At 45.8% G+C, this 264635-nt stretch overlaps 2 protein-coding genes and 1 long non-coding RNA gene across 6 annotated transcripts; 2 read left to right on the top strand and 1 right to left on the bottom strand.

Annotated features, from left to right (window-relative positions):
• Positions 1-61997: 61997 nt before the first annotated feature.
• WDR44 (WD repeat domain 44) lies at positions 61998-118295 on the top strand. Of its 2 annotated transcripts, none has more exons than XM_074962763.1 (20): positions 61998-62163; positions 78184-78217; positions 84595-84669; positions 85352-86009; positions 90091-90173; positions 91326-91421; positions 93855-93991; positions 95301-95384; positions 96136-96242; positions 100763-100914; positions 102148-102286; positions 102420-102484; positions 104317-104430; positions 107530-107652; positions 108409-108600; positions 108859-108960; positions 111886-112001; positions 114430-114557; positions 116515-116646; positions 117189-118295. In XM_074962763.1, exons 1-20 carry the CDS (start codon positions 62087-62089, stop codon positions 117281-117283), a joined length of 2709 nt encoding a protein of 902 aa, XP_074818864.1. In that variant the 5' UTR covers positions 61998-62086; the 3' UTR covers positions 117284-118295. The 2 variants fall into 2 exon arrangements, with proteins under 2 accessions (XP_074818864.1, XP_074818863.1); XM_074962762.1 differs by having other exon boundaries at positions 78181-78217.
• A 12621-nt stretch (positions 118296-130916) lies between these two features.
• Positions 130917-258834, top strand: DOCK11 (dedicator of cytokinesis 11). Of its 3 annotated transcripts, XM_074962761.1 has the most exons (54): positions 130917-131056; positions 170872-170988; positions 171237-171326; positions 172926-173008; positions 175666-175735; positions 177505-177600; positions 181799-181933; positions 183551-183728; positions 184082-184161; positions 185849-185932; positions 188384-188524; positions 189981-190196; positions 191082-191216; positions 192309-192391; positions 194278-194400; positions 194574-194650; positions 195198-195382; positions 195473-195538; positions 195982-196074; positions 196480-196603; positions 197633-197754; positions 198459-198545; positions 200213-200302; positions 202695-202813; positions 205541-205610; positions 205698-205823; positions 206535-206606; positions 207019-207165; positions 209104-209187; positions 209677-209788; positions 213444-213622; positions 214807-214923; positions 216242-216317; positions 217614-217726; positions 219395-219506; positions 220560-220626; positions 221164-221211; positions 221879-222021; positions 222744-222859; positions 225098-225235; positions 230160-230342; positions 231912-232025; positions 233432-233647; positions 233741-233798; positions 236137-236243; positions 236401-236523; positions 238098-238211; positions 239122-239268; positions 240483-240693; positions 242492-242682; positions 244036-244136; positions 248847-248985; positions 257443-257461; positions 257565-257683. In XM_074962761.1, the coding sequence occupies exons 1-53, from the start codon at positions 130955-130957 to the stop codon at positions 257446-257448; spliced, it is 6126 nt and encodes a 2041-aa protein (XP_074818862.1). In that variant the 5' UTR covers positions 130917-130954; the 3' UTR covers positions 257449-257461; positions 257565-257683. The 3 variants fall into 3 exon arrangements, with proteins under 3 accessions (XP_074818862.1, XP_074818861.1, XP_074818860.1); XM_074962760.1 differs by lacking the exon at positions 257443-257461 and having other exon boundaries at positions 191082-191204; positions 257565-258834; XM_074962759.1 differs by lacking the exon at positions 257443-257461 and having other exon boundaries at positions 257565-258834.
• LOC141993281 (uncharacterized) lies at positions 164743-167691 on the bottom strand. Its single transcript, XR_012640809.1, has 2 exons — positions 165924-167691; positions 164743-164930 (listed from the first exon to the last, which is right to left on the bottom strand). It is a non-coding gene; the product is annotated as an uncharacterized LOC141993281 (long non-coding RNA).
• Positions 258835-264635: the final 5801 nt, after the last annotated feature.

Genomic DNA, 264635 nt, shown 5'->3' with positions numbered 1-264635 from the left:
CGTTTATTTTTAAAGGGGACAGGGAGGTACTCACTGCCAGGAGGGAGGAGGCTGGGATCTCTCAAACACCTTAGGAAGGAGAGGACGAGGTGTGTGTGGAAAAGAGGTAGCAGGAGCAAGGTGGCAAGGGATGGCATCTCCCCAAGCCCTGTGAGAAAGGGAGAGAAGGGGGTGGGGAAAGTGGATAGGAAAAGAGAGAGTGAAATGCTGGCTGCATTGAAAATTTCAGCCAGAGTGACCAAAGAAGAGCACAGGCCGTGTGGGATGGAGTGAGAGAGTAAAAGGAAAGGCAGTGGACAGAGCAGAGAAGGGATGGGAGGACAGACATAGACAATAGGGGAGAGCAGAGACAACAAGCTAGGAAGGGGAAGGGAAGGATTAAAGGTCAGAGCCTGGCCAGATCTCATTTATTCGAATAAGTGACTCCTGCAGTTCAACAATTGCTCAATTTTTGCTGCATTGCTATTACAGAAGTTATCCATATGGTCATTTTTTCAATCAGTTCATTTCACTTGTCCCATCTTCCCTCAGATAATTCTATAACTAATACAGGGAGGAAGTCATTCCATTTATAAGCTGGAGGAGCCAGGTGAATGAGATTCGTCTGGGATTTAACATTTCTGTTGTTTTATGGTCATTTGCAACGTGTCTTTGTGTGTGCTATATTCCTACCTTTTGGTAGAGCATGACTGTGTTGGTCTTCTGATATTCACTGCAGTAAAGGCAATCTAAGATTAAAGAACATATCTTTCTTGGTATCCCAGAGTCACCTTAGCTTGAACAGACTTCAGCCTAGCCTCCAGGGTTGCCAGTCCGGCACCTTTCTGCAATAACCAATTAAAATAAAATAATATTTCATGACTAATTTAATCTTCATGGAATATATGAACTGATAAAACTTCATAGGCCAGTTTCTTGAGGTGCCCTTGCTTTAGAATATAAATATGTATACATATTTAAATCAAAAATGTTTTAGAAGTTAATGACCATTTCGCAGCAGTTATACCAGCTAGCTAACAAGTGAGTCCATTGTGACCCAGAAATCTGGTCCCTGTAGGGGTGAGAAGCGATTTAAACCATGCTTCCACTTAAGGCCAGTTGTATAGGAAAAAATTACTCCACATCTCGCTATGGCATTTCCCCCTCTATTACAAAGGCCCCTCTTCCTCCCATTCTCCAGTGCTGGCTGTATTCATGAGGTGTGCTGTGAATGACCCAATACAGGATTCGAATTCAGAAGTGATCTTGACAGCACAGCTGCCCTGTGCACAGAAACTACTTCATTGCTTGGGGAAGCTGGGAACAGGAGGTCTCCAAAAGTGTGATAGAAAAATTTCTAAAGAGAATAAAAGGCAGGAAATCAAACCCTAGTTTCTGTTCATCTGGGAGATGAAGAGCTAATATTTCCCTAGAACCTTTCTCTTGAGTGGAGATCGATGGCTATGCCCGTTCATATACACTGGGATTCTGATGTGAACTGACAGATTCCCTCCTCTTGCTGGTTTCCAGCTCCTCAGTCAGTGATATGCAGCTGATTTTAAATTAACTAGAGACTGTTTTCTGTGCATAAAAGAGCCTAAATGAAAGAGGTGAAACATGCTGAACTTTACAATAGTTTTAAAAATGCTATTACATTAAATACAAATGGTTAACAAACGCACAGGGCTCATAGCCTGGACATCAGTCAAACCACATGTCAAAGTGATGGCATTTGTATTAATTGATTATATAGCACTTTTCATCTCAAAGGGCTTTGTACACAATAGGCTCAATCCTGAAAGGTGCGGAGCATTCTCAATTTCCATTGACATCAGCAGGAGTTGAGGGTGCTCAGAATCTCACATGATCGGGCTCCATACGCACAAAGGAATTCCCACCCCCCTCTTCATGGAAGCAGCATGGTCTAGCAGATTGGTCACTGGAGTGGTGGTCAGGAGACCTGGGTTCTATTTAGGGTTCTGGGAAACTGAATTTCCATTCTGAGAATACTTCCGAGTTTTGGGCAGGAGGAGGGGAGGATTGTTCTGCATAGGGATGAAGATAAAACCTCAACTTTTTGCAGAATCGAAATCCCAAGATATTTTGGTTAGGAAACACCGAAACATGGTGTTTCCAAAATGATATGTGCTCCCCAGGATCCCTGACAGCTCAAACGGATGTGATTTTTGTCTGTTTCACTGCTGCCCCCACCGAATAAAAGCAGTGAAATGGACCAGTTCTATTCCTGGCTCTGCTACTGACCTGCTGCATGACCTTGGGCAAATCACTCCACCTCTCTGTGACTCTTTCCCCTCCCATCTGCTGTCTCTTGTATCTTTTTAGACTGTAAGCTCTGTATGGGAAGGCCTGAATCTCACTATCAGTTCATACATCACCTGGCCTGAAAGCCCCTGGTTTTGGTTGGGTTCGCTAGGTGCAACTGTAATACAAACAATAATAATAACATGGAAGTGCAGTGGCCTCTAGGAAATTGTGTGGGGGAGAGGAAGTAGCAGTAGTTTCCAGGCAGACAACCGGCATCCAGTCCACTTCTGAACTGGGGGAGAGCATTGCCAAGGACACAGGAGCAAAGCCCTTTGCTCTGGCTAGGTCAGAATGGCGTGATGGAAATTGGTTTGGTACGAATGGTTGAAGCTGTACCATAGTATTTGGAAATTATTCATGTAATTTGTTGTGCTTGGCAGCAGACCCATAATGCAGCATTAGCAAGGTGGCTGAAGAATAATGCTCTGCTAGTGTTAGACAGACACTGACCTTGGTTTAGGAGAAACTGTGATCAATAGAAGCGATACTTTAAGTGAGTTCAAGGTGGCAGTGGCCACTTTAGTCTACTGGGGTGGGATATTGGTTTGTTTGTCTGCAAGCTGACCTTTCACTAGTCTTTGAGCCTGACCTTGGTAAAGTTACTCTCCGCTAGAACAGGAAAACACTCTGAATATGTGAAGAGAGTAAGCATGCCAGGGCTTTTCTTGGATTCATACCTCTTCTGTACAGACAGCATGGTCTTAATGTCCTTAAGATTCTACACACAGTATTACATATATGTCTGTGATTTCCCCTTAGTTGTGTTGTTTTAGGGAAATCTGCTGGTCCCCTTTTGGACCATGTGCAAAGTAAAAAGGTAGCTGCTGCCTTTAAAATCCTTTCCTGATTTCTTTCCCCAGACTTGAAGAACTCTGTGTAGTTTGAAAGCTTGTACCAGCTACCAACAGAAGTTGGTCCCATAAAAGATATTACCTTATCTCGCTCATATCCTGGGACCTACACAGCTACACTGCAAGCAACTTTAAATGCTTGGAAGCCAGCCGTTACCCTTGCTATGTGAGGTCTCAGTCCCGCTGACAAGAATCCTGTCATAATCACTGTTGCTAGGCAACGATACCTCAAGCAAAGAAATGTGGTAGATCAAAGATTCCTGCAAGTCTCTGTGTTTTTTCCAGTCTTCTGGAGTTTGTTAGTGAAGTTTGTAGTGGCATTATCCACTTTTGTTTAGCCAAGGAAAGCATTCACCTCAAAAGGTGGTACTACCTGTGCAGAGGTAAGGAAGACCTAAAAAGAGCTGTTTTCTTGCAATTCCATGAATTACTTTATTGGGAAATAATGAAAACAAGAGACAGAGTGAAAAATAAGGAGGAGACCAGGTCCAACTATAGGAGAGAAAATGTAAAGGGTAAATCAAGCAAATCCCCAAGAGGAGATGCACGAATTTCAGGGATGCAGGCAGCCTGGTACTTTGTGACAATTTCTGGAGGCTATCCAGCAAGCTGATAAACTAAAACAGGCACAAAAGGTCAGAACTATACTTTAAAATGTAGGGCAATAAAGCGTGCTGAGAGAGAGGAACATGCATAGGAAATGCAGCTGCATTCAAAGCCAGACATAAAGTCATACATTACACGCTTTGCCCAGCGCCACACAGGGACCACTTCCTATCACACTGACCTCATAGGATGTGAGATACTCACCGAGTGACTCAGCTGAGATAAGCTTCACATGGATGGTTCTGTGAACTTGTACGTTTTGCTGTAGTGTGGGTGGCCACTTGTCCGTCGAGAGGTTTTCGCCTTTGACAGCCGAGGCGTCCATTGCCACTTTTGCTGCTGCTACTTCTATAGCACCCCTTTAAAGAAAACACAGGTATTACACGCTTTTACCAGAACGTTGCAAAAACACTAATGGCTTCCAGTACCAACCCTGCAGCATTTGGATCTAGAGCTATAGGGTCTTGCTGTGTTTGGGACAAGTGCTCTAAGACCCTCTAGTATTATTTTTAATAAAACAGAGATAAAACACGTAGCCCAAAATATGTTGAAAGAAGAGCCAAGAAGGTAGAAGAAACAGCCACTGGGGAAATAAGCTCGGAGAGGAAAACTAGTGCTAAAGTGACCACAATATACCAGTACAATGTTTCCACTGAGTGATTTACAGTGTCACAGTTGAAATTTCTGCTGGAGAAGGGCTCTTGCTGCTCCTTCCAGCCTGGCATTACTCAGAGGCAAGCAGCTAAGCCAACCTAGCACAAACAAAGGCCCCAATCCTGCAGGCAGCCTCTCGCACCTATGCAAAGCTCCAGTGAAGTCAATGAGACTCGACGTGGACAAAAGGTTCTGCCAGCCTGGATGGAACGGGACAACCTGGGCCTGTCAGTGAACAGGAGCAGGCAGAGAAGATCCCCTCTTCTTCTGCACTAATGTTGTCGTTCTGCACCTCTATGGCACGCTGCATGCCTGTGACTCATGCACCATCAGCTAATGCGTAGGCTCCATGGGTCTCTGGCCACAGGGACTCTGCCTGACATTGCACTCTTTAGTCCTACTTGTGCTTAGGAAAGAAAGCTACTAATCTGATTTGGGGGAAAAGAGGACAGGTTAGGGGACCCTGGTCCTGAGCCTCATAAAAAGCAGATCTGAATGGGCACAACCAGCCAGGTATGGCAGAGCTCAAGGAGTGGAGAGGTTGGGAACAGAGCTGAGTGAAATATTTTGGTTGAAACTTTTTTTGTGTACGTCAAAAACGCAAACTGAGGTGGACTGAAACGTTTTGTGAATTTGCGTCAAAGTTGCTGGGTTGTCCGAGTCACAAAAAACCCTGAAGAAATCTGAACATTTCATTTCAACATTTTCGCAGCAAAACGTTTTGATTTTTCAGTTTGACGTGGCTTGTCATTTGCAAATTTCCTTCAATTTTATTTTTTAAAAATGTAACGTTTTTAAAAAGCTCAAACCTGAAGCAAAATGTTCTGTTGTTTCAGGGGAACTAAATGTTTCATTTGATCCTAAATTAATTTTCGTTTTTTTGGAACTGCCAGAGAACCAAAAATCAGCTGTTCAAACAGCACTAGTCAGAAGAACCGGAGTACTTGTGGCACCTTAGAGACTAACCAATTTATTTGAGCATAAGCTTTCGTGAGCTACAGCTCACTTCATCGGATGCATAAAGTGGAAAATACAGTGAGGAGATTTATATACACACAGACCATGAAAAAATACACATTGTAAGGAGAGTGATCACTTAAGATGAGCTATTACCAGCAGGAGAGTGGGGTGGGGGGAGAGAAAACCTTTTGAAGTGATAATCAAGGTGGGCCATTTCCAGCACATTTCCAGGAGTTAACAAGAACGTCTGAGGAACAGTGGGCGGGGGGGGAGGGGGGAATAAACAAGGGGAAATAGTTTTACTTAGTATAATGACACAGGAGGCTGTGCCATGAACCCGCCATCTGTCTGGAGTCTACTTAAAGTACAAACTGCTGACTGTGGTTCTGCGGCACAGCTGAGCCATGTAGATGCCAGCAGAGCTATGAACGCCTTGTGATTGGTCGCAGGGCTGCTTTCTGTTCACGCCATTCCTCTTTAAAAAAAAAAAAAAATGAACATGCAATTGGAATGACACCCCACTTCTCCAAGGGCACAAACATCTGCCTGCTCATTTGTACTTCGTGGGGAGAGCGACAACTGAACGTTATTAGTGCCTTCATGTGCACTGACAGGGCCCATCTTTATCAGTCCCACCGTGGGAGCCGGGCTATGGCAGAAAGAGGAAACAGAATCTTTAGAGCAAAAAAACTACGCTGGGAAAAAGTTCAGACTCCTTCTGTGGCAGGTTCCAGTTGTTTGTAAGTACCCCAAGGAAACAGCACATAAAGACTGCCCATTTCTGTTCTGCCATTGGCTTTAGACTGGAACTCATTTGAACATCCACATATAGCTGCAGAGTATAATTGTATTTATAGGCTTGAAGGGACCTCTTATCAGCTTTGCCTATTATTTCAGTGGTTTCTGCTCACTCGGTGTGAAATTATTGACTCCACTATAGAAGAGGCAAAGCTATTGTTACGCTCTCAGCCACCGTGATTTATATCCTGTGGCGCTAAGCAGTGTTTCCTCCACCAATAGAAGAAAATGTGTCTCTCAAACAATGTGACACTGGGGGAGAGACCGCGTTCATTTTGGGCCTTGGGGCTGGTCTCCCGCGCTCCACATAAACTACCACTGAAATAGCTGAATTGCTTTTCATTCACACCTTTGGTTGCTACAGTGCAAATCTGTGTGGGCAGTTTGGGGGCTCTGCAGGGGCTCTGGAACCTGGGTAGAAGTGGTGGGGCCACAGGCACTGGAATTGAGGCCTCACCCCATGCTCCTCCTCTTCCCCCTGTGGTCCTGCTCCCTGGCCAGGCCAGAAGCTGGAGCCAGGCCAGGGTAAGAGCCTCCCAGGGAGCCCCGGACCCTCCAACTTGGGCGGAGGGCTGGGGGGGGCCTGAAAGCAGCCCCCAGCCCCTGTCCCCAGCCCCCGAGGCACACCACCCAGGGCAGGCGGAGGGTCCAGGGCTCTCCATAGTGGCCCAGGCTCCCTGGGCAGCTCTCACACCAGCCCAGCTCTGGCTTCTGGCCTGGCCAGGGGGGCGGGGTCCTGTGGCAATGGAGGTGTGGGGGGGACCAAAAGTTCTTTGTCCCCAGGGCCCCAATAAAACTTAAACTTCATCTAAAACTGGTCATCTGAAATGAGAGTGTCCACACACAGAAATGCACCAGATTAACTAAATCAATTTTAATTCACACTGTAACAGGGCAGCCTGCCCTTTAAGGACCAGCCAGCCCTGTTAGATTATCAGAGCCCGCTGGGAAGGGGTCACGTTTCCTGTAAAGGGCGGAGAGAGCTCTGTTGGAACGGAGCTCCAGGAGGCAGATGGGCTCCTGCTGTAAGTTCTGAAGCTGTCAGTGAAGGGGTGGGCGCATTTTCATTTCAGCACTGAGAGAAGCAAGGGCAGAAACTTCTGGGAGCTGTTGCCCAGGGTGGGCAGAGGAACTGCTTTTGTTTTGAAGTTTTGTCTAAGTTTTATGTTTGAAGAATAAATCTGCGCTTGGAAAGAGACTTGGGCCTGGCAGCGAGTCCTCCCCGGAAAGGTTGGGAAAGCCCACTTGAGTGAGGGGAAACTGAGGCAGTGGCTAGCTGGAAGCTGGACCAGGTAGGTGGCACTGCTGCAGACATCTTTTCTTATTTCAGTGCTAGTTTGTGTGTGGAAAAGCTCTTATAAAGCACCACACATGGTAGCAGCACTCAGATAACCAGCACCCCGAATGTAGTGGAAGCAATAGACTTTCTGTAAACCTTTTAAAATATACTGAGTGTTGGAAACAAAGAAAACCTTAAACTCATTCAACTCAAACACATTGTGTCCGATATGCAAATGGGAGGCTCCGCTTTCCAATGGGGACTAAATGTCTGAGCTGCAGTGGAGGAAACTCTCTAATGGGCCAACAGTTTCAAACCTGAGGGTCTAAAGTTAGAGTCCAAAATCGTTATTTAAGATCCTAGATAAGTGTCCAGGTTTTCAGAAGTGCCTAGCTCCCCTTCCTCTCAGAATTTATTTCCAGAGCACCTGTCTCCTGGGCACTGAGAAGAGGTGTCCATGTTCCAGCCAAGCCTAGCAAAAATGTCACTACACTTCTACTAACCCCACCACACTCTTACAGCTAATCTGATGCTGTACACAGGGAGGGCAAAATGCCACCTCAGCATCTCAGAGAGACAAGGTGGGTGAGGTGTTATCTTTTATTAGACCAACTTCTCTTGGTGAGCGAGACAAGCTTTTGAGCTTACACAGAGCTCTTCATAAAAGATATCACCTCACCCACTTTGTCTCTCTAATATCCTGGGACCAACACCGCTCCAACAACGCTGCATACTTCGTGATCTGACTAGCGTTATACAGAAATGTGGAATTTTAAAAAATACCTTTTATCTTCCTAACTAAGACACCAGCAAAGCACTTCATAGATATTTTAAAAGGGTCAAAGGGATGAGCCAGGGAACTATAGACTCATTAGCCTGTAGTCAACCTGAGGAAAAATAATAGCATGGTTAATCCAGGACTTTGCCAACAAAGAATTAGAGGTTAATGATAATTAATGCCAGTTAGAATGGTTTCACCGAAAGTATGTCTTGTCAAAGCTGTTAGTCTTTTTTGACAGGTTTACAGGTTTGGTTGATAAAGGAAACTGCGTTTGTTGATACAGCATTCTTGGATCTCTCTAAAGTATTTGACTTAGTACCAATTGACATTTTGATTAAAAACCTGGCATTATATGGAACCAACCGAGCACAGATTAGACAAATTACAAACTGGGTCACTGACAGATCTCAAAATGTAGATGTTAGTGGAGAATTATCAATGAGCCGAACTGTTTTGAGCAGGGGCCCCAGGCATTGGTTCTTGGTCCAGTGCTATGATCTAGACCAGTGGTTTTCAAACTTATTTGATCGTACCCCCCTTCTTTGTGTCTGTAGTAGTTTACACCCCCCACCCCCACCACACAAGTACATTTACTGATAAAAAAAATCAACATGCAACTCTCACTAAATATTGAAAACAGTAAGGCATCGATTCAAACAGTGCCAACGATCCATTGTAATAAGAGCAAACGCAAAACTGCAAGTGAGGTCAATGCATATAATCAAATGTGTACACTATGTCGTAGCAAACAGATTAATGTGCAGGTGGCAACGACTTTGTGTCACACTATGGAAGTTTAACAGAAATCCGTCAAAATGCACAGCGCCATCTGAGGACCTGACATGTCTGGAGGAATCAGCTTGGCCAGTTATTCACTACTGTGGGTAAAATGTGCGCAGTGAGGTTTTCCCCCTGTAGTTTCGCACGCCTGCCCTCCCATCTGTGCGGCTCCCCAGTTTGAGAATGGCTGATCTAGGCAATGATGTGAAATGGGTGGTGGTAAAGTTTGCAGCTGATAAAGATTGGCAGAGTAGTAAATAATAAGGAGGTTAGATTACCGTTACAGAGTAAAATGGCCACAATCCAATAAAATTCACCTTACTACAGCCAGTTGCAAGGTAACACACCTGGGAATCTAGAATGCAGGCTACACATACAGGTGGGGACGCTGTCTTGGAAAGCAGAGATGAGGGGAAAGCAGTGGACATGACATACCTTGACTTTAGCAAAGCTTTTGATACGGTGTCCCACAGTATTCTTGCCAGCAAGTTTAAAAAGTATGGATTAGATGAATGGACTATAAGGTGGATAGAAAGCTGGCTAGATCATCAGGCTCAGTGGGTGGTGATTAACGGCTCAATGTCTAGGTGGTGGCTAGTATCAAGCGGAGTGCCCCAGGGGTTGGTCCTGGGGCCAGTTTTGTTCAACATCTTCATTAATGATCTGGAGGATGGTGTGGATTGCACTCTCAGCAAGTTTGCAGATGACACTAAACTGGGAGGAGAGGTAGAGATGCTGGAGGGTAGGGATAGGATACAGAGTGACCTAGACAAACTGGAGGATTGGGCCAAAAGAAATCTGAGGTTCAACAAGGACAAGTGCAGAGTCCTGCACTTAGGACAGAAGAATCCCATGCACTGCTACAGGCTGGGGAACCGACTGGCTAAGCCGCAGTTCTGCAGAAAAGGACCTGGGGATTACAGTGGATGAGAAGCTGGATATGAGTCAACAGTGTGCCCTTGTTGCCAAGAAGGCCAATGGCATTTTGGGATGTATAAGTAGGGGCATTGCCAGCAGATCGAGGGACGTGATTATTCCCCTCTATTCAGCACTAGTGAGGCCACATCTGGAGTACCGAGTCCAGTTTTGGGCCCCCCACTACAGAAAGGATGTAGACAAATTGGAGAGAGTCCAGCGGAGGGCAACGAAAATGATTAGGGGGCTGGGGCACATGACTTATGAGGGGAGGCTGAGGGAACTGGGCTTATTTAGTCTGCAGAAGAGAAGAATGAGGGGATTTGATAGCAGCCTTCAACTACCTGAAGGGGGGTTCCAAAGAGGATGGAGCTCAGCTGGTGGCAGATGGCAGAACAAGGAGCAATGGTCTCAAGTTGCAGTGGGCGAGTTCTGGGTTGGATATTAGGGAAAAACTATTTTACCAGGAGGGTGGTGAAGCACTGGAATGGATTCCCTAGGGAGGTGGTGGAATCTCCATCCTTAGAGGGTTTTAAGGCCCAGCTTGGCAGAGCCCTGGCTGGGAGGATTTAGTTGGGTTTGGTCCTGCTTTGAGCAGGGGGTTAGACCAAATGACCTGAGGTCTCTTTCAACCCTAATCTTCTATGATTCTATGGTCCAGAAGGATAGAACCCAAAGTGAGTCAGAAGGGTCTTTGTTTTGGTTCTGTCCATTTTATTGTGTTTCTTTTCCTGGAGGATAGGTCCATTAATGGCTATTAGCCAGGATGGGCATGGATGGTGTCCCTAGCCTCTGTTTGCCAGAAGCTGGGAATGGGCGACGGGATGGATCACTTGGTGATTACCTGTTCCATACATTCCCTCTGGGGCAGCTGGCATTGGCCACTGTCAGAAGACAGAATACTTTGGTCTGACCCAGAATGGCAGTTCTTATGTTTTCTCTAGCTTCGCTCCAAGTTATGTGCGTATTGAACCTCCAGCTGTAGTGTTATCAGCCCCCCCTCACCATTCCTCGATTTGATTTTTTGACAGTTCATCAGCTGCTTGCTTCACTGTCTACTCCCACTCAGAGAGAGGGGGATGCTTTGTCCAAGAATAGGTCTGTGTCTCTGATCCAACCTTGCCACCTGGCCTTCAGGTGGGCCAAAAACTCAGCTGTTTCCTAGGAAAAAGCCCCAACTTCAGCCTGCATCTGACAGCCACCACCTGCCAGTCACCACCATGCAGCCTAGTAAAGAATCATGTGTTATCTTTTCCTTCTCCTTTCTCCTGCATTCTCTCTTGTAGAAAAAAAATTATGCAAAAGTCTTTGCAATTTTCCATGAAAACTTTCTTGTCAATTTCAAATTTTTGAAAAATGTCAACCTTTCACTAGACTGGTTTTGCAAGTCTCTGGATGTGTAAGCCATAGGGGCCAAATTTCAGACTAGATGTAGATGTAGTGAAAGTAACACATAGAAAAGTCAGCACAAATGAGTGCAAGTAGCTGTAGGTTACATGCCAGAGCCGGGGAAAGGTGGGCTTATAGCAGCATCCACCAGGAAATATAAGATATAAGCTAGGTAGACTCGCTGGATTTTGCGCCTTCATATACACCCTCCTGTTGGCTGCTTATCTTGCTACAACCTCTTTCTTCTGCCCATTTTGCAGGTGGTTATATCTAGTTTCACTGATGTGTTTGCCGCTAGGTAAGTCACCTCTGAGTGCAGCTGGACCAATTTATAAAATAACAGTGCTAGGTTCTAATAGAATAGGACACCTCAAAACTGCACCCAGCAAAGAAGCTGCTTGAAAAATGCACGACAAATAAGTTCAGGAATAATGAAACAGCAGCTAGACACCTTTGAAAAGTGCCTTGAGATTCTTGGTTGAAAAATGTGATGTATTCCTCTTAGAGTGACCACTTGGGCATCCCCGGAACACCGGACATTCTGGGACTTGCAGGAACGGCATGACCCTGACCTTGCCAGCGTGACCATGCACAGTGGGCATGAGGTCATGCTGCACAGAGGACACCATTTTGAAGAGCACCTTGCCCCAGTCACGCCACATGGAAGTTGCCATTCTGAACTGGCGTGTGCAAGGACACACCAGCGAGGGCGTAGCAGTGTGCTTCAAAATGCTATGGGACAAACCACGTCCAGTTTTGTCTCAGTACCAGACTGGGACAAACCATTTAAAAACAGGACTGTCCAGCTTAAAAATGAAAGAAAGGCCTGCCTAATTACTGTTCTTGTTTAGTACCTCTGTCTGGTTGGGGAAATTGACTTGAGAAAAGTAGCAATTTTGTAAGAAAGCTGAGAACATAGTGTCTGGGATGTCACGTAGGTTATGCTGTCGTGACTTTCAGTTTTTCCTGCACACGTGAGTTAAGGAAGTGGTAGGGTTAGTATGATGTGTGACTGGTTATTAAGAAATTGAAGGCTGACATCTTCAAACAAAACCCTAAGGCCCAGTACTAGCCATAGCCTGTAAGAGCAACATGTAAGTAATCTATGAACCATGGCAGACCCTTCCAGGGGAATGGAATCCTTACACACCCCGTCACACAGAGTCTAAATTTGTGCTGGGTTGTTCCCCATACACAGTACGCTAGAGGGCGATTAAAGTCATTCTACTCAAGTGTTGCCAGCTCTCACAATTTTATCACGAGTCTCGCAATCTTTGGTGTTTTTTCTCAGAGCGCCGGCTCCTGAAGTCATCTGATTACTTGAGAATATTGGGTTTCATTTTAAAAAATGTCTAGCCCTACTAGTTGAAAATATGAATCCTAAAGGCCCAATAAAACCCAGAAGGCAAATAGAAAGAAGCACAGCTCTCCAGCCTGAAAAGACCATTGTTGATGGTGGTGGTTTAGATGGGAAACTTGTCCCCTTGGAGTCAAAGTCACCTCAGTACAAGGCCTTTGGACTCTTCCATTCTGATTTGAGAGCAGAAGAAAACCCTGTGCAGCTCCCCTATATGGAGGTTAATTTCTCCAGGGGAGAGGGTGGGAACTGAGGCTTGGATCAATAGCTGAGAGCAGTATTTTCTCATGCAGTGTTCATACAATGAATAACTAAATCCTCAAATGCTTGGGATTGACCCTATTCAAATCAGCCTACCCCCGCAGCAGTTTTTATAACTACAGGTGATTTCCACAGGCCAGGGAAAAGAAATGTGGTCCAGAGTTTGTCCCTCATTCCTCCGACTGGCTCACTTTCTGGGGTTCCCATTTCTTATCATTCTGGATGTGAAATCAGCCTCTGCAGCCAGTTGTTAGAAGGTCAATGAAATCATACTCTGCTTAGAAAAGAAAACCCTAAGTTCTGAAACGAATTCTGTTTATCTGACCTTAAAAAAAGGTTATAAAATACCAAAATTTGCACATTCTCAAGGGAACCACTCCACTTATATGCCAGGGAAGGAGGAAATTATATTGCATGGGGACATGGCTGGGAAGGAGCCAGATTAGAGAAACCAATCTGAGGCACTGATCCTGTACCGTACTCTGCAGGGGCGTTGTCAGTGTGCCATTTATTGCAGGATTGGGGCCTTTATTTGTAACCAGATTTGCTCAAGAAAGAACAATAAAGAAATTCAAAACTGGGCTTGCCGGGAATGCTGTATAAATCACTTAGACACAATCTGCCGAAGTCTGTCTTGTCTTGTCCCGGGTTTGCCTTTTTGACATCAAACTAAGTTCTCTGAGACAAGTGCTGTCCGCCTTTTTATTTGCAGTCTGTAAAGCATTTAGCACAACGCGACTTCTGGGTATTTCCCTGATGGAGGTCATAAGTGGCCAAGCACAGGAAGCTCTCCAAGCAATGTCATGACTCATTCTCCCTTTCTGGAAAAAGGGGGAGGGGCTGTGGCCTGGGGATCATGTGATGCCTGAGCATCTGGGGCAAAACTGGGTGCCAACCCTACAGAGCTTGGGACATCCACCCAGAGCACCTGCTCTCCAGACATTTTCCTGTGCTTTCTCCCTCCCCAACACCCGAATATCAAGGCATCCCTGGCAGAGTTCTGGACTGCTCAGCCCCTTCTAAGGTGGTGTGATGCTGCACACCCAGGTGGCCATGTCTCCTTGGCATCCCCCAGCCCTGCTTCTCAGGAATCCTGAGTCCACAGACAGAGGTTGGCTTGGACCCGAGCACCCTGCCTGGCATGTGGAGGGAGGAGCACAGGTGGCAGGAGGGAAGACTCTGGAGGAGGTATGAAGAAGTCATTCTGTTTGCACGTGGCTTGAGTGCTAGCAGCAGCCTTTCTGTCAACGTCTCTCTTACTAAATAGCCAGTTTTGTTTTAAAAACACGGCGCCCTCCTCTTGTTACCCAGCCCCCAGGATGTGAAACACGGACAACGTCTTCTACCTGTCATCGGGTTCAGACAGATTTCCGTGACAGTGAATTCCAGAGGGGAGCACCCCCGGCGACACCCAGGAGCTTGGATTATAGTTTAGTCCTCGATTTACTGTTGAAATACAACGTGACTGCGTTTCCATGTGTATTGCCCAGGAAGAAGCAGCCTCTCTTATACGAACAGACATGCGAAGGACTACGCGCCATGCTGGCGGATCACCTACCCATTCACTCTGCCCCATTTAGCTGGGCTTTTCTTAGCACTGAGCATTCCTCCGTGCTTTCATCCCAGGGGGTGATGGAGAGTATCTCGGTGTGCTGGGGTGTCTACCCCATCAAGGCCTGAGTGGGGCCAATTAACCACATGGGAAGCTGCCCCTGGAGGAGAGTCAGAGCTGATGAGGCCCGAATGGCTGATGAAGCTGAGCTGGGGAAGGAGCTGAGACAGGCATGAAGAAGAGGGTGGTGGTCAGAGGGGACTGTAGGGAGGAACTCTGCAGTCACTCCCTAGAGAGGAGCGGGGCAGAAGCCCTGGGATCCTGCCTGGGAACACAGACTCGGACAAGAACCCGAGAGAGGGTAAAGTAGCCACAGGGAGCAGAGGAAGCTCCAGTGGTAACTCAGAGGGCGCCAGACGGCAGAGAAGGGAAGGTAGGAAAGAGCCCAGGGAAACAGCAACAGGGTCTGAGATTGGGCAGACCGTGGCTGTTGGGCAGCGGGTCCCGAGGCTGGAACCTGGGGTAAAGGGTGGGCCTGGGTTCCCCTACCAGCCACTGGGGAAGTGGCATGGTCTGGGCTGTGGAGCTGAAGACTGCCTGGGATAGTTAGTCCTGAGAGACTTTGATACCCCAAAAGGAGAAAACTGTAGTGACTTGGCTGGAGGGCCAAGCCACGAAGAGGGAGCCCCCTAAACCACAAAGAGGGAGCACCCTGAGTCCAGAGAGAGAGAGACACCACAAAGGGGGCGTCAGACCCATTGAGAGCTCATCCCCAGATGAGCTACAAGGAGGTGCCCCAGCGGAGACCCCTGTGACAATCAGCATTGAACCCGGGCTCCTAAGAATATTAAAGAAGACGGGATTTTTGACATGAGCCTGCAGAAAAAGGTCAGCTTAAGCAATGAATACCCAGAACACCACAATGGAATTGCCCGCTGGATCTTTTCAACACCACATTTCTAACTGGTGGAGTGCAGGTATTTATTGTGAAGGGCCATCTCCGCTGCCTCGCCATTACATAGTTCTGTGGTTATGTCTGAATTTTCCATTTTCAGAGTCATTGTAGAAAGCATTCTTGGGCAGGTCTCTGCTCAATAGGGGGGGGACTTGTGTCCCCAAAATACAAAAATATAGGTAGAGAAACTGGAACTGGCTTAGAAAGAAGGATTTTTAAAAGGCTCTGTTCATTCCTAAATATAACAGAGAGCTTTCAGCATGCAAATGACTGTCGTTTCTTCGGGAAGTGCTGTGCATTAGGCTATAGTGCCCAGTATGTAGCTAGCTCCTAGAGAGAGAGAGGCATTTTACTGCACGGTATCCGGGCCCACCTGGAGGTAGAACCAAATTACCAGAGTTCTTGATGGTGTGAGATGCTGTAATGGCAATCTCAGAAGCACACTCTGATGCACATAAGCACCTGGAACGAGTGGCTGCCATGTCATCCCCTGCAGATAAATGTTCCAACACAGCTAGGAAAGAGGGAATAGTCATGAATGGACCAAGCCTGCGAGAGAGGGTGAACTACTCTCATCTTATAAAAATAGTGGGGTGAATGAAAATTAACAAACACGAACAAAAAAGCAAAAACGGCCAGACAGAACACGGGTATCGAACATTCCAGCAGAATGAAAGGAACGTGAAATCATTCTTCGTTGGAGCAAGGCATTTGTTGTAGTACTATAAGAATAAAATCAATAAGCTGAGCTGGTGTAACTCGGCAGATGTCTATTGACCTCAGTGGAGCCAGATCACTTTACACCAGCTGATGGTCTGGTCCAGCGTACAGGACTCCAGGCACCATAGGTAGAGCTGTATAAATAACCAATTTTTTGCCTCACTGTGTCAGGAATAAGGCCCTCAGCTGCACCTGCTCAGTACTCCTGATGCCCTAACAAGCCAGTGCGGCTGCCTGACGCCAGGCTGAGGAAGCCAGCAGGCTGATTCCTAAGCTCAGCCGCAGCAGCTCGTCACAGGTGCTCAGTGCACATGCCCAGGGACTCTGCCTCCCTGTACTGTCTCTCTAAGCCTTGTTCCTGCTTTGCTCCTCCACAGCTCCAGCCCAGATCCTGCCCTGCACCCAGCCTTGTTCCCATCCGGTCCCAGCCTTGCTCCGGCCTCAGAACCAGACCTGTTCCTGCCTTCCCTGACTTTTGGTAATCTGGTCCCAGCCCTCAGCTCTGACTCCTGACTCAGGCTCTGTCTTGGCCTTTGGCTCTGGCAATTGGACCACTAGGCCTGACTCCTGGGCCGACCGCTAGCCATGACCACCTATGACCCAGTCCCCTGACACACTGGCTGAACCAGAAAACCATTGTTTCAGGTTGATCCAAAACTAAAATTTGTCAATTTTTTCAGCAAATCTGAAAACATTCGTTTAAAGTCAAACAAAGCACTTAGTTTGACCCACAGTATCTCATTTTGTTTTTAAAATAGAATTCAGGGAGATTCGGAAATGAAGTGCTTTTCCAAAACGAAAATTCCAAATGTTTCATTTTTGGAAATGCTGAAGTGAACTGTTTTGACATTTATGAAAAAAAAATTCGGCCTAAGCATTTTGCCAAAATCCACCCAAATGCACAAATTGTTTTGGTTGACCCAAATCTGTAACATTTTTTTTTTTTTAGCAAAAAAAGGTTTTGCACACAAAAAAATTTCATCCAGCTCTATTCAAAATAAATGTCCCTGATATGCAGATGCTATTGTTTTGATATTTTCTTTTGAATTCTTAGAGAAAGACAACAACAACAAAAATTTCACATCCATTGGCTTTTATTAACTTTTCTCTCAATGCTTTCTAAGAAGATTCCCCAAACAAGAATGAACATGGGAAGTTGATTTGTGTTTTATAAACTGCTTGAATAAAGTCACCTCCACTTAACTGACATGACGGCATTTCTGATTGTAAAGCATAACTTCAAACAGCTTTGTTTGTTAAAGGCTAACAAGAAATCAAGCTGCTGTTTTATTTATTGTTTGTATTTCCCGGTTGCTCAGCAGCCTGAGCCATAGGCCGGGACCTCATTGCGCTAGATGCTGCACAACCACAGAGGAAAAAGACAAGTTTTGCCTCAAGAGTTTATGAGCTAGTGTAATCCAAGAGATAAAGACAGATAATCAGGATGAACAACATTACCAAATTCTCAGTGAGAAAACAAATTGAAGGTGCAAAAATGACATATTTTTACAACTTTTTGCTGTTTTGCCCATGTTTGTTTGTTTTTATCAGCCTTCCATAACGACGAATGGCATGCAAGCAAGTGCAGTGGTTCGCAACCTTTCCAGACTACTGTACCCCTTTCGGGAGGCTGATTTGTCTTGCATACCCCCAAGTTTCACCTCACTTAAAAACTACTTGCTTACAAAATCAGACAGACATACAAAAGTGTCACGGCACCCTACTACTGAAAGTTGCTGACTTTTTCATTTTTACAGTACAACTATAAAATAAATCAATTGGAATATTTATAAAAACCATTTCATATTTGTATATACATTTCAGTGTATGGTACATAGAGCAGCATAAACAAGTCATTGTCTGACATCTTTGTTTGTACTGACTTCACTAGTGCTTTCTATGTAGCCTGTTGTAAAACTAGGCAAATATCTCGGTGAGTTGATGTATCCCCTGGCAGACCTCTGTGTACCCCTAGGGATACGTGTACCACTGATTGAGAACCGCTGATCTAGTGGTTTGAGCATTGAACTGTGAATCTGATGAAGAGAGGTCTATTCCTAGCACTACCTCTAGCCTCCTTGGTGATCTGGGCTTAAGACTCCCATTCATAAAACTATTAACCCCCAATCTTGCAAAGACTTGTGTACGTACTTTACTCTGTGCACTGGGAGTGGAAGTATTGACCTTTATGGGGTTGCTCATAATGTATAGAAGTAAGCCCGTGCATATATGATTGCAGGATCTGGGTCTGTTGTAGTAACCATACCTCATAGTAATGTAGTAACCCCATGTAGTTCACAGTCATGTAAGGCTAAATTTCAGTTATACGGTGCTCTGAGAAACACAAGTGAAAAACATTATAGGAGTGCAAATAACAATGTAAAATAAAAATCTGACCCCTTCTTTAACCTAATCTGACAACATTTTCAATCCTGAATGGGATTCACTGAGCAAGCTGTTGTGTTTTAGCATTCAGAATTTTTGGCTAAGCATCCAATGTATCAGTCTGTGGAGAGAAGAGAAGTTTAAAGGAAGAGCTGCTCGCCGGGGAGCAATAGCGCATCCTTCAAGATAAAGCTGAATCCTCCACCTTCAGAACAAGAGTTCTCAACTTTACCAAGCAGACTGTTTGTTCAAAATAATGTTGATCTTTGTTTGATATTGTATCGTGAACGGTACAATGCAAGAGCAAGAAAAATAGCCCCAAAATCTTGGAGTAAATCGTCATTTACTGTCTGTAATTCTGGCGAGAAGACTGTGATGTGGTCCTGAGCTTTTGAGGAACTGAGAGTGAACAGCGATAAAGGCACTGATCCTCACAGTGCTGACTAGAGCTGGTCAGGAAGTTTCCACTGAAAGTTTCTCTCAGCAGAAAATGTGGCTTCCACGACACTGGAGTTTTCCAGTGGAAATTTCAATTGTGCTGAAATTATTCCATTTTCCAGCAGGAAATAAAACATTTTGTTTTGGGTGGGGTCGTCCTCACTCAGCACTTTTTTTTTCTTATTGAACCAAATCAGAACATTTCATGCTGTGGTCTCCCCTGTATGTGAACTGCATGACACATCTGACTCTAGTAGATCCTGGGCAATGTACTCTAGCCAGGGCATCGGATCCCTAGCGAAGAAGGGGCATAAGACCCCCAAACAACATCTCCCAGGAGGCATTGCAGCAGTGTACACAGAGGCAGTTCAACGCTGAACTGAGCTAAAATGAAATATTTTCACATTTCCAAACTGAATATTTTTCCAACTTTCTATTCATCAAAAAAAGTGATATTCTAACATTTTGTCCTGATTTGGGACAAACAGGAGTGCTGAAATACTGGAATGCTGACATTTGATCAGCTCTGCTGCTGACCAAAGAACACATATGAACATGGTCCTGAACCCAAGTCTTGGCAAGCACAAAGCTTTTCAGTGCCTTTGTAAGAACTAAAGGCTGGCTGTTATAAGGAGCTTTGCAGACTAACTGAGCATCCTGGAATGGTAAACAGAATGAGCGAACCTGAGAAGTGAGCCCCTCTCCTCCTGCATTTAGATGGCTTATTTGGACTTAGTTATGATACAGGTGCATAGGAGCTCTCTTTTCTTTGTGGACTGCAACTTGCATAGTTACCAAACTAGAACCAATCCCCCACAGTATGATGTGTTGTGTACTGTTCCTTCCCACTTCTGTTTCCTTTTGATCACTTTGCAATTATTTCAAACGAGGCAGTAAAGCCATTCTGTAGAACCAGCCTGTCTTTTCTTTATTTCAATACCATTTTCTGTTTCATGGTGCTTCAGTTTACCTGTGGAAATAGGCCACAAAAGCCACATTAGCATTTTCCCCATCATGTTCCTTTTGCACACCAGGATCTTTTGTGTTATCGGTATACGTGCAGCAGCAAGCCCTTGAAACAGATCTGTAACGCCCTTTGATTATAAACCTTGCATTGTAATTGGGCTCCCTGCACTCAGCTCAATATTATGTGATATTTGCTCTATCTACATGTCTGTTGGGATGTAAATCAGCCACTTTTCGGCCTCAGAGTATTTCAGTCTATAAGAACTCAAAGCAGATTTCCCCACGTCACAGTCATGACTCGGTCTATGTCGGTATAAATCAGTGTAAAATATGGGAGGAGTCCTAGGGTGAGCCACTACAGTTGCTCTTTAGATCTAATAAATTACAATAGGGGGAAATAAAACAAGCATTATTGGCTGAATAGGAAACCAGAGGTAAGGGGTTTAGATTACAGTGGGTTTAACATTTCAATAGGCTGAGGGCCAGATGCATCCTTCAGAATTGTAGACATAGTATTTCCTAAAGCACCTCTCTTCCTGGCACCTGTCTAAATTAAAGAACACAGAGAAATCCAGCATGGCCCCATCCGTGTTCTGGTTTATTCCTGATCCACTGCTCATCTAGAATTTTATTCAATGCTAATTTCGGTCCCAATACAGAACTAGATTTCAGTGCCACCAGTCGTGGGGAGACGATGTGATGTAATGGGTAGTGCGCTGAAGTGAGGCTCAGGAGACCTGCATTCTCTTCCTGGCTCTGCACCAGGCCTAGTGTGTGTCCTGAAGCAAGTCACTTCCCCTCCCTGTGCCTCATTTCCCTCTCTGTAAAATCCTGGTCTCTTTTGAAAAGGGATTATTTATTATTCTCACCTGTACACTGGCCTGTGGACCTGTTAATTGAACACGTATCAATAGAGAGTGGTTTGATTCAAATCAGAAGAGAACTAGATTGCAAATGTGCCTGGCAAGAAGAGTGTGTACCTTTAACCGGCGCGCCTCGTAACAGCTGTCCTTGCCTTTGTCATGTCTGGACTGAGTCACTGCAGTGTTTTCTGGATGGGGCTACTCCAGACATCCAGTCGGTGCAGAATGCAAAAGTCTGCTAACCGGGGCTTCTCACCCTGAGCATTCTTCACCTATGCTCCAATGCATAACTGTTGACACTGACAGCCTTTGATGGTTTGGGTCCAGTGTATCTCAGACCTGCCTTTCTCCTTGTTTTCCATCCTAGCCTCTGAGTTCAGCGGAGACGCATATCTGAGAGTGCCTAGATTGGCACTTCTGGGCCTGGGATCAGGGTGTTCTTGGTGGAGCACCCTCACCTTGGGCACTCTCTCGCCCTGGGCTGAGAGAGCCGGAGTATGTTGCCCTTTGGGGCATTCTGAAGACTTCTTTGTTTTGCCAGGCTTTTTCCAAGGGTTGTTTCCTGGGTGTTGGGGAGGAGTCATTCTTTTGTGTGTGTTTGCGCTGGTCTATCCTGATGCCCCGTGGATTGCAGATGTCCTCAGAGGTTGGCTGATGACTTCTTATGAATGGAAAATAATTTCAGCTCCTATTCCAGCAGAAATGTGGCCACTTACAGCAGGGCTGACTTTGTCCCTGAACGTCATTACATGTAACTAGGCCCGGCTGTCTGAGTCGCCCCCTTGAACAGTCCCTATCCCTCTGACATCCTGTGTGGTTCACTCGATTGTCCAGCACGCTTGTGTGCTATATAAATAATATCTGTAATAATAAGTCCTGGCTAAATTCTGGGCTAAGGCTAGGCAAGGCTTGGTGTGAATTAAATACATCTGTTTGCTCTTTTTTGGTGATGAACTCAGTGCTCATGAATGGGAGCTATTTATAGGGCAAACTGGAGGCAGGCAGAGCACAGGCAGGCTAAGTGTAAACTGCTGTCCACTGTGCTGTCAATGCAGCCAGTCACGATCTCCAACACCTCTTCTCTTCCAGTTCTGCAGGGCCCTCTTGGGAGGCAGGACTGCTGCTTCCGAGGGTTTGTTTTGCAGTTTTTGGTAATGCAGATAGAATGGCCCAAGCCTGTCCCTTGTGGAACTCCACTGATTTCAGCCCATTTACACCTGGGCAAAATGTGACCTGCTGTCCTAAGGGAAGTAGGACGATGTCAGCAGCAAATTCATTTTCTCATGTTATCTACACAGGCTGGGTATCCTGGCACCTGACTCTCCCCTGCCCTGTACCTTGTGTAGCCATTCACGCCTGGACAAAGGGAGTGTGAATAGCCAGTGGTGAACTCACCACTTACTCACACCCCTTGGCACCCGCTTTGCACAAGTGTCAATGACTGTGTGGGTTGCAGGGGAGAACTGGGGTCTCAGCTGCCACCTTCTCCCCACAGCTTTGTGTTTGCTTCATCTCAGGGAAGACTTCCTCGCTGTAAGGACGGTCGGCCAATGGAACAGGCTGCCTGGGGGGTTGTGGACGCTCCCTCACTGGAGGTTTTCAAAGGAGGCTGGATGGTTTAGACACAACAAATCCTGGCTCTCAGCAGGGGATTCGACCACCTGGCCCTCGCAGTCCCTTCTAACCCTATGGCTCTATGACTCTGTGATCGCTAGTCCCTGCTGCTCTCTGGCAGGTCAGCCGTGAGTGTACTTAGCAGGCGTAGCGGGAATCTGGCCATGCACTTTATGAATTCTGCATGCGGCTGGGGGCTGTGTATCTGGTGCCAACCGCAAACTCCAGTACGGGTGTGGGGCTTGGCTGCTGTGTCTGCTGCCTCTTGGCTCCCAGGTGAGGTAAAACCCCCAGGAGAGAACCGGAGAAATTCTTGCTTGTGGCATACCCCTTTAAGAGCCAGTATCTGGGGCCAGCCAGCCCTGCTCAGTTATTAGAGGCAGCTGGGCAGGGGCAAACAATCCCTATAAAGGCCTGGGAGAGCTCAGCTGGAGGGAGGCTGGCTGCTGTGATGGGCCCTGAAGCAGATAAGGAGGCATAGAGTGAAAGGCTTCTGCAGGCGGTGCTGGGTAGGGGAATGGTTTTGGGTTTCTTTGAGGGGATTTTAGCTAAATTTATAAACTGTGCCCTGAAGGAAGGGTCTGAAAGCGATGGGCATAAGGCTGAGTTTTCTGGGGCTGGTGAGGGAGCCCACACTGGCACCTGGACAGGGCAAACAAGGGGGGTTGTTAAACCTTGATGGTGCCCTAGTCACACGGAAGCCCCCTGGGGCAAAGAGTGGGCTGCTGCTCGGACAAACTACTCCTTCCAGGTCTGAACTCTGGGAGGAGGCAATGACCTGGTGTGGGACTGAAGGCACAAAAAGTGGGAGTGCGCTAATAAAGTTTGAGGCTGATACAAAGCTGGGAAGTATTGCCAATTTAGAGAAGGACTGGGATATTATACAGGAGGATCTGGATGACCTTGTAAACTGGACTAATAGTAATAGGATGAAATTTAATAGTGAGAAGTGTAAGGTTATGCATTTAGGGATTAAGAACAAGAATTTTAGTTATAAGCTGGGGATGCATCAATTAGAAGTAACTGAGGAGGAGAAGGACCTTGGAGTATTGGTTGATCACAGGATGACTATGAGCTGCCAATGTGATGTGGACGTGAAAAAAGCTAATGCGGTCTTGGGATGTATTTCCAGTCGGGATAAGGAGGTGCTAGTACCATTATACAAGGCACTGGTGAGACCTCACCTGGAATACTGTGTGCAGTTCTGGTCTCCCATGTTTAAGAAGGATGAATTCAAACTGGAACAGGTACAGAGAAGGGCTACTAGGATGATCCGAGGAATGGAAAACTTGTCTTATGAAAGGAGACTCAAGGAGCTTGACTTGTTTAGCCTAACTAAAAGAAGGTTGAGGGGAGATATGATTGCTCTCTATAAATATATCTGAGGGATAAATACCGGAGAGGAATTATTTAAGCTCAGTACCAATGTGGACACAAGAACAAATGGATATAAACTGGCCACCAGGAAGTTTAGACTTGAAATTAGACAAAGGTTTCTAACCATCAGAGGAGTGAAGTTTTGGAATAGCCTTCCAAGGGAAGCAGTGGGGGCAAAAGATCTATCTGGCTTTAAGATTAAACTCGATAAGTTTATGGAGGAGATGGGATAACATGATTTTGGTAATTAATTGATCTTTAAATATTCATGGTAAATAGGCCTAATGGCTTGTGATGGGATGTTAGATGGGGTGAGATCTGAGTTATTGAGGAAAGAATTTTCTGTAGTATCTGGCTGGTGAATCTTGCCCATAAGCTCAAGGTTTAGCTGATCGCCATATTTGGGGTCGGGAAGAAATTTTCCTCCAGGGCAGATTGGAAGAGGCCCTGGAAGTTTTTTGCCTTCCTCTGTAGCATGGGGCACGGGTCACTTGCTGGAGGATTCTCTGCTCCTTGAAGTCTTTAAACCACGATTTGAGGGCTTCAATAGCTCAGACATAGGTGAGGTTTTTCGCAGGAGTGGGTGGGTGAGATTCTGTGGCCTGCATTGTGCAGGAGGTCAGACTAGATGATCATAATGCTCCCTTCTGACCTTAGTATCTATGAAAAGGGGGGAACTGAGGGGAACGTCACAGACGAGGGAAGCTTGGAACAGCATGGTGTGCTTCCTTTGCAGAGGGGACCTCGAAGGGTGGGACCAGCTGAGAAAGAAGGAAACTCTCTGCAGAGGAGAGAGACTCTGAGGTTTGGAGGAGAAGGCATAGGCTGGGGTGTGGGTTCTGGACTCCTCAAAGGGCTCTGACCCAGGCCCAAGGCATGTTCCAGATTGGTGAAGGAAATGAGGCAGGGAAAGGTATCCAGGGGGTTTTGTTGTGTTGTCTAGATCTGTGTCACCCTTGTACTATCTAGAGGGACGAGTGGTTGGATTTTGGGAATGCTTCCAAAGCCTGTATGCTACCTGCTTCCTCTGTCCCTGAAGAGGTACCTCACCAAGTCTGGAGCTCTGGAAACAGGTGTGCTTCCCCAACTGGGGATGTGAGGGGTCAGCCCTGGGGGCCTCGGGCAGCTGGACTGCGAGCTTCCATTCTGGGGAAGGGATCAGAGTGTGAGCCAGAGAGGCCAAGGGAAGAAACTCTGCTGGGACCAAGGGATGCTTAAGGGTATGTGGGTCCAGCACGTGAGCCCAAACCCACAGCCTGGTGAATGTCCAGCCAGGGGAGCTTGACAAGGCTGTGACAACAGGATGCAGCATTGCCCTTTTGCGAGCTAGGCCTCTTGTGTATCTCCTAGATCATCCCCAAGGTCAAAACTGCAAACTAAAGCTTGCTCAATGGCAACAGGGGCCAGAACTACTGCTCGTACCCGCAGCCGAGCAGAGTCGGATAGGGCCTCTCTGACACAGGGGAGCCAGGGCGTGCATTCCTTATGGGATTCACCAGGCTCCAAGCATGACTTTAAAACATGCACCGTGGTTTGTTTTTTTAAACATTCCTGTGTATAAATCCCTGAGGGGCTAAAACATGTACCCCGAATGCTGTGGAGCAAAGGCACAGCTGCCCTGTCTGAGGGGGAAGGAGGTTGGGCCCGTGCAAAGGATGAAGGGACCCATGGAGAAGTCTGTGCAGAACCCTGCCTCTGGGTCCTGTCTGTCTGGAGTCCTGGACGCAGCGCTCCATCTCCCTTGGCAGCATAGAATCATAGAATCATAGAATATCAGGGTTGGAAGGGACCCCAGAAGGTCATCTAGTCCAACCCCCTGCTCGAAGCAGGACCAATTCCCAGTTAAATCATCCCAGCCAGGGCTTTGTCAAGCCTGACCTTAAAAACCTCTAAGGAAGGAGATTCTACCACCTCCCTAGGTAACGCATTCCAGTGTTTCACCACCCTCTTAGTGAAAAAGTTTTTCCTAATATCCAATCTAAACCTCCCCCATTGCAACTTGAGACCATTACTCCTCGTTCTGTCATCTCCTACCATTGAGAACAGTCTAGAGCCATCCTCTTTGGAACCCCCTTTCAGGTAGTTGAAAGCAGCTATCAAATCCCCCCTCATTCTTCTCTTCTGCAGACTAAACAATCCCAGTTCCCTCAGCCTCTCTTCATAAGTCATGTGCTCTAGACCCCTAATCATTTTTGTTGCCCTTCGCTGGACTCTCTCCAATTTATCCACATCCTTCTTGTAGTGTGGGGCCCAAAACTAGACACAGTACTCCAGATGAGGCCTCACCAGTGTCGAATAGAGGGGAACGATCACGTCCCTCGATCTGCTCGCTATGCCCCTACTTATACATCCCAAAATGCCATTGGCCTTCTTGGCAACAAGGGCACACTGACTCATATCCAGCTTCTCGTCCACTGTCACCCCTAGGTCCTTTTCTGCAGAACTGCTGCCTAGCCATTCGGTCCCTAGTCTGTAGCGGTGCATTGGATTCTTCCATCCTAAGTGCAGGACCCTGCACTTATCCTTATTGAACCTCATCAGATTTCTTTTGGCCCAATCCTCCAATTTGTCTAGGTCCTTCTGTATCCTATCCCTCCCCTCCAGCGTATCTACCACTCCTCCCAGTTTAGTATCATCCGCAAATTTGCTGAGAGTGCAATCCACACCATCCTCCAGATCATTTATGAAGATATTGAACAAAACCGGCCCCAGGACCGACCCCTGGGGCACACCACTTGACACCGGCTGCCAACTAGACATGGAGCCATTGATCACTACCCGTTGAGCCCGACAATCTAGCCAGCTTTCTACCCACCTTATAGTGCATTCATCCAGCCCATACTTCCTTAACTTGCTGACAAGAATACTGTGGGAGACCGTGTCAAAAGCTTTGCTAAAGTCAAGAAACAATACATCCACTGCTTTCCCTTCATCCACAGAACCAGTGATCTCATCATAAAAGGCGATTAGATTAGTCAGGCATGACCTTCCCTTGGTGAATCCATGCTGACTGTTCCTGATCACTTTCCTCTCATGTAAGTGCTTCAGGATTGATTCTTTGAGGACCTGCTCCATGATTTTTCCAGGGACTGAGGTGAGGCTGACTGGCCTGTAGTTCCCAGGATCCTCCTTCTTCCCTTTTTTAAAGATTGGCACTACATTAGCCTTTTTCCAGTCATCCGGGACTTCCCCCGTTCGCCACGAGTTTTCAAAGATAATGGCCAAGGGCTCTGCAATCACAGCCGCCAATTCCTTCAGCACTCTCGGATGCAACTCGTCCGGCCCCATGGACTTGTGCACGTCCAGCTTTTCTAAATAGTCCCTAACCACCTCTATCTCCACAGAGGGCTGGCCATCTCTTCCCCATTCTGTGATGCCCAGCGCAGCAGTCTGGGAGCTGACCTTGTTAGTGAAAACAAAGGCAAAAAAAGCATTGAGTACATTAGCTTTTTCCACATCCTCTGTCACTAGGTTGCCTCCCTCATTCAGTAAGGGGCCCACACTTTCCTTGGCTTTCTTCTTGTTGCCAACATACCTGAAGAAACCCTTCTTGTTACTCTTGACATCTCTTGCTAGCTGCAGCTCCAGGTGCGATTTGGCCCTCCTGATATCTTTCCTACATGCCCATACATCTCTCTAGAGCTGCCCTGCCATTGGGCTCTGGCTACGAAGCTTGCTCCTGTCCCCTCCCAGTTCACGTGCGCCATTGAGAAATTCCCGCACAGTCCAGCGGTTATTCCTGCCCCCCGCCTCGAATGCATCCTCTGGCCTAACCCAGCCCCCGGCCTGGGGCTCTCGCACAGCAGGGCTGGGTGGCAGGAGGAGCATGCCAGGGACACGCTGCCCCGCGACTGCTGCGGCAGATTTGGGGCTAGAGCCGCAGTGGGGACATAGCTGAGCATCACGAGGCCTAAGGGTTGGGCACGCTGCCCCCTAGTGGAATCCCCAGCCTTGTGCGAGGTGCTCCAGCACCTTACCCCATGCCTAGGGAGAGGTAGGCACTGCAGCATGGGATTCACCGAAGCTGGCACTCTGCAGGGGGAGCTGCTGAACCTAGCCCATGGGAAAGACCCAGGAGAGAGGATGGGCCTAACTAAAGGCATTTCAGCACCTCCCTCTGCTCAGGCTGTCCAGCCATGAATCCTCTTCTGGAGCTAGGCCTTTCGCACAAGCAACCTGAATGCAACCCCCACCCCCTTACAACCTATAGCCAAGTGGTTCAAGCACTCAGCCAGGCTGGCGGGTGAGATCTGGGTTCAAATTCCCCCTCTGCCTGATGTGGAGCAGGGATACACACCCATGGCCCAGCTACGTTCCCCTCTCCATTGGCTGAAGAGTCATTCTCACGCATTCCCTGGCCCACTGACTATTAAGTATGTCATGTAAAGTGGAACAGTATCAACCAGAGAGACTGGGGAGTCCCCATCTCGGACTGCCCCATAGCCTAGTGGTTAGGGCACTTGCCTGAGAGTGGGAGAGATCTGGGCTCAAATCTCCTGAGGCAGGGAGTGCATTGTGAGCAAGGGCAGATGTTCTCATCCTCTGGGGATGAGCCAGCCACCTCCACGGATCCTGCAGCCCATAGACCATCCATGGTCTGACTTTTCCCAGAGGAGCTGAGTGCCCGCAGTTGCTATTGACTTCCCCACAGATCAATCAGCTGAACAGTACCTAGAGCAACCGGGGGGATAGGGGTTCTCAAACTTCATTGCACCGCAACCCCCTTCTGCCAACAAAAATTATTACACGACCCCAGGAAGGGGGACCAAAGCCTGAGCCCCACCGCCCTGGGCAGGGGGCCTGTAACCTGAGCCCTGCCCTCCAGGGCTCCGGCTTTGGCCCCAGGCAGTGGGGCTTGGGCTGAAGCCTGGGCCCCCTGTAAGTCTAACGCCAGCCCTGGTGCTCGTGATCCACTTTGGGGTCCTGACCCACAGTTTGAGAACAGCTGCGTTACTGCAAATCAGACTGAACAACATGCTCCGGGGCCTGGCCAGGAGACCAGGCTGAGTCACAAGGCAGTGGGGATGTTCAATATTTCAAAAGTATGTAACCAGCCACCTCAGCTGATCTAGTCTCCTTTGCCAGTGTGTAGAACCAGGTATATTCCTTGTACGTACCAAATGTATCCCTGCTATATGGATACACAGGACCAGATTCTGTCCTCGTTTCAGAAGCCCATTGGATGAAATGGCTCTGTGAAGCACTTGGATTAGAGCACTTGGGGATTTAGGATTTATCTCCACAGGGACACTGTCTGGAAGAGCTACTGCGGAATAGCTCTCTATGTAGACATTTATTTAGCTTAATCCAAAACGGATTAAGCTAAATTGGAAAAAGGCCCCTGTGTTTCCAGAAGAAGAGTTTCCGCACGGTTGTCCCTGACGAGCTATTCCTACCACTTTCCTGGTGTAGACCAAACCTGGAAGGCTGTTTGGCTCAAACTATCCTGCTGTCCCATTGCTAACTGTTAGGGACTCCTGCTTAGGGACTTCCCCAGGCTAATTTCCCCCCTACTGTTACTCACACCTTCTTGTCAACTGTTGGAAATGGGCCGTCCTGATTATCACTACAAATGGGTTGTTTTTTCTCCTGCTGAGAATAGCCCACCGTAACTAATTGGTCTCATTACAGTGGGTATGGCAACACCCATTGTTTCATGTTCTCTGTGTATATATCTCTTCCTACTGTATTTTCCACTGCATGCGTCCAATGAAGTGGGTTCTAGCCCACGAAAGCTTATGCCCAAATCCATGTGTTAGTTTCTATGGTGCTCCAAGGATTCCTGGGTTTTTTGCTGATTATCTAAGACTCACATGCCTCCCTTGGGAGGGATGGTGAGCTCCAACCCCAGGCCCATGGATTCTCAGCTATTGCTCAGACTGGGGCTCTCGCCCAAACCACCGGCGAATGGGGCTACCAAAACTCTAGCTTGCAAAGGGCCCCGTCCATGAAACTCCTGAATGGGGGAGACGTCCAGCCCCACCGATTAGCTGGGATGCACTACTTAAACCAGAAAGAGGGACAGGAAGTTGTCTGAGCAAGGAAGCGAATCCCTGGCAGTGGCAGATGGAGCCTATTGTCCTGACTCTTGAGCCTTGACTTCCTGCCTGCCCTCCTCATCCCAGACCCTGTGCGTACCCAGTCCCTGCCCTGCTCCTACACCCTACCTGTGATGCTGATTCCAGCTTTAGCCCCCGCTTGGCACCTGGCTCTGACCTTTGGTTTGGCACCTGACTCTGACCCCAGCTCTCATTCTGTGCCCCTGACTCTAACCATTAGACCTGGCCAGTTCCTACATCTCTATAGTGGAGGCTGTCAGGCTGGGCTCTGTTAGTCTGCATCAGTTCTGTGTCTGGGTAGTGATTGCCTTTCTCCCAGTGGTCCTGCTCCATTGGCTAAACGCCTTCCAGATATTTTAATTAGCTGGCCTTTTGGACTGCTGAGCGTCTAAGCAATACCTTGAGCAGACTCCATTCACATTGCGACGGCAGCCCTGTCAGATCAGCTGTGCGATTCTGTTAATAACAACTCCAGTCATTAATAAAAATGTATCAGGTAGCAGTAAGAATGGACAGGTTGGCCAAGCCGTTCACACGCTTTCCCAAGGTAAGCAGGTGGGAGATTCGGACCAGTCTCTTGGCACATCTTGCATATCAAGGAGCTCATTTATACCTGTCTAGTTTTAATCCAGAATTTGCAAATTAAGTATGTGGGAGTTCACTCTGCTTCTTCTGGGGTTTTTGAACAGTGGGTGCTCACATCTTAGGTGTTTAGTCATGGCTGGCTGGCCCAACATAACTGCACAAAGGTACACACTGCACTCTTCCTTTGAGAAAGCTATTTATGAAAATTAATTAGTGCAGCTTGTGTATGACTAGAAGCAGCTGAATGGCTGATGTCATGATGCCCTAGAGAAGAAAAGGAAATTCTCTCTGGGTTTTTTTAGGAAACTGGTCACAGTGTCTTGGGCTAGATATTTAATTTGGACTCACAACAACATGGTGATCAGCCCAAAGCCGGGGCTAACCAGCATTCGTCTCCGCCAGTTACTCCAAGCCCACATGACACTTTCAGATTTACTTATTGTAACGTGTCCTTTAGTACGGTCATTTGTCTGGTGCTTTAAAGGGCAATGGCTGACATTTGGTCTTTGGTGGATTTAGCAGTCGCTTCTAAGCGTAAAGGTTCTGTCTGGTTAAATAAAGTTTCATTGGAGGAGGTGTTTGTGACTTTATGCTTCCCTCCCCAGAAATGTCACTGTTTGCCTGTACTCCGAACTGGTTCAGAGAAGTCGCTTTTGTTTCTGAACACTGCTGAAGATAGCAGGTACTTGCCCTTAGGCCTGAGCTTCTGAGCCCTTATGTAAAACCAGCCTCCTGATGTACCAGTGAGAGGGAAGTGCTGACTTTCGTGAAGGTACTGAACTTTATGCCCAAATAAAAGTGTGAGTCTCCAAGGTGCCACAAGGGCTCCTCCTCCTTGTTTTTTCTGTCTGAAGAGATTGATATCACTGCTCCAAGATGTAAGTTCATACTAGCAGCCACATACTGGACTTTTTAAATGCAATGTGCTATCAGGGAATGTGTTTTCTTCTCTCCTTGGACCTACTGCTTTGAGATCTAAGCCAGACGAGCAGCGATACTCAGACCCTCAGTGGCTCAGGAGCCAAATTAGCAATCGACATTACCCAAAAGAGCCTCAGCCGTGTGAATTCATGGTTTCATTTGATATAGTGCTAGCTAGTCGTACTGAAACAGCACGACGGGGGAATATTTACTCTATTATTCTCACAGCAAAAGGACTGACCAAGTATTATTATTAACTACAATATAGTAAACGCATCCGCACTGGCTAATAACTCAGCTGGGTTGATAATGACCTCACCCAGTGTTTTAATAGCATGCGTTGCAAAGAGCAGCCGGAGACACATGAAAGAGCCGCTTGCGAGCCTCAGTCTGAGTATCCCTGGCCTAGAGAGCCGGGTATTCCAGCACTGGCCGCAGAAATAGGCAAGGCCGGATTTGTGGGCTTGGTAGAATGAGACCTTCGTTCTCTTACTGTGAAAACAAATTAGGGCTTAGGATATGCTATGGAGGGAGAGCATGTTCCCTTCAGCTTATGCCTCTGTGCAGGGTCCACACACACCTATAGGCCTGGCACTTGCAGAGCATGAGGACTGGCACAGGCTGCTGCAAACAATGACCCTGGACTCCCCACAGAGACAACAGGCTGAAGTAACCTCTCTCTGCACCCGCTCCTGAGCTGGGCCAGCCCACGGGGGGAGGAGTACCTATCTCCTCCTCTGCAAGGGAGTAGCAGGGCCCTTCCCAATGTGTAAGTCTACAGAGGAGCTGGGGGTAGCTAGCAGAGGGATGGGCTAGCTGCCAGGAGGAAGTACCCAGGGTTTCAGATGGGCTGGTGCTCAGGGCAGCCAGCCCATCCCTCTCGGGGCAGATGCAGCTACACTGCTATTGTTAGCAGATCAGCTCTGCCCAGGTGAGCTGGCACCTACACCTTCCTGCTCCATGTGGACATGCCCTGGGTGGTCCCTCATCCCAGCTGGAGGCCTTGTATTGCCTGAGGCCCTGCCCACACCCGGCCACTCATAACCTATTGCTGTCTTCACCCCTCTCTCATGCAGGCAGTGGCTTAGATCTGCAGTCTTGGCCTGTGGCCTGATGTTCAGGGCGGAGGCTGGTACTCTCAGGAGGTCAGTAGCCAAAACAAATGCCTAAAGGGGTTCTGAGCGCCAACGGATAGTGGCCATTAAAGATCAGGCTGGGTATGATTTGTAACATGATGTAAGCTAAACAGCCAGCCCTGTCAGCCTCCCCTGTCTGCTAGCTCAGTGCTACTCAAAGTGGTGGTCCGCACTCCCCATTGGTTATTGACGGGCGTGGAGGAGAGGACAAAATCCCAGCCTCCATTGCGAGGCAATCCAGTCACAGCAGGACACAGCCTGGTCTCTCTCACCTATTCTGGGGAACGTATTAGGTCTCTTTTCTTTACCGTAAATACCATTTTTATAACCTGCAGGAATACACTTTGGCAGCCTGTTACTGCAGGAGAATCCGTACCCTTCCGTCTTGCCAGAGTTACCTTTTCCTTCTGCCTGAGGAAATGGGTAATGCAACGTGTGTCATGCCTTGGGAAATCTCTAAGGAGAGTTACACACTAGTGCCAGCAGTATATGTCCCCTGAATGAGCTCTGTCCTGTAGCCCATTGGTGAAACCTACATTTTATACATTGTCTCCTTTGAGGCAGTTGCAATGGCCAATATTTTCTCTACTCTAGAAGTGACTGGGGTCCTAGTGGGGGCCAGCTGTGGTCACTCAGTTAGGGTGAACTGCAAAGAATGGGGCAGACAATCACCATAAAGCTGGTGGATATTCCAATACTTAGATTCACCAAGCCCACATAAAACAGCTTCTTTGTTACTTTACTGGTTACTCAGAAGTCCAAACAACACAGTTCCCTTAAAGTGATCCAGCCTCAGGCCTCCATCCAGGTACCTACATCAAATATGATGAAAATTTGTGTAAATCTTATTTCATCATATAAAAGAAATGTTCTACCAATCCCAAAGGATCAGACACGTCACCTCCCAGGTTAATGAAGGTTTCAGATCTTACCCAAATACATACTACAGCCAATTCTTATGAACTAAACTAAAATTTATTAAAAAACGAAAGAGAATATGGTTAAAAGACCAATATACATACAGACATGAATTCAATCCATTGAGGTGCAGATTCATAGCAGAGATGGTGAGCTTCGTAGTTGCAAAGAGTTCCTTTAGCATTCAGTTCCTAGGTCATAGTCCAATGTCCAAATCTCATATTCAGGGCATACCAGCATAACTGGGACCTCAGTCTCATGACTCAAACTTCCCCTGATGAAGTTTAAGCAGATCTGAGATGACAGAATCAGGACGCGAGGATCTTTTATACAATTTCATGTCCTCTTTGACAAGTTGGGATTTCCTTGGGGAACAAAAGGTCATTAGGATGACTTTGAAGTTGGTGGCCATTTGCTCGTTCCTCCACCATCCACAGTACATTTCAAAGAGAGAGGAGTACTGCGGTATCCCGTGTTTACAATTCATGTAAATGATATCAGAATACAGCAGAGACAGGGACTGTTCGTTACATTATCGACCCTACACATACATATGTAAATACACAAAAACACAAATGTGATCTCCCCACGTGTCTTCTGTGGGTTACTGATTTTGCAGGATGTTTAACCCTTTCTAGCCATGTGTCACATCAGGATATTCAGGATAAGAGTTAACCTTTTAGGAATTACTCTGTTGAAAATGGATTCTGTATGGAAACAGGGACAATTTAGCTGTCAGTCCTTCTGAAATTTTGGTGCAAACTCGTCTGAAGGTTTTTTTAAACTTGAAATTTAAAAATGAAATAAACCATAACTCAAAACTTCAGGTTGTCAGGGGCAAACCTGAGCTCATTTTATTACTAACCTATTGGATCTATTATTGCAATTGGTTCCAAGAGCCTAATCACAGAAGCTGAGCAGGAGGAACTCCACTGGGGTCCCATTTGTTAAGAGGCGATCGAGGGTACATGGATCCCTGTTGGCTATCACAAGGCAGTGATGAGCATGCAAACAGGGCTTCAGGCACAAAGTGCAAGGCACGTTCTACTCATGTCAGTAGGCAAAGTCGAGACAACTTTCCTGGACTTGAAATTACTTCTTTTAGTCTGCAGTTCATGGAAGAAGCTTCATATTGTTTTTCCTTTCACAATGGTTCCTTCTATCTGACTGAAATGATGTGACAATGCTGCCACAGTCTGCTTTGGGTAGAGAACAGGGGCCAATATTTCAATCCCTTACTCGTGCAAGTCACATTTTGACTTCATAGAATCACTTGCGTGTGTAAGGGCTGCGGGATCAGGCACCAAGTGACGCGCCATAGCCACGTGTCATTGGCTATCCCTGTGCTGAAAGGTACCAGAGCCTTCATGAGGTATTTACAATGGGCCCGGTTCTGCTGTCCTTCCTCGGAAAAGGTTTCCGCGGTCTTCAGGGGGACTTTTCTTTGAGTAAGCAGTGCAGGGGCCAACCCAGTCTTGCACCTGATTGCTTTAAAAAGGGGATGTGGGCACGTGCTGCTTTCATCTCTGAGAGCAGCAATCACAGCACAGTCCTTAGTTTGCCATTTGGGTAGGAGATGACACCAGACCTTTACAAACAATATTGCAGTGCTATTTCTGCAAATCCATTAGCAACTTTCCATAGCAATCAGACCACCACCATGTCTAGGGTTAGTTCACAGGGATGTCTTCTAAGAAAACCACCTTACTGTGCATCTGCTGTGTTGTTTCCCTGAGTGATGCATTTTTTAAGCCTCAACCTTTCCTGGTGTCTAGGCGTCACAGGTTAAATGTAAAAAGAACAGGAGGACTTTCAAAAGCTTATGCTCCAATAAATGTGTCAATCTCTCAGGTGCCACAAGTCCTCCTGTTCTTTTTGTGGATACAGACTAACACGGCTGCTACTCTGAAACCTGTCAGTTTAAATGTAGGCTTTTAAATACGGTGCTGCTCTAGGAAATCTCCTTCAAGTCACTGTCTTGCACTGTTATAGATCATAAGGTTTGCATGGTGTTGGATAGACCAGGACTTTACAGTGAGAGTTTGCTTTTCTGTCCAACATTGCTAACATAACCCAAGAAAACCCTGGTGCCCTTCCTAGTTTTTCTTGCTGTCACTAAGTTTCCTTTTTTAAACCTGTGTCTGATTATAAGCATGAGGCCAGAGCACCACCCTCTGGTGCTGTATTGCAAAGCAAGCGTCAGAGATACAAACTCTGAATCGTTTTCCATTTATCCCTTTTATTCACATGCAGGCTGGAGCAGCTTCCCTCTCAGAAACTGACCCCCTTCCTTTCTTGCAGCTGTGTTCCTCTTTTCTTTCTTTGTCGTTCTTCGCCCTTTGGAAAGTAGCCAGTGCCCTCAGGCGTGGCACCTGGGAACCAGCTAATTTGCAGCTTATTGTGGGGTTGCGGAGGGGCACTTTCCTGGGAAGGAGGGAGGCTCTGTGGTCCTTGGAGTCAGGCTAGGTTAAACTCCTGCTTGCAGTGAGACTATGCTGCCCTTTGTCCCAACTTTCAGTTGAGGTGTGAGCCTGACGACCTGTGGTCAGTAATAATTCTGTCTCTCTATTCACCAGTGGGGAATGTTTGTCCTGGGACCCTAGTCACATTGCAACCCTGATCATTTACATTTCCCTTCCTAACATTTTTTTGGAGATGTCAGCAGGGTGTGGTCTTCTCCTCCTTTTGCAATCTCCACTGCTGGTGTTTCTGTTCGCTGGTAAACAAACGACACTTTTCCCCCCAGAGGAGGGTGCACTTTTCCTGGTTTCTAGGTCCTGATCCAGCCCCCATTCATGTGACTGCAGCTGGATAAGGCCCATGGTTTACATATCATTTTGGTAGGACAGAAGCTAAACAAGGAGAGCTGGTTCACTGGAGACACAGGTCTGAGCACGTCACCCTTTCCGGGTTGGAATCCCCATGCATGGATTCTGGTGTAACCCAATTGACTCCTGCTTGTCTGTGGCTGCTTCCCTTGTCAAACTACCTGCAGTTGGGGATCTCAGATAAAGCCCATGCAGCCTAGCTCCTACGGCGGCAGGTTGGGGCAGCAATCGGGGCTCTGGCAAGAATTCTTCTGCCCCTTTTGCTGGGGGTGAGCATCTGTCACAGCCTGGGGTGCTGTTGGAACTTGGAGCCCCACCTGCTGATAGATGACCACAAAGCATGACAGCAGCGCTGCCCAGGACAGGCCTTCAAGGGCACTGGAGCCTTCCCAAAAGGGGAGGGGGCAGGGGCCCCGCTGAGGCCCCATCCCTGCCCCGCCTCTTCCCCCTGCAGCCCTGCCCCCAGCCAAGCCAGAAGGTGGAGCGGGGAGCCCGCCCAGGGTGGGGTGCAGCTGAAAGCAGCCCCCTCCCTGCTTGTGTCCCTGCCCCCCCAGCTCCCCACTGGCCTGGACAGGGGGTGGGACTTTGGGGGGGAATAAAAAGGGGTGGGGTCTACCCCAGTGAAAAGTGGACGGGCCAGACCTGTCCACTTTCAAAAAGTGGGAGGGCCCTAGCCCCCTGCTCCCCCCCACTGCCTTCACTATCTTTGGTTGAGAAACCAGCTATGCCTTGCAGCTGTGATCCTACCTCTGGGCTTGATCACTGCAAAGGACCCTGAGTGGGGCTGTTCCTTCAGAAAATCTGCAAACCCAGGCAGGCGTAGAGGGCAGCAGCCCCCCCCCGCGCATTTAAGCAGCGGATCCCAGTGGGAGCTGTGAAGGGTTGGATCACAGAAACCCTTTGGGACTGCCACCTGATGTACCTAGACTACCTCTGGGCCTGTTTTCCCTGCCAGCTTGGGACTTCAGTCCCTTGCCTGGTTTGAGCCAGACACACTTGCCTGCTGCAAACACAGATCCAAGTCTGAACCACGTCCCCCACAAGCTGCAGGCTTAAACTGAAAACAGCTTAAGAAGTGCTCCTGTCTCCAGCACTCAGATACCCAACTCCCAATGGGGTCCAAACCCCAAATAAATCCATTTTACCCTGTATAAAGCTTATACAGGGTAAACTCATAAATTGTTCACCCTCTATAACACTGATAGAGAGATATGCACAGCCGTTTGTGCCCTCCCATCCCAGGTATTAATATTTACTCTGGGTTAATTAATAAGTAAAAAGTGATTTTATTAAATACAAAAAGTAGGATTTAAGTGGTTCCAAGTAATAACAGACAGAACAAAGTGAATTACCAAGCAAACTAAAATAAAACATGCAAGTCTAAGCCTAATACAGTCAGAAAGTGATTACAGATGAAATTTCATCCTCAGAGATGTTCCAGTAAATTTCTTTTACAGCCTAGCCTCCTTCTAGTCTGGGTCAAGCAATCACTCACACCCCTGTGGTTATTGTCCTTTGTTCCAGTTTCTTTCAGGTGTCCTTTGGGGGTGGAGAGGCTATCTCTTGAGCCAGCTGAAGACAAAATGGAGGAATTTCCAGGGACTTAAATAGACTTTCTCTTGTGGCTGGAAACCCCTCTCTCCCCCTGTGTAGAATCCAGCTACAAAATGGAGTTGTGGAGTCACATGGGCAAGTCACATGTCCATGCATGACTCAGTTTTCTACAGGACGTTCCCAGGAAAGCTCAGATGTGGATTGGTGTCTATCAAGGTCCATTGTTAACCAAGTACTTTCATTTACTTGAATAACCCCTTCACGCTATGTTGACCAAATTTGCCTTAAGTGCTTTCTACAGCAAACACTTTAAATACAAGCACAGAGCCAACACTCATAACTTCAGATATAAAAATGGTACATGCATACGAATAGGATGAATACATTCAGTAGAACATGACCTTTGCAAATATATGTTACATGGCAGATGTAGCATAAAACATATTCCAGTTATGTCATATTTACATTCATAAGCATATTTCTATAAAGCATTATGGGGTGCAATGTGACGGGAGCACTGCTCCATGCTCTGGCATCTGCCCATTGGTTTCAGACAGAGCTTAACATGCTGGTTTTGACCGATGAAGCCTTAAATGGCCTGGCACTTGCCTCACTGAGAGACCATCTTGCTCCCTGGGCTACATGCAAGCTGGAGTCCCTGCCCCCACCCCGCCCCTGGCTTCCTGAGGAGACCCTCCACTTGGGAAGCTGCCCTAGTTGGAACCCCCAGCTGTCTGTTTGCTCTGGCTGTGGTGGAGAAGGGACTGGATGACGGGGGCTGGCTGGAGTTGTGATGGGAGGTATTAACTGTTTGCTTTGTTGCTATTGTTTATCTTCTCCCTGGTGCAGGTGCATAGTGTGAACAGGTGTACATGTTGGTAAATGTTTCCAGCAAGGTCCCATCCCTGGCGTCTGGGTCTGAGAGCAATGCCCCCTGCTCTGTGGGTGGACAGCCTACCTAGTCTAAATAGCAGCCAGCTGGGACTGCTTCCCCCTGGGCTCCCTGGTAATTAATGCCCTAGCCCAACATCTCCCCAGAGGCCGCAGCGTCCCGAACACCACATCAGATGCCAGAATTTAGTCATGTGCTTTGGGATCCTTTCCCAAAGGTGCAGGGTGCTATTACCACCTCCGCCAAGATGACACGATTCCTTGACACCAGAGCCTCTGCAAAGATGGCCCCTTCACCCAAGCTTGCAGGTGGGTTGCCCAACAGTCCGTATTCTCCTTAGCATGCAGAGTGCTTAGCCCGCAGCCTGGGGAGGGAGATGAGTAATCTCAAGTCTCTCCCACACCTGCTGAGTAACCATGGGAGGCCCACGTCTGGTGAGCCAGCTCTGGAAAATGGTTTTTAAAAGACTTTGGGAGGGAGGGCAGGATGTGGTATTCCTTCAGGGGGCTAGGCATGTAGAAAGGCACTAATCCCTAGCATGTGCTGCTGGTGGTGGCCCAGTTGGACCTGTAATTTATTCCACTTTCTTTTAGGTCCTAACAAAATGCCAGCCTGCCCTTAAACAGATGGGCTGGCCTGACAAGCATTGCATTGTCTTGATCTCCAGACAGAGTGCTGCCAGGTCATGTGCATATTGGATATTTTGTGTTTTGCTTCAAGCCCCAGCTCCTGGAGTCATGTGAGAATCTTGGCTTTTAAAAAAAAAAAAGAATGAAAGTTTTCTAGCCCTGGTGCTTGTGGTGAAAAGGTTGAAAACCTGGCCCTTAACAGCACAAAACCCCAAAAATACATACAAAGAGCCTGCCATTTATTATTTTTTAAGCCACACTCATGAGTTTTTGGGGTCTGGCTCATGATTTTTGATCACTTAGGCCTGACAGTACTGCCGATGGGAAGAGGTCTGAAAGCCCTGGTGACTGATCATGAACTGAGAACTAAAATGTCTAGGACTTGAGTAAACTCCGGAAGCGCAGCCCTGCTCTGCAAAGTGACTGTATCAACGGGAGCGTCTCCCGCAGCTAGGCGTGTGTACTTGCAGTGGCAGTCATGACTGCACTGGTGACAACCGAGATGTCTTGTAAACCCTACTCCTTGGTTTTTGTCTTTAAACGATCAGTTACTATTCAGTGGGAAGGCTGCAGTAGCCTAATGCCAAGGGGAACTTTTAGAAACGCTGTGGGGAAACTTGAGATCTCTGCTGCCTCCCTACCTCTGAGACCTGATAAACTGATCACTTCTCCAGCCGACGAAGCATGGCTAACTGCAAGTATTCAAACACTGAGGCAGCGTATAGCCATTGCCCTGCGTATGTTGCACTTCAGTTACAGCTTCTTAACAGCCGCCTTGCCGTCAAGAAACGACAGGGAAGCTGCCGTAACACGTATTTACTGGAGTTAACAGGAGAGGCTGAGGTGCTGGTGTGTTACTGTGGAATGCGCGTGTCTTGCTGCTTTTCTAGTGAGTCCGGGTACTTGCTGTTCATGCCACTTACAAGAGGGTTGGTGCGAAGGCCACGGGAGTGTCCAGTCACAGCTGCTGCAGCTGCTCCATCCACATGCCCCATCACCGCCGAGACAAGAAAGGACCCTACAGGGGACCAGCTGCAGACACCGCTTTGGCATGCTGCTATTGCACCAGCAGACAGACAGACAGACGCCCTCTTCACCGTGGGGTTTAAGCAGCTTGGAGGCCCTCTGCACCCGTGCGAATTTCACCACGGACAACACCAGACAGGTGCAGTAAAATGGCCCAGACCCCACCTCAGGCCCAGTCACCATTACAGTTGACATGACGATAACAACACTTCCTCCCAGTGTGATTGACCTGGCTTCTGCCCTGACATTGTGCAGCAGGGGCCACCCAATGGCAGGTTCCTGGAGGTTTTGCTAGCGAGGGAGCAGGTTTTCAGTCCCTGGAGAAATACTGTGCTGGTAGTTGTCTGATGCTGTGCCTCTGGGGAGAGCTACGGCCAGCAGCCAGGGAGTTTGCTCTCTGCCTTAATCTCTCTGAGGAGAGTGAATTCTGGGGCAGCACCGCTCCCTGGGAGCCAGGCATTGGCGTTGGGCTGAGATTTCTGGAAGAAGGAATTGCCTGTCAGCTGTGTGACCCCCCATTCCACGACTAGTGGGTATGTGTAAATAAAAGAAGTTGCACAAAGCATGTGCTCTGACCCTGCATCAGCCATTTCTCCTCCTGCAAGAAGCAAACCTGCAAAGCCCTGGACTTCTGCTGCTGCCATTTGTCAGAGGGAAGGAACGCTACTCACCTGCGGTTCGGCAGTCCAGTTTTGCTGGTCACCCACGACATATCTCTGCTGTGTTTGGAGCTCCAGGAAAGGGAGCGGGCTCTGGTTATGGATAAAAGATGGAAGCTGAGATGTTTTGTCTGTAGAATGATGCTGTTGTCCTTAACAAATGTCTCTTGTTTAAGAAGGGCTGTGGCCGTATGTGTTATGTGCATCCCACAGCGTGTTACCGTATAGCACAAGGTGTCTTTCCAAGGTTGTCATTAAAATCCTTTAAACCCTGTTTTTTGTCCAATTACCACAATATTTCTGTAAATAGCAAAGTAACATTAATGACTTGCAAGCAACAGTTGTATGGAATTTCATGGCAACCACTGGATAGACTATAATGGAGTTTCTTAACATTTACTCACCTCGTTGGTGAGGTAGCGCTAGGACCCCTGTAATTGCTTTAGCAACACTATTGCAACTTCCGGGCAGACTTGGCCTAGAAGAGTGCAGAGAAAACACAATCTGTTTAAGGGCAAGCTGGTCAAAATCTTTTAAAAATGTTTGACAACAAAAAAGCAAAAGTTTTTCAGAAAACGTTTACGTTCTAAATCTCCTGGTTTTTCATTGAAAAAGCCTAAAACTTTTTTGAAATCCATAAAATATTTTAAATGGAAAAACTGGAAAATATCTATGCAAATTTTTTTGGGGGGGGGGAAATGTTTCTTTTTAATTTTTTTTCCATAGCCAACACTTTCCATTTTCTGACTAGCTCCCGCTAAAAGGAATAATCTGCAGAACAAGCGAAGGGGCTACAGAATCTGCCAAAGGGGTTCGGGGATGAGATATTCAGGAGTGAAGGCCTAGTCAAGCATTGCTGTAGCAAGCTGGTGTGTGTGCGTGCACATGATACCTGCTTGGAGACGTTCCCATTGTTGTTTGTTGTCCTTTTTAAGTATTAGCTGAAGAAAGGAAAGGGAATTTCATTATGTCCTGAATGTGGCTAAGAGGATAAGAAAAAAAGCAAAGGCAATTTGAGAACTGCAAATCTTCCTGGTTGGCTCTTACATTGTATCAAACCGTAGGAAAGAGCAGTTAACAGGCCACATCCCAGGGCAGACCTCCCGTGGTAATACGGCTAAACGTTTCCACTCTGACAGCAGGTGGAAGGAGGAGCAGACGGCTGGTACGTTTCTGATAATATATGCTAGTGCTAAATGCAGCCAGCTGGCTCTGAGGATTAGAACATTCTCTGCTAGTGACTGGGAAAGGCTGGTCTGGCTGGTTTACTGTAGAGAAAGAATCCTGTTCATAGATAGGAGGACTTTACGGTTGCTGATGCTGAAGCAGAAAAGTAGATGCACTTAAAATCCTTGTGGACTGAAGGTTGAAAACAAAACCAAAACTCTGTGTGTTTGAAGCAGGTCTGGGAAGGTAGCTGGAGAGGTGGGGCATCCATGACCTATCCTCACAGCCAGCAGTACCATCGCCCAGTTAAAAACTTACTGAAAGGGGACAATGGACAGGGCTGGAAACAATGCTACAGGCTCACAGCTACATTGTGTGGCGGTTAAACATGTTAATTGTGTGATCATCACACTGAAATGGGGCAACTAATGTGTGCGTGGTGTATCTTCTCCCCTCCCATCATGCGCTGAGTGGCTTCATTTTCTATCCAGTTCCACTTTCCTCTGATTTGCATTACTGCGTAACGCCAAATAAGGCTGGAGCCTCATTGTCCTGGACAAACACAGTCACTGCCCCAAAGAGCTCCCAGGCTAAGCAGACAAGACAGACGGGGTCCAGGTTCACACAGGTCAGGGGCAGAGTCAAGGGGAGAACTTAGACTCCAATGGCCAGGATACCACACAATCCACTGGGCCATGCTGCCTCCCAATAGCTATTGGGAGATCAGTCTGTCACACAAACCAGCCATGCGTTCCTCCCCAGAGGATGACACGTTCCCTCTTAAGAGGGTGTTTCCCCCAGGTGGGTGGATGAGGCTGATGACAACGGCAGGGGGCCTCCTTCTAGTGGCAGGACAGACACAACCTTAGCGACACTCGCCTTTTCCTTTTCTTCTCCCACTGGTGTTTTTCCACCAGGGCAGCACGAGCGTTGGGGGGGCACGGGGGTATTTACCAGCATGTTGTTGAAGCAGCTCTAGCTTTCCTCCCAAACAACCACCGTAGTGCTTCTCCTCTCCCGGCGTGAAAAGGACTTTGGATCGTTGCAGTCCACGGGGTTGGCTTGGATCCCTTGTCTGTGCTAAATTAATGTTTACTGACACCCTGATCCTGCCATGCAATCTGCCAGAGTTGTGACGATCATCTCAGTCACACTTGGGGAGTGAACCCAGCAGCTCCCTGACCCAAAATGTGAGCTACTAAAACACCAAGGGCCAAATTTGTAAAGGACTCCCACGGGGAGTCTTCCAGCTGGGAGCTGTAGCAATGTCAGCTCCTCTGGGCGTCACGTACCAAGAGGGACGTGTACCACACACTAAGCAGTGCCTCACACTAGCATGAACCCCTACGCCCAGACAGAGGCCCAGTGGTACTCTGCACAGGAACAGGAGTCCACGCTGGCAGATCCCAGGGCAACACTGGGAACTATTCCTTCTCTTACCTCCAAAGCTAGGTCCAAAATCACTTACAGTATTTCCATTGTTTCTTGGCTTCAGCCTTTCCAAGTTTGGACTGTTGCTGTCTCTAGTGTCAGTTGTGCACCCAGACAGAATACCCAGGGTGTAATTCTGGCTTTGCTGCTACCGTAGAACATGCAAACTGTGCTTTCATAGGCCATGACAAAAGCAGAAACCCTTAATTTAATTCCACTGTTGAGTGCTTCATCTAGGACTGTGACATTTAAATTAGTTAATAATACAGTATTGAGTTAACATTTAGCTGTACATGGCTAAAATTAAACCAGTAGGCGGATGCATGGCATAGGAAAGTAACGATCAGGATCTGATTTAAACCCAGGAAAATCTGCCCATTCAGAATTAACCCATCCTTTTGTGCCTTCGCATTAGAATATGTGACATTCAGAGCTGTGTTCTGCCCACCATTTCTCCAGAGTGTTCTTCACTCTCTTTCTCGGGCTCAATGGCTCCATGACTGTTTAACCATTTGCCCACAGTGGTCACTATGCCAGAGAGCCTGAGAATGACTCTGTAGCCCAGCTGTTAGCCACCCTGCATGGGAGCGAGGTGACTATGGATCCTGCCCCCCTGCTCCAACCACTCTTTCATTATTTATCCAGAGTGCAGCAGCTCTACATCAGACTGTCACACAGCTCAGTGACCAAGCTGTACAAACAGGTAGTTAATTATAACTACTTACATTATTTTTTTGCTCTTGATAGCACCTTGCAAATGAAGCTAATCTGTTCTATATAGGTTCGAATACCACACTCTAGCAAGGGGGCGTCGTCTCCCTCCGAGACTGATGGGGAGGGACGGCCATGAACTCCCTCACACACACACTCCTACGAAGCTTACTGTCCAAGACAACACACAAAAGGGAGTCACGGTGCTCTGCATGACCTGGAGGTGCATTCGTTAAACGCCAGTGCAGCGGCTTGTGTGGGTCATACGGATGAAGAACAGAGCTGCTTAGGGTGGTGGTTTCAGTGATAGGCTTTGTGAAAGGTGTGTTTAGAAGAAAGAGTTGAAAGACTAGAGGGTGAATGCTTGTCACACCACAATGGGGTCTAAATTAGCTGTTATCACTCAAGAAAGAGCTCTTGGAGTCGTTGTGGATAGTTCTCTGAAAACATCCACTCAATATACAGTGGCAGTCAAAATAGCGAACAGAATGTTGGGAATCATTAAGAAAGGGATAGATAATAAGACAGAAAATATCACGGTGCCTCTATATAAATCTATGGTACCCCCACATCTTAAATACTGTGTGCAGATGTGGTTGCCCCATCTCAAAAAAGATATATTGGAATTGGAAAAGGTTCAGAAAAGGGCAGTAAAAATTATAAGGGTATGGAACGGCTTCCATATGAGGAGAGATTAATAAAACTGGGACTTTTCAGCTTGGAAAAGAGACAGCTAAGGGGGGATATGATAGAGGTCTACAGAATCATGACTGGTGTGTAGAAAGTAAATACGGAAGTGTTATTTACTCCTTCTCATAACACAAGAACTAGGGGTCACCAAATGAAATTAATAGGCAGCAGGTTTAAAACAAACAAAGGAAGTATGTTTTCATACAACACACACTCAATCTGTGGAACTCTTCGCCAGAGGATGTTGTGAAGGCCAAGACTATAACAGGGTTAAAAAAAAGAACTAGATAAATTCATGGAGGATAGGTCCATCAATGGCTATTAGCCGGGATGGACAGGGATGGTGTCCCTAGCCTCTGTTTTCCAGAAGCTGGGAATGGGTGACAGGAGATGGATCACTTGATGATTCCCTGCTCTGTTCATTCCCTCTGAAGCACCTGGCATTGGCCACTGTCGGAAGACAGGATACTGGTTAGATGGAACTTTGATCTGACCCAGTATGGCCGTTATGTTCTTAATGGCTCTGCACACAGCCCAAACATTGTGTCATCTGAAGCAAAGTGGCACGGTAAAGTCCTCTCATTCTTGTTGGCCTAGCAGATCTCTCTCCATCACAGGAACAGCTATGTTTTTCTCCAAGTAAAATGCTGCACTGAAATCATCTTCTCCAGAAGATTTAGTCATCTGTCCAGTTGTTTTGAAGAAGAAGAAGAAGGAGTCTGAAGTATGAAGTGGCACTGGACCATCGGTGGTGCCCAAAACCGCAGTGAAAAGCTTTTTGTCTAAACTTCCAATTGTAACCCAAGAAAGCCTGGTTCCCCTTCTCCACCCACCTTTTGGAGGAGGCAAGTCCCAGACAAACATCTACAATGTCCTTGAACACTTTTGTGACAATTGGGAACTGGGACATTTTCTTAATGCTGATCATTATAGGACTATAACATATAAAGTTACAATAATTTCAAAATACTTTGTGGTGTCAATCATAGTGTTCAACTGACTTTCATGAGAATTTTTTAAACACAGTCATTTTGGTTTGAGGGGGGGTCCTGTGGGGATAGTGTGGACAAAATCAATTGCTTAAATTATTTTATTAATCTTTAATATTCTTTCTCAAGCCTGAGATTGTTTTACAAAAAATATATTAGAAAATATTTCCTTTATTTTATAAAAATTTCTTTGAATTTCTTCATGAATTTTGGATTATTTTATAACTTTGTAAACCTGCCAACATTGATTGTCTGTATCACAAATTTTCCATGCATAAACAGTGACCTCATTTCCGTCTTAGTGTGAAGAACGTCTGTTTTAGCTTCATGAAAACAGACAAGGACCAACAAAAGCAGTTTCCAGGAGAGACCACACTGTGTGGTGCTGCTGTAGAATGATGTATCAACTCTGCTTCGTAAAATGGCTGCTGACTCCTAGATATTTAAAGAAGTAGGACACAGAAAACAAAACCATAACCATTATAGAGTCACGCACACACCTGGACTGTTCCAGACAAAAATAAAAAATGGCACTTCTGACAACAAAATATTTGCATTTGCAAAGACTGAGCTATAGCTCATCCGCACATGCAGAAGTTGGCAGCACGCCAGTAATAATGAATAAAGATCAGGTCTTTACATCAAATCTGTGTAATTAAAATGTTTTTATTTGTAAGGCGAAGATGATAAAGTAGCAGGAAAACTCTTTAAACATAAATACTTCTGCAGTCTGAGTTTTGGGAGGACAGCTGACGAGGCAGATGGGTAGCTCTGCTGAGAGTTCTCTCCACTGTTTGTTTTTCTGTCTAGCAGAAAGCGAGTAGCACTGAGATTTCAGTGCAGCATTTGGAGCCTGCATCAGATGCTATTCTAATGCTTAGTGCAGTTCCTTGCCAAAAGAAACAAACATATTTCCCTCCCGACAAAGCGGTTTGGTTCACAAGTTCAATTAGCCTGGGGAAACCTCAGCCATTTGACCCAGACTCTGCTGAGCCACTTCAGACCCTACTGTTTCTTTTAGAGGGATCAGAGCCACAAAGTTCAGATCCAGACCTGGGCTTCCTCCCACATGTGGCTACACAGGGCTGTGCAGGTGAACTGCCCTCAGTTCCTTCTCAGCTGCATTGGCCTGAGATGGAGCCTAGCCTGTCCGCACTGAGCGTGCCTTGGCTACTTTGCTTTTGTTTTGCTGAGCTTCGCTGAGCTTCATGTTATTAGTTGGTTGACTTTTATTTGGAGAATTGTTTATTTCCTCCCTCACCAGAGCCCTTTCTCACTGAGAGAGGGGAGCCCTGTTCCCCAGGTTTTAAACGCTGCCTCATGTACCGCAAGGCTGTCCTGGTCAGTGATGGACACTCTAAGTGCGTTAGCTGTATAAGAAAGTCACAAGTCCCACAGAAGTGTAACGTCTGTTTAGTCCTCAAATCCAGGGCAAGAATGAACCAGGAAATCAAGCTGCAACTGCTAATGATGGGGCCCTCCCTTCGATCTGCTTCAGAGCCAGGTAAGGAGAACCCCCCTGTACATTAGTTTTCAGGGGTATCTAACGCCTCTTCGACCTCAGCTCGGCACTCCCCCAGAAAGACACCGAAGAAGAGGAGCGCTAACCCCTCTCTTAGGCATCCACTTTGAAAAGACCTCGCTCTCTGAGCAGGTCAAGGGCCTCAGAAGCTCCCACCTCAAGGCACTGTACTGCAGAGGCTAAGGGTCGCTCTGGTACTGGTGTGGTTAAGAGACCCTGTAGCTCTAAGAGCAAACATGGCTCCGAGAGGGCACTGGTACCATCTGGAAGAGCTGGACAGATTAAGCATAGAAGAGTGGTACTGCCAGACATAACCACTCTCCTGGTACCTTCTTTAATGGGCTCTTCAGTACCGGGTGTGACCAAGCCCCCATCTACATCAGTAACTATCTCAGAGCGCTCGAAACCTTTGGTCCTGTCCTGCAGGGATAAGCGCACTCAGCACCGCAAATCCACTCAGCGCCACAAGTCCATGCAGTACCACAAGACCTCAGGTACCCAAAGGACGTATCAGTGACTACTGAGCCCGAGCCTCCATTGCTTGCTGGTACCGAGAGTCTTCAGAGACCGAGTGGTTCTCAGTACCCAGACCCATACACATCTGTGGTACCACCTGATTCGCCACCCGATTCAGTTGGAGCTCCTCCATTAGAGGAAGAAAAGGATGATGATGGGGACCTCCCTTTGGTCTCCGTGGTTACCCTGCGTATCCACATAGGAACCTGCTTTCCTGAGGAGACAGGGATTAATTTGGGGGAGTGTTTGGTGGAAACCTGGGATACCACCCCCTCCTCCATATGGACCTCAGTGGCCATGTTGGGATCCATGGACAGCTTATTGCCAACAATTGTCCAGGACCCAACCCTCTCCCATCAGGATAATAGGGGGACACAAGCTTCTCCTCCCGGACACACCCCTCAACAGGAAGGGGCTAGTGTGGACAAAGAAGCTACCCCTCAGATTACCATCACCTGAATGGGCGGTAATGCTCTCCCCACCCCCATGGCCGACGATTTTTGGCAGTTCCAAGAACTTATCAGATGGGTGGCAGACTCCCTACGGATATCTCTCGAGGAGGTCAAAGAATCACAGCACAGACTGCTGGATATTCTCCACTCTGCCACTACATCCAGAGTCGCCCTCCCTGTCAATGAGGTTCTCCTGGAGCCTGCAAAAACAACTTGGCTTATCCTGGCCACAGAACCACCTACACGTAATAGGGCTGTTACAAATATTATGTTCCCTCCAAGGACTCTGAGTTCCTATTCTCCCACCCTCCATCCAACTCTTTGGTGATTGACATGGCGAATGAACGAGAAGAGTCCATCCCATATGACCGACACCAGAAGCGTCTGGATCTTCTAGGGAGAAAATCTTACTTATCTGCATCTCTACACTTCCTCATTGCACATTACCAAGTGCTAGTGGGCAAATACAATTTCACAAATTACACAGAGCTTAATTCTCTTATTAAAAAATCATTCTCCAGAAGAAAGGGAACGATTCCAGGCTGTTATTGCTGAGGGACGTTACTGGCCAGGCCGATCCTTCAGGCATTCTTACATGCGGCAGATGCCATGGCTTGTTCTACCACCACAGGAGCGGTGATGCACAGGGCAGAGAAGTCCAGGATATAGCAAAGGGTCTCCCGTTTGATGGACTGGAGGTGTTCACGGAGAATACCAATGAGTTGCTCCGCACTCTAAAAGACTCTAGAGCCACATTGCGTTCATGGGGATTTACACCCCTGCGAACAAAAGGAAATTCAGTAGATCACAAAGAGCTCAAAGATCCCTCCTGGTGCAATTCTCAGGGTTTCAGAGACCTCTCAAACCTCGAAGAAAGAACCAGAGGTTCCAGAGAAAGAGATCCTCTAGCCCAACCGACACTAGTTCACAGCAGAAATAGGCGGAGAAATGTTTGCAATGGCATTGTCCTTAGCACCATGCGATCCCTGGGCTGAGCAGCATGGTAGCGGTACTCCTGGCATACAACACCAGGTGTTCGCATTCTCAACAACTTTCTGATTCGACTGCGGTTCTAATCCAGGATATGGCAGGGTAGCATTTTGCAATGTTTTGATACGCGGTGTCCATGAAGTAACAGGCCTGCCCTGTGCTGTGAGATGCTGCCTATCATGCACCTTTTCCAGATACCTGCCCCAAAACTCTGTCTTAGGGTTTATGCTGCCACCCATCAGGCTAGTGTCTGAGTGCCTTCTATGTGCAATGAGTAGCAATAGCAAAGTCCCCAGGGGCCTTAGCGGAGTCTCTGGTTCTCCTCCCTTTTGGGGGTAAAAACTCTGCTTGGGGTATTTTTTTGTTTGTGGCTTTTTGGTTTGGATGGGTTGATTGTGTTACAGGTTTTTATTTGTTAGTTTTATATATATATATATATTGGCTGGGGTTGTGGGAGGAGTGTTGGGGTAGATGGGAGCTCTTGGGTGGCAGTGACATTTCCTAGAGGATAGTGAATGGATGACATCGCTCCATCCAGTGGTGTGTATCTTCATGCATATTCCATCAGATCATCTTTATTTTTAATGGGCAGCTAACGAATAAGGTGCTCCAGGCCACTACTGCAGAGTGCTATGGAAATGACGAAGAAACCTGTCTTCGCTCCAGCCCTCGTGCACTGTCTTGGAGGAAGATGGGCTGTAAAGCAACCACAAGCCGCTGGGAGAGTATTCCTGTGGCCCCGGGGTAGGGCAGGGCAACTGACTGTCCCTACCCTGCCTCCTCGGTAGCCCTGGCATTGTGGGAGGAGGGGATGCATACACGGCCCGGAGCACTGCGGAGAAGGTGCGGTGCTCCAGGCTGCAGTGCAGCCCATAGGCAGTGTGAGAATGGCTGCTGTCCATTAGAACAGCCCCAGCACTCCAGGCCCTGGAGCAGCCCAGGGTCTGGACAGCCTAAGCCACCTTCGTGCCCCCTTACCAGGGGCTGTGCCCAGTCATGTGCCCTCATCCCCTGGAATGACTGTGGTGGCTTCCACATGAAAACTCCAGCTCCTTGTCCTTGCCTATCGGGCCACATACATTTGTGCTCTTCTTTCCTCCACACACCCCTTCCACCCTCTACACTCTTCCCAAGCCGCTCCCCTTGCTTCACCCTTCCCCTCCTCCTCCAGTTCTCAGCTCTGTGCCATCCATCATGCTCTCCCCCCGCCCCCCGGAATGGTTTCCCTTCCTTAGCCTCAAAGCATCCACTTTATCCTGCAATAATTCCTCCTTAAAACCCACCTTTTCAGGAAATCTTTCTCCCTTCTCTCACCCTGTGCCTCTTCTGCACGGCTGTCTGACGTTTCATCTTCCGTTGGTGTGTCATGTTTTATGTAGATTGTCAAGTGTCTGGAACCTGGACTGCACCAGGTGGTCAGGAAAATGCTGTGTTAATTGACTATGTCAGTGTTTTATGATAATCCTGATCATTCCAAGAAAGCCCATTTCTGCATCAACCTTTTTATTGCCTTAAAACTTTCAGTAGGCATCCGTGCAACTGACAGCGTTGCTAAGATCAGCCCATTTGTTCGTGTTCTTGAAGCATCTGTTCCATCATCCCATGAGGCAGTCTGTTTCCCTGCGCCCTATGTAATGCCCAAGCTGGCGGAGAGCTGCGTTCCTGTGTTGCGCCAGGCTCTCATACTTCGAAGTGTTTATCTACAACTCCAGTGATTTATGCAGGAAAAGATTAGAATCAATTCCTCTACTCAGATTTTCCATGTTAGTAAAAAGCAGAGGAAAGCAGATGGGCATTCAGGTATCAACACCCATGGGGATAGAATCCCTCCCCCGACTCTGGTCACTCTGTGTCAGAATTCCTCCCCTGCACGCGCGCACACACTCCCACCTCTACAAGGAGAATTCCAGTGGCAGCCACAACCTGGGGCCTTGATAGCTAGGTAAGGGACAGGAGCCTTGACAGCTGAAGAGGCATAGGGTACTCCAGGGTCTAGCGGGTCCCCATGATTCCCAGGATTTGGTGGGTTCATCCCCTGCTCCCGTTGCAGGGGTAGAGAGGAAACCCACCAGCCAGCACTGGACTGGGACTCAGGAGACCTGTATTCAGTTCTTGGCCATTGACTTCTTGTGTGACCTGGGGCAAGTTGCACTGAGCCATAGCTCCCCTTTGTGCAATGAGGATGTTAGCACTTCCCTCCCGCCCAGGGGTTTGTGCGGATCGGTTAACGATTGTGAGCGGCTCAGCAGCTACTGTCCTGGGGGCTGTTTAGACAGACAGCCATACCTCTGTCCTCTCTCCATGGTGCCTCCTACACCTGGAATATCCTCCTCATCCTGTAGGCAGCACAACCTCTCTTTGGTCCTCTTCCCACAGTGCTTCAGACAGCATCCTCTCTTGGCTATTTAAAGAAAAGAAGTCCCGCCCTTTGCCCACCCCTGTGTTTGCGTGTTGCCTGTGGCCATTGTAAGCTGTTTGGGTAGGGCCCGGACTAGAGATTTTTGATACATTTCTAAAGCACCGAGCACATTCTGGGGCACTAAAGAAACCATCATCATCATTTAACCGGGAAGCCAGACATCTACTCCAGGCCCAGTATATCGATGACCCTATAAAGACTCCACTTTCCATGGAAAACCCAGTGAAATTATAGGTTACCATTTCCAAGGTGCTCTTTCTTTACCAAACATTGGCAGTTGACCCCCATCCCCCACATAGGAACTACTTGGACCGAACCAAGATGGCACATTCTAGAAATGAAGTGAGGAATTAGGTACAGGGGTGTGGCTTATGGGAAGTAGAGGAGACCGCAGAGCAATAACAAGGGGGAGAGTAAGGAAACCCGAGGGAAGATGCCAACAATCATTAGCTGGTGTTGGTTGTGACTGCCGGTCAATTGTGGCTGTTATGACGGTTCTTTGCTGGTGACACCAGGAAGGCAAATACAGCTCTGGGGCGAGCTGCTGCAACACCTATTAACGCTAATGGTAATTGCACCTGCTAATACCAGAGCTTAGTTTGGTCCTGAGGGTGCAGAAACCGTGGCCCAGATTTCCTGTGTCTTGCTGAGCTGTGCTCATTCCAGGACTGGGAGGGACAAAGATGGTTTTATGTTAATTTTGTGGCCCTGGGGCTGACTGATGACAGGTTTGGCCCATTGCACAATTTGGAGTAGCCTCAGGGCTGCTCTAGGTTACACCCAGGACATTGAGGGAACACCAGAACTCAACAGCACGCCACTCATTCATCCTTTTACCTGGCCACACTCCTCGAGCTTGGGCAGGAGTGGGCAGGCTGTAGAACCACTACCCTGATTCTGTTCCACTGGGGGCAGGTAACCTGTTAAGCCGGAGTGATATGAAGCAGCCAGATTGTAGGGAAGAACCGGAGCCAGTGTTTCACTTTTTTTTGAAAGCCAGAAAAAAATAAATGTTTCATTAAAAGGCTTTTGCCAGTTCACTCCTCACACAGACGGCAGGTACAGCCCATCCAGATATGTGAGCCTTGCCCTCTTTGGCATTCCTTTGATATGTTTCAGGCATGTCCACAGAAAGGCAGTATAGACAGGTTGCTTGATTTCCTTAGACCAGAATGTCATCACCAACTCAGCTGGGAACTCTTACTGACAGGACAGGAACGCCAGGGCTGTAAATTTAGTCAAGTCTTGTGCACGCAGCACTTACCACAAGGAACTCATTTCCATTTTCTCCATCCGGGCTGTGCCTTTGGCTTGCAGCTCCCCTTTCACACAGCCACATGAGAGCTGACTGATCTGGAACATTTTTAAGATTACTGGCATTACCAAGGACACTTTGACCCTGTTATTAATCTTGGCCTGTTAATTTTTTTCTGCAGTGACAGTTGCTTTGAGCACACAGGTGTTCTGCTTCTTTTGGGCCAAATTCACTTATGGCTTCGGTGAGTGCCACTCCCTCGCCATCTATGAGTATTCTGTGAATATGAAATGTACCATTCGCAGCAGGGCCCTGTGGCCATTTGCTGCAGCCTGGTTGCTGGGGTAGGACCAGTATAGCTGGGGTCATAGCCTCATGCCAGATTGAGGCTGCTTTGTAGTTAATCCAGCCTCAACCAGACAATCTAATTCTCAATTACTACAGATATCATTATTCTCCTTACCTGCTGCCATAGCATTCTGCACAGCCGTGTGCAATGCCAATGGGAAGTTTTATCTGCAAAGATTTGTTTGGGTTGTGGGGGAGAAAGGCTGAATAATTTGTAATACCAGTCACGAACTGTACACTATATCTCTGGAAACTGTATTCCTGCTACCAGAGCTGTCCCTAGGGTACAGCAAATTGGGGCGACTGCTCCGGGCCCCGCGCTTTGTGGGGGACGGCACGATTTGTCCCAGAAGTGACGGATTCGTCACTTCTGCCCCGGGCCCCGCACCCCTCCAGAGACAGCCCTGCCTGCTACACCCACACTGCGCTGTTCTGGTTGGCTGGGAACAGGAAAGTTAACAATATTCACCTTTAAAGCGAACTGAAAACACCTGACCACACCCTGAAGAAATATGAGTGAGATTAAAACCATGGAAGACATTCTTCTATTTTGCTCCTATGAGCTTGGCAGAAACATAGCATTGTGGCTGCCAAATCTTGTGCACGCCTCCCTTTCTAGCCTCTTCCGATCAACAAATAGATTTGCTGATGCTTAATGACATCTCTAAAAAATCCTTCATAGTATGCAACATTATACTTGTCCAAGCTGATAAAGGAAATTTAGGTTGCTGATTGTTAGTGCTGTGGTAATTATCCTACTGACTTCCTATAGTGTCTAACAATTGCTGTGAACCTTCTCAGACATTTACAGGATGAGAGTTTTCAGAATGTGAGGGCAAAGATCGCTACATATAGGAAATTGGGCTTGATTCTGATCTTAAGCTTGTACAAAGCAGAAGTAAATGGAGTTATACTTGAGTAAAATCCAGACTTGGGCTCTTGGTGATCTTTAAAATGTTAATGTTATCTATATCATTTCCTCTGGGCAAAAATATACTCAGCCTTACAATTTCTGTCAGCTATTGGCAAAGTACTAAATTCAAGAAGCTCTTCATGTTTTTTCAACTTCTGTAGAGGTCTGTCTTTCCAATTAAGATTACATCATTAGCTTTAATAATTTAGAGACCACTCTATTGTCTTTAACGGAATCTATGTGTCATGCTGACTGGCAGAATAGGAACATGAACTATGTATTAAACATTGAATCATTAGTCAGTAATTTGCTGCATGTGATATTTTGCCCTATTGTTCCCTACATAAAAGTGCAAGGTGCCAGCCAGGTCCCACCTTACCTATTTATTAGAAGAAGTACAAAAACAGCAAAAGGATGTGCCCGGTGCCCTCCCTCCTCATCTTCCCCCAACCCCCCACAACCATCGTCATCTGGTTGGCTGCCACTCTTCACCCATTACTGCCCTTTTGTGAGGGATGTCACCCTGTAGTCACGGGCACGTTCAGAGAGAATGGGAACCTACTAGGTGTGTCCTTTGGCTCAAATGATAGAGGTGTGTGTTTTTGGAGCTGAAGGCTCAGCCCTTCCTCTGCGTGTATGCCATGAGCATGCCATGTAGCCTCCTGTGTAGACTGGCCTAAACCCACATGCTATGCAGAGCACTCTGCTTTCATACTCTTGATTTCAAATTCTATCTTGTTCTGAGTAACGTTTTGTTTCTGAAAACTGGTGGTCCGCGCTTTTCCCACACAATCTTCCCCACTGAGTGATGGATTACAGTCAAGTTTTAACTATGTTCTTGAGTCCCAGAGGCTCATTAGAAGAAATTTGTCTCTTCCTATGTGTTATCAAAGAGATTTCCATCGAGATTCCTTTTGAATGTATTGGCAGCTCTCTGCCAGATAAGTGCGTTTCCACAGCACCTATCACTTGCAGTGCTGCACTTCCCTAATAGTGTCACAGCCTCATTTTTGGCATCGGATTTTTTTTTCCTGTCCTACAAAACAAAGTTGAAAGAGCAGACAGCGGTCTCACCGCAAGTTGTGCTGAGCAGGCCAGGTGACGCCGACCAAGGCTTTTAAACAGTTGTTACAAGGCAATCCTCTTGACAAAGTTGACTACTGTGACCAGATTCCCAGGGGACCCAGCTAAGGTCACACAATTAGGGTGAACTGCAAAGAATGGGGCAGACAATCCCCATAAAACTAGTGGATATTCCAATACTTAGATTCACCAAGCCAGCATAAAACAGCTTCTTTGTTACCTTACTGGTTACTCAGAAGTCCAAACAACACAGTTCCCTTAAAGTGATCCAGCCTCAGGGCTCCGCCTAGACACCCAAGTCAGATATGATGAGGATTAATGAAAATCTTATTTATCATATAAAAAAGGGCATCAGACACATTACCTCCCAGGTTAATATCTTACCCAAATACATGCTTACAGCCAATTCTTATTAACTAAACTAAAATTTATTAAAAAGGAAAAGAGAGAGAGAAATGGTTAAAAATCAGTATACATATAGACATAAGCACAATCTTGAAATTCAGATTCATAGCAGAGATGGTGAGCTTTACAGTTGCAACGAGTTCTTTTAGAATTTAATCCATAGGTTATAGTTCAATGTCCAATATTATATTTGGTGTGTTCCAGCTTAGGCTAGGATCTCAGTCTTTCGACTCAAACTTCCCCTGATGAAGCTTAAGCAGATCTGAGATGACAGGATCAGGATCCAAGAGTCTTTTATACAGTGTTTTAGCATCCACTTGACCATACAGTCCTGGGTAAACAACAGGCTTTTGATGTAACCTTCTGTTTCCTAAACATCACCAGTTATGTTACACAAATTAATATAGGGCAATTTATCCATTAGGCCGGCTATCACAAACTTCAAAGAGACATATAAACAATGACATTATTGCACCCAAAATTCATCTAAATGTTAATATTCCCTTCTGATCTCTAAATCAACAGCTATAGTGACAGACAGGAACTGTCTGTTTACATGGCTAACATTTATGAGTCCACAATTAGTATCACTTCTAACTTCTAACAATATAGGTTTGCATTTCAAAGTTCTAGCCTATCTACTATAGAATGGTCCTAATTACTATTTCTAACATGTCTCTACAGGTTGGCTCTGGGTTAGTTAGCCTGCAAGCTATTTAACCCTTCCTGGCCATGTGTTATACTTTGTATAAGATTTGTTGCAATTATATAACAGTGATAGCAATAATGATTTGCCTGATGATATTTTAATTAGATAACATCACAACTACCAATAATGAATCTAATTCAGCTTGTTCCTGGACCTGCAATGTATTTTAACAGGAAAATCCTCCTTAACGTGGAGTCCCATTTAAGATCCCAATCCTGCAAAGACTCATGCCCATGTTTAGTTTGAGGTACTGAGAGTAATCCCATTGAAATCTATGGGAATATTCACAGTGCATCAAATTAAGTATGTGCACAAATCTTTGCAGGATTGAGGGCTAAGGTACTGTATGGAAAGCTGAAGGACTGTCATAATCTTAAAATGCACTACTTGCAGACTCTGAAGTAGAGAAGACTATCCACTCCTCAGGAATGAGGATTTGTCCAAGTATCCAAAAGTTTAGAAGTTTAGCGTAAGTGACAAAGACCCACAATTCAGCTTCGAGCCCCTGGCCAGAAATATTTGCCATTTAATTAATTAATTATTAATGTATTACAGTAGTACCTGGATTCCCATCCCCATTGTGTTAGGTGCTGGACACAGACACATAACAAGGTGGCCCAAAGAGTTTACAACCTAAGTATAAGACAACAAGAGAAAACAGGTGGACCTAACAGATAGATGCGGGGGAAGCACAAGGTAATGAGACAATTATGATCAGCATGTCATCTTGGCAAGTGCTGATAAATTATTCTGCTTTGGTTCAGTAACATGTACTTATAAAATTACTGTACAGATGCAAAATGAAAGGAATGTTTAATGTGTCAGAAAGCAGTTAGATCCCTACAGTGAACTGTTGTTGCCTTATTCATTGATTATTTGGTGGTGGATGGAAAATGTCCACATAAGATAAATCTCATAGGCAGGAATATATATATGTATATATATAGAGAGAGAGATATAATATAAAATGAGGAACCAAAGAATTTGTCTCTTGCTGGATTCAAATGTTCATTGCTAAAGCTGGTCACAAAAAAACAATTTTTTTCAACAGCAAAAATCCCTTTTAAAATTTTTTCAGCTGAAAATTTTTGAATATTTTACAGGAAATTTTGCATTTTATTTCATCTTGAAGTGTCATTTCATTTTTGGCTTTTGGAAATGAAAACATTTTGGTTTTCTATGGTTTGTTTTTGGATTTCCCCCTGCTTCTCTTTTTATTACATTCCACTCTTTTTTCCACTGGAAACCAGGGAAAAACAGTAAGAAAATGTGGGAAATCCATTTTTGACACTTGAAAAACGAATAAAATATAAAAGTGTTTTCCCCACTTTCCCACACATTCTTACCATTCCCCCCCGTTTCCAGTAGAAAAAGTAAAAAAAGGAAGAGAAAGGGGGAATCCCCCAAAATAAAAATATTAAATCAGAACATTTACATTTCCAAAAAACAAAAGAAAACATTATTTTAGAATCATAGAATCATAGGACTGGAAGGGACCCCGATACGTCATCTAGTCCAGTCCCCTACACTCATGGCAGGACAAACTATTATCTTCTAAACCATCCCTGAAAGGTGTTTGTCTAACCTGCTCTTAAAAATCTGCAACTTAAACCTCCCTGGCTGCAATTTAAGCCCATTGCTTCTTGTCCTATCCTCAGAGATTAAAGAGAACAATTTTTCTCCCTCATCCTTGAAACAACTTTTATGTACCTGAAAACTGTTATCATATCCCCCCTCTCAGTCTTCTCTTCTCCAGACTAAACAAACCCAATGTTTTCAATCTTCCTTCATAGGTCATAGGACATTTAATCATTTTTGTTGCTCTTCTCCGGACTTTCTCCAATTTGTCCACATCTTTCCTGAAATGTGGTGCCCAGAACTGGACACAATACTCCAGCTGAGGCCTTAACGGCCCAGCGTAGAGCAGAAGAATTACTTCTTGCTTACAACACTCCTGCTCCATCACAGAATGATTGCTTTTTTTTTTTTTTTTGCAACAGTGTTACAGTGGTGACTCATATTTAGCTTGTGATCAACTATGATTCCCTTCCAACATCTATTGTCCAATCCCAGCATCTGGCAGTCAGAGGTTTAGGGACATCCAGAGCATGGGGTTGCAACCCTGACCGTCTTGGCTAATAGCCACTGATGGTCCTATCCTCCACTAATTTATCTAATTCTTTCTTGAACTAAGTTATACTTTTGTCCTTCACAACATCCTCTGGCAATGAGTTCCACAGGTTGACTGTGCATTGTGCAAAGTACTTCCTTTTTTTTTTTTTTTTATACATGCTGCCCTTAATTTCAATAGGTGACCCCTGGTTCTTGTGTTATGTGAAGAGATAAACCACGCTTCCCTATTCACAATTTTATTAGACCTCCACCATAGCCCCTCTTAGTCGTCTCTTTTCTAAACTGAACAGTGCCAGCCTTTTCAATCTCTCCTCTTATGGAAACTGTTTCACACCCCTCATCACTTTTGTTTCCCTTCTCTGCACCTTTTCCAATTCTAATACATGTTTTTTTGAGATGGGGTGACCAGAACTGTATGCAGTGTTGAAGGTATGGGTGTACTGTGGAAATATAGTGGAATTATGTTACTGTATTTTCTATCTATCCCTTTCCTAATGGTTTCTAACATTCTGTTAGCTTTTTTTTATTGCTGCTGCATATTGAGCAGAGGTTTTCAGAGAACTGTCCATGATGACTCCAAGAGCTCTTTCTTGAGTGGTAACAGCTCATTTAGACCCCATCATTTTGTATGGATAGTTGGGATTATGTTTTCCAATGTGCATTACTTTTTATCAACACTGAATTTCATCTGCCATTTTGTTGCCCAGCCACGGGTCTTGTGAGAGCCCTTTGTAACTCTTCACAGTCAGCTTTGGACTTAGCTGTCTTCAGTAATTTTGTATCATCTGCCAACTTTGTCACCTAACTGTTTATCCCTTTTTCCAGATCATTTACGAATATGTTGAATTGTACTGGTCCCAGTACAGACCCCTGGGGGACACCACTATTTACCTCTCTCCATTGTGAAAATTGGCCATTTATTCCTACCCTTTGTTTCCTATCTTTTATCTAGCTACTGATTCATGAGAGGACATTTCCTCTTATTCCATGACAGCTTAGTTTGCTTAAGAGCCTTTGGTGAGGGACTTTGTCAAAGGCTTTCTGAAAGTCCAAGTACACTATATCCACTGGATCATCCTTGTCCAGATTCTTGTTTATTCCCTCAAAGAATTCTAATAGATTGAAGAGGCATGATTTCTATTTACAAAACTTGTATTGGCTCTTCCCCAACATATCATTTTCATCTATGTGTCTGATAATTCTGTTTTTTACTATAGTTTCAACCAATTTGCCTGGTACTGAAGTTAGGCTAACTGTCATGTAATTACCAGCATCACCTCTGGAGACTTTTTAAAAAACCAGCATTATATTGGTTGTGCTCGTCATCTGGTACAGAGGCTGATTTAAGCAGTAGTTACATACTATAGCTGACAGGTTTCAGAGTAGCAGCCGTGTTAGTCTGTATCCGTAAAAAGAACAGGAGGACTTGTGGCACCTTAGAGACTAACAAATTTATCGGTGCATAAGTTTTCGTGAGCTACAGCTCAATTCATCAGATGCATCCGAAGAAGTGAGCTGTAGCTCATGAAAGCTTATGCTCTAATAAATTTGTTCGTTTCTAAGGTGCCACAAATACTCCTTTTCTTTATACTATAGTTGTTAGTTCTGCAATTGCATATTTGCATTCACTCTTGGGTGAATATCATCTGGTCCTGGTGCCTTATTACTATTTATCAATTTGTTCCTCAGCTTCTATCCCTCTATCATGTAACTCGGGATCATGGCTGCTCAGAGACAGAGTTTTGTGGATCTTCTCTCTGTAGTCACTGTCTTTCCTATAAAAGCTTTATAAACAAGCCACCAAAGCAACCCTCCCAAAAGCAAAGAAACAAGTAGCTGAGTCATTCAACAGCTCCATTTATTATGTGACACCCTTCAGTTCTCATTTCAACCGTTGCTACCTTCCTTTTTCACAACTCACCTACCTCCACCCTCATCCTGCACAACCAACCACATGTATGGGTTACTGAGCCATATGCTTTAACAATCAGTCTAGGGTGAGTGGGGATTTCCTACATCAACCTCAACATATTTCTGTACATGCTCTTGCATTGGCATTCACCAGTCAGGGAGAGATAGTATCCCATTTTACGTGGGAGCTGCGAGATGGTTTTATATGAATGGATAATCTAGGCGGGTAACAATCGATCTGAATTTGGTAGTAATGTTTAAACAGAAATGAGAGCACTGCAATCTGCACCTGAGTGTGCACTGGTGCATTAGCTCCATGCTGCTTGTTCAGGGTGGAAGTGGGGGGATGTGCAGGCCGTGGTTGGTGAAAGGGAGGCAGTGGGGAGCTGAGAAGGGGAATGGATGAGTGGAGCGCTGACTGACTTAACTGCTTATTTTCCTTTTTGGGGACCTTGTATTTAACTTGAGTCATGCGAATTTAGCTGAGGCAGGGCTGCAGCTAGTAGCTTGACAGGCCACTAATAATGGTGCAATCTCTAGCACCCTGTCAGCCCAGGAACAAAGTGAATGAAACCACTGCCCTTCTGAAGGTCTCATCATTCCCGATCACTCAGGGTGCAAGGTGGTTTAGGGAAAGGCTCTCTCTCCCGTAGGTGTTTGTACAGCTCCGAGAACAGTGGAGCCCTGCCCCTCCCTGCCCAACAGAAATAAGCACCAGCCTCTGTAAGCACCCACTGTTGTGCCAGAGCCCCTGAAGCCTCTTGCCGAGAAGCGCCGGCAGCCTCTCTCTCCGTGTTTGTACAGCGCCTAGCACCGCGCCTAGGTGTTGGTACAGCGCCTAGCACCGTTCCTAGGTGTTGGTACAGCGCCTAGCACAGCGCCTAGGTGTTGGTACAACACCCAGCACAGCGCCTAGGTGTTGGTACAGCACCTAGGTGTTGGTACAGCGCCTAGCACCGTTCCTAGGTGTTGGTACAGCGCCTAGCACAGCACCTAGGTGTTGGTACAGCACCTAGGTGTTGGTACAGCGCCTAGCACCGTTCCTAGGTGTTGGTACAGCGCCTAGCACAGCGCCTAGGTGTTGGTACAGCGCCCGGCACCGCGGAGCCCTGCCCGAGCCGGGATCGCTTGGTGCCAACCCCAGTGAGCAGCAGCCCCGGCCCTGACCACGGGCACAGCAAAGCCCCAGGCGCGATCCAGGCGAGCCTAGGAGAGCCCCGAGCCCCGCCCAGGCTCCGCGGGGAGCACGGCCCCGCCCCTGCTCGGGCTACGCTGCGGCGTCCCCCGCCATTGGCCGACTCGCAGCGGCCCCGCCCCCGCCGGCAGTGGGCGGAGCCTTCGCCGCGCCCGCTCCGCTCGCGAGACTTGTGCGGCTCCCGCTGCCGCCGCCGCCGCCTCCGCCTCGCCTGCTGCCTGCCGGGGCCCGGCCCATGGCGTCCGACAGCGACACCGAGGAGTTCTACGATGCGCCCGAGGACGTGCACCCGGGCGGCGCCTCCCCCGTTCCGTGAGTGCCCGCCCCCTCCGGAGTGCCGGGCCCCCGGCGCCCCCCCCCGCCCCAGCGGGGGCCCCCCCCTCCCCGGAGTGCCGGGCCCCCGGCGCCCCCCCCGCCCCAGCGGGGGCCCCCCCCTCCCCGGAGTGCCGGGCCCCCGGCACCCCCCCCCGCCCCAGCGGGGGCCCCCCCCCAGTAGGGCCCCATTTCCCCGGGCTTCTTCCCCTCAGCCCCGCCCTGCCCCCCCTTTCCCTTCCCCCTGCTGCCCCGGCCCTTCAGCTCCCCGGGGGGGCCGGCTCCTTCGCTCGGCGGGCGCCCTTCCGAGGGCTGGACGTGTCCCCCGGGCAGTCACCTAGCTCCCCTGCGCCGCCGGCTGCCGGTGGGGGAGATGCCGAAGGGTTTAGCCAAGCTTTTTTGTGAGGGAGGAAACAGCCCCAAGCCTTCAATCTGTTCGTCAGTGGGTGGGACGCCTCTGGTTCTTGGGGGAGTAGCTGGTGATCACAGCTGGATGGCCCTGGGATGCTAGATAAGGATCTGACTTTACAAACTTTAAAAAATGTATTTTCCTAACTGAGGCTGCTTCCAAACTCTTCTGTCAAAAGGTCCTTTGTTCCTTGAAGAACTAGTCATGTTTGCTTTGGTGATTCAGATGTATGCAGTAGTAAAAACAAATGCAATAGAAATGGCTTCCTACAAAATAAAAAATGGGGTGAAATTAGCTATTTAAAAAAAAAAATCCCTGCAATGTTTGCAAGTCAACCCTTGCAGCATGGTGCCAGTACATGAGATCATGAAAATGACACTGATTGGTTTGTATTCATTGTCCAAACTGAGAGAGAATCTGCATGTGAAAAGCAAATTAGATATTTATAAAGGTCATGGAAGGGTTAATAACCATGTAAGAATTAATAACATGAGTACTAGTTTTTAAATGAATAATTTTTAACTTCATAGTGTTCAATTTAAGGCCTTCTTATGAGCTGAGATGCAGAGCGTGAAAACAGTTTGATGTTTATAAACACAGAGCTCATACCTAGGAAATACAGAGTTCTTGAGGCAAGCTACAGGTTTTGTTGACCTGCTTCGATATCATGTTTTATGCTTTTGTTAATTTTCTTTTATGTTGAACTTGGAGTTTAAGAATGCCTGTACACGCAAACAAACCACGCAAGACTCTGCAATTTAGATGATGTCATCTTTCATTCTAGAATATTTGTGCTACGTCATCTAGTTACTTATTTCATAGGATATACTCTTGCTAATGCTAGTTCAGTGTCTATTGTCTTGAATTGGAGAGGGTACCATTATCAGTGTTACAGTTCAAACCATTACTGTTTAGTAAAACCAGGTTGCCTACAGTTGTAACCTCTGCTTGTTTGTATAGCGGGGTTCCTTTAAATTGCTACAGCTGCATACTGTTTGGAAAAACTCATAGGTCTCGTATGTTTGCTGTGCTTCAGAAACCGTTCTCTGCTACTGAAAACTTTAAGCATTTTTGTTCTACCAAAACCTATAAAGTTTTCATTTTTATCTTGAATATAAAAGCTCTTTAATTGGCTGTACTTGATTACACAATTGCTGTTGGGGAGAAAAATATCACACAGATGACAAATGGGAAATCAAAAAACTCTAACCCTATTCTTAGTATCCATTACATATTTTTTTACATGCATATTGAGAATCGTCTCTATAAAATCATGTTTGTGTGCCCTGGCCAAGTAATGCATTGCCTTATATAAGGATAGAAATATATTTATTACATCCAGTAGAAGTTGGTGGTAGACATTACTTTTATATATAATCTAGGAACCACAGTGAACCATAGAAGTAAGGCAAAATCAATTATGTAGAAAATGAGGCTTTTTTATGAAGTTAGTTTTATGCTATATGAACTCCAATGTGCATGGTGCTTCATACCACGGATGTATACCGAATCTTTCTATAAACTGGTGTAGTGCTGTTAAGGCATTATAAAACATCTTATGGATTAAATAAAAAAGTTTTATTTAAATGTAAAATCATAAAATGACCATCTGGAAATTAAGTGTATTATCTGCAGCAGGGGTAGTTGTGGCTTTAGCTAAGTAAGCTTTTATTACAGTTACCTGTCACAAACACCTTTCTTTTTAACTATATTTTAAATAGTTATTAGCTGGATCAGTTCTGTTTTGCACACAGTCTGAACCAAAAGCCGTGCTCCCTTTGACCTTGCAGTGGAAGACTTGTTGAAAGAGCAGTAAGATATGGGATCAATTCCATTTTTAAAACTTTGGGTTAGGGTTTTAGTTTTAACAGTCTGTATATCAACAAGCAGCCAGGTTCCAGAGCAAAGCAATTGATACTGAGTCCACTCTGTCTGCGTGCGCGCGCACACACCCATGCACTTTTGTCAAAGTTAGTGCATTCTGCACTATCAGCTTTTTACATGCACTCTGTCCTGGGCTATCTTAATGTCATAAAGAAGTATATTAGGATTACTAGAGGGGGTCAAAAAGCATGCGGACAAAGGAGATCCAGTGGAAGTAGTGTATTAGATTTTCAGAAAGCCTTTGACAAGGTCCCTCACCAAAGGCTCTGAAGCAAAATAAGCAGTCATGGGATAAGAGGGAAGGTTCTTTCATGGATTGGTAACTGGTTAAAAGATAGAAAACAAAGGGTAGGAGTAAATAGTCAGTTTTCAGAATGGAGAGAGGTAAATAGTGCTGTCCCCCAGGGATCTGTACTGGGCCCAGTCCTATTTACCCCTTTTTCCAGATCAGTTATGAATATGTTAAACAGTGAGGTGACAAAATTTGCAGATGATACAAAACTACTCAATATAGTTAAGTACCAGGCAGACTACGAAGAGCTACAAAAGGATCTCACAAAACTGGGTGACTAGGCAACAAAATGGCAGATGAAATTTAATGTTGGTAAATGCAAAGTAATGCACATTGGAAAACATAATTCTAACTATACGTATACAATGATGGGGTCTAAATTAGCTGTTATTACTCAAAGAGCTCTTGGAGTCATTGTGGATAGTTGTCTGAAAACATCCACTCAATGTGCAGCGGCAGCCAAAAAAGAGAACAAAATGTTGGGAATCATCAAGAAAGGGATAGATAATAAGACAGAAAATATCACATTGCCTCTATATAAATCCATGGTACGCCCACACCTTGAATACTACGTGTAGATGTGGTTGCCCCATCTCAAAAAAGATATATTGGAAAAGGTTCAGAAAAGGGCAACAAAAATGATTAGGGGTATGGAACGGCTTCCGTATGAGGAGAAATTAATAAGGCTGGGACTTTTCAGCTTGGAAAAGAGGCAGCTAAGGGGAGATATGATAGAGGTCTATAACATCATGAGTGGTATAGAGAAAGTAAATAAGGAAGTGTTATTTACTCCTCATAATACAAGAACAAGGGGCCACCAAATGAAATTAATAGGTAGCAGGTTTAAAACACAAAAAAATATTTTTTCACGCAATGCACTGTCAACCTCTTGAATTCCTTACCAGAGGGTGTTGTGAAGGCCAATACTATGACTGGGTTCAAAAGGGAGCTAGATAGATTCATGGAAGATAGGTCCATCAATGGCTACTAGCCAGGGTGGGCAGGAATAGTGTCCCTAGCCTCTGTTTGCCAGAAGCTGGGATTGGGTGACAGGGCATGGATCACTTAATGATAACCTGTCTGTTCATTGCCTTTGGGGCACCTGCCATTGGCCACTGTCAGAGGACCGGATACTGGGCTTGATGGACCTTTGGCCTGACCCAGTATGGCCTTTCTTATGCTCTTAGACCTGGTATGTGATTTTTCTAATGTCACTAACCATGGTCATGCCTAGGCTGGATGTATAATTTAGTGGCCACCTTCAGGAAGCCTCTGTAGAATAACTGGGAGACCTAGAGAATTACTGGTCTTACCCCATCTTGCTAATTTAGTAACCAGTTGCTGTATGATTTCCATGTAGAGCTGGTTGGAAAATTTTTGACAAAATGGGTTTTCATTGGAAAATGCTGATTTGTCAGAACTAAGGTTTTTTTACAGGGACCTGTCAGTTTTGGGAAGGTTTCTCTGGCCCAGATTGGATTCAAGAGAGACTGACCAATGTATAGTCAGTCCAGAATAGGCCATAGCCTGGTAGTTAGGGCACTCAAGTGGAATGTGGTAGATCCAGGTTCAAGTCCTTGTCTCCAATTTTTTGCAAAAATCTGTGAAAGATCTTGGATTCATCCCAATGCAGAAATATAAATTCTTGAAAAATTTTATGGGATGTAAAAACAGTTTCTCACCCAGCTCTAATTCCATCTCTATCATTAGGTATGGAACATGCAAAACAGTAATATTAAGGAGAAATATGATTTCTCACAATTTCTATGATCTGTCATTAATGTTTGTAATTAATACTTGGGCTCAGGAGTGCAAAACAGGAACTAATTTACGTGGTGGAATACTCCAAATACATGTTTTTTCTTTAGCAGCAGGAAACAAGAGGCAAAGCCTAATAAATAGAACATGGGACTGAATTCTAATCCTCTTACTGATATGGTACCTCTGGCCTTGGACAAGTCACACAACCTTTCTGCTTTGCTGTCTGAAAATCAGGGATTATACTGCCTGCCCACATCACAGGAGTGTTGTGAAGACTGTTTTAAATAAGCTTTAAAGTGCTAAGTATTATTACTAGCAAAACCAAGTATCATTTGTTAACTAGCTGTATTTTCAAATAATATTCCCACTGTATTTAGCAGTCAAAATGCCTGCCATTATGTTTGACCCTCTCTGGGCACAAATAATTTAGAATTAATTGTAACATCTTTTGAAATTGGGCCCACACAGCATTTTTTGTTGCTACCTATATGATTCACGTGCTTCTGAGTTTGGATAAACATATTTTGTTTTAGGTAGTGTTCTGCTCTCCCTGTTGCTCTTGGAGATTTCTGTGCATGTGGGAGGAACAGTATTTGAGTTGAGATCCACCAAAGAAATACTGAGAGCGTAAGAACTGATTGGAGGCTCTTCCCATTCAGGGTATGTCTACACAGCAGCTGGGAGTTGTGGTTCCCCGTGCAGGTAGACATCTATGCACTAGCTCTGCTTGAGCTAGCACCTAATCATAGCAGTTTGGCCACAGAAGAAGAGGTTAGCAGAACCATTCAATACGAACATACAACGCTCAGGTAGTTCCTCTGATGCTTTGTTGGAGTTCTCTGCTCAGCACAATGAGTCCTGTGACAGCTTCTGAAGACTGATACTTCAGGCTATTTTTCTTACTAATTTTTGCTAAAAACTTTTTCATGACTTAGTTCATTTGATCCTTGGAAAGAACTTTAACACACTTACAAAATATTCTGCAGTGCTTTACAGATCTAAATGTGTAAGTATATCCTTCAGCATGGTGTGTGTGGGTGTGTGTATTTAACAACTTTAATGTGTCATACCTGAATTTTTTTTAAATGTTGTTACTAATACAACTTTCTGTGCTTATAAAGGTCACACATAGCATAAAGTTGGGCCTGATGTGAACAAAAGTGGACAAGTAAATGGTCACTGCTGAGTCTGACTTAAACACGAATGTGAATTTAACAACTTAACAAAATAGAGGTTTAATGGAAGCAGACACATCACATGTGTCTATACAAATGGCAATGTTTTAATGCCACTGACTTACCCACTGGGACAGCTATATTTAAATCCTCTTGTAAAGCTGTGCAGAACTTTGTGATTTTATTGCCTTTCCAGTAGACCATATCTCTTGTTTTTTAGCCTTCTTATCAAATAGGACATCAACATTAGATAAATTTACTCCATGTCATCAATAACATGTCATATCAAGTTGACATATTGACCTTTTTTATATGACCTAATGTACTTAGTCAATTTATGAATGCTTTTATTTACATCTTGCTTACATGATTAGATTTTAAAAAATTGTTTAAAAACCTGTGTAAGTGTAACAGACCTATGTAAATGTTATATACAACGAGAGAGAGAGTGGCTGTATACTTTCATGTTCCAGTTTTTAATAGCATATCAGTAAGGGCAATATCCTCATATCGGGGGGGAAATGACTTAACCTCCCACCCCAAAATAGTTAATTTAGACATTGAAAAACGTTCATGAGCACCCATATCACTGCTGGGACAGACCTTTTCACAGTTCCTTTGTATTCTGTTTCTGCTGAGAGTAGGAATACATTTGAAGAGGGTTGGAGTTGTCCTTGGGGAGCATGACTTGGTCTAATTAACTGCATGTTCATTCATACACGTGCATTCAAACTCCAGGCTCAAAGTTAGGATGGTATTCCAGTGCTTCTGTGGGGAGACCCATCAGTATATGCAGGATTTATTAACAAAAAAAGTTAGTGTTTATGGTTACAGGGATATGTTCTGAACATGAACCAGAGTCGTGCTGTCTTGCTGAGACAGCAGACAGAAGGTCAAACAGTAGCTCAGATACGTAGACTACACCACTTATATCAGCTGAATATTGACTCTCAAGTTTAAATGTCATTGCTAACAATTTCACTTCTGAACATGTCAGCAAAATAAGACTGACTTTAGAGGTGAGAAAAATGTATTAGGCCACCTACTTCTTTCCCTGAGGCCTGAATAAGATTTTCCCAATGTGTGTGTTCTCATGGCTTTTTCCAGACTAATTAGAAATGGCTCAAGCAATGTGGTTTCCATCATATAGCTAAGAAGACTGATCTTTAGAAGTTTTCCTGAGCCTAATTCTTTTTTTCTTAAATTAATACCATTATTCTTAGTTTGACCCCAGTGCTCAAGGTGAAAGGATGTAAAGAGGGGTAAAAGCTACCTGTGGAAGGGGTGTTATAAATTGGGCATTGGTTTTCAGTTTGACACCTGTGTGGACTGCACACCCCACTACACAGGTGACAGTTCTTGTTGCTGAGGGCTTGCAGTGTAATCTCTCTGCAAAAGTTTGGTTTGGTCAGATTGCCGTAATAGCCACAGGTTAGGTTTTTCACTGTTAAGGGTGTCCGTGTGTAAGTGTCTAGCTAAAACTTGGAGCTGATGGAAGAAATATGTGTAAATCAATAAACTTAACGTTTGATTGTTTCATATAACCAGCTCCTTCCCTCAGTTCGCTGGGCCTTGGGGAGCAGTGGCTTTAGCACTGCTCCCCTACTTGACTGCACTTTGACATTAATTTCTGTCATTACCAATGAAACTTAGTCTAGTGACAACCACTGGTGTTTGAAAACCCTTTAAGTTTTGATGGTGGTATGAAGAAAAAACACCCCAAGTCCTACTTGTGATTAAATTGTGTTGCTAAGCTAGAATTCTTTAGATCTAATAACTTAATAAAGATGAGTTCAAGCTATTTATTTTTCACTTGTGAACTTGCTTGGTGTGTTAATTTTGTTTTTGAGCTCTAAATCTTAGTGTAATGGAAGGGCTATTGTATTGCCTAGAATGCCTCATGTAGCTTTTAAAAAAATGGTCCGGACTAAGGTATAAGCAGAATAGCTTTGAGGAATAGCACAAAGTTGCTGTTTTATTGTTGAAAATATCGGATTAGTTATTTTTAGAGCTGTTTGTTTAAGCAGCTGTCAAGCTTCTTATTGCAGTACTATGTAGGAGTAGTTTGTATTTTGGAGAATGGAAAACTTGTTTTTCCACATCTGGCAGCACTGTTGGGAGGGCTGGGTTTAAACACCCCATGCTGCTGCTCTTATTGGTAGGCCAACTTTTCTGCAGATGTCTTCACTTATGATTTGGGAGGAGCATCTAACATTCCACAAAAGCCAGTAATTGGGATGTATGACTCTGAAGCACAAAGCCAGCACTTCAGGGAAAGCAAAAATACAAGAGGAGTCTGAGTATGCAAGGCCATCATTACACTGTAAATTCTTCAAAATAGTGACTTGATTTGGTATTTTTATCTGTTGCGTAGTGATATTCATAGTAACAGCATAAATGATTTTAAGAGGAATCACAATTAGCAATAAGAAAAGGAGGACTTGTGGCACCTTAGAGACTAACCAATTTATTTGAGCATAAGCTTTCGTGAGCTACAGCTCACTTCATCGGATGCATTCTGTAGCTCACGAAAGCTTATGCTCAAATAAATTTTAGTCTCTAAGGTGCCAAGAGTACTCCTTTTTCTTTTTTGCGAATACAGACTAACACGGCTGCTACTCTGAAACCTGACAATTAGCAAGGAGGATTTTGTATGACTACGCTATTGTGCATAGTCAGTTGAATCTCACTTATGGGCTGCGTACACTGGTGGCAGTGTTATTTGAAAACCTTACTATTCCCTCAAAAAATAATATTGTGACTCATGGCTTTAAAATCTTGTGGCTATCATTCTGTTTAACACAACTTCAAGAAAAATCTTCTGATTGCAGCCAAATGTTAAGTGATGTCCTTAGTGATATTGGAGTAGACAATTCTTTAAGACGCTGTGTGCATAGGAATATCTTTCAAAAGTTTCCCACCACTGATGATAGTGGTTCAATTTTCTGTTAGCAATTTTGTGGAATGCAACTGCTGCTGTTTTAAGCACCATGTTGTCTTAACACTCAACTGGGGTCATCTCAGACCTCATTTCTTGCTTTGCATGCAGCCGTGAATATCTTAAACAATGTCCACTGTGATTTATGTGGCGGAGTACAGGAACCTAACAGTAAGGATAGACTGGGTTTGATAACTGCAGACTCAGGAAACCCAACCGGTCTGGGAAATAATGAGTTAAAATGGATGTAACATTTCTAATTCTCTGTGTGAGAAATCTATTGAGATGAGTTTGAAAGTGCTGGTCAGTATATGAAGTAAAAAAACGAGAAGTACTTGTGGCATGTTAGAGACTAACAAATTTATTTGGGCATAAGCTTTTGTGGGCTAAAACCCACTTCATCGGATGCATGCAGTGGAAAATACAGTAGGAAGATATATATACACAGAGAACATGAAAATGGGTGTTGCCATACCAACTGTAATGAGACCAATCAATTAAGGTGGGTAATAGTTTGTGATTCTATACACTCTTCTATGACAAACATCAGTTTTGCCTCCCAACACCGCTGTGGGATGTGTTATCTCCATTTTACAGACAAGGAGGCTGAAGCATAGAGTAAGTGACCTGTCCAAAGTTGCTCCCACCTCTCCTGCTGTGTTCTGCACACTTTTCAGGCCTTGTCGCTCCCTTTGTCACCTCATCCCACTCTCGCCTTTGTGCTTCTTGACGTGCTGCTCCTTATGTCTGGAATGGCATCTGCAAGTGTATCAGAATTTGTAACTTGCCCACTATATAATTGCTCAAATTTTTTCTTTTAACCTTTGTCTCTCCTTTCCCTTGCCCTTCCCTTTGTCATCTTGTTGTGACCTAACTTCTATTGTAAGACTGAACTTTTCAAAGGAGACTTGGGCTTCCAACTCCCATTGCGAGTCAGTAGGAGTTGGATGCCTAAGGCCCCTCTAACAATCTGTCTCAGCTCCCTTGGGAAGCATCATGCAAAACAATGGTGCTATGTAAATGTTTAATATGGATAAAAATCCATACAAGTAATTGCATAGAATGCAATTTATCCTGGGGATTTAAGTGCTAAACTTGCCTTTCCAGATTGGGGACTTCAGTAACATTAAATATTCTAAACCAGATGTTTAGGGAGCTAAGGCATTCCCTCTAGCTGAGCCTATATGCTTCATTGCCAAAGTATATCTTCTTTCATTTTATTTGTAAACTATGCTTCTATGATGGGACATATGGAGAGAGTCAGTCTCTCAGATAACTGGGTCCTGGACTGAGTCCTGGACCATGTCATTGCCTATGAGAACATCTGCTCAGTGTGCAGCTAGGGTCAAAATGCCTAGATGATAGGCTGTATTAACAGAGAATAAAACTGAAAATATTGTAATGACCCTATATAAACAGATGAAATGCCCTTATCTGGACTACAGTTTTTAGGTTTGGTCACCCCCTTTGAAAAAGGGTATAGTGATAGAAGGGGTTCCAAGAATGGCAATGAAGAGTAATAGAGACATGAAGATTTTCAGGAGAGGAAAGTGATTCAGGCTCTTTAGTTCAGAGAAGAGGCAAGTGAGATGGTAGAGATAATGAATTGTATAGATAGGGTAATAAACGCCTATGAGGGACTTTATCTCATACCATGAGAAAAAGGCGTCACGCAATGAAATGAAACAGTAGCAGACTTAATACTGATAGGGGGATACTTCTTGTGATCTACACACAAGAAACTTGGAACTTCTTGTTACAGGAGATTGGGGTGGAGCATAGTAGGATTTAAAAAAGGGATTTGACTTCCATGGACTATAAAATATCCTCTGTTACATTAACTAGGTAGGGTAAATATTTGAGGGTTTCAGCGCTCTTGCTTTTAGGATGTAAGCCAACCACTAGTTTTCTGGGGTTACTGTCTAACTATCCCAAGGCTATTCTATTATTGGAGTTTTAATCTTTGAAGCATCTTGTACTTGCCCTTATTAGAGACTAGTTAAAACGCTGATGTGACATGTATGGGAATTCCTTTGTTCCTATACTTATTTTAACCAGTATCTAAAACTGCACTCAGTGAATAGGTAGCCAGTGCAGTGTATGGTGCATTAATTATATCCTTGTACTTGCTCGCCCCTCCTGAGACAAGCTTCTTTGTTCTCTATCAACTGACGTTTCCAAATGTTTTTCAAGGGTAGCCCGGTAGAGTGCGTAGGAGTGATGTATCCTTGTGATTACAAAGGTGTAGACTACTGCAGTAAGATCTGCAGATAGAGGCTGCAATTATTCCTACCAGCCATAGGTCATAGGAAGGAGGAAAACATTACATGTCATTGGTGTCACATGGAAATCAAAGAGCAGCAGTGGATATGATGACTGGACTGGGCTGACTGAGGTCAAACATATACCTCCTGTACAAGATGGTCTTGTGGCTTCAGTCCAGTCCTCTGTTTCCCTCTTCCTTTCAGCCTCATCTTCCTCTTACCTAGGCTTCCCATCTAGTGTCCCATCACCAGCCGTTGGAGAGATTTGCTACTAGCCGTCGCAGATTAGCTACATGCCATTGTAGGCACCTCTCGCCATACCATCACCTCCATAAACTTATCAAACTCAGTCTTGAAGCCAGTTAGGTTTTTTGCCCCCACTGCTCCCCTTGGAATGCTGTTCCAGAACGTCACTCTGACAGTTAGAAACCTTCTCCTAATTTCAAGCCTAAACTTGTTGATGGCCAGTTTATATCCCTTTGTACTTGTGTCCATATTGGCACTTTACTAAAATAGCTTTTCTCCCTCCCTGGTATTTATTCTTCTGATGTATTTATAGAGAACCATCATATCTTCCTCAGCCTTCTTTTGGTTAGGCTGAACAAGCCAAGCTCCTTGACTCTCTTCGCATAAGACAGGTTTTCCATTCCTTGGAGCATCCTGGTAGCCCTTCTCTGCACCTGTTCCAGCTCGAATTCCTCTTTCTTAAACATGGGAGACCAGAACTGCACACAGTATTCCAGATGAGGTCTCACCAGTGCCTTGTATAATGGTACTAACACTTCCCTGTCTCTACTGGAAATACCTCCCCTGATGCATCCTAGGACTGCATTAGCCTTTTTCACAGCTACATCACCTTGGCAGCTCATAGTCATCCTGTGATGAACCAAAACACCCACGTCTTTCTCCTCCTGTCACTTCCAACTGATATGCCCCCAAGCTAATAGGAAAAAATCTTCTGGTTAGTCCCTAAATGCATGACTTTGCACTATTAAATTTCATCCCATTTCTATTACTCCAGTTTACAAGATCATCCAGATCTTTTTGTATGATGTTCCAGTCCTCCTCTGTATTAGCAATACCTCCCAACTTTGTGTAATTTGCAAATTTTATTAGCGCACTCCCACTTCTTGTGCCAAGGTCAGTAATAAAAATGTTAAATAATATTGGTCCCAAGACCAGTCCCTGGAGGAACTGCACTAGTAACCTCCCTCCAGCCTGACAGTTCACCTTTCAGTATGACCCACTGTAGCCTCCCCTTTAACCAGTTCCTTATCCACCTTTCAATTCTCATTAATCCCCATCTTCTCCAATATAACTAATAATTTCCCATGTGCAATTGTACCAAATGCCTTACTGAAATCCAGGTAGATTAGATCAACTTGATTTCTTAGACAAAGGAAATGCAGTAATCTTCTCAAAGAAGGTGATGTATCATTGACAATGCAGGCCTAAATGTCTCCTGTTTTCACTTGCACTGAATTTGTCAAGAAGCTGTTCAGTGGTGAAGACGTTAATCTTCATGAAGTCTCCACTCTTAACTTGACAGTCTACTAGCTTGGAGCTGCCCAATAAGGGGAAACAGGGAGGAGGAGGCCTTTTATAGCCTGGTCAGTTTTAGGATGAATAGGTAGGTTGAATGCATGCAAGAGCAAGTTCTGCAGGAGGCAGCTGGTATTTTCAGTTTAAGATATTCTAATAAACTGGTTATGTTTGTGGCTGACCCACTGGCTCATTCTTTGACTCCTGCTTTGCCTATTAAACCCTTTTCGTTCGGGTGTAGTGACGATGGCAGTGATATAATAACTTAAGCTACTCTCTAAACATTTCATCTGCATTTAACTGAAAATCAGTTTTGTTGGAAAGGATTTTTATGAAATCTGCTATGCGGGGCTGAGCCTCTAACTGCTAAATATCAGATAATGGGATTATAGAGCTGATAAATTTCTTGGAGGAATATCAGATTATATTCAACAGCACATTCATAACAACAGTATTCATTTGCCTTATGCTTTTGTTTAGTACATGACATTTCATTGTTAATATAGCATAAAGAGACTTCCTATTTGAATTTTTCATGATGGCTCAAACTTCTATAATTGATTAATATTTGTACCAAATAAATTTCATGTCTTCCGTACATGTATTTATGAAATTGCTGCTGTTCAGATACAGAATTTGTAAAATCAGTGTCTGATGAAATAGAACTGATAGTTAATTTTAGGGGGCTGGGAAAGAGAAGGAACCCATTACAGAACAATATTAACAAAACCTCTTATTGGTAAAGGTGCCTACTAACAAGTTTTTTTTTGTGATGTACTTGTTACGCTGAGTTATAAAGGCTTAAAAATGTGACCCGCTCATGCCCTGGAGGGACAAGTACTGACATTAATGAATAATTGAAATGAAGTACACACAAGCCTAATGAACAGGGTTTTTTTATTCTTAGTGCACCACAGATTGCTCTGAGAATTATGCCACCACAACCAAGAACAATTATGGCAGATCATCTGAATGCCTTATGTTGAATAGATGCCACAGCAACAAAAAACATTTATCTTTAATGTGACTTTTATTCAGTAGCCTTATCAAATACTTGTTGTTATACCTTGTGATACCTTTGACATTCTTATTGTATTGTCTTTGTAGGCATTCTGTACACTTCAGTAATACATCAGAAGTGGAAAATAATTAAATGGAACTTGTGTGTTTTCCCGAGAAACTGCAATTAATTATTTTGAATCTAAAAAAATCTACCCACGGAAGGCGGGAAGAAGAAATAAATTGGTTTACTGTACTACTTACTTCATATAACTAGTGAAGGAATGTGAGGGGGTGTTTCCCTGGTGTGTTTCCTTGCTTAGAAATAATCAATGTTAGCACTGGTAGTTACATACATATATAATTTTGTTTAGTATTACTTTGTAACAGGTAGGGTGTCCGAAATATCTTTGGCCACTATGGTTATTTAGATTGTAAGCTCTTCAGGGGAGGGACTGTCTACTGTTGTGTTTGTACAGTGTTTAGCGTAGTGGCCCCCCCATTCTTGGTTGGTCCTTGTACACTACCACAATAAACATGTTTAATAATAATATTAAGGAACAAAATACTTCTAAGATTTATGGCTGTAGTGACATGGTACTGCGTATGTCAATGCTCCTTTCTCCTTTTCAACTTAAAATCAAGGGGTTATGGTACAAAGTCCTACTAATTGGAAATACAAAGGGTTAAGGATAGCTGCTGGGAAGAGGGAGTGAGGGAGGAGAGGGAAGTGAGTGAGCATCTTCCCAAGCAATATGTTAAGAATAACAGTAAAAAGCACATACTGATATTTCAGTGAAGTATTGATTTATTGACCTGAACACCTTGGTCAACATTTACTTCTAGTAATTGTACATCATAATCACTGAAATAAGTTACTATCTATATTACTACAAATATTCTGTATATCTCTGGAAATCTCTCTCCAATGCACAGATGAATTTCAAAAGCATATTCTTTTTTCCTATTAAAGAGATGCTGTCAACTTGAAATCTAGCCAATTTTTAAAAAGAGCTGAAAGTAGTTTTGTGTACTGTACCTTACTTTAATAATAATAATAATAAAAAACACCACAGAAATCCCAGTCCATTCTTTGAAGGGCCTTCTTAACTAAAAGCAAAAACTTGACTGAAGTAAGCCGAGTAAATATTTTTCTCTGACCTTTCAGTTTATTTTTTTAGTCGTCTCTGGTGTAACAATGGTAGTCTTTTTAAAAACTAACCAAAAAAAGATGGTAATTACTTGTTTTAGTGTCCCTTGAAACTGTCATTCTGGAAAAAAGATGAAGAAAAGGGTCTGGAAAAAACTGTTCTTAGGTCTTGTCTACACTAAAAGGGTTGGCTGATATGGCTGTACCAGCAAACCCTCCTAATGGAGTTGCAGCTTTTACTGCCAAGAATTCGTCTGCAGGTGTTATGCCAGTTTCTTGAATTAAATAAGCTATTACCAGCAAAATAACTCTTTTGCAGGCATAACTATGTTTACAATGGGGCTTTTGCTGGCACAGCTAGATTGGTTTAGGGATGTTGTTATTTTTTTTCACACTCCTAACTGACATAACTAGGTCTAATCAATTAGCAAGCAAGGATTTGATTATGTATGTGGTTCATCAAAGGTGTGGTCACTGATCTCTGCAGCCAGTTAAAATTCTTGAGCAGTCTTTTTACTGTAGCTTCAAACTTTGATACTCTCATTGGAGGAAGCAAACTATGGGCAAACAGCCCATAATTGGCAGAGGTTATGGTGTATGCAACTTTAAGGGCCCTGAAGTCAAAACACTGACGCAGCACTATTCAATATAAGAGTATCTTCTGGAACACCAAAAATCAAGAACAGGTTCAGGAATTTGGGTACATTGCAGATGTAAAATAAACCAGTGAACTTTCCATTGCTGTCAACCTGAAGTATTTTTAAACCAGTGACTTGAAGATGAATAGCTCTCTGGTGCCCAATCCCTTTCTCTAATTAGGTTTATTAGAAGTTGCGCTTCAGATTGGAAGCTAATGTAGCTCTCTGGCTCTGAATGTAAACTTCTAGAGGCCAATTGTCCAAGCTGCTTGTCTCAGTCCTGTGGCTGGTGGGAAGGTGTTCTTATCACAGTCCATGCTAGTTGGAACTCTTGGTTGCTGCCTTTATGGAGAGGCTGAAGAATGAATGGACTTGTCAGAGATGACACACTCTGTCTGGGCTAAGGCACTTGACTGCTGTCTCTTGGAGTTCGCACTACTTTTCCTTTTAATGAGGGCTTCAGTTTTCAGTGATGCTTCTCTGTCATCTTTCATGAGCAATAACTCTATTAAAATACCTCTGATTAGAAATGATCAATGGCCACAGAGATGGGATAGCATCAGTTTTATAGAAGGGATGGAGGGCAGGAGAATCCTATTATTTCGGTTCTTAGAAATTGCTTTTGGCTGAGCATTCCAAAGGAGATTTAGGGAGTTATTTTCCCAGCTCCTGTCAAATTTCAAGTGACAATTGAGCATTTAACTCCCTTCAGCTTCTCTGAAAAGTCTTCACTGTGAGTGTTGAGGAACCTGTGGTATAATCACTTGGTCTTCGTGTAGAAGAGGCAGGCACAATATTTTTAAACTGAAAATTCAGAGTAAACCACCAGTTTAGAGAAGACCTTTGTCATTGTGATTTTTGTGTAGTGAAACTTCCACTGAGTAATCAAGGGAAGGATTCATTTTTGGAGCTTTGGGATTTTTTTGCATACTTTCATCTAAATCTTTTTTCCTTTTTTTTTCTAGCAGGTCACCGACAAAAGTTGGGTCCCATGTATTAAAGGTGTGTCTCTCTTTATATAATCTTAAATGTTTGTAATTTGACAAATGCTTATGTAACATGCCTGACCTTAAGTCCATAATATTGGGTCATATTATATAGCTGCATGCGTAGGCAGAAAATGGCAAACTAAGGATGAAGCTTTTTCCCAAATCATACTTTCCTGGTTGTGGGTTTGTTGACTTTTTATGCTTCCACTTTTTTTAAGTTTAAACTTTTCTTGTTTCCTTTGGCTTTAAAAAAAAAAAAGAAAAGAAAAGAAAAATGGACCCGCATGCTTTGACTAAAGAGCTAATAAATGGTATCCTTAAATTTGCAGAGTTTTTAATTACTCAAACAGTATGTAGAGGAACTGGACCCATCTTTTTTTTGTTTTATATTCAGATACAGGAGTATGTCAGAGTTTTGGTCACCTTGATTAGATTGACTTATTTCAAATCATTGACTAAAATTTCTATTTGTATTTTGGTGACAGAAGGCAGTAAAGTGTTTTATGCTTCAAAAGCTACCACTTCAGGTTATGTGAAAGCAAAACTCTAAATTTAGCTTATCGAGGCAGCATCACCACTTCCCACGCAGGTAATTAGTATGCTGTTTCTTTGCACAATGACAGTGCAGCTGAACCTCTGGCATTTATTAAGTAGGTCAGGAATTGGTATATGTACGGATACAATTCATTATACGGGTTGGGAGAAGGACCAAAGGCGACGCTATGCAATAATCTTTTATGTGGAGTAAAGCAGGACTGGCGTTTTCTGTCCCAGAAGTGCTGAGTAATCCGTAGTGAAAATAGAAATATTTTGATTCATCAGCAGTGGTAGAAAGTAAGTCATAACACTGTCCCACAGATAACAGCATATCTTTATTCATTCCACTGTAATGTGATTTAGGAGGAGAGATTTAGAAAAGTCATTGACTTAATTCTGTCGTTACATTTATAGGTGTCTCACCTGGTATCCTGCTTTAATTTCAATGTCTCCTTGACAATATGGTGTTAAATGTCTAAACTTTTCAGTAAATGTAGTTCCATTTAATTCTGACTGAAAGTAGTATGTGGATGTGGATTGAGTTGGATTCCATGTATCACTGGCTAAACTTTGAGTGAGAATATTTGGCTATAATCTAAATTTTTAAGTATATGCAGTGGCTGGGCACTACTGTTAGTTGCTTATGGGGTCCTCACCATGTTACTAATTTTCATTTTTCATTAAGGAGTGTCTTCCTAAATCACTTCACCTTCAAAAGTCAGCCTTGTATAAAAGCAGACTATCAGTTTCACCACTTGGTACCATTATCAGTTCATTAAACTTGTGACCAGCCGTACAGTTGAAGGAGTTTTGGATCTTTCACAAGTCCAAAGTCTACTGTGTTAATGTCAACAAAAGTGGAAATTAATCTAGCAAGCTTGTTGAGGCACGGACTACAGTGGGATATATTTGTGTCAAAATGTGTTTGCTTCTTGTCACCTTGTCAGTATGCATTTGAATAGCCTAAATTAAAATGTTGTAGGAGTTTATTATATGATGTCTTGTCACTAAGAGTACTTAGAAAAAGTACATTAAAATATAGAAGTATTTCTGTTATGGGGAAAATGCCTATATACTCTCCTGTTGAGTAATATTGCTCATTAATTAATTCTTTGATAGAATAACGGCAGGTGCTTCTTTATTGTATATTAATGCACATTTCTGGGCCAACACTTAAATGTGTGTGCGTAAAGTTAGGGTTTCAAAAGACAGCTGAGCTCTGCTGAAGTCACTGGTAACTGCTGAGTGCTCAGTAACCTGATGTGTAACCAAGCTGATTTGGGAGCTTGAAATCAGGCTCCTACTTTTCAAGAATTTGCCCTTATTTTCTAATTTTTCCAATTCTAATTGTTGGCGTGTATTATAGACAATTCTCCCTGTTCCTTCTCAGGCCATAAACATGTTGACTTCTGATTTTTAACTGAGATTAGTTAAGGGGTTTAATTGTAGACCAAACTGGCTCCCATTCAGCGGTTAAAATTTGGTCTGATATTACAATTTTTTGACAAACTTGATATTGCAGTAAAAGCTTTGTTATCCGGCATGTTGTGGGAATGGGGGGTGCCAGCCAGTTAACTAAGAGTTATACTTACCAATGGATTACCAATTTTCAAAGAATTGGAATACAATAAAATGAATAAACATTCCTATTCTTGCCCTTTACAAGATGTGGACAAATATCTATTTTCTGTTTTAATGTCAACACAACTCTCTTAGGCTTCTCTCCTTTGCTTTTCACTGGTATTTTGGATGCTATAATGGTGGTGATATTTTATGATAGACACAGGACAATACACCAAGTAATAAACCAACCAATCACAATGGCGGATGCAAACAGAACAGCATTCAGCTCTTCTTGGCTAACTAAGTCCGACTGCTCTCGGAAATACTCGAGTTCCGAATAGCTTCGGCATTGGTCCTGGTTACTAGATGAAAGATTTGTGTTGGGAGGTATCAGAAATGCCCGTTTCTCGAACTTTGCAGTTGGTAAAGTGCCGGATAGCACAGCTTTTACTGTACTAGGTTACTAAAATCTAGAAAAAACAGACCAAATCTGCTTGCAAATTCATACCAGAATGGTTGTCATTTCAAATCTCTATCAAGATACAGTAGTCTGCAAAATAAAGGGCCTCAGCCTCTGTCAAGAAACAATAAATATTGAGGTGCTGTAAAATGCAAAGTGCATGTACATGTTAATATATATGAAATGTCAGAAATCTTTTCACTTTGGCTATGAATTTCAGATGAAAACTTCTAACAGTTCGAAGGCTTAATGAAATAAGAGGCCTGGATGGGGATGGGAGGGAGCGCTGTTCAATTCACATGAAAATCACTGCTTCCTCGTTTGCTCTGTCTTCAGATCAGAGGCGTAGAATAGCGTTGACTATATCCGAGTTCAGAGAATCAAGTGTGTTCGTTTTACATTGCTCCTGCCTTGGTTTTACCTCTTTGCAGGTTAATCATTAAATTAATGGCTTGTCAGATGACTCTTCTCAGCCAGTCGTGCACGAGGATTTGTCTCTTCTGTGTAAGAATAGCTGATACTGGCCTTTGCCTGTGGGTTTGGGCTTTAAGTGCCACTCTTTCTTTTTTTCCACACCATTGTAAGCCATATAGTATGTGAGTTGCAGAGTATCTAAAAGCTTACGGATCAGCATATGATCAATATTCTGTCAGCTCAAATGAAAACTAGCTTTTTTTGTCCACTTAGTGGTGTTGAAGAGGAGAGAGTGAATTCCTAATAAATTGCAATAGCAGATGTGTAAGGAACACTTCCACTGATTATACTGGAAAATTGATGTCATTATCTTTTTTCTATTCCTGAAAAATGCTCATTTTTGCTCCCTGGATTAAGCTTGAACAAATGGTGGTGGTCTCCTGAAAATACTGCACAGAATGCCATATCAGAACAGCCAGTAACTATTTAGAAATGCTGTTCAAAATGTAATGACTGTAATTAACTCGAATAGCATATTTAAATTAAAGAAATACTTTTTCTTTTGGTCATTTTTTTTGTCATTGTATGAAAAGTCCACACTTTTAACATTCAGTTGTAGGTCTTTACCCAATCTCTAAAATGTTCAAAATTAAGGTTAGTTACTTGACCTAAATAAGTGGCTAATATTTTAGAATTGGGTTCCAAATGTTTGCTTTAAGTTTTAGTGTATTTAATACACTTAATATATAACTTCATTGTGTCAATTACACTGTTTTCATGGAGCTGCTGCTATGTAAACTTGCTAAAATTTATGCTACATTGTACTTTCTTGGCTAAGTGTGACTGGGGGTGAAACAAGGTGCTCTAAGGGTTGAATTGTATGTTTAAGATTTGCTCATAAAGTTAAAATATAACCAGTGGAAATGCTATTCAGATGAATGGTGCAAGATGCAAACTGCCCTACATGTGAAAGTATTTTCTAACAACATTTCTTATTTTCGTAACAAGCAAATATCCCATAAGGATCACACTTTTTTTTAGAAGGTTAGGGTTGGAAGGGACCTCAGAAGGTCATCTAGTCCAACACCCTGCTTGAAGCAGGACCAATCCCCAATTTTTGCCCCAGATCCCTAAATGGCCCCCTCAAGGATTGAACTCACAACCCTGGGTTTAGCAGGCCAGTGCTCAAACCACTGAGCTATCCCTCTCCCCAATGACTTAATGACTTTCATTTTAGGGTGGAGCAGTTTTGTCTGTCTGTGGGGTGGTAAACAATTGCTTAAGTATTTTCTTGTTTGTGTTCATTAAACTTCGTAATGAAATGAGTGTAATATACTGTACTGCAGTTTCATTAGATTCCAAAAGCATCTGAGTGAACATACCTTTGTATTTAGCTGTATTAACTAGTATTGCTATGCCAGGTGTTAAGCAGTTATAATTAGGACAGAATACGAAGTTGTGAATTTTCAAGAGCTCAAAGACTTATTTGTGATTGCCAGATGTGATTTAACCTGGCAACTGCTAATCACATTACATTTGCTATTGTGAGTGATGGTAGTACTACGTTTTAAAAATGTGAAAATTCTGCAAGTACTTCCAGATCACTTGTATTGAGCTAGTTTTGCATAATCAAGACAAACTTTATGTAAACTATTATAAGTATAGCTGTGTTGATCCCAGTATATGTGGAAACACAAGGAGGTAAGGTAGTGTCTCTTACTGAAACGAATCTACAAATGACTATATACAAAAACCCATGTATCACCAAACTTACCTTCGCAGATCCAGCAACCGCTTCAGACACACCAAAAAATCTGTTATCTACAGCCAGGCACTTAGCTACCACTGAATTTGCTCTGAAGAGAGAGTCAGGGATACACACACCTAAACATATTTAAAACTACCTTTACCAAGCAAGGACGCTCTACCAGAGAAGTAGATCGCATAATGGAAAGGGCCACCCAAATACCCTGGGAGAACCAACTTCAGTACATGGTGGGGGGGAAAAGCCACTGACGGCTCACCCCTAATTGTCACTTACCACCCCACACTGGAGCCCTTATGGGGAATCATCATCAAACAATTACAAAACCATATTTTATGGGGACCATATCCTGAAAGAAATCTTTCCTGAACCCCCTTCTCCGGCTTTCAGACAACTCCCAAACATTAGTAAGCTCCCCACGGACCAGGACACACCAAATCAAAATGGCACCAGAACTTGCCAGTACAATGGCTACAAAACCTCCAGACATGTCTCCACTCCTATGATGATGAATACCACTCACAATGCACCTTTCAAGATTTATGGATCCTATACGTGCCTGTTACAACATGTGGTGTACCTCATCTCGTGCGTCAGATGCCCCAGTAACAACTATGTGGGTGAAACTAGACCATCTCTGCCCTCTAAATGAACTCCCAGAAAAATAAGACAAAAATGCCATCTCATCCATCAGCAAACAGTTCACAAAGTGATCGCTTCATATCTGACCTCTCGTTCCTCATCCTGACACATACACAACACCTTCAAAAGCAAGCCTGGGAACTTAAATTCATAATGCTGCTAGACACAAAAAGACATGGACTTAACAGGGACACTGTTTTCATGGCTCATTCCAACAATTTGCAACACACACCTGCATGCTAACCCTTACTGGTCCACTTCAAACCCCTTTTGCATAACAGTCTAGTCCTTATTGCTCACTAATCTCAAGTGACCTGCAACATGTTACCCCTTATGCTTACTGTCTGTCCCACTCTGATTTTTTTCCCTAGACCTGAAGAACTGTGTGTGGTTCAAAAGCTTGTACCTTCCACCAACAGAAGTTGGTCCAGTAAAAGATATTACCTTACCTACCTTCTTTCTCTTATAAATGTCTAATTTTTCCTAATTTTCATTTGTTGCAGATTATTAAATATGCTTGCATTTATTTCTCATAACTCAACATTATCTTCAATTTGGTTATTTTAGCAACAAAGTCAGAATATTATTTTTTGTGACATTTCAATGGGAAAACACTGGGTTTCATAAGCACAAGATTCTAATGTCTGTGTAGGATCATTTAGATGGAAGGAGTTTATCTGGTGATAGGCAGAGATCTTATCAAGCATGCCTTGAAATAGCAAGAGAATAGAAAATTACTGAAATTAAGTGACTTTTATTTCTCAGCGTAGTGTATGTTGTCTATTTCTGTGATTACTCCAGTGTGACATACCTTCTCCAGTTTACTCTATGAACTACTACTTAAGCTTGTCAGTATGACAGCAATAAAACTGGTCTTCAAATATAGCGCGGAATGTTTGCCCCCTTGGGATATTTTGCTGCTTTGCCATTTAATTTGTATCTTTGCTAAATTACCTTCCTTATGGAGGAATTTTATTCCATTCCTTATTACTGATGGTTGTTTTTACAGGAAACAGACAGCAATATACACAGAGTTGCAAATGAGGCCCTGATACAGGAAGTAAAACAAGATGACTCTAAAGAGGTTGGTTAAACATCTGTTTAGCAGTGTGTATAAAAAGTCTAAACTTAGATTTAAAGTCTTCTTAGCTGAATTAAAATATTTTTAATTTTTAGCAATATATTGAAATTGGAATCAGTAAGTTTTATATTACCTTAATACAAAGTTTTTAGAATTAGTTATTGTAAACAGCCCAAATGCTGTTCATTTAGGGGAAATCAAACTAAATATGTTCAAATAAAAATTCAGGATTTGTGGTCACTAAATCATTTGGCTACTTTACGGTATAATAAATAAGGGGAGTGAGGGGGATGATAAATGTCCAAAAAAACTAATCAGATTTGATTTTTCTGTGTTTTGTTACAATCTTTTTAAAAATATAAACTACACTAAAAAGCAAGAAAATGCAGTTTACGTTTTCTGAAGTCACTTGACCCCATTACCACTCGAGTGGGTGTATTTCTGTACCCAGCTTCTAGCCCCCATAATTTTTTTTAAAAAATGCTGGAGGGTAATAATTATATTAATATTAATATTTAATATATTATATTTATTGATGTCCTTATTTTCATTATAAAGGTGAGGTAACTTTTCCATAGACGCTGAGACTTATCCTATGCTTGGCATGGACTGTCTGACAAGTGTGCTTTAGGAACTCTTCCTATATTTGTATGTCTTGGCAAACATATGTTTTGGGTTTTTTTAGATTATTGACAGTATTATAGAAGAAAGCCAAAAGGTACAACAGCTAGAAGATGATCCTTTGGCTTCCCAAGGAAAAGAACTAACTGATCAAACTTCAGATACAAATACTTGGATTCCTGGAGCAGATATCCTTAGTAATATTCCTGAACTACTAGCTACTGAATCAGCATTACAAGAAGATACTCAAGAACCTGTGACTCAGAGTACATGTAAGGAGGCAGAAGTGGAATCCAGAGGGTTTTTTTTGCCTTCTGACCATACCGTTGAGCATCAAGAAGGTGAAACCACTAATAAACTAGCAGAAATAATAAATGCAGCTGAAGAGCTTAAAATCACTGAATCTTACTCACCGAAAGAAACATCTAAAAATGAGGAAGTAACAGAAGTGAAGCAGACAGATATTTTAGAACAGGTGACTTCTGATTTCTTACCTACCAAAGATCTTACAACAGAAGAAATGCCTCCAGCCAAACCCCCAAGGCAACTTAGTGTAGAACCTGATATAGTTGCTAGCACTAAGAAATCTCTTCCAGCACGCCCACCGCCTCCAGCAAATGTTCCTCCTCCTAGACCACCACCACCTGCTCGGCCCGCTCCACCACCACGGAAGAAAAAGAGTGAATTGGAGTTTGAGGTGCAAAAATTATCTGGTTTAGAAGGCAAGTATATGCTTTGCCCTAAGGTATTCTGTCCAGATTAGTGCACCAACTTTGTCTTTAGACAGTTGCCATTTTTCTGCTTTTCAGAAGTTACTGAACCTCTTGCTTTTCTTTTGGCTAGCTATCCTTGAATTAAAGAGGAGCAATCAACTGAATAATCACATGGCATTTTCAGATATCTACGTGAGTTAGGAGCCCGAGGCCCTTTGAAAGTCAACAGGATTCGGGCTGTTAACTCACATATTTTCTTTTGAAAGTCTCACTCCATACTTCTGTCAGAATTTTTCACCTGCTTTTATTCAGAACACCTAAAAACAACAGAGCAAGAGAAAGCAATGGAAATATTTTCTCTGTTTTCTTTTCTGTGTTTGCACCATTTTGTGATCAGTTTCACTGTTCCTTTATCTTTTCCCTGCTTATGTCTCTTCTGCACAGCAACAGGAGTCTAAATCTTTTTTAAAAAGTAGTGATTATAAAGCCACAGATTAGATGTGGGATTCAGTTCTGTTTTTGGCTAGATGGCTATGTTTATGGCTAGATCTTTAGAAGTAATGTCTTTCTTTAGTATTCATATTGGACTTTTTAAAACTCTGTACACATGACTTTTAGTTATGATTGTTGCCCATACTGTAGGTATCTTACTACCTCCTTCTACTAATGATGGTTGGATGTGCATATGTATTGGAGTGTCAGAAGTAAACATGAGACGCAGTCCTGAATCTAGCACCATGCCACTTTATACTAAGTAATTATGTACTGTCCCAGAGAATTGCCCAGCAACAGTGAGGACAGCTGATTAGAAACAGTAATCAGTTCACAAAGATCACATTAAACCTTCAGTACTAAATTTCTGATGCAATGGCTGTCAAAAATAATTTTTAGTCCGAACCAAAAGAAGCTTGATCTTCTGGCACTCTGTCAACTATTTCTGCATAGGAGAAGGCTGTCTTTTATGTTGAGAATAGTGTAGGACAGAAAACTGCAAGTTTGATAGGCTATAAAATATACTTTGAGCAAGATAGAACTCTTGTGGTGAAAGGTAAAACACCCAGCATAGTACACATGCATTTGTGTATATACATATAATTATAAATCATAAATTTTAGTTTTCCAGTAATGATTTTCCCCATATGTATTCTCTGAGGATTTGGTTTTTAAGCAGGGCACAGTCCTAATGAAACTCTTTGATGAAACATTCCATTAGGAGGAAAATTAACCTTTGCTCCAGGAAATAAAGAAATGGTGTAGTTTCAGTATGCCAAAAGTCAACTTAAATAAATTTTTGGGTGAATTTTAACCACTGTATGATGAAGAGAAGGAATTAGAGATGTCATATTGTAACTGTATAATTTTATATCATTACAGATTATTTCAGTTCCTGCTAATTCTAAAATTATAAATGACCTGTAAAATATTCTATAATAAATATTTATTTTCAGAGATTACTATGGGAGAAAACAGTTCAAGAGAGTTGGAAATTTTTCACACACATTATTAAGGGGACAATAAGATCAAACTATCCCACTGTGTAGGAAAGTTAGGAAGTAAGGATCTGAAACTCAAAAGAGAGTCTTGCAAAAAGTGGAAATAACACAACGAGATTAAATTAGCTAGAGACGTAAAGCATAACAAGAAAATATTCTACAAATACATTAGAAGCTAGAGGAAGTCCCAGGACAGGGTAGGCCCATTACTCAATGAAGGGGGGAAACAACAGAAAATGTGGAAATGGCAGAAGTGCTAGAAGACTTTTTTGTTTCAGTCTTCACCAAAAAGGTTGTTAGCATTGGATGTTTAATGTAGTGAATGCCAGTGAAAATGATGTAGGATCAGAGGCTAAAATAAGGAAAGAACAAATAAAAAATTACTTAGATGTCTGCAAGTCACCAGGGCCTGATGAAATACATCCTTGTATACTCAAGGAGCTGGCTCAGATATCTCCTCAGTCATTAGCGATTATCTTTGAAAAGTCATGGAAGATGGGAGAGATTCCAGAGGACTGGAAAAGGGCAAATATGGTGCCAATCTATAAAAAGGGTAATAAGGACAACCAGGGGAAATTGCAGATCAGTCAGCTTAACTTCAGTACCCAGAAAGATAATGGAGCAAATAATTAAGCAATCAATTTGCAAACACTTAGAAGATTATGAAGTGATAAGTAACAGCATGGATTTGTCAAACCAACCTGGTAGCTTTCTTTGATGGGGTAACAAGCCTTGTGGATAGCCGGGAAACAGTAGATATGGTATATCTTGACTTTACTAAAGTTTCATAATGTCTCACATGACCTTCTCATAAAGAAACTAGGGAAATACCGCCTCGTTGGAGCTACTGTAAGGTATAAGTTCTGGGTCTGGTTCTGTTAAATATCTTCATCAGTGATTTAGATCGGGGTCTCCGAACTTTTTGAATCGTGCACCCCCCAGGGCCAGCTCTAGGGAAGCAAAAAAAAAGAAAAGAGCTGCCGAAGAATCAAAGGTCCAGGAGCACTGCTGCCCGCCGTGCCGGCGGCGCGTCTCCTGCCACGCGCCCCCAGGGATGGTCTTGTGCACCCCCTGGGGTAAGCACACCCTACCTTGGAGACCACTGATTTAGATAATGGCATAGAGAGAACACTTATAAAGTTTGTGGACGATACCAAGCTGGGAGGGGTTGCAAGTGCTTTGGAGGACAGGATTAAAATTCAAAATGATCTGGACAAACTGGAGAAATGGCCTGAAGTAAATAGGATGAATTCCATAAGGACAAATGCAAACATCATTTTGGGCTGTAATAGCAGGAGTGTTGTACGCAAGACACAAGAAGTAATTCTTCCGCTCTACTCGGTGCTGATTAAGCCTCCACTGGAATATTGTGTCCAGTTCTGGGTGCCACATTTCAGGAAGGATGTAGACAAATTGGAGAAAGTCCAGAGAAGAGCAGCAAAAATGATTAAAGGTCTAGAAAACATGCGAGAAGATTAAAAAAATTGGGTTTGTTTAGTCTGAAGATTGGGGGGGAAGAGGGGCATAAGTTTTCAAGTACATAAAAGCTTGCTACAAGGAAAAGGGAGAGAAAATTGTTCTCTTTAACGTCTGAGGATAGGATAAGAAGCAACAGGCTTACGTTGTAGCAATGGCAGCTTAGGTTGGACATGAGGAAAAACTTCCTAACTGTCAAGGTGGCGAAGCACTGGAATAAATTGCCTAGGGAGATTTTGGAATATCTATCATTGGAGATTTTTAAGAGCAGGTTAGACAAACACCTGTCGGGCATGGTTGTAGATAATACTTAGTCCTGACATGAGTGCAGGGATCTGGAAGGATTCTAAGTTTAAAGAAGCTGCTACCTTATTGTGTCACCGGAGTGCGGTGTCTGCACCTGCAATGCCTGTCTTCCTCTGTAGAAATAGTTTCCTAACATCATCTTGTACAAGGGACAGAACAGTGAATATGGTGTATTCAGCAGCGTGGTCTATAGTAGGCTTCCCAGAGTTGTGCACATTGCAGCTGAAGCATGTATAATCTATATCTCCATGCTAATAAATAGACAAGAGCTGCTCAGGCCCTGGGGGGGGGAAACAGTAACATAAACACATGCTGAATCATAGAATATCAGGGTTTGAAGGGACCTCAGGAGGTCATTTAGTCCAACCTCCTGCTCAAAGCAGGACCAATTCCCAGTTTTTGCCCCAGATCCCTAAATGGCCCCCTCAGTGATTGAACTCACAGCTCTGGGTTTAGCAGGCCAGTGCTCAAACCACTGAGCTATCCTCCCCACCCCGGTAGAGGGAGTAGAGGTTAGTAGCAAAACTTATTTTCAGGCTTAAATGATCCCCTTTACTGGTGTTGGATTTGTTTGCATAAGAAATCTAATTGGCAATACAGATTACTAATACTGTTTGATATTTATTTCAGTTTGAAAAAGGTGGTGTATTAATGTAACTTTGACTAAATTATCTCTATCCTGGTATTGCAATTTTAAATAAAAAAAATTTCTAGGGCATATAATACTATCATGATGCACCTTTTTCTAACCTGCAGTTGCTTTATAGTTCCTAGAGAGAATTTAACAACTGGTGGTCTCTTTGCTTTGAATACAGTGACAGAGTGCATGGCCAAAGATTCTCAGCCTTCTTTGGATCTGGCAAGCGCAACCAGTGGAGATAAAATAGTTACTGCACAGGTTAGTGAACTGTTCTATTATTATGCATTGTGGTTATCTGGAGTCGCATTCATGTATCCGGGCCCCATTGTGCTAGACACTGCATGTGTGTGTACACAGACAAAACGAAAAGATAGTCCTTGCCTACAAATGAAGTAAAATCTTTGGATGACCTTAATAAAGTATTTAGAAATCGTACCGAATGGGTTCATTTAAATAGGCACTTTCACATCATAACAAACTTGGAGGAATCAAAGGTCTACATATGTGTAGCTAATATTGTATAAAATACAATGCAGCAAAAGGAGAATTAAAATAATAGTGACAGCATGTTTTTAATTCTTGACCGTCCTTTAATGCAGATAGAGCCTCCCACAAGTGCCTCCTGTGTCCTCGAGCTGACTACAGGTAGCAGTGCACTTAAATGCTTTCCCTTCCTTCTCCAGGTTCTCTCTAACCCCACCTACCTTCATCCCAACTAGTCCTGGGGAGAGCCAATTACAATAGAAAATACATTGACTTCGTCAATATTTTTTAGTACATCTCTTGCCAGTGAAGGGTTTTTGTGTCTGAATAATTTTCTGTCTCCCAATCCACCTTTTGTTTGATTATACAGTAGATTTTTGACAAAGTTGCTGCAGCTGAAATTGTGTCCAAATTCACCTTAGAGTTAACTCCATTATAGCCAGTGAAGTTGCCCAGGGATTTGTTTGATCCTGAACTTTCACCACAGGACGTAGCAAGAGAAAATGAGAGAATCGGAAAGTCACTTAAATATAAGCACAATCACCCTTGGGTGGGATAAAGGCAAGGGAAGCTATTCGATCTTGGGGCCCAATCTTTCACAAGTGCTCAGCATCCACACCTCTTTAACAGAAGTCAGTTGGAGCTGCAGGTGCTCAGCACTTGCAAATACCAGTATTGTGTATGTGGCAGGCAATCTGTATAGCTCTTCGTTCAGAGTTTAATTTCAGAATACTTTATTTATAAACATTACATGTACATTTTTCAAATGGAAAATGATTATCTTTATTTTTCTGGAAATATCCTGTAATGTAATTGCCGATTTGCACTTCTGGAATTATAGTGAAACTAATATACTGAAAGAATGTTTGAAATATATGCATATTAATATATGTATTTACATATATCTATGCACACACACAACTGCAGGAAAATGGAAAATCAGCTGATGGACAAACAATACCAAATGAATTGCTTGGACCACAAAGACCCAGATCTAACTCTGGAAGAGAACTCACAGATGAGGTATTACTAGCACGTCTACCCAGTTTTCTTGTGTGTGCTTTTTCTTTGCAGTTTCAGAGATGGGTTAGAATAGTCATGTTTCATCACCCCTGCTCATGCACTGTTGAACCATGATATCCTGAGGTGGGGAAAAGGAAGGTGCGGTAGGAATGGTGCAGAGCAACACTATTTTTCTTCACAGGTTAGGCGTTCCAGTGAATCAAGGGCTGTGAATGCTCACAAAGTGTTTAAATGCCTCTGTGTTGAGCGCACTGGAATTCCAAGAGTGTTTGGCTGCATATTTTATTAGAAGATAGAGTATTTTCTGTTATACTTATGACTAAGGGTATGCTTATGTTATGGAATCCGTGACTTCCAAAGACCTCTGTGACATTTTCTGCTTCAGCCCCTGGGGCTGCGGGACAGGAGCTGGCAGCCAGCGGGGCCCCGGCAGGTTTCCAGCCACAGGCAACAGCCTCATCAGGGTCCCCCTTCAGGTTTCCAGCCACAGACAACAGCCTCCTCAGGGTTTCCCTGCAGGGTTTCAGTGATGGGGGGCCCTCCTCAGGGTTCCAGCGACTCACCGAGGACAGCCTTGCGGGGAGGGGGAAGAACCCTGCAGTTCCCAGCCACCATGGTCGCAGGGGAAACCATGGAGCTGCAGCAGCAAAAGTCACAAACAGGTCATGGCTTCCCTTAATTTTTGTTTATTGCCCATGACCTGTCCGTGGCTTTTCTAAAAATAACCATGACAAAATCTTAGCCTTACTTATGACTTATATTCTTGTGTGTATTCTTGTCCGTTCTGACGTTATAGGATTCCCTCCCCTCATAAATAGGCACTAGCTGTCTTGTTGTTGGAATAACACTGTAAGCTTTGTGTTTTCTTCATGCCTGTCGCTTATGTATCTCTTTCTTCATTCCATACCTTAAATTTGTACTAGTTATTGCAGCAAAATTTTAGATTCCATTCATAAGAGCATAAGAATGGCCATACTGGGTGAGATCAATGGTCGACCTAGCTCAGTATCCTGTCTTCCGACAGGTTTCAGAGTAGCAGCTGTGTTAGTCTGTATCCGCAAAAAGAAAAGGAGTACTTGTGGCACCTTAAAGACTGTCAAATTTATTTGAGCATAAGCTTTCATGAGCTACAGCTCACTTCATCGGATGCATGCAGTGGAAAATACAGTGGGGAGATTTTATATACGCAGAGAACATGAAACAATGGGTGTCACTATACACACTGTAACGAGAGTGATCAGGTAGGGTGAGCTGTTACCAGCAGGAGAGAAAAAAAACCTTTTGTAAGTATAATCAAGGTGGGCCATTTCCAGCAGTTGGACACTTCCGACAGTGGCTGATGCCAGATGCTTCTAAGGGAATGAATAAAATAGGGCAATATATTGAGAGATCCATCCCATTGTCCAGTCCCAGCTTCTGGTAGTCCAAGGTTTAGGGACACCCAGATCATGGGGTTGCATCCCTGCTATCCTGGCTAATAGCAATAGGTGGACCTGTCTTTAAAATTATTCTTTCTTGCATTGCTTTCCCCCACTCCATTCTCAAACAAAGTAGCATCATGAGTGGGACTTCCAGCAAGTTTAACTTGTCATACATCTAAAAAAGACGGAGGAAAATCTTTCTTCAGATCAAATTAACATCTTCGTAGTGTCATTAGGAAACATATGGCTTATTAATAAACTAAAAAAATGAATGGTGGCATGAATAAGCCAACCTAGAACTTAATCATTGCTGTCATGGGATGACAGACCATGTCTAGGACATCAGTAGGTTAAAGTGCCTTTCAAAAGGTGTCCTTGTTTTGTCCTGACTAGGACTCAACTGTTCTAGTCCACAGGGCCCCCTGGTGAATAGAAGTTGGCAGTAGGCAGATAAGATGGTCCTCTCTCTTTTCCATTTGGACATAAACCTAAAGTAAAGTTTGAAGAGAAGGATTTCAGAATTTTGAAATTTGCATCTTATCCAATCTGCTCCCTTATTCAGTTTTCTAACTGTATAGCGGTACAATTGGCTATTAAATAGGGCAGTATCAGTTACCAAATGTCGATTAAGAAATTGAAGGTAGTTGAATTTGCATGTTGTAAAACAGAAGACAAGTTAGGTCTGTGTTCTGCAGAGGTCACATAGAATGCTTCCCTTCACATATCTAAAATCTGTAACTCTACCCGTATAATCCAGTTAGTTGTGTCCTTTCTTTAAAGTGCTATCATTAGCATTCTACATGTCTAAATCAAGACAATTTATGAAAAAATGGTTCATATAATACAGTATTGTAAGGTATAGAGTGTACTGCAGAATTTCCCAGTAAAAACCACATACAAAATATTCTGGTATATAAGGTCCTTTTTTCTTTAGAATCCTCTAAAATCATTAAGTCTCAGGACTTAAGGCACCCTCATTAATGTCAGATTCTTCATATTTTCTTTACTGCAGGAAATTCTAGCGAGTGTAATGATAAAGAACCTTGATACTGGTGAAGAAATACCATTGAGCTTGGCAGAAGAAAAACTGCCACCAGGCATTAACCCCCTGACATTACATATCATGAGGAGAACTAAGGAATATGTCAGGTATGAATGAAAATGGCTTCTAGCTGTTCATCTTGGATAGCTTGTGATATATTCTAATATTGCTGTTTTGTTTCTATGCTCATTATTTTGTTTAAAGCCTTTTTTAACGGAAGTAAGGAAGTATGTTTCAACCCATCCATCTGTTTGTGTTGTGTATAATTTGAATGCTGTTACCTGGTTCTCTCTGACATTAGCTTATTTAATTAGGTAACAGAGGATATCGAATGAAATACTGTATTTTTAGGATAACCGACTACTGGACAATAAATCTCTGACTGGATCTGCAGGTGTTCAGCATCTCTGAAAATCAGCCTTAACTCCAAACCAAACAGCAGTAAATATGCATAATGTTGTGTTGCTTCTGACCTGAACTGAATGCATTTTATTATATCCCAATAATAGGTGCCTAAGAAGTAGTTAAAATAAATTTATAGGAGAATAAATATTAAGAGGTCATTCATGCTTTGAAATTCTATGGGCACAATTACAGTTGAGTATTCTACAGTCTCCATCCTATTTAAGCAGGTTTATAATTTCTCCTTTGAGTTCTTGAATAAGTTCGGAGATTGTTGTCAATTGACCTTATGGTAAACTGTCGCAGATACTTGATGCTGATCAGCAAGTCATATTTTAATGCAGAGATTTCTAAGCCCTTAGCATAAATGTCAGATAGGAATTTGAACACTTGTCCTGTTTATAAATACGTATAGCATTGGACAAAATAATTTTCAGACAGCCACATAAACTTCTGTGTGCGAAATTTTGCTTTGCATTATTTCTTCCTTCAGTATTGGCTTTCTTAGATACATATTTGCTTAACATCTACAATTGGAAACAAAGTACCATAATGGAACAGAAGCATCCGTAACATGTTGTGAAACAATAAAAAGTTGTTATACGTACAAATAATTCGTTAGCGAGTTCACGTATTTAGTCTGCTTCAGACATTTTTCAAAACACAGACGAGAAAGAATGTGGCCTTTCAGGATATTTGAATGTACTTAAGGTAATAGATAACATGTACCTTGAATTGGTCGCTCTGGAGAGAGATGTGTATGCAGTTTGTCTTAATCAAGATACCTAATGCATTGTATCTGCTGACTACAGCTATTGCTTGCTGAACACGATGCTGAACTTTATTGGAGGATGTTGAACTTACTAATGGACTCCTAAATCAAGAGCTATCAAGATGTGTGATATAAGTAGGAATCTAAAGATATGGTTTAATGCTTAATAGAATGATGCTAGCACTTTAATTTGTGTTAAGAGCTGTTACAGTATTTTGCATATAACAGTGTATATTTCACAGCAATGATGCAGCACAATCTGATGATGAGGACAAAATGCAGACACAGCAAACTGATTCTGATGGAGGAAGGTTAAAACAAAAAACGTAAGACTTTAGGCCTCTTGTTTCACTGTTTTATGTAAACTACCAGTGTCTTTAGAAGTACAAATGTTTTTTGTTTTCATGTAATGATCTGTACTCTGGTCACAACTTGTCCCCCCCTTTCATGTTTCAAAATGACTTCAGGACACAGATCTGAAATCAGTTATGACTACTACTACATATTAAAAATAGGTACCTATATTTTACCCTAATTAAATTACTGATGCTTACGAGCAAAAAAGCTGAACCAGCAGGTTTAAAACAAACAGAAGGAAGTTCTGCTTCACACAACACACAGACAACCTGTTACTCATTGCCAGGGGATGTTGTGAAGGTCAGAAGTATAACTGGGTTCAAAAAATAATTAGGTAAGTTCATGGAGTATAGGTCCATCAGTGGCTGTCAGCCAAGATGATCAGGGACGCAACCCCATGCTCGGGGTATCCCTAAGCTTCTGACTGCCAAAGCTGGGACTGGACAGCAGAGGATGGATCACTAGATAACTGTCCTGTTCTGTTCATTCCCTCTGAAGCATCGGGCACCAGCCACTGTTGGAAGACAGGGTAATGGGCTAGATGGACCATTGGTCTGACCTAGTATGGCTGTTCTTTATATTAAGATGTAAAAATACAAATGGAAAGAAAACACTTTATTTCAAACCCAAAATGTTTTAGGGTCACAAATTGTAAATACTGTATGTGATTGGTTTTCTGTGCATGGCATGAGTGGTGAAAAAATATCCTTGCATTTTAAGGACTCAGCTGAAAAAGTTCTTGGGCAAATCAGTAAAGAGGGCAAAGCATCTTGCTGAAGAATATGGTGAACGTGCTGTAAATAAAGTTAAAAGTGTTCGAGATGAAGGTCAGTGAAATAGAATCATTATCTAATAGATCTGAATCTTGTGTATCTCTTGGGACAAAAGCCAGCTGTATAAGGGAATCTGGGATTTTCCTTTGAGGGGAAAATTAAAAATGAATTATGCTCCCACCAAATAGCTTCAACATAATGCGGGTTCTCGAGGCTGAGGTCTGTCTTGCAGTTCTCTGTATGATCTGACAGATGAATACTTCAGGGGTGGTTTTGTTTGCTTCCTTTGTGGTGTTAGTGTTTCTTACACAGTACAAACAGCTGTGGGGAGGGTGGCAGGAGCTGAATAATGATTTAAGTGTAGCATAAAAACTAGCCTATAGATGTACAGGAAATACAGGGGATTTAAAGACATTTAATCAATATATATACTTAATAAAAATATAAAGAATTATGCTTGGTGGTTCTTCTAGTGCTGGTCCCCATGTGTATTCCACACCCGGGTGTGCATGCACCCGAGACTAGAGATTTGTAGCAGGGAGTGCTCTTTGATCTGTGCATGCACAGTTGGTTTCCCCATGCTCCAAACCCTGGGCATAAAGGGTGGCATGGACCAATGCCACTCCAGTTCCTTCTTACCACTTCACGGCCTGAGTCAGAATTCTGTGTCGACTATGGTCTTCCTCTGCTTTCAATATCTATAAGTGGTCTCAAACTGTGAGCAGCATTAACCTGGAGTAGAGGCCAAATCAGTTAAGCCTAAGAAACCCTCTCATAAGAGTGAGGAGTATAACCACAGGCATAAGGACAGCTTCCCCATCCGCATCTGCCCCTAAGAGAAAGCATCCCTCCCCATCCCAGTACACGCTGGGTGAGTCTGTGTGCAGATCATAAGGAATTAGGTCCTCCTAAACCTATCCAAAAAGGAAAGGTGCAACTGAAGAAGGATCTGACAATACCGGCTCTGGCCCACAAGCCAAAAGATCAGCACCCACTGCTCCTGTCTGGGAGCTTCACGCTGGACCCCATTCGACAGTTCTGTCACACTCCAAGTGGGATCCTCAGATTACCAGGTCATTAGAGGCTCTGGATCTGTCCGTTCCCATCTCAGGAACTCCAGGTAGGACTAAAACCTTTTCCTCGCCCGAAGATCTTTTCCCTCTGCCCTATCTACAGTCTCCTCTTCTGTCAGCTTGTTCCTCCTTAGAGACATTTCGACACCACAAGAAACCCTCTCAGAGAGAAGATCCTCCCCTACTGCATCCGCAAGTCACAGTATTCTCCACCGGCACAGTTGGTAGAACAGGAGCCTACCCTTTCAACAGATGGAGCCGAAGCTCCAGATGAGCACACCGATTACACAACTATCAAGCACTGTTAGCAAAGTACAGTTTCCTAAATTACTCTGAATTTCTGGAATTCAGAGACAAATATCCTCAGGAAGGCAGAGCTCAGCTCCAAGCTCTTATTGATGAAGGCAGGTTGTTGGCATCATTCCAAGCAGCTGTGGATGCAGCTGATACTGTGTCTATTGCCATCTCCACAGCCTTAGTCATGAGGCATGAATCGTGGCTTCGCTTGTCAGGATTCCCCATGGAGGTCCAGAATACCATCAAGGACTTGCCCTTTGAGTCTAATCTCTACAATGAGAAGACCAACGAATCACTACACTCTCTTAAGAACTCTAAATAAGCAGGAAGCGGAGGGTTTTCCTACACCCTGGTCCCAAAGAGGAAACACTTCAAGCAAACCTACAGGCCATGACCTCCTCCCCCACAAGCATTTATCACCGGCTCCCTTATGAACTACCACTCAAGCAACAGGGTTCAGGGACCCAGGTACGTGGCTTCTTCCACTTCTGTGATCACTGCCCAGGCCCACCTACCATGTAAGGATTTCTTTGATGGATCACTCAAGGACTGTATAGCAATATTTGATGCCATGACATAGTGCCCCCAGTCTTTTGGTGGCCGCCTTACCTACTTTGTTCACAACTGGAGGGCAGTAGCAAGAGACAAGTGGGTACTAGATGTCATCCACTCCAGCAGCACAATCAAATTTATTTCACCTCCCACCACAAACCATCTTCCCAGCCTCTTCTCAGGGATCATACTCATGAGAAGATTCTTCATCAGGAGGTGAAACTTCAGGAAGGGGCCATAGAACAAGTGCCACCACAACATCAAGGGAAGGGGTTCTACTCTCTATATTTCATAGTTCCGAAGGAAGACAAAGGATGAAGACCAATTCTTGATCTACATCAACTAGATATCTTATTTGCAAATCAAAATTTCTCATGGTAATCCTGGCAGAAATAATTTCCTTGCTGGAGAACACATGGTTCCTGGCCCTCGACATGAAAGATGCATGCTTTCTTGTGCATATTTACCAGTCCCACAGAAGATTTCACAGATTCATGATAAGACAAGAGCACTACCAGTTCAGAGTACTCCCATTTGGGCTGGCAATAGCACCCAGGGTCTTCACGAAAGTCCTCTCTGTGGTGGTGGCAGAGTATGACACCCTGTAGCTCATGTTCACCACTTGCATGGTTGGTATGTGCTGTACAAAGCATGCCTTATGAGGTATCATTCGAAAACTCATAAGCTACTGAGCATCCTTAGCCTATTAATGTGTATCGTATATGCAGTTATGAGACTTTGCTGTAATGTACTGAAACATGCGGTGAGTCTGGGGAACGTCCGCAGACTAGGTCCTTAAAGATAACAAAAGGATTGTCAACAAAGACCTTGCATGTTGTCTCTGAATATGCCTCAAAAGTCCTTGCTCACACCTTCTGTGTAACAAAAGTGACCATTCACCTGAAAGATGTCTCTACTCTCACGTACACCACAGACTGTCTGCACCCCAGCAGGGGGTGGGGGTGTTAAAATAAGAGACAATGGCTTCCCCATTTACCTCTCCTCCCCCACCTCAGACGCATGGAAACAAGATCATTCAGAAGACAAAGAGAAGCATCACTGATGTGTGAGGGGTGGTCCCAGCCTGCGAAATGCGTTGCAGCTTATGGTAGCCTGGGTAAAGTTCAGGAATTAGATTGCGATTTTATCATTTTATTTCCTTTTGTAACCAATTCCGACTTTTATGCCATTATCACTTACAATCTATCTTTAGTTAATAAACTTGTTTTAATATTTTAATCTAAGCCAGTGTTTTGAGTGAAGTGTCTGGGGGAATCTCTACTCAGGTTAACAGAGGCTGTGGCATGATCATTTCCTTCAATTAAATGAACTAATTAATGAGCTTACAGTTACTCCTACTTAACGTTGTGTTGTTGTTACGTTGCTGATCAATGAGGGAACATGCTCGTTTAAAGTTGCACAATGCTCCCTTATAATGTTGTTTGGCAGCCGCCTGCTTTGTCCACTGCTTGCAGGAAGAGCAGCCCATTGGAGCTGGCTGGTGGGGGCTTGGAACCAGGGTGGGTCAGCCGCCCCCCTATCAGCTCCCCTAAGTTCCCTGTGCGGCAGCCCCCCAGCAGGCTATCAGTTGCCGGCAGTTCAGGTGTTCCTCCCCCATTGCCCTGTGCTGCTCCTGCCCTCTGCCCTGGACCTGCTCCCCGGAGCCTCCTGCTTGCTGGGGGCATGGGGGAGAAAGAGGGGTGCTAATGTCAGGGTGTCCCCCTCCCCCTGCTCTTGTACCGCATCTTTACAGAGCTGGGGGGACACAACAGGGCTCAGGACTGAGGGAGCTTGCTGGCAGCAGCTGCTGTCTCAACTTGCTGATCTACTTAAAAAGGCAATGTACTTAGAGTGGGGTCAGTGTACTTAAAGGGGTAGTGTGTGTGTGTCTCGCGTGCTCTTTCACACTCACAGCCACACAGCACTTTGGAAAGTGGAGGGAGTGGTGTGCTCCAGGGGGATAGCGTGGGTTCATCATCACATTCGGTTTCCACAGGGACTGTTTGCTGCCACTGCAATGCAGTGTCTTCTCCCTCCATTCGTGCTGCCTTGTAGAGCGTGCGGCTACATTAACAATGTGTTGATCCCTGAGGGCTCAGCCAAGTGCTAGTTCATCGTTTAGCAGTAAGGCATTCCCTGGGAAATATCCCACCCTCTGACTCCACCACCTCAACCAAGCTTCACAATCATTGCTGTGTACAGTATCACACAGTTTTAAACAATTTTTGTGTGTATAAATAAAATATAGCATTTTGTCTGGTGAAAAAAATTTCCCTGGAACGTAACCCCTCCCCCCCCCCCATTTACATTAATTGTTATGGGGAACTTGGATTCGTTTAACATCATTTCGCTTAAAGTAGCATATTTCAGGAACATAACTACTACAACGTTAAGCGAGGAATTACTGTACTCTGATCAAGGGGGTGTTCAGCAGTGTAAGTAGATTAGTGTTCTTCCTTTCAGATTAGATTTAGACACACTAATACAGTAATAACCTTGTCCTGTATGTGAAATCTTCAGAACTCATTGCTAAAAGAATCACAATTAATTCAAAAGCAAAATAATCTTCTGTTCCAAGAAAAATGATGGAGAAATGCACGCTGCTGGGATCATTGCTATCTAATGTACACAGTTGTGTTGTGTTCTGCTTAGTGTTCCATACTGACCAGGATGATCCCTCTTCAAGTGATGATGAAGGAATGCCATATACAAGGCCAGTTAAATTCAAAGCAGCACATGGTTTCAAGGGACCTTTTGACTTTGAACAAATAAAAGTAGTTCAGGATCTCAGTGGTGAACATATGGTAAGTTTCTTTTTGGTGTCAAGTTCCACTTTGATGTAAATGGAGAGAATACTTCTGCTTGCTGAGTGTGGTCAGTGTGAAATCCAAGTGTATCTTCAGATTATGAAATAACAGAGTAGGGAGACAGAGGCATTAAGACTTATTTCTTCTGTCTTATCTATGGGTGAGATTCTACAAATGAATTTGTCTGGACTCATTCCTAACCCCCCAAGGAGCTATTTGCAGGATGTAGCCCTGTATATGCAGCAGCTAATGCTGTTCCGTTGCTCCAGTTAGAAGAGTATTATGCTGCTTTCTCATACTCTTGATCTGAATGTTCTTGTGGGAACTGGGAGGCAAGAATCTCCTGCTCTGGAGACGAATCAGGGTTGTGTAGTGAAGGAGGCTGTTGTCTCTAAGACCTTTGCTTCATTTGTTACAGAGGTGTAGTGCACGTGGCAGGGGACTGTAGAAAGAAAAAGGAGTGTCTCATAAGGCAGTTGAATGGTGCCCTGGAGAACTGGATTCTATCCCTGCCTCTGCCACAGTGTTCCTGTGTGGTGCAAGTCAAGTCACTTAAACTAGACTCTTCACGGAGGGTCACTAATTGTGCAATTTTCCTGTGCTTTGAACATATCAAGTTCTGTATAACACTATATATTCTGAAAAACCAAGCGGTGGTTATCTCAACTGGGGCACCCAGAATTAGTGGATACTTTTGACCTTAATCTCTCTATGCCTCTGTAAAATGTGTATAATAATAACCACTCATCTCCCAAGGGTATAACATAATTTCACCAATGTTTGTGAAGCACTCTGATAGAGTGGTGATGCCATAGACAAGCTGATGAGAAGTTGTTAATTCTGTGATCCTCGCGGAGTTTCGAATAGCAAGCAGGAAATAAGGCATGGGGCCACATATTGAATAATGAGGAGAAATAAAAATTGAATAGCTGCACTTCAAGTGAACACTGTCCATCCTGTGCACTGAATGAAGCAGAGGTCCTGTGTAAAAAGTAGTATGTGATGATGTAATTACAGACACTGTCATAATGTGTGAGTTTAGGGGGAAACAAATTAAGATTGCCCAGGCAACCTTAATTCTGGTGTTTCCTAACTTCTTGGGGCTTAACTTCACGATCTTAATAAAATGTTCTTTTAACATGATGGTGTGTATATGTGCCTATTAATATGCTAGTTCTGGTCTGGAAAAAGATACTTACATTGTTTTATTGTGAACTCTTATTTTGACAGGGTGCTGTTTGGACAATGAAATTTTCTCACTGTGGCAGATTACTTGCATCAGCTGGACAGGACAATGTAGTGAGAATATGGGTTTTAAAGAATGCTTTTGACTATTTCAATAACATGCGACTGAAATACAATACAGAAGGTACCTCTCCATTTCTCACTGGTATTTTAGGGGCATTAGAAATTCTAGAACTATCTAGAGTTTTTCTTGTATTTAAAAAAAAAAGTTCTACTTAAATAGTTTCTAACTTGCTGGCTTTTAATCTGTGTTCTAGGTCGTGTGTCTCCCTCCCCATCTCAAGAGAGCCTGAATTCTTCAAAGTCTGATACTGATGCAGGGGTATGTGTACCAGATAGTGTATGAGTTTTGTAAGCAATGTGTTTCTCTAATGCTATAGATTTGCACTGCTTTAATCCAAAAAGCATGCCCCAGCTCCAGAGGAGTTCAAACTCGGAAGTGTCAATTCTTCAGTCTAATTCTACATGGTCTTTTGCGGGAGTTTCCCCTCAATAAGAATGCAGGCTTGGATCCTGTGTGATAGGACTCAAACATTTATTCACTCAGTCAAAAACTAAGATCTGATTGAAGATGTTTAGTCAATGTGTGCGTGTGATACAGGCAAAAAATAAGAGCAAAACTAGATAACTTGTTACAGTCTGCACATCTTCATTTTGATATGTTATTAATTAAAGCTAGTCCCTCAGTGGATCTTTGAGCTGAATGCTGGAAGTAATTAAATACAGATAACATTGAATTTCTCACCTGGCAATTTCTTTCACAACTTTATTTAAAAATTAGTCTGACACTGTATCCTTAATTCTCACTTAAGACTAAGATTTAGTCATGGGCATTTTTAGTAATAGTCATGGACAGGTCATGGGCCGAGAGTTTTTATTTATTGCCCAGGACCTGTCCATGAATTGTACTATAAATACCTGTGACTAAATCTTAGGCGCTTTGGGGGCGTCTCAGGGCCCCGCCGCTGCTCTGCAGGGTGGGGGGCAGCCTGAGCAGCTGGCTCCACAGCACCGCTGCTGCTCTGCGGGGGGGGGGGGGGGGGGGGACGAGCAGCTGGCCCCAGGGCCACCCTTCATTCTCACGGGTGTGTGTGTGTGGGGGGGTGTGAGTGAGAGAGAGAGGAGGGAACAAAAAACAAGGTAAGTTTTAAGAATGGTGTATGTTTATAATAGATATGTGTGCATACCCATTGTTTCATTTATTTATACAGTTACATAAACTGAATACTGCTTAGCCAATAAATCAGAATTGACCTGCCTTAAATATGCAGTATGTATTTAGACAATGTCATTTTAATCTATTCAAATCAGTTAAGTACAATAATAAGCATTAAAGTCCTGTGATTGACATTTGAGTTTTTACCACAATTACTAACGAAGTATACTGCAGTAACATTAGTTCATGCTCAGTTTCCCAGTTTGTCTGTAACTGCACTGAGTGTTTTAAAATCTTTTCTGAAAATGTATTCTAGCTTAAAAAAAGGGAATGTCATCTTTTGGTAAATCCATACCAGCATCGTAGACCACATCAGTGCTCCTGTGGGTGTGTGTTCTGAGACCTAGCTTTTAATCAAAGGTCCTATGCAGAAGCCAACTATTTTCCTTTCATTTTGCCTTTGTTTATTGCTGAAAAGCTCACGTATCACTGCAGTCTCTAAATACCCCTTCCCGGTAAGCACTAGGAACCTTCATGTTTTTTATTTAGAATTTTTTATCCTTAATTGGGCAGTGAAAAAGTACAGTCAGTGAAATGTTAATAAAACACAATGTCTAAAACCCCAGGTTATGCATCCTAAAAAAGTGTTTGACTAATGGAATTGCTTATCTGCCTTCTCCCCCTGTTGTAATGAAAAGCGCTGCAGTGTTTGACACTTTAGAATAACCAAAAATTCGAAATGTATGGCAGAACTTTGTGCGTTTTAGAGTAGTGTAGTTGTAAACTCAGTACACTGCTTATAGCACCATGTAATTTATTTTGAATGTTCAAATAACTGACATGAATCACTTATTTCTCGAATACTTGGTACTTAGGTTTTATATCTGTGCTCAGATATCTGCGGCACATCTGCATATCAGAAACAGTAACAATATGTTCTGTTACCATGGGTTTTTTCTGCTGCATTGATTGATTTTTGGTATATTTATATCTGATAGGTTTGCAGTGGAGCTGATGAAGACCCTGATGATAAAAATGCACCATTTCGGCAGCGGCCATTTTGCAAATACAAAGGTCATACAGCAGATCTCCTTGATCTCTCATGGTCTAAAGTAAGACAGCTTTTGTGTAGACTATACAGAACTTTCCCTTTTCCCCCCGTGTTTTGCTGTGTTCCTTTTCTTGCACTTGCCTTTGGCACTTTATATCTAACCAGTGAAACAACTGATTATTAGCCTGTGGATATAGGCACAGCCCATTCGTGAATTTTCTGATAAATGTCTAAAACACGTTGTAGCTGGTTTCCTCTTGTCTCTCATAGAGTATCCAGCATAAGAACATTATCTCTCATTCTAGCTCCGCTGCAGTTTTCAGGGGGCCAGATTCTGAGCTGGTGTAAATTGGCATAGTGTCATTGGATTCAGGGAAGCTGTGCTGGTTTACTCTAGATGAGGATGTGATCGCAGAATATTCAGTACCTTCAGATTGGCCATCTCTGTGAGTTCTAGCTGTGTTGTCTGTGTTATATCTAAAATGTGATCTTAGCTGCTGTTCTGTGAAGAGCTTAGTTTATTGCACTCTTTTAATTATTATATTATGGCTCAGTCTGTGTTGGCAGGAAGCTGAGTCCATTTGTGGCTTTACGTAATCGTATGAAAGATGGCATGTCCCACCACTACTGGCTGTAGTTTGGTTATCTAAAAATGTTGCTCTTCCTCAGTCTCCCCTATTTTTAAAAAGAAGAAAACTGGTTATTTCAAACCTTTTTGACTGTTCACTGAAGAACTTAGGCTACACAGAGAGGAGGCAGGAATGATTGTTACTATTTTTCAGAGGTTGACTGGCACTGGTTGAATGAGTGTGGTTGAATAACAGCTAATAAAAAAAATTAAGTTGTAAATTCTTGCAGCTAATTGTGTAACCCTACTGACTTGTGTTGATGAGATCTTACTCACCATGGAGCTACTCATGTGTATAAGGGCTCAATAGCATAAGTAAAGGTGTACGAATGCAGTTGTTAAAGTTTTCCCAGTTTCCATATTTATTATTGGATTGTCTGGAAGCAACTTAGATTATAAAGATTCAGAAATCAAGATTTTAAATTTACCATTATCAAATCAAACACCTTAATTTCTGGAGGCCATTACATTTCTAACTCAGTTAAGGGCCTATATTAAAATCAAAGTAGTATATATTCAATACCTGGTACAGAACACACCTCGGGATCTTCCCAAGATACACAAACAAAGGAACCCAGGAAGACCCATCATATCTGGCTACAGTACTCCTACTGAAGGAATATCACGACTCATAGAAACTATCCTCAAACCACTCACCACCCAAAGGGCCAGCTTCCTCCAAGACAAAACTGACTTTCTCCAAAAACTCCACAAATTAACAACCTCCCTCAGAATTTATGTACAAGATAATAGACAACCCTCAGATATCCACCCAAAACACATCGCCAAATTCATCCATTTCATCCTCACCCATAACAATTTTATATTCAACAACAAATACTTTATTCAAACCCTGGGAAGAGTCATGGTTACTAGGATAACTTCTCAATATATCAACTTCTTCATGGCTCACCTTGAAGAATTTCTAGACAAATGCACCACAAAACCAGTAATATACCTGAGATACATCAGACGTTTTCATCCTCTGGACAGACGACTTGAGCTCCCTCATAAATTTCCACCACAACTTCAGCCACTAGCCATCCATTAAACTTTCTAGAACACACCCACACTAGCATCAGCTTCCTGGATGCCACAATCCACTTCAACAGTGGAACCCACGGATTACCACGCCTACCTTTTACAGATCCAGTAACCACTCCAAACAAACCAAGGCATCTGTTATTTACCAAGGCATACCAAGGCATCTGTTATTTAATTTGAGATGGGAGGGAAGGGGAATTTCCACTGATCTATTCTGTGGTTTCTGGTTCCTGCATTGTTGCTATTTTTGTCATCAGTACAATCCACTGTTCTTGTGCAAATTGTATAGTCCTTGAAGCCACTGCTGTATGTCTGCAGTTAAAATGAGAAAATCACCCAACCTTCAGCCTTGTATCACATTTTTAAAACCAAATTAACTTTTCTTGAGTTCTCTATACTGAAATAACAGAGCAACCTCTTAGGAATGCAGACATCTGGCCAAAGGAGACCAGGCAGTAGTCTCTCTGCCATCACCCTGGAGTTTTTCTTGTACCCATGCTGTTTTTTTCCCCAAATACTTTTTTAAGAACTAATTGTTATAACCATTTCATTGCCACTTTCATTGATATTTTTTCCTATTTTAAAAAAAAAATTCTACCTAAATTTCTTTTTGCACTGATTTAGGTAAGGCACAAATCAGTAAGTATTTTGGGTGAAAATGACATTTTTATGAAAAGATCAAATGTTAAGCATGATAGGAGGAAACGATTAAGTGGTCTGTGGGAGCTTATAAACAACTTCACTTGGTATCATTTTAGTCTTGAAGTGTGAAATTTACAAAGGATGAAACCTTATATGCATGCTCTCAGTAATCTTGTTTGGTAAATATCTTAAAAACCTACAGGCTGCACCTTTCAAATGCTGTGAAAATTATCCTGTTTAAGAACTGAAAATATTATAAAGAGAGATTATTATTTTTCTTCCATTTCGGTGAAAAGGAAAAGTTTATTCCTGATTATTCCTCTCCTGCAACAGCAACTTTGCAGTTCGTTTCTGTGGAGGTTATTTTGATGTCCTAAATGGGAACGGTTCTTGACTTTAAGGTGGGGAATAATCAGGAATAGATAAACTCTAAAATTTTCGTCCAAATTTTTCTAGTAATAAACAAAAGGCGGGGACAGAGTATGATATAGAAAAGGTTTTTAAGTGATTTTCAGAATTCTTCAAGAAATGTGGATACTTAAGAAAATAATTGTCGTTGGTAGGTGCCTCTGCACCCCATTTAGTAAGCTACTTGCTACTTCTGTTGTCTTTCCAGCCCCCCTCTGCCCCCTCCCCCCCCAAAAGGTATTGTATTAAAATAAGTGTTTGAGCATTAGCATTTGGGGCGGGGGGCCTTTCATTAATACTGAGTTTCTACTGGAGTGCTGTTACCTGGAAATCCATGTTATAATCTGAGCAGGAAATATTATATACCAAACTGCAGTTGTGCTGTGTACAAGTATATCTGATAAACCTTTGAATTAATTTGTGCAATTTCTGCCACAGAACTACTTCTTGCTTTCTTCTTCAATGGATAAAACAGTCAGATTATGGCACATATCCAGAAGAGAGTGTCTCTGCTGTTTCCAGCATATAGACTTTGTCACTGCGATAGCTTTCCATCCAAGAGTAAGTAGCTGTATACTCTTTCAAATGAATAGAAGGGAATATTTTTGAAAGGGGATTTAGGCACCTCCCATTAACTGTCAAACCTAAAAATTGAGTCTCTGTAAAAGCTGGACACATGAGTGCTCTTTGTGCCTCTTGAAAGTATTCCCTGTGCCCTTAAAGTTCTGTCCTGAGCACTAGTTATTGCTAAACCCTAGTCCCAGTTGACTGGCTGACATGATATAGCACATGAATTGTTCTTGTCTGCACTGACCGCTAATATATGGCTAGTACTGCCTTAGCTAACTTGATTGTAAAATAAATCATGTTTCAAACTGATAAAATTTCTTAATGTTGACAACGGAGTGGGAACACAATGCAGCACTCTCTGGAAATCCATCCCAAGCACTTTTGAGCTTCATCATGGACTCTGGAAGCAGCTGTGTCCAACCAGCCAGAAAAACATCGGTTCTTAGCAGTGTATATCCGAGAGTAAAGAACTCTAAGTAACACATTGCGCCTCTCAGAGGGAACATTTAGACCGTCTTTGGATAGAAAACATTGATTATGTTGCTAAATTAAAAAAAAAACAATCTACAGGTGTGCATTGTACATCGAATGATATTTCATATAGTGTCTGGGTCTTAATTCTACTAATTGATCTGTCAGTGAATTCCTGTTTGGGACGAATGGTGGGGCCGGGGATGGGGTTTCCAGTATGTATTTCAGTGCATACACATCCTTTTACTCCACAGCTTATGGTATCTGCCCTTTTAGGATGACAGGTACTTTTTAAGTGGCTCATTGGATGGGAAACTCCGACTTTGGAACATTCCTGACAAAAAAGTGGCATTATGGAATGAAGTGGATGGGCAGACAAAATTGATCACAGCAGCAAACTTCTGTCAGAATGGCAAATATGCAGTGATTGGTACATATGATGGGCGATGTATTTTCTATGATACAGAGGTAAAAACTTCTTCTGTTTTGTGTACTGAGTTAATAATTACAGCCACAGCTTCCATTTATTGATAGGACAGTTTCACTTCTAACTTACATTATATTAGGTAAACAACTTAGATTAAAGCCTCTTTTTAACATTCATTTACAGAAATATAAGCTTTCTAAACAGTTACTATTTTTCAAGTTCTAGCAGACTTCTTTATGCTGCCTGCAGTTTTATCTAATACTTTCCAATAATTAAGAATCTCAGTGTAATTTCTCTAGCACTTGAAGTACCATACACAGATACATGTGCGCTCTACCAGAGGACGGAACAGAGTTGGAAGAAAAATTACTGGCATTGAACCTTTGCCTGGAGAAAATAAGGTACTGTAATATAGTCCAAACAATCTTTCACATGCATGTTCAGCGAGGTGTTAGTCTCAGATACTCCGTATTCTTCCCAGGGCCTATGCTAATAGTTATTTTTCAGAGGTCCTGGATGCACACTGCCCCCACTGTCTTTTTGAATAACAGTTTCTGGGCACTACTGCGGTATAAACCTTTGCTGAGATGTAGTTCAGTTGATAATATGGTACCACAATCACAGCGGAGAGACAAATGCCATATTTAATATGAATATTGTAGCAATCTAAAATACTGAAATTGGCTGCTGATGTTACCCCGGGAAGTGCTTATATCTTACCTTTAGTATGCCTAACTTGTTTCCTATTAATTGGGTTTATTTTTGGAAAATTTGCTGAAATTACATGTGATTTCATACAATTTACTTAGAAAAGTTGTTAAACATGACTCAGAAGCTGCTATTTTAGGGAATAAGTTACCTTTGGTGTGTCCCTAGTGGGTCCCCTTGTTCATCATAAGGGATAAATTATCATGAATCAAAGAACAACACTACAGCATATTCAGCTTAAAATGAGAGAATTCTCAGCTGCCACGAACATCTGCTCCGTCAGGGCTCTGATTTTCTGCTATATCAACTCCTGGCTCTGGCTTAACTATTTATCACCTGCTGCTCTGTTGCTTCCATGGATGTACTCTAGACGTATACCAATGCTGTACGCAGCAGCAGCCCATCTCAAGGGAGTGCAGAAACCTCAGAAGTCTTTGGATCTGGATTGGGCAATGTTATGCTCTGGTTAATGAATTGGAGCAGTGGGGGGAGGTTGGTGATGAGCTATGCATGAGCTGTAAAATAATGAGCTTATCTACATGCACATTCATTTATTTACAGGTTACTCCCAGTTGCTCAGATATCCCAGAGATAACGTTTGAATAATCTGAATATAAAAAATGTTTCTATAGCAAGATTTGATGTGAAGGACATATCTGAATTTAAAAACCAGGGTTCAATTAATTGGAGTTTCTGTACTTCGCGTGAAAGGGACAAGAAAAAATAAATATGAATACTACTAAACAGCCAATAAATCTGACTTCAGGCTCCTGCCTTACTGAAGGGGAGATTATTTTCTGAAATCTGGGGTCAATGCAAGTCGCTAAATATACTGCTCTTATGCAAAATAATAAAAGAAAAGTGTTTTTAAAAAATGTCATTAAACTCTCTAGGCCTATTTATCAATAATTTGTTGTCATTCTCTCCCATGTTTTCTTGAGACTGTCAAAGCCTGAATGATTTGTTCAAGAACTCTTGTTGATAGAAGTTAGGTTTTCCAATCAGGAAGCAGAAACCATACCATGTGACTTGAGTGAACAGCATACCTCACAGATATTAAATGGTGCAGTAGAATATTCTACTGAGTTACCTATTGATGCCAATCTGCAAGAAACCAAATTAAACAGATACATCTCGCGTTGTGTCCTGAAGGCTTCCAGATCTGGGCATGGTCCGTGGGTGCTTTATAAGCATAACAGACAGGGAATAGATGAGCAGTCCCCACCTAAAGTACACCTGGCTTGTTGTGAGAGTTCATTTCATTCAAGGACTCCTTTTTAACTGCCATGTGGCATAGTGTGAGGAAACTCATAGACCAGATGCACCTGCTCACTTGCTAATGCGGTGGTTAACAGAGAGTGCTGAATCGCCTCCCCCAGGCTCTCCCACTGCCTCCTTTCTCAATCACTGTGGACAGTGGCACTATTCTGCCTGTCACTCAGGCCCATAACCTGGCTGCCCTCTTTGACTCAGTTCTCTCTGGGTCCTCACATCAAAGCTGTGTCTAAATCTTGTAGATTCTTCCTGCATCACATCTCTCTAAGATACAGCCTTTCCTGTCCCTCTGCAGAGCTAAAGCGCTTGCTCAACCTCTCATCTCGATAACTGCAGCAGCCTTCTCTCTGGCCTTGACACATGCAATCTTGCCGTATTCATATCCATTCAGAATGCTGTTTAAAGACCCTTTTCCAAGCCCGTTGCTTTGGCCATATCACTCCTGTCTTTAAATAGCTTCCCTGCCTCCCCTTTCCCTCGCTGATGAAACATAAGTTTCTTGTCTTCGCTTTCAAGGCTCTTCATGGTCAGTCCTCACCCTGCTTATCTCTCCTTCGCTACGGAGCTGTGGACTCCCACCTCCAACCAGCCAAGGGTGCCAGCCTTCATCTCCCACGTGTTCAAATGTTCACTCAGGCACCTGTGTGCTTTCTCCCATGTTGGCCGTCACACTTTAGGAAGAGCCATTCCTGTAAATATTCCTCTGATTTCTATAAACATCACCCGAGCTACCTCATTAACCTCCTACAAATCCCTCCTTAAAACCTCTCCTTTGACGTGATCCAACAAAAAAACTTGACAATAATTATGTCACTGGTATGCCGAGACTGCTGCCTATCATGCTGGTCTCGTATTGTCTCATTGTTTCCTTGTATTCCCAGATCTGTCTCTTTGTTAATCTGTTCTCTTGTTTTATACTTCAGTTGTAAGCTCCTTGACGCAGGGCTTGTCTTTCTGTTCTGTGTTTGTACCTCGCCTAGCGCAGTGGGGTCCATGACTGGGACTCCCAGGTGATAAAGTAATACAAATAATGTATTTGGCTCAGTCTATAACCAACATGGGTGGGGATGTCCTGTATGTGCCGTTTGACATAAGACAAAAAATATGGAACTATCATTGTACCAGTTCTTCTGGGATGAATGTAGGTGACAACAAGGAAAGTGTCAATCTGTTTAAGTACCTGGATATTGTGCTGCTGTGGTTTGAATCAGCTATGATGATCTTTTGTGTATGCTGCATTGTTTGTGTGAAAGGTTTGTGCTTAGTATAATTTACCTTTTTCTGTTTATTTTCAATTGGAAAGCTGTTTCTAAACCTTTGCAACATTTTTATTTAACTTCTAGATATTAGTGACATCCAATGACTCCAGAATCAGACTGTATGACCTAAGAGATTTGTCCTTGTCCATGAAATACAAAGGTTATGTCAACAGCAGCAGCCAAATCAAAGCCAGCTTCAGGTAAGAAGTGGGAAAATGTAGAATGTGTTATAGCAATACACTTTGTGAATCTCCTAGAAATCTGTTAAGGATAATGTACAAAATCATCTTGTTGGAGGATATCTGTATGTAACCTAATATGAAACGGAGCAGCTTGAATGCCGGGTTGCTAGAAATCCCAAGTGAGTTGTAGGGGAGGGGAGAACCAAATCCACTCTGCAGGCAGGAGTGGTGGAGCTGCTCAGGGATAGAGAGCTCATGTACATAAGCTAATCTCCTTCCCTTACCTGCACCATTACTCCCAGTTCTTGAGTCATGTCCCATAATTGCTTCTACAGCTGGCACGCCACAGGCTCCAGAAGCCTCTCACACAAGCTAGGAAAGCTCTAGGGCTGGAATAAGCACTGTACTTAAAGAGAGGCTCTCTGAGGTGTTCCTTCGTTTAATGAAGAAAATCTCTTGGTGGCTGTTGATGTCTTGGTTCGTCCTTCCCCATCTGTTGTAGCGAAGCAAAAGGCTCTTGATCACTGCTATTGGTGCGTCCATCAGCAAGTTGCTTCCATTTCTCAGGTCGGGGAAATTCTCCTTTTCTTCCCCCACCTCATATTGCATTGGTGAGGGGAGGAGCATTTGGCCCAATAAGTATAATATACTCTCTGACTAAGCTCCTTTGAGCTTCTGACTCCGCTCGGGCATGGAGGTGTCAGTTTCCTGCTAAAAAAACTGGGGAGCTTGAAGGAAGAAGAAAGGGTGCCTTTACATGTATCATACATGGTAGTCAGGCCAGGCAAGTTGCAGAGCCCATCCCAGCGACTGCCAGATGCTGGGACTAGACGACAAGGGATGGATCACTTGATGGGTGACCTGTTCATTCCCCTTAAAGCACCTGGCATTGGCCACTGTCAGTAGACAGGATACCTGGCTAGATGGACCATTGGTCTGACCCAGTCTGGCCACTCTTATGTTCTTATACCTGAGAAGGGGGGTAGGTTTGAATAGCTGCTTAGCCCAAAATCTGCGCTGGGATTCTTATCTTATGTCAAAGGTGCACATCTGTATAAAAATAATAGGCATCCCCTTGTGGTGGTGGCAGCAGGGGGATGAATGAAGTTCCTAAAGCTGAGACGTTCATGCTAACAAGCCTGTACATTGTGTGAAGTTTAAATACGCTTACATTTAAAATCCAAAACTATGCAACAGGAATAGAGGGGTAGCACAGTTAAGTACTCTGGTTAGGAATTGCTTGTACTCCCTTGACTGAGCCCGTTTTGTATATCATAGAATCATAGAAGATTAGGCTTGGAAGAGACCTCAGGAGGTATCTAGTCCAACCCCCAATCAAAGCAGGACCAACCCCAACTAAATCATCCCAGCCAGGGCTTTGTCAAGCCAGGCCTTAAAAAAGGCTGCATTATGACAGTCTGTCATCATATGATCACATACTATTTCTCAAATGTCTGTAATTTTTGCAGCCTTTCATACACAAAATTTGTGCTTCTAGGTACTGGTCTGTTTGACAGATCATGAATATCTATATTGTATGATAGGCTGCACTGTCACTGTGTATCTTAAAAGGTGCTTATTTCAGGTTGCAGCCAGAAGCAGAAGAAAAACAGGACTGTGTTTTTGTATGAATGAATTTCCTCCCACTGAATGTAGTGAACTAGGATTGTGTAATCCCCTCCAGTTGCAGTAGCAGCGGGAGAGTAATTTCTTTGCAGCTGCCATTGTCAGCTGTTGGAGAGCATTTTGCGCAGAGGAGGGTGGCTAGATATCTGTCACTGTGCCTCGAAGGCGAGTGCACTGCTGATTTTGGGGCCGGGCTACACTTAAAAAGCTGCAGTGGCACAGCTGTAGTGAAGCTACTATGCCCATGGGAGAGCTGCTCCCATTGGCGTACTTAATCCACCTCCCCGAGGGACAGTAGCTACATCAAGAGGAGAAGCTCTCTTGTCAACATAGCGCTGTCTACACCAGGGTTAGGTGGGTATAACCATGTCGCTCAGGGGGGTGGATTTTTCACACCCCCGAGCGATGTGTTCTATTCATTTTAAGTTTATAGGGGTAGACCTGGCTTTAGACTCTGGGTTTCTTGTTTTAGGTGGCCGTGATGCTGCCACTGAAGCAAAGGAGCTACTTTGATTGTAACTTGTTTTTCCACAGTTGCTTACATTAGTTCCTTAATGTTGTAGTGTCCAAATCCTTTTTTGGATTCAGTTCTAACCACCTGTTACAATCCAGCTGCTGATAGGATGTGTTTCTTATGATCTGACTGGTAACTAGCTTTATAGATGGTATTGAAATAATTTCTGATTTCTGTTCTGGACTAGACGAACAGAAAGGTGTATGCTCTTCTGCGATTTCATGTCCTTTTCAGGAAAGGAATGCAGTGTGCTGAGTGGAAGAGCCAAAGATTAAGGGAATAAGTCTTTCTCTTTTGTATCTTCAGCCATGATTTTACTTACATTGTAAGTGGCTCAGAAGATAAATATGTTTATATCTGGAGCACCTACCATGACTTAAGCAAGTTTACTTCAGTAAGGAGAGATCGTAATGACTTCTGGGAAGGCATTAAAGGTAAGTTACTGGATCTTTTATATATTTTGTTTATCTAAACTTGTACAGTTTTAGGGATTGACTGTTTTTAATGTCTTCTGGCTTTTACTTTTGCCCGCAACAATTAAAAACTGTAAGGAAAGTCACACAGATTTCATTAACCTAATATAACAAGCATTAAGTTTATAGAAGCAAGATGTAATATGTAACTTTTGAGCGTTGTTCATAATGAAACTTTTCACTTGCAGAGCTGAAGAGACCCTTCAGAATATTTGACTAAGTACAACTGAATAAGTGGTGTGATAAGAGATGGATTTAAATTTTTCAAATAATCCATAAGGGTCAATCCAACTTCAGTCAGGGTCTGGACTTAGTTTTCTAGATGCACTATAATAATTCGTGCAGGTCAGCAGAGCTATTAGCTCAGTTGTAGAACTGTAGGGTCATCAACATTGAAGAATGTGTTGCTTGGTGTCTAATTTATTTAAAATCCCAGGGGTTTCTATTGTATGGAAATAGCAAGTTGACTCTAAGCAATTCATTTTGTTTTCAAACTTTAAGCTTTGTAACTTGCCTTTCCTTAAAATAAGAAAACATGACATCAATATAAAGAAAGTAAGAGCAGCAAAATACCCATCTTCTCCCTCTCCCTTCAGACATCTTGGTCGGGAGGGGAGTTAAAGTAAGAGGAGTTTCTTGTATATATGTTGTTCTGTCTGGGCAATCATTCACATTGTGCATCTTAATTAATGGGATGGGTGCCTACAGAGACATTTTTATTTCCTCAGATTTTTAAGTTGTCAACAATATTCCCTGCCTAGCCCCAGAATTCCCTGAAAATGCAGGTGATGACTTAATTCAGCTTACATTAAGCTACTTGGGCACTCTGACAGGTTTCAGAGTAGCAGCTGTGTTAGTCTGTATTCACAAAAAGAAAAGGAGTACTTGTGGCACCTTAGAGACTAACCAATTTATTTGAGCATAAGCTTTCGTGAGCTACAGCTCACTTCATCGGATGCATTCAGTGGAAAATACGGTGGGGAGATTTATATACACAGAGAACATGAAACAATGGGTGTTACCATACACACTGTAAGGAGAGTGATCACTTAAGATGAGCTATTACCAGCAGCAGAGCAGGGAGGGGGGAGGAAAACCTTTTGTCGTGATGATCAAGGTGGGCCATTTCCAGCGGTTGACAAGAACGTCTGAGGAACAGGGGGGGAGAATAAACATGGGGAAATAGTTTTACTTTGTGTAATGACCCATCCACTCCCAGTCTCTATTCAAGCCTAAGTTAATTGTATCCAATTTGCAAATTAATTCCAATTCAGCGGTCTCTTGTTGGAGTCTGTGTTTGAAGTCTTTTTGTTGAAGAATTGCCACATTTAGGTCAGAAATCGAGTGACCAGAAAGATTGAAGTGTTCTCCGACTGGTTTATGAATGTTATAATTCTTGACATCTGATTTGTGTCCATTTATTCTTTTACGTAGAGACTGTCCAGTTTGGCCAATGTACATGGCAGAGGGGCATTGCTGACCCATGATGGCGTCTATCACATTGGTAGATGTGCAGGTGAACGAGCCTCTGATAGTGTGGCTGATGTGATTAGGTCCTATGATGGTGTCCCCTGAACAGATATTTGGACACAGTTGGCAACGGGCTTTGTTGCAAGGATAGGTTCCTGGGTTAGTGGTTCTGTTATGTGGTAAACACCCATTTTTTTCATGTTCTGTGTGTATATAAATCTCCTCACTGTATTTTCCACTGAATGCATCCAATGAAGTGAGCTGTAGCTCACGAAAGCTTATGCTCAAATAAATTGGTTAGTCTCTAAGGTGCCACAAGTACTCCTTTTTCTTTTTGGGCACTCTGAAATTCTTGGGTTTTTTTTACTGTATTTACACAGCTGTATTTTAGAAAATTGATGTTTCTTGACATGAATAAATCTTAATGTATTTTCCCCTCTTTCTTTAGCACACAATGCCGTTGTCACATCAGCAATTTTTGCCCCACACCCCAGCTTGATCGTATCATTGGAAACCTCTGAAAAACAAGAAACTGAAAGCAAGGGAGATGATCCTGAAGCATCAGACACTATACCTTCTGGTAGGTTGCTGATGTCCACCTGTATTTGGTACCAGCCAGAAAGATTAGAAGCCAGATTTGATCCACGGTGTATAAATGACTGGTCAGAATGTTCTTGAGGAAAATTGCAGTTCATCCATTGGTATGGACATTTTTTTAATGAGGTGCTGTAATAGATATATTAAACCATTACTCTGTAGAAGCTGTTTAGCAATGTGCAGATGAGAGGAATCCCAAGTTCCTCATTAGGAACATATCACGGACATCCAGTCCCCATTAGGAAGATGCATTTTTTTCCATTCAGTCTGAGGACAATGGGGCCCCATTGTGGTAGGTGGCTGTACAAACCCATAACAAAAAGACTGTCGCTTACCCAAAGAGAGCTTATGATCTTGGCAAATAACAAGAGGCAACTGCTGACTATAACAAATGGGGAATATGGAGAGGACAAGGTATGTTGTACCTGGTCTTCAGTTGAAAACTGCATCTTTCATTACAATTGGTAGCTTTGTTTTAATAAGCAGTTTTCTTTTAAAATCAACTAAATTTTCTTTTCCCTTAAGGTGCTTTGAAGACTGATCACACAGAAGTGCTTTTATCGGCTGACTTTACTGGAGCTATCAAAGTCTTCATTAACAAAAAGAAAAATGTATCTTAATTATTTGTAGCTGATAGCATTAAAATATGGTACCCTGGAAGTAAAATTCCACAGATGACATGGACAGAAGCAAAGTATCTACTGTAATAGCATCATGGGCTGATTTAGTTGAAAATCATTATTTTAAAGCTACTCAGTTATCAGACCTCTTGGGAAGCAGTCTCAACCTATAAACACCTGGGCTTGTAGAGTAGAAAGGAATGTGTAATAATAACCTTGCCAAACAAATAGGCTCAACGTTTTCTAAATACCATTGTTTTGCTACATAATTGTGAACATGCACAGATTTCTGCATGAAAATATGTTAATATATTCACACATGTGTGTGCCTTTTTGGTTACATGCACTAAATTGAACATAGATCAAGAGTTAATTTATTTAGTGGTGCTTATGGCCACTTGATGGGGGAGGGGAAAATAAATTTTAAAAAATGCTAAATGATCTAGCTTGAAAAGAAAATGCAATCTCTTTGCACAAAGTTCCATTTCTAAGAAAGGTGATCTATTTTGAATTTGCGGTAGTTATGGTTCAGAATATCTAAGTTATGCAAGTTTCTGATGGGTCAGCAACCATGTGTTAAACGTTTTTTATAAATTTCTCAACTTTCAGGACGTGAAAATTTTTGTTGTCTTTTAATTGTGGATTTAGATTCCTTTATATATATATATATATATATATTTTGCACACTGGAGCACAATATTTCTATGTAAAGAATTCTCTCATTCCTTATTCACGAGCATCATGCTATGCTCACCTAAAATTAAGCTGCATTAGAAACAATTCTTATATTTTACAACAATGTAAAATAAACTGTTTACATATTTTTTTTAAGCATTGTAGTTTAAAAAAGTTTTAAGTTGTCTTTTTGTTTAGAGCTACTGAATTTGAAAGTCTTTGTAAATATTCATATAATGTACCAATGAAATAACGTTCTGGGCAACATAACCCATGAAATGTTATTGATGGTTAAAATTGTTTCAGAGAACAAAGATGTATCATTAAAATTGGTCACAAATACTTGGAAAATATCATTCATTTTCAGATATTTTTTATGTTTGCCTCTTTGCCTTAATACAGTTTCCACCTGTTTTTTCTCAGATGAAAATTTTTTTGTTTAGTCGTTCACTTGTCCACTCCGCTCTCCCTGATTTTTTTTTTCCTCATCTGATTTTAAATGGTAATTTCAGTTTTCTTCTCGAAAGAAGCAGTAGGGAACTGGAAATGGGTATTGCATGATCCTATACACACACTTCCCTTATGAGAAATTCATGAAGTCTTGACATTTGTAGTAGCATGGGGAAAGGAATGGGAAAGCCATAAAGAAAAGGAAACTGCATACTTTAATTGCTCCAATTTCTTATTTCTACTTTGCCACTACTGCTGCTGTGAGTATGATCACAGTTTGACTGAAGTTAATATTGGAGGCAGTGTCTTAAGCAAGAAAGCTGATAGCTGAAAAGGACTATCATAAAGAAATCACTGCTTCTGACATCCCTGTTTACTAAATGCTAATATGGGAGACATGCTGTGGCATCAGGTTTGCCTTCAAGACGCTGTCACTTGGGATAAGCATGACTTACTACTTGGGTAATGTAGACCAGCTAAAAGCCATCTTACGTTAGGATGTTCTTAGTGGGTATTATTTATTCTGGTCTTTTCCACTACAGTTTCTTAATAATTTGAGGGAAACCTGAAGAACATGAAGAAAGCCGCAGCTTGTAATTCCTAAAATGAAATGAGGAGCCACTGTAATGAAGAGGGTGAATACACACTCTGTTCTGCTAGACAGTTTTGCTTCTTGTAGCTAGATACTGGACTTAGTCTGTGACAACTTAGATTCTACTAGATTTTCCATAGCTTGTACGTTTTGGCAGTATATGAATGCCAAAATCCACTTGCTCACTTCTCTAACTGTAGTGCTATACGTCATCAAGCATGTTACCCAGATGTGATCACCGTAGGAAGAGGAATGCACCACTGACAGTCTCCTCCTTTAGGGAGCCTGTCCTTGCTAAGTTGCTGCAGCCCTTTAATTCCAGCAGCTTTACGGGATGACCAGGGAAGAGTGGTTCATGTGGAGGGAGCTCATTCATGCATCTTCAGCTGTGGTGCAAGCAAAAAGCCATCTAGTTAAAGGCTGACCTTGGTCATTACAGGTAAGTAAAAGAGGAGGATAAAGTGCTTCTTTAGTCCCTATGTTTCAGTATTGCTCAAAGACTAGACATGAGCAGGGAACAGATTCTTGTCCTGCAAGAATTTTTGACATTTTGAAAATTGCTCCTGTCCTGAATCAGAGGGAAAAATCAATATATTGAAACCTTGCACAAGCTGCTGATAATCCAAAAAATTTCAGCTTGGGTCAAATGAAATCTTGTTTCAGTTTTGATCTTTTTTTAAAATTTAACCACCTTAGTATGTGTTAATTAAAATGTCAAAACACCGTCTCCTCAGATCAAAAAATGTTTTGAAAAAAGGCTAAACGTTCCATTTCTGCCATTTTAAAACGTTGATGTTCTAATTGGGAGATTTGTTGAAACTGGCCTTTTCCCTTCACCGGTTTGTTTTGATGAATCTGCTTTTCTTGACAAAAAAGCATTTCGTCAGAAAATCCCCGACCAGCTCCGTTGGACAGCTCGTAACTGAAACAGTGTTGCTAACTTTACTTTCAACATCTACTTATGACCTCATTTGCTAGGATTTGTAAATAACCACGTGCTGCAAACTTAAGGGAAATAGTTGATTTTTTTCAGTCTCCCATCATCCAGCAACTGGAGGTGAATAGTACCTCAGCATCTTGGCTTCTCCTTGCCAATATGTATTAGCCATTTGTACATGTAATCCCACTGAGCAATATCTAGCAACAAGTGAGGAACTGATTCTTTTTAAGTTACTTATTCTCATGCCTGAGAACCAAAGCTGATCTGCACAAACCACTTCAAACCTTCTAACTCTTTAAGTCTCCATCTTTCCTTAAAGATCTGGAGGAGGAATTTTAACGTGATTGGGTTGTAGTTAAAACATACCATCCACTTTGGAATTTGATGAATCAAACATTCATTTTTCTCCTTAGCTGCTGACGATGCCATTAGAGAGTAATGGAGCACATCAAACTTAAGTAAAGTATTTAATACCCCTTCATAAAAATTACTGATTACAGCTATCTTTAATTATCCAGTATCTGGCAGTAAGCGAAATAGACTCTCTCAAACAGACTATTTCTGATTGAGACAGTCTCATCAGACACCTTTTAGTTTTGCATTCATTGCTATATATCTACAGTAAGTGAGATTGTTAGGTTCAGCTCTCATGGTTTCTGAACTGTGTTGAGATTCTTTGAATAGTTTAGGTACATCAATTTAAAAGAAAAAAACACACGGCTTGTTACCACCAAGCTGTGCCCACATCCAGTCTGTTTATGCCTTGTGCCTTTGTTTTTTCCCTTGTTCTCTTGTCCCTGTTCCTTCCTACATCCATACCCGTTGCTGCATCTTAAACAGGGCTGGGCCTGTCCTCTGTACAGTGCTTGGCACAGAGTAGCACCTACATGCACCAATCAGAGAACTAATAAATATCAGAGCTACTCATTTTCACACTGCCTGAAGTTGGTGGATCGCTGAGTACTTGGCTACAATGTACACCAGCAAAATAACATACAGTTTGTCCCTTCAGGCCTCTGCTCTTCGCCTCAGCACCACAGAGCTGTGGAGTGTACCAGCACCTCAGGCAGAAGTAATCTGGCCTCCCTCAGCAGCATGAGGGTATCTGAGGCATCTGAGAAGCTGACAAGGAGGCACTTCTTGTCATTCCTGAGGTCTTCCTCCCATGACATACATCTCTACCAACAGACTAACTCGCTTCCTTTCCTCAGCAGTGGGATCAGTTGTGCAGGCAAAATCCCACCTAAAAATGGCAACTCTCAACTCCTCCCTGTCAAGCCAAACAAATCATGAGAAATGGATGGAGGAGGAGGGGAATCATCCTTGTGGGAAAGAACTTGTACTCAGAGGAAATCCCTGCAAAGAAGAGACGAGCTCACCCCTCTGAAGAATCAGTCGAACAAGCCAGCTTGATCAGATTCTAGAACACTAAGTCCCCTCTCCATCTCTGCTGCAACCAGCTCCTACCTTTAGACCATGGCTTTTGCCTACTGCCTCCCAATCAGCGGGCAGGCTTTACGCAGCAGCTCGAGTGGGTGGCAAAGGTGCATGTTTCTCTAACACTTCTATTGTCTTTCAGCGGCCACCATCACTCCCAACGAGCGTAGCGTCAGAGAAAAGAATTCACGTTGTTTGAGTAATGTTAACAGGGTAGCCTGGAGCGGGATCTGGGTTTTCACAACCTTTGAACTGAGAAGCACTTGCATTTTGCTATGGCTAATTTAGGACCCGCCTCTATTCTAGTGGCGAAAGCGTGTTACGCTATTGAGCATTCAGGAGCCATGGTTGCCTCTTCCACAGCAGAAGGTGCCTGTAACCAGGCAATTCCTGGGGAGGAAACTGTTGCCACCATCCACTCGCTTCCCAGATGTTCACAGCTGGATGGGAACATGCTGCTCTTGTGCATTAATCATAGAGAGATTTCAAGGGTGTGGATGAATATTAGGTTGTTTACTCTTTCCTTTTAAATAGTTTATCCTCACAGGGTGGATGGTAATGCAAAGGAATACTATTTATGCAATATTATTTGTTATATTAGCCCCAGGACCCCATTGTGCTTGGTGCTGTACAACCACAGAACAAAAAGACAGTCCTTGCCCCCAAAGAACTTACAATCTAAGACAGGTGACAACAGATGGGGAGTATAAGGAAACAATGGGACAATGTAACCAGGAAGCACTTTACCCAAAGAAACATGTATACAGAAGAAAATAACTAAATCAATGTAGACAAAAACTTGTCCTAAACTCTAAGTAGCTGAGAAACTAAACTCCATCCAGAGTGTCTGTGTGTGTTTCAGGTGAGTCTAGTTTGTCCAGTCACTGCCCTTCTCCTGATCAAATGTAGGATAGTGCCCCAATTTGGATTGCTGTTTGAGTGACGAATAGTAGGATTTCTCCTTCCACGATGCCAGGTCTTTAAAGCACAAGCCCAGTCTGATCTCTTAAGCTCCATGCAAACATGTCTCTGTCTCAGATGCCCTGACTCTCACCTTTCCCTGTCAGTTTAAAAGCTAGCACAGTTTGGTGTGTGAACAGGACAGGCTTACAATATCATCCTTTGCACTGAATACAATCCAAGAAAGCTACAGCCCCTTATGGCTGAACACAAAGCCCTTCACCTGTATCACAGGTATGTTGTCTGCAAGCCTGAACTGTCTTTTGTTGACAGCCATGGGACTTCTCACATTGCCATGATTTATTATTTGCATCCCAGTAATATTCACAATGCACTGAGCACTGTCCCTAACCACATGACAACTAAGTCCCTGCTTACTTATTCTAAGCAGCAATGTATTAGAAAATACAAGGAAAAGCATTAAATCGGATACAATTACTAGAGGCACCAAAGACCTGTATATGCGTCTTTTCATTTATTAAAAAGAAAAGGGGTACTTGTGGCACCTTAGAGTACACAAGTCCTCCTTTTCTTTTTGCGGTTACAGACTAGCACGGCTGCTACTCTGAAACTTTTCATTTATTGTGTCTTGCAGAAGGAGGAAAGCAGACTGGCTGTATGTTTCTAGGGTAACTATTTAAATGATCTGCATAGGTGAGGTTCAGAGCCAGACATAAGTTATTAGTGAATCTTCTACTCAATTTTTGTTTGAAATGTGTATATTTTTGTGAATATTGATGAGCTGTAGAAGGTGGGGGGGATCAGTGCATAATTTATTAAAGAAACTTCATGAAACTTGGCAAATTTGAATAATAGTTGACCATCTAGCATTACTGCTGATGGTTGAATAATTAAATTATTTGGCAAGTTTTATGAAGTTTTTGTAATAAATTAGGCACTGATTCGGCTTATAGAAAAACAAAATATTTCAATAGCTGGTGTGCCTAGATAATCTGCATGGATAATCTGTAGATTTTATACAGATGGTAACTAGCAGTAGCGTCTGTGCATGAGAATTACTGGAGAAACAAAAAGAAAAGGAGTACTTGTGGCACCTTAGAGACTAACCAATTTATTTGAGCATAAGCTTTCGTGAGCTACAGCTCACTTCATCGGATGCATGCAGTGGAAAATACAGTGGGGAGACTTATATACACAGAGAACATGAAACAATGGGTGTGACCGTACACACTGTAACGAGAGTGATCATGTAAGGTGAGCTATTACCAGCAGGAGAGCCGGGGGAGCGGGGAGAGAACCTTTTGTAGTGATAATCAAGGTGGGCCATTTCCAGCAGTTTACAAGAACAGTAGGAGGGGAAATAATTTTACTTTGTGTAATGACCCATCCACTCCCCATCTTTATTCAAGCCTAAGTTAATTGTATCCAGTTTGCAAATTAATTCCAATTCAGCAGTCTCTCGTTAGAGTCTGTCTTTGAAGTTTTTTTTGTTGAATTGCCACTTTCATGTCTGTAATCGAGTGACCAGAGAGATTGAAGTGTTCTCCAACTCGTTTTTGAATGTTATAATTCTTGACGTCTGATTTGTGTCCATTTATTTTTACGTAGAGACTGTCCAGTTTGGCCAATGTACATGGCAGAGGGGCATTGCTGGCACATGACATCTATCCCATTGGTAGATGTGCAGGTGAACGAGCCTCTGATAGTGTGGCTGATGTGATTAGGCCCTGTGATGGTGTCCCCTGAATAGATATGTGGACACAGTTGGCAACGGGCTTTGTTGCAAGGATAGGTTCCTGGGTTAGTGTTTTTGGTGTGTGGTTGCTGGTGAGTATTTGCTTCAGGTTGGGGGGCTGTCTGTAAGCGAGGACTGGCCTGTCTCCCAAGATCTGTGAGAGTGATGGGTCGTCCTTCAGCATAGGAGAAACAAAGCTTGTTTCCAGTAGATGGTGCTACGAGCTTAGAAGCTACAACAAAGATGCCAACCATTCCTTACATTGATGGCACAGGCAGGCAATGGTTAGGTTGTTTGCTCGGTAGAAAAGGAACAAAGCTTAATATTTGTTATACGCAACTTGGAGCTTCTGAATGGTCTTGACTTGCATCCCTGCTACTATTGACAGTTGCAGGCCATACTATACGTCACTGAAAAGTAATTCCCCCTGGATTTGTGCTAGGCTCTGTGATGTGAATACGATCATACTGATGAGGTATTCATGATTTCCAGACAGCTGCCATACACATCAATAGGTGTTGGTTTGTCCATTTGGTAGTTTGTGATTTTCACGGTTAAACTCAACTCACTGCTTAAAATTTAACTTTCCACTGATTCCCTCTACTTCTTAGCAAGGTTTAAACCCTCCAGTATCTAAATACTGAGAAACCTGTTTGAAATCTAGATATATGCTCTTAGAGAAGCAAAGCGAGTAAAAGGCCCTCTGCCTAAATACTGGACGCTCATTTATCCCTTCCCATGGATGGACCACACGTGCTTTACAGCTATTGATTATCACTTGTATTTATTGTTTGCATGGCAGTAGTGCCTAGCAGCCCAGCCATGGACCAGGACCCCCTTGGGCTAGGCACTGTACAAACACAGAACAAGAGTCGGTCCCTGCCCCAGGTATGAATTTATCCACAACATCCCTGTGGGGGAAAGAAGTACTAATTAAGCATGGAGACGTGAAGTCCTCCAGGAAGTGTGTGGCCAGGCCAGGTGCAGACTCAGGAGTCCTGGGGCCCAGCTCTGTGCTGGGGCCATACATCCATTCCTTCTGGTATTTGTTAAGCAGGAGCACTAAGGGGCAGGGCTTGTTTGCTTCCCCACTGGGCGGGGCTGGGAGGCCTCTGGTGGGAGACCGTAAATGTCTCTGAGAGTTTCAGTGTTGGGTTATTCTGTATGTTAATCACTGGTTGAAGGAGGTTACAGAAGTCTTCTATTGGTATGAAGGAATCCACTTTAATGTATCCGAGAGCCCCTGCAGCAAAGGACAGGGTAGCCTGTCTAGGGAGGGAGCAGATGGAGTCAAACCCTCAGGGCAATGTCTGAATTTCTCCCTCATAGTTCTAAGTAATGCAGTAAACGCTACGTTTTCAGCAGATAGGTGAGGTGGAGGTGGGGGGTTTCTGCCTGTCTCCTTCACGCTCATGCTGCTATTTGCCCCCTCCTCAGGAACTGGCAACAAGAGCAGGGGGGGAAGACGGGATTCCTTATTAAACAGCCTTTAGGAAACGGCGCACAACCCCCAGTGCTGCTGCTGTTAGTGTGACCCCTGTGCCCTCGCAGAAATCCAGCAGGACTTGCACCTGCCTTGTACATGATGTAAAGCCCTTGTGGAGCGAGTTCTTTGTTGGTGCTCATGAAAGCTGCCTCAAGGACAGCCCACCTGCCACGTCCATGTGGGGGAGAGAGCCCAAGCGGCAGCAGGGCAAGGCTCCTCACACAGTACAGTCACTGGGCCTCAATCTGTAGGGACCATCTCTGGGGATGGGAACAGGCCTCAATAAATCTGTCTCCAGGACCCGTTCAGCCCTTGGCTTCCGGGCCAAGGTCACCAGCAAAGGAGCCAACTGGGATAGTGGTTTCTGAGAGACAGATACCACACAGAATTGGACAACGATTACCGTGCCCATTTCTGATGGTCCCTGAGCAGCTGTCAGATGGTGACGACTTATCAGATATGAAGACTTTTTAATTCCAGTGGCTGCTTTCCTGCATCCAAGCATCACATTGACCAGGGCAAGCTTTAAACAAGCAAAGACGTTGGGGGGTGGGGGGTGTAGCTTTCAGCTAGCGAAGACCCAAACCCAGGATGCAGTGCACAGTGACAAAGATCTAAAACCAGTGTTACACAAAGATTGTTCCTTCAGGAAACTTCCATGCAGTGGGGCTGATTCATTCACTGCAATCACTCTATAGACTGAAGTCCATGAGGCTTAACTCCTGATGTAAATGGTACCCACCAATAAAAGTGAGAGGGCACCATTGTGTGTGGAAGGTAGGCAATTTGGTGACAGCAAAGGAGTTACACTTGAGAGCCATTCTTGGGACTAAGTTTCCTCACATCGGCAGGACTGGAGGGGGAGCTGGTTGAAAAAATGGAAACACATTTCACAAGGGTGTTTTTTTTCATATTTTTCATTAAAAGTTTTCAAAACTTTTTCATGAAAATCTTCATCAAAATGTGGGTTTTCCCCCCCAACATTCTGACAACTCTGTGAGTTGGTTTAGGGGGAAAAAAGGCAAAAAAGTCATCAAATGTATTTATTTTGCAAAAAAAAATTCATTAACATTTTGAAAGTTTAAAAGATTTTGATTGGCTCCTACGTATTTGTATTTTTAATCCTGCCATACGTCAGAATGACACCAATGTCCACAGGTCATCAGAGAAAACTGAGAGGGAAATTTTGAAAAGACTTGAAAATCTGGAGTATGAGATTTCCTTGGTTGCCCCCAGCAGGCCAGGAGCAGTCAGGTCAATAGTTTCAAAGAGATTTGCCACTTGGATCTGTGGAGACCTCTTTGCGCTTCCCTGCTTGCTTACGTTGTTGCTCTCACCAATGGCCAGTCTTCCCCATTCCTTTCCTTGTCTCCTGTAGGTGGTTGAAAAGTACATCCCCTTTGAGGGGCCCCTGTAGCTCCATGTTGCTTCTGCTACTCTCCTGTCTTTTGTCCACAATGGTAGCGTTCCATTATGCTTGAAGCTCTTATCCATTCTCATGCTGATTCCTTCCGGGGGAGCGTTACCTTCGGAACACGTTGCATTAAGACACCACATGTGGGAGAATGCACCCCATCTCTTCCCTTTCACTTATGTTATGTTCATCTCCAAAGGACAGCCCCGTTGTTCCCTGTAGCTTCAAGAACTATTTAATCCAATTGCAGCAGGAAGCTGATGCGCAGCTGAGCTGACGCTCAGTAACTGGCCTCATGCCTAGCTGGTAACTCCACGAGAGACTTGGCACCTCCCTTTATAGGAACTATGGATGCTGTGGTGCTGATTTCCTGTCCAGTCATGTGCCAGAGCACAAGGAGTTGTGCTCCTTCTTTTCATTTTTGCAAACAAAGTTACACTGGGTCAACACACTTCAGACACTAAAGGGTTATGGTACAAAAGCAGCCCTCCTGAGCTTTGACGTAACAGCTAACCTCTACGTAAGAATGTACGTATGCCTGGGAACACTCTACTGCATATAGGAGCCAGCTCCCTCCTTTCCCCCGGGGGTGCTCAACTGCCACTCAGCCCCAGGCCCTGCCCCCACTCCACTCCTTCCCCCAAAGCCCCGTTCCCACCCAGTTCCGCCCCCTCTCCAGAGTGTGTCCCGTGTCTGCTTCCCCCCCACCCCTAAGCCTCTTGCATGCCACGGAACAGCTGACTGCAGTGGGCAGAAGGCACTGGGGGGAAGGGGAAAGCTGCCTGCTGATGGGTGCTAAGCACCTATGCTACTGGAAAAATTTTAAATGCAAAATATTTGTCTAAGTTCACCATTTCTCCCTCAATACTTTCTACATTTGAGGAGGTTAAAAAGAAAAGGCCATTTCTTCTTTGAGATGGGTGTCCCTGTGGGTGCTACACTTTCGGGGTCGGGGCATCCCGGTGCTGTCGGTCAGAGGTTTTTGGTAGCAGTGTCCATCGAGGCCACATGTGCATAGTAGTTGCCTTGACCAGCGTGCGCAAACTCGACCCCCTCGGTTCCTTCTCAACCGTCCTCGGCCTGAGCCAGAGCTCCATAGCTGTGTCGAAAAATAATTAGAAACAGAATTATTTTAGTTAGGTTTTTGTAGGTTACTAGTTTAGATATGTCACATCTTTTTGTTCTCCTTTTAAAAAAAAAAAAAAAAAAACCTTTCATTTATTATATTTTAAAAATGACCTTGGTGAGGGCCATTAAAAACATGCCTGGTTCACCAGGTTTCAAAAGCTGTTCCTTGTGCAAGGATGCTGTGCCGATTTCTGACGGCCACTCAGGCTACGTCCATTGCTTAGGTGAGTCGCACATACCACAAACATGCACTCACTACAGCAACCTCAAAGCTAAAGCCAGACGGGATAGAAATCTCTGCCTGAAACTTCTTCTCACGGAGAAATCCCTTCAGTCAACTTCTGACCCCAGGCAGCAGACCCCCTTAGCCAGGGCCTCTCTGGGCACATCGTCTTTGGAAACAAGTACTCACTCCTCCAAGAAAACAAGGAGAAGAGACACATCGTCCCAGCAGAGAGAACTGTTGAAAAGAAAATGATCTCCTGCAAGGTCCCTATCCTTGGTGCCGACCAGGCCAAGAGTGAATACCTCTGATGCACCAGGAACCTCCAGCACTGCCCGCCCCAGGGCCTCTGCCGGGAAAGTTAGGGCATTGCGAGGGAAACACAAGCCAAACTCCTCCTTTACGGCCTGGACGATGCTGGTGAAGAGGACAGCACCACAGTCTTCTCCAAGGCCCCACCACCAGTGCCTCCAACAGCATCGGCACTGATGGAGAGATCCACATCAGCGACACCGGCATCGACCGAGGCACCACGTAAACAATTGTCACCGATCACCGTTACTGCACAAGGGGGCGTAACCTTCTCTTCTGAAAATGCTGAAAGGCCAGTAAATAACCTCCCTGTTTGTCTAAACGTCATGGACAACATCTCTGAGAATCGGCAAATGGGCTTGCATTCTTCACTCATTTTTCCTTCCAGAGACTCCAAGCACAGAAAAGCAAAAGCAGTATTTCCTATGAAATGGTACTTCCTGCCCATTTAACAAACTGCTTAAAAGCCAAATAGCAATTGAGGGCATGCTTTACAAGTTACTAATAATGTTTACAATTATTTCAACCATAAGCGCTGCACTTTTGACCCCTACAGATAATCTAAATAATTCCTTTGTACCTGGAGTGGTTGGTAATATGAATACAGTAACAGAGAACGTCCTCTTCAGTTGTGCTTAAATGACAATACTGCAGCAAGCATGGGAGCTCTCTGAGTGCAACTCTAGCAAAACTATCCAGTTCAGGTTTGATATTTTTCATATCCTTAACTGTATATTAATTATAGGGCTTAGCCCTAGGCCCTAGACACACTAAACTAAACACAACATAAATATAAATGTTAACATCAGCACAGCTTGGTAAAACAAATACAATTTTTTAAGACATACCCCATGAAAATACAAGCTCACCCCTTCTCCGGGGATCTATTACACCTTTACAGTCACAACCCCTAACAGGACCTACAAACCTAGACCAAGGGTTAGAAATACATTAGTGCAGTGAGCTCCTAAGGAGCCTTCTTTCACCTACTTTTTTTCTTTTTTGGGGCCTACCCAGCAAACTGGAGGACAGCCCATGTTATCAAAGCACTAGTGTGTCATGGCCGCGTGTGCATTCGCACCTCCATGAGCGGAAGGCACTGCACCATCACACTGGAGCCCTGCACCAGTAAAAGGAGCCCTGCACCAGTAAAGCACACCTGTCCTGGCTGAACGCTGGAGAGCTGCCAGGGGCGGGAGGGAATATGGGTTCTGGGGCCAGTTTCTGGGGGTGAGCCAGAGAAGCCTTCGAGCCCCACCGAGCTCTTCTTTCCCGCCTTGTCTCTCTACTATCCTGGGAGGAGAGGGCTACAGCTCCCCGGCCTGTGCATAGAGCGAGCCGGGGATCCAGGCTGTCACCTTCCCCCTGGGGGCTCCTTCTTTCCAGAGCAGCCCTGGCCCCTAGCTGGCCAGCCAGCCCCCCTTCCCCCTGGGGCCCCTTCCTCCCAGAGCAGCCCTGGCCCCCAGCAGGCCGGCCAGCTCCCCTTCCCCCTGGGGCCCCTTCCTCCCAGAGCGGCCCTGGCCCCCAGCTGACCGGCCAGCCCCCCTTCCCCCTGGGGCCCCTTCCTCCCAGAGCGGCCCTGGCCCCCAGCTGACCGGCCAGCTCCCCTTCCCCCTGGGGCCCCTTCCTCCCAGAGCGGCCCTGGCCCCCAGCTGACCGGCCAGCCCCCCTTCCCCCTGGGGCCCCTTCCTCCCAGAGCGGCCCTGGCCCCCAGCTGACCGGCCAGCCCCCCTTCCCCCTGGGGCCCCTTCCTCCCAGAGCGGCCCTGGCCCCCAGCTGGCCGGCCAGTCCCCCTTCCCCCTGGGGCCCCTTCCTCCCAGAGCGGCCCTGGCCCCCAGCTGACCGGCCAGCCCCCCTTCCCCCTGGGGCCCCTTCCTCCCAGAGCGGCCCTGGCCCCCAGCTGGCCGGCCAGCCGCCCTCCGGCAACACGAGCCCCCTGCTCCGCCGGGCTCGCCGCCCGCCGGGGAGGACGGAGCGAGCTGGGGATGCACTGGCCGGAAAACGCAGCCCCTGTGCGGGCCTGGGAAACACTGGGGCAGAGACCCGCACGTGGTGCGGGGGGAGGGCGGGGGTGTCAGGGTTGGGGGCGAGACCAGCACGTGGGGGGGGGTGTCAAGATTGGGGCAGGCGCAGTAACAAGGCGCGGGGGGGGGCGCGCACCGGCCCCCCTCCTCCGCCAGCTCCAGCGCCCCTGCCCTGCCTCCGCGGGGGGGGGTGCGAGGTGGGGGGGCCGCTCCCGTGCCCAGCCAGCCGGGGGAAGGGGGCGGCCCCCCCGCCATCGTGACCCCGCCCCCGCCCGTGCCGGGGCGGGGCCGGCGGCGGGAGGGGCCCCTGCGAGCGGCCGCCGAGCCGGGCACCATGGCCGAAGTGAGGAAATTCACCAAGCGGCTCAGCAAGCCGGGCACGGCGGCCGAGCTGCGGCAGAGCGTCTCGGAGGCGGTGCGCAGCTCGCTGCTGCTGGTGAGCGCGGGGCGCGCCCGGGGCGCACGGGCAGGGCGCACGGGCAGGGCGCGGGGCGCGCCCGGGGCGCACGGGCAGGGGCCGCCCTGCCTGGCCGAGCGGCGGCCGGGGGCGCCCTGGGGGGCCGGGGGCGCCTGGCCTGCGGCCCGGGCACTGCCCCAGCCCCTCTCGGGGGTGCCCTGTGCAGCGCGGGCTGTTGGGGGAGCCCCTCCCGGCACCCTGGGCGGCTCCCCGCGGGTGCGATGGGAGGGGAAGGGCCGCGCCCCGCCGGCGCTTCCTGCAGCGGGCGCCTTCCCGCCCCGATCCGCTAAGCGAGCCCCAGGCGGGGCTGCCTGGGTCGCCCCGGGCCCCGGTGCCGGGCGTGCCCTGGGGCTCGCACAGCGGACGTTACCCCTGGGCCGGCCAGAGCCCGGGTCCGCCCGCGGGTTCCTGGCCCGCGGTGCCCCCAGCCGGTGCCCTGGGGGAGAAGGGGCCGCCCTGCCAGGCTGCGGGGCGAGGGGCGGGTTCCCAGCGGCCGAGCGTGGCAGTGGGGCTGCAGTGGAAGTCCTGGGCAGAACCCAGCCTGGGCCACCCGGTTGGCCAAGCAGCTGCAGTCTCCGGGGCCGGGCGGAGCTGGGTGACCTGCTGTGGGGACGAGGTTTTGTAGGGTGACTCTCCCGAGGGAGCCCGGGGTTGGAGCCAGACCCTGGCGTGGAATGACCAGTGTTCCTTTGAGCTGTCCCTGGGCTGGGGAGATTTTTCTGAAGGTATATGTGGCACTTTGCCCATGGGCCAATAGCTCTGCAATGGCCGGCGCGGGGGCCAAGTTCAGCTCAGTTGATGGCCCTCAGTCCTTACTGCAGCATCCCTGCTCTTCCCGCCCTGATCCTCACCTCTCACGCAGGAGTCGCCAGGCTGGATCAGACCAGTGGTCCAGGCCAGCGAGCCCAGTATCTTGTCTCAGATAAAGGCCAGATGCTTTAGAGGAACCTCTCATTAGGCAGAGGTGGGATAATCCGCCCCCACATTAGATTTATAGCTTCTAAGGCCAGAAGGGACTGCTGTGCTCTTCTAGTCTGGCCTCTGGCATAACTTGGCCAGAGCAGTGCCCTGAGATCATTCCTGTTTGATCCACAGCCGGTGTCTATCCATTTATCCACCCACCATGCACTCACCCCCATGTCCCCCCTCATCCCCATCCATCAACCCATTGCTGCACCTGTGTCTCACTGCAGTTCCCGTCCCTGTCCCCCATGGCGTTGACCACGCTCTGAATGGGAGCTCTGTGGGGCAGAGCCTCGTGCAGTAAGGCCCCACTTCCTGATGGGGGCCTGTCAGGGTTCCCTCCCCACTCTGAACTCTAGGGTACAGATATGGGGGACCCGCATGAAAGACCCCCTAAGCTTATTTCTACCAGTTTAGGTTAAAACTTCCCCAAGGCGCACATTCTTTGCCCTTGGACGGTACGCTGCCACCACCAAGTGATTTAACAAAGAATCAGGGAAAGGACCCCAAGGAGTTCCTATTCCCCAAAAATATCCCCCCAAGCCCTCACACCCCCTTTCCTGGGGAGGCTTGAGAATAATATCCTAACCATTGGTCACAAGTGATTACAGACCCAAACCCCTGGGTCTTAGAACAGTAGAGAAATCAGTCAGGTTCTTAAAAGAAGGATTTTATTTAAAAAAAAAAAAAAAAAAAGGTAAAAATCACTCTGTAAAATCAGGATGGGAAAAAACTTTACAAAGTAACAAAAGATTCAAAAACACAGTAGAACTTCCTCTCGGCTTAGTTTCAAAGTTACAAAAAACAGGAATAAGCCTCCCTCCAGCAAAGGAAAAATTCACAAGCAAAACAAAAGATAATATAACACGCCTTGCCTGGCTTTTACTTACAATTTTTGTAATATGAGAGACTTTTAGGATGGTTTATAGGAGAAGGAGTTTTCTGATCTGATGCTTCTCTGCTTCCCAAGAAAACACACACAAAAAAAGCCTTCCCCCCGCCAATATTTGAAAGTATCTTCTTTCCCAATTGGTCCTTTTGGTCAGGTGCCAACCAGGTTATTTGAGCTTCTTAACCCCTTACAGGTAAAGGGGAATTCTAGGCTACCCTTAGCTGTATGGTTATGACAGGGTCCTGGACACTATCTTAGTACACCCAGACATCAACGAGGGACCACTTCCTCCTGCCCCACTAGGCACTCATTGCCCGTGGCGCTGGGACTGTCGGGGTGTCAGAGAGCCTGCCCTGCTTGGCACGTGGCTCGGGCAGGGCTGTTTGTGTCCTGGGTAGTTGTTTCAGGGCCAGGTGTGAGTTGAGGTTGTTTATCCCTTGGGATGGAGGCTGTTGTGAGGGAGCTGGTTAGGGGTGTTGGCCATTGATCTTCCAGTACTTTCCAGTGGATTGTGTGTGTTTGTACTTCCAGAGCCACAGTAGACCCCAGGAATCCCGGCTCCCAGTGCTTCCACCAGCTCGAACACGTTACACCCCCCTGAGCTGGGGATAGAACCTAGGAGTTCTGGCTTCTAGCCTCCCACCGCAGCTCTAACCCATTAGACTCCCATCCCCAAGCTGGGGACAGACCCTGGGAGTCCTGACTCCCACCTGCTCTAAACCACTAGACCCAAGACTCCTCCCAGAACTGGGATAGAACCCTGGCGTCCTGACTCCCAACCCCCTGCTCCCCCTGCTGTAATCCACTAGACCCCAATCCTCTCCAGGAGCCCTAATAGTCAGATATTGACTTACATCCTTGTGCTCCGTCTCAGTCCTGGTTTGCAGCCCCCTGCTCTGCTGGCCTCTGTGGAGCAGCCCCAGCTAACTGCCCAATGGCGGGTTAGTCTGCGTGAGGGTCACAGGAATCGGCTCCTTTGTGACCTATTCTCCTCACGGTTATGGATTGTTATTTCTATTGTGGGAGCTCCAAGCGGCCCCAAAAGGGAGCAGGGCCTCCTTGTACTGGGCACCAAGCAAACCTTACACAGAGGCGGTCCCTGCCCCAGACAGCTCACAGCCTAGGATCGAGACAACACGCAGACAGAGGGGGAGGGCTAGCAGCAGAGAAAGATGCCTGGAGATAAGTGGGGAGTCCCAGAGGTCTCCATAGTCACAGAAGATCAAGTGTCCAGAGGCGCCGCTTGCCCCTTTTAAGTTTTTAGAATTTTGTGTTCATTTTCAACAGCCTGTGCTCTAGACTTGGGGAGCAGGCTGTCCCTGCCCGCCCCGTACTCTGGATATCTCTACTGTGTTCACCTTTTAATGTGTCTCAGGTGGCACGTCACCAGGATCCATCACCAAATTTGCTCCACTGGATGTATCATTAGCTTCCCCGGCCGGGGCCGGCTACTGACAGGGAGCGTGTCATGAACTCTGTCCCCTACTGAGTGTGTAGGCTATGGACTAAACATTAATAGCAGGGCTGTGGGTGATCCAGCATTTGACATTAGGATCAGATCAAAGCCTCTCTGGCTTAATTTGATCTGCTGCCCTATTCCTGTTTGAATTACATTAGGAGACAATTAGGTTTGACCTTGAACTTGACAGAGTGTTAGTCAATCCTACATACAATAATACAAGTACAGTTTGTGCAGACACTTCTCCGTACAGATTGTTTCTACGAATCCTAGCCTGACAGACATCTGTGGAATAAATGAAGAATTTTAGACAAATCTTTTAAAAACAAAGCGGCCAAGATTGAGAGATTTTAATTTAACAATATCTTCATGGACTCAGAGATTTTAAGGCCAGAAGGAAGCATAATAATCTAGCCTCGCTTCCTGCTGAACGCGGGCCAGAGAATTTCATCCAGCGATTCCAGCATCAGGTTTAATCTACACTTCTTAGCAGGCTCCCATTCATTTTGCTCACTGTTTTTCAGGAACAATTCAGGTGTACAAATGTTTTATGAAAGCTGATGGAACTTTTCTCATTAAAATAGTGATTATCTCTCTATTGATAGTCTGGTAGGTACCCGACTGCCTAGTAAGGACACAGTCCCTGCCCTCGGGGACTTACAAGCAAAACGGTCAATGGATGAGAGATGAGATGAGACAAAACCCAAGTCACTGAGCCAGTAATGATGTTCAGCACCCATCTGGCATGTTCTTTGTTTGGCTCACGCTCACATACACTCTCTCCCCCAGCTCACCTCTTTCTCTCTCTGTGTCTTTCACACACGTGTGCCTCAGAGCCCATTAGTGCGGGTTTGAGTGTTCACAGCCAAGTGTGGGGGGAACAGACTGTTTGATTCCACAGGGCTTGAACCTGCTGTTTCTGCAGAGAGCCCAGCTCCTGGCAGCCGAGCAGCCAGGGATACACAAAGCCAAGGCTGGAAGTTGGGTCTCCTGTAGCTCTAACAATAGATCAGCTGTCAAAACCGGAGTTCCAGGCTGAACTTGGGACAGTCCCATAAGCTGAAGCCACCTTCCCCCTGGGACTTGGCACTCTGCTTCTGGCTGGGAGCAAGCCCCTCGGTTACGCGAGGGAAGAGACTGTTCCACTCTCCTCCAGATCTCCCCTAGCTTGGGAGGGGATATCGCTCATGCTGCCCATAGCGAACAGGAGGAGGAAGAGAAGCAGGTAGCAGAAACTGGCCAGGAGGAATGGCGAGAAAGGGGAAAGCCTGAAGGGCCTTGGGGGTGAGGAGATGGGCGGGAGCCATAACGTCTCCCGGGCGTGCTGGCAACACGGCCTCGTGTAAAAGCGAAGCGCAATGTGAAGCTGCTTGGCCCATGCTGTGCCTTTTGGGAATGGTGTGAACACACTTACCTGGCCTCCTCCGGCACTCGCCGTATGAACAGCTTTCCGAGGAGATGTCATCACGGGCTCCGCATGGTGGGAACTGCATTTTGGGCTCAGGCATCAGCAATGGTTCATTGTAACAAGAGACGCACAGCGAGCCTGGGGGACTCGGACAGCTCGCAGGTCCTGTAAAAGGTGCCGGTACTGAGAGCTGCTATCTTGGAGCACAGCGTAGGTACAGCATGGGCCGGGGCAGTGCCTGCTTCCCCACGCAGCCCTCCGACCGCGCCTAGCTTGGCAAACCCAGGGCTGGTCGGGCACCTCAATGGCTGTATAATCCTAGGCCTGTCTGAGGCCGTCAGCCTGAGAGCCAGGGAGGTAGGGGAGCTTGTGACGCTGACACTTGCCCATAGGAACTGGCCTGAGATCTCACTGTCACACAAACCTTTTTGGATGCTCTGAACCAGACCAGATTCAGACTAGTGACTGCGGAGTGCAAAGATCCACATCTCGTTACCCGTGCCATCAACCACCCAGTGCTGTGCAGTTACAATGCAGGAAGTGAGGATTAGCCAGTCAGAGCTCTCACCTGAGTTCAGTACTCCACACAGCACAAAACAGCTGGAGGGATGGCTCTTCCACCGGCTGCAGGGAGATGCACCCTTGGAGAATTTCTGTTTGTGAGCCCTTGAGTAACCCAGTCTCAGAATCACTGCCCTCCCATGCTGGTCTAAGCAACATCTGAGCATCTTCAGATCAGTCTTAGCACTTAACCACCTTATGATCCCATAAAGGACAGTCATACATAGGGACTTGGCCCATTGTCCACAGAAGCTGACGGGAGTCTTTCCAGTGAGCATTGATCAGGCCCCAGAATAGAAAATACACTGTGCCTTAGAGTTAAATTTATCCCCCTGGAGGAGCTAACTGCATGGGTACACCAGGGAGAGTCCGTCTAATTCGCCTCCAGCACTTGGTGAATGTTTCTTTGTCACATAGCTTCTGCAAATAGGTTTAAATGCAAACATCTTACTGAGGGTTACAGAGCACCTGGCACTGGCCGCTGTCGGAAGACAGGGTACTGGGCTAGATGGATCATTGGTCTGACCCAGTAAAGGCTCAGTATGGCCGTTCTTACGTACAGAGCTTTTAGCAGCAGGAAAATGGTCTGGTTTTATTGCGGCATAACACTGCTCAAAAGATGACATAACTCCAGCTTGACAGGGACTGCTGAGAAATATACCCCTGTGTAGGCTAATCTCTCTGTGTGCGTCTCATGTTAAGTAGTGTGTTGGTTAAACAGCACCCGCAGTGTTCTTGCATTGTTGGATTTTAAGGCAGTATTGTTTCCATTTTCACGTTTCCAATGAAGCCTAGCTAGTAGGGCGAGAGTGTGAATGCGTGTTGTGCCTTTTGTTTTGTGGTTGAACCGGGGTGAGATCCTGCCTTAGCGAAGTCAGTGGGCGTTGTCATTGCCTTCAGTGGGGTTGGGACTTCACCCCGGGCCTGTGAAAGGGAGGAGCTGCGTACTGCCCTAGCCACCATCCGGTGTAATTCCAGCTTCCTCCCCCAGCTCCGCTCTAGCGGGACACAGTCTTGAGTTCAGGATTCCTGCTCCTCCAGTGCTGGGCTCTGGCGGAAGCAGTTCTGCATTGGGTGAGGAAACCCCCCAGAGTCAAGCTGTAATCCTTACGAACAAAACCCAAAGAGCCCTGACCACCTTGGGCAGTGGAGACCTAGGGGAGCCCTCATTCTTTCTGCAGGCTTGAGGTTTTTCACACAGCTGTAGGGTGAGATTGTATCAGTTACAGCCTTTAACATTCCCTGTGTTTGTCAGGCTGTAAATGCATGGCTGGAGTCTTGGCAGGGTGACTTATAAACAATGTCACTATTTTAATGCTTTTGCTGTACTTATTTAGTGGTCAGGCTGCGGTATAAATGGCATGCAATGGCAGAGCGTGCTGCTTAAGTGCTCAGTAGTTCAAACCCCTCTTAATCAAATGTTTGGTCGTGAAATAAATCCTGGGCCCCCAAACAGTAACATGTTGCCTTCTGAACTGCAGCTTCACACCCAGGGTGTAAAGCGAGAGCACCGTGCGGTGAGGCTAGGGGAGGAATTGTGGAATTCGAGCCTGAACACAGTGAAAAGAGAGAGCCAGGGTCTCATGCGGACCAGGATTGTTTTGGCTAAGCTTATCTGACCTACACATCATAAGTGCTAGTATGGTAGTGTCTAGGGTCTCTCTTCCCCCCGTGCTCAGGATGTAACTTACGCAGAATGGGAGAGTCCCCCAGCCAACAGGGAAGGAGAGACCCTTTTGGCCCAGCCCTGCTTGGGGCTGTGAAGAAGAGCACACAAGAAAACCGGCCGACAGCAGTAGGAGCAGTAGAGGAGAACTGGGTACTTCTGCTGTAGGAGTTGTGGAGCAGCATAGGGAGACTTGGATCAGGCTTGCCAAGCATGGGCTGCAGACAGGTTCTTGCTGACCATTTCAGTGACTTCTGTGTGCCTCTCCTCCCCCCCTTGGATCACATGAGTCTTGGCTTCACCATGGGAATATTGCTGGCCATTGCAAAGAGCCTCGCACTTAGTTTAATAATGTAAAAATCCTCAATCAGAATAGGATCCAAAATGCTGTTCCTGGTGGCAGGGGCAGCAAAGTTACAGAGCTCTGTCTTAGGAAAGCAAATCACCTACCCCCAGGTAATCGGTTTCTCTTTGTGAAACTGAGACCATCAGGATTTCAGCACCATGCCACACAGTTCATGCATCTCGTTCCCCTGGTGAACACTAACGTATTCTGAAGGAGCAGAGCGCTGCCATTCCAGCGCTGCAGGGATGGGGGAGTAGATAGCTGTTCCTGAAGCACGTTTCATGTCTTCCAAAGCGGCTGTCCCGTGCGGTGAGGGAGAAGTAAAGTATAGGAAGTGTTCGATCAGGAAAGGAGGAATTTGGGCAAGTATAGACAAACTGTTTCCCTGATGGTGTTGCCAAAAATAGTCGTCTGGTGGCAACTTTAACTCTGACGGCATTACTCCTACTTTTCTTCGTCGTTCTGCCATGGAATGAATTGGAGACACAGTCGGTATGTTACCTTAAGGATTTATAAAATACGTCATGGTTGTAATACAGCATCTTAGCTGAGAACCAGCAGCTGCACCAACCCGTTCAGAAACTGCAGCCAGCCTCCTCCTCCGACTACGGTGCAGTGCTTTACCTGAGCACGCCGGGTGGTCATGCACACGCCTATGTGCACATGCGTGTCTGCGCGTTTGTGAACATCTCTGCTGGCAGAGGGCTGCGGGGGTTTTTGCCGTATTAAATCCTGCCTCTACTCTCTCAGCTGTTATGTAGATGCCTGAGATGTGCTCCCTGACACCTGGCTCTTAGAGAAGTGGCAGAAAGCCAAGGGAAGGTCATTTTTGTTCAATCCAGCCTGGGCTCGGTTTGTATATGTGGCTCAGTTTCCAACAGAAACAATGTAGGAGACCAAACCGGCCTGTAATGATGGTGTTAGGGAGGCTTTGACTAGAGGCAAAAATATTTTATTTTTTCTTTGTGCGTCTCTTTCAGTTTAATCTGTGCGATTGGCTGCAGGATTTACACTCATTATACAGTACACTGGAGAGCCCATCTGCAAAGAAAACAACCTTCCAACTGCGTAAACCCTTGTTGTAATAAACTAACCCCACCGTGAACGTAGACGGTGCTAGGCTGGTACAGACAGACAAGCGAACGTGGAGCCTGCCCTGACGGATTTACTGTCTGAGCAGTCACTAGGTAGGTCTAATATTGACAGCAAATGGGTGCGTTACAGACAAAGGGTGAAATCCTGGGCCCATTGAAATCAATGGGAGTTTTGCCAGCCATGTCAGCATGGCCAGGATTTCACCCACCCCCTACACATCAAAATAACGGGGGGCCAGATTTTGCCACCTTCACTCTCTCCGAGTAACACCTTGCTCCAGGGGTGGCCCCACTGACTTCCATGGGGTCACTCGCAGGGTAAGGCCACTCAGAGACCTGGATTCGGGAAAGCACTGAAGCACACGCTGAAAGTTAATCACAGGCTTTCCGGGCTAAGGGCCGCAGTGAGTTAGGGTAGCGGAGCGTGCGCTCAGGCGATTTACACAGCACAGAGGGGCAGTTTTGCGCTGGCCTCCCCGTCCAGTCTGAGCAGCGTGGGGGCAGAAGGGGTGTGTGCGCACTGCGGAGGTATGAGCTAGCGCTGCTAACATCACATCCCCCTGGTGCCGTTCAGCTTGGGTCCCACCTGGAAACAGCAAAACACCACCCCCAAATCTGCCAGTTGGTGAAACCCCTGGCTGCCACCGCCACCTTCCCTGGCCCTCTGCTCCCTTCTGGGACTGTGCCCCCTCACAGCTCTGCCCTGTGTGTGGGATCGAGACCCCTCTCTGCTACTGCAAGAGGTTCCACCCCCTGGCCGCCTAGGCGGGCAGTAGGCCGGTGGGTGGCCGTGACGGTGCACGACCTGGCGAATGGGCCCTTGGTGGTGGTTTTGGAAGCTGGAGCCAGTTCTCCAAAGGTGCTAAGTCTTATCCCTTCCTAGCATGCTTTTCAACTTGCCCCCGGGACAGGAAACCTCTCGGCCCCGGGAGCTGAGACCCTGACTATCCTGGCTGAGAAGAGAGCCCGCCCCAGGAAGCCCAGAGGGCTGGATGTGACAGGTGTACCTGGGCCTGCCTTCTCTCTGCTGGCTGCATTCACCTGTTGAGTTCCAGGAGGTGGGAGGGCGCAAACCCACCCACTTCTAAAGCCCCCTCCCCCAGCCTAAGGGGAGAAGCTACCAAACCTGAGGCTCAAGCAACTTCGGGGGACACCTAATGAGAAAACAGGGTCAGGAATGAGGGTTACAGGTTCAAAATCAGGGATCTGGAAGGGGGGCATCAAGCAGAGAACCCCAGGCAGTGCCCACTGCTGAGTTTTGGTTAACAGCTGAACACACTGACTGCACCACAGAGACACCTGGGCGAGAGACGTGGCCAAGGCGTACAGCCTGAGCAACGTCCCCAGCTGGGCTGCAACCACCAGCCTTTCCGTTAATAGCTGAGCGTGCGGCCCGCTAGTGCACCACAGGGACACCTAAAGGCACCAGCATCTCCTATTTCCTAGGCAGGCATGTTAGGCAGCTTCGCCCTGGCTGTGTTCACGTGAACAAGCAGGGCACTGAGCCTGACCTGAGTGTCGCCTCACAGCTTCTGAGAGAAGGATTCTGGTCTGCAGCGGTTCTCCTGCACCTAGGGACAGGAGGGCGGAGGGCATGGGCCCTTCCCACCCATGCACATACATGTCCCATCATGTTTTGCCGCCCAGGATGAGACTTCAACGTTGCTGCGGCCTGGGTTCTGAAGGCTACAGAACACCCATCCAGGCAGTGGGGTGCACACCGGTGAATTGCTACTGACGGGCTCTGAACAGACTATTACTGTGAGTAAAAGGAAGACTCTTCTCCTTGGTTCTGGCTAACGCTGGTGACTGTTTCGTGCACTGATGAGCAATGGGCTCAGGCTGCCAAATTCCATTCTGGATTGGAAGCACCCAATAGCCAGGGAGGCATTTGGATCTGGGGTGTTGGTCCAGCTCATTGTAGAATGTGGGGCCATTGGTAGAATCCCCCCAAAGATCGAGGGTGTTCAGACCCCACATGCTCAGTTCTAATAGAAGTCTTGGTGGCTTTTTTAGTGTTTCCTTTAAAGCCTAACACGCTGCTTTATCATCTCTAACAGGGTTGTAAAATTATCTCATCCTTATTATTATTATTGGCAAATATCTTGGCAAAATGGTGAGAATCTTTTCAAATCTCTGTGGTTGGGAAGTGCAATCCCAGTCCAAGAAATCATTTGGACAGCGACCAGCTTTCAAGTGCAAGTCGTTTTCTAATCCCTTGGTTAATCCGTCTCCTTGTTCCCATTCTCTCCAGAGCACAGGAGCAAACTCACATGCTTTCCTGCTGCCTTTTCAGAAATGCTGGGAATTCTCTGTTTCCCTGCAGTTGCCTCCTTCTGTGTCTGGTCTGGCTTCATTCTCTCATTACCTTAAAAATACCAATCAGCGCTCTCTCTTCCTGGTTCCAGGGTCCTTGCTCATAGCTCAGTCTGGTCTGCACAGCACTCCCCTGGCTCCTGCTGTTTCTCTAATGGTGTCTAGTCTGTTCTTGCCTGCCCCTTTCTCACCCGCATTAACTCCTCTCCTGGTGCCACGTGAAATAGCTTTGTCTCTGGCCCTATTCATTTCTTGCTGATCTAGCGATGATTCAATACCAGAGCTCTGGGGGCTTCTCGGGGGAGCAACTGCAGAGGGAAAATATTCTCCCTCTTCCAGAACAGCTGTTGCATAGAGCTTAGTGCTCCCAGCATAGCAGGGCTCCAGCTGCTTCTGGCACTTCTCCCGCAGCCTCCATGGAACCAGCCCAGGCTGATCCATCAAGTCCTGCCCATAAACCGTGGTGCTCTGCTCCCGAACAAAGGGAAAAAAAGCAAAGCCCAAGTGAGAGTAAACCCTTGACATGCTGTGGCCAGCACCTCGGGCAGGAGCAAACAGCTGCTGGGCCCCCATGCGATTTTCAGCGCTCAGGTCATCTGAGCCCAGTGGCTTGAGCACTCGGGGGTGGGGAGCAAAGGCTCCCGTTGCCTTTCCTGGGAATTGGATGGGACCCAGCCCGGGTTAGGGGAGCAGTGCTCAGCTGGTGTATTCAGAAGGGCTGCATTTCTTGGAGAAGGTTGTGATCAGCTAAACAATGAGGTGTCCTTGGAGGGATGGTTTAAAATGGAAGTGACTTCCCAGTGACCGGTTTGGGTCCAATTCTCCACTCCCTCCTATCTCAGTAATCATTTACCCCTGCAAGCTGCTCCTAAGTCAGAACAATTTACTGCTCCCTTTGCCTGCACCCAGTGCTGGACAGGAGGATCTGGCTCTTTGTTCACCCTCAGGAAATGCTACGACATGCACAGCTACTTGTGTTGTTTGGGAGAGAGATGGAGATTAAATAGCAGCAGAACCAGCCCAGGGTAAGGCCGTTTGCTCTCCAGCTGCAGACAGGGTTTTCTTAGATCAGCCATGGGCTCATGCCCGTCTGTGTCAAACTGACTTTATGAGTTTCCAAAAAGGCTCTCCTTTTGGCCTGAGCTCTGTCACTTTGTCAGGGAATTGCAAAAGGGGTTTAGACCAAGCTGGCCCCATGCCTCCTGGGCTCCTGACAAAACACGGCTTGATCTAATAGTAACTTTAGTAACATTAAATCTTTTAAATTATGTGTCTTCAGGAACCAAAGTAGCTAACCATTTTCCAGCCCATTGAAAACCAATTCCACTGGAGATTTAAGCACCTGATTTCTTGCCATTGAAGTGAATGAGAAAACTCCCTTTAAATCAGTGGCAGCAGGACTGGGCCGGAAGTAACTGGGAAAAGCTCTTCACTGCTGCACGCAGAGGTGAGCTGGCTCCGCTGGGTGAGCTGTCCAGGGAAGTTAACGAGAATCTAGATTTTAAAAATTATGATCTGTGTTTAAAAATTGTAGGTAAAATGTAGTGACGGTAACAGAGCATTATCAGAAGCAAATACAGAATAAAACACTGTAAACTCCCCTATATTGTAACAGGACTTTCCTTTTTCGCAGTACCGCACAAGCATCCGTCCTCACAGCACCCAGGAGGAGGGAAGTAGTAGTATCCCCTCTTTCTGGCTGAAGAAACAGAGACACAAAAGTTCAAACCCTGTTTGCCCATCTCTTATATTGTCTCCGGGGAGCTGCTCTCGAGAGTAAGATGGTCATGCCTAGGCCCCCAATCAAAGATCATGCTAAGTGCTGTCCAGATACAGAGCAGAGGGCGGTCAGTGCCCAGAGAGCTCACAGACAGACTAATGCGGGGGAAGGCCTTGGGAGGATGAGATCGTTGCAGAGCAAGCAGAGTTGAGCAGGAAAGCTGAAGTGATGGCTCACCAGTGTCGAACTCATGCCAGTTGTGTGTGATTTGTAGGGATCAGAGAGGGTTGACCCAGACAGGTTCAGGGCTAGATTGTGACTGGGCTGTACATCTACACGAGAACTCTCTGTCCACCCCAGGGCAGGTCCCTGGACCTTGGGGCTGGGTGTGCAGGGGGAGGCAGGAGGAGGAGGAGGTGGGCGGGGAGGGGGAGGGAATAAGTGTGGCCTTGGCTCCGCCCCCCCATGCTCTGGTCTGTGCATCTCACTTGACTCCATGGAGCCGTAATTTGCTGCTGGGTCCAGCTGTGATTCCACTGGCCAGAACGTGGCCTTTGTGCATTCCTGATACGCAGAGATTTTGTAAATGGGGGAATTGTCTGGACCTGGAATAAGCTGGTAGCAGGAGCATCACCACTCGCACTGTAACACAAGCATCAAGCCCTGGCATCCTGCTTCCAAAACCTTTTCTTCATCCCTGCCACGAGGAGGGCATTGAAACGGGACGGGGACACATGCCTGGCCAGATCCGCATTGCTGACAATACGCAGCGGGGCGGTCAACCGTTTCCTCGTGGTATTGGGGATATTTGCCATTCATGCTCCAGTTCTGGGCTGCTGTTTTGTTTGGATTTTTTGCTTCTGGTGAGCTTTGCGATTTGTTTTTAATTGAAATGTACGCTTCCAGTTGTCACAGAAGAAACGCAGCATCTGGGTGCCAAATGGATCTTCCTGTGGTGTGTGAAGAGAATGGCATTTTGGAGACGCACAGGGGTGTCCAAGACCATCTAGCGTGACCAGTCTCTTTCCTTGCCGCTGCCACAGTTTGCTCTGCAGCGATGGCCTCCTGAAGCTCTAGATGTGGCCTGTAAAGAGAAATGACACATGAGGAAGGCTAGCAAACCGCTTCAGTGGCAAGGCTGCCAGGGACTCAGTGGGCATGGAAGGGGATAATAATGGGGGATCTGAACCCACAGTCTCGGCAGGAGCCGTGCTTGGGTAGGTGGAGTTAAAAGGATGAGTGAATCCTGGTAAAGGGAGGGGGACAGGGAGGCTTAATGGGGAGGGGGAAGGGTAGGTAGAGTTCAGTGGGGGAAGAGAGATCAGTGGCAGGAGAGGGAAAGAGATGGGGAGGCGTGCGAGAGACAGTGGGAAGAGGAAAGCAAGGGCAATGCTCAGCAGAGGGAAGGGACAGGGTAACACAGGAGAGAATACGGGGTTAGGTGGAGGAAGAGGCAGATGAGAGAGCCCGAAGAGGAGAGGAGAGAGGGGCTGCATTTTACAGGGGAGAGGGAAGAGCTGCAGACGGGTCTGAGAGACTAGATGGAGACCAGAACAAGGCGGTGGGGGGAACCAAACACCGAGCCAGGCTCTCAGGTCAACAAACTGCAGTTATTTGTGCTTCTCTGCATGTCCCACGCGTCTATGTTCAGGGGACAAGGGCGGATTGCCCCTTACGTTGTGGGCCTGTAACGGGATTCACTCACCGCTGTGGCACCTCCTCATGGCTGGGTCTGGGGATGAGCGCTCATCCAGACTAGCGCCCCCTTCTGTTGCTCACTGGCCCCACAGCCCTCTCGCTCTCCAGGACTTGGGGTGCTCTCTCTCCGGGACTCAGCCCTCCAGCCGGGTCACTGTAGATTTCCCCTTCTGGGGGAGCCAAGTCCCACCGGACAATCTACCTGTGTGCTGTCTCAGGCAGTCTTCAGTCATTCCCGCTCTGTGCTACTTTCACAGTGGCTGGTAGGGGAATCCAGGCCTGCCTGCTGCTCCGGGTTCCAGCCCTGGGACCCTGTCAGTAGCCACCAAGTCTGCACAGTCTCCACACTTGCTGCTGTTTCCTTGGGCTTCCTCCTACCCACCTGTTTGTGCCCAGAGGTGAAAGCAGGAGCACTCCCTGCAGCCTCTTTCTGCCCTCCACTTCCAGGCTTTATTCAAGTTCACCTGCTCCTGCCCAGCTGGGCTTCATCTTCAGTTAGTGCTTATTGGTCAGGCCTGACTCTGCCCCACGTGCGGTCAATAAGGTCCATGACCCTTTCTGAGGCACTTTAACTCCATCAGTGCTGGTGTGGGGTAAACACCCCATCACAGGGCCCGACCCAGCTCCAATTAACAATAGTGGGTAATTGAGGCATGGGTACTCATCTCCAGACCAGTTCCCTACACAGCCCTGCCTCGTTTACTGCCCATCCTGTGGTGCATTGCAATGCATTTGCGCGAAGGGTGAACGGACACCCTACACGCAGTCGTTTTCTGACTCTGAGTGCTTCGTTTGGTGGCTTGAACGTTTTTGGTGGTGTTTGGACTGGAACTTTGTGAATGCTTCTCGCAGTCCAGCCCCTGAAGGGTTGTTCACACGTGCCTGCAGTAGGAACAGAAAAGAAAGGAACATTGTTGCAACTAGTATTCGGTCTGCACCTGGATTAATTTAGCCCGCAGACCAGGCTGGGCAGGCCAAGCAGCAGCTGGCATGAGCAGCTTCCTGGAGCCGGGTAAATTGCTCTTACTTCTGTGCTGCAGTTTCATGGATGTTAAGCATGCTGTTAAGGCAGCCCGTGTGTGTGTTTCCTGGCTTCTGCTACAGTCTTGCGTATAACCTTGGGAAGTCACTTAACCACGCGATGCTTCAGTTTGCACAGCTGCCAGGGAGATTTCTGTCATGTCACCTACCTCCCAGGGGGGTTCAGCTAGTTTGGAGAGCTTCCGGGCCCTTTGTTTGGCCAAGCTTCTGAACAGCTCCTTGATGGAGATGGAGATGGAGATGGGGGTTTTCTGTTAACAAGCGGAGGGTCGATATGTCATTGATCGTTCGATGATGTCTGGAGCCCGGGTGCTTTGGAGCTGAATGCTAAATGTAAATTCCAAACCACATCAATAAATGATGAGGCATCATCAATGTCTGTAAAGCTTTCTGGGATCCTGAGATGGAAGAGCTTTCCTAAGTGCAAAGTAGAAGTAGGAGTACTGATGATGATTTCCCTGATACAGCATGCTTCTGTATACAAAACCAGATTGAAAAATCAGCCCTGACAGAGATCCGTGTGTCCAATGGAAACACAGTCATTTGCCAATTTCTAATCCTGGCCCCGCTATTTCCAGAGGAGACGATCAAAACTGTGTTTTGTTTACATTCCTCTTCGCTCGAAATAGCTGTAACTCCACTCAAGTCAGTGGAGATGCACTGATGTTCACCAGCTCAGGATCTGCCTCTCTGTCTTTGACGTATACAAGCGGGAAAGCCATGTTTTGGTTTAGCTTAGGGCCAGATTCTACCCTGGGATATGTACTGTTAACTTCGTGGGAGCCAGACATTGCGTCCAAGAGCGGAAGATGCCATAGCGATTGGTGACTAATGGTCATTATTATGTGTGCTGCAGAAGCGTTCAGTGACCCTGCTTGGGACCAGTGGTGCATTGTGCTGGGTGCACACACAGATAGGTGTGGGAGAACAAGTGAATGCGATAAAGAGGAGGGTGAGGGTAACAGGAATAAGATCACGTGGTCACATTGCTGAGCTGTTGGACAGCTAGAGGTACCACATCGTCTGATACACATTTAAAACCGAGACCTTGTCTGTGCCAGGGATTTTCCATGATTCCAGCGCTGGGTGCCAGCCAATGATGCTGATTCGAGCTTAACCTAGGCCTGGTTCTCCATTCCTCTTGTGCAGTCATTTTTCACTTGTGCAAAGTGGGTGTTGAGCACGGTGGTGTTTTAACTCACTTTGCCTTGCTCGCAGTGTTGCCAGTTCTCACCATTTTATCTTGATCTTTCTTAAAGCCCCAGCTCCTGGAGTCAAGTGATTGGGTGAGAATCTCTGCAGTCATTCAAAAAAAAAGTGAGGTTCCAGCCTTCCTGGTTGTGGAAGAGAGCCCCCAAATCAGAAGGGAAATGAAAAGAACCCCACACTTGTTATTTTTAAATCTCATGACTTTAAGCCAGTCTCTGGATGTTGTGATTTTTTGAATGCCTGGGGTTAGCCCCACTTCTGGTGTAAACAGCCACACAAGGTGCAAGACAACAGAGAGTCTGGCTCCTAGTGTAGACTGGCAAAGAGGTTATTTGCAGGGGAGGAGCTTAGCCCAGCTTGGAACTACAGTAAATACAGTGAGTATGCTCGAGGTTGTGCTGGGCAGTTACATCGCGGCTGCCATCAATGTCTGTAACCAGAGCGGATCCCCAGAGTAGACAAGGCCTGACTGAATCGGATCTGCTCCTCAGCCTCACCCCCATTGGCTAGCTGGTTTTTTTGAAGGCATCCTGGCAGAAGCGGGTCTTGAGGCGAGTCCTAGGACTGGCCCTTAGTGCCACCCCCTTCTGCTGTACTGATAGATTTGCAGCTTCTATGTAGAGAGCTGTTTCTGAAATTAACAAGAGAGAGAGGTTTGGTGGTGAAGGACCAAGGCTTCCTCTTGTTCCAGGGCTTTCTGTGTCAGCTCTGTGCAGCTCCTGTGCCTAGGAAGGAGAAAGTGACTCTCTGACTTTATACCATGAGGGCAGCATACTGGGGGCTGTATCAGCCTCTCGGGGTCTGTCTACACTACAGTTAAAAACCCACATCTGGCCTGTGCCAGCTGACTCAGGCTCGCAGGACCCAGGCTAAGGGGCTGTCTAATTTCAGTGTAGATGTTCTAGCCTGGGCCCGAACATCTGCACTGCGATTAAACAGCCTCTTAGCACGAGTCAGCTGGCAGGGGCCAGCCATGGGTGTCTAGTTGCAGCATAAACACACCCTAAGACTCTTTCTCACCACCCTTCGAGTGTGATGCTCCCAGCAGCATCTGTGCAGACAGAAAGGGGGTGGTGAATGTTTTTAGATCTTTAGAAGATGTCCCTGAAAAGAAATGTTGTGAATGGCTGGTCTGAGATGGCCCAAAGGAGAGCAAGAGTTATCTCCTGTATTGTAGATTAAGTATTACCAACCCCAAAAATGCAGAAATCATGGGTCAGGCTCCCAAAACATGGAGAATTTAAAAAAAAAAAAAAAAAACGTGCATTTGGGTGGTTCTTATTTGGTTCTTGAGTCTTTAGGTCACAGTCTAATCATTTCATCTGCAAATGTGAGGGCGAGAAACTTCCTTTTTTAACTGAAAGCCGAGATCCCCACATTTTAGTGGGCTAGCAGTGGTGCCACTCTCTACCGTTGAGACGAGCTCACAGTTTAATTGATTTTTCTAAGTGTTCTAATATCCACAGCTTTAAACAGATTTTCTTGAAAACGGCTCTGGCTCCTGGGAATCCAGGATAGTGTTGGTGATCAAATTTGAGGTCATTCAACTGAGCGATTCCTGACATACAGCCTTCATAGAATCATAGAATATCAGGGTTGGAAGGGACTCAGGAGGTCATCTAGTCCAATCCCCTGCTCAAAGCAGGACCAATTCCCAACTATATCATCCCAGCCAGGGCTTTGTCAAGCCTGACCTTAAAAACCTCTAAGGGAGGTGGTGGAACCTGCTTCCTTAGGTAACCCATTCCAGTGCTTCACCACCCTCCTCGTGAAAAAGTTTTTCCTAATATCCAACCTAAACCTCTCCCACTGCAACTTGAGACCATTCCTCCTTGTTCTGTCATCTGCTACCACTGAGAACAGTCTAGAGCCATCCTCTTTGGAACCCCCTTTCAGGTAGTTGAAAGCAGCTATCGAATCCCCCCTCATTTTTCTCTTCCGCAGACTAAACAATCCCAGTTCCCTCAGCCTCTCCTCATAAGTCATGTGTTCCAGTCCCCTAATCATTTTTGTTGCCCTCCGCTGGAAGCTTTCCAATTTTTCCACATCCTTCTTGTAGTGTGGGGCCCAAAACTGGACACAGTACTCCAGATGAGGCCTCACCAATGTCGAATAGAGGGGAACGATCACGTCCCTCGATCTGCTGGCTATGCCCCTACTTATACATCCCAAAATGCCATTGGCCTTCTTGGCAACAAGGGCACACTGTTGACTCATATCCAGCTTCTCGTCCACTGTAACCCCTAGGTCCTTTTCTGCAAAACTGCTGCCTAGCCGTTTGGTCCCTAGTCTGTAGCAGTGCATGGGATTCTTCCGTCCTAAGTGCAGGATTCTGCACTTGTCCTTGTTGAATCTCATTAGATTTCTTTTGGCCCAATCCTCCAATTTGTCTAGGGCCCTCTGTATCCTATCTCTACCCTCCAGCATATCTACCACTCCCTCCTTCCTAAAAAAAAATCACGCAGCTTCAACATTTAAGTGTCGTTACAACTTTCTGTGCACAAGCCTTGGGCTCAAACTATGGCTCTGATCCTTCCCAAATGGATTTCAAATGGCTGCTTTGGATTGATCTCAGCTAGTGTCTGGCCACCGCTGCCCCTCTCGGGAAGCAGTATTTTTAAACTTTAATCTGTATGAGGAAAGATTATCAAAACTGGGATTTTTCAGCTTGGAAAAGAGACGACTAAGGGGGGATAGGATAGAAGTCTATAAAATCATGACTGGTGTGGAGAAAGTAAATAAGGAAGTGTTATTTACTCCTTCTCATAATACAAGAACTAGGGGTCACCAAATGAAATTAATAGGCAGCCAGTTTAAAAGAAACAAAAGGAAGTATTTTTTCACACAACGCACAGTCAACCTATGGAACTCTTTGCCAGAGGAATTTGTGAAGGCCAAGACTATAACAGGGTTCAAAAAAGAATTAGATAGGTTCATGGAGGATAGGTCCACCAATGGCTATTAGCCAGGATGGGCAGGGATGGTGTCCCTAGCCTCTGTTTGCGAGAAGCTGGAAATGGGTGACAGGGGATGGATCACTTGATGATTCCCTGTTCTGTTCACTGCCTCTGGGGCACCTTCACTGGCCACTGTCAGAAGACAGGATGCTGGGCTAGATGGACTCAGTATGGGCGTACTTATGGGGCAAAAGTTGGATCTAAAATGTGGCTCAACTCAAACTGACAAACCAGGAAAAATCACTTCCCCGTGTGCGGTGGCACAGGGATTCTGCTGCAAGTCCGAGTATGTGCAGGCAGCCTGTGGTCCCAAGCAGTGTGTGGTTCAAGGTGACATACTGTGGCTCTTAAACCTGGGGGGCTCTGCCATCCACAGACTCCCCTGGGGCAAGGCGAATGCCCGGCAAGCAGTCCGGTTTTGACTGCTCTGAATCACTGGAGCAGTGCAAAGCTGTTGGAGTTGAGGGGTCGGGAGAGATCATCAGGCCTACCGTGGCTGCAACCCCAAGTCCTGCTAGCTGCGGGAGGCATTGCTGACACTCTGAGCAGACTCACTGCGGTAAAGAAGTGCTTTTAAAAAACGACTCCCAGAAAAAACAGCGGCTTGGCCTCAGCACAAAGGCCCCACGCCTTAGCAACTGCTGTGCCAGGTTCCTGTGCGCGCCTTAAAGGCATAGCACTGTCTCTGCCTGGTTCCTAAAGGCCGTGACTGAACGAATACCAACCCCACTCCACGGGTACTACAGCAAGCCCTCGCTGTGTAATTAGAGAAGTCAGCACTGTGTTTAAAGAAATGGAAAAGCTCCAGTTTCTAGAATCCCCTTTGGGGTGTGGTTCTGAGCGGGGCTACGCTGGCTAGTACTTTGTGGGCTGCTTTTCAGTCGGAGTCGGCCAGGGAGTGCCTTCAGCTCGGCGCTGGCTCTGCCTGCCTGGGGCGCTCCCGGGGTGAAACGATGGCCACGTGCTGTGGGCCACATCCTGGCCGGCATGTGCCTCTGTGCACGTGCTAGAAAAGAGGCAGCCAGCTGGGTTAGGCTGGGGTGAAAATGCTCCGACTCCCCACAAACCTGAACTTGTAAAAGGTGCTTTAGGAGTGGATCCCTGGAGAGGATTTCCAAGTGGACTCCGGTATCAGAGGCATGATCTGCTCCTTTTAGTCAGCGTGTCCCTGCTCTGGTCTCAGCCCCGTGTCCTGCACCGGCTGCTTACGCCGGCAGGAATCACCCGGACCGGGGGGAGGTGCTGTGCAGGGATCGCGGCAGGGCGGGGCATGGGTGCACAGTTGGCTTTGCACCAGGCATGACCCCGCTGGGGATGGTGCTGCTGCAGATGCCAGGATCTAAGCCCGTGTTTTCAAATGGAAACCGAGAGTCATTGTCACTGGGCAAATTCTCTGAAACTGCCCCAGCTGCCCCCCTCATCCCAAAGCAGGGACTTTCCATCCCCCTGGAGGCGCCAGCCAAAGCTGGCCATGCTGCTGCTCGCGCTGTCCAACAGGAACCTTGGAGGAGAACAGGAAAGCTGTTGTGTTTACTCTGCTTCTTGTTAAAATCCAGGCCTGGGAAGAATAACACAGCAGGCTGCAAGCATGGGGTGAGGTGGGCTGGGTTAGCCAGCTGGTCTCCGTGGCCCCAGGCACTTGAGCCTTGCGTGCCCCGTCAAGGCCCAGCTTAGCCCTCTGCTCCCTGTAGTCTCGGCGCGGTGGAGCAGGCAGGGTAGGGTTACAGGGCGTGATGGGCAGGCAGGAGAGCTGTACGGCCCGTCGGGGCCAGGTGCTGGTATAAAAGAAGAAGGCAGGGAGTGGTGACAGTCTGGGGTGGGAGAAATGGGCTGGGGGGGGGGATACTGCTACTTGGGCCTCCGCTAGGGGGAGTTTTTGTGTTCAAAGCCTTGGGAGAAGTCCTGCAGATGGCGAAGAGGTGCCCAGATCAGATACTACAGCGATGGGCATGGTGTAAGATCTGGAACAGAGGGGAATATTTGCCATCTTACTGTGCCCCGCCCAAGGGAGGACTTGGTTTGTATGGTGCTTGGTGAGGAGAGCCATCCTGTGGTGACAGAGGAGAGACACGCTTTCCCACACTTTAGGCAGCAGAAAGTCCGGTTCCCAGAGCCCAGTTTTGGTGGCATGTGGATGGGCTGCCAGAAGGCTCACAGGTGCCTGAGTTCCAAGCTGTCTGCAGTCCCTTGCACTTCCCTTTCCAGCCCTGCTGTAGACCACTGTGCCCAAGACACATCATCTCTGTAAGGACCATGGGCAGGGCTCTGAGATTCTGTGTATAAATACAGGCCCCTAGCTCTGCTCCACGTTGTCCCAATTTGAGGGAGCCTGTGCTCTGGCCTCTCTGCAGGTTTGGGGGGAGATGGGACAGGAGCAAAAAACAGGGTGCACCCACATTTTATAACTGGCCACAATGGTCATTGCTTATGAGGCCCTGCTCTATACAGCTGTGTGGATGCTTGTTTCACATCCTTAGGATCCTTTGGTGTCAGTAAGTGTTGTTAAATGACAGTGGGACAAGGTGAGGGAGGTAATATCTTTTATTTGACCAATGCTGGTGAGGGAAACAAGGTTTTGAGCCACACAGAGCTCTTCTTCAGGTCTGGGAAAGGAACTCCCAGCATCACAGAAAAATGCAAGGTGGAACAATGTTTAGCATAAGAAGTTATTATATATTGTAAGGGACTATTCAAGATAGAATGGCTTGTTAACACCTCTGCAGTCAGAGGGCAGAAAGAGGGGGTTAGTGGGTTACAGGTTGTTGTAATAAACCAGAAATGCAGCGTTCCTGTTCAGTCCATGATTTTTGTGTCTAGCAGAGTAACCAATTTAAGCTCCCAGGCTCGTCTTTTGAAAGTGTTGTGCATTTGTGGGGTTTCCTTTGGGGATGAGGACTGAGAGGTCAGCTATAGAGTGATCACTTTGTGAAAAGCGTGCACTCACGGGTGACAAAGTGTTTTTGTCTTTTATAATTTTCCTGTGCTTCAGGGGGTCCATTAAAACACCTGGAGCGTATAAAGGATGGGGTTAGACCTATTTCAAGTGGATCACTACTTCGGAATCCCACTTTCCTTTTCTAGAATGTATAATCCCTTTGTAGGAAGAATGATGCTGTACTCCATGCATTGCATAGATGAATGGGTGTTGCCAACTCGCATGAGGCTTGATGTTTTTCTTTCAGCCCCAGCTGCTGGAGTCAGGAATTATATAAGAATCTCAATTTGGTGGTGGTGGGTTTGGTTTTTTGGTAATGAAAGTTTTAGCTCTAATGGCTGCAGTGAAAAGTTTGAAAATGTGACTAGAGTGACCAAAAGATGGCTCAGGAAGCGGAAGGCGAATAAAAAGAACCCAAAACTTAGCAGTTTTGTAAAACAAAACAAAAACCTCGTGATTTTTAATCCAATCCCATGAAGTTTGGGGAGCCTGATTCAGTATTTCTAAATGTTTGGTGCTGGAGATACTTTTCTTCTGTTATGATTATTTACTTAAAAATGCCTCACATTTCCGTAGTGTACTTGTTTAAAGGGAGATTTCCTCGGATCTCGATTCAGTGTAAACTCTTTCTTTCACAAACAAATTGCATAAACAAAAGCTGAGATGTGATGTCTGTGGTTTTTATATGCTTATGTATCCAGGTTAGTTACCTCTCTCGGAAGTTGTTCCCCTTCTGAAATTCGAGGTTGCAAGTTTCAAAACCAGTGTGAGTGTATTATACATGCATACGTCTGTTCTTTCTTGAGCATCAATGACTGGGCCACTGCGGTTAGTCGGTCCAAAATGTTTAATTATATGTTGTCATATATAATATATAAAAATGCACCCTTTTCAATCTGTTCCTCAGCTTAACTTCTGCCTCATGTTTCGTCTAGTTGGTCCTTTGGATTCTATTTTAAAATTTAGTTCGCACTGGATTTGCAAGGCTTTATGAGATGCTCCCTAGAAATGATTTCATACATAAATCAATGCATTACAGAGTTACAATAGAGAAAAGAGAAAGTAGATATACTGTAAAAGCTGACTGACTGATCAAGTTTTTGTGAGCAACAATTGCATAGCCTGATGCATATTTTTGGATTTGTATGTGATCTGTGTTGTTTCCCCTCTTTTGTCCAGCTGCCACTCTTAATATTCAGATTATTGGTGTCTCTGTTCAGGATGCCGTCTCTCTCTCTCGTGTGTGTGTGTGCAATGAATGGATGTGTTTAGTTGAGTCTCATTTCAGATATTTCTCCATCGAGTCACAGTGAGAAAACGTGACATCTCTTGTTCACAGGCTCATCCACAAGCAAAAGATTTTTAGTGCAAGGTTTGGAGAAGAAGCTGCAGTCAAGGTTGACTGTAGTAGGGGAAGGATCATCTACTGAAAAATAATGCCCGTGTTAATGGGTTGGCATTTGTCCATCAAGAAGTGAAAGTCTAATCTAGTCTAGTTCCTACACTGGGGGTGTGGGTTGAGAATAACGAACTTCCGTTCTGGAGCAGGAAATGTGAGTTGACGGTTACTGATGAGTCTTTCATATGCTGTCTGAACAGACTGCTGGAATTGATTAATGGCAAAGTAAAAACAGCTTTTTGGTCTGTGTGTTACTACTGCAAGCGGGTGATGGACAATTCCTCTTCTGGGTTTGTTTGTTTTTAAATGCGAGCCACTCTGACATGACTGACGATGTGAAAGAATTTGTTATATTTGTTCCCTTAACGTACTATTTTGAAAACCCTCAAACCTTTGTGAAACAATCTTTTCTGCAAATTATGTACAATGCTGTAACTTTATTCACCATCTGGGGTGATTTGGAAGAAAAGGGATACTAGGAAAGAGGCCATTGGGGTATGTTTCTATTAATAAACATGTGTTTGTAAGAAATTCAGCAGGTGCAGAAAGGAGGCCATTGGAGAGAGATGGTTGTACTGGCCTGGAAAGTTTGAAATGGAACTCTCCTTTCCTGTCCTCAATCCCATGAACTCTCCAATTGTCATTATAGGGCAGCTCATGAAGGTTGGGCTGGTGGCATTTAAAAAAATACTATTTTCTTTTTAGAGAAAGTGTGCCAAAGACCTTGTTCTGAAAAGAGGTGTAAAGAATTCCATCGATTTTGCAAATGGATACAGGACAGGTCTCTTTGTCTGACTCCTCGTCAGCCTCCGGAGTCCCTCAGTCTGTCCCCTGGATGTATCAGTCATTCACTTACCCGTTTCCTTGAGTCCTCTGTGATTGTTCCCCGTGGCTGTACACACCCTGGGGCCCACACGCTTCATGTTCGGGTGTCTGTACGTGGCTCTAGCTAAATAGGGTTTGGGCAGCCGTACAGGCGAAGGCAGGTTCCGTGCAGAGACAGAGCAGCTTTGCCTTCGGGTTATTTTCCGTGCTTCCTCGCTCTTTGTATCTGCACCCAACCAACGGCAGAGCCTGCCTGGCTGGGCAAACCGAGTTTGTGTTTCAATGGAGTAATGCAGCTGAAGGCCCTGTCAAGATGCAGGCTAGCGTATTTGAAGCCACGTTGTTCCCTAGGGGGATTCCTAGGCTCTAATATGGTGGCCACCATCTTGGACGACACACCGAGGCCCTCCTGAGCTAAAAGCGGGAGCTGCTAGAGCAGAAGAGTCAAGGCTCTGTAGTTGGGGGCTGTAACAATTCACCCCCTTGGCTTGGCACAGAGAGGGACCTGGAACGCACACAGACTACTGGGTTACAGTCACATGGCTTCAGACGTGCTGCTTTGGATTCAGTGCGGCTCTCAGGAGTGTTAAGCTAACTTGACTGAGAAACACACATCCTGTCTGTCCAGACATATCCCTTGAGACCACCTCCCTGCTGCCTCCCACATGTTACCTCTCGCCCTGTGTCTGTGAGCATGATGCTCACACTCCCTCTAGCTGGCCAAACACGCTAACCCGGGAGGTACTAATACAGGATGCCTGTGTGCTGACCTTCCCCTTGCGAGCTTCAGCACGTGGCCTCCAGGTGAAGGTGAGGAGAGACGTGTGAACCCAAAGCAGTCCTATCGACCCTGCTGTAATAAGGGGACACAGGCCCTTGTATTTTTCATCAGAGCTTAAAATTATCCTCTGTCAGTGTCTGTTAGCCAGGAGCAATTTGCTCAGAATTGTGCAAAAGGACAGTGACCAGAGACTGCTTCATCTTCTCCTATGGAGAAGCTCCAGATTTCTGCTGCTGACCTAGTTTGGCACTATCCCCATAGGCAGCCCTGATTCCTCACGTGGCAAAGAGAGATCAGCACTGAATTTCTTTGCCACCAATGGAGTCACTGAGGTAGAAAATTGCTGAGCTTTATGGTTTGCTTTGCTCTGCTTGATGGAGGCTTTGGTGTGGGACCAGACTCTTTAATGGGAAGATGCTTCACCTCATAATCTGTACAGAATGAGTGTTGTAACCAGGTTGGGAAACGTTACTCCATGGAGCAATGTGTGTAAGCTTGTAAATTTAATGCAGCCCAGTGTCAACACCTGCCATATCTCTGACTGTGACCCACCTCTCTCTTTCAGTGGGACTGTCTTGATTTTCCCTGAAAGAAGATAGTGATTTTGTTGCCGAGGTAGCCAAGCTCCTTTGTGCTACAGTGTCGGCTGACTCTGTAGAGTCGGCTTCTAATTGTATAATCGCTTTAATGCAATTGCTTCTCCTCTTCTGTCACAATTCTGTTGGTGCCATCTGCAGATGTAATAGCAAGGGGCGGAAACATTTACACCGGGAGGTGTCTGTGGTCTGCAGTTTAACAGAGCTCAGCAACAAAACAAAGACTTTTGAAATCTTCTTTCAGGGCTTAAAAAGCTTCGTCTCCAGCCCTGTTAGATCAGCACTCTTTGATACATGCCGGAGAGCAAAGATATATTTTTGATGTCTGTCTTGCCAACCTACCAGTTTGCAGTTATAATTTGCATCAGGTACATAAAAATACTTCTCTCTAACTGGGTGACAACTTGTAACCGAGGAATTCAGGTTCTCCTGGATCATAGCTGTGCTGTGGGCTAACAGTCAAGTTTGTTTACAAAGACTTGACCTGCATCTTTCAGTTTCACTTTGAAGGCATTGCTCTAAATCATCTTATGGCTTGTGGCAGCCAGTTGGGTTGTGTTTTGGTGATAAGTAAAACTAATGTGATGTGTCTCTGCCATGTAACCCCGTGGAGTTATTCAGCAGTATGGGTTCCTGGGCCAATGCAGGCTGCAGCTGATACAGGGAGGACTGGATGGAGAGTGATTTGATGCCCTTGAAAATTATGTGGTGCTATCCTTCACTGAAAAAATGTAAACTGACTTCAGACATTGTGATTTTGTGTCTATTTCATGCATGTGAGTGGCAGCTTCCATTCAGGCTTTAGGTGATTGAGAGCCTTGAGAGAAAACTAGAAAGCCCTAACCCCCTCTCCGACCTCCCTGCCTGGCTTGGCATTGCAGAGTCTGCTGGTTAAGGGATCACACTTCTCACATCTTTGAAAAAAAGGAATGTAAAACACCCTTGGCTCTTGGTACTGAAAGGCCCCGCCTGGCAAACCCTTGTATTTTGCACTTGTCGGTGGTAGGGTGACCAGACAGCAAGTGTGAAAACCTGGGATGGGTGTGGGGGGTAATAGGAGCCTATATAAGAGAGAAACCCAAAAATCGGGACTGTCCCTGTAAAATCGGGACATCTGGTCACCCTAGTCGGTGGCTGGACTAGGTGGTTAAGAGCTCAGATCCGTAGGTCTGTGAAGTTTCCCCGCATACAGCTGAAGGTCTGTTCCTGAAAGGTGCTGGGTTTCCTCAACTCTCCCTGAACCCTCCTTGCAGGCCAGAGCCTCAGGGGGAACCCTGTCATCCTGATGCTATAAATAAGAGGGTGTAAGTTACATCAGATGCTTTGTTGAACGTAATTAAAATCCGAAGAGGCCCCTTAGCGCAGAAGAGCGGAGGAAACGCTGGGTTATTTTTAGGAGCTCAATAACACCAATTGCTAGTGCTGTACAGGTGTAAAAGTCTCTTGTAAGAAGGGCTTGGGTTCACGTTTAGACCTTGAAGTCTTTATAATTCAGTTGATACCAGTTCCTTTAAAGATGCCCATGCTGGGATGTGCTCTAGAAACTCTCACTCAAAGTGAATCCCTGCAGCCCCGTTACACTGCTGCTGCAGTGTGACAGTCTCTTAAGGTGGACATGAATTACAGTCATCCCACTGCCGGAGCAGTAGAAAGGGGTCCAAGTGTGAAGGAGAATGCAGGCTCAAGACTTGAGTTTAGCAACAGAGTTACTGATTTACCTTAATTGGCACTGCAGCAAATGTTGTTGCGTGTTCAGAGCAACGTGTTAAAGGCTGGTTTGTTCAGGAAGCAGCTTGGCAAAGAGAAAGTCCGCCTCTATTTTTGTGCATGCAGGATATAAAGCTGCAAGCCAGGAAAGTGACTTTTAGGATGTTTCTGCCCATCACTAGCAAGTATTTGGCACGTTGTCTCAGTGCATTCTGTTTGACTGAAATAAGAGAGCTGTCCGGGGATGCTAACCAGCGACTACATTCAGGGCCACTTCCTGCCATCAGCGCTCAGTCCCAGCTCGGGCAGTGACGTCTGAGTAAAGGCTGAGGGCTGTTGCCATAAGTACGTGAAGTCAAATTCAGCTCCCATCCCCTCACTCTCATCACACTGCTGTGAGTGTGGAAGGCCACGACAGCCTGGGACCGCCGATGCCATGGGCTGGGGGGGGGAAGACTGGAGGGGTGGGAGGTGGGGTTGGCTTTCATCCCCACAGTGTTGCTGTGGTACCAGCGTTGCCAATCTAAGCATTCAGAGAGAATGGCTTGAAAACCGTGAGACATTAACAGCAATAAATATCAGGTTCTTTTGATTTGCTTTCTTGTTTTTGAGCTTTTGGGGGGCCCATTTTCAATCTTTTCTCTGCAATTGTGAAAGCTAGTAACTTCCTTTGGTTTTTTTTTTGTTTTGTTTTGTTTTTTTTAAACAAATGTTAACTGAGATTCTCACATAATCACATGACTCCAGGAGCAAGGGTCTTACAAAAAGCTATCACAAGACTTGTAATAAAACAAATGCAAGATCGTAACACGAGGACTAGGGGCCACCAAATGAAATTAATAGGCAGCAGGTTTAAAACAAAGAAAGGGAAGTATTTCTTCACACAACGCAGAGTCAACCTGTGGAACTCTTTGCTGGAGGACGTTGTGAAGACCAAGACTATAACAGGGTTCAAAAAAGAGCTAGATAAGTTCACGGAGGATAGGTCCATCAGTGGCTATTAGCCAGGATGGGCAGGGATGGTGTCCCTAGCCTCTGTTTGCCAGAAGGTGGGAATGGGCAACAGGGGATGGATCACTTGATGATTCCCTGTTCTGTTCATTCCCTCTGGGGCACCTTCACTGGCCACGGTCAGCAGACAGGATACTGGGCTCGATGGACCTTTGGTCTGACCCTGTCTGGCCATTCTTATGTTTTAAAACCAGAGGCATTGGAAGCACTTTGACCGGCCCCTGTGGCTTCACAGATCCCTGCCTCGCTAGGGGAGACTGCACAGGAACTACTGCTACAGTCCACACAAGCTGTTGAGCATCTGTGATGGAGCTCCTTGTCCTGCCGCGGTGCACCCGACCCGGGGCCTCGTCCTGGGAAGTCTCCGAATCAGCTCTTCCATGTGGCTGTGGTTCGTGCAGTATAACGCGGCCTGCGTAATTCTCAGAAGTTACCCGCTTGCGAGAGTGCACAGGCTCTCTGGCAAACACCTCTTGTTTTCCAAGTTGCTAGTTTGTCTGGTGGGCTCATCATGTCTGGGTCTGAAGGATTTTGCCGGCATCAGCACCCCGCCGGAGCTTGGCGGAATTCGTTGAGGGTTGTGTGCAGGGTGACGCACACATTTCCAGAGAGCGATTTTGATGGCACCGTTTCAGATGTTTGAGCTAATCCACACCGGCATTACTGCACGAAAAGAACGCTGAATGGAAAGTCAGGTGGGGGCAGTTAGACACCGGCTTCTCACAGGGCCTCTCCATTGCCAACCCAAAGCTCACCGAGGCGGCGATTCAAAGAGCGTACATGAAAAGCTGTGTGCGCTATTCACAGGGCATGGAATTCCCTGCTTGCTGACGAGCCACATGAGGCCAGGCACCACTTAAGGCAGGAAACTAGGGCTTAAACAGCATGGAGCCCCTGTGGTAGCCTCCTGCAGGGATGGGCTGGCAAGCCTGACTCAGCAGGTTGCAGAACCGGGTCCTGAGGTTGAGGGAGGGGTGTTTTTCTGTTGGCGCACATGCCAGTTCGAGGAAGCTTGAAGTGAAAGGTGGATCTTTTTTTAAAGTGCTGTAGGAAACTTAAGATCTCCTTGTTACTTATCGCATTAAAAATTAACCCCAAATTACTTCCTGATTGAGCCTTCCCCAGACGTTGGGACATCCTATGCAATGAGCATTGTTCATCCTCTCACAGCCTTATAGTCAACCTCGCTTGGCCCCAAATGTACAATTTGTGAAAACCAATTGGAGACAGAGTTTGTTTTGTTTTTAAAACCGAGTGGGAACAGCTGTGTTTAATCAAATGGAAAACCTCCGGGGGATATTGCAGCCCTTGAAAATGAAACTAACTTTAAACCAATGTGAAAAGCACTTATTTGATTTCAGTTGTCCACAGTGGGGAAAATGCAAAAAAGTAAATAAGGAGCAATAAACAATGAGATTCACGCTGGATATTTAAAATTCTTTCATTTAATAATCAGACTTGTTAGGAATAGGGAAACTCATTTTCGTTTACAATACATGATATAAGTTAACAGCAGCCCATTCATAAAGGGGAAAAAAGGCAGTATAAAGCCAGTATTTGATAGCCTTGTTTTATATACATCGTAAAGCATGTTTTGTAGGGTAACATCTTAAACATTAGTGCCACTGGAGACAGATTGGCACGACTGCCCTAGGTTACTGAATTTATTGAGTATTCTTTTTGATCAGAGCCCTAAAAGAACAAATTGAAGGATCCGTTTTCATCTTACTGGACACATGGACCTTCTCGTAACGTGAACTGGAGTTATTTGCAGGTGTTAAAAGGAAATAATATCTCCTTATATTCAAGCTGATGAGATGTTATTGATAGAAGTTAGTTAAAAATGAGTAAACAAAAACCATAAATAATGGCAATTTTATCCTTAAAATAGCATAATCAGGGGTATTTAATTTGTGAGCGCATAGAGAAACGTTAAAGAAAAATAAGTTTTCTAATATTTCCTGGTTTTATAGAGGGAATGGTGTACTAATTTTCTAGTACCACTGCTGGTAAAATCGTTTTCCACAGCACATTGCATTGTTGGAGAATATGCAAATCGTATCAAGGTATTTCAGTTTTAATCATATGATACCACTTCCTTTTTTGCGCTTAAGCAACGGGGCTGCAGCACTCTTCTTACACAAAATGGCATTTCTGCCTCTTTGGTTGCAGTTATTGGGAAGTATCCTTTGTTTGCTAAGGATATGTCTACACTATGACATTAGGTCAAATTTATAGAAGTCGGTTTTGTAGAAAGCGCTTTTATGTTTTTATACAGTTGATTGTGTGTGTCCCCACACACATGCTCTAAGTGCACGTAGTCGGCGGAGTGTGTCCACAGTACTGAGACAACTGTCGACTTCCGGAGCGTTGCACTGTGGGTAGCTATCCCACAGTTCCCGCAGTCTCCGGTGCCCATTTGAATTCTGGGTAGAAATCCCAATGCCTGATAGGGCTAAAACATTGTCGCAGGTGGTTCTGGGTACATATCGTCAGGGCCCCCCTTCCCTCCCTCCCTGCTTCCCTCCGTGAAACCAACGGCAGACAATCGTTTCGTGCCTTTTTCCCTGGGTTACCCGTGCAGAGGCCATACCACGGCAAGCATGGAGCCCGCTCAGCTCACCGTCACCCTATGTCTCCTGGGTGCTGGCAGACGCGGTACTGCATTGCTACACAGCAGCTGCTCATTGCCTTTTGGCAGCAGACAGTGCAGTATGACTGGTAGCCGTCGTCGACGTAGTCCTGGGTGCTCTTTTAGCCGACCTCGATGAGGTCGGGGCGCCTGGGCAAACATGGGAGTGGCTCAGCCAGGTCGTTTCCCTTTTAAGTTTCGTCTCATGGCGATTCAGTCCTACCAGCAGTGCACTGTCTTTTAATCTGCAGCCAGCAGAAGACGATGGCCAGCAGTCATACTGCACTGTCTTCTGCCGGGCACCCAGGAGAGGACGATGGCTAGCGGTCGTGCTGCACAGTCTGCTGCCAGCAAGATGTATAAAGATAGATGAAGTGGCTCAAAACAAGAAATAGACCAGATTTGTTTTGTATTCCTATTCTCCCTCCCTCCCTCTGTGAAGTCAATGGCCTGCTCAACCCAGTTTTGAGTTCAATCCTTGAGGTTTTGAGTTCTATCCTTGAGGGGGCCATTCTGTTTCTCGCAAAGCCACCCCCTTTGTTGATTTTAATTCCCTGTAAGCCAACCCTGTAAGCCATGTTGTCAGTCCCCCCCCCCCCCCCGCCAGAGCAATGGCAAACAATCGTTTCGCGCCCTTTTCCCTGGATTGCCCGAGCAGGAGCAGATGCCATAGCACAGCAAGCATGGAGCCCGTTCAGCTCACCCCAGCAGTTATGACCATTGTAAACACCTCGCGCATTATCGTGCAGTGTGTGCAGAACCAGCACCTGAAAAACCAGGCAAGGAGGCGACGGCAGCGCGGTGATGAGGACATGAACACGCTTTTCTCTAAAACCGCGTTCCCCCGCAATTTGGAGATCATGGTGTTAATGGGGCAGGCTCATGCCGTGGAACACCGATTCTGGGCCCGGGAAACAAGCACAGAGTGGTGGGACCGCATAGTGTTGCAGGTCTGGGATGATTCCCAGTGGCTCCGAAACTTTCACATGCGTAAGGGCACTTTCATGGAACTTTGTGACTTGCTTTCCCCTGCCCTGAAGCGCAAGAATACCAAGAGGAAAGCAGCCCTCACAGTTGAGAAGTGAGTGGCAATAGCCCTGTGGAAGCTTGCAACGCCAGACAGCTACCAGTCAGTCGGTAATCAATTTGGAGTGGGCAAATCTACTGTGGGGGGCTGCTGTGATGCAAGTAGCCAACGCAATCAAAGATCTGTTGATATCAAGGGTAGTGACCCTGGGAAATGTGCAGGTCATAGTGGATGGCTTTGCTGCAATGGGATTCCCTAACTGTGGTGGGGCCATAGATGGAACTCATATCCCTAACTTGGCACTGGAGCACCAAGCCGGTGAGTACATAAACCACAAGGGGTACTTTTCTATAGTGCTGCAAGCACTGGTGGATCACAAGGGACATTTCACCAACATCAACGTGGGATGGCCGGGAAAGTTTCATGACGCTCGTGTCTTCAGGAACACTGGTCTGTTTAAATGGCTGCAGGAAGGGATTTACTTCCTAGACCAGAAAATAAGTGTTGGGGATGTTGAAATGCCTATAGTTATCCTTGGGTACCCAGCCTACCCCTTAATGCCCTGGCTCATGAAGCCGTACACAGGCACCCTGGACAGTAGTAAGGAGTTGTTCAACTATAGGCTGAGCAAATGCAGAATGGTGGTAGAATGTGCATTTGGACGTTTAAAGGGTTGCTGGCGCAGTTTACTAACTCGCTCAGACCTCAGCGAAACCAGTATTCCCATTGTTATTGCTGCTTGCTGTGTGCTCCACAATCTCTGTGAGAGTAAGAGGGAGATGTTTATGGCGGGGTGGGAGGTTGATACAAATTGCCTGGCCGCTGAATACGCGCAGCCAGACACCAGGGCAATTAGAAGAGCACAGCAGGAAGTGCTGCGCATCAGAGAAGCTTTGAAAACCAGTTTCTTGACTGGCCAGGGTACTGTGTGACACTTGTTTGTTTCTCCTTGATGAAAACCTACCCCCTTGGTTGCCTCTAAATTCCCTGTAAGCCACCCTCCCTCCCGCCTTTGATCACAGCTTGCTTGCAAAGGAAATAAAGTCACTATCGTTTAAAAAACATGTATTTTTTTATTAATTGATTATAAAAATAGGGAGATAATTCACAAGGTAGCCCGGGTGGGGTGTGGGAGGAGGGTAGGAGGGAAGGAAAAGGCCACTTCAAAACTTGTTGAATGCCAGCCTTCTGTTGCTTGGGCTGTCCAGTGGTGTGGAGTGGTTGGGTGCCAGGAGCCTCCCCCCCCACCGCGTTCTTGGGCATCTGGGTGAGGAGGCCATGGAACTTGGGGAGGAAGGAGGGCAGTTAAGCAGGGGCTGCAGTGGCAGCCTGTGATCCTGCTCCGTTCATGAACCTCCACCCAACGCCGTTTGATCCCGCAGTAGCCCCAGCGTTGCCTCATGCCTCTTCTGATCTTCCTGCCGCCACCTCTCCTCAAGTTCATCGGCCACTGTCCTGTGCTCTGCTATTGTGTCCCTCCACACAGCTCTGTCAGTGTTGGACGACTGCATGAGCTCAGAGACCATTTCATCGCGGGTGCGTTTTTTTTCGCCGCCTTATCTGAGAGGGCCTCTGGGACGGAGGAGGGAGGCTTGAAACATTTGCAGCTGCTGGAAGAAAAAAAGGGAGTGAAGTATTTAAAAAGATACATTTTACAGAACAACGGCTATACTCTTTCACAGTGAACACCACTATTCACATTACATAGCACATGTGATTTTGGTACATGGTCGCATTTTGCATCTTTTGTATTGAGTGCCTGCGGCTTCGGTGTTAGAGATCACACACGCAGAGCCAGGCAACAGAATTCGGCTTGCAGGCAGCCATGTTAAGCCATAGTCTTTCGGCTTCTGCAACCTTCGTAACAGCAGCCCCCTGCTTTCCCATACCAAGCAAAGCACGTTGAGTTGGCCATTTTGTCCTGCAGTTTTCCTGTTAAGGTGCAGCAGCAGAAACCAAACTAACCCCCTCCCCCCATCCATTTCTCTGGGATGATCGCTTTTCCCCTCCCCCCACCGCCTGGCTGGTATTAGGGAAGATGCCTGCTAGCCAAAAGCGAACAGCTTAGCATCAATGCCTCCCCCCACCCCCACCCCCCTGCGTGGCTAACTGCGGGGAGGATTTCTTTTCAGCCACGGGCAAACAGCCCAGTAGGAACGGGCACCTCTGAATGTCCCCTTAATTAAATTCCCCTGTTTCAACCAGGTTACCATGAACAATATCACTCTCCTGAGGATAACACAGAGAGATAAAGAACAGATGTTGCGTGAATGCCAGCAAACACTGGTATCATTACATGACAAAGCCTGGCAGTGTATGGTCCCGGATTACTTGCTACTAGCATGGCGTGGTAAAGTGTCCTACCATGGAGGACGGAATAAGGCTGCTGTCCCCAGAAACTCTTCTGCAAAGGCTTTTAGAGTACCTCCAGGAGACCTTCATGGAGATGTCCCTGGAGGATTTCCGCTCCATCACCAGGCACGTTAACAGACTTTTCCAGTAGCTGTACTGGCCGCGAATGCATCTCAAGTCCTCAGGGCTACTTAATCATTAAAAAACACTTGCTTTTATAACATGTATTATATTTAAAAAGGTACACTCACCAGAGCTCCCTTCTCCGGCTTCGTTGGGTTGGGAGGGTATTTCAGTCCAGGTGATAGAAAAGATCCTGGCTGTCGGGGAGAACGGTGTGCTGCAAAATCCTCAGCCATGGCGGAGAGTATCCCATCATCGGAGTCCACGGACAGGGGTGCGATAGTGGTTGCGGGCCCCCCCTAGAATTGCATGCAGCTCAGCATAGAAGCGGAATGTCTGGGGCTCTGTCCCGGAGCGTCCGTTTGATTCTTTGGTTTTCTGGTGCACTTGTCTGAGCTCCTTAAGTTTCACGCGGCACTGCGTTGCATCGCTGATGTAGCCTCTGTCCCTCATGGCCTCGGAGATTTTTTGAAATGTTTTGGCATTTCGTCTTTTGGAACGTAGTTCTGATGGCATGGATTCCTCTCCCCATACAGCGATCAGATCCAGTACCTCCCGTTCGGTCCAGGCTGGAGCTCTTTTTCGATTCTGGGACTGCATGGTCACCTCTGTTGATGAGCTCGCCTGACCAAACAGGAAATGAGATTCAAAAGTTCCCAGGGCTTTTCTTGCACACCTGGCCAGTGCATCCGAGTTCAGAGTGCTGTCCAGAGCGGTCACAATGGTGCACTGTGGGATAGTTCCCAGAGGCCAATACCTTCAAATTGCATCCACACTAACCCTAATTCAAAATGGCGATGTTGATTTCAGTGCTAATCCCTTCGTTGGGGAGGAGTACAGAAATCGGTTTTAAGAGCCCTTTATGTCGAAAAAATGGCTTCATTGTGTGGACGGGTGCAGGGTTAATTCGGATTTAACACTGCTAAATCTGACATAAACTCGTAGTGTAGACCAGGCCTAACAGATCAGATGTATGTACTGAAACAAAACTATATTCTAAGGCGTAAAGCCAAATTCCATCATAGTGTCAGCAGGTGCAACTCCATGAGATGCCAGAGAAGGAAATCCTTGGGTGTCGCCGTGCAGAAATGAAAATGGGATCTCGGGAACCATGGAGATGGGTGCAGTATGAGAACCAAAAGAGACACCCAGCTAGGCAGCCTCTCCTCCCACCATAGAGGGATGCCAGAAACAACTGTGCAGCTGGTCAGGAGAGGAGGAGGAGGGAATTCTGGCCCAACTTCATCAGTCCTTAATCAGACAAAATTCCCCTTGACCTCAGTAGGAGTTTTGCTTGGGTAAAGGTGGCAGAAGTTGGCCTTTTGTTACTAATGTGGCTGCTGCCTTATGGACATGGGGTCAAAACCCTGCATGGACCCCAGGGCAGCGTTTGGCCTGATCACTCCCTCAGGTATAATGCTATTGGATACTTCAGTGCTGTCTCCTTAGAGCCTTGGGTGTTTGCTTTAGCTGGGTATCGTCCTGTCGTGGCATCACTCTCGTTTTTTTTAACACCCCCACCCCTAAATCTTAATATGAGCGTGTTTATTTTAAAGAACAAATAATGGCATGTAACAATGATGTTAACCCACTATTACATTTCATTAGATCGGTCTGCCAAATGGAATCAGGATACCATGGTTTACAGTGATTACATAATACGTAAAGTGACTGTGTCCTGGCAACTGCTTGTAATGACTTTGTATGGAGAGCAATGGCAGGGTTTTAATTTACAAGCAAATCCTTGAATTTCTGCAGATTAATTCTCCGTAAGAATTTGGAGAATGCCAAACCCTGCGCAAGTGGGGATTGCTGCACTAGGAAGCACAAGTAAAGATACAGCTATGTCTACCAGGAGCCTATCAATGTCCTCCTGCCACAGCATGTGTGAGATCGGGAGAGTCAAACCACAGGTGAAATGCGAGCGTTTGGGGGTGTGACGTGCCTGGCCTTGTTGAGGTCTCCACCATCCCAAGGGCTGAGTGCCTCTGGCAAGGGTGCAGCTCTTGAGGGAGTGCGGCAAATGTCAGGGTGTGCTCAGGGTCTCCTGGGATCAGGCCCAAATGGGTGTGAGGAGAGCGTTAAAGTTCCCATCCTTCAGGAGGCTCTAGCTTGTGCTGCACAAGGTGGTCCCAGGATCGTGCGAGCACAAGTTTCATTTAAAGCCGACGTTGCACCCCACTTCCATTCTGAGTCCCATCAAGTGCTCGCTGGCGGGTGCCAAGGATCTGATCTGGGACAGTCCATCTGATACGGCTGGTGTTCCTGTTTCTCAAAAGCAGTGTTTCCAGAGAGAATCTTCGAGGTAGTTCGTAGCCAGCCAGCCAGTCCTGGGGCCTCTGACTGATTGCCAAATGTCAACACAGTGTTGCCAACTTTCACTATCGATGGTGTTTTCCTTAAATCCCCAGCTGCTGGAGTCCTGTGATTACGTGAGACTCTGTGTTCATTAAAAAAAAAAGTCAGTCTCTAGCCTGTATGGTTGTAGAAGAAAGCTTGAAAATATGACCCCAGCACACTCTAAAGACTCAGAAACCAGAAGGCCAAGAAAAAGAACTTATTATTTATGATTTTTTAAAAAAAACTCTCAATATTTAAGTCAATCTCTTGATGTTTTAGGGCCTGGCTCGTTTAACATTTGGGGTTGTCAGTCCTGCTCCTTGTGTAGCATTCTCAGTGTGTTCTGCACGGCTGTTCAGAAATGCATTTGGGTCTGATCCTGTATTGTGCTCAGCATCCACAGTTCTGTGTTTGAAAGAGAAATGGGGAGTTGTGGGTGCTAGGAGCCCCTCATGCTGAGGCCATTTGTCTCTGAAGCAGAAGCTGTTATCTGTGAGGCTTTTGCACAGGGCAGTTGCTGGAATTTTGATGATCACATGCAAAATATAAGCTGCTGAATGCTTCACTTCTCATTCTTTATAACAATTCTTCTCTTGGGCCTGACCCTCTATGCCTGGCTTAAGAGAAACTGCCTTGGACCTCAGTGGGATACTTTCCTGTAGGATGGGATGGTGGCTCAACATTTAATTACATGAAAGTGGGCCACAACCAAAACATGCCCATGAGTCTGGAGCAAAGGTTATTGCTGGTTAAAAATAGTATGTTGATGCTTCACCTGAACATGCTACTCTTGTGACGTGGGTTATCTCCGGTTCCAGAGTGAAACGTAATCAAAATCTCTGCGGAGACGGATTAAACAGCCTCTGTGGAGGGGCTGTTTAGTGTTACACTTTTCTCCTAACTCCCCAACAGGGCCAGGCTAATAGACTGAAGTTCATTTTTCCATTCAGTGTGATCCTTCCCCAACATCTATAACCTTTGAAAAGAATTTGGTCGAAAGTTTAATTTTCATAGCTCTTGTGATAAGCGTCCGATAATTGCTTATGAAATTCAAAGTCTGGGCTGGACCTGGAGTAAATTTTCCTGTTCGTTGCTTTTTTTTTTTTTTTTGTCCCCCGTTTTTTTAGCCTTTGTTCATTTTTGGTGCTCTCTAATCTGGCTAAAGGAAAAGCAGCGAATAGCATAGTGGCTTTACAATACCTTCGCAGCAGTGCTGTGGGCTAACGCATGCTGACTCCAAAAGGGGTCGGATAAAAGCACCTTGCCAAGCATAACATAATAATTTCGTTTTTCTCTTCAGCAACAGCAATAATTGGGAAGAAAAAAAAAAAAGGAATGGCCTTCCGTGGCGGGCAGTAAATTGTAAAGCTGCATCTTCTGATAGAGCAATGTAGTATGTACGTGACAATACTGCCGTATGATCAAATACGCAGCTGTTATCAATTCGGTGACGGGCAGATCTGTATGGAAAAAGGTGGAGCAGTCATTGCTAGCGAGATATATTTATCAATGGTTTATAAAGGGCTTGACTGTGCTCTCTCCCTAGTTTTACCCAGTGTGACCCCCAGGATTTCAGTGGCGTTACTCCTGATTTACCATAGCCCAGGTCTTCACCTAAACCTTAGCCACATTGCTCAGAGCTGTGAAAAATTCACAGCCTTATAGCTAAGCCAAACTAAGGCCTGGTGTAGACACTGCTAGGTCAATGGAGGAATTATTCTTTCGACCTCGCTGCTCCCTCTCGGGGGGGGGGGGGGGGGGGCGGAATGAAAAGCCCCCTCCGTCGCTGTAGCGAGGGGCCGCGCTATGGCACTACAATGGCGCAGCTGCCGCGGTGTGGCTCTGCTGCTCTCGTGCCTGGAACGTAGGCAAGCCCGCGTTCTAAGTGAGAGCAAAATCAGGCCCAGAGATTTTACAATCGCTCTTGCCATAAACTCTCGCCTTGCAGTGTGCCTGGAGGTGTGATTTATTGCTAGGCGTGCAGGTTTCAAGTGTTGAAAGGGATTATTGCGTTGATCTTCCTTTCCATCCTGCAAGATTCCTAGTAAGAGCTCGGAACAGCTGGTTTGCTTTCGTCTTGGCAAATGGCAGGCTTCCCGAGGCCACGTAAATCTTGTCAGCTCACATCACATAACAAGCCTCAAACAGGGAAGGCTCAAGCGACGCTGAGTGTCGCAGTCTCCTTGCAGCGGGGTTCGACTAGTGCAGGTGAGCTACTCCTAATGGTACGTACCGTGCCTTGCAGCGGGTGTAAAAGCACGACCGCTAACCTGTCCAGGCAGCTTGTTTTCCACGCTAAAGGGAGAGAGGGAGTGTGAACCGGGGCGCCTAGTTCTTAAAGCCATCAGGATGATTCAGTTCTTTCTGTAGGCTGTTGTGTGACCATGGGCATGTCACTGAACCTCTGATTCACCCTGGAGGATGTGCATAGTAATGTTCACCTACACGGCAGGAGGACTGTAAGGCTGATGTAATGAGTAATTCCCTGGTACCGGGCTTTGAAATCCTCAGGTGAACATTGCTGTGGAAGCGCAGATTGCTGTGAGTCACTAATGTGATTTGAAAAGGGCTCCTGGCGTAACCCAGATTCGGTAGCACCCAACCTCAGGGGCAGAAGTGGAACTGATGACTCGTGGTGGAGAAGTGAATCTCAGTTCTTGGTTGAGTGTCTCAGGTACAACATTTGCAATTTTTGTTCACTATCTCTTTTGTTGTTCTGCTTTTATTTTCCTTCAGGAAAAAACCAAAGTGATTGAACCCCTGGACTACGAGAATGTGGTCCAGCAAAGGAAAGCCCAGATCTACAGCGATCCTCTCCGTGATCTGCTCATGTTTCCAATGGAAGATGTGTCTGTGAGTTTGTGCTGGCTCCTTCTCACATACAAGGCCTAATCCACTCCTCCGCTGACCCACTCTCACGCTGGGGAACCCCCTTTGATTTCAGTGTCCACTTCTACATTGATTTCAAAGGCCTTACAGCCAGGTCAAATGGGAGTGACCAGACCTTGAATCAGGCCCAGAGTATTTATTATTTTCACTGAAAATTTATAAGGGCCCAATTAACTATGAAATCTCTTTTTCTATTCCCTCCCTCCCCGCAGATCTCGGTGATAGGTCGCCAGCAGAGGACTGTCCAGTCTACGGTGCCAGAAGACGCTCAAAGGAAGGCTCAGAGTCTCTTTGTCAGAGAGGTAGGGTGCAAAGGCCTTTGGCATGCAGCGTTGCAGCTCCTTGTCCTTCAGGGGAAATAATCTCCAGGCGGCTCTGCAGCTAATGGCAGATAAGGCTGCAAGTTGCTTTGCTGGCCTCGTCTGTGATGCAGGGGAGCTGTAACTTCAGGCCTGGAGGACCAGCTCTTGTTTTCTATCTGGCAGAAGCAGTTTATGAGCCACCTGCTGCCCCCAGCTCTGTGGGGTGCAGTACGCACCCCCACGGCCTTAAGGGGGGGAGGGGAAGGCAGAGACTTCACTGCTTCTGCCTGCGGTGCCTCCGAGCCGCTGGAGAGGCTCCTGTGTGTGCGCCGGCAGGAGCGAGACTGGGGAAGGGAGACACCCGAGAGCAGCTGCTCTGAGCAGCACCAAATGGAAAAGGACCCGGCGGGGACTCCCCTTGGCCACGGCAGCTGCGCCCTTGAGAATGGTTCCTGGGCAGCTGCAGGTGGGGACTGGTGGGGAGCCCAGCTCCCGCGCGGCCAGCGTGGGGGTCAAGGGGGAACCCCGGCAGAGGTGCCATTGGTGGGTGACTGTTTTGAGACCCCTTTAAAGGAGCCTGACTCTCTCGGAGGCAGGTGCTTGGCGTGCTCTGAAAATCAGTGCACCAGGCTGGGCGTTCAGCCGCACTGGCCAGGTCTGACGGCCGCGGCCTCGGCAAGCGCAGGTTCCAGCACCCGGGCAGCTAGCGAGAGGCTCAGTGTGCCTTGTAACTGGGCAGCTCTCCTGTCCAGGCCAGGCGCACCTCGTTTGGTGTAGTGAGGAGGGTGGGGCTGCCCTGGGGTGTATGAAATGGGAGAGGGTCCAGGGGCCGCGAGCTCAGAGAAGGAGCCAAGCAGGATGGAGCGCGTCGGGGAGGGGACGCCCCAGAAGGAGGGAGCGGCGAGAGGTCCCTCGTCAAGCTGTGGAGCCAGATCTGGCTGGTGAGAGGAGGAGGCAGTCGTGGGTCACCCACAAACCTCCGCCGGCCAGAAAGGGCTGGATACTTGGAGCAGCAGAGGGAGATGCCTGGCGGCTCTCCGAGCGAGAGAGCTGAAGCCAGAGGGCCAGAGAGGGCTGCAGGCCGGGGAGTGGTGGAGGGCTGAGCCTGTCAATGTCTCCGGGCAAGAGCTAGAAGCAAACTCGGGACAGAAACAGGGCGGAGGAGCCTCCCAGCTAGAGGGACTGGGCTGAGGACTAGTGAGGTGACTGCACCGGTCGTGCCATGGCCTGCCACAGGAGGGCAGCCCATGGAAGGCTTGTGACATGGTGGAGAATGTGTGCAGGTGACCGGCCCCTTGGAAGAGAGAAATTGAGGCAGGGGGCCTCTTGCAGATTCACCCTGAGCCCGGGAGGGGGTGCTCTGGAAGCAGCCATCCTATCACATGTGTATCTAGGTCTCAAAGGAATGCTGTGTTGTTTAGTTTCCCCAGTCCAGGATAAATGAAAAACTCCACAAAGTCTTTGTCCAACCTATTGTGTGTTCTTGTTACCTTAATGCCAGCCTCAGCATCTCACTAGTAGCTCTTCATTCTTAAGCGTTGTGCGTGTTTTTGCTTAGCGTGCTGTGATTTCACAGAACATGCCTCATTCTCCTTGCAGTGCATTAAAACGTACCACTCAGACTGGCATGTGGTGAACTATAAATATGAAGAATACTCGGGTGACTTCCGGATGTTGCCATGGTAAGTGATCTCTCTCTTCTGGGATACTAGGAAATCTTAATAACCTTGCTAGACTGTGGTTTGATCAGGTCTGAGTTTCAGCTTAGAAAAGAGACGACTCAAGGGGAAATGATAGAGGTCTGTAAAATTGTGAGTGGTGTGGAGAAAGTGAACAGGGAAATGTTATTTACCCCTTCACCTATCACAAGAGCCAGGGGTCACCCACTGAAATTACTAGGCAGCAGGTTTAAAACAAAAGAAAGCACTTCTTCACACAATGCAGTTAACCTGTGGAACTTATTGCCAAGGGATGTTGTGAAGGACAAAAGTATAACTGGGTTCAAAAAGGAACTAGATAAATTAATGGAGGATAGGTCCATCACTGGCTATTGTCCAAGACGGTCAGGGACGCAAACCCATGCTCTGGATGTCCCTAGTCTCTGACTGCCAGAAGCTGGGACTGGACAACATTATGGATCACTCCAGAATTGTCCTGTTCTGTTCGTTCCCTCTGAAGCACCTGGCTGTTAGAAGAGAGGATACCACTGGTCTGACCCAGTCTGGCCGCTCTTATGAAATATTGTTATTGATCCAACAAGCCACTAATATTTTCTGTTCCCTGAAGGTTTGCCCCACCCCCGTATCTTCTCATGAGATTTACTTGCCCTTTATTTAGGGTTTGCAAGCCAGAGGCCTGTGTCACTCAGACTGTATCGAGGAACTACAGGGGTTTGTTCACATTGTATCTGTCAATGTGCAAACATCCTCCGTCCATCAGCTGATATGACAGGAAGAGCCTAAATTCAGGGCATGTGGCAGAATAAGTAGCTTCAGCGCAGACTGCTCATCAGGAATCCCATTGTCTCTGAATGCTGACAGTTACAGCGCGCTATACAGCATTATTCCTTGCTCAAGCCAATCCTGCTTGTGCCTAACATGGTGGGGAAATCCCAGTCCTGTGGGAATAAGAATATTGCCATCAACACTGGCAATGCTGAAGAGAGCTTTGTGCATTAAAATGCCAGCCCTTGTATTATTCCAGCCAAAGGCTAATCTCATTTCGTGCCTCCATCTTCAGACAAGCACGTGCATGTCTGATCGATGGGTGGTTATGTGCTGGGTGGGGCCAGTTTTGCCCCCATCCCTTCTCAAACCGCTTCAGACAAAGTTCTGGTGGTATGCTGACAGCCTCGTCTTGCTAATGACTCCTCTGGAGAGGCAGAGCTGGGGGACAGCTGGCTTTGCCTGCGCTGTGCGTGGTTTTGAGCTTGAAAAGTTTTGCTGTCCTGAATTGAGACGAAAAGTCAAAATCTGGAAATTTTTGTGAACCGAAAAAATAATTGTCTCAGGTGGATCAAAATGTTTTAGTTCTGGAATTGTGAACATTTTGTTTCAGTTTCAGCCTTTTCCCTTTTAATCCTTTTCAGTCTAAGTGGCTTACATTTTGAAACAGAAAGTCACTCTGAACCGGAAACCTGGAATTTTTCATTTTGAAAACATCCAAAAGAGATGGCTTAACAATTTCAACACCTTTCCCCAAACACGTTTCTGGTCAGGAGGTTCGTCAGAAAGGGCCTTGTCTTGTAAACAGGTTTGGTTTCCACAAATTGGCATTTTTCGATGAAAAAATTTTATGTCAAAAAATTCCCCACCAGCTCGATGTGCAAGAGGCCTGCTGCGTGCAGGTGGCGTGAAAGCCATGCACGAGAGGATGCCACTGGTGCTTGAATTACATTCAGTTTGCACATGGTCTTGCTATCTGGTCTTTGTTGGGTTTTGCAAAATAAATGATGGGCCGGTCCCTTGACTCGGTCCTGCTCATTCGAACCAGCAATAACTGCACTGAAGTTGGCGAAGTTACACTAGTGTAACAAAAACCAAAGGAAGATATTACCTCCAGCCCTTGCTTGCCTCACTCAAACAAGAAGTGCCAGTGACGTAAATGGGACTACACAGGTGAGTAAGGCAAGCAGGATTTGGCCCTTTAAAGGCTATGGGCATTCTACAGGTAGAGCAAGGTCATGGGCCACCCACCTGTGGACTTTGGTCGGAAGTCAGACTTCGGTCACGTTTGGTCAGGAAATCAGGCTTCAGAATGACTTGGAGGTTTTTTAAATGTAAAGATCTCTTTGGTGGTCAATTAAGGCACCAGTTCCTGTAGGTTTCACTTGTACTGAAGTGTATGTTCAGTGTGAAGCCCAGCTTCGGTGCGTGTGAAGAGGGCATGGGGGGAGGTTCACGTACAAGCTTTGATTGAGACTTCTGCATGTTTATATCATTTTCTCCCAGAGAAGCAACAAGATCCATAGATTTCAAGGTGTGAAGGGAACCATTATGATGATCTAGTCTGGCTTTCTGCGTGGAACAGGCCAGATAATTTCTCTCAGGGATTTCTCCAAGCCCAGTAACTTCTGCTTGAGCTAAGGCATATCTTTTAGGCAGTCACCCGCTTTTGACACGTCATGGCGACACACACAAATGTATGGCCTTCCATTGTCCTACCCCCTCCCTACTCATCCACATCAATTTTTGCAAATAATATCTGTTGTTGAGCCTACTCATTCCATTGCATGCATGTACATGCCCAGCAGTGACAAGAGGACCAGTACCCATTCTTTACTATTGTCCATAATTCTTCCCTTTTGTGTGGCTGTCTTACATACTGTGTATATTTTCAGCAAATCCTTTAGACCGGAGAAGATTCCAAACCATATATTTGAGATTGATGAAGACGTTGAGAAGGATGAGGTAAGGGGAAGATAAATGTCTCCATAGCACTGTGCATTCCAGCTGGAACAATTCACACCAGGCAAAGCGCCAGTCTGGAATGCTCTTGCTGGGAAATCATACACTGATGGCCCATTCCCTTTTCTGAGCGGTTGGGACAAGGCTACAAACAATTATTCATCCGCAGGTGTTACAAGATAATCTCTTAGAGCCAAGAAGCTTATGAATTAGTAGGCATGTGCTTCCTTTCAGTTCACCGGGATGTTTTTCCCTGGATGCTTTCTTTGGCTCTCCATCTGGTATTGTGCAGCAGTACGAAACAGAGAGGCCAAGAAAATTACTAAGCAATTCTTTGTGTGAAGGTTTTAATTAAATCTACTTCAATCAAAAGTGAACAGGTAGGTTCCATGTGTAAAGGAATCTTGCAAAATGGTGTTGCGGCTCGTTTAAAGGCACAGGGTCTGACTCTCTTCTGCCTTGCAATGGAAGTTGTTAATAAGTTTTAGTCTAAAATTGTTGGACACTGTAGCCTAAATGTGTTTAAATTTGATGTGGCCATGAGGCATCACAGCTGATGAATTTATTAAAGGAAAAAGGCAGCTTGTGTTTTACCAAGGCTGAAGATTTGAAAGTGATGTTTCGTATGCATTTTTAATGACTGCTGAGTATGTCCTGGATGTGCCTTTTAGCGGCAGACCGGAACGGCTCTTTATAGTCGAGAATTGATTGTTGGGCCCAACCCTGAATTTCCTGGTTGTTTTGTTGGCTTGTGTCATTAGCTGTGTGTAGTTCTTTCCTTTAATAGCTTCTCACTCTATCTAGATGCGGTATTGTGCAGTAAGTTACACAAGGTGCTTTCCCGAAAGAAAAGGACAAAAATAAACCCTCAAAATATAATAGAATTGTTTTCTTTTAAGCAGTTCCCCAAATAAAATACTCCAATGAAAATACTAAAGTAATTTGAGGGAGTGCGTCCATACCCCTTCTTAGCTGAACTGTAATTCCTCATCTTGGCTTGTGTCTGACCAAACATGGACTGTGCTCTTTGTAATTTTCCAATAGTGTTTTTGCATCAGGATTAGGTAAAAGAACTTCAGTGAAAAGCAATGTGTTCCTGGAAAAGGGTGAACTGTCAGCAAGGAGAAATCCCGGACGTTAGTCACAGACGTAAAGCACTGTGAATATTTCCATTGTCACTGTAGAGTCTTGAATTGTGAGGCTTGGAAGCTGCTCTCTAGGGGGCCAGGAGGCCTAGGTTCTATCCCCCACTATGCTACTGACTGGCTCTGAAACTTTTAGCAAGTTGCTTCCCGGCCTGTGAAATGGGGATAATTATGCATGCCCCCGCGTAGAGCACTGTGAGATCTACACGTGGAAAAACACTGAGTATGATGAGCTGGGCAGATGCTAAGGCCTGGCTTACACCGAAAAGTTTTACTGGTATAACTGGTTTGGGTAGGGGTTGTGATTTTTTTTTTTTTAAACTGTAGTATTATACCAGTAAAAGCTCTCAAGTGGATGCAGTTATACCAGTATAAGGCTGACCCATACCAGTATGGATATTCCCCTTTCTGTACAAGAATAGCGGTGCCATTACAAAACTGTATATCGATATAACTGCATCCATGTTTCAGGTAATACCACTTGAACGATTAATTCAGTGCAACTTCCTAGTGTAAATGAGCCTTAAAGTTCCCCTCCATGGGGACTTTTTGCATGTGACACAGTGGCAGCGTCAGGACCTGGTTAGCACTGACATCACCTCTTTCTAATCTCCTGTTTTGTTCCAGGACTCGTCCTCATTGTGCTCTCAGAAGGGTGGAATCATCAAACAAGGCTGGCTGTACAAAGCAAATGTCAATAGTACAATCACTGTTACCATGAAGGTGAGCTTAATTCCATATGCTGTCATGCCAGAGCAGTGCGGGGAGGGTTCTCATTTACACCGTGGAGCTTTGTAGCCAAGTGTCTCCGTTCAGATCCAAACTTCCAAGTCTGGCTGCTGGGTTTTGGTTTGGGCCCCTCTGTAACTGTCTTACAGAGCCTCCCTCTGGACGAGTCCCTTTCTGCAGTGCGGTCCTTGCTGAACCCTGACAAGCAGTGCATAGGACTAGTTGCTTTGGATCACAAAGGGCAGGCTAAGAAGAGAGGTAGGTTAAAGCAAACCCATGCTCGCCTTCTGAATCAGCGCCCAAGGCCCAGAAGAGGAGGACAATTGAATTAACCAAAACAGCTGGCCTAAAAAAAAAAAAAAAAAGGGCTTTTGAATGCTGGTTTCCTTGTATGCACATGGCCAAACTTTTAGACTCTAAATAACAAGTGTCTGTGCTTAAAGCAGGGATGGTGTCACTGAGATGATACAGTAGGACTGACCTTCTGTGCAGCAGCTGTGTCTTCAGCTCTTCTTTTTATCCGATACCGGATACCGTGCAGCACTTCACAGCTCGGACTTCACTACAGAAGCTCAAACCAGTTGCATAAGTGATTTTGCTCAGCCAGGGATCTATTTGTTGTTTCAGCAAACAGCTGCTTTGTTACTTGATAAGAGAGACTGATCTGCTGATAACACTTGGGTGGGTTCCAAATTACAGCAGGAGCAAGACTCAGGAGAGAAAACGTTACGTTCTTTTGCTCCCGTTGGGATACTAAAAGCTCTCCAAAGTATTCCATGATTTTGAGTTTCTCAGTCTGATGCCTTGCCTGAATTGAAGCCTGAGCTGTGATCATCTAGTCTGACCTCCTGCATCGTACAGGCCAGAGGACCGGTAATTTCTGCACTAAGCCCATAACTTCTGGTTGCGCTAGAGCATATCAATGTACAACCTAGGAAGTGAGGCACATGCTCAAGGATGTTGCTGCCCGGGAGGCCGAAATCCTCAGCTAGAGGCATCTCAGGCCTGGTTTTCAGAGGTGCTGAGCAGCTGCAATCCCATTGACTTAGCTGGAGTCGTGGGGGTGCAACACTTCTACAGATCAGGCTCAAGTTATCTATAGGGTGACTCAGAAATCAAGGGTTAGTGCCCATTGGTGCAAACATTGGTTCTGATCACTTCTCTTCCTTGCAGAAGACTTCTCTAATGCCTGTTGCTAGAGTTCTGAGAAAGCAGTAGCACCTTGAAGGTCTGAAGCCATCCGTACTGGCACAGTGAAGCATCATTACGGTGTTGCAGAAGGAGCTTTGCCATGATCTCAGTTCCGAGTTCCTTCATTACAGTGACGTGCTTGGCAACGAATGGTGCTGGCTGTTGCTAAGCATGTGCAGAATGTTTTTTGTGGTGAGCCAGTTTATGAGCAGAACTTAATTAGGCTTATGGTTTACTGTATTTGCTTCAGAGTAACCTTTTTCTTTGCAGTGCATTTTCTTGCAGACACATTCTCCAGTGTGACTCTGGTTAGCTTGGATTCTGTTGCACACCAGTCCAGTTTAACCCAGGGCAATCGCTATATCAGGACCCTTTTTGTTTTCTGGACCTCCTCAATACCCTGGCTAGCCCCACACAATTGTCTAGCAACATTTTTTGTTGTTCTTTTTGCTTCATCTGAAGCTTTCACAACTCCCCCCTGCCAAAGGTGGGATACTGAGCCGGCTGTACTGATGGTCTGATCTGATATGGCATTCGCTCTGTTCCTAGGTTCCTGCAAGTCATTCCAAAAGCGGTACAGCATTCTGACAATTCTTTGTAACAGCAGGCCTGCAAAGGAAAAATCCATATAAATAATGCAGCGTATTTGTATCTGCTGCTTGCTTCTGCACTTTCCACTGGAAGGATGTTAAATGTTTCAAATGTTTTGCATGAAATCAAACATCCCATGAGAAACTTATTCTCTGAACATTAGTTAAACACACATCTATTTAATCTAAGATTTTCTGTAGCACCCAGCACTGAAGTATCGAAGGCCCCAGTTCAGCAAAGTGCTGAAGCAGTGCTTACCTTTGAGCTCCTGCTTAAGTCCACACATACTAAGTGCTTTGCTGAATCAGGGCCAAAGTGCTTACACTATCCTCTAAACTTAAAATTCATCAGCCTCAAGTCCTCAGAGCTCACATACAGTACTCATCTAAACACTGAACTCAGTGTTACATTTTAATGGATTAGATTTAATTCACTCTTCCTATTCTGTGCAATAAGTGAATGGCCTGATCAAATATGTGATAGATTTACTATTCATGGAGGCATGAAATTACTGGTAGAACCTGATCGGTGGGTTCAAATGCTGCATTGATCCATATTTGTTCCAGGCACTCATTACAATGAGAATATTTTCAAAGTCTCAAAATGGGAGTGCAAGTGGTATTTCTCTTTCCTGACCTCCTGTGCCGTACCTTCATGCTGCTTTTAATCATGGTCTCTAGCAAGAAGGAAATACATTTCTGATTCGTAGCAAACCTGAGAACATCTGAGGCTACTTTTCCAACTGCTGAAATTGCAAAAGGTTCCTAGGCATTATGTGTCAGTATCTACTGCTAAGCAGACTCCAGGAAAGGTGCGTTGTGTGAATACTACCTAGGGCAGGAGCACATTTGTCTCATCTTTGTTGTGTCTCTGTAGCTCCCAGTATATAGTAGTTGGATGGATCACAAACATCCTGGCCTTAATTTGGCATCCAGTACGGTAGGAGCAAGAAGTTGCAGATGCAACTAATTGTGCGTGTGGTCTTATGCTCCCATTGACTTGCAGCACAAGATTGCATCTGCAGCATTGGAGGGCATAGTCCAGTCTGTATGTTTGTAGTCGTAACTCAGGTATGGAGACACTTAAGACAAACTTATTGCATTTAGGGGTGAGTGAATGAGTCAGGAAACTAAACCAAGGCTGGTCCATAAAAGTTACTCTGTGTTCTCCAAAAAGAAACACAACCAGTTGCGTGGATCCCATTCAGATTCTGTCACTGGACTGTTTGCCAAGCTGTTGTTACAACCTCTGTCTGACAATTGGATTGCAACTATTACTGAGATCTTTATCACGAAGGGTTCTGGAAGTACCTTCTGTGTGGTGGAATGACTCTCCGGATGCTTGCTCAGCTGAATGGTCCAGACCCTAATGTAACCACCTGGCTTTTCTTTTTAGAGCGGAAGGGGATAGGAGCCAGCGGAGGGGAGGGCGTGCCGGCAGGATGAAGACTCTGCATTGGGGGGAAGGGAGGCCCAGCCTGTAATCATGCACATCTTTCCCCCACAAAGATATTAATTCAGGGCTTGCTCCTGCAACGTGCTGAGCACTTTGATCATGATCCAGCAAAACACTTAAGCAGATGAGTAATCCTATTGATTTCAGTGGGGCTGTGGACAGACTCAAGTGCTTTGCTTGATCAGCTTTGCTCAGCACCTTGCAGAAGTGAGCCATCCCAGAGAGGGTGCGGAAGGACAGAACTAGGTGCCAGGTCAGATTCAGACTCCGACTTTAAGCTCAGAAGGGACCATCATGATCTTCTAGTCTGACCACCTGCACGTTGCAGGACACAGAACCTCACTTCTGTAATAGACCCCTAACCTCTGGCTGAGTTACTGACGTCTTCAAATCATGGTTTCAAGACTTCAAGTTGCGGGGAATCCACCATTCACACGAATTTAAACCTGCAAGTGACCCCTGCCCCAGGCTGCAGAGGAAGGCGAACCCCCCGCACCAGGGTCTCTGCCCATCTAACCCAGGGGGAAATTCCTCAGATTGCCAGCCCGAGAGGGACTTCTTTAGTTGTGGAATCCAGCCCTGCTAAGGAGTTTTGAATTACCCCATTGAGCGAACAATCTCAAACTGCCGGAGGTGAACGGAGGGTCAAGGGAACTAATCTGGAATTAGGTGTGTGAGACACAGGAGCTTTGGGGGGGTTGTATTTCAGCCCTGTCTGTGAGTGTGCTGACCTGTGAAACATGTTTTCTGTCCTTTCCGCCTTCCAAAGCCTGAGTATGAGAACATCTTTAGGTTTAATAATAACCTGGTAAATGTGTAGCACAGAGAGACCATCTGGTTTCCCTAGCGGGGTATCATACAGTGTCCGAGAAGCCAAATGCTGAAGATGCGTGCCTTGCTGGCTATGTGTGGCACAGAGTGACCCTTGTATGAGAGTGGCTTTCTGCTCTTGCAGGTATTCAAGAGACGGTATTTTTACCTCACGCAACTGCCAGATGGTTCCTATATTCTGAATTCCTATAAAGACGAGAAAATTTCCAAAGAATCCAAAGGCTGCATCTTCTTGGATGCTTGCATTGACGTTGTTCAGGTAGGTTGACCGGGGTGAGTCCTACCTGCTTTCGCCCCTGTACGTGTGCTTCACCAATCTCATTCGCGCGCTCTGCCTGTTCCATCTGCCGACCCGCCAGCCTGACCAGCAACGCCATCACTGCGGCTAGCAGGGGGTGGGCAGAGCCTACCGGTGACCATGTAAAACCTGGGGTTCGCTGCCACCGGGCCTTCCGCCTGTTCCCCAACTGGCTGTGCCATCCATACTGAGACTGTATGAGCTCTTTTTCTTCATGACTGTCCACTGTCCACCACCAAGGGGCCCTGTCCCCTGAGGGGGACTTCTAGGCACCCCCGTTGACTTCAATGGGACTAAAGGTGCTTGAAGTACATGCAAGATTGAGGGCAAGAAACTATTCTGTGCAGTCAGATGTTCACCCCAGTGTTACCTTCATCTGCCTTCCTCTCTGTCTGTCTGCACCCACTGGTTGTCTCTTGTCTTAAATTAGGTCCGGATCCTGTACACACACAATTCAATGGGACTACTCACACGTGTAAAATAACTCACCCGTGCACAGGGTTACAGAAGCAGGGCCTAAAATTGTAAGCCTTTCCAGGCAGGTAGAGTCTCTTCCTGTGTATTTGAACACTGTGGTTTGCTGGAGGACAATTATAATACAAATAATAAGAGAATGCAAATGAGCTGTGTTTGCTTCCTGTAGCTCTTGTTAGAGAGGAGGAGGAGGAGTGGTGAATGGTAAAGAGTGGTAGTGGAAAATGTCCCCAAATTGCAACATCATGGTGTCTTTTGTGGAAAACTGTTTCAGCCAAGTACTTTGATCATGTAAAAAACCCTGCTTTGGAAAGGTCCATCAGGCATTAGTCACATGCGCTAGCAGCAGTGTATGGAAAAACACAGCTTCTGAAGACAGTTTTTATTCCGGACCTTGTTCTGTCTATTGTGTAGCTCTCACAGGGCGCATATGGGTTTGGGCTAATGCTCAGGTGAGTAGTGCAGAGTCCATGCAGGTTCCAAAGTGAGTTTCCGTAGTTTCCTTCTAGCCATCAGTCGTGACTCTGGGCGGCATGGACTGTACTTTACATGTTGCATCATGGGATTTGCCTAGACTTCTCACTGGAATATGCTACTATGAGACAAGCAGCGGTTGGAAAAGTGAGCTACCATGAAACCATGTTAGTTTGGTTTTTGATTAATGCTTCTTGCTATAGCGCCGGACAGAAGTTCTACTTGGTGGGTTGGACGAGTCTTTAAAATCAAGCTCCTGGGTGTGCTGTAAAGCTTCCATGGCACTTTTTTTTAATAAGTGAAGGAATTTTCTCTTGTGACTTTGGCTCAAGTTTCCCTTCACACTAGTGTGCAACAAGCTGCACCTTGGCTGCTTGCTACTTTCCACCCCAGAGCTAGCCGCATGTCAGTGGGGCTGAGCAGTGCATGTGTGCAGTTAGTGATTGCCCTTTGGAATGCCCCGGAATGAAAGGTGCTATGGAAGTAAGGCATTTGTAACAGTGTTATTTTTGCGTAGTATGTTTCGTCTGGGAGAAGCTTCCTAATAGCTCTGCACTGAGCTGAGCTCTAAAGTGAAGGCAGTATTAATGAGGTGTAATGCGAAGCCCGCTCTCTTGTTTGTTTGTGCAGTGCCCCAAAATGCGCCGCTATGCATTTGAACTCAAGATGCTAGATAAGTACAGCCACTATCTGGCAGCCGAAAGTGAACAGGAAATGGAGGAGTGGCTGGTAACTCTGAAAAAGATCATTCAGATCAATACGGAGAGTTTGGTGCAAGAGAGGAAAGACACAGTGGAGTCGGTACAAGGTCAGTCTTTAAATCACTAGATCTTTCATTTCACCATTCCGGCGCTGACGTCGTCGTTAGGGAGCATGGAGGTGTTTACATTCTTTCTTGCATTAAAAATAGGCATTGTAGCAAGTAAATGCTGACGCTGAGATTTGGCTGGTAGCACATACACTGTAGTGGGTAGGATAAAAGTGGATTTGAAATTTGGCTCTCCTGCTGGATGGGAAACCCATGGCAGCGTCTCAAGAGCGCCAATAAATTGTCCCTGTGCTATTGTAAGTGAGCGGCTCAGGAGCAGAGCCCGGAGGCCTGATGGGATTAGAAGGCACCATTGCTGTCATTTGGAACATCTGCTTTGCATGACTTCACAGATGATGACTCGAGCAGCCAAGGGAAATCGGAAAACATCCTGGAGAGCTTGGAGAGAAGCATGCATCCTGAGCTGATGAAGGTATTGTGTCCACAGTGGTCATTTCCTCAACTCCCACAGCTAACTTGCAGCTGGCACTGCAAAGGGACTTCCCACTCGACACTGTTAAGTGACTGAGGTTAAGGTCCCTACAGCAGAGGTCCCTAAGCTGTGCTCTGGGGAGAGCTGGGCAGCCACGGGATGTTGCTGGCGCCAGCTTCGCCTCCTTGTGTACAGATCCCATCAGGGTGCCTCAAAGCACCGAGCTGGAGCTGCTCCCAGGTCTGCTGCTGAGGCCACCGCATAAAGAGCTGCCTGTATTCTCATCCCAACTCGGGCACACCACCGCCGCTGCTGCTGCCCAGAGCCAGCTGCTGGGACAGGGATAGGAGAAAGAACCCCGGGAGGGGGGGCTGAAGCCAGGAGAGGGCAGGGGGAGGGGTATTGGGGGGAGGGTCCGTGTCTTTGGGAGTGGCAGGGAAGAAGGAGGCTGGAGCAGAAACCTGGAAGGAGCTGCAGACAGGAGGAAGACAGGGCCTCAGTCTGAGAACCTCTGTTGAGCTGGTGCTCTTGTTCCTTTCGGGGAGCTATTCATGGGAGGGAGCTGCAGGAGACTCTGCCAGTGCTGGTTCCTACAGAGCCACGCGTGTGCCCGGCCCTGTGGCACAGAGCTGGAAAGGGGCTGGAGGCCTCCGAAAGGTGGGAGGGAGTGGGAGTGCAGTAGGAGATGAGGGGTACGTGCATCCCAGAGCAGTGCTGTGTGAGAGCCTTCAGAGTCAGGGTGAGGAGTCTGAAACCCAGTGGGGACAGGGTCAGAGCAGCCGTTTGGGCTGCAGCTCGTGGAATATATTGGAGCGGATGAGATGAGAGGCGGAGAGGCCGCAGAAGTTCTGGGGAGAGGTAACGAGGGCTTGCAGAGAAGAATTTTGTGGGCGGGGACAGGGCGGATCTCGGAGGGAGAGGCCGTGGAGGGAGACGTGGCTGGATTTGGTGAGAGCCGGGAGGTGAAGAGAGGGGAAGAGTCAGACAGCCATGAGGCTGTAGACACGAGTGACTCCGAGAATGGGAATGTTGCCGATGGCGATGGAGAAAGGCCGGGAGGGACGTGATTTGGGGAGCAAGCCGAGAAGTTCAGGTTTGGGCGTGTCAAACATCCCAGAAGACGTGGCCTGAGCGTGGATGTGGGGGGTGGGAAAGTGGAAGGATCGGAGGTAACTGACCTGAGTCATCAAGGTAAAAGGTGCCACCCAAGCCACAAAAGAGGATAACTCAGCTGGGGGAGAGGGCGTCGAGCAAGGGACAGTGGATGCATCTGGAGATGGCGGGGACAAGAGGTCGCCAAATCTACCCCAGGGACATGCAGTGCAGAGGGGAGAAGAAGAGATTGGCCTCCAAAGTGGTGCAATAATATTGACAGCTTCACTCCTGTTTGGCAGGGTGGGGATGGCTCGTCACTACTCTCTGTGTAGGCCAGGTACAGGTATCTGGTAGCCAGCTGGCTGTGTCACTTAGAATGTCCCATGGCCTGGCTATGTGACAGGGTCCCCGATTCCTCCTGTTTCCCGGCGCGGCGTTTGGTGGTGCGGCAGGGCACCAGTCATCAGTCAGCTCTGAACAATATTGATTTCTTCATTTTTATTACATTTTGCGTCCATTCCTCCCAAAGACAAACACTTGCTTCTCTTGTGGCCTGGTCTCCTCAGTAATGTCAATGCTTTCCTTGTCCTAGTATGGAAGAGAAACTGAACAGCTGAATAAACTAAGCAGAAATGATGGACGACAAAACCTCTTTTCCTTTGACTCGGAAGTCCAGGTAATTTCTGCCCCCCCCCCCCCCCTTAGAGTCTTCCAGGGTTCAGCCATTCTGAAAAGTCCATTTGGTGTCATCTGCTTCCTTCCTTGGGTGGCTGTGGTCACCTCCGGCAGCAATGGGACTTGTAGGAAGACGGTAAAATGACTGGGAGTCAAGTCACCTCTACAGATAAGGCCTATGAGAGAAGCAGCAAGCCCATGTCTCTGCTGAGTCCTTGTGAGATATGCCAGCCGCTCAGGTTCTGGGTTTTGGAGATACCAAAGCTCAGAACACCTCTCACATCAAGGAAGTCTTGATGGCTGCTGGCACACGGAAGCTCCCAAACCACAGAGGCTGTTCCCTGTTCAGACTCCTGTCTGACAGCTGCAGAATGCCAAATTTGGTCTTTCCCCACTGCTCCTTTCCGGGGACTTAGTCTGATTCCATGATAGCCCTTAATTTGACCATGTAGACAGCTGACCCTTCTTTAAGTAGGCTGTGGGAACACATCTGTTTGTCTCTAAATTTGTTCTTTACGAACTTTGAAGTTTGGGCCGTGGAAAAGTGGCAAGAATGAATCTCTGTTTACACGGATAGGAAAGAGTTAATAGAAATGTTGATACAAGCACAATGATAATGTGGCTTGAGCTCAGTACCTTTGGAATAGAAGGGACAACTTTGTCCACTGCACAGTCAGGGGAATAGAGAGAGACTGCCCCAGCTCCAGCAGAGCCGCCATGTGGGATGATGGGGGCCCGAGGTCCTCCCCAGGATGGCAAAAGGAAGGTTCGGCATGCATGCTAGCATTTCTCCTCGGTCCCTGAGGCCAGCGGGACGGAGCTGAAGGCACGCGTGAGATTTAAAGGGAATAAGCTGCTGCTGTTAACACGACTTTAGAAACCTGTTCCGTTTATTTCCTAGTTTCTGATTTTCTCTAGCTTCAACTCAATATGACCTGTTTCAGAGTAGCAGCCGTGTTAGTCTGTATTCGCAAAAAGAAAAGGAGGGCTTGATGCATCCGATGAAGTGAGCTGTAGCTCACGAAAGCTTATGCTCAAATAAATTGGTTAGTCTCTAAGGTGCCACAAGTACTCCTTTTCTTTTTGTCAATATGATCTATTAGAGCCCAGGAGGGTGAGGATTCTGATTTAACAGGAAAAATTCAGAGTCTCCCAAGAGTCTTTCTTGTACCAAACCAAACTTTCCTCTCGGGCCTTCTTTAGGATGATTGCACCGGGGTCTCTACATCCCTTGTGGCAGCCATGAGGTTTGTTTTTAAAAAGGGACTGTTGGCAACACCCCAAAATACTAGTCGTGTGATTCAGAAGGGGAACATCCTTGACAGTACAGTACAAAAGATCTTTATTGGCTGGGCTGTCACTGAACTCATGGTGCCCTTCTCCTGGGCACAAAGAGGTCTGTTGATTCTGGTTCAGAGCAGACCCCGTGTGTTCTGCGGCTTGGTATGTCTGCGATCGTGGACACAAGTTCAGTTTTGTGGCGCGTGTTTACACGCTTGTCAGGCTGATGTTGAAGCAATTATGTGATCGCAGCAATGGGCCTGAGAGAGGGCAGGGTCTACTGTCTGCTCGAAAGAGAATCAGAAATAGTTTTCTAAAATAAGTTAATGATTGCAGCCTATATTTGCTTAGGTTACTCAGAGGGGGAAAACAGCCCTCATGGAGCTATACCACGGGTCTCCTCAGTAACTGGGGGGAAATGATCGCATGTACATCAGCCCTTCAACACACTGTTATTTTGATGTTCTGGATGCAGTCCTACGTCCTTGCCACACAGCAAGATGGGTCTGGTTAAGGGTCATGCCTAAAAGTCATCTTGTCTGTTTCTTCCCGTTCTGCACTGTCTGTGAATGGTCGCTGTGTGGGCACAAACCAGTGACAGGACTAGCTGGGCCTCCTCCTATGGAGGAGGTGACTGGATTCAAGATGGCTTGAGTTTTATTGCAGCAAATCTAAATCAATTGCCCATCTTGACTGTTTATAACCAGGCTGGTCATTGCTGCCTATCAAAAAGTCTTCCAGTTTGTGAGCTGTTGCTGGTTCTGGCAGCTCTGTCTATTAACTATGTGAATGATCTCGTCAACCAATCGAGTCCTGCTAAGTGGTAGAAACTCTTTGAGCATTCCCGCTGCACCTACGCTGTTTTCACCTCCAAGCTCCCTATGTTTGGACATTTGAGTGGATCCTCAAGGTTACAACTAAAAGGCAGAGAGCAGAACTGATTTAGTTCTCTGTACGGTACAAACCAGACTGCCAGAAATCAGTACACAGTTATGAATTCCTGTCCTTAATGCATGTGAATAACAGGCACCAAATGGGCTCTCAGTTTGTAAATGTCTTTCACTTTTTATACCATCTTTTAATGATGGTAAAATAGCATTAGCTATAAGGTAATCCCGTAACATTTTTGTGAAGTTCCCGTTTTCAAGGCTGTGTATCATTTGTTTCCTAGAGGCTGGACTTCTCTGGAATTGAGCCAGACGTAAAGCCCTTTGAGGAAAAGTGCACCAGGCGCTTTTTGGTGAATTGTCGTGATTTAACCTTCAACGTCCTGGCTCACATCTGTGACCGATCCGAGGGCGCCCCCACAAACGTATGCATATTTTCATACATCCTTTCTTCTCTTGGAGCTATGCTTAGACATAGACAGTTACCTTCCTGTTTCTTCTGATCAGCAACAGACACTGACCGGGGGTGGAGCTGGGAAAAGAAATTAGGCCCCAATTCTGCTCCCAGTGGCCTGTGGACTGACACAGGGGGTCGACTGGCACAGAGCTCGTTGTAGGCCTGGAGCCTGAGTTGGCATCACTGTGACAGTATTTCACCAATATGACGGAGCGGGATGGAGACACTGCTAACAGAGACTTCAGTCCTGATGCACCCAGGGCCAGTGGGGACTTCAGATTTTAGCCTGCAGAATCAAGCCTGGAGATAGCAGAGATGTACGTCACTGCTCAGCTCAGTGCTGGATCAGGCACGCTGCAGTCTTACCTTCACGTGGTAGCTTTGTCCTCTACAATCTTTCTGAACCAAAAACATATGGGATTGTTGCTACTTGTCAAGGCCTGGAGCTACAAAAGTCCAGCATGAGGTCTGATGTAGTCCCCCATTGTGGAACTCACTTCAGACAGTTCACATGCAAGGTGAGAACAGCTAGGGAAAGGTGATTAGTTTATGCTGGAAGCTTTCTCTGTGTGACTCTGCCTGACGTGCCAAGAAATATGTAGAGTCTCTTGCTAGAACCCATTTGAAGTCAGGCAACTCAGAACTGAGTTCTTTGGGACTTTGTGAGATGTGAAGTAACATGCTAAAAATACACATTCTTAGGCTGTGTGTACACTACAGACCTTACCGCAGCACAGCTGCGCCACCGTCAGGACTCCCGAGTGATTGCTCTATGCTGATGGGAGAGAGCTCTCCTGCTGGCATAATCAAACCTCCCCCTGTGAGCAGCGGTAACTATGTCGGCGGGAGAACGTCTCCCGCTGGCATAGCACTGTCCACACCAGCGCTTCTGTCGGTGAAACGTATGTTCTTTTCACACCTCTGGCCGACAAAAGTTTTACCGACAAAATGGCTAGGGTAGACATAGCCTTATACTGAACTTACATCCTTCAAACAGCTCTTACAGGCTGATCAGTGTTTTCATCTCTTCCTGACATTCATGTTCCACCATTTGTATAAATAACCCGCTCCTCTTCTTTCTGTCTGTTAACGTCAGTGATTTTAAAATGGCACTGCTCAGCTTTACTAGATACAAATGCAAGAAGATCCAGCAAAGCTGTGGCCTTAGAGTGCTTTTTTTGGATAGTTGGAAGCAAATAAACTATTGGTTACTTATGTAATTATTTCACAGTGAAATTCACCCTGCGTACATGGCCTCCACAGATTGTAAGTGGTGCACAGTCCTTGTGGAAGGGTGAATTTCATCCTCAGAGTTGAACCGAGACTCAAAGAAACAGAGGTCACACTTGTGTATCTGGCAACGAATTTCACGTACACCTAGATGTACCAGGCTTTTTATCAAGAACGTTCATTCAAATTCCCAGGTCGAGCCTTTCTTCATCAGCCTGGCATTATTTGACGTAAAAAACAATTGCAAGATCTCAGCTGACTTCCATGTCGACTTGAATCCTCCCTCGGTCCGTGAAATGCTCCTGGACAGCTCCACCCAAGCAACTGGTGACAGTCACCCCAAGGGGACTTCGACCAATGAGCACCTCATTCACGGAATTCCCGAATCTCACCTTCGCTATATAAAGCAGGTGAGGAACTGACTTCCTGTTTTCTTTCCTTGTTGTCATGGTATGTGCAAGGAAAAAGCTTTGATGATGTTGCAACTCTTCAGAAAATGTACAGCACATGATTGATTATGTGGAGTGCTGTAGCATCTAGGGGCCTTTGTCATGGACCAGGACCCCACTGTGGTAGGTGCTGTACACACACAGCACAAAAAGATGGTCCGTGCTCCGAAGAGCACAGTCCCAATTATCCAGCCCTCGCTCGCCCATGACACTCTGTTACCTGAATGATCACTGAGAAAACATGCAAACAAAAGTTGTAGACATTTTTCCTGATTTTTATCAACATTTTGAAATTCAAAAAATGTCACCAACTCTGCCTGAAATGTAGCCACCTGGGATTTGCGAAGGAGCCAGTGAAAGTGCCTGGAAGCTGGGCATCTCCCTCCTGGAGGCACCTTTGACTCTCCCAGTCCATAATTCAAGCATACGCTGTAGCTTTTCTTTGAGGGGGAGGGAGGTTTCATTATTGAATCCCCTCCACCCAGCTCCGCATTCTGCTGGGAACCCAAACGGTTCTGACTTTTACCACGCTTGGGGCTCATAGAAAGAGCTGATGAGCCATTTAACCTTCCAAGTCCCGCAGCTAGCGCCAATTCTGAGAAGTACCAAGTGCCTGCCCCATCCCAGTGGCCTCTCAGGCTTTGGCAGGGCTCAGACCGTGACAGCCTGCTGGAACCGGGCACGTGGCCCCACTGCCCTGTCAGTAATGGACATGTGCCATGAATCTGCATAGTGCCAAAGCAGGGAAGTTACCACCTTGTCACTCCATTCTGATTGGAGCCGGAGGAAAGCGCGGCCGTGGGAGGAGTAATTGCCTCTGACTTTCTGCTGTTCGTTCACTTTCAGGGAGTTTTCTCCGTGGCAAACCCCCATGTGGAGATATTTCTTGTTGCCCGTGTGGAGAAAGTGTTGCAAGGCAGCATTACACACTGTGCGGACCCGTACATCAAGAACTCCGACCCGGGGAAGGTACCGGATAAGGTTATGTATGGCAAGGTCTCCGAAAGGGCACTGCAGGCCACTCCTCTGATAACCTGGAGCTGGCTAGTCTCCACCGGCTTGTGATACTCTGAGAAGCATGAAAATACACAGGGGATTGTTGTTTCTTGTCCTTTCTGGCAAACCTTGGGCTCTTCCTGCACCGTTAAGGTGACCGCTGCTCTTGGCATTTCTGGCCTCACTCTGGGCACTGGCATCACAGCTGATGTCAGCTCGGCTCTCAGAACAGAGCTTGGCTGTTCAGAGACATGCGGTAGATTTTTAAGATGAGTTTAATTATTTCCCCAGCACGCTAGAACGGTGCGGGGCGTGATGCCGCATTGGCCTAAGTTGGGTGTGGAATTGCCGTGCACAAGAGAGACTCGGCCCTGCTCACAACCAGCTGCCTCGGGTTGCTCCTGCAGGTGGAAAGAGCTGTTTTTAATGAAAATGGTTCCTGCACCACAGTCTGCGGGACTCAGAACCAGGCAGAATATGGCCCACCCCATAGCCACGCCCACTCTGCACACAGCTCCGCCTCCTTCTCCTTCTCTGCTTGGGTGCACAGGGAGTGTGCTGGCCAGTGTGTGCAAATGTCAGCAGGATCTGGGGGCCCTCTAGTGGTAGCTGCCATGAATTGCACGTGCCCCAGCTGGGACCTGAACCCTCCACTGAATTCAATGAAAAGAGTCCGGTTGACTTCAGGGTGAGGGGGGGTGAGGCTCCGGGTGGTAAAGGCTCTGTAACCCCCTTGCATACAGCGTAGGTTAGTGCAGGATCACGGAGGTCAAATTTGGAAACTCCCTAGTGATGTCCTTCTAGCTCTGTCAGGTTAACGAGTTATTGAAGCTAATTGGTAAGACAACTGGGCCCTAAACGGCATGCTGATCACATACAGCAGTGAAATAGACATGGCGTGAAGTCGCAATGGTCTTAGTCCTTGGTAGTCAGCTTCGATGTTCGAACTTGCTACCTGGCTGTATGTTGCTAGGACGCTGAGAGCTTTCCTTCCCCACAGCTGTCACGCTTTAATTCTTGTCCTATGAAGGTGTGACCCCATTGTCACCTTGTTGATCCTTTCTCTTGTTTTTCCAGACTGCCCAGAAGGTTCATAAGTTGGCTAAGCAGGTGTGTAGTCGGCTTGGGCAGTACAGGATGCCCTTTGCTTGGGCTGCCAGGTCAGTTGTCCTGAAATCCTCACATGTCCTTCTGAAGTTGTTGTTGTCTGTGTTGTTTGTAAATCAGGCCACATGGTGATGGGTTAAGGGCCAAACTCCTCAAGACAGGGAGGCTGCACAAGTGTAACTGAGGGCAGAATTTGGCCCTACGTATTGTCTTTCTGAGCCAGCATTTCAATTGTCTGGAGTCCTAGATCTAGAGCGAGATTATAAAATAAACAAAAGTTCTGGGGAGGGCTATAAATAGAGCTGGTCAAAACGTGGAACTTCCGTTTTGTGGGAAATGTTGACGTTTTGAAATTTGTTTTTGTTCCATATGGGAACAAAAACATTTGAAATTTCCCGGGAAAATGGAATTCCCATAAAATTTCTGTTTTGGAAAATGTTCATTTTGGAATTCTGAAATTCCATTTTGAATTTTGTTTTCACTTTTATGTGTAATATTTTTATGTTCTTTCATTCCATGAGAGTAATAGTAGGGCCAGACTGTTCACTGGAACACAAACAGGAGACACTTTGATCTGGAAAAGAAAATGTTTCAATCGCTGTGATGTAGTGTCTGCCTTAATGATTTTAAAAATAAAATAGAATATTTCAGCTCTTAGATTAGGTCATATTGTGCACCACTACTGCTGACATGGCAAGAAATAATGTGAAAATATTTTTTTAAAATGAAAAACATAAAGTAAAATAAAATCTGAAACAAAACTTCCCCCAAAATGAAAATTTCAAAACAGAAAAAATGCATTTTCCTTCCCCCAGGAATTTTCATGACAAGCAACACATTTGTTGAGGTGTCTGGATTTCAACAGCAATGGCATTTTTCAACAAAACCATGTGGGTGAAAAATTTCCAACCAGCTGTAGCTATAAACCCTCCTGCTTCAGGTGTGAGCTGACCTCTGCCTACTGTGGTCAGGAGCGAACTTCCTTGGGGACAGGTTATCCCGTAACTGCTAGTGCCAAGGTCTTGCACCTGTCTGTGAAGCAGCTAGTACAGGACACTGTGAGCCTCAGGACAGGATGGTCCACTGGTCTGATCCCATCTGGTAGCCCCTGTAGTTCTTTTTCAAAGAAAGGACTGAAGGGACTGCATGCATGTCCCCTCCGCTTCAGTGACTCTGCCCAGGAGACAAGGGCTGCAGGACTGGACCTTTAGTTAGTGGGTTTTTTGGGGTGGAGGTTAACTCGTTCAGTCTGGAATTCTGGAAAGTCCCAAGAGGTGCCACCTAGCTGCAGCTCCTCCCTTTGTTTCCACTTAATTAGTATTCTCTTGGATGACTGAAGAAAGACCGTGATCTGTTCCCCCTAATATTCTTTCGTTGAGGGTAAACATATACCGAGCCAAGCTGGCCCTTAGTGCAGCGCCCTTGAAGACACTGATGTAAATTCATCCCACTGTCTCCTATTCCTACCACTAGGTTGCTATTTGGTCCTAAACCAAGATGGTGATGACTCTTGAATGTCAGCGTGGGCTGTGGCTTGGTACATACATGTCGGTTCCTGAGCAGTGTTTTCATATTGCAAGGACATGCTGAAGAGCTTCCATAGGATGCTGTTCATTCCTTTGCAGAGAGCTAGCACAGATCCTACACACCACCGGTGTGCTGGTTAGAGTATTTGTGTTGCGTAGAACTTGTGTGTGTTGCCTGCACAGGAGTGAATCTCACCCTTTGAGCTTGTCCCCAAGCCCGCTGAAGTCAATGACAAGATTCCCCCGACACAGATGGGCTTTGGGTCAGTTCCTTCTCCATACACTGTTAATAGCAGGGCAGAGCACAGCACTTGGGAGCTGCAGAAGCTGAGTGTGTCACAGACTGGTGTGTGTAGCCACACAGCTCCCTGATACTAATGCTCGGGAAATGTGTCCACTTTTGTTTTTTGCAGGCCAGTTTTCAAAGACTCTCAAGGTACTCTGGATCTTGACGGGAAATTCTCTCCTCTTTATAAACAAGACAGTGGCAAACTCTCTAGTGAGGATCTGCTGAAGCTGCTGGCAGAGTTTAGGAAGTGAGTGTAAGGAACTGGTGTAGCGGCTGAGTGGGCATTTGAATATTCTTTAAAATAGTATGTGTGGATGCGAGAGTGTTTCTAAACCACCGGTAGAGATCAAATATTTGGGGCTAATTTGTTCATGCTTGAATTTTCAAGATCGGTGAGTTTGTTCTTGCTTTCTAATACAGGCCAGAGAAGACAAAACTCCAGGTTATCCCAGGCCACTTAAATATCACTATCGAGTGCATCCCTCTGGAATTCTCAAGTAAGAAACAGAAATCAGAAAGTAAATATTGACTACACTAACCATGCTGGTAACAGTTATAGCGCGCTTCTCTAGAATATGGCTGAGGAATATCTAGAATTTACAGTGTTAGATAATGAGCAACTCACGTAGTGAAACTGATATTTTAAAAAGAAAAGGAGGACTAGTGGCACCGTAGAGACTAACCAATTTATTTGAGCATGAGCTTTCGTGAGCGACAGCTCACTGGAGCTTAACAGCAAAGGTTTCTCTTAAGGAACATATCCATGCACTTTCGTTTTCAAGCTTTAGGAAATCGGCAGCTCTGGCTGCACTAGTCTAATGATCCATTGAAGGGGTGGCTGTCCTGTGATTGACAGGAGAAGTTGGCCCAGTAGCATGGAACAGACTCTACCTTGGGGCATGTACCCATGGCTCTCTGACTGCAGTGAGAGCCCTGGATGTGATGGCAAAGGCAGAATGTCAAATGTGCAGTGGCACGTTGCATTTGCTGTCTTTCCCATGTTTGTCAGACACCCGCTTATCTCAACTTCTCCTTCCTCTTTAGATTGTGTTACTGCCTCTTACATCCCTATAAAGCCTTTTGAAAAGGGCCATGAGAACATCACCGTTGAGGTGGAGGAGTTTGTCCCAGACGTGGCGAAATACCGTTATCCCTTCACTATTTACAAAAATCATCTCTACGTGTACCCCTTGCATTTAAAATATGACAGCCAGAAAACATTTGCAAAGGTGAGTCACATGGAACACGGGCCATACAGACGCTCACCACGTCTCCGATCTAAAACTTGTAGCTTACTCTCCCATTCTTCTTCAATCCAGGCAAGGAATATCGTGGTCTGCATGGAATTCAAGGACTCAGATGAAGCTGATGCCCAAGCTTTGAAGGTTGGGTCATAATCCATTTTTGAATCCATAAACAAATGTATATAGAATTGGGCACTTCATTGGGTTAATATGGCGTAGTACTGAGTGTCTCCATAAGAACCCAAGAATGGCCATACTGGGTCAGACCAAAGGTCCATCTAGCCCAGTATCCTGTCTGCCAACAGTGGCCAATGCCAGGTGTTTCAGAGGGAATGAACAGAACAGGGAATCATCAAGTGATCCATCCCCTGTCACCCATTCCCACTTTCTGGCAAACCATCCCTGCCCATCCTGGCTAATAGCCATTGATGGACCTATCCTCCAATCAAATGGTCTCTCCGAGCTGAAGAAGAGCATCTAGAAAAATGTCAGTATTTTCTCTTTCCAATGTATTTCATTATTCTGGTTGGCAAATTTGAGTGACAGCTGCCTTTGATCCAACATGTCACTTGCCTTCATTCCAGTGTATCTATGGCAAGCCTGGAGGACCCCTCCTGACAGCAAATGCCTACGCCATCGTGTTGCATCATAACCAAAGTCCAGAATTCTACGATGAGGTAAAAACTCAACTCTAGAACAGCTGTGGGAAATAGTAGCCTTTCATGGGTTTCCCAAAGCCACAGAGAACTTCAGCACCTCTTTCTGTACAGCTGGATATGGAACGGGGGGGAAATAAACATCGGCCCATCTGCTCAGTGATTTTCAGTTTTTAATGTCAGTTTGTTTTCTGGTCTCTTGCTTTCCTAGTACGTGGTGTTATTACTGTAAGGTTATGGTCACAATGTACAAGTAATACACAGTTGTGATGAAACTGTTACATGGTCGAGTTCAAAGATGTGCAGTAATATCTGCAACACAATGTGTGATTCTGAAAATGACAGTAAAACTTCAGTAAATAAGAGAGCTTACAGTATAACTTGACAATTATAAATCCAGTATTATCTGTCATGGTATCATTTTAGATTAAAATTGAGCTTCCAATTCATCTCCATCAAAAGCATCATTTGCTCTTCACCTTCTATCATGTCAGCTGTGAAATTAACACCAAGGCATCAATGAAAAAACAGGACTCCATTGAAACTCCAGGTATGTTTTCTCCTTAAGATATAGCCCTTAAAATCTAAAACTCAGCGATGGGAATAAATGTAAAGAGCTGAATAAAAAGAAAACACTGTTTGTGATTTAAGGTACTAGTCTGTTTTCATCTTCTTATGAACAAATGAATCATGTAACCCCTACTACAAGAAGCAGCACAATGGGTTAGTGGCTACTAAAATACAAACTACTGCCTCCATCCTCGAATCGTAGAATCTCAGGGTTGGAAGGGACCTCAGGAGGTCATCTAGTCCCACCCCCTGCTCAAAGCAGGACCAATCCCCAATTAAATCATCCCAGCCAGGGCTTTGTCAAGCCTGACCTTAAAAACTTCTAAGGAAGGAGATTCTACCACCTCCCTAGGTAACGCATTCCGGTGTTTCACCACCCTCCTAGTGAAAAAGTTTTTCCTAATAGCCAACCTAAATCTCCCCCACTGCAACTTGAGACCGTTACTCCTTGTTCTGTCATCTGCTACCACTGAGAATAGTCTAGAACCACCCTCTCTGGAACCACCTCTCAGGTAGTTGAAAGCAGCTATCAAATCCCCCCTCATTCTTCTCCTGCAAACTCTTCTGCATATTCTTACCTTTACTTGCATGAGAAGTCCCATTGGCTGCAATGGGACTACCCATGGGAGTAAAGTGGCAGGCTGGTGCAGGATCAGGGCGTATGTGTAACTTTCCCCATTGAGGTCCTATTGAGCTCGGCATTTGTGCCTGCCGTCCTCCCTCAGGCAATGCTCGCTGGGGGAAGTTCACCACTGTGAATTAAGCCAGCACAAAGGCTATTTGCTTTGCAGCCCCACTGAGGGTCGCAGCTGGTGTCACGTGAATTTCAGCCGCTGACTCTGCGGAAGGGATTTTGTCAGAGTAAGGCGGGTGGAGGACAGTTCCCAGTCGCTGGGTTAGCTTCCCTGGGCGGGTGAGTCTTGGCCACGGCTCCGAGTCTCATGAGAAACCGGGCTGAACGCACACCTGTGCGGGTACATTAACCTCTGCTCATTGACTCTTTTCGCAGTGGGATTTGCCTGGCTCCCTTTGCTGAAGGATGGTCGCATTATCACCTTTGAGCAGCATTTACCCGTTTCAGCCAATCTTCCACCTGGCTACCTGAGCCCTGGGGACATGGAGTCGCGCAGGGTAGGAAGAGCTTTTAAAATACACTTAAACATAGAGAGAAGAAAGCTACGTCTGTTACCATTTCAAGCCTTGGGTTTGCATTTGCCCCACAGATCATCTTAGCCATGCCTGTCCATCCAGAAAGTCCTGCCCCAACTTCACCCACCATCAGTAGACTGCAAAAGACCCCTAATGCACCATGGTGTTACTGCCTGGGCCTTAGACAAGTACAGGCTTTGTAGGGGACTCCATGTGCTACGTCCGTCTCTCTTCCTGGTCCTTTATTCCATGCTCACCATGTGAGTCCCAGTGTGTCTCCCCGGGTGCAGTGTGGAGTGGGCAGGTGTGTGTGGTACCTGGCTCGTGGGCACATGTATTATGTGGATTCAGTGGCTGATGAAGTGCCGCAGGCCACGTTCCCTGCTGCAGGCTGGGAACAGAGCGGCTGCAGGGTGCACTCTGGGTTGAAGGACGACTCCATTCTCCTGTGCCACGCAAAGCCCATTTCGCCAGACTTTGTGCAGGCAGTGAGCATTTAAATGCGGGGCTGAATAAAGAGCCAGCTGCATAAAGCCTTGTTCTCATCTGCAAATGTCTGCAACCACGTAGCTGAATATTTTCTGGTTTCAGAGTAGCAGCCGTGTTAGTCTGTATTCGCAAAAAGAAAAGGAATACTTGTGGCACCTTAGAGACTAACCAATTTATTTGTTATTTCCTGTTCGTAGCAGCCGAGCGTTGATGTTAAATGGGTCGATGGAGCAAAGCCACTGTTGAAGATCAAAATCCACTTGGAGTCAACCATTTACACCCAGGTAAGCGCACCGTCTCATTCCTCACCAGTAGCATAGTGGTAGCAAGACCTTGTAACGATGAGCTTGGAGGGAGCGTTGGAATAAAATGATTTGAACTACTCTGTTGCTGCTGGGTTTAGGGTATTAAGAAAGGGATCAGAGCTCTGCAGCATAGAACTGGGAGAGTCTATGTAATAGCAGGTTACGGCTTGTTTACTCTCCTCTCCTCTCCCTTCTTCTGGACTGGGAGCATAAGGAGCAGTCGGAGCTGAGAGAGCGCCGCAAGACGTGCTGGCATTCCCTTTGCTGGTCACGCTACAACCCGCAGGCGCTATGGAAGCCTGAGTCGCTGAGCGGGTTGGAAAATGCATTTTTCCTGTAGGCAATTTTGTCTTTTCATCCCCAAAAGAAAAGTTTTGGGGTTTTGACCAAGTGTCACACTTCGCCCCAGACAGCACTTTCCGCAACAACCTTCATTGAGTCACAAGCCCCGTTTCTCATAGGAAAAAATGGGAAATTGTTCACCTGACCCTCCTGAGTAGGTCAAACTCGTGATGACAGGTTTCATATCCCCAGCGCCTGACCCTGACCCTGAGATCATCGCTGTGACTGTGCGAGTGTCAAGGGAGCTGCACTGTGTGTGCAGCAATGCTGTGGTGTCGTGGGCCATGTTCAAGGCCGTGTCGACACTAGGGGGACTATAGCCCCAGAGCTGTGCCAGCATAACCCTGTAGTGTAGACGCAGACCACAGCCTTGGAAGGGGTTTTCCATCGGAGTGGAACTCCACCTCCCCGCTGAGTGACAGCAACGTTCTTCCATCGACTGAGCTGTGTCTACACCGGACGATAGGACAGCAGAGCTTCGGTGCTCAGAGGTGGGGATTTTTCACACCCCCGAGTGCCAGAGGTAGGCCAGGCTGAGATTTGTAAGTGTAGACCTGGCCTTGGTGTGCAGCTGGCTCATTTTAGCTTGGGCTTTTTATGCCTTTTGTGATGTTTAAGCATGCTTTTCGCTCTTAACTCTGTGGTGGTGTCGGTAGCAACAGCACAAGCCCACATACACTGCACCCTTCGTACAAACTGTGCCCCCAAATCTTTTCAGAGGTAAATACCCCACTAATAAACTGTAAGATCAGAGGGAGAGAGAAATGAAGGGACATAGGCAGGGGAGAAAGGGGGGGATCAGTGAGGCAAGCGGACACAGCAAGGCTGTTTCAAATATTAGGAGCTAGGAGGAGAAAGCTTTTGCCCTACCAGTGCTGGGACTAAGAAGGGACAGGAGGAGGCTGATGCTGAGCAGACTGTGTGGGGAGGGGCTAGCCAGAAAGACACAATCGTGATGCAGATTGGTACAAGCCTACCGAGGCCGCTGTTTTGCATTAATGCTGAAAAGAACAGGGAGCCAGAGGAGTCGTTTGAAGAGGGTGGCTATGTGGCCATGCTTCTGTGTGCATCTGAAAAGGCAGGGAGCAGTGTTCTGCATGGGCTGGGGTCTAGGGAACTGGGATGTGGGGAGGGCAGTTGAAGAGGTCCTGGCAGGGCTGAGATCAGGCTATGCCACGCGCCGGGCACTGTTGCAGAGGCGGATAGAGGTAGGTTTGCAGATCTGGGAAATGTGGGGTAGGAAAGACTGACCAAGGTTGAAGCTGATTAATTGAATTTTGTTTGTTTTTTCATCTCTCTTTCAGGACTTGCACCTGCACAAATTCTTCCAGTACTGCCAGCTGGTTCAGGCAGGAGCTAAAGAAGTTCCAGGAGAGCTTGTTAAATATCTGAAGGTGAACAGTGTCTTTCCCTGACCCTTTTTACTGTCCATTGGTGAATACCCAGATGGCCTTTCAAGTCACTCAGTCACAACTAAGTATTCCATGTGGAGTATGCAAGTGGGGCTTTAAAGGCTACTGTGGGACAGTAATAGAGTTACTGATCTCAATAATGCTTTCTAGTATGTGCATCTGTAACTCTGGATACCTATGAGTCAGCAGCCCCATGCCGAGAAAGAAAGTAAGTGGCTTATCACTGGAGTTAAAAGTCCGGTATATGTACGCTCATCAGTATTAGTCCCTAGTTACTAGAACACATGACGCAATGCTTCTGCGCTATATGCGCCTTACAGTGCGGGCGGCGGGCGTAGCTTCAGTAGCCACTTCATGTTGTGTTAAAATTAAATATCAAGAGGCTAAAGAGAGACCATTCACCAAACGCAATGGGGCACTGTGTTACAGACCAGTCCAGTCCTTCCCTGATTTCAGGGAAGCCCCCCCCTTTTCTGATGTCATTTCCTGCTCTGCCCTATCTCTTCGCACTGCAAACGCCTCAAGGCAGGGACCGACGAGCTGTGAAGTGCCGTGCGTCTCCTGGCACAGCACAGATAATTGGTTCTGCTCAGATGTCTGGCACGCACTGCAGCAGGGTCTGTTTTTAGGGAACGGCGGAGCCCCTGTGAGAAAGGACCCTCCTCTCCGCACCCATTAGGGTCTGACCCAGCTCCCACTGATGTTGACAAGAGTTTTCCATTGACAGCATTGGAAATTGGGTCAGACCCTCAAAAACTAGAATGAGGCCAAGGTCGCTGTCCTTGTGAGATCCTGAGCAGCGCATGTTAAAATACAACGCCCTCCTTCACCCGAGTTAATGTTCCCCGGGTTCTGCTCTTTCAGAAGTGCGCTCTCCTCTCTGCCTGCGTGATTCGCTCAGAAATGCTCGCCGCTGTTTTCACGTTCATTCTGATTTTTATGAGGGTGTGAACGTAGTGGCATTTGTGCAGCTTCCGAGCGCCCTCTAGTGGTAAAAGTCCAAATAGTGCCCATTCATACCGGCAGTTTCCCGTAAACGTGGGAGTAATTCTCTCAACTGGCAGATGTCACAGGCACATAAGGCACAGAATGTTTCCTGGTATCGCAGGTGGGTTTGCTACATTGAACCTAGCTAGCATCAATGATTTCCCAAAGGTGTAATGATCGTTTATATTACACCTGTAATCTCAAGCTGCTGTAGGTACTGAAGAGGCCCTTGGATTAGCGTCGTCTCTTATTTTCAGACATTTATAACCTGTGTACACCATTTTTTTTTTTTTTGCCAGCCTGAAATTTGGCCCCTGTGGCCAATAGCTCAGACTTGAATTTTAGTTTTAAAGGAACCCCAGTCCTGATGCAGGTGAGCGATCCCACTGAAATCGGAAGGTGGGTTGTAGGATCAGGCCCAAGTTTTTATAAACAGTAACTTCTGAACAGAACAAAAACTTTCTGTTCACCCCTTCTGATAGCTTTATGATAAGAACCTGTCTTCAAGTGTGATTCAATAGCAAAGAGGTAGATCATTTAGCGTTAAAAATCATTGGATCTATGTCATAGATCTAAATATTGGTTTAAGGAATAAAAAATAATCACACCTTTAATAATAATGGTGAGCACTTAAATAGTAGTTTCCATGTTCAAAACACTTTACAAACATAATCTAATGAAGCCTCAACCCCATGAGATAGGCAAACAGCGATTGTTAGGCCTCTTTCACAGATGGGGAAACTGAGGCAGAGATGTTGTCACATTGTCAAGGCCATAGAGGGAGTCCGTGTCTGAGGCAGAGCTTAGCACCTCTGAAAATGAGGCCACTTTTATTTAGGTCCCTAAATATGGACTTGGGCCTGGGGAATGGCTGAGTGACATCAGTGAGTTCATATTTAAACTCACAGGGTCAAACTTTTGAAAGCTCCTAAGTCCCATCTTCAAAAGTGGGCACTTGGGAGCCTGAGTACCCTTGCACATCAGTGGGAGTTAGGCACCAAAGTGCCGGAGTTGCTTTTGAAAGTTTTCCCCTAATCACAAAAAGAGACTTGGGATCAAAACTTCAGCTTTAACCGTTTGGATATATGGGGCCCTTCGGAGCGAGCACATGACTTCTTGTAAAGGCAGCTGAGTTGCTCCAAGACAGCGCTCAAGCTGTCCGGGCACATCTGAGGGTAGTATTTATGAGCCCTGGAAATGATTTACATTTGCTGGTGTGAGCAGCTGGCTGGGTAATTCCAACCTCTCCTTCCTTCTTTCCAATTGGGAAGAGGCCTGGCCTTTATTAATGCCTGCACTGGTGCTAAAGTTTCTGTGCAAAGTAAACACAGGGCAACATCTGTAACACATCAGGCTAATAGCCATGTGTTTTGAACCTTTGTTCTAGTGTTTGCACGCCATGGAGAGCCAAGTGATGATACAGTTTCTACCAGTAATTCTTATGCAACTGTTCAGAGTCCTCACAAATGTGAGCCAGGAGGATGAAGTAGCTGTCAACTGCACCATGTAAGAGTCTGCTAACCAGTGCTGCTTTCTTCCATTATAAATATGAAGCTGTAATTCAGACTTTTTCAAAGGAATTCTGACATTCCATCATCAAAAAAAGAAAAAACTTAGCATTCCCGCAACTTACATTTCTCTTAAAGGTCTTACTGACCTCCACAAACAGAGCGGGAAGTCAGCTTGCTTTAGCAAAAGATCTTGCCTTTATTTAAAAGTATTTGGAGATGAAGTCAGAGATCAGGGGAATTTGATTCTCCCTCTTTTGTTATTTTACTTCTTGGCTTCAAAACTTTATTTTTGGAGGGCCAGGCTCTTTCTGAGCTGTGCGGGGTAGAATTTGCTCTTGTGAGTGGTCCTGTTTGGGGCAGGAGTAAATGTTACTCAACATGAGTAAAGGTTGCAGAATCTGACCCCAATTGTCTTGAGGATCCTCACATTGTTTGAGTGAGACTAGAGTCACTTGTCTACTCTGAGCTGTCACTTCCCACCAGGTCCTAGAGCCTGAATTAGAATCGGTTCGACTCTAATATTATTAAGAATCACTTTCACAGCACTGCTTGTTACGGGCTGGGACATGGGCGGTGAGGCCTAGAGGTCTGAGCGGGATGCCAGAGCCCAGAGTCCGAGCTGAAGGTCAGAGCCGGAAGAGCAGGGACAGGAACCCCGAGCTGGTCAGGGAAGCAGGCAAGACTGGAAGGCAGGTCCAACGTAGCAGCAAGCCAGGAGCTCACCACCTGCACAGCCAACTTCCTGTTCCTCTTTCTGGCTGAAATAGTGCAGCTGGGCCAATCGGTGGGTCAGGCGCTCCTTCAATCAGGACTCCTGTGGGCGGTGCCCCTGAGGGGGGCTAGGATTCCATTAGCTGCTTAGCCCACCCTGTGCTAGTAAGCTGCTGGATGGCTGTTGGGATATGAAGGCTGCCCGGCGACCCAGGGGCCCCAGGTTCAAGACCCATGGATCCTCGTGCTGAACGTGCATGGTGCTGCATGGCCATGTATAAAGTCTCATTCCCCTTAATGCACAGCTTATGGTTAAGATGCAGGGGTGGCAGGTTTGTATAACATTGGCGGTGTGGGTCTGAGTCCTGCTACCCCACTCCCCCGCCTAAGGCTCTGGGAGGGAGTTTGGGTGCAGGCTCTGGGCTGGGGCAGGGGGTTGGGGTATGGGAGAGGGTGCAGGGGGCGGGCTCTGGACTGGGGCAGGGGGTTGGGGTGCAGGAGGAGTTGCAGGGGGCAGGCTCTGGGAGGGAGTTTGGTTGTGGGGTCTGGGCTGGGGCAGGGGGTTGGGGTGCAGGGGGTGGGCTCTGGGAGGGAGTTTGGTTGTGGGGTCTGGGCAGGGGGTTGGGGTGCAGGGGGCGGGCTCTGGGAGGGAATTTGGTTGTGGGGTCTGGGCTGGGGCAGGGGTGTAGGAGCGGGAACAGGGGTGCAGTGCTTACCTTGGGCAGCTCCCGAAAGCAACCCGCACCCCCCACTGACAGCAGCTCCTAGGCCAGGGGCCGGAAGGGTCTCCAGGTGCCGCTGCCCACAGGCACTGCTCCCGCAGCTCCCACTGGCCACAGCTCGGGGCGGGGGCAGCATGTGGAGACGCCCCCCCAGGGGCTGCAAGGACATGCTGGCCGCTTCCAGAAGTGGAGCGGGCGGGCAGGACGGCGCCCTAGCCCCATTGCGCTGCTGGTGATGGCAGCGGGGGCCCTTTTAAATCGCCCGGGGGTGGCAGGCGGGGCTGGGGGAGAGACCCAGCTCTGAACTTCGGTGGAGTCGGGCCCCCATGCTGGCAAATTGGTGTAGTGCGGGCACCACGGGCCCATACACCTCGCCGCCCCTGTGCAGAAGAGTCATTCAGGAGGAAAGGGTCTGGAGAGGTTACTGGGGAGTGGAGCCGTGGAGCGTTCCTGGCAGAAGGGTCTGGAGGAGAAGACTCAGTGCGAAGAGGAATGTGGGTGGGCGTTGCTCAGTTGGCCCCTTCCAATGACTCTGCTGGGTTGATTTCAATTTTGGAAAAAATAGATTTGAGAAACCCCAGGGCCAGTGGGAAGGTTCCACAGGTTTTAAATCTCCAGTGAAAACTAGCTTGTGTTGGAATTTGAAGATCCCCTTGCAGTGTTCGCAAGCCCCAGTCTGGGCGAGGGGGTGAAAGCCAGAGGGCAGCTGGCTGGGCTGCAGGTCTCTCTTGGCCCAGCTGAGAGAGACGCAGAGAGGAAACCCCAGGCCTAGCAGTGAATAGTAAAGTTGCTTTTTAAAACACCTTTTGCTCCTGGTGATCTAAGACCCAGTCAAAATGCAGGTAAACCAAGTGGCGTGTTAAACATCTCTGGGGCCTGGTTCACTTATGACACTAGTGCCTCTCCACTGCAGCGCCTTATGACTTACACCAGTAAGAGAGGAGAATCAGGCCCATAGAGTTTAGCCAAACGCTGCAGGCTTGCACACATTGGGAGTAGAGGGCAAGGTGGCCTCTGTCCTGCCCTAGCCCCAGCCCCCTCTCTCTCACCCCCACTGGAGTTTGAGGGCATTCCGTCGGGCTAGAATGTCTCTGGGGTGAACCTCCTCCTGCCAAAGGGCTCAGACTCAGGAGGTGTCGAATCACACCAGCCGCAGGGCCTCTGGCTGCTAGGCTACTGTTGCAGTCGGATGAAGCCCGAATGCTCTCTGTTCGCCAGCTGGATGAGCTAACCCTTGCACATCACCGAGTGCTCTGTAGTGAGCAGAACCCTATGGTTTGTTTTTGTAGGGTTCTTCTCCACATCGTGTCCAAGTGCCATGAGGAAGGTCTAGATCATTACTTACGGTCCTTCATAAAGGTCAGTCAGGACAATGCTCTGGTCCGGTAAATTCCTCACCGCGAGAAAGCACCTCACTGGCCTGACGATGTCCCTGTTCCTTTGTAGTACGGCTTCCGTGCAGAGAGACCCAGCGCCTCACAGGCGAAGACGACCCATGAAATCCTGGCCATTGCAATGGCCACAGTGCTCAAGCAGTCAGCAGATTTTCTAGCCATCAATAAGCTGCTCAAGGTAAAGGGGTAGCTGGCCATTTACTGTAAAGTGTCGGAGAAGAAAGGGGGAAAGATCAGGGGCTCCGTGTTACAAAGCCGCTTCTGCCCTCTCAAACCCATCCACAGGATCAGAGCCTCAGTGTGCCCGGGCGAGCCTTTGTAATCTGTTCCCAGGCCCCCCTCCTAGCAGACACTGATCCCTGCTCTCCCTGCTGGAGAGACAGCTGTGACTGTGATTCCTAGTATGATGCACCTCGTGGATTTCTCCGTGTGCAATTGTACTCATTCAGCTGACGTACAATCTCGCTCCTTTCCAGACTCCACTCAGGGGGAGTGTTCCTTACAATGCTGATTTTGCATTCCCCGGGAGACCCCGCATTTCTGCCTCCTGTAGCCTAGGAACACTGCCCTTTCTGTGCTCTCCCTCTGTCCATGCGTAACGTTCTTTGGACCCAGTCATGCGCTGCCTTACCCCCCATTCCAGCCCCAGTGACGTCAGCTGGCCCTTCCTATGTGCCTTTGCATAACGACATAGCCCCTGCTCCTGCAAATGGATCTTCTCCAGGCAGACCCTTGCACCTGAGGGAGACCCGTTGATTTCAGGGATGCGCTTGGTTTAAACTGTCATTCGTATTACTCCTCCAGTCATTACAGTCCTGCATTTTCTGATTCAGACCAATGCGCTCGATCTTGCTGGGAGATTGAACTGATCTCCATTTCTTTGTTCTAGTACTCCTGGTTTTTCTTTGAAGCGCTGGCAAAGTCGATGGCAATGTACCTGTTAGAGGAAAACAAAATCAAGGTAAGCGTGACTGCCCATGACCCGTACGAGAGATGTCACAAGGCAATATTCATTCAGACAGCTACTTTGCAAACTTGAAAAAAAAAAAGTGTAAATCTTTCTAAACAAACCAGAAAACACCCAGCCAGATTCTTTTTTCTTCTCTCTCCTCACTTCCCCTCCATTGTAACTTTGTCTCTGTAAACATTTGTGGTCTTTTTCTTATGGTCAGTGCAGCACAGACCTCCTGTACTTGAGCTAAAGGAGTAGCTCCGTTAGTTGGTAGCAGTAGTAGGCTATTCTCCTGTAGTGTCCCCGCCACACTATTTTCTGGTGTGTAGCTCAACATTTCTTTCTGTGAGTGATTAAAGGGAGCTTGCACAGTGACTCCTCTCAGACCTGATTGTGCACTGTGGTTTGTGTTTGGTTTCAGCTTCCCAGAGCCCAGCGGTTTCCTGAATCCTACCATCGGGTTTTACAGTCACTGCTTCTTGCCCTAATTCCCCACGTGACTATTCGCTACAGTGAAATCCCCGAGGAGTCAAGGAGTGTCAGCTTTAGCTTGGCTAACTTCCTGAAGGTCAGTCATTTCCTGCTCTCTCCCAGGCTTAATAAATAAAAGATAGCTACCACTGAACAGGCTGTGAATTCACAAGCCAGGCAAACATGGCTTGGCTGCGTCATCCCTGCACATCCAGTGACTCAGGCTCTTTCTGTCATGGTTAGCTTTTGTTGCAGGTAAGAAGCAATGAGGATTCTCCACTTTTAGTATGGGGCCTGCCATCATACCTAGCAGCTGTGCCAAAGCTTTGATTAAAATGAGAGTGCACACATTTAATTTATTTGAGCATAAGCTTTCGTGAGCTACAGCTCACTTCATCGGATGCATGCAGTGGAAAATACAGTGGGGAGATTTTATATACACAGAGAAAATGAAACATTGGGTGTTATACCAATAAAATAAAAACCAGCAGGATCTTATTAAAGGGGAAAAGGGAAAATACCACATTTATTGTGAATACAGAAAGACTCATAGTAAGCAGTTAGTTATAGCTATAACATTCCATTCAATCTCATATTTATTCACACATTCATTCATACAAACGCACACACAGGTTCTGCAAGGTTGTTATCATAGCTACCAGCCTTAGAGCTGCTCATGCCAAGCCACTGGCCAGGTGACCTGGACATGAGGAGGGAGCAGGGCCTCGTCAGATGCTCGTCTGATGCTCCTGGAAGTTGGTTTGCAGAATCAGACCCCAAAGTTCTCACTTTCTAGAGTCCATTTTTATAGGAATTTCTTCCTGTGCCAGTCTGTGGGAATTGCTTCATCATGCTGTTGCTGAATCAATCAGCAGATGGCACATTCCTGACGGCTCCGTGCTGCCAGATGTTATCTTGTTCTTTGGTTCTCCCATCCTTGAAGCTGTTGGGTGGATTCCAGTCTGCCCTCCGGGGGTCCTCTGGTTATTTCCACTTGACGCCTTCTTCGGCCGATGGACACTGGATTCTTAGGCTGGCACCTCCCTGATCATTCAGTTATTATCTACACCAAGTATCCATCCACATACATCCTCTATCTCTGTTTTAATCACAATTGTTAACAAAGCGAGATGAATACAACAAAAGGGCGGGGAGTCTCTGGGTGCTGTTTCTATTGTTGTATTCATCTCGCTTTGTTAACAATTGTGATTAAAATAGAGATAGAGGATGTATGTGGATGGATGCTTGGTGTGGATAATAACTGAATGAGTATTGCTTTGAGTCTCTCTCTGTGTGAGTAGTTATTGTTACAAAGAATTGCTTTGAGAACAGACTCTGTCTTAGAATGTACTAACACAATTAGCAGCTTGCAAGTTTCACACACAGAGGGAGAGAAACAGTACCAAAAACCAAGAGACCTCTTAATTAGTAATACCCTGGAATTTAAATTTAAACTATGGGGAATCAAACTTATTTGTGATTTTAATACAGAAGTACTTTAATATGATCCAACATTACCATACACACTGTAACGAGAGTGATCAGGTAAGGTGAGCTATTACCAGCAGGAGAGGAAAAAAACCTTTTGTAGTAGTAATCAAGGCGGGCCATTTCCAGCAGTTGACCCATTGTTTCATGTTCTCTGTTTATATAAAATCTCCCCACTGTATTTTCCACTGAATGCATCCGATGAAGTGAGCCGTAGCTCACGAAAGCTTATGCTCAAATAAATTTGTTAGTCTCTAAGGTGCCACAAGTCCTCCTGTTCTTTTTGCGGATACAGACTAACACGGCTGCTACTCTGAAACCTGTCACACGTTTAATGTTTCTCTTGCCCCTTCAGGGCTGAAGTGAGATCATCCAGTACATTTCAGAGAAAAAAGTTTATAGATCACATGGGACTTGAGTAGCCCTGCAGAAGGACTTGACTCTTGGCAGGACTCTTGGTGAATTGACTCTTGGGGTGTAGAGAAGATTTAGGATGGTGACGTTCTTTTCTAATGATTGCTGACATGCTTCACTGTGCTTTCTGCAGCGCTGCTTGACATTTATGGACAGAGGGTTTATTTTTAACTTGATAAATGACTACGTTTCTGGATTTGGCCGCAAAGACCCTAAGGTGAGCATTGGATTTATTGTGATCGCATGTTGGGGGGGGTGTTATTTGTCAGCATCAACCAGAGCTTTGCAGTAATTATTTTGCACTGTAATTGGCTGCCACATGGACACAATTGCTGCAATATCAGCTAAGTGTAGAGGTGTCTCCAAGAGCACCAATACCGTTCTAAATTTTCAAACAACCTGAGAGAATTGGAGCAACCAAACTCCAGAGATGCTAGGGAGTATCAGGCCCAGGGTAGCAAGAGAGGGTATGGGAGACAAAGAGCAGGGTAGCAGAGGACAGGAGGTCACAGTGGCTTATAATGACTGGAGAGACGAAGGAAGCAGGATATAAACCAGCCCTAATCAGTTACTGATACTATGGAGACCAAGCTGCTATCGTGCAAAGCCTGTTCCTGTGCTAAGTCCGCAAGCGGTGAACAAGAAGTACATTGAATGCCAACTAGCAGTGAGCTAATCCAACTAAAATCTTATGTCTTTTATCCAGATACTGGTTGAATTCAAGTTTGAATTTCTGCAAACAATTTGCAATCACGAGCATTACATTCCTTTAAATTTACCGATGATCTTTGCCAAACCAAAACTTCAGAGAGTTCAAGGTACGTCCTTTTCATATTGAATTGGTTAGAGAGCCCTAATTTATCAGCCTTGATGGGTTCCCTTGGTGGCATTTGGTTTTAATTTTCTGGAATGCCCCTCGGTGAGCCCCATTTTAATTCTCATGTTTCTGTGTGACGGGGCCCACATAACTACAGACACACTCTTGGTCAACACGTTCTGTATTTCCTACATTTAAATAAACCCATAGAGCTGCCCTAGAGAAATTCTCTCTGTTTTCTGAACAGGGTTCAGTAACTATGTTGAATATAGTGTAGCTAACTGCCCTTTCCCACAACCTCCGAACTCCGTCCCCAAGGAGGATGGCTGTTCCCATCGGGGGGGGGGGGGGGGGGCACTAGCCTGTTACACGGGAGACCTGGTTTAATGCCCTGCTGTGCTGCTGGCTCAATGGGTGACCAGGTCTCTCTGCCTCGGGGTATTTCTATACTGGGGGGGTGGGGAGAGGGAATCAAACCTGCCGTGGCAAGTCTCAGAGCTCAGGTCTACAGACTTGGGCTCACGGGGCTGGTGCTACGGCACTAAAAACAGCTGTGTAAACATTCCTGCTCAGGCTCCGAGCCCTACCCCCATTTCTGGGCTTCAGAACCAGAGCCGGAATGGCTGCATGGCTATTGTTAGCACTGTCATTTGAGCCCTGCAAGCCCAAGTCTGCAGGCTCTGAGACTCGCTATCATGGGATTTTCTGCAGCGTAGATGTCTCCTCGGTTCCCCACCTGTCCCATGGAGATAACAGCACTGCCCTACGCCGAGGGAGCTCCAAGGCTAACTGCCTTCAGTTGGAGCGCTTGGGGACAGATCAGCATCTTCCTGTCTGTTTTCTCGCATTACTTACCTCTCTGTGCGGCCCAGCCCAGACTAATCTCCGTCACACTCGCATAAAGCTGGCCTTTTGTCTGTCTGGCCCGGTGTAACAGCATGCACTGCTGGAAGTGGCTGGGAAAGAGAGGAGATGTGACACACTGGGATGTCTGCTGACTGCTTACGGTTAACACAATAGGACAGGGATGCTCTGACTTGGTTAACATACATCTCTGTACTTGCAGCATTCAGACTGAAAAATGAAAAGCCACTAAGCCCCCGCCCTGTAGTTCACTGCCGCCAGTGTCTGCCATGATATTCTATTCTATGATTCTGTGATTTAAGTTATTTTCCTTCCTTTTAAAAAAACGTGCATATGTTAATAAGTGTGAATCGGTTCACCACAGTCACCAGGATCTGGCTGACGTGAGAAAGTGGCACAGCTCCCTCCTCAAATGTGCGCACGACAGAAGTGGCATTAACATGTGCCCATTCTGCCTGCCCTTGCAGAGGTGCAGACGGGGGCGTGTCCGTGGTGAAGGGGGCATGTCTGTAGGTGTTGTTCATGGAGTATGGAATTGTCTGAACCAAGGGAAGAACCCTTCACACCACCCCTTTACTATGGTGTTCGCACTAGAGCGAGACTAGTTTGCATAGGGCTGGGAACAGGGGATGCGGTGTGAGCAGACACGTCACATGCAGACCATGCCCGCTTTGGGTCACTCTCCGTTATCTCTCAGAGGCATCTCAGAGCAGTTTGTCTGTGGCTTCGCAGGGCAGGGATAATGAGAAGTCAGTTTTCACATCTCCTCCCTCCCCATGTAGGTTTCCTGAAAGACATCTGTGTTTCATCAGAATTTGGCATTGCTCTTGTAATCAGAACTAACACTGGCCAGTTTCTGCAGGTCGCTGTCAGCCAGCTAAACAATAGATTAGTAGAAACAGAAGTTACAATGTGTGAAGAAGTGGGTTTTTTATCCACGAAAACTTATGCCCAAATAAATCTGTTAGCCTTTAAGGTGCCACCGGACTCCTCGTTGTTAATGTGCTAACAGTGTGTAACAACACCATCAAGACTGTCCCCTGCCCAACGCTGAGGGCAGGATTACTTAATACTGTTCAGTTTTGCTGTATTTTTATTTGTTCCTTTTCTTTTTACATATTAGTTAGATTTTTTTTTCATTTGCTCTGGAACGGTTCACTTCAGTAGGTAGGTTCGACTGGGATCATTGAATCATCTAATGTCAAATTAAATACACAGCTTCAAAACAATGCGCTTGCTTGCACGCAGCTAACTGAAATAACCATGGTGTGTGCTAGACGCAGACTTTTACTAAAACAACTAACAATCGATGCTAGAGAGTTTCTCCAGCTTGCTTTCTGTTTTCTCCTAATCAAGAATTCACAGTTCAGTTAATGGTGTATTGGATGATATGGAGCAGCAGAATTTAAAATACCGATTGTTTCTGTAATCAGCATGATACAGCTGTTGGAAAACCTAGGCTGGGATTTTCAAAGCTGTCCAGACACCCCAGGCCCAACCAGGTGTATCAGGGGAGCCTTCCACACTTGCGGGAGTGTCCAAAAGGCATCTGAGCCAAGAACAAGGTGGCTGTCCACTCTGGGGAAAGGCCACACAACTTGTGTCATGTCCACCAGACTGGGAGCTTGCGGGATATTCCAACTCTGTGTGTGCGAGCATTAGAGCAGAGCACAGCAAGAGCTGGCCATGGTGAAGTTAAACCACCCGAAGCAGTGAAAGTCTGGGCTGCACTGCTCCTTGGTGGCCGAGCTGCAGAGGCGGTGTGTTGGGAACAGCAAAAGATGTCTGCTGGCGGAGGTGAAGCCATCGCAGCTTCTGGCAAGCAGGGCATTAAACCCCCTGCCCGGTTAGCTCCCCAGGCCCTCGGGGGCATATTGAGAAGCCTGGTGTTCTAAACCAGCAGCAAGGACAGGGGATGGGCAGGGAGGATGTGTCCTCAAGTGCCTCCCGTATGTTCTAGCTCTTCCTGCAGCTTGATCTTGTACAGGAGTCGCAAGAAGCTGTCTCTTGTGTATTGGGACTCTGGAGTATTTTAACCCTTTCCTTTGCTGTCTGACCAGGGCTGAAGGAGACAGTACTGCCATTGTGGATGCAAAATAAACCAGTGCCCTGACTCAGTGTGCAGATTCCTTCCCAAGCCACTGCGCCAAGTGGCCTATTGTAACTAGGCATCACGGCTATGAAGTGTCCCATTCCCCCACCCATTAGCCATCGCCTGCAGAGTGTAGCACTCACTCCAGGGCTTGCGCTTCTCGCTTGCTTGTTAGTTCTCAGTAGCATAAACACCCCCCGAAAGAGGCTGTGTCATTACAATAACCCCTCGAGTGGGCTCGTCCCCAAGTGCGAAGTATCTCTGGGTCTTAGCAAATCTCTTCCATCCCTGTTCTCTGTGATTCTAGGACTTCCGTAAAACTCTGCTGACCCTAGAGAGGTAAATTTAACAAGGCTCTCTGAGGACCTTTAGGTCCGGCACTGCCAGAACATGGTCATGAAAGAGAGAAGCCAATATCAATGTTTAATCTAAACAGGAGGAGCTAGTGGGTGTCTGTGACCTTTAATGTGATTGAAGTCGGTGGGCAAAACCTGTGGTCAGTTCAGTCTTAATCAGAATGTTGCTGCATTGAATAATGGTTACAAAAGTTCCAGGGCTGTTCATGGTCCCTGAATCACGCCAACCTAGAATGCTTTACAGAGGGGGCGGCATCTGTGTTACGAATATATCATGATTGTGTTTTCTTTCTCTAAAACAAAATATTGCGAGCACTGCTCAGTGTTTTGCTGTTTTGTTGCAGATGTAAATCTTGAATACAATTTAACCGATGAGTATTGCAGGCATCACTTCTTGGTGGGGATGCTGCTGAGGGAAACAGCTCTTGCTCTGCAGGACAATTATGAGATCAGATTTACAGCCATCACTGTGTTAAAGAATCTGTTAATAAAGCATGCGTTTGACAATAGATACCAGCACAAGGTAAGGCATGACTATTTTGACGATTCAGTGTGTCTTTGAGTGCGATGCAAAGACACACAACAAACTTTTGGTTTTGCAGAGTTCATTAGTATTTTATTACTTTTTAAAGACCCATTTGGAATAATTGACAGGAGCTTTACTGTGTTGTGGGGAAAGTTTAAGATGGAAATAGCTTAATCTTCAGTTAGTTATTCCCATTGGTTTTAGCCATATTGAGCATTAAGGTGATAAGGCCTTGATTCAACAAGGTACTTAAGCATGTGATTAGCCATGGGCTCCCTAAAGTTAAGCATGTGCTTTACTGGACTAGGATTTAACTTAACATCCTTGTATTAAATATGCAGTAATCTGAGGAGAGAACCAATCTCTATTACTCTAAGATAGCTTGATGTTTTTCTAACTAGTTGATCTCACACTAAGATAAAAGGATTTGGGTGAGGTTTGGTTTCAGATGCCCACATTGTGTTCATGATGCCTTTCTTACTCCAGGGGTTTTATGGTAAAACATTTTTAAACGTTGGAACTGTCTTCCCCACGACTTTCCTGTTACTGATTTCTCAAATGCAGGATTTCTGCCAGTGTAACTCCTCTCTCTTTCGGGAGAATTAGGTAGTCAACATTTGGTATCGGGTTTGTTTTGCTTCTCACTGATCTCTGTTGACTTCTGTAGTTTAGAAACTCTTAGCTGCAGTGCTCAGTGGTTGGCAAATCATGTTGTAATAATCATTGAGATTAAGGAAAAGATCCCTGTCCCTTCTCAGTGCAAGATAAGGGAACAAAAGCCACAACTTGTTAATTCAGTGGCATTTACTGGGTACTCGGTGCTCTTGCAAATCAGGCCTCTTATTTAGAAGAAGGATGGTCTAGTGCTTAGGGTGCAGCCGGAGACTCAGGATAGTAAGGCTCAATTGCTTGTTCTGCCACATACTTCCTGTGTGATGTTGGGCATGTCACTTAGCCCTGCTGTTCCCCATCTATAAAAGAGGGATAGTAATATTTCCTGCCTCATAGGGGTGTTGTGTGAATTAACATATTAAAGGTAGTGATGGAGCAGTAGCTAACTCTTTCTAGGCTATTGCAATCAGCAGGGATCATCATGGAGAAGCTAAGGAGCTTAACTGTGTCACCCATATTTGAAGAGATTGGTGGTTATCTTAACAGTTTGTGCACTGATTGTCTTTCAGAACCAGCAGGCGAAAATAGCCCAGCTGTATCTGCCACTGGCTGCACTGCTCCTAGAGAATATCCAACGAGTGGCTGGCCGGGACACCCTATACTCCTGCACGGCCATGTCTAATTCTGTGAGTAATACTACCTACACCAAGGATTGGCAGTTCTCTTCCTCGGGATTTCTAGCTCAAATAGAGCAGTCACCATCCAAGTGTCCCTGTGTTCCCCCTCTTCACTGGGCACCAAAGATCCACCTCGCTCTCCTCTGGTCTTGGGGCCGATCGAGGCTCTCCCATTCTCCACTGTACGTGACAGAGCAGGGCTTTTCCCTAGCTTAAGCACTCGCCACCAGACCCAGTCTCCTTGAAGTAGGTTTATTTGTCCGAACATAAGCACACTCCACACAAAAACAGTTCCTTGGCTTGCCCTTTGTCCTAGTGTTTCGCAGCCTCCCCTCCCAGGGGTCTGTGGTAATCCTGCTCTTTCAGCTTCCCTTCTGCAACATCGGCCCCAGAGCCACCTTCTTGGGCCCCTGGTCTCTTGTCCCAGGAACCCACCACCAGAGTTAGCACCACTCCTTTTGTGGTTCCGCTCCCCCGGCACAACCTACCCCAGCCACTCTTCCTCCTCTTGGCCTCCAGCAGGCCTTTCTAGTCCCAGGGGTAGCCCTGCCCCCTTGAACTGGCTCCCATTGGGCTCACCTGCCCTGACACAAGAGCACCGGGCCTGGTCTTCCCACGGGGACCAACCCCACCGTTCCGTTAGCTCTGTCACCCTACCCGCAGTTTTTAGTATGTTTTGCCGGTAGCCTGCTCCGTTTTGCTTTATAAACAAATAACTGCACTCTCTTTTCCGTAGCCCAGTTTGATCTCGCTTGTTTCATTCATTTCACATTCCTTTTCTACTCCGATATCAATCTGTCTGCACTGCTAGGTGAGATTGCTTCGCCCTTTCATTGGCAGTTTATAACATTCTTTTGAGATCTACCTACGCTTGAGGAAAGTGGGTTGTCGCCATATGTTAATGTAAAACCATGTCCTGCTCTCGCACAGACATGGATTTACAATGGGAGTTGTACATCCATATCTGAGTTTGGCCCCAGGATGAGCTCAGCCTTGCAAATTGTCCCTGCCCAGTTATTCAGGGCAAGTAATTTTTTTAGACTGGCAAGTAAAATATCAAATTTTTAGAGCTGGTCAACATTTCAACAGAAATCTTGGGGAGAAAAAATTTGACACAACTTTTGTTCAAATGTTTTACTAGTCTTTGAACAGCTCTGCTAGTGTTTTCATCCTCCTCCTGGCAGACGTGAGTGAGGAGATTTTTTTTTTTTCTTTTTAGTCACACTAGATATTTTTCAGTCCACATTTTCAGCACTGATCTAGTTGGTAATCACTGTTCTACTTTGACATTGCTTTTCCATCACACACATCTCCTGTTGTTTTGCAGGCATCCAGAGAGGAGTTTTTGTGTAATTTTACATCCCCTTCAAACAGATCGAGTCTGATTGTGGAGAAAGATACAGGTAAATGAGTTATTTAAAGTGTAATTAAAGTATCACTAGCACCAACTAAAAGCAGCTGAAAGTGACCAAACGTCACTTTCCTTGTCTTCTTCCAAATGCACAGCAAGGAAAGGAAGGAGACAGGAGAACAATAACTCAAATGTGGGCTGTCCTCTTCATCTGCAATGGGCCAGAGTTTTAAGTGATTAAAAATGGCAGAATTCTGCTCCATTCCTTGCCCAGAACAATAGTATGCCCACCCTTTGGGAGGGACTTTGTGTCCTTAAGGTTACCAAGGGCTAGATTTGGCCATGCTTTGACAGAATAGCTCTGTTGAAATCAGTAGGACTGCTCGTGGTAGCAAGGCTCTGTCTATGCAGTGGTCAGAGGTGGGATGCATGGAGCTCACGGACTCATACCCACCCTAAATTCAGTCTAGTTAGCATAGCTAAAAGTAGCAGTGAAGACCCGGCAACGCAGGCTTCGGCACAGGCAAACAACGTGTGTGTGTGTGTGTGTGTGTGTGTGTGTGTGTGTGTGTGTGTGCGTACACATACACTTAGGGTCCCAGCGGATTTGTACAGCCCTCCCTGAAGGCCTGAAGTATTGCCATGGCTTCCCTGCCCTTTTCAGCTCTTCTAGCTAGATTAGAGCTAGTGCAGGTCTGCCTCTTGGGGCTGGGATCGCCTCTCGAGTTGCAGTGTAGACACACCCGCAGTGTCCTAAGCATCAGTATCGTAACCAATGAGATTACTCCAAGGGGTGATTATTGCTAGATGGAAACTTTTCTTAAATGTTTATAAACGACTTTGTTCTTGGGGGAAGCCACGAGAAGTATTAAAAGAATAGATTTCCCTCATTATGCTCAAGAGATAGGTGGTCTGCCAAACTCTGCAGTCCAGATAAATTCAGTGGGAGCTGAGAAAGGGCTGGTGGAACTGATCCATTGTTAATATTAAACAGTTATCAAATCAATTGTCAAAAGGCAGAGTCTGACACCCTTACTCACACTGAAATCTATGGGACTACCAGTGGAATAACGTGTTACTCAGTGCGAGTAAGTGGAACAGAATCTGGGCCAGAACATGACACTACTATTCTGTTAAACAACTGCTTAAAGTTTTGTACGTCTTTGTCTAAACTCTGCATGACCCTTATCAATTCTTTCTGGATTAGTCGTTGCTCCAGTGGTACTCAGATACGTGCCATTTGTTCTCTGCAAGTCATGTATCCATCCTCGGGCATCTTTCATGAAGCCCCTTCCCAGCGGTCTGTAGTCGCTAACGGTGCCTTTGTGGGTTTGTTCTTTTTCTTTAGGCTATGGTACAGCACTTCCGAACGGCCACAGTATGAAAAGAGAGGACTCGAAAGGATCTCTGAGTTCAGAAGGGGCAACGGGTTCTCCTGATCAGTACAACACCGGGGAAAACGTAATGCATGTGGGATGACAGAAAGCAATAGCACATTTGGGCTGTTCCAAAAAAAAAAAAAAATCACCATGTTGATCATTCTCTTGCAAACCAGTTTTAAAGCAGACAGAAAATGATACTTGTGTTTTATAGAGGCCAGACTAGATGATCTAATTGTGCCTTAATCTATTGATCTAAAATACAGTGAATGATTTATAAAAGGTCAAAGTCAGAATTCATAGGGAATGTTTCTACTCCCTGAGTAGAAACATTGGCTGTCCACATGCACACACACATCCTCATTGACTTCCGTGGGTCATTGCACATTTGACCAAGGCCTGATGAGTTCTGTATGTGGACTGAAAGCAGAGCACCATGGTGTTTGCCTGCCAATGATCGTCACTTTCAGGGGAGAAGACGCTTAGAGGACACAGCTGTAGGAAAAGCAGCTCTGTTTAAAAAGCAGCCACCACCTCACTTTGCAGGAAATAATGTTGGTCAAATGACCCAGGGAAGAATCTGGCCCCAAATTTTAAGAATGCAAGTTCCCTGCCTGAGCCCAAGTTGCATGCACAGAGACTGGGGATTTGTCCCAGCTTTCCTGTGACCAGCAGGCATTTGCACATGTACCTGGGGCAGACACGGAATTGCTACATGCTCTTTTAAAAACACAGGCCTCTGTGACTAAAAAGGCAACGGGAGCGAGCTCTCGGAGCTGCCACCGGTTCTACTCGTGCATACTCAGAAGGGAGTCTGCAGAGCTTCTCAGTGGGAGAGGCGGGGCCTGGTGAAGGTCCAGTATCCCCACCAAGAGCCCTGAAGCCCCAGTTCTGTCAAGTACTTGAGCACTGAACCATTCCTAGTCAGCCAAGTATTACGCATGTGCATAAGTCCTATTGGAGAGAACATCCAACTCTGCTTTGCAGCAAGTATTGTTGGTATTAGCACAGTTCTTGTCAAGGGACCCTTGTTAGCCAGGAGTCCTCCTTTGTTTTTCAGAGTATCCAAAAAATAGTTCTCTGTTAATAGACATGATGTACCAGGGTTCAGTTTTCCAGGAACAGAGGTGCATGTCTTTAGAGCTACATGGTATAGTATGTGGAGTGTTCTCTGATGCCATCTGTGCACCTCCTGTTTTCCAGCACTGAGTGGTGTGCAGATTTAGTAGGTTGAATTTGGCACATACAAACAGCGTGATACTCATTCTGTGTTGTGCAGTGACTCATGCCCCTAACCTGTTCCAGAATCAATCGGAAACTAAAAATTTCTGTCCATTCTTTATGACCCTGGGGCTCAGCTAAAAAAAAAAACAAATCAAAAAAACAAACCAAAAAAACCCCTGTGTGGGGCTTCAGCCAGAACTGACTGGCCCAGGGAGCTGAGAGGGTGTGTGCAGTTCCATTCTGCACTCGGTCCATGGCAGGGATCGTTCACTCGTCATTCCCCTTCAGTCAGCCGAGACCCCGGCAAGTGCCAGTTCCTGCCCGTTTTCACAGTGGCTTGGGTGACATGGGAACATCCCGCCCCTCACACGCAGATTGCAGCCACCAGCATATTTCACCTAGGCCACCAGTTAGCCATCAGGTGGAAGCAGCCTCGGGTCGGGGCAGCCTAGGCTACATTCAAAGCAGGGACCCGGCTCTCTGTGCTGCAGGATGGTTTTCTAACATGTATCTTTGTGGTGATTAGAGCCGGAGAAGTTCCACGAGGAGTAACGTGTCCCATCACAGTAGGCTGGACCAGTATGAGATCAGGAGTCTCCTAATGTGCTACCTCTACGTCATTAAAATGGTCTCTGAAGGTTAGTGACACTCACCGAACTGTGTGCTTAGGGAGATGGGTCTGCTCCCTACCACTGCCCCGTATGCCATGGCGTGTAGCAGCCATAAAGGCGAGGGGATCTCCCCCAGCACAGGAGCAATGCAGGGCCACCAGAAGCAGCCATACACTTCCTCACCTGACAGGCCCCGGTGTGGGGGGCAGGAGGGGGCACCCCCAGTGCTGCAGAGATCTTGGAGATTCTGCAGTGCTGCCCGCAGGTAGCCCTAGAGAGGCTGCTGGGAGTTAGACACTCTCTTCGCCCTCCACCCAAGGTTGTGCCACTCAGACACCAGCATGGGCCCAGCGTCTGGTAAAGCACTGTTGGTCGGATGGTCTCCATACCGTATATTGTAGCAGGGTGCGTTGGGGCATCACAGAAGTTATGCGCCCTCTGTTTTCATTGGCTGGCTCTCGTGTTACCAGAAATGTACAGTAAGTGAACTCATTTCTGGGGGGAGGGCTGCACCTCCCCTTGCTAAGCCCAGCTGTCTCCCACAGTCAGCTGGGGCTGCCAAGGCCTAGGACTAGAATCCAGGGCTGCGAACTCCGGCCCTTCCCACACTGCTGAGTTGAGGGGGGAGCGGAGGGATCCCAGCTGGAGCTTGGTTAGGTAGAGGAGTTCCCATCACAGGAAAGAAGACGAGCCTGCGGGTACCACATCCATCACTGGGGAGACAGGCAGATCCCAGACTTGCTCTGCTCTGTCTTATTTCATCATTTTCAAAAATCCGTCTGTGGGGAAGGGGAGTGTCTGACCCTGACTGCAGGAGGAGAGCAGCTGAGGGGCTGTTCCCCTCCAAGGCTGGAAACACGTTCACTGCAGCTTCCTGCCCCATTGCATTGGACGAGCAGGCTTGGGCAAAGGCCTCCAGGGAGGTAAAGAATCAAATGGCCAGTATGAAAAAACACATGCTTGTGTGGCTGCAAAGATAGATTTCCATGGGCCACTGGTCACAGGCTGATTTAGTCTGCAAAGACCCCCTGTGACGGTCTTAAATGTTATACATTCTTAGCGGGTTTGTTTCATTTTCAGATACACTTCTCGCCTATTGGAACAAAATATCACCCCATGAGCTGATAAATGTCCTCGTACTTCTGGAGTAAGTATCAGGAGATTGTATCTATGCTTCGAAGTGCGCATGATACGTTTGTTATATAACATAGGTAGGTAAAATGAAACCATCCCTCCATGCACGGCACACGGTACATGCTGCTCCGTTCCACACGAGATGCAGCTTACCAGGAGGTAGAAAAGTCATTTGGTATAATATTGCATCACATGAGGAATGATCTAGGATCAGCCATGGCAGACTGTAGGGTAACAGGTAGCCCCGTGAGGCCAGGCTGGCAAGCTGATTGTGATCGGCACTGATTCTGTGCGAAGAGCGTTCCATTGCGTAACAGCAGAGAAGGTGATCGCATCAAAGGCCCTGGAAATACCAGCACGGTCTCACTTTCTATTGTGTCTGGCAGCACAGATGGGTGAGTAGATAGGAGTGTGTTTGGAGGGGCTGAGGGCCTACATGCTGAGCACAGGTTTAAAATACAGACACCCAAACCCACGCACGCAGACATGTACTGGTTAAAGTGAAACAGCTCGGTATCCTTCCTGACATTTACAATGTTTTTCTTTCTAGAGTCTGTTTATTCCACTTCAGATACACAGGGAAGAGAAATATAGCCAGGTATAGTTCTCTTTTTGCTAGTGGTTTCTTCCCCCACGCCACCTGCCCCATGGTGGCTACATGAGAACGAACAGGGGAGCACTCATGTCCAGTGCGGAGAGGGAGCTGTTGGAGAGCCCTGCTCACCCTGTCCAGGGAGAGGAAGTGGGGGGCTTCCTTCCGCTTTTAGCAGAGAAGGGAAGCTACACTTCTCTCAGTGGTCTCACTTTTCCTCTGGCTCAGCAGAGGGCAACTTCAGCTCTCACTGGTAAAGCTCAACTTCCCAATCGTTTGTCTGATCCTACCAGCCCTTGGCTGAGATTTATTTTTATAGATTTCTGCTAGAGTGAAGCTGCAAGCTTTGAAATACAAGTGGTGGTTCTCAGTTCACACATCTGGCTCTGGGCCTGATGCTCGGAGGTGCTGCAAAGCTGGTTATTCTCGAGTTTTAGGGACACACCTGCCGCTGGGGCTACTTGGCACAGTGCTCCATTGGGCAAGCAGGGACAGGCCATCCCTGTTGTTTTTTTGTTGCCTGCCCCAGGTGCCACTTTAAGCCCTGCTGGGTGTTGGCATGAGCTTGACAAGCAGATTGGACTCAGGTCTCCCTGCTTCACACTCCAATGGTAACGATGCCAGCCCAGTGCCACTGGCCCATCTCAGTCTGCATCTTGGGTTCTCCCTTCAGGGTTCACGATGCCTGGTTATCAAAGCATGTTGGAGTTGACAGGAAGTCTCAGACAATGCCTGCCCTTCGCAGCAGAGCTGGCCTCATGCAGGCCCGGCTACAGCACCTGACCAGCTTGGAAAGTTCATTTACGCTCAATCACAGTACGTACAGAGACGGAGCTGGTAACGTTGGTTGATCGTATTAGACGATTGCATGCTGCCACTTGTGACGTCACTTCCCTTTTGTTGCGTCAGGCTGCTTGGCTTTGCATCTTTCCACTGATCCCCTCGCTTCCCTGCAGCCCTTTGAACTGCGGGGAGTGGCAGGGGCTTCATGCCAAAGGGTGTGTTAAAAATCACCCCTGTTTAGTCTGTAGATGGAATTTTCCTCTTCCAGTCTCGCTTCCGCTTCCTGGTTGCCACTAGGGACAGGTGGTGCTCTGGTGTCAGTGAGCAGAACAGACAGGAATGCTGCATCCTGCATGGCGTTTGGCCATTCGCCCCGTGCAGATCCGCAGCACAAGGCCAATGCCAATGGGGCTTACGTGGGATTTAAGTGGGGTATAGGCCTTGTATTGGCCCTTCTTCATGTGGGTGAACTTCACCCCCCCCCCCCATGAGAGAGCCTGCCCCGCTTCTGCGCCAGGAATCCAGCTTGGAGTGGCAGCTGTTGGACGGGAAGTGCTGAGGGAAGTGGCAAGAGGCCACTCACAAACTTCCCTCCGTGTGGTGATGAAGCTGCCCTTGCCTGCCGTGGGTAAGGTGAACACCTGCTGCATTTAGGTCTCAGGAGGGCTGGAGTTATAACCCTGTGTGTGCCTGAGCTCCACGCTTGCATGTTGTTCTGGAGGGTTCCATCACTTTCCTTTACTTCCTGCTCCCAGATGCTGGCACTTCAGAAGCAGACATTGTGCACCAGGCCTTACTGGAAGGCAATACGGCCACAGAAGTGTCCCTAACAGTCCTGGACACCATTTCTTTTTTCATCCAGTGTTTCAAGGTGAGCATTGAAATCTGCATCGTCCTTTGGTGTATTGCAGACCCCCAAAACAGTGTCAGTTTGAAAACCCTGCATCAGACTGAACGCTCTCCCATGTAAATGTGCTTTTCCTTTGTGCTCACGATCATAAAGACGTACCACACAGAAGTATAGTGCAAAGAAAGAAAACCCAAGCTGAGTCTTAAGCATTTATACTTTTATTGACAGAGTTAGTTCAATAAAATGAGTAAATGTATCCGGCTAGTAGACATGTTTAGGAATTCAAACAAATAGTAAAAGCCAAGAACTCACGCACAGTATGGCCCATGCTTTGTGTAGTTGGTCAAATACTTCTCTGGGGCCAGATCCTAGCCCATGTAAAAAGTGCTACACAACTGTACCAGGATGTCTGTGATACAAGCTTGTTATTTTTTAAGAGCAGTGGTGAGAGACATAACAGATAAGTGGTTCAGCTTTTGAAGTGACTTCTGCAAATGTGGTAATATCGTTTGACTTTTTATCTAGTGTAGAAAACAAAATCTCTGACCAAATAATATAGCTTTGGGGGGACTTCCCGTTTTTCTACCATCATTTGTCTGTACTTATTTACCCAAGTCGCTGTAGAGCTGCTATTTGTCTGGCTTAAGAAATAGCATATTCTGTTATGCCTGGGTACCCCAGTCACTTACAGTTCTTCTTCGAGCGCTTGCGCATGTCGATTCCATTCTAGGTGTGCGCATGCCCATGTGCGCAGCCACCAGAGATTTTTGGTGTAACTGTATCTGTAGGGTTGGCTGTGGCGCCCTCTGGAGTGCCGTGCTCATGCGTTGGTATATTAGGTGCCACTGGCTCTACGCCCTCTCAGTTCCTTCTTACCGCCCGTGGTGGCTAGTCGGAGCACCTTTCCCTTGCCTAGCAGGGGTTAGCGGTTCTTCTACTTCAGCGGCCTGTGTCCGACTGATCTTGTTGGGTAGCAGAAAACCCTCCACCAGAGTGACCTACCTGGCCAAGTGGAAAAGGTTCACATGCTGGACCTTGGACCAGGGTATCCGGGCCGAGCAGGCCTCACTGCAGGCAATCCTAGATTATTTTCTGCACCTCAAGCTCCAGGGGTTGTCCCTGTCTTCAATCAAAGTCCACTTGGCCGCTCTTTTGGCCTTCCACCCTCTGCTCCAGGGCAGGTCAGTCTTCGCTCATGACATGATGGTTTTTGAAAGGTCTGGAGAGTCTCTACATGTACGTCAGGGATCCCATCCCTCCCCTGGGACTCAACCTTGTGCTGTCAAGGCTCATGGGTCCCCCCTTCAAACCTCTGGCTCCCTGCTCTCTTCTTCTCTCCTGGAAGGTTTTGTCCCTGGTTGCGATAATGTCTGCCCACAGGGTCTCTGAGATCAGGGCGCTACTTCGGAGCCACCCTACATGGTGTTCTACAAGGACAAGGTCCAGCTGCGGCCACATCCAGCATTTCTGCCCAAGGTAGTTTCACAGTTTCATACAGGCCAAGACATATGCTTACCTGTCTTCTTTCCAAAGCCTCATAAATTGGAAGAGGAGCACAAGTTGCAAGCCCTGGACGTCAGGAGGGCGCTTGCCTTCTACATCGACAGAACTAAGCCATTTCACAAGTCGACACAGTTGTTCTTTATGGTGGCAGACAGGAAGAACGGTACCTGGCCCAGGTGCTGATTCAGGATATCTGCAGGGCTGCTACCTGGTCCTCCATCCACACCTTTACATCTCATTACATGCTTACCTAGCAAGCTCGAGAGGATGCTGTCTTTGGCAGAGCAGTGCTGCAAGCTGCAAGATCGTGAACTCTGAGCCCACCTCTGTAGATACTGCTTGTGAGTCACCTAGAATGGAATCGACATGAGCAAGCACTCGAAGAAGAAAAAACAGTTACCTAACTTCTGTAACTGTTGTTCTTCGAGATGTGTTGCTCATGTCCATTCCATTACCTGCCCTCCTGCCCCTCTGTCGGAGTTGCCAGCAAGAAGGAACTGAGAGGGTGTAGGGTTGGTGGCGCCTAATATACCAACGGATGAGCATGGCCCTCCAGAGGGCTCAACAGCCAACCCTATGGACACCACTAAGGCAAAAATCTCTGACGGCCGCACACATGGGCGTGCACACACCTAGAATGGAATGGACATGAGCAACACATCTCGAAGAACAACCATTATGAAAGGTAGGGAACTGTTTTTTTTAGGCACACACACTGGGTATTTCTGCAGAATGAATTCTCTCCTTGCTTTCCAGAATCAGCTCTTAAACAACGATGGCCATAATCCACTTATGAAAAAGGTTTTTGATATTCATCTCGCCTTCCTCAAAAATGGGCAGTCAGAAGCAGCTCTGAAGCACGTCTTCGCTTCCCTGAGAGCTTTCATTAGCAAGGTAGGTGCAGAGGTGACGCGTGAGGCAGTCCTGTGCCCCCGAACCTTTACATGGTGCCTCCCGCCCCTACTGACGCTTACGAGATGTCTCTGGGTAGGTGGGGCAGCTTTAAAGGTTCCGGTTAGAATTCATTCAGGCCGGGGGGCAGGAGGGGATGGCCCTACTGCAACCTTCACTGCCGGCCTGCACTGCTCGGGGGGACCTTTAAAATAGAGATTCTTAGCTAATGGAACAGCAAGGCCAGATGAAGTCATCTAACTTTAAACAGCGGTCAGCAATGTACGGACACTCATCGGGGCTGGGTAAAATAACAGGGGACATCACCAGGAGCTAAAGAGGCTGTCCTGACTCTGACTGAATGTGCACAAGTGTGGGTCAGAAGTAACTCCATTGACCTCTGCGGTGTTCCCTGGGTCCTGTAAGAGATCTGTATCAGTCCCACCAAAACGTTGCTCTTCCTTGAAGCATTTGTGCCAACAGGCAGCGTTAAAATGAGTTATCCGCAGGGGTGGGTCTAGCACTCAGGACCTGCTGCATCTATGGGAGGTAGCATCACGCTCGCTTTCTCCGGCAGCTTTTTCAACATTCCAATAGTTCCATTTTGCACAAAAGCAGCCCAAGGTTGTGTTTGAACACAGCAACTTCCTCCCTTCCCAGCCAATTGTTATGCAGTTCAAATGAACAGGCAAATCCACACCTGCCCTACTGGATCTCCTGACGAGATTCCAAAACCCTGAGCTCCTGGAGACTTACCCCAGAGCTAAGGCCTTATGCCCATGTGTTCCAAAGCAAAGTGAAAACTACGGTGGGCCAAGTTCCTTGCTTGTGTCCATGAGAGCAACTCGTTGACTTCAATGGAGTCTTGACCATCTACAGCAGCTCTGAATTTGGCTGATATATTTTCAGAGACTTACAAAATTATTTTACTGAAGTTTTCTCATTTCCCCCGAGATATGTTGCTTCTGTAAAATGAGATACAGGCCCAGTAGATAGTATCTGCAAGGAAGTATTTTCTCTGCTAGCTGTACTCACATGGGTTCAAGCATCCTTCTTCTACCTCTGTTAGACTTTAAAGGTCATTTCTAACTGCAGAGTGACTATAAAGTGGCCAGGGCAATTGTCTCTCACAGACAGGTACAAGGTTGGCTTTTATGTTTGCAAACTTGTTATGGGATTTGAAAGTCCCAGCATATTGTTTTTGGTTTGCGCACCATCACCAGTAACTTTGTTCCCGCTACGGTGTATTCTGGTTGTAGCTCTGCTGCAGGTTGGATGTGTATGTTCCCTCCTACTTTCACACCTCCTCTAGTGCAGAGATAATGGTAATGAAGCAGGAAAGAGCCTCCTGTCATGGTGAGTTTGTAAAGGTAGTAGTTAGGAAAAAAATCTTTTTAATTTCACCCATACTAGATACATTTTACCGCTTGTCTCAAAAGTCTTCCCTGCTATACTCAACTCAACTGGGCAAAGTGACAGGGAAGAGACAGAGAACAGAACTGGTGTGCGAAAACTGAGCTCACGCTGTGCTTAGTTGTTTAAAAAAAGAGGAAGAAGCAGCTCTGTTTCTTTCCTTAGTGGAAACTCAATAAAAATCAATTATTCTTTATTGTTTATACTCTTGGTTGCTGCCAGTCCCTAGGTTGCTGGGGAGAATGCTGACATAAAACACACATCTCCTATTCGGGAGTGGTCCCAAAATGAAGGGTAATGAAGGAAACATGGCTTTTAAGGGGCTAATTCACTTGATCCACAACAGGCTTGATTCTCTACTATGCCCAAGTGGAGCTGAGAGGGGGGATGAGGGGAGCTGGTTGCAAATCCCTACTCCCTTGCTGTAACTTAAAGCTGCAGGGGAGCAACTTTAACTTTTGTCACTGGCAAAGGTCCCTGAGAACTTCCTGCCAGCGGAGAGTCAGGAGAAGCAGAGACCCACTCTACCATGCCCAGGCTCCATCTTTCTCACCCCTCTGGCCTGGCACTCTTCCTCCCTCTCCTTATGCCAGGTGGGGGCAGCTGGCACAGGAGGCTTTTCCCACAGCACAGGGGAAATTCTCTGGCCACTTTAAGGCCACCTTGGGCTACTTGTCTATTCAGGCCCAGCATGGAGACACTTTCTCCATGGATGTTGCTCAGACGTCCCTCTGTGGGGCATCAGGGATGCCATGAGCTGTGTGCCGCAAGGCAGAACCCCACTGGACCTAAAGCATGCTGAGCTGGGGGCCCCGTGGCACTTCTTCAGCACTTCCAGACCTGAGGATCTAGATGCCCCTCTGCCGACAGGCACTCCGAACTCATTGGGGCAGCAGCGCCTCTGAAGTCAGTGGATCTAGGACAATTTACACCCACTGAGGATCTGCCCCATAGATGGGAACAGCCAAGTTACCCCCTTTCTGGGGGGAATGGGTTCTCTTTGTATGACAGAGAGCTGCCTTCCCACGTCTGACATGCTGGAGGAGTGACTGGCGAGTATTATAGACATGGAAAAGACTCTAAACTCTAAATCCAATGAAGTGAGCTGTAGCTTACGAAAGCTTATGTTCAAATAAATTTGTTAGTCTCTAAGGTGCCACAAGTCCTCCTTTTCTTTTTGCGGATACAGACTAACATGGCTGCTACTCTGAAACCTAAACTTTGTGTCAGCCAAAGACTACACATTCCTGCAGGTCTCAGGGTTGTGTGTGGAATAACGCCATGCCTGTGGGCCAGAATCAATTCCTAATATAAATACATCACCCACTAATCCTCTCATCCCACTGTTGACTTAACTTGATCGTAGGGGAGCTGCCTAGTAGAAATGCTTGAACTGTGGTTGATCTCCTGCCTTTGCTAGTGGAAGAGGGCAATGCTACCTAAGCAGCAGTTAATCTTTAACCGTTGGTTTCTTGTGTACACGCTTTGTTAGTTCTTTGCTGTTACACTGGTGTGTTTTTTCTCTTCTTCCCAATTTTTTTTCCTTAAAATGTTGATTTTGGCCAAAGACAATGAATATAAGGCTTATTTGCTGTCTCGCTCACTATAAGCTACTATAATTATTATTTGTGTTACCAACTCAACGGAAGAGATCTGCCCCATGCATAGGAGGTCAGAGCTCCCCTACCAATGGTTCAGTCTGTCGTAGAGTAGAAAATATTTGATCGTTCAGCTGTTGACTCTTCTTTGACAAATAATGCCATGAGGCAGTCGCAGTCCCTGGTGGTGCTGATATTACCATTTACTTGATCAAACTACAAAATAAATCAAACTTCCTCTTGTAAGCTGAGCAAGTTGCTCAGAAATCATGTGGCGGCAGAAAGCCTAGAGCGCCACAGCGACATCCCCCCAGTTCATTTCCTCACGGACATTTTCAAAATGTCTGCCCAATATTCTGGCCACCGAATACAGCCTTTAACAGAGCTCACAAGTCCCCATCCCTTCAGCAAACTACTCTGCTCGGATCCACCCGCACACCCCAGGGTGTCCCCTCTTCCTCTGCCAGGAAGAGCAAGAGAAGAGACGAGTCCGTGGCATTCCCCTGAATTGGCGTGAGCTGGGGCACTCGGCCTGAGGTGGTGAGTCAGCTGCTGAAAAGGCTCATGCCGATGGCAATGCAGGGTGCATCTACATAACAGCCGGGCGGGTGCTACCCAGCGCGGGTAGATGGACACGCACTAGCTCGGTAAAGGTAGCAGTGTGGCTGTAGTGGTGGAGGTTCAGGCTACCCACCCGAGTACAGCCCCGCCTGATCCTTGGGGAGTAGACTCAGATGGCTAGCCCGTGCAGCTGCGCTGGGAATTGCACCGCTCGGCTGCTCCGTAGATGCACCCTCGCTGGGCAAACCCCCTGACACTTTGTCGCCTAGTACTGCAGCGTTTAACGTCTCCGTGATGTCTGGGGGAACGACGCCCCCTGAGAATACGGCTACACTGCAGTGGAAACCGCCCCGCACCGAGTCTCGGAGCCCAGGCTGTGGGGCTAAGAATTGCAGAGTAGACATTCGGGCTCAGGCTGGAGCCCAGGCTCTGGGAGCCTCCCCTCTCATGGGGTCTCCAGGCCTGAACATCTACTCTGCACGTTTTAGCCCTGCAGCCTGAGCCCAAGTCAGCTGACCCAGGCCAGCTGTGGCTGTGAGGCTGGTTTTTGATTGCAGGGTAGGCATACACTGAGCATTTGTGCGTGTTCCAGGCCCACAGACAAATCCTGCCCACTCCTCAATGACTATCTAGCCCTCACCATTTGCACGAGGAAGATCCTTGTGCCACCCCCGAGCTCGCCTCGTCTCTGAAGGTGCCCTGCTGCGGTTTCCTCGTGGCGGGCTGGAAGGTAGCATGCATCCCCCTTCCCCCTGTCCTCCTTCCAGGTCATTTCCCTGCTGCGACCCTGGTCCCACCATCAGGCCCAGTGAGTTCTGGGAAGAAGCAGATTGCAACTCCAGGCAGCCAGCAGAGAAGGCTTCAGCCACAATTCACTCTTGTTTATAGAGATTTGCTTGGATTACAAATGTCCTAGCTGCTGCTATTCCTCTCCTGCTGCTCCACCTCATTCTCAGTGTAGAAAATATCTGAGGACATATACTGTTCTCCTGAGGAGGAAGTCTGTGTTTGTTTTAACCCTCATCCTTCCCTTGCCTACTGCTTCCTTTGCCTGCTAGCTCCGTTTGGGGGGATCTGATGGAGATTTCAAGCTCTCTAGGACAGGATGTGTCTCATTTGTGTGTCTTCAGAGTTCCACACAAAGTCAGGGCATTCTATAAACATTCAGCAATTAAAAATAAGCCCCTGAAATTCATTCCCACGAGTATTTATAGAAGCCAAACATCAATCTGGGCCCGTTTGCATTCAGACGTGAAGACAAAGCATGAGTCTGCGTGTGCGCATGTGTATGTGTGTGTGTACTGGGTGTGTTTCACAGGGGTGTTTTTTTTAACATTGGCACACTTCTTGTTAAGTTTCCCTCAGCATTTTTCAAAGGAAGGGTGACCATGTGTGCAGCCTTGTGCTATGAGGTCCTGAAGTGCTGCACCTCGAAGCTAGCCTCCACCAGGAATGAAGCATCGGCACTCCTGTATCTTTTGATGAGGAACAACTTTGAGTTCACTAAAAGGAAAACCTTTCTGAGAACACACCTGCAGGTCAGTGAAAGGTGAACTGCTGCACAGAGGTGCACCTCAGTGCTTAATCTCCAGGTCAGTCCTGCAAAGACAGAGAATGTGTCCAGCGTGACTCTGAGCTTCAGCATGACAGATTAAAATATTTACACTTAGGACCTAGCTGTCATCCAGCGCTTGTCATCAGCAGATCTCAAAGCACTTTACAAAGGAGGTCAGTGTCGTGCCTCCCCATTTTACAGCTGGGGAAAGTGAGGCACCAAGCAGGGCAGTGACTTGCCCATGGTCACTCAACAGGCAGGGCCAGGAGTAGAACCCAGAACTCCTGGGTATTATGGGGATTTATCAACCTCAGCCTGTCCTATTCTTCAGGGAGTCTGAGAAGGAGTTTGACTTTCTTTAAGCAGGCTAAATCTTGCAGTCCTTATCTGGTCAGAAATCCCATTGATTCCAGTGATTTCCCTGGGAGTTTGGTCTAAGTCGTGATTTCAGGATTTGGCCCAGGGTCCTTATGGATGAAATGCATTTGCTGTTAGAGTCAGAGATTATTGATTTTCAGAGTATGCTTACAAGGCTCGCCTCTTTGCCAAGAGATGGGTGAAGAGAACGGGGGTGATTGTCCATGGTCAGGTGGGAAAAGTCCTGCCTGTTGGATTGGGGGAGGAATTCTTCTGGGGGGTTGTTTCTGGCTTTTGTTGTATTGTTGTTTTCAGTCATGATAAAAGCAGCCAGAGTAGCAGATGGGCTACAAGCTGTTATAAATCACAAAAGAGATAAATATAACATAGCATCTAATAGCTACGGCCCCAGGATTTGCTGTTTGTTCTAGTCCTAATCCTCGTCCTAAAAATGTGGCACACTGAGAGCAGAACTATGTCCTGTGGTGTAATGATCATCGGATTTTGAAGAGTAAACAAGGAAATGAGACCGGTTATGATTAAGGTTATGATTTAATCATGAGTATTTTAAATAAAAGTAATGAACAGGTCACGGGCAAGAAACAAAGAATCACAGTCCATGAGCTGCCCATGACTTATTCCACAAATAACCCTGACTGAACCTTGGAGGGCCGGGGGAGGAGCCCTGGTGGCCCATGGCACCAGCTGTGGGAAGGCAGCCTTGGGGGGCCCACAGCACCAGCTGCTGGAGGACCTGCTGCCACTCAGGCCACCGCCAGGGGGGAAGCTACGGGGGGCCAGCCACTGCTCCAGCCACCCCAGGACTGCTGCCAGGAGCCACCGAGCTGCAGCTGCTCCCGCCGCCCCCAGGACCACTGCTCAGGTGGTCCCCTGGGCCACCCACATTGGCCGCTGCTCAGGCGGTCCCCGGGGCCAGCTGCCCAGAGCAGCAGCCGGTGCAGCTGGTCCCGGGCCTCTCCAGCAGTGGCTGGTGCATCTGGCTCCAGGGCCAGCTGCTTGGGCAGCCCTGGGGTCAGCCACACTGTCTGCTGCAGAAGTCACGGCGGTCGCAGACACTGAGCCCTAGTTACGATTAATTGTATTCATTGTTTGAAAGATTTTTGACTGACAAACATCTTTTTATACAATTGTGACAACAAAGCACATGGATGAGAACCTGTCCCTTTTCCAACAGATAATAATTGCAGTGAGCCAGTTAATAGCAGATGTGGCACTAAATGGAGGATCGAGGTTCCAGGAGTCACTATTCATTATTAATAACTTTGCAAACAGTGACAGGCCTATGAAGGTAAATTTGATGAATTAAAGCAAATAATAAGTTTGCACTACCACCACCAAGTATGTGGTCTGGGAAATGTACACAGAGATTGTAGTTAAAGAGTGAATGTTATGTATTTATACTATTTACTCCTGAAACCATCTGCCGAACTATGTGTGTTGAGTGAGAGGAAACAAACATTTTGGCTGCAGCGATTTGAGCTCTCTCTCAATGACTATGACAGCTGTGTCAGTCTAATTGTTGGTTTATTGCAGCTGGGTGGGAGGGAGAACTGCAGTTGAGGTTACAGCTTTGTATGTAGCATCACTTTCTGGTCATCTGAAGATCTTCCCGAGAATTTCCAACAAAGGGAGGGAGAGAGGACCAGGTGTTTCTCATGTAATAAAGCTAACCATTAAAAATAAAAAATTGAGACAGTCACTCTCTGTAAAAGAGGTGAAATGATCACCATATTATTTTTGCTTTGCAGTCTACCTTTTTTGGAAAGCAATTTCCTTCCTTAGTGCTAAAGTAGTGTGAATAAATTCTGTCTGCTTCAGTAAATATCAGTATACAATGCTTGCAATCTGGTCACATTTTACAATATGTAACTGCCGTTTAGGAAAGGAAAAACCTGGGAAATGTTTTAGAAGACCACAGTTTTCCTATTATTTAAAGATGGGGAAGGAGGAGAACCTAAGTAGAGTTATGGCCTATGATAGAATGAAACTGGTCATTGGAATTGGTAGGTAACGGGCAAAGATCCTTAGTTCTGTTCTGCACAGGAATGTTTGAAGTTCACTGAGCCACGCTTTGTTTGCTAACTGTATTTTACACATGTGGACCTTTAAGTAATGCACTTTTCAGGGAAGGGAGTATGTCTGTTTATTTCTAGTTTTTACTTAGGATTTTTTTAATACTGGGCACACTTTTAGTACAATATACAGAAAAATGATAAACCACACTAGAGAGCGAACAAGTGAGGCAGGTGTTGACTCGAGTGAAAAATACTTCAGGAACTAGTGAAGGCCCAATTCTGTAGCCTGTACTCACGTTGTGTAGCACTTGGTCACCCACATGCCAGTCCAGTAGGGTATGTAAGCATAAGTAGTCCCACTGAAGTCCATTTGGCTACTGTTTACATGAGCAACTCAAGTAGAGTTGCAAAATTTGACCCTGAACAAGAGGATTCGCAGACCCAAGGTGAAATGCATTGATTGCATAGCAAAATGACACAGTATAGGATTAATATATCAAAAGTCCATTCGGCATCCTCTCCTGTACCTTGCATGTGAAAATTGCTACATGCAGCATACATAGCAATTAAATCCATTGCACGTTGAGTAAGCTGAAGGGTTGACATCTGTCTTTCTATAGCAAAACCTCGAACATCTTTATTTCTGTGTTTGCTTCTAATTCGATTTGTTTTGTGCCAGGCAACTGCTTTCCCCTCAGAAGTCAAAGATTTGACCAAGAGAATCCGTACTGTGCTTATGGCTACCGCTCAAATGAAAGAACACGAGAAGGACCCTGAAATGTTGATCGATTTACAGTACAGCTTAGCCAAGTCCTATGCTAGTACCCCAGAGCTCAGGAAAACGTGGCTGGACAGCATGGCAAAGATCCATGGCAAAAATGGAGATTTTTCAGAGGTAATCTGTCAAATTCCATTGAAAACAGGTGGTGTGGAGAGGCAGAGATTCCAACTGACGTGGTAACTACTCCTGTTTTGTTGTATTTTGCAGGCTGCCATGTGTTATGTCCACGTAGCAGCCCTTGTTGCAGAGTTTCTTCACAGAAAAAGTAAGAGTTTACTGTTGGGGTGGGGAACGCTGCAGCCTTTTTTTGTGTCCATCTTTGAGTTTACAGGTCATCAAAATGTTTTCAAGATCAAATTCACTTAATTTGGTAAACGACTGTTGTCAGTTTATACTGGGTTCTTCTAAAATAGTGAACGAAAGCTGTGGTCCTCAAACTATTGTACTGGCGACCCCTGTCACACAGCAAGCCTCTGAGTGCGACCCCCCCTTATAAATTAAAAACACTTTATATACTTAACACCATTATAAATGCTGGAGGGAAAGCGGGGTTTGGGGTAGAGGCTGACAGCTCACGCCACCCTCCCCCCCGCCCCCCCATGGAATAACCTCGCGACCTCCTGAGGGGTCCTGACCTGCAGTTTGAGAACCCCTGAACTAAAGGGAAAACTACAGCATGTAAATGCCAGTCTAACTATTCAAACACGGGACTGAAATGTCCTAATCAGTGTAAAAACTGGCTCCCCACTATTCTGATCATGCCACAAGTGTCACTGCATAGAGTTCAAAGCCGTGTGTCCCTTCGCAGCGGGAGTACAGGCTAAGTGCAGTGAAAGCGGAATTGGTCTACGCCCTGTGCAACTAGATAAAGAGCCAGTGGTGAGAGAGGACATTGTGGCTTAGTGCAGAACAGGAAGTGGTGGGCAGACTGGTTGGTTTTAAAATATCACCATTTTGCATGTAAAAACACATTTTTCTTTCGAATACCTCCGTGCTCTGACCGTTAATGTACTGCACTCCACCTGTCGGCTCCCTCTGATCTTTTAATCTAAAGGGCGCCATTGAAACTGAAGTTGGAATATCTCTGACTGCAGTTGATCTGCAAAAACTAGGAAGAAGGGAACAGAGACCAGGAAACGCTGGTTTTCAGCTGTAGTTCGCAAAGGTGATTGATGGCACCTTATTGGCATACTGGGGGCCAAAGTCCCATAGAAGTATATATTTTGTGTTCATCAAAAACATTTCTGGTTACGTATACAAAACGTACGTGATTGCAAATGGAAGGGTTGTTACAAATCTGGATACTCTCCATTCATGTGAGTGGAAAGAAAGGGAGACTGAAGCCAGCAGGAAAAGAGTTCCAAAGGATGCATGAGTTAGTATTGCTACTGAACTGCATTGCTCATCCATCACATGTGCAGGAAAGTGACACTTTTGCCATGCCCAAGGAAGTATTCTCAATTTCAGAATCCATGCCACTAGAAACAGGCAGCCCTGCGCAGCCATTACCCTGCACTGCAGCACACAGCACTGCCCATCGCTCAGCGTGCACGTTCAGAACGCAAACACAGCCTGCTCTCTTCTCCGGCACATTGCAGCCCCCCTTAGTGGTTCACGGATGACTCTGTGCAGTAGTTGTTAGGTGAGACAGGCGTTCATTGCTTTGTGGTAGAGGAAGCCAAGGCTATTGGTGGAGGAGGGCGTTATTCTGAGAAGTGGGGCCCCCTTACCAGATGGAACAGGCTGGCCAAGTCATGGGTGGTGTCCATCAGAAGGAGCAGGCGAGCAGGCCAGCTGGCCCTGCCATCAGACAGATCCAGGCTGTTGGATTAAGCCACGGTCTCAGAGGACGTGCAGGCTGACAGTTTGTTGAACAGTATGGCTGACTCAAGGGGCAATGTGTGTCCATGCCTCGGTGATTAGTTATACTCCCCCAAATTCCTTGCAGCTGCAGAGGGGTCAGCTGGAGGCCACACTCTCTAACGTGCTGATTCATCTATTTTGGTTCTATTCCTCCCTTTGAGGTACAAAGGCAGAGCAGCCTGGAGACCTTTGTTGTCCCTTTTTACTTCACAATCGACTCTTTCGCTGAAGTGTTTTTGGACATTATTATTTTTATTGCAGTGGCACCTAGAGACCCCAGCTGAGATCTGAGCTCAGTTGTGCCAGGTGCTGTAGTTGCCCAGGCAGTCCAGGCCCAAACCATCTAACAGTCCAAAGGGACAAGACAGACAAAGGTTGGGGGGGAAAGTGACGTTGAGAGAGGGGAAGGGACTTGCCCAAGGTCATCCAGTCTGTCAGTGGCAGCACTGGGAATAGAACCCAGGTCTTCTGACACGCATATAAGTGTCCTATTTGCTAGCCCACATCGCTTCCCATGCTAAGGCATGATGGTATGTATTAACTATGCTAAAACATAAGCCATTGTATAACCGATAACATGAAAGTAAGTTTAGCTTTTCATGCACAAATGGACCAAGTACAATGGGAATCTGCATGACAAAGATATAGCATGGGTAACCATAGCACGGTATTCCATACGCCACATTAAACTGTTTGATAATATTTGAATTCTAACTTACTTTTCTTTTTGCCTTCCATAGAATTGTTCCCTAATGGATGCTCAGCCTTCAGGAAAATTACGCCCAATATTGATGAAGAGGGAGCAATGAAAGAAGATGCTGGGATGATGGATGTTCACTACAGCGAGGTGGGATTCCAAAGTGCAGAACCTTAGATTGAATAAGAATAATTCTTTAAGAATGAGTCACCCACCCTTGGGCTGCTGAACTGTTCTGATGTCTTTCACGGTTCCTCTCCCTAAGATTACTTAGCTATGAACAGCCTCCATCTTGTGCTTCATACAGGAAGTCCTAGTGGAGCTGCTGGAACAATGCGTAGATGGCCTGTGGAAGGCAGAACGTTACGAAACGATTTCAGAGGTTTCCAGACTGATCATTCCGATTTATGAAAAGCGCCGTGAGTTTGAGGTAGCTATTTGGAGCTTGGCTTTGTGTTAAAGAGAATTCCCCAGGCTGCTAGTAAACAAATTCTTAGTTTGTGAGTGATGAGCAGATGTGATGGGTTGTATCATTTCTTTTGTATACTCTGTATTATTGATTAATATTAAACAAAATAAGTTAAAGCAAGACTCTGGAGGCTAATAGTTCCCATGAGATGCCGCAGACAGAGATCTCTTAAATAGGGACCCAATTCAGCAAAGGTTATAGCTACATCCATACCACCCATGCCCATAGAAGCCCCTGTTTCTGGGTGCCCTTAGACTTGGGAAGGCTTCGAAGCTTTGCGGATTTTTTTAAAACTGAATGAGTCCCTTCCTTTGACCTGGGGGTAACTGACACTAATGGGGACCCAGAGCTTCAGCTGCCCCAACGCAAACATTTCCTCCTGTTCCCAGATGAATACTTGTTTCTCCCGTGCTCCTGGATCTTTCTTCCAAGAGGCAATACAGCCCAACGTGTCCAAGCCCACCACAGCAGGACACCAGCCAGGAGAAATTAGTTGTGCCCTATACAATTACCTGCTGCTCTGCTGCAGACTTCCTGCTGCAGACCATGGAATTGAATCACTAAGAGCAGATGATAAACCAGACATTAAAACTGTGCCTTCAGCATGTATTGACTTGCTTAATGCATAGTGCTTGCATATCTTAGTGGTTCACAGCCCAAAGTACCAGGCAGGCACATTCCAAAATCCATGTCATTTCTGGCTGTAAACCAGACAGAAGAAATGCGAGCTATGCTCCAGCATGCAGTTGTATGTGTTACTTTCCCTCAGAATAGGTGCAATGCACAATCAAATCTGCAGGGAAGGCATTCTTGAGGACAGGCTTTCAGTGATGCCAAGTGATTTTCTGTACCCCATGGGCCACACGCTGTCCCTGGATGATCCCATTGGCCTCACTGAGAGCAATGCCTACATGGCTGAGGGCTGAATTTGGCCCTATGTGTGAGTCACAGGGAACATTCAGGGACATCTTTCATTTTCCTGTGGCTTTAGGAAAGGTGGGGGAGTGAAAGAATGCACTGAAGTAGGGTGGGTCGAAAAATGTTTCTCGGGGATTTCAAAGCTCTGTTTTGCAGGGTTTGAAATGGATCCATTTTCTGCTTTTCCTGGAAGATTCCACAATACTTTGTTGCCATTTTCATGTCAGAATTTTTACTGAAATCTTGTTCGGAATAGTTCTCCAGCGTTTGTGTTTACTGGAATCCTGGTCTTTGGTAAACAAAAATGTTGGACAAAGATTTTGCATATTATTGCAATAAACATTCTGCTTTAAAACATAAAAATAAAAATGTCACCAAAACTTTCGGGAAAACCAGAAAGTTTCAAATAGGTCGGCAGTTTTTCACAAAAAGTTGAGTTTTCAGAAAAGGTCGGTTTTCACTGGAAAAACTTTGAGTGTGAAATATTTCAAGCAGCTCTGCTTTCTGCTGAATCAGGGCAAGAGTGCTCAGCACTTTGCAGGATCAGCTTTGACTTCCTGCTCACATAATTCTACTTCAATAATGTTGAAACACACCTGCCTTTTTCTGCTTTCCAGAAACTTACTCAGTTGTACAGAACACTTCATGGCGCTTACACTAAAATATTGGAGGTGATGCACACAAGAAAGAGACTTCTAGGAACCTTTTTCCGAGTGGCCTTTTATGGACAAGTAAGTACATAGATCAGCCTGCCAACTAACCTGCCCCAAGCACCCTGTCTTTGCTCAGCCATTTCATTCAGGAAGCATTCTTGTTTCACTGACCACTAGCTTCTTTAAGATGGTTCTGTATTTTGCTCCCTTGTGCTCTTTTATATAGTAAACTCTTCAGTACAGGGCTTCTGTGCCTTGTTAATGTGTTATTACAAAGCTTTATGACACTGGGTGGGATTCTCAAAAGCAGCTGACTGATTAAGGATACAAGTCCCATTGATTTTTAATGACATTTCTCCTCTTAAGTGACTTAGAAGCTTTTGAAAATCCTACCCTGTATAAATATTACTGTAATGAGTTAACAAATAAAGTCTAAAAAACACTTTGGATTACTCAAGCAATACAGAACCAATAGCAATCGTGGATATTTCCCCCTGCAGAAGATCATTGTGACTTTTCAGAATATTAGCACTGGTGTGTTCAGGGGGAAGGTCTGCTTAAAAACTTGTGGCACAATATGGCCCACTGTTGTTATGGGTTCGACATACTCCGGTAGTGGCTGTCTCTGCAGTGCGCATAGTCTGATGTCTCTCACTTTGGACTTCTATAAAACCAAGAACAGAATCCCTTTTGATAAAATGTACAAGGAGCAACAGCTGGCATTAGTTTTCTATATGCTGGGATCACTATATTTACAGTAACGTGACTAAATTATATTCAGCCTTATTCCTGGTACAAGTTCCAGATTTTCACTTTGAAAGTTTCACCAACTTTTTAGATATTACTACACAGAGATCGTTTTAACATATAAACGTATCTTATCTGATAAGTTTTTAAAAAAACATTTTAAAATGAGCTTTTTAAAATAAAATGTTTAATGTAATGAAATCTCTCCATTCACCACCTATGTCTTTCTGATTAATGCTAGACTTTCTTTGAAGAAGAGGATGGCAAGGAATACATCTACAAGGAACCCAAGCTGACGGGCCTGTCAGAGATCAACCTGAGGCTTCTTAAACTTTACGGAGAAAAATTCGGAGCAGAGAATGTAAAAATTATCCAAGATTCAAATAAGGTGGAGTTAAACGGCATGTGGTGTCACTGAGTCTAGACAGCCCTGCTAACAAAATGCTTGGAAAAGTGAGCTCTGGGCTGTAGAGCAGAGAGGATCAAAGGAATGGAGACTCCATTCTAACATCCCAATCCTTTGGACTGTCAGAAGGGAAGGAGACCAAAGCTACATTGTCCTCCTGACTCCTATAGAACCCCCTCCATGCAAACATCACACAGTCGGGGCCCTGTGGGGTTTGGAGGAGGCAGGTCTCAGACCAGAAGGAGATGGATCTGGAGGGCTTCCAGGTGACAGTGAATGAAGTATTAACTCATGCTCTGCAGCCTCTCCAGACTGAGCCATGTAGTCAGAGGCAGAGAGCAGGGAGCAGCATAGAGGGGCTGATGCCCATATGGTCGGGGACAGGATTGGCTGTGGGTTCTCAGGACTTGCCAGGCAGGCATGAGATGCCCCTTGTCCCTTTTGCAAACTCCTCCCCTTTACTAGGACGATGCCTTGGGATTTCCCTCGTACATGTTCCATTCACAGGAGTTCCTTCTGTGCAGCAGGTCCTTGACCTGCCCATTCTGCTGCAATTGCACATCACTCTAGCAGTAAATTGTGATTTTTTTTTACTGAGCGTAAATGTGACCGTGTTCTGAACACAGGAACTACTTGCAATAGCTTTGAAATGTCTGTCACCGTCACAGGGTGTGACTGTGTCTTTATAGTGCTATGTGAGCAGGGGAGGGCCGTTACTCTGTGAAGGCGCTGGGAGTTCATCGCATAAGCAACCTGACACTGTCTGGAAGAGCTCCAAAGGAGTTCTTGTGGGTGAAATTCGCCCAAGGCAGCAGGGTCAGTCCAAGGCCTGTGTGCCACTTAAGCCCTTGAAATAGCATGTAAGTGGAACTAAAGTGATGTATAAGATTCATAGAATCTCATGGTTGGAAGGGACCTCAGGAGGTCATCTAGTCCAACCCCCTGCTCAAAGCAGGACCAATACCCAATTTTTGCCCCAGATCCCTAAATGGCCCTCTCAAGGATTGAACTCAATACCCTGGGTTTAGCAGGCCAGTGCCCAAACCACTGAGCTATCCCTCCACCCCAGGATTTGTACTGGTCCTCTGCATGGGGTGAATTCACCCAGGATGGATAAATCCGTGAATATCTAAACTGGTCATTAATGTAGTTTGTGCCAGTTTCCTCTTCTAGTAAATAACTCTCTTCTGTCATAGGTCAATGTCAAAGATCTTGATCCCAAATATGCTCATATTCAAGTGACTTATGTGAAGCCCTACTTTGAAGACAAAGAGCTCTCTGAAAGAAAGACTGAGTTTGAAAGAAATCACAACATTTGCAGATTTGTGTTTGAATCTCCTTATACCTTATCTGGGAAAAAACATGGCTCTGTGGAAGAGCAGTGCAAAAGACGGACCATTCTAACTAGTGAGTATGACCTTCTAAATATTAGGGAATAGGAATCAGCAAATATTATTTTAACACATAAATCACAACTGATTAACCTCCAAAAAATGGCAGGAATACCCCCTAGAACTTAGAATTGTGCAGAATTGTTCATTTTGATTTGTTACATTTTATTGCCACATACAGAATGTTTAAAGTGTCAGCTAATTACAGTACAATATTAACCCCTGGATCTCAAATTATTCCTGTGGGAATTCTGCACCATTGTGTGGGCACAGAATTCATGTCCCCCACAGATTTCTTTGCTTTCCCGCAGAAAAATGACTTTCTGACGGGAAAGCAAAGGGAAGCGGTAAGAATGGTCACGTGGCCCTCCCCAGCAGCGTGGGCACATCCTTTCAGGCTCCCAGAGCAACCAGCGGAGAGGTAAATCACTGTGGGGGCAGAGGGTGGAGGAGACCCCTGTAACTGAACTCCCACCCTGCCGAGCCCCACCCCCGCACATCCGCCCTCCTCAGCCCTGTTTGGGGCTGGGGACACCCTGGCCAGTGGCTCCTATTCTGTGCAGGGCTCAGCTGCTAGTCCAGGCTGGGCTGGGGATGGGGAAGGAGCGCACTTCCCCAGCACAAAGCAGCCAGGTCAGACCCACCCCCATAAACCTCCTCTGGCTCCACCCCCACACTTCCTGCCCCATCACTCCTCAGCTACGGGGGAGGAGGGCGGGGTCACTGTATGGGGAATTGCTCCCCTGTCCTCCAAACCCTCTTGCATCTGGGCACCCCATATACCCAGTACCCCCAAGAAGCCTCACTCCCCACACCTACAACCCCCCTACCCCATAACCCCCACCCTGTTGAGCCCCAGCCCACTGCACAAGGCCCTCCCTGCGGAACCCTGCCGAATCCCTACCCCCTGCATCCGGTGCCCCACCCCCTGCATCCAGCCTTCCCATTCGTGCACCCGGACCGCCCCCTGCACTCAAATCCCCACTTCAATGAGCCCCATCTCCTGTGCACCTGGATCACCCCAACAAGCCGCCCACACATGGACCCCCACTCCACTGAGCCCCAACCAGTTGCACCTGGGACTTCCCTGCAGAGTTCCATTGCCCTGCATCCAGATCCTCCCACCACCACTGAGCACCCGTACCCCCCCACTGAGCCGCCCGCACCCAGACTGCCCCACACAGAACCCTCTCACCCCACACCTGGATCCCCCCACACTAAGCCCCTCCACACTTGGATCCTGCCAGGCTGAGCCTGCCTGCCCGCACCTGGTGCACCTGGCACAGAGGGGTGGGGCCCTGGGGTGTTTCTGGGTCAGGCCCAGCCCTGGCGCTGCGTCAGGGTCACATGCAGCCTCACAGCCGATTATCCCTGTCCTGGAGTCCCTGTCCCACCTCTGTGCAGCTAGTGGTCTGTGCTCCCCAATGCCATACTGGGGCCTCCACATTTATTTATTGACAAAATTTGCAGAATTTTAAAATGCATTTACATTTTTAATATTCTGTGCAGAATTTTAAATTTTAATTGGACATGGACTGAGTCTCCATATTGTTTTAGATCTGATTTATTCAGCCTCACCCCTTCCTCCCCCTCTTGTTTGTGATCGTGTCATGCCTAAACACTATGGCTGAAATCCTGACTCCTCTTGAAACTCAGTGGCAAAACTGCTACTGACTTCAGCACAGCCAGGATTTCACCTTTGCTCTGAGAGATCCTCAGGGCGGGGCCCTGGCTATATCTGTTCCGTGGGCCTTTGGGAAAGGGTCGACTGAGAAGACTTTCAGACTGTACATTCTGTTTGATATGTTTAATAGCTTCAAACTCGTTTCCATATGTGAAGAAGAGAATTCCAGTAAATAATGAACAACAGGTTAATCTCAAGCCCATTGATGTTGCTACTGATGAGATAAAAGACAAGACAGCAGAGCTGCAAAAACTCTGCTCTTCCAATGAGGTTGACATGATCCAGCTGCAGCTCAAGCTGCAGGGTTGTGTTTCCGTTCAGGTAAGGCCCGTCATTAGCACAACATCTTGAAGTCCTTACTCTGTTGGCAGAACAGCTTATTTACTTTCCAGAAATCATTAACTAGCTCACTGGAGCACTGAATGTAGTGCTTACCACTGTAAGTCAATGGAACTACTCAGGGGGCAAACACTATACCCAGTTCTGTTTGCAGAATCAGGCCCATTATTTGTTTGTGACAGGTGTTGGTTATATTTAACAGCTCTGAAAGACTGACCTGGAAATGACAGACAGAAACAGCATCATGAATCCTGACCTGTCCCCAATCTGAGACATGGTCCATGTGTCTCAATAGGTCACTCCCCAAAAAGGAAATGAAGGGATGTAAATTTCTTCATATTTCTTTTTGTATGTAAAGCTCATAAATAGAAAAGTAAAGTCTAGCACAACCCTTAAAGCAAACCGTTGTAGCTGATAAACTCATATCATGCATTCTTTTTAGTGTATCTAGATTGCTGAAACTTCAAACCTGTGTGTAAAATTTTCTAATACAGATAGCGTTGTTGGTGCTTTTCTTCTCTGAAAGTGATTTTTAATAAAGTAAGCAGCAATCAAGATTATGTCTAGAATGTGTAATCACATGAGACTGTAAATATGAAATAACAGCAAAATAATGGGATGAGATGATGCAGACAATGAATAGACTCTAATATTAACGTAGTGCAAGTTCAGTAATTTTTAGTTTACAGAGTGTATGTTTCTCCATGTCTATATAATAAAATACATATTATTGCCCCAGATATCTGTATGAAATGCAAGACAGCCAGGCCCTCTTTCATGCATGTGATATGGGAGTGGTGGTAATAAATAAAAAATTGGAAAAATATCCTGAAAGAAATAAAACAAATATTAGCAATAGAATTTGAACAAGACTGAAAGATTTATATTGGGAGCTGGCCTGTTAAAGAGATTCAAACCAGGAAATATATCTAATACAATGTTTTTAAACATTTTTTTTTAAAAAAGGGAAATGTTAATAACATCATAATATGTAGTCAATATTCAATATGTTGCTTAATATTGTTAATTCTGTATTAAGATATACTTATCAAGACAATATCATCATAATAATGTCCTATTGTAAATGTCTCAGAAGATCAGTAAATACATTTTTTCCATCCCAAAAAGTAAAGCCTAACATTTTGAACTACAGGTGCCTTCTGTTCTGGTACATAAACAGTACTACAGCATTGCTATCCCATGACCATATAGAAATGCACACCTAGTGGCATGAAGTAATATCTTAAGTAATATTTCTAATAAAACAAACTGATTATCCTCTGAAATTAACCTAAAAGCTGCAGCATAAATGAGTTCTCACATTTTGGGTTTTAGGTTAATGCTGGTCCGCTGGCCTATGCTAGAGCTTTCCTGAGTGACAATCAGTCCGGCAAATATCCCACTAAGAAGGTGAATGAGTTAAAAGAAATGTTCAGGTAGGTTACTCAGTAATTGAATTAGCCTGCTGGCAGCAATGGGATATATGGTTTTTCTTATGTTTTTAATGATCAGGGTTAAGATTTGTAATACTAATGCAAAGATTTGCTACTGTCCTTCTGATTTTGGAAGGAGACTGGTTTCCACTTTCCTGGCCCAAAAGTATCCTGACCATGATCATAGAATCATAGAATATCAGGGTTGGAAGGGACCTCAGCAGGTCATCTAGTCCAACCCCCTGCTCAAAGCAGGACCAATCCCCAACTAAATCATCCCAGCCAGGGCTTTGTCAAGCCTGACCTTAAAAACCTCTAAGGAAGGAGATTCCACCACCTCCCTAGGTAACGCATTCCAGTGTTTCACCACCCTCCTAGTGAGAAAATTTTTCCTAATATCCAACCTAAACCTCCCGCACTGCAACTTTTGAGACCATTACTCCTCGTTGTGTCATCTGCTACCACTGAAAACCGTCTAGATCCATCTTCTTTGGAACCCCCTTTCACGTAGTTGAAAGCAGCTATCAAATCCCCCCTCATTCTTTTCTTCCGCAGACTAAACAATCCCAGTTCCCTCAGCCTCTCCTCATAAGTCATGTGTTCCAGTCCCCTAATCATTTTTGTTGCCCTCCGCTGGATGCTTTCCAACTTTTCCACATCCTTCTTGTAGTGTGGGGCCCAAACTGGACTCAGTACTCCAGATGAGGCCTCACCAATGTCGAATAGAGGGGAACGATCACGTCCCTTGATGTGCAGGCAATGCCCCTACTTATACAGCCCAAAAATGCCTTTAGCCTTCTTGGCAACAACGGCACACTGTTGACTCATATCCAGCTTCTCGTCCACTGTAACCCCTCGGTCCTTTTCTGCAGTACTGCTGCTGAGCCATTCAGTCCCTAGTCTGTAGCAGTGCATGGGATTCTTCCATCCTAAGTGCAGGACTCTGCACTTGTCCTTGCTGAACCTCATCAGATTTCTTTTGGCCCAATCCTCTAATTCGTCTAGGGACCTCTGTATCCTATCCCTACCCTCCAGCGTATCTACCTCTCCTCCCAGTTTAGTGTCATCTGCAAACTTGCTGAGGGTGCAATCCACACCATCCTCCAGATCGTTATTTAAGATATTGAACAAAACCGGCCCCAGGACCGACCCTTGGGGCACTCCACTTGATACCGGCTGCCAGCTAGACATGGAGCCATCGATTACTACCCGTTGAGCCCGACAATCTAGCCAGCTTTCTATCCACCTTATAGTCCATTCATCCAGCCCACACTACTTTAACTTGCTGGCAAGAATACTGTGGGAGACCGTGTCAAAAGCTTTGCTAAAGTCAAGGAACAATGGGTCCACTGCTTTCCCCTCATCCACAGAGCCAGTTATCTCGTCATCGAAGGCAATTAGATTAGTCAGGCATGACTTGCCCTTGGTGAATCCATGCTGACTGTTCCTGATCACTTCCCTCGCCTCTAAGTGCTTCAGAATTGATTCCTTGAGGACCTGCTCCATGATTTTTCCAGGGACTGAGGTGAGGCTGACTGGCCTGTAGTTCCCAGGATCCTCCTTCTTCCCTTTTTTAAAGATGGGCACTACATTTGCCTTTTTCCAGTCCTCCGGGACCTCCCCCGATCGCCATGAGTTTTCAAAGATAATGGCCAATGGCTCTGCAATCACATCCGCCAACTCCTTTAGCACTCTCGGATGCAGCGCATCCAGCCCCATGGACTTGTGCTCGTCCAGCTTTTCTAAATAGTCCTGAACCACTTCTTTCTCCACAGAGGGCTGGTTGCCTCCTCCCCATGCTGTACTGCCCAGTGCAGCAGTCTGGGAGCTGACCTTGTTCGTGAAGACAGAGGCAAAAAAAGCATTGAGTACATTAGCTTTTTCCACATCCTCTGTCACTAGGTTGCCTCCCTCGTTCAGTAAGGGGCCCACACTTCCCTTGAGTTTCTTCTTGTTGCTAACATACCTGAAGAAACCCTTCTTGTTACTCTTAACATCTCTTGCTAGCTGCACCTCCAGGTGTGATTTGGCCTTCCTGATTTCACTCCTGCATGCCTGAGCAATATTCTTATACTCTTCCTTAGTCTTTTGTCCAATCTTCCACTTCTTGTAAGCTTCTTTTTTGTGTTTAAGATCAGCAAGGATTTCACTGTGAAGCCAAGCTGGTCGCCTGCCATATTTACTATTCTTTCTACACATCGGGATGGTTTGTCCCTGTAACCTCAATAAGGATTTGGGGGGAGGGATAGCTCAGTGGTTTGAGCATTGGCCTGCTAAACCCAGGGTTGTGAGTTCAATCCTTGAGGGGGCCATTTAGGGATCTGGGGCAAAAAATGGGGATTGGTCCTGCTTTGAGCAGGGGGTTGGACTAGATGACCTCCTGAGGTCCCTTCCAACCCTGATATTCTATGATTCTTTAAAATACAGCCAGCACTCCTGGACTCCTTTCCCCCTCATGTTATTCTCCCAGGGGATCCTAACCATCAGTTCCCTGAGGTTGTCAAAGTCTGCGTTTCTGAAGCCCAGGGTCCATGTTCTGCTGCTCTCCTTTCTTCCTTGTGTCAGGATCCTGAACTCGGCCATCCCATGGTCACTGCCTCCCAGTTTCCCATCCACTTTTGCTTCCCCTACTATTTCTTCCCGGTTTGTGAGCAGCAGGTCAAGAAGAGTTCTGCCCCTAGTTGGTTCCTCCAGCACTTGCACTAGGAAATTGTCCCCTACACTTTCCAAAAACTTCCTGGATTGTCTGTGCACCGCTGTATTGCTCTCCCAGCAGATATCAGGGTGATTGACGTCTCCCATGAGAACCAGGGCCTGCAAGCTAGTAACTTCCATGAGTTGCCGGAAGAAAGCCTCGTCCACCTCATCCCCCTGGTCCGGTGGTCTATAGCAGACTCCCACCATGACATCACCCTTGTTGCTCACACTTCTAAACTTAATCCAGAGACTCTCAGGTTTTTCTGCAGTTTCATACCGGAGCTGTGAGCAGTCATACTGCTCTCTTACATACAATGCAACTCCCCCACCTTTTCTGGCCTGCCTGTCCTTCCTGAACAGTTTATATCCATCCATGATGAACTTACCTAATCATAGTCAGAACATCTTGGCTCCTTCTAAACCTGAGACCACTGCCCATCACGCTGACCCCTACTGACTCATTGTTTTTATACTCCCCCATAATCAGTCTGTCTGTATCCATCCATGTGTCTCTTGTCTTAGATGATAAGCTCTTTGGGGCAGGGACTCTCTCTTCTTTCTGGGTTTGTACAGTGCCTAGCACAATGGAATGCTGGTTCATGACTAGGGCTCTTGGTGCTACAATAAATAACATAAAATAATAATAATGATAATAATTAATAAATGAATACACCAGCAGTTGCTGCACACTAAAGCTGACTCTGTTTTTAAAGCTAGAGCGTTCATGAGCTATCAGGTGCCCAGTCTCAACACCTAGACAAAACTGTTTTTTAAAAGTGGGAAATGTCTCGCTAAAAACCAAAGACTTGGTGTGTGTGTTTGTTAATTTTTTTTATTATGCTTCATTTCCTGATCTTTCAAGAGAGACTTTTCTCGGGGGACTGTTAAACTGGAAAGAACTTTAAAATATTTAAATAAATCCATTTACTGTCCATGTGGTTCCATTACTCTTGCTTCCATTGCTACTTTTGCAAAGATATTTGATTTCAAACAAGAATTTGTTTTGCATCTGTCTATCAATCTACCTACCTACCAATCTATCCTGGCATTCTCTCTGTGGTCTTAGAATTGTGCCCAACGATCTGCCTCCCAAGAGATAACTAAAGAGCTAACTTCCCGTCGTCCATCCATTTGTGGCCATTGTAGATTTTTCCCACTTTCATCCTTCCCTCTCTCCTCCTTCCTACTAGTCTGCCTTTGGTATCTAGAATTCCTCTTGAAGCAACGAGGCACACCCAGCCTGCTCGCCTGTTGCTGCTGCCTCCTTTGTTGGGTGCAGCTGCCTCCCGCCCCACACAGCTGGCCAGTGCACGGGGGAGTAGGCTGTTGACACTTCTTTGCTGTCCCCTTTGGGGCACTGGACACCCCAGGGAAGTAGTGAGGGAGCAGCCCCTTCAACTGTACCGGAAACTTATGCTTGCCACGAAAGAAAGAGGGAAGACATCTTGTACCCCGAACCCTGCTGTGCAGTCTTATGGTCCCGGCAGCTCTACCCCTTTCATAACAGCCTTTGAAAGTCAGACACTGTTATTTCACCACAGCCTCAGACAGGGAAGAAGTGGTCATGTGAAAGAGAGAACTTAATCCGAGAAAAAAGAACAGGAGGACTTGTGGCACCTTAGAGACTAACAAATTTATTTGAGCATAAGCTACAGCCCACTTCATCAGATGCATAGAATGGAACATATAGTAAGAAGATACATACATACATACATACATACATACATACATACATACAACAAGGGAACATGAAAAGGTGGAGTAAGAGGCTAATTAATTAAGATGAGCTATTATCAGCAGGAGAAAGAGTAACAGTAACAGCCAGGAATAGAATACAAACATCCTTTTTGCTCAGTGCCACCCAAGAGAGAACCTGTGTGTTGCTTTTTGGATTAGCTGTAGCCCATGGGGTGAATTTGTAAACAAAGTCATACATATCCGTTTGTTTTTTTGGCTCCAATCTGCAAATCTGAATGAGAAACAATAATGCTCAGTGGCTATTTCTTTCATCCCCAGGAAGTTTATACAGGCCTGTGGACTTGCTCTGGAACTCAATGAGCAGCTCATTAAGGAAGACCAAGTAGAGTACCATGAAGGACTAAAATCAAACTTCAGAGACATGGTGAAAGAGCTTTCCGACATCATCCATGAACAGGCATGTATTTAAAGAGACCCCAAAAACTATGCTGAAATATTATCTCTAGCCTGGCAGCCCAGTGTAGTGAAATCACATTCTGTGGGCAACTTAGTGATAAGAAGGTAAGAGAGGTATCCTCTGACTCGAAAAATTCTACAGAATCATTTCAGTGGAGGACTCACTCCCACCTTCCCCTGCCCCACAGTGACCAGCTCCAGGTCCTCTAGTTGGTGGGAATTTTGATAATACAATGTCTTCAGAAATGTGTCAAGCTGGGTATCGTTTGCAGCCCTTATTCAAGCCCTTTCTTCCACACACACAGTGGTACCAAACATGGCAAACCAAGAACAATTATATAGCTACCTATCGGAGAAAATGTTGAAAAATCAATGTTTTTTAATGATACTCTAACACAGGGATGCATTGCTTACATTAAAAGGGACATTGATCTCCGGCAACCCTAGGGAAGTTATCCTTGACATGTACGACTGAAAATATTTATTCATCAAAGTCATCTCCATCTAAGGCATCGCTGCTAGACCCATTGTCATGCTGATCCTCGTCCATATCACACTTGGACTTCTCTGTACAAGGAAGGCTGCTGGCTAAACATTTGCATGGTGGTGAGCACCTGGTCTTTGTGCACAAACATTTGATTAGTTGAAGGACTGATTGGGGAGCGCATGGTATTTCAAACATGACTAGTGTGATCAGTCCATCCTCCAATACCCCTTCATGCCTGATAGGGGATGGTAGTTTTGGATATGTTTGATCATCCCAGCGCCATTCCATTGCTTGATAATTTGCCCTCTAGATGGCACCCCTTCCCAGTGGCAGTTTTGCTCCGTCTGCCTTCCTCTTGGAAAATGTCTACCAATGTAACTCGGCAAGTGTCGTAATGTTGGTCTTCAAACGGCAAACTCATCATGTAAACACCTCCAGCGTACTTATGACCTCATCAGTGATTGTCTCAGCTGTTCCAAGCACCTCCAGAGCCGGGAGAGAGTCTTTGGAGGCTGAAACAAAAGCCTTCCAGTAAGATAATGTGGTCTTCCCAACCAACCTCCAGTAGTGTCACATTCTGAAAGGGCGTGGAGACCTGGCAGAGTGGCAGCTTTTAATGGTCCGAGTGATAGGAACAGGTCTCTGAGGGATACACTGCGATTCTGCTCCTCAGCAGCAGGCACAAAAACAGAATCTTCTGAAAGTCTTGGGTAGCATCTCTGTGACATACCATGGTGCAATCCAGATCAGTGAGGGGCTGTCTCACCATTGTCCTGTAACCTTAGGTACCTTATAGTGTCTTGGTGCTGTAGCTCCCACCTGGGCTGCTCACAAACAGCCTTCCAGCATGCCACCCACGCCCTGTGTGTCTGTGCATAACTGCAAACTTCCAGCCACACTTGGGTTACTTCTGCAGGGTGACCCCAACATATTCCCAATCGCAGATTTCCCCCCTAAAATATATGTCCTGTGCTGCTCAGCCCTCTCCTAGACAGTTCAGATATATTAAGTCCATTATTCCTTTAAGGGAATAATATACGCTAGCTTGTTATCTTAAATAGTTACCCAGACACTTTAAGATAAACACACTGGATTAGGTAAAACAAGTTTAACTATAAAGAGAGAGGTTTTAAGTGAGTACAAGGAATGAGGCATAAAAGTCAAAATGATTACTAGAAAAATAAAGATAACACTTTCTAGTGCCTATCTTAACAAACTATATTAGATTCAAAGCAAAATTTCTCACCACATGCTTCCAAGAGTGTTACTGACCAAACTCTTCCATTCAGGGCCCCTTCCCCAGAGTCCAGCGGCTGTTTCTTTCGCCTTCTCAGGTGCAAAATTATGAAATAGACTGGGGGAGAGAGAGGAACAGGTCTCTTGGGGTGTTTGCTCCTCCTTTTTATAATTTCAATTCTCCCCCTTGGAAAACATTTCTATCTGAGAACCAGGAGATGGAGGTCTGATGGAGGAAGGACACCTCCAGCTGTTTTTTTGCTAAGATGCAGATCTCTTTGTCCATGTCCCCTTTTCTTGCCAAAGAATGTCCACTTGATAGGTTATGTCCCATCAGCTTGCCCTTTGTTTTAGAGAAACTGGCTTAGCCCCTCCTCAGACTTATCTGGGAAACACACTTCAGTCATGATGTCAGCTTATGTTCATAACTTTACACATAATGTTGCTACATGCATTTTACCATGATATTACTGATCAGCAAGTTATGAGTTTTCAGATGATACCTCTCAAGGCATACTTTGTACAAAGAGTATTACAGTAGGGTGCGAGTATGGGGTGCATTCTGGCACAATTGCACAGAGCGCTAGAACATCTGAGTATTGTGCAAAAATTTGGAGTTCAGATGCACCTCTCTTTGTGGCATTGATGGCACGCAAGATAATTCTAGCGTCAGCCTCTTCGTGAGAGCAACACAGAAACTTCACTGAACATGCATGGCAGCAGCTTCATAATGCCATGTCTCACATGTGGAAACTGTGCATAATGAATGCCTTTGGGCTAACCACAGAAGAAGCAGGTGTTCTTGTCTGAACACAGACCTTGGGACTTAGTATAAGGCAAGTCTTGCCCACAGCTGGCACATGTCCCATCCATTTTCCTGTTGCTTGATGTACTTTCTCTCCAACCTTTCCATATACAGTTTGTGTGCATTTCTCATAGCATGTAAGGTGCCACAAGCATTATGTGTTACCAGATCTTCAGTGGTGGTATCCTCCAAAGATTCGGCTACTAGTTGGTACTCTTTGTCTTCCCATTGATATCTAAAAATGATCAAGACCAAAGTTTAAAAACAAGGATTTTCTAATAAATTACTTTGGGATTGTATGTAATGTATGTTATATGCATTGTTGTATAACTGTATGCATGCTATTTGAAGATGGATTCTGACGTCTTAATCAGTGCTTCATTACAACTCTTTTGGCAAAATAAGCAAAGCTGATAATACCACTGAACTGCTTCTTGTTTGCCAATGATGGCAAATCAGCTTGATGCATTCCTTCCATTTACAGTAATCTGTAACATTAAAAAAAATGATTCAGGTGTTCTGTTCTGAGAATTAACTGATAACCCAGTACTGTCAGTCGAGGGCCACAGTCTAACTTTGTGAGGGCTGCATGTTTCCCATGCCTGTGGTAAAGTATAATTACAAAAACATTGATTTTTTTTAAAATCATTTTGTCAAATATACAGCTCCATAATTATTCGAGTTTTGGTATGTTTGGTACCATTGTTTTGGTGGCAGAAAGGGGACTGATACCCAACTCAACCCATTTCTGATGACACTGTATTACCAAAATTCCCACCAACCAGAGGACTTCAAGCTGGAAGCGGCGGGTGGGCAGAGCCACATTAACCAGTAGGCTGATAAGGCTATAGCCTGAGGCCCTCCTATTTTTAAGCCTTACTGGTCAGGCAGGGGGCACAGCCGGGGCCGGGTGTGGGGGAGTGAGCTTGCAAAAGAAAGGCAAAGCAGCCCTCTGTGGCTTGGAAGGAGCTCAGCCACACTGCCAGGGATCCAGTTAACACTGGTGACCGGACACTAAAAATCCGGTTACCACGGAAACCTGTGCCAACCATGGGTGTAGTTTGAGCAGGCATTGTCCCCCCACTATGCCCCCCACCACCGATTTCTCCAGAGCTCTGCTTAGCTGTCAGGGAGGGAGGAGGCTCCCTCTGACCCTCCCCTGGGCTGAGGCTGGCAGGCAGCTCCAGGATGCTGCCTCCTGAGTCCTAGTGCCCATCACCATCATCTTCTATGTGTGCTGGGTCCCGTTTCTGGACAACTGGTGAGCACCTGTGGGGGGGCGGGGCGGGGGGGAAGGGGCAGTACCAGAGCGGTAGGTGGGAAGCTTGCACAGAACCTGCACACACTCTATCTAACTCCAGCCAGGACGATTGCCCCTCCCATGTATAAGGAACGAATTCCCACACATTTGTAGGAAAAACAATACAAGACGTCCCATTCTGGATTCCAGTCCTTGAACTTTTACAGACCCTTCCATTGAGGGGCGTCAGATGTATGATGTGCTGTGTTCAATACTGTAGTGAACTGTACTAAAAATCAAAGACATCCAATGTTTTTCTTTGGTGTATTTTTCTGTACTGGGATGCACAGGCCACCAAGTTCTTCCCTTATGCTCAGCCTAGTTCCACAGACCAACGCATCTTTATACTTTTAAGGGGTTGCAAAAGCACTGGAGGAAGCTCAATACACAATGTTGTAGGTTTCTCCCTCCCCGCTCCCTCAAGGATTTTAAATCCACTTCTTAGCAGGCTATGATAGAAAGACTGGCTGAATAGGCTAAAGGCAGGTTCTGTCCATTTGCTGGTTCTCCAGACATTCAATCCATCATAAAAGTACCTCACATTTGATGTCTTTTGAGTTTAATTCCAAAAACTTAAAGCTAAATAAACCTGAAGTTAGTCCTCATTTTTCTGCCCCAACTCAAATGAACTTCTTTCCCGACTGGAAAATGTTGGGTAAGCATGGGATGTGTGAGATTCGAGATGGGAATGAGAACACAGGCCAAGTCCTGCTGACAGTTATTGACTTCAGGGAGAACAGATTTTTGCACAAGAATAGATTTTGGTTTCTCTGCTTTTTCACACGTGGTATAAGCAGAATCTCATTCACTTTCATCCCCTAAACTCTGAGTACTTAAGGGAAAAAATAAGCAAGGTTTGCTTGATTTACACATGCACATGAAACAGGACACTCTGCCTTCATTCTATACCAGCCTTAAACACCAGACCTAATGTAACAAGGGTGTCACTACAGCAGCCTTGGTTGGACTGTTCTTTTGAAAGATCCTTAATGGTTCTTCTAAAATGCTGATTTTCAATGAAGTCTTTTTGTTCAGGGGGGCAGAGAACACAACAGGGAATAGGTCTGTTTTGTCAGCTCCTAGTCATTCAAAAGCTGAAAGCCTTTAGATTAAGTTTGTTTAATGTTTGTACAGTGATTTTGAAGAGCTAACAGTACAGAAGTGCTAAATATTATGATGGGGCAACCATCTAAAGATCTGTGTCACTTCTAGCTGTTACCTTTTTCTTACAGAAAGCTTAAAACAAACAAATGCAAACCATAGGGGGCTGGCGGACACAGAACTCATGCTTTAAAAAACTCATGTCAGAGCTGCTGATCACACATTCTAGAATAGATAATACTTAGCCCTGCCATGAGTGCAGGGGACCGGACTAGATGACCTCTCGAGGTCCCTTCCAGTCCTGTGAGTGTGTTCTATGATTCTAATTGTGGAAGAGCTGGTGACAGAATCAGGCCTGATGTAGTGAATTACTGGAGATTAACTACACAAACTGGGTTGCAGTATACTGTGCTTTAGGGTGCAGCCTTCGCAGATACAAATAACTAGGATCCTAGCCATGTATAGGCTGGCAGTTTTTGCAAGAGTACAGTAATAAGTCTTGGCTTGCTGGCAACTTGATTAGTTACATCTTGCCTATATAAATTCCTTCCCTCTTTTTCTAATGTTTTCTGCTTCTTGGCCTAAACAGCAGTGTGTGTGTTAAACAGCATGTAAAACCCAGGAGGAAATGAAGTGGGTATGTGGGTGTTATACCATTAGATATACATGCACTGTAATCACACTTTGGGAATCTTCTGGGTGAAAGGTGTTGTACAGATGTAATCTATGATCAATAATAGCATAGTGTTAACAGATGCAGAAGAATAACTTGTACCCATCCATTAACATGGTATGAAATCAAAGGCCAGTTGGCTCTTTGAAGTGATCTCTCTACCTCTGGGATCATATCTTTAATTTATAAAAGAAAGTTAATATAACAAAGCTACAGTACCAGGTGTCTAAAATGAATAGTTGTGTTTGTGTTTGTAACTTCTGATTGAACAAGATGTTCTCAGAATTTCCTAGTCATGTTATGCACAATAATTTCATCTCCTACAGGTTAGAGTACTATATACAGTATAATTTTAACTGAACATGTGAAATCAAAATTATTTTACATTAAAATAGCCTGGGAGGAGGGTCTGCACACAATATATAATGATTTTTGTTTGATTAAACAGTTCCCTTCATTTCTGTTATAACTGTACCACTTTATATTCATATACATCATCAGGTCTCTTGAAAAATATTTCATCAAATTCAGTGGTGACACAAACAGTTGTGTAAATTGATAGGAAAATGTATGTAAGTGGCAAAGTATAACTTGCATCAATTTGGCATTTGCAAACCGAGTGCAATTTACAATAGTTTGGTGTCTGTGGAAGCCAACTAGAACCTTGACATAACTGGATGTTGGTTCAGGTCAGTGGGAGTTTCCCTCTCTTGTGCTGGGTCTGAATTTGGCCCTGGGAGTGTTGGGGAGGAGGAAAGTACTAAGGGGTGGGGAGTGTCTGCTTTACCTTACATCTTCTAGTTAGTTGCTTTTTCTGCTACCTCTCCCCTGCTGTGCATTCTCCACATATTATAACCTGTTTATTTCACTGCTGAATTTTGCCCAGAAACTTTCACAGAGTTGCACCTGCTTACTCCAGTCTTTTTTCAAGTAAACATGACCAAGCTATTTAATTTACATGCAGCTGCCAGAATTTGAGGGTTTTCTAATTCTGCAATATTCAAATTGAAAACAAATCAGCCAGTACCACACCTTGGCATCACAGCAGGTAGGGGGCTCTTAGAACAGAGATGCATTGTTAATATACTCCCTATTATCTGAACACATTTAAAAATGCACCATCTTGTTCTCTTCGATGAATGGGGCAACATATTAATGCATTATCTGCTGTTTTCAGGTTAAGTGCTAGCTAAGAATATTAGTTTTCATTAATGAAGATTCTACATTTTGCATTGTATAGAATGAATAGCCCAAGATTTCTTATATACAAAATTGATCTTCATGTTCGTCTTACTTATTACATGTAGATAATGGTTGGCTTTGAATCTTTTGTGCATTTAATAGCAACAAAACGTCTACCAGTTTTACCATAATGAAACTCTTCTGCAGAGTTCCTCAGTTAAACACAGAGGAGGAAATTGGGTTAGTTTTGAGGCCCAATTTAAAAAAAAAATTGGTTGCTATACTTTTTTTAAAAATCAGCCAACAAACAAACATTGTCCCCTATTTTGACATGGAAGGGAGAAGGGCAACCCAATAGATGCCCCCCTGAGGCCCAATTTCAGGTCATTTACGATAGTGAAGGGAAGGGAAGCTGCAAGAGAGAGAGAGATAGGGGAAGAGAAGGGTAGAAGCAAAAGTAGATGGAGAACTGCAATTAGAGGACACAGGGAGCCACAGAGAGAAGCACAGTGCTGGATGGCCCAAAATGGGCCAGATTCTGAGCTCGGTTCCATCAGTGGAAATCCTTTGGCTTACCAGTGCCCCCACAGAATGTACACTAACCCCCCAGTTACCTACCCCAGTAGGAACTCTTTGAAATCAAGGTACAGCAGATAGGTACTATGTTGTAGTTCCCACTGTGCCCTGACTTTTTTTGGCAATAAATGCAAGATTGGTGACACAAACGTTTATGAATTGGTGTTGATTTTGCCAAATTTGGCAGGGGGGAGGTTTTATATTTTTGGTTTGAAACACACTTTTCATTGCTCACAATCTAAACAAAACATTTCATGCAGAGTCACACACAACATTTTATTCAACTCTAAACAAATTTTTACTTTTGAATTCTCCAAAAATTTTCATTTTTAATCTAACCCAAAACAATTTTTTGACTTTTTTCAAAATTGCCAGTAAACTGAAAAATCCATTATTAACCCAGCTCTACAACCGTGCTCTCTAAGAGAGTACCAAAACCAGTTTCATCATGTCTATGCCTGCAACTATGCTATATTCACCACTCTTCACTGACATCCATTGTCATCAAAGGGTCAATTTGCTTCTGCAGGGAAGGCTCAGAACTCCCACCTATTTCAATGGGATCTGAGCACCTAGAATCTTTCTACCACCAGGTTGTACAAGCAAGTGGGTTCCTATCTGTATTTGTATTTACCGCTCATCCTGACAGTTACGTCACAGAATTTAGGTTTATTTTCTAAACTAGAGAAGTCTGCAAAGCTACTGAAATCAGACTGAGAAATATCAGTTTCTGGAGCTGTGTCTCCGTTTCATTTTGTACATTTTTAAATGCTGCAGTATAATGAAGTTTGGTTTCTAGGTCATGTGTATAGGTCATGAAATCATACTATACAATACTGATTTTGGTTGAACAACATCTTTCACAAGCAGCTTTCTGTTCTTTGGTAATAAATTCCTGATTGCCGCTAAAATAACATTTGTTCTGAGCTATTGTTAAAATATACAGGTATAGCAGTAAGGAGTTCTTAGACTCTTGCCTGTCTTTAAGCTCAACAGTCTCTTCTCCTGAAATCTACCTAATAATATATATGCATCATGCTGTAGTTACTGAATAACCATTCTTTCTTATTTCTTTGTTATGCTGCCTTTGCAACCCAGCTTTGAAGACAAAATTGGGGTAATACTATGCCACTTTTGCTTTGTGTATCTTTTAAAATAGTGATATCATGAGTGAATAATGAGTTGAAACTTGACTTAATTACTACCTTGGTTTTGTTTAGATGTACCAAGAAGATACGATGCATTCTCCCTGGATGCACGACTCCTTACATGTTTTTTGCGCAATCAGCGGAACATCTGGTGACGGAGGTTATGGCTCGCTTAGATCCACTGCCGAAATATAAAGAGATTTAGAAGTAAAAGTGACACTTTACAGATATTTCTCAGGAATACTTGGAGCTGTGCAAAGTTTGTTAAAATTCAAATGAGTGACTAGTATACATTCAGTATCCTCCTCCCCCCCCCCCAAATTAACATGCTTTCAAACAGTGTTCTCGCTTATTTTGCTGAGCAACATTGAAAGTGCCCAGACAATTGCACCACTGTGCTTGTTTTGTACTTTTTTAGTTAAATGTATACAGTACACTGAAAGGCATTTATCAAAGTATGTACTGAATTGCTTAATTATGAGTTGAAATTGTAATGGTAGTCTGTAAAGTTGTAATATGGAATATAATAAAGTGTAAAACTGCTTTGTAAGTAGAAAGTGGAGTACAGCATATAGAAATTACCCCTGTGCAATATTTGCTGCTATATTCCCAGTCTCGTGGGCATGGGGTATGCAGGTTGGTGTGGAAGTCAACCTGCCCTCAGAGCACTTGTGAGCAGGAGCGGTGGTGCCAACCACGGTGCAAAACGTTTTCACTGCCCCATCCCGCAGCAGTCAAGCCTCCAATATATTTTTAAAAGGCTGAATGGTACAGTGGTACAGCACTTCCTAGAAGCTGGTACCTAGGGCAACAGCCCTGCTTGCCCATCCCTAGAAGCGTCCCAGCTCCTGAGAGATCCTGTCTTGCTAGAAAGTGATTTAGGCTGTATATGCTACTTATGCACCAAGAGGCATTACTATACAATAGCTATACTTACTTAGTTTGAATCCTGCATATATCACATTTAACACCTAATGCAGACACCACATAGTCCACAAATAGATGGGTCTGTCAGGTGAATCGGGAATCCTTGTTGAGCCTCTGGGAGACTTACCTCAGCTGGCTTTTTGCCTCTCGTACACTGTCTGCTTGAGGAACCATCATTATGACTAAGCAAGATCTCTGATAATACAATCCTTTGTTTATCTAACTCTTCCTCTTTATCATTCATGGGATAGAAGCTGAATAAACCTTGAGAGATCCTGTGTGATGGAGTTATTACATTTTATGTATAAGATAAATAAATAATTAGAGACCTTAAAGTGGGTCTGGGAGTCTAAAGTGCTTTAGCACCTTTCAGAAAATTCTAATGTCGTGCAAGGTCTATTTTAAAGAAAGAGAGGTTTTTCACTGGAAATTTTCAGACTGAAATAACTTTTATTAACTAGACTTTTTTACATCTTGTGACAAACCTCAGTGTTTATTCCCCTATGCAGGATGGATCTCCTAGAGTTGTATCCCTCAAAACAATTTTTCAGATAAATGTTGCTTTTTCTGGCAGATGGCTGAGGGACATTTAAGTTCAAAGGGATTTAGTCTTTAGTGAATTTCACGTGCCCTCATACAGCATCTGTGTCTCTTTCATATCAATAGGACTTATTCATATGTGGGAAGAGGAAAATGGATCCTCAAACTACTCAATAATTCCTTCATGCATTATCTTTCATCCAACAACAAATGTAATGTCTTTATTTTCAAATCACTCCTACTGTTAATACAATTCCATGCATCCTACTGTCTGTAGCGCTTTTAATTTTGACGTGAATAAAAGCAGGTGCATAACAAAATGCATACAAATATATACAAGAGACTCTAGCTAGGTTTTGACATGGGAAAGGTGTCTGAGCACATTCAACCCTATGAAATGCTAAACCTCTAATCTCTATAATAAAGGTGGTCTATAATAAAACTAGCAAATAGTCCACACGCTATGTATGGTAGCTGTCCTTTATGGGGAGCTATGTCCTAGCCTTCCCATAACTGGCCCAGGTGGCTGATTAGTAAATAAAGGTTACCTAAATTCAGTTAGAAGGGAATACTCCAAGGGGTGACAGGAAGCTCCTGTGGGGAGGAGAAACTGAACCTAGAGGGTGAGCTCTCTGGGGAACCCACCAAAATGTTGAATCTATAAGAGATGCTCCTAGAGAGGGGAGCCTCCTATATGGAGGACTGCAATCAGCCAGCATCCAAGGGGAGCTGCTCTCAGCCAGGAGTCTCCTTGGCAGTGACCAGAAGCCTGGCCTGGAAAGGATCACCTGCTGTCCCTGGAAAAGAGTCGCTGTGGATGGACCTCTGACTTCAGAGAAAGATCTTACTTCAGTGAGGTAAGAGGCCTAACACCAGGTGCAGAGACTGGAACCAAGAGACCCCCCAGAGGGAAGTGCCTGGGTAGAGAGAGCACTGGGCTCAGGTGTGGGATGGGTAGACCAGGAATGACCTAGTCTCCCAGCTGAGATGTTGAAGTGAAAGTTTTGTTCATGTCTTCTGTTGCATTTTCTGTTAACAAATGAGATCCTCCACAAGGAGGTGCTCTTTAGCACCTGATGGTCTGTTTGGCCTTGTTGATACCCTGGGCGAGGGGAAAATCAACTAAGGGCTCATCTGCAACCCCATGTCTGCCTGCAAGGGGACACGACAGGTAGCCTGGAATGATGACAGTGGAAAATGGCAAAAATTAACAGAGTGTCCTGGGAAGGAGATTGAGAGTTCCATTACTTTTAGTAGTAAGCAAAATATAGATACTCCTGTTTCGCAAACAGATCATGTTTCTGCTTGTACGTGCTTGTGTTCCAGCCAGGATCCAAATTTAGTTTCACAGAAAGAGGAAGAGAGAGTAGTACATTTAGTTATAGTCATTACTATCTTGGTCATCAGCTTTCTTTGAGGAATGTTTAAGGACAGATAGTGGGTGTATTCCAAATTATGCTTTGAAAAGATAAATATGTTTATCAGTGACTGCAATAAATGGCCTTATCTGTCCATTAATAGCAGCCAGCAGTACTGAAAACATGTTCTGGTACACAGGGACAGAAAGCAATGTAGCAAAAAAGTTTCCAAGCTATAGGCACTGATGCTATCTCAAATGCCATAGCCACACTAATAGTTATTGCTGATGCTGTTCCTGGTGATGACAATGTGATTGTTCCTGGTTGCTTTAGACTCCCTAGTGTTCCCAGCTGACATTCTGGAGAGAGTTTTCAACAATATATATTATGCCACCAACATACACATGTTCAGGAACAAACAGGTAATATGCAAACACTCAACTGTTTGCAGGCAAACTAAATATTTTGTGCCCACCTCCATATTTTCCAGACACAACATGCACTTAGGGTCAGAATGAGCAGGGCATGGAATGCTGTCAATGGGCATTGAGGGCACTCAGCTTCTCACAATATCAGGAGCCATTTTGATGTTTTGTGTTGTGAACGAGAAAAATAAGGAAAAAAGATGTAGAAAAGGTATCTGTCAGCACTTTTCTTTGAGAGTATAACTATCATAGAATCATAGTATATCAGGGTTGGAAGGGACCTCAGGAGGTCATCTAGTCCAACCCCCTGCTCAAAGCAGGACCAATCCCCAATTAAATCATCCCAGCCAGGGCTTTGTCAAGCCTGACCTTAAAAACCTCCAAGGAAGGAGATTCCACCACCTCCCTAGGTAACGCATTCCATTGTTTCACCACTCTTTTAGTGAAAAAGTTTTTCCTAATATCCAACCTAAACCTCCCGCACTGCAACTTGAGACCATTACTCCTTGTTCTGTCATCTGCTACCACTGAGAACAGTCTAGAGCCATCCTCTTTGGAACCCACTTTCACGTAGTTGAAAGCAGCTATCAAATCCCCCCTCATTCTTCTCTTCCGCAGACTAAACATCCCCAGTTCTCCCAGCCTCTCCTCATAACTCATGTGTTCCAGTCCCCTAATCATTTTTGTTGCCCTCCGCTGGACTCTTTCCAATTTTTCCACATCCTTCTTGTAGTGTGGGGCCCAAAACTGGCCACAGTACTCCAGATGAGGCCTCACCAATGTCGAATAGAGGGGAACGATCACGTCCCTCGATCTGCTGGCAATGCCACTACTTATACAGCCCAAAATGCCATTGGCCTTTTTGGCAACAAGGGCACACTGACTCCTCATATCCAGCTTCTCGTCCACTGTAACCCCTAGGTCCTTTTCTGCAAAACTGCTGCCTAGCCATTCGGTCCCCAGTCTGTAGCGGTGCATGGGATTCTTCTGTCCTAAGTGCAGGACTCTGCACTTGTCCTTGTTGAACCTTATCAGATTTCTTTCGGCCCGATCCTCCAATTTGTCTAGGGACCTCTGTATCCTATCCCTACCCTCCAGCGTATCTACCTCTCCTCCCAGTTTAGTGTCATCTGCAAACTTGCTGAGGGTGCAATCCACGCCATCCTCCAGATCATTATTTAAGATATTGAACAAAACCGGCCCCAGGACCGACCCTTGGGGCACTCCACTTGATACTGGCTGTCAACTAGACATGGAGCCATTGTCTAAAGTCAAGGAACAACACATCCACTGCTTTCCCCTCATCCACAGAGCCAGTTATCTCATCATAGAAGGCAATTAGATTAGTCAGGCATGACTTGCCCTTGGTGAATCCAGGCTGACTGTTCCTTATCACTTTCCTCTCCTCTAAGTGTTTCAAAATTGATTCCTTGGGGACCTGCTCCATGATTTTTCCAGGGACTGAGGTGAGGCTGACTGGCATGTAGTTCCCCGGATCCTGCTCCTTCCCTTTTTTAAAAATGGGCACTCCATTAGCCTTTTTCCAGTCATCCAGGACCTCCTCCAATCGCCATGAGTTTTCAAAGATAATGGCCAATGGCTCTGCAATCACATCCCCCAACTCCTTTAGCATCCTCGGATGCAGTGCATCCGGTCCCATGGACTTGTGCTCATCCAGCTTTTCTAAATAGTCCCGAACCACTTCTTTCTCCACAACATTCAAACTCCAAACAGTAACAAAACATTTATAACCATTTGATCAAGATGCTTACAACTAGGCTAAACCCAGGGGTATTTCGATCTACAGTAGTCTGCTCCAACTTGATCAGACATGTATTAGCAATTCACTAGTGGTGTTATTGCCTGTTGCTAACTTAGCTAAAAACCAGGTTTGGGGGCAGTTTAGGGTCATTGCTAGTTCAAATGCACCATTCTTTCTTATTATTAGCTATCCCTGTTAATTGGAGCCGCTACTTCCATCTGTCTTATCAGTTACCTTTCAGGTCCAATTAAGCCATATTCTTTCAAGGCCTTCCCACAAAGGCTAACAAACCTGCACTTTACATAACCTACAAAAATGTGTACATTTAAACTAATTTACCCCTTTATGTCCTACAGTAACCCTTCCTTTCACCCCTCACTCAGCTGGCACATTGCCTCTTCTGGGCCCTCCAGCTGCTGTGGAGCATTCATCAGCTAGGTCACTTTCCGGGACTCCAGGTAACAGTGCTGCACCCAAGACCTGTATTCCCTCGATTAATTGCCTCTGAACCCCCAGGCCTCAACAGTCCATCACACAGCTCCCCAGATGCCATCCCTCTGTATAAAGCTCCTCAAGTTTTGTTTAACCAGTGGAGGTCAGGGAGACGGAGACTATTATCCTTTGTCTCCTTTCTTTCCCTCACTGTCTGGTCTCCTGTTGCCCACAAACAAAGAAGGGAAAGAGACTATAACTGGCTCTACAGAGACATCTCCAAGTCTTGCAAGATCCCTACATAAGCAACCTCTTCAGGAAGGAGACTACAATTGTTTATATGGGTTATGGTCATGGATATTAACAAGGCACCAGCTATTTGTAGTAAATAATATCTATCAAGCGTTACTGCAAAATGAATTCAATGGTACTGACTTTTCATCTGGAAACCATACATATACAGGTTATAAAAGCCTATATAGGAAAGATGCTGTCAAAGCCCTCCCCCATCCTGCAAAGACACATGCTTAAAGGATCAGGACCTAAACTAGTAATTAATAGCAACTCGTTCCATGTCTGGTTTCTATTGTTATTTTCTCTTACATGCCCCTTATTGTAGCAACCAAAACAGAAATTCAGAGGCTTTCTACCAGACTACATTGTAAATTGTAAAACTGGTATATTTTAAAATATAATTTACTCAGAGAGACTAGCTTTTTTGGTAGTTTTACATTTTATACGATTGTACACCCTAACCTGTATTCTTAATTGTCATTGAATTAAATTGTGCAATCTATTCTGTGTGATTTTTGATACGGGGTGCAAGAACATATTTTGAGAACCAAAAGGGTGCAGGCTGTAGTAAAGTTTAAGAACCACTGCTTTAGGATATGACTACACTGTGCATAGACACCTATAGCTGGCCCATGCCAGCTGACTTGAGCTAAGGGGCTGCTTAATTGAGGTGCAGACATTCCCAGCTCCCCTCACAAGGTCCTAGAGCCCAGGCCTGAATGTCTAAACCACAATTAAACAGCTCCTTAGCCTGAGCCCCATGAGCCCAAGTCAGCTGGCATGGGCCAGCCATGGGGTTTAAATTGCAGGGACCTCTCAGCTAGCCCTGTTCTGGAGAGAAGCCCAGCAAGCAGGTGCTGAGAATCAGCCAACTCAGTTGTACGAAACTAGTGATTGGGACTGATTTCCAGCTGAAGGATACAAAGGAGAGCTCCAAACTCCCTAAGAGAGTTGATAGGATGCTTGTTTGTGGTTGTAGTAGCAGAAGGCTGGGAGAAGGTAAGCTAAAGTAGCCATGAACCCATTAGGTAGGGGTGAAGATCAGACCCTTGAGCTACTAAAGGGCCCCACAATCTCACTCAGGAACAAGACTATAGCTTTTTGTTTGTTTGTGTGGTGAGGAATAAACTGAGCCCTGAGAAATAGGCTACAAACTGAACTGAGTATGGCGGAGGGCTTGTTTGTCCCAGGCTAGTGATTGGGTCTACTGGCCTAAATTTCAACAAAGCACAGGAGTAAGGTCATAGTGAGTAATTCAGTGCAAGCAAGTGTGGCTCATAAGTTGAAAGCCACAACAGAAAAAAAACCTACACAATGCATTGCTTAAGTGAGAGATTCAATCTATGAATCTACATCTTTGAAATCCACTGGAGTTATGGAGTCTCTAGAAAGGTGATCAATGGGT

This window comes from Natator depressus, chromosome 9 (genome assembly GCF_965152275.1).
Source record: "Natator depressus isolate rNatDep1 chromosome 9, rNatDep2.hap1, whole genome shotgun sequence".
Lineage (NCBI taxonomy): Eukaryota > Metazoa > Chordata > Testudines > Cheloniidae > Natator > Natator depressus.
Note: the sequence above shows the minus strand (reverse complement) of the source record. Positions and strands in the feature narration are given on the sequence as shown.

Excerpts from the sequence above, each read along its gene's own strand:
- WDR44 (XM_074962762.1), top strand. The coding sequence starts at position 62,087 with ATGGCGTCCGACAGCGACACCGAGGAGTTCTACGATGCGCCCGAGGAC. Across the intron at positions 100,915-102,147 it reads ATCTCAGTGGTGAACATATG|GGTGCTGTTTGGACAATGAA; the intron begins GTAAGTTTCTTT and ends TTATTTTGACAG. Across the intron at positions 112,002-114,429 it reads CAAATCAAAGCCAGCTTCAG|CCATGATTTTACTTACATTG; the intron begins GTAAGAAGTGGG and ends TTGTATCTTCAG.
- DOCK11 (XM_074962759.1), top strand. The coding sequence starts at position 130,955 with ATGGCCGAAGTGAGGAAATTCACCAAGCGGCTCAGCAAGCCGGGCACG. Across the intron at positions 196,604-197,632 it reads GGACTCCATTGAAACTCCAG|TGGGATTTGCCTGGCTCCCT; the intron begins GTATGTTTTCTC and ends CTCTTTTCGCAG. Across the intron at positions 197,755-198,458 it reads GGGACATGGAGTCGCGCAGG|CAGCCGAGCGTTGATGTTAA; the intron begins GTAGGAAGAGCT and ends TCCTGTTCGTAG.